The 288358-nt window shown below is 45.7% G+C and overlaps 1 protein-coding gene and 1 long non-coding RNA gene across 9 annotated transcripts; both read left to right on the forward strand.

Moving 5' to 3' along the window:
• The first annotated feature begins 7934 nt into the window (after nt 1-7934).
• On the forward strand, nt 7935-12129 carry LOC123378250. Of its 3 annotated transcripts, none has more exons than XR_006582530.1 (4): nt 7935-8028; nt 9215-9441; nt 10205-10390; nt 11916-12129. It is a non-coding gene; the product is annotated as an uncharacterized LOC123378250 (long non-coding RNA). The 3 variants fall into 3 exon arrangements; XR_006582531.1 differs by having other exon boundaries at nt 10222-10390; XR_006582529.1 differs by having other exon boundaries at nt 10242-10390.
• Nucleotides 12130-37116: 24987 nt separating this feature from the next.
• On the forward strand, nt 37117-152670 carry COL6A3 (collagen type VI alpha 3 chain). 6 transcript variants are annotated; one of them, XM_045032164.1, is made up of 46 exons: nt 37117-37392; nt 61770-61893; nt 63278-63895; nt 68283-68885; nt 74377-74979; nt 78539-79135; nt 80084-80650; nt 82410-83033; nt 84802-85401; nt 86070-86672; nt 89049-89648; nt 92606-92952; nt 93690-93768; nt 95158-95303; nt 97165-97257; nt 98215-98268; nt 99603-99674; nt 101633-101659; nt 101781-101825; nt 101921-101974; nt 102712-102774; nt 103873-103938; nt 104839-104892; nt 106628-106663; nt 109648-109710; nt 110091-110153; nt 111002-111064; nt 111779-111841; nt 112826-112876; nt 113385-113420; nt 113527-113589; nt 114295-114357; nt 116090-116122; nt 116218-116254; nt 116356-116367; nt 116564-117057; nt 117929-118028; nt 118890-119588; nt 121332-121434; nt 123837-124285; nt 127187-127450; nt 129706-129789; nt 134359-134538; nt 134657-134707; nt 150317-150487; nt 151846-152670. In XM_045032164.1, the coding sequence occupies exons 2-46, from the start codon at nt 61806-61808 to the stop codon at nt 151884-151886; spliced, it is 9822 nt and encodes a 3273-aa protein (XP_044888099.1). In that variant the 5' UTR covers nt 37117-37392; nt 61770-61805; the 3' UTR covers nt 151887-152670. The 6 variants fall into 6 exon arrangements, with proteins under 6 accessions (XP_044888099.1, XP_044888095.1, XP_044888096.1 ...); XM_045032159.1 differs by lacking the exons at nt 63278-63895; nt 68283-68885 and having other exon boundaries at nt 37123-37392; XM_045032160.1 differs by lacking the exons at nt 63278-63895; nt 68283-68885; nt 134359-134538 and having other exon boundaries at nt 37122-37392.
• The last annotated feature ends 135688 nt before the right edge of the window (nt 152671-288358 follow it).

Here is a 288358-nt window from a genome sequence, read left to right on the forward strand (position 1 = left end):
GCCTGCCCCTCTTGAACTGCACCCGAGACCTCGCTGGTTCCCCACTCCCACCACTTGCTCCTCTCGGCCTGCCTGCCGGCCGGCCAAGGGCTCCTCTCCACCCCCTGGCCCCACCCTCCTGGCCGGACCCCAGTGCACCTCTGTCTCTGGGCAGTCTCTGCTTCCCACCACCTGTGTGGCCGTACCTGTCTCCCCGGAGCTGAGCCGCTTGGGACTGATGCAGAAGCCTGGCCAGTCTCAGCCAGGCATGTGTGTGTGGGGGAACAGTGTGGGGGGCTTGGCTTGGCCCCTCCAGGCAAGTGCGTTTTGGGGGACCCCAATAATTGGCATATGCTGAAGCTAGAAGTGTCACACAGTGACATCAATACATGAAGCCACACGTGACGCAAATTAAAACTGGAGGGACAAAGTACAGATCTCTCCCCTGCCACCGGACAGTCTAGAGGGCAAGGGGGGCTGGAGTATGAGCACTCTGCGTTTAGGTTACAGTCCAACAACACACGTAAGTCCACGCTTCATTTTGGCTTCAATGGGGCGACGTGTGCTTAAAGTTCAGCATGTGCTTAAGTGCTTTGCAGGATCGGGGTCTTCTGAATTAAGCCACAAGAGATCTCCAGTGAACGAGCCTGTGAATGGGAGGTATTTTTGGGGTGATGAGGGCAGGCTAGCCAAAAGCTGGCTAGCTTTTGGCTCTGTCTCTATCGAAGCAGCAATTACTCATCAAGCAAAGGGTGGTGGTGGTGGTGGTGGTGGGGCTTTCCAGCCCTCTGGAAGCAGGACTTTCAGAGCCTATCACTTGAATGGGCGTGGGTTGGGCAAAACAAAAATCCTGGAGCTGTTTTGGGGTCACACATTGTGCTGCTCCTCTAGAAATCTGTTCCATGCAATTCTCGTGCCAGGGACTGTCAACAGGCCATTTTCCCAGCCAGAAAGTCAACCCATGGAAAAGCAGCAAACATAACTTTTAAAGATTCCTTTTTTTTTAAACACACCTTTCGGAAGGCGTTCCCATTCCCTTGGGAGCGACTGGGTGTTTGCCTTTCCCTCTCCTCGTCGCCTCGGTTGCTAAAGAAGAAAAATATAAACTGTTTGCAAAGTATGTTGGTGAAAGCCAGTTTGCGTTTGCTTTTCCCAGGGTGAAGTTTCCTTGTCTTTCTTTTTACAGTTGAGGAGATTAATTTAGTTAGATGAGCTCAGGGCAGCCCAGTGCTCCTTGAATGTGCACAAACATGTCCCTTTAAGACAAGGATGCCTTTTTAAATCTGCGTAAGGTATCCGAGGATCTGATACTGCATTGCGCATACACCAAGGCTCCTGTTGAAACCAATGTCCATTTCTGAGTGTGTGAGAAACACCAACGCAGGACCCACACCGTGCCGGAAACAGGTACAGAGGAGTAACACCATGGGAGCTGAGAGTGGGCAATAGGGCTGGATCCTCTGGTTCATTCCTCAGCACAGTTAAGAGCAGCCTTAGGGCTGCTCTAAGTTGCAGGAATGTGTAACAAGCTTCAGTGGTTACTACGCCAGCAGGGGATTGCTCGATACAGCTGTGCTCCAGCTATGTCCCCTTGCCCCGGCCGTGCCCATGCCCAGCCTCCTATGCCAGATCTGGGGAGATGATGGTGCAGAGATGGCTGTGCCCCCATTTACACTCCTCTTTTCTAAGGCGCGCCTCTACCTGGGGTCCCCCAAGGTTAGCAGAGGCTGGGACAGTAGGGGGTTCTCCAGCAGTACGGCTCCAATGGAGTGTGCGGCCAGGGAGTGGGGCCCACCTGACCTGCAGTAGGTGCGGAGGCACAGGGCCTCAGCAGAGATGGCGTTAAACTCCTGTGGATTCCCAGAGGTTGTCCAGATTTAGAGGTAGACTCTGAGCTTCATGTGCAGAGGTGTGGTGGGGCAGGCAAGTCTTTCCCTCTCAAGGCAGGAGTGTTGGTGAAGAAAGCTCATGGAATCAATAGCAGTGGGCATGGAGACCTGCACAGCACCTTTAAGCTCAGAAATGTTAGGCCAGAACCTAAACTGTCCAAGCACTGCCCCTAGATGGGGCCACGCAGCCCCTTCCCATGTCTCATCTGACAAAGCAACGGCTGGTATGTCTGATAACTGGATTAAGCACAAAAATGTTGTTCTTGGCAGTAACTCCACTGTATCTTCCTGTACTATGATGGGTAGGCTGGTGTTCAAATGCATGGCTAGAATTTTGGCTATGAATTAACATGGGATATTTAGAGGGAGCAGAGGGTGAAAATGGCCAATATCACACCCTTGGAAACAGTAACAGAGCATATTGTGAAACTACTGGTCACAACAATGACTGTGATAGCTAATGATAGGTGTCAGAAAATGGAGACTGGTAAATTTAATCAATGTACTAGGTAGATGGATGATATATGCATGGTACTTTTGTAGCTGGCATTGCAAGATGTTTACGTGCTAGATATGCTAAACAATCGCTTGGCCCTTTCTGCTTCGGCCACCATTCCAGAAGACATGCTTCCATGCTGATGATGCTCATTAAAAAAAAATGCGTTCATTAAATTTGTGACTGAACTCCTTTGGGGAGAATTGTATGTGCTCTGCTCTGTTTTACCTGCATTCTGCCATATATTTCATGTTATAGTAGTCTCGGATGATGACCCAGCACATGTTCATTTTAAGAACACTTTCACTGTAGATTTCATAAAACGCAGAGAAGGTACCAATATGAGATTTCTAACCAACCCAAGTTTTAAGAATCTGAAGTGCCTTCCCAGATCTGAGAGGGATGAGGTGTGGAGCATGCTTTCAGAAGTCTTAAAAGAACAACACTCCGAAGCAGAAATTACAGAACCTGAACCACCAAAAAAGAAAATCAACCTTCTGCTGGTGGGATCTGACTCAGATGATGAAAATGAACGTGTGTTGGTCCGCACTACTTTGGATTGTTATCGAGCAGAACCCAACATCAGCATGGATGCATGTCCTCTGGAATGGTGGTTGAAGCATGAAGGGACATATGAATCTTTAGTACATCTGGCACATAAATATCTTGCGACACCGGCTACAACAGTGCCATGCAAACACCTGTTCTCACTTTCAAGTGACATTGTAAACAAGAAGTGGACAGCATTATCTGCTGCAAAGATAAACAAACTTGTTTGTCTGAGCGATTGGCTGAATAAGAAGTAGGACTGAGTGGACTTGCAGACTCTACAATTTTACTTTGTTTTATTTTTGAATGCAGTTTTTTGTACATAATTCTACATTTGTAAGTTCAACTTTCATGATAAAGAGATTGCACTACAGTACTTGTATTAGGTAAATTGAAATATACTATTTCTTTTGTTTTTTTACAGCGCAAATACTTGTAATAAAAAATAAATATAAAATGAGCACTGTACACTTTGTATACTGTGTTGTAATTGAAATCAATATATTTGAAAATGTAGAAAACATCCACAAATATTTAAATAAATGGTGTTCTATTATTAACAGTGTGATTAATTGCGATTAATTTTTTAAATTGCTTGACAGCCCTAATTGTTAGATATACTACAGGATGGGGATGGGGCATAATACTATGCAGGGCCCAGAATCCCAGAGTTTGAGAGACATAGATGACATCTCTCCACTGGCTCCCTCTTCTCCATCACATCAAAGATAAGCTGTTTGTCGTCATTGTCAAGGCCCTTCAAAGCCTCTTCCCACCCTACCAATTATCTCTCATTTGTTATCAAGTTGTCAGCACCCTCCTCCGATCAGCCCATGTGCCGGCCTCCATCACCCACTAGTTACATTTCCAAAGAGGCCCCATTGTGCTTTTTCCCATGCTGCCCCTCACACTTGCAAGGACCTCTTCAAAGATCTGCAAACATTATCCTCCTTCAAACTCTCCTCTGTGTGATGGCTACAGAAAATGTTGTATGGGTAGGCCGCTGGTGTACGATACCACCAGCCTATTATGCTGACCAGTATCGTCTCAGTTCCCTGGTACTTGCTGATCTGTCTCCATCTGTTGTCTTTTGTCCTATACTTAGCTTGTAAGTGCTCTGAGGCGTGGGCTGTCTTTTCATTCTGTGTTTGTACAGCACCTAGCACTGTCATGTCCTGGTCCGTAGACCGGGGCTCCTAGGCGCTAGAGTAATACAAATAATACACACTAAGAGGAGGAAACACCCTCCCCCAATCTACCAGTTTAGTCTGCAACAACAAATCACCATCTTATGGTTATAGCATGGTCTCCTTACAGGGTTAAAGCTCTTTGAGTGCCTTCAAAGACATCCAGACATTAGCTTTAACCATATGCTCTGAATTCCCTTGGTTTGTAACACTCAGTTTTGAGCTAATTACCTCACGGATGTATTTTATCTAAAATTACCAATATACACACACAATCTTAAATCCGTTTTTAACAGTTTGTCACAGACAAAAAGCTCTTGAGGCTTCATAATAAGCATCAGAAATATAGGTACCACAGTCCGTTTGGTTCTATAAACTTATACTTTGAAATAGCTGTATATGCCAAGGTGTGTGTATGTGTGTGTGTGTGTGTGTGTTTATACACACACATCTATCTATCTATCAAACTGGGAATTTTGGATGCCAAATATTGAGACACCTTAAAGGGACCTGCTGTTCTGAGAGTGGGTGTTCAACTTTTTCTGAAGGTCAGGCCCCTTTAAAAGGGGTTTCAAGCTGGGCATCCAAAAATCAATAGTCATGGCTGAAGCCTTCACCATAAAGGCTAGGGGAGAATTATTCCATCTTTAGAAGCCTATGGAAATGGATTCCTCTGCTGATATAACTCCGCGTAGCTCTGCTGAAGTCCATTTGCACTACCTACAGTTTTGACTCAGTAATTTTATTAGCTGCCAGTTCCTGCTCAGCCAATTTACAACGGCAATGGTTTCCTTTCAAGGGTTCCCTTTATTCTGTATTTTTCTGGCTGCTCTTGGTAACATGTTTGAAATGCTGCTTGGTTTGTGTAGCTATCACAGCCTGGTTGTTTCGCTAGCTTGACTGTTCAGTTTTAGTTCTATGGGGTATAGTAGAGGTGCTGTCCTTGGGGACGCCAAATGGCTTGGAGACTATAAAACACCCATCGGTAGTGACCTAAACATCTCTGCATTAGGGGCGAGCCAATCATGTAGCTCACATGCCCGTGGGTTCTGGGCGTAGCACTGCAAGAAAGGAACACAGTTGTTTAGGAACTCAAAGAGCAGAATTCTCACAGGTGTAGCCCCCTTAGGTGGATTGTCAGCAGTGGGGATCGAACCCCAGGCTGTCTACATCTTCACGTGTGAGCCCCTATTGCCTGAGCATGGCCCAGGTTGTAGGCAGGCTCCTCAATGCCTCAGGCCCAGCCATCACTAGAGGGGGACAGAGCACCAGATCAAGTGGCCATGGCTTACACAGGTAGACATTTCAGAGGTGGGAAGGTTCAGATAATTAGGGTGATGGGTTGCGGAACAGTGGAGCAGAGGGTGGGAGAACAAGAACGAACGCACGCTACAAGGATTATTTTTGTAGCTGTTACTTTGTATGTTTATAGAAGAGAGAAGAGTCCAACACGTTAACCACTTGCCTACCTCCTGTACCTACTGAACTCAGGAAATGCATTTTACAGGTGACACACCGGTCCAATGTTTTAAAATATTAATGTTTGACACCTGGTTTGATAAAAACGAGTTGTCAGTTTCACTAAGTTAGCTACAACTAATCAGGAAAGAGATCTTGGAGTCACTGTGGATAGTTCTCTGAAGACATCCACGCAGTGTGCAGAGGCAGTCAAAAAAGCAAACAGGATGTTAGGAATCATTAAAAAAGGGATAGAGAATAAGATGGAGAATATCTTATTGCCCTTATATAAATCCATGGTACGCCCACATCTTGAATACTACGTACAGATGTGGTCTCCTCATCTCAAAAAAGATATACTGGCATTAGAAAAAGTTCAGAGAAGGGCAACTAAAATGATTAGGGGTTTGGAACGGGTCCCATATGAGGAGAGATTAAAGAGGCTAGGACTTTTCAGCTTGGAAAAGAGGAGACTAAGGGGGGATATGATGGAGGTATATAAAATCATGAGTGGTGTGGAGAAAGTAAATAAGGAAAAGTTATTTACTTGTTCCCATAATAAAAGAACTAGGGGACACTAAATGAAATTAATGGGCAGCAGATTTAAAACAAAAGGAAGTTCTTCTTCACGCAGCGCACAGTCAGCCTGTGGAACTCCTTGCCTGAGGAGGTTGTGAAGGCTAGGACTATAACAGGGTTTAAAAGAGAACTAGATACATTCATGGAGGTTAAGTCCATTAATGGCTATTAGCCAGGATGGGTAAGGAATGGTGTCCCTAGCCTCTGTTTGTCAGAGGGTGGAGATGGATGGCAGGAGAGAGATCACTTGATCATTACCTGTTAGGTTCACTCCCTCTGGGGCACCTGGCATTGGCCACTGTCGGTAGACAGGATACTGGGCTGGATGGACCTTTGGTCTGATCCAGTAAGGCCATTCTTATGTTCATTCAGTTTCATAGAAATCACCAGAAAGACCACATCCTGGGTGTTATAGAGAGGCTCACTTTAATAAGGGAACGCTCTTGTTACATAGAGAGATTTGATGATTATATTACTGCCTAATGTTTCTCTAAACAACCACAAAAAATAAGCTCACTGTAGTAATGATTATCCTGTGTCTGATATTTACATGGCAATGATTTGTAAGCCTCTTAAAACTTCCTAAAGAGCTAAAAAGAGCATTTAAAAATCCTCTGCCAAGTGCATCACAGCTAGCTGCCGCAGTGGGTGCTTATTTCATATAGAATATATTTCCACTGTGTTAACTTGTTACAGCTATTTTATACAGGGAGTTTTAGTGGGATGCTTGGCTAAGCTATTTGACCAGATGTTTTCTGCAGAGATTTGTATGTCTATAGAGCACAGCTAGGAGGACATTAGTGGCATGTTCCTTGAGTATATAGATCAATTGAAACATTAAGAGGACAGTCGGAGAGAACATGCTGCTGTGAGAGCAGGGTACATACTGTACTTTGAACATTATTGCACGTTCCTGCTGGCTGAAAGGAACGGATATAGCCAGTAGTTTCTCTTTTGGAACCAAGTTACTGAAGCGATGTATTGCTTTTCTGTCAGATGTCTAAACTCCTTGGATGTTATTTAACTTCCAAAAAGACCAGAAAACTGATGCTTTTGGATTGTGGGCTTCTGAACATTTTTCAGGTGAATAGTTTGCCAAAAGTGCAGTTTTGGTCAACCCGGAAGTATTTGAACATTTGACACGGGTGGCTTTGGCCGTTCACAAGAGGGCCAGAGGATGAGGAAGTGGTGATGGTGGATCTGTTGCTGCTCTCATTTGCCACCATAACTTTTAGCCCAGCTGATAGGTGAGGGCCCTAAGATGGGGGAGACCCAGGCTCAAATCCCAGCTCTGCAACAGATTTTTGATTCACCAGAAGTTCTGAAATTTTTCACGTACAGTTTGACCTGATCCAAAAACTTTGATTTTTCAGCATTGCCACCAAAATGAAAAATCAGTTATTTCCCCAACTCTAATATGAAGTGCCCTGGAGATAGAGGTGGATGGGAGATGGGGAAAGGATGGTGTTTAAGGGACACATTTGCCAGGATCTCATTACAGCAGCCTTAAATGTGCAACTCAGTCAGTTCACAATCTGACCAGAGTGAGGTTGATGAGTGCTTCTGTCACAATGTCTGAGGATGCTGTTTCTGGCTTGAGCCTTTCATGCAATATTGGAAGTAGATGGAGTTCGTGCGTACTCAGAGTGAGCGTGAAGCAGATTGCTGGAACTCTGCTAATAAAAGAGCATTTACCTTATGCCTGGACTACAAGATGTTTGGGAGGATGTTGGGTTTTGATTCTAAGAATGAAGAGATATTGTTGGGTCTTTTGACACCACTGTTCCATTGTGATGACACCATTATCCATCCGCTAAGCAATAGCAGATTTCTGGTGCCATGCTCTCTGGAGGAGGAGACATGAAGACGGGGAGTTTTGCCATTGATGCTGGTTAGGATGCTAAGTTTCTAATCGCCCCAAACTGAACACCCCTGCCCTGCTCCTTCTCCAAGGCCCCCCTCCCTCTGTTGCTTGCTCTCCCTCACCCTCACTCACTTTCACCGGGCTGGGGGCTGGGGGTGGGTGAGGACACCAGATGGGGGTGCGGGCTCTGGGGTGGGGCTGGAGACGAGGGGTTTGGGATGCAGGAGGGGGTGCGGGCTCTGGCTCGGGGTGTGGGCTCTGGGGTGGGGCTGGGGGTGAGGGGCTTGGGGTGCAGGAGAGGGCTCTGGGCTGGGGTGAGGGGTCTGCGGTGGGGCTGGGGATGAGGGGTTTGTGGTGCAGGAGGGGGCTGGGGTGTGGGCAGGGTGCAGGCTCTGGGAGGGAGTTTGGGTGTGGGAGGGGACTCCGGGCTGTGGGATGGGTTGCGGGATGGGGAAGCATCCACAGGAAGCAGTCGCCAGGTCCCTGCAGCCCCTAGGCGCATGGGTGGAGGCTCCACATGCTGCCCTCATGCCCGGAGGCGCTGCCCCCGCAGCTCCCATTGGCTGTGGTTCCCAGACAATGGGAACTACAGAGCCGGCCCATGGGGCGGGGGCAGCGTGTGGAGCCTGCCCTCCGGAAGCCACGCGGAGCTAGGGTAGGCAGGGAGCCTGCCTTAGCCCCGGGACACCACCGACCGGACTTCTAACAGCCCAGTCAGCAGTGCCAACCGGAGCTGCCAGGGTCCCTTTTCGACCGGGCGTTCCGGTCAAAAACTGGATGCCTGGCAACCCTAATGCTGGTAGGGTCAAGCTTTGGCTCTCAGTGAACGGCCTGCAGTGTTCATTTATATTGGGTTATAGCCATTTAAAGACCAGGGCCAGGTTGTGGTTGATCGCATGTGAGGGTACCATATGACAGAGCGGGCCTGCCTGCCTCCCCCGAGCAGGAACCCAGGCACTGATGGGCAGGTGAAAGCTGGACGTTCGAGGCTAGTTCCTCGGGGAGGGGAGAGGGCACCCCACCCGCACACCAGCCAGATAAGCTGGCCCAGTTCAGAAGGGAGGTCACACTTCCCTCTTTCACAGGCTAGCATGCACCCTTCCCCGAAGAGAAGAACAGCATCCGGGCAGGTGCTCCTGCACACCCCCTCCCCAGAGGTAGCATAAACTCTTTGTAGGAAGCAGAAGCAGAAGGTCCATTGCATTCATTACAGGAGCGCAGAGGAGAGGAATTCGACTAGTAGGTTAACTGGGTGACTGCAGGCCCAGCACAAGAGGTCCGGTACACAAGCAGGGAGTGGAAAGACGCAACAGCAATATTAACAAACTGGTTAACGTCAACACCTGGCAAAATCCTTGGGACCCTTTAAAGAAGAGACGGGCCTGGGCTGGGAACCCAGTTCTCCAACATGCCACTGAGCACAGCAAGGGAGGATTAGCAGTGAGTTAACTAGTATGTTTTATCAATGTGCTCGTTATGTCACGTCCTGTGGTTCCCCGATACAGCTCACACAGCCTTTGCACCCCCTCCAATAAGGGCCACTTTGCCAGTGGTGTCTTTATGGCAAAGCAGTTTGCGCCAGCAGACAAAGCCCCGTGAAGCGTCCGTCCCAGTGGCGGTGAGCGTAAGGATTCTGGCAGGGAGTCCTGGGGCAAGAAATGAGCACACCAAGCCAGGGAAGCGGACCAGGGAAAGGAAGAGCATACCAAGGCTTTCAAAGTCTCTCCTCCTCCTCCACAGATGCTGAGCAGGAGCAACATCTCCTTCTGCAGCCATGCACCTCGAGGCTGGGTCATGGCACTTATGCTGCTGCCCTGCACTGCCCCAGGAGCAGCAATAAGGAGACTGCGCCTCAGGCCGGTGCTGCACCCTGCACAGTGGTGGTGTGTGCAGTGGACGGTGCTGATTCCTCCCACTGGGCAAGGAACACACAACAGCCGGCAAAGAGGGCAAATTCTTTTACTTGTGAGAAACCATTTACTCTCCTGTACAGACCTTGCTTGCATTGCCTGGTCGGGGCTCTAGGAGTGACTTGCAGCCTAACGATCCCTGTGCCAGGGCACAGCCCGGTGTAGGGACCAAGCGGAGGTGGGTTATGGTTCATCTATCCTGGGGTAGAGGGTGCCAGTCAGCCCCCCGCACTGCTTAGGACTACCCTGCCTTGTGCCTATCTAGAAGTGACCATGTCTCTTGCTGCACCTAGCACACCCCTTGTTCCAGGGTCTCTCTGTCCACTGCAGTGCAATCTGGGCTGCTGACCAGCACCAGGTGAACCAGCCGCAGAGCGAGCCTTGGTGTTCAGCTAGAGAAGATTGAGATGAAGGCCCTTTCAGGGCATGTCTACACAGCATTTTGGAGTGCAGCTACCAGCCCTGGCCTAAGAGGAGAAGTAGGTTTGAAGCGTAATTACTAACTAAGGGGCATTTGGGGGGAGGGATAGCTCAGTGGTTTGAGCCTGCTAAACCCAGGGTTGTGAGTTCAATCCTTGAGGGGGCCACTTAGGGATCTGGGGCAAAATCAGTACTTGGTCCTGCTAGTGAAGGCAGGGGGCTGGACTCGATGACCTTTCAGGGTCCCTTCCAGTTCTATGAGATGGGTACATCTCCATATTATATTTAGAAGTTAGAGAGTTGAGTCTTCACTCTGGCCTTCTGGCGCCAGAGTCAGATGGAGAGAGGCGCGGCTCTTGTCTGGCAGGTCAAGTGTACATGTGGGTTCCTGGAAGCGTGACTGGAAAAGTCACACAGGCCAAAGGCCAGCATTACTCATGGTGGGAGAGGAGAGAAAAAGTTACTGCCACAAATCTAAGAACATCTACTCTGCGAAGCTGCTGGGGAAAGAGCTCTACCATAGGGCTGGGGAAATATCTGCAGAGCGCACAGCAAGCTGTGCCTCAGGGGAGAGGCCGGAGCTGGGGCAAGAGAGATTGTAGGTCAGGGCAGACTTCCAGCCGAGTGGCATATCCTCCATTACCTTCCTTCATTGTTAAAGCCCCTCTTGACGGCGGCAATGCTGCAGTCATGAGAGAGAATGAGGGCTAGTTGCTGCTAGGTCTAACCCTTCTTCGGGACACTATCACCACATGGCCTGGCCTTCACGAGCTGAGAGCACCAGGCCTCACGGGTGGAGCTTAGAAGTTCCAGCTCGTTTGGAGGCCTGGGAAAAGCAGTGGGGGAGCAGGAAGCACTTTCACAGCTGGTGGACACTGCTGCTGACATCACAGATTTCTCTAGATTAGCCCCTGGGCTCCGGACTCCCCCAGATGCAGTTCACAGGCTTTGCTGACACTTGCTGTTACCTACTCACTGTGCCACCAAATGACTCTCCCATCTGTTGTGCTTTCCCATGCCTCTCTTCCCCCCTCCTCGTCTCCATGCTGATGCCCTTCACATCTCTTTCCCCCCTTCCCCTGTCACTTACCTTCCCACCCCACACAAAGAGAGTTAAACAATTAATAAGCAAGCATAGCTCACACCCTGGGAATCCAGGACATAACTTTATACATTGCAGGAGCGCTGCGGCAATTCAAGCTAATCTACCACCAAGCAGCAACCCACCAACACACTTAAAAAAGCTACAACTCCTCTTCCGTCCCTTTCAATTCCCCTCCCCCAGGCCATTTTTCTGCTGGGTTCACCTCTAATGGCCGGTCTATATCAGAGGCAGCTACTTCAGCCTGTAACTTGTTTAGTTCAGTTGGTAGAAGCTCATTGTTTTAATCACTGAAGGTTCCAAATTCAAACTCTACTCACAACCCAAGCCCAGTGGTTGTTACTTCCTGATTTCACCTCAGGGTATTAACAGCTGGTATTTCCTAAGACACAGGATCTGGCACTAGAACTGTGCATGTGTCAGGAGAATACCCTGTTGTTACCATGATCTATCCAAGTTTTTTTTTTATACCCACACATTAGGGCCCTGTGCAGCTAAAGGTGTGGGAAGAGAAAGAAAGGAAGAAAGAAAATGAGTGTATTCCAGGACAAAGGAGTTAAAATTTACAGCTATTTCAATCTGCATCTGCAAAGGATTTTTTCTTGCTTCCAACTGTTAAACTTCAAGTGTAAAGTGCTGCGCTCCTGTATGGACATTTGCTTTCAATTAACGAAGCTAAATCCTGAACTGAAATAAAACGAGGTTACAGTATTTACCAGACACAACACATACAAGCTGAATGTGCTGCTAAGCTAAGGTTATCTGCCCCCTGGTGTTACCCTCTCATTTTACGTTTGAAGTCCAGTCAGAACAGACAGACTTGTTTAGAAAGCACCAATTATCTTGTTGTGTACAACGGAGGTTCTCAAACTGGGGAGCGTGCCCCCAATCTGAGGGGGCGTGAGAAGCTTTAGGGGAGGGGCGGCTGCTGGCCAGATGCCCAGCTCTGAAGGCAGCACTGCTGCCAGCAGCAGCGCAGAAGTAAGGGTGGCAATACCATACCATGCCGCCCTTACTTCTGCGCTGCTGCTGGCAGCGGCTCTGCCTGCAGAGCTGGGTGGCGGTATACATACTTGTCCGGTGAGAGCAGAGGTGGGGGACATAAATGACAACAGACACAAAGAAGGGGGGGGGGTGATCAAATAGGTTTGAGCACCACTGAATTATACAAGAATCTGTTGGTGATCTTCTGGCCTCCCACTCAACTTTACATTTCTAGGTCGCCTGCAATTGGTATGACATGGCAAATATTATGTCTAGCGGGTTGTTATAGATCTGAGTGATTTAAAGCTGGTAAAAAGATTGTCATCACATTGCTTGAGGAAAAATTGGTTTTTCATCTGTATTGAATTTTTGATGGAAAATGCACACCACTTAGTGTGTTCAGTGCACCACTTAGTTAAGGGTTAGAATGAGCCCTTGTTCAGGGCTCTGAATATGGCATGGTGCCTAGTCATGCTGTTCCAGGGAGGAACTGACTCAGAACTGCCTCCTTCTGGGGATGGGGGTGTAATTTGCTGCTCCCTTTTACAGGGTGTAGCATACTCCCCTCCCAGCTGGGAGCTGAGGGAGCACAGCCAAGCTTTGCCATGGCCTGGTCCCTCTCCATCCCCTCCTGGCTCAGGGTGGAGGACCAGCCACTCAACCCTTTCTTTCCCCTCTGGACCCAAGGTCTAGGGACCCCTAATATGGCCATCCGGGTGGTAGGAGGTTTTCTTTGCTGCATTAGAGCCATACACAATATAGCCTGAAATAACTACCGTATATACTCGTTCATACGCCAGTTTTTTTAGCAAAAAAGGGAAGCACCAGAGAAGGGGGTCGGCTTATGAATGGGTAGAGAGGGAGAGGTGGGACACAGCCCCTCCCCCCAACAGAGGGAGCAGGGAGAGGCAGCACAGCCAGCAGAGCCAGAAGGGAAAAGTCTCTCCGCTTCTGGCCACGCTGCTCTCCCCCCAGCCTCCGAAGCAGCTGCAGCTCTGGGGCTGGCAGGCTGCAGCCCTGCTGCTCGGCCCTGCTCCCCAGAGCAGGCTGTGGCCGCACGGCCTGGCCCCACCGGCCGGAGCACGCTGCGGCCGTGCCACCTGGCCCAGCCCACTGGAACATGCTGCAGCTGCGCTGCCCGATCTGGCCCGCCGGAGCACGCTGTGGTTGAACTGCCCAGCCCACTGGAACATGCTGCGGCCACACCACTCAGCCCCGCCTGCCAGAGCAGCTTCAGCCAGGCCAGAGACATCCTCCCCTGGCCCTCCCCAGATAAGGTGGGAAGGGATGGGATGGGGAGAGTGTGGGAGTCCTGGGCTAGGGGTGAGGTCATGTGGGGGGTGGTCACATGGGTTACTCCCCTGATTCCCAGCTTCTCCCCGCCAAAAAATTTCCCCACCAGTTGCTGTCCCGGCCCATCAGGGTAAGGAGCTGGCGTACCGGGACACTTTGTTTACTTAAGTTTACCTCCATGCCTGCGGACGCTCAAGGTAAACAAACCATCTCAGCCCACCAGCGGCTTATCCTGATGGCCCAGGAGCCAAAGTTTGCTGACCCCTGAATTATAGAGTCAGCTTATGAACGAGTTATAAAAATTTTCCATTTTTACTTATCAATATTGGATATAAGCTTATAAACGAACCGGCTTATGATCGAGTATATACGGTATGTTACCCTCTATTCTTACCATTGCGCTGAAGTTTTCAAAACCACCTATGTGACGTAGGAACCTAAGTTACTTTTGAAAATAGGACTTAGGCTCCTAAGTCACTTTGAACACTTCAGCCAGGAAGTATGCTTCTTCCAGTGACTGAATCCCGTGTAACTAAAGACATGTAAAGAGATCCAGGTGGGACAGGGGACATCCGAGTCTCTGCTCTGCCAGATTTGGGGCAGGTATGTGACCCTGGGTTTCCCACATCCCAGGAGAGTGCCCTCCCGACCAGGCTATATTTGGGAAACCGCAACCCCCTCCTTGCAAAAAAAATATATATATATCCAAAGGTTTTGGTTTCATCCCAGTGTGGAACAGCAATTTTTTTGAAATCTCAAATTTTCCTGGGATGGGAAAGCCATTTCCTGCCCAGCTCGAGTTCAGACTAGAAGGTGTTTCTGAACTGTTCACTTTACCTATTCTACATAGACGTTGCTTAGTTGGTTACTTGAGTCACAGGATATCGTTTCTGCTTCTTGGTTGGAAGACTGTAGCGGGGTAATAACCCCACTCCTGCCCTGAAGGGCTTAAAACAGCCCAGCGAGAGGGCTGTGGTGGGGAACCAGTAAGCCTGGGCTGACTGGCGAAGCAGCTGCAGCTGGGCCACGCCCCAATCAGGCCACAGCTGGCCCTATAAAGGGGCTGCGAGGCTGGAGCTCAGAGAGTCTCTCTCTAGATGCTGAGAGGGATGGACCTGGCTGCTGGGAGCTGAGCAGGGGACCTCAAGTGGAGCAGGGCTGAGGAAAGGCCAGAGGAGCTGGGGTGCTCCGGCGTGGAAAGCCCCCAGGCTACAGCCCTTGGTAAAGCCCAAGAAGGATACTGGGGTTGCAGAGGGGCAGCCCAAGGGTAGGCAGAGGCAGCAGGGCCAAACCCTCCTTGCCGATAATGAGTGGCAATTATACTGCAGTCTGCCCCAGTGAGCGGGGGCTAGATGGTGGCTGTCAGTAGCCAAAGACTGAGGCGAGGTGGGGATAGGGGGTTGGGGGTTCCCCAGGGAGGGGAGACCCAGCCAGACTGCGGGGTACTGCGTGGGGCGGAACCCCGAGGTAAGGGGCATCTGGGGCCGGGAGGGACACCGGGGCCAGCGGCAAGCGGGACACCAGCCTGCAGAGGGCGCTCCTGAGTGGAAAGAGCTAATTCCCTGGATGACCATCAGGAGGTGCCGCAGGGTGAGCCCCATTACAAAGACTAAAAACATTTTAAAGAGGAGAACAAATAACCAGCAATTAGTTAGCTCACTTGTCAGTGCAAGTTTTTGGATGAATACGTTTATCACGAAGAGTGAAGCCATACGATTTGCAGAATTCACCACTACATGGATTTCTACATCCCTGGTTACTATTTAGACACAGGCAATGCTATGAGAATTAATCTCTATAAACTGGGACAGCGATTAAGTGCTTTTCACAACCCACATTAAAATCACACATTTGGTTTTTTGCGCAATAGCATTTCTTTCCTCCAGATGTTTCTTCATTTCTCTCAATTAGAGAAATGCTGTTATCTTTCATAAGTCATCTGCTCTGCCATTCCGCGGACCACGTGACCTAACTGCTTAAGCTTTCGTCTTCTAGGATAAACTCTTCCACTGCTAAAGTCTCCAAGACACTTCCTGCGTCTTTACTGTGGCTTATTTCCATAGGGGGAAAAGAGTGCACAATACCGTTCAGCAATTTATATCCGAGTACGAATGGCTTTTACTGAAAATTCATCCTCTCTATGTTCTGCCTTAGGAGTGGTTACATGTACTGTACACCAGCGGGACCCTATTCCACTGGAAGAGAAAAATCACCAAAAAAGGGCACAGCCCAAGTTGTGCTTTATGGGGAGCCACAGTTCAATTCCTCAGAGCTTTGCTGCTGCCGTTCAAGTTTGTTTGGCCTAGTTTTAGCTGTTATCGGTGCTCATGTAAGAAGCAAGTTTTGGTGACGTCTCTTCAGATACAAGCAACTTGCTGCTAGGCAGCCTTTTTTTTACAACAGAAAGGGACAACTGCACAGTGTTATAACACTGGGGGGTGACGGGGCTTTCACACGCAGGATGAATGAAATGTTTGCCTGAGACTGCGTTAGTAAGGCTGGCAACTTCATTGGAGCCATGTTTTGCAGGGAACTTTGAAGCCTTTTTTCCACTGGCTTCTGCCATAAGCTGTTGGAAAGGCTGGTAAACAGTAACTGCAGCTATGTAATCCTTCCCCACCTCTTCCTCTCGGAGAACATGTCAATCTTGCATGTGTAAAGAACACCTAAAAAACCAGAGTCCCTTCATATAAAACAGTTAACAAGCTCAGGCAACCCCACATATACCACGTGGTTCAGGATACCCTAGGTGCTCACCAGGGAGGATATTCACCCATTCAAGGTTCCAGTTTCAGCAGCACAGCCCATCAAATAGTCCACAGGAGGCACAACAGCCCTCTCTCCTCTTTGTGCCAAGCCATCTGAACAGAAAAACCCAGCAATGGTTCCCAGTCCTGCAAGTAATTAATTAAAGAGATCTGCCTCGTACTGTGCTCTGGGGGCCAATAAACTTCTGCTTCTTTAAATGAAGCAGTGACAGATGGACTGAGGTCCACATTTTAAATGCCTCTCCTTCCCACTTAAAATACCTCACTCCTCATCTCCGAACGGAAGAATCTGGCACCCTTACTCCCACAGAGCACCTGATACCATGAGTCGGCCCACTACCATTACATGTGGTTGTCAGAATCTGACCCCGCTAGAGGCTGCCTGCAAACCGATTCAGCTGATCTCATTCATCACAGTGATGCATTGCTAGAGAGGTCCCAGGTCCCAAGCCATATGGAGCTTTATAGAATCGGAGTAAAGTTTTAAACCGTGCCTAAAGTCCAGACCATCAAAGGCATTTAGGCACCTAATTCCTATTGATTTCAATGGGAGTTCGGTGCCTAAATACCTTCGTGGATCTGGGCCTAAGTAACTTAGGCTTGGTCTACACTTAAAACTTATACCGGCATAGCTATGTCAGTCAGGGGTGTGAAAAAAACCACACAGCGATGTGACACAGATGTGCTGGCCGCACCCAGGGCTGCCCAGGGGGGCAAGTGGGGCAATTTGCCCCAGGCCCCACAGGGGCCCCCACAGGAATATAGTATTCTAGAGTATTGCAACATTTTTTTATGGAAGGGGCCCCCGAAATTGCTTTGCCCCAGGCCCCCACAATCCTCGGGGCAGCCCTGGCCGCACCCCCAGCATAGATCTCGCTTTGGGGACAGAAGGGTGCTTCTCTTGGCTCAGTAAATGTCGTTCAGGGAGATGGTGTTCCTAAACCGGCAGAAAAACCCCTTCTGTGGGTTTACGCTGCCTCTGCATTAGGGGTCCACGTTGGCATGGCTATGTCGGCATAGGATCTGTAGTATAGACATAACCCTAGGAACCAAAGCCCCATTTTAGAAAATTAACTTAGGTTCCTAAGTCCTATTGATTTGCAATAAAACCTAAGCTGTTACGGGTCAGATTTGTAAAGGTATTTAAGCAGCTAATTCCCACTGACATCCCCGGGGGGATAATAAAAGGGTTTTGCATTGGATCCAGTGATTGGAAAGTCCATCACTTTTTGCCTTGTAAGGACTCTTCTCTCTCTATAGTCATGTGCAACCGTAGCCAATCTCAACTGGAGTTAAGCATGCACATAAAGAAAATAGGAGAGCTTGAAATCTACCATGCAAAATTCATTGTTTGCAGTGGTTTTAGAAACAGGATTGCCCTCTTTATTATCTCTTCCTTTGAACTTTCCTTTATCATCACAGAGCAGCTTGGTCCTCTCGTGTTATCAAGTATGTCAGTGATATAAACACAGCAAAACAATATTTGGTTTCACTTCAATAATCTGACTTTCATTGCACACATAGCAATGAGCATTTTACCATCTATGCTGGTCATGAATTCCTGGCACTTCTGCTGCAAAGTTTAACCATGGGTTTAACCATCAGCTGTCAATGGGATTTTGGCTCCTAGGTGAGGCTTAGGGTTGTCAGTCATTAGTCATTGTAACGCTGAGCACAGCGATGCTTAAATATCTTTACAAATCTGGGATTTCAGTGCTTATGTCACTTTTGAAAATGTTACGCCAAGAACTAACATCCAGAAACAATTGCATCCAGAAACAATTGGGAAACCGGTGCAAAACACAGCTGTGATAATATGCTCCCATCAGACCACTTCCACTGGGGGAGTTTTGCCTAGGGGTGTCTGTCACCCCTCGGTTAACATTTTCAGCAGAAGTGCTAATGAATGCATGAAAACAATTAATTTTGCCTGGTAGATTTCAAGCTCTCTTATTTTCTCCCTGTGTATGCTTAACTGCAGTAGACCTTGTTTACATTTGCACATGAATGTGGAGAGAAAAAAGCCCTTCAAAGGCAAACAGCAATAGATTTTCCAGTCACTGGCTCCCACGGAAAACATTTCTACTAAAATTACTTAAGTTTAAATGCTGACCATGTGACAAAGTGGAATACGAAGTAACGAAGCAGGAAACAGAGATGTTGTCAGCCTGGTGACATGTATCAAGATAGGAAGATCTGAGCTGCTGCCAGGGAACAGCAGGAAAGTTCTACAGCTCCTTTTACAAAAAACTTCTGTATTGTCTCTGCTCCCCCCCGCCCCGACTCTCCAAAGGAGGAGGAGTGGAAGAGGGAAAGCTAAGGGGTGTATCTCATGCCACTGAAGCTTTTTGACTTTCCGCAGAAGGTTTTGATGGAAAATGTTCAAACAGCCCGAGCCACACAGTTCTCCCCTGGGGGAGAGAGAAGAGAAAGAAAGAGCTTCACATGACAGATGTTAGTCATGTCCTTAATGCACAAATGGAAGGTGGTCAGGTCCAGATCCATGTGGGTATTTAGGCACCTATATACCTTTGAAGATTTGGGTCACAGATACTACAGGGATGAGGGCGATATAAGAACCTGTATAGAATAGGCCTCTGAGGTAGTATCTTAGGCTTCAGAGTTTATTATTCCAGTGTTCAGTTATCATTGATTTAACCTTAAATTTTGATTACACGGAAATGTGCTTTCCATCTTCTCATCAATGAGCACTTACTGACTTTTGTCCTCAGAATTAATCTCAGTGGAAACCAATGCGGCCTCTCAGACCTCCTCACACTTTTCTCCACATTGCCACTTCAATTTACCTTATGCTTCTCAAGCTCTCTTCCCACCCCTTGAGGAAAGGTTTAATTCCCCCTCTCTCCATGAAGAATAGCTTCTTTGATAATTAACTTGTAATTAATATCGGGGTTAGCTGAGGTGATAGGTTAGGGGTCAGGCAGAAGTTGAGGTGGGCATATGTGCCGGGAGTTCCGAAATCTGCGCTAAGACAGTTGTTTATTCTGGATTGAGATACAAGACTTTTCTGTAGGAAGTCCTCCAGCTTCCTGGAGTGCAGCCATTTAACCTTCTGCAGCAAATCTGAGCCTTGTAGAAGGAAATAAACCAAACACATTAGAGGGCTCAGAGTATGTACAGGGACCATCAGGTGCATGACTGGACATGAGAAGGAATTAAACAGAAACCGAAACCAATTGGGAACACTGCATTGGGCGTGTGATATAGAGGAGAGGAAAAGTTCATTACTAACTGTGGCAATGTATTCATCGTGGACAAAGTATTAGGGCAGATTCTGGCTGAGCTCTCTTACATTCAGTGGAACTCTGCCAGTTTACACCAGTCCTCTTAGCAATCAGTCTTTATACTTGCACCAAAGAGTTACCAAAAAATCTCTAAAGTATCTCTGATATGAACGTGACAGGCAGCTGAGAAAGAGCCTAATTGATGATCCTTGGTCTTGGGGCCAAAATTAGGTCCCTAGACCACAGTACTGGTATGCAGAGAGTCTCAGGGAGTGTTTCTGACTCTTGTGTGGCAATCAGGGTTTCCAAGTGAAACTACTACAGATGTTTGGAATGATCACATTTGTTTTTCTTGAAATAAGCAAACCTGAGGTTACCCATGGACAAGATATTCCTCCCACACTCAAACCCCAGCTCCATCTTACTTATTCTTGCATACAGACTCCAGTGGTGCAAAGATCGCCGCACAGCTATTCGCAACAGCTGTTATAATAAAGCCACACACAGTCAAAGACAGCCAATGAAGAAAAATAGATTTATAGGTAGGATCTCTGTGAATGGTGAATTCTCCCAGAGCCATTCTTATTTTCTCAGTCAGATTCAAAGTAATGAAATTTTGATGAGTGGGGACATTACGAAAATGCAGATTTAGGGCCTAATCCAAAATCCATTAAAGTCAACAGAATGGCACCCATTTACTTCAATGGGCTTTGGATTAGGTTCTTTTCTTCTACATCTGTCGGGGCACATCCTCTTCTTCATCTGTCTTACACTGGTGAAGCAGCAGGGGCTATCAAAGATTATGGCACTTTCATTCTCAGCCCAGCCCCAAATAATCACAGAGAGGAGCAACCTTGGGGCTGCTCTAACCTACACCAACTGACAGTCATCCCTAAGGAAGCATTTGCTAGGTGGCGATTGTCAAAGTACATTGTGCTCTAGCTATCCCTCCCACTCTGATTCCCCCAATACACCCCCTTGCACAGAAGGCTGCAGAGAAGTGGTGTAGGAGCCAGCTATGCTAGGCCGGGACTCCTCAGTGCTAGGGGACTCCCCAGCAAGTGAGCAATGCAAAGGGACTGAAGGGCTGGTGAGAATCTGCTCACAATTTTTTCCACCAGACTGTCCATATTAAAAGACATCCTTGGCTACTTCTGGAATCTCCATACTTCAACCATACATGCGGACAGTACAAAACTGAAAATCCACTCCAGCGTGTCCCGCCCCCTGATTGCTCTGTGCCATTTGATTTAAAAAAGAACAACACAGTAAGTAAAATAATTACCCCAAATCATTTAGTTTAAAGAAATCCAGAAAATGGCAAGGCAAACATCCCAAAACTTGCCTTGAACAGGAAAGGACCCATTCTATTCACCCTCATTTGGAAGTCTTTGAAGTCAGGATGTATTATACGTTTATATAATCGTCTCAGCATTGTTCTCTTTCATAAGATGCCCTCACATTGTTTATTTACTACCACACAATAAGCAGATGTTTTCAATGAGCAGTACTGAGTGATTCATAGGGCCACTTCCTATCACCCCTCCCCCGACTGCGATTATCCCGCGGTTGCCATCTGGATTAAGGTGGTGTGAAGGGTGTCCTAGGGTTTTCCCTTGTGGGGATAGTCCAACCCAAACCAAGGGAATTACCAAAACCCAGAGTTTGTATGAGAGGGAAAGGGGAGGGCTGCCCTCTCTTGCTGTCTCTGTAGCAGGCCCTCCCATCCCTCGGGGAGGGATCTTTGGGCAGTTGTCTTAGGGAGAGATTCTGCCTTTCCCTCAGCTCTTCTCTGCTGGAGCTGCAGGGTGCAGATCAGCTCTCTTCCCTGGTCTGCCCCCCATGTGTGCTGCTCTCCTGCCTTTGGAGCATTTCCCCCAGGGGCAGCAGGGCGGGGCTGGCTGAGCCCAGAGCAGTGCCTTAACCCCTTGCTGCCCAGTGTGGGGTTTGTACACTCCATCAGAGGTATAAACAAGACAAAAATGTGGTAAAATGTGATTCCTATCCGCAGCTGGATTAAATGCTACATTAAAAGGTGCATAGCCATGAAGTGCATAGAGATCTGCCTACAAGAAACGTTGTACATGTTTGTGATCTTAAGCGGCACCGTAGATTATTATTGTAAAGTTTAGGTGGTTTTTTCTGTTATTCACACAGAGCTCGCGCTAGACCATATAGCAATGTGGCTTGGGTCCTGATCCAGAGCTCACCGGTGTCAAAGGGAGTCTGTCTATTGACTCTAATGGCTTTGACTTAGGGCCTTCAGGCATATGATCATTAGAGGCCAGGTCCAGGATTATAGCAACCCGCAGCCACTAAAGAACTTCTCCTTTAGCTCAAGTCCTAGAGGACTGGGCTTGATTGTCCCCATGTCCCTCCCCAGAGCTGAAATTTCATTCAGACTTTGAAATTCATAAACTGTCAGCCGGCTCCAAAAATAACACATTTATTTGAATTTGCCACAAAAGATTATGGCCAAAATTTACAAAAGTAGCCAGAGATTTTTGGTTACCCAATTTCAGACACCACCATGAACTACCTCGACCCCCCACAGAACAGAGGCACCCCAAGTCAGTGGCCACTTTTGAACACTTTGGCATGTACGTCTTCTTTCACAGGTATCTCCTGTGCTATGGCTTTCAGTAGGAGAAAGCATTGCATAAGTAGTGACATTCCTGACAGAGGAATGTTCTGGTTCATATTATAAACAACGTATTTACTTACAAATTAAACCACGGTCCTGTACACACATTACATTACAGGGAAACAGGATTAAAATTATTACATATTTGAGAGTAGTTTGTTCCTTGTGATTAGAGATGACGTGAAAAGAAAGTGATACAACTGGAGTCTTTTCACTTGATTTTGTTATTTGCATAAGCTCCAATGTCAGATGACTGATAAACAAATAAGGGACAGGTTTGGATTAAGCACACGATTTGCTATTGTAAACGGGCTACTCACCGCCACGGCGCCTCCTGCTGGTTTTCCCGGGGAATTGGCTCTTTTTCAGCCCAGAGCGCCCTCTGCAGGCCGGTGATCCCCCTTTTTACTATCGGCCCCGTGTCCCTCCCAGGACCCGGTGCCCCTTTTACTATAATTGGGTCTCCCCCTCCCAGGGGAACCCCCACCCTACTATCCCCACTTTGCCTCAGTAGTGGCCACTGACAGTCATGGTCTAGCCCCACACCCTGGGGCAGACTGCAGTATCAGCCCACTCATCACAGGCAATAGGGGTTTGGACCTGCTGCTTTGTCCTACCCCTGGGCTGCCCTCTGCAACCCCCAGTACCTTTGGCCCTTTGCTAGGCCGCAGCCTGGGGCTTTCCAGGCTGGAGCTTCCTAGCTCCTCAGCCTGTTCCCAGCCCTGCTTCACCCAGGTACTCTACCTCTGCTCATAAGCAGCCAGGCCCATCCCTCTCTGAAGGCAGAGAGAGACTGTCTGTGCTCTGGCTTCCCTGCCTCTTATAAGCCCCAGGGCTTCAGTTTGGGGCGTGGCCCCAGCTGCAGCCACTTCTTTAATCAGCCCAGCTTCCAGAGCCACTGCTCTCAAGCCCTGTCAGCAGGGCCGGCTCCAGAGCCCAGCGGGGCAAGCACCTGCCTGGGGCGGCCCTTTCCCGGGGGGGCGGCAGGCTGGGCTGGCGGACCTGCCGCAGTCATGCCTGCGGGAGGTCCACCGGAGCCCCGGGAGCAGCGGACCTGCCGCAGGCATGACTGCGGAGGGGACGCTCGGCCGCCGGCTCCAGTGGACCTCCCGCAGGCATGACTGCGGACGGTTCGCTGGTCCCGCGGCTCGGCTGGACCTCCCGCAGGCATGACTGCGGCAGCTCAAGCGGAGCCGCCGGACCAGCGAACCGCCGGCAGCTGCGGGAGGTCCAGCCGAGCCGCGCGACCAGCGGACCCTCCGCAGTCATGCCCGCGGGAGGTCCGCTGCTCTCGCGGCTCGGGGGCGCCTCCCGGGCATGACTGCTTGGGGCGGCCAAATTTGTAGAGCCGCCCCTGCCTGTCAGGCAGCATTTTAAGCCCCTCCGGGCAGGAGCAGGGTCCACCCTGCTACAGCTATGTATAGCATCGCTATGCCTACCATCACGTTTAGTATCAGTACAGCCTTGTTTTACACTTCCTCGTCTGAGGTTATCCCATCACTCTATTTATCTTAGGTACTAAAGCTGGTAGGGAATTTTCTGACAGAATGGTTTCCCATAAGAAAATGCCGATTCGTTGAAAGTGAAATGTTTTGTGGAAGCATGTTGATTTAGACGGATTTTCATTTTTAAAAAGTGACACCACGTGCTTCCATAATGTCTGAATTCAGCATTTTCAGAATGGACCGTTGTGATTTTTTTCATTTTGAAACGACAGTTTGTTTTGGAACGTCTTTTATTTTGTATTATAATTTTAAAAAATAAACAAACATGTAAAAATCAACTCGAAATGATATTCCCTAACCCCCACATTTTTATTTTGCAGGATATTTTGAAATTTTTGATTTCGTTCTAATTGGAAACAAAAATTCAAATTCATGGAATTTCCCATAAAATGGAAAATCTACTTCCTACACAGCATTATTGGGTACTTGGCCCCTATTAACACAGTATCTGAGCTCATCACAACTTCTAATGCATTTACCCTCACTGCACCCCTGTGAGATAGGGCAGTGTTCTTATTCCCATTATACAGATGGGGAACTGAGGCAAAACAGCTTGCCCGAGGTCATATAGCAAAGCAAGGAATTGAACACCCAACTCTCAGCTAGTGCCCTAACCCCTGGACTGTTCTTCCTCATAAAATGACTCAGCTGGACATAGGATCAGCAGTAATCTACTACTCCAATGTGCATTATGGGTAAAATCCTTGCTCCACTGAAATCAATGGGAGTTTTGCCATTAACTTAGTGGACCCAGGATTGCACCCAGGATCTTCTGATTTATCCATCAGGACCCAACCAAGATTCTTCCTTCCTTTGTGGGACCCACCCCTCAGTGCTGCTTCCACTTAACATCACATCACAGACTGAGGCTAACTGGGGATGTGAACAGGGTCAGGACAAAGGGGGGAATCATATTTGGGAGGCAGACATTATTTTGAATCACTCCCCTAGCAGCAGGTGTATTCTTTGCACCATATGATGGGAAAGGCAGAACAGAGTATGTATTCTCCTAACTTATTCACATGCAACTTTTGCTATTTTCTATCTTGTCTGCATTTCCCGCCCCCACCACATACCTCAGAATTTCCTCTGCACTGCACTACCTTTTGTTTTAAGCCCAAGTACAGTCCCAAATAGTTGGTGGAAATGTCAGTGAAGTATTTGCATGCAGTGCGACACACAAAACACAAAACTTGTAGAGAAATGGAACCAAGAGAGGCTTTAGCAAATATGTTCCAGATATTTCCTAACTGGGGGAAAATGCTTTAGAAGAAAGCTATGAAAAATCCTTTGGAACTAATGAAAAACATATCTTTCAAGCAAAATTATAATGCAGCCTGCGATTCTGGTCTAGGACGTAAATCCTTTGTGTTGGAAGTAAATAATAAAAACAGAAGAGCAATTTTCTTAAGGTGACAGGGCACAACATACACAAAATCAGATTTTTTTAGTTCAGTTCACCATACATAATCCAGGTTAGAAGTTGTTCTGTTGCTGACAGACAGAGGGACAAGATGAACAGGTCTTTTCTCTCTCTAATTTCAGTGATTTGTCACTAGCTAACCTCACTACAAACATCAATCTTGTCTTCCAGGAACTGCAAGCACTTTCTTTGGGAGGAAAGCCACAGATCCAGCAGGACGCACAACCTATGCCTTCTGGAGGAAGCGGGATACTGTTCTGAGCATGTTCAGCCCCACATACTAGGGGTGAGTTGCTTAGGCTTGTGATGGAGTGGAAGGCAGCCAGGCCTTATTAAGCAAGGTCCTCAGTGGTAGACTAAGTACTGAGTGACCCAAGCTGTAGGAGTGGTTTATGGAGCCTCCCCGTCCAGGTGATAGTTATGGAAGTGCTTTCTCTGTGTATCTGTGGAAATGGTTAGTTCCTAGGTAAGGTCTCAGTAGATGGTGCTCAAGAATCTGTAGCTTAGATCCTGGCTTTTGTAAGACCAAGACAAATTGATATCGGCACTTCACAGAGCTTCCTCTGTGCAGCTCCTTACATCAGCTCATAAAGTAGTATCGGAAATCAAAGACTTCTCACTCCTTTAGCTCTTTGGACAACATTCCAGTCTCTGTAGTGATGAGTGAGGATAACTGTGAAAACCGGAGCGTCTTCAGGGCCTCACGATCAACCTATTTACATAATTACAGACGTAGTGCACTCCTGTTATAGTGCCCCCGCAAGGGGAAAAGTTTAGGGGCCTCCCTCACCCATGGTGAAGGTGGCCTTATTGGTGGGCCTTCCCAAGGTGACGGTATCCCAAGGTGGGGCTCTCTGGAGGCATCCTACTCTCTCCATGGGTGATAGTGCCCAATGGGGAGGCTGTCTTAGGGCTTACATTACACGGCACAGCTCCATTTGAGTGGGTCACCACAGATGAAATTGAAGCTTTTCATAGAAAAGAGAATGAATGTCTGCTCTTAACAAACAATGCCATTATTTTATGGAAACTCAATTTATCATAATTAGGGAATAATAAATAACATTCATTCCTTTTGGTACAGAACCTCTGCTACACTCACACAGATGAATCCCCCCTTCCCCTACATACGCACAAGCTTCTGTGTCTACACCTGAGGGAACAATCTGGGCCTGCTGCATTTAAGTAAGCTGAAAACACCCACAAATCATCTCTTTCTAATCACACATACAAATGTCACTGCTAAATCCTAAGTACGTGGGATTTTCAAAAGGGCTCAGCACTGGCCCACCTCTGCCCCATTGGCTGTTTTTTTTAAGAGGCCCAATCCTGGAGCCCTTACTCCAGAGAAAAGAAAGTTCCCATGTGCACAGTGCCTTGAAATTGCTTTGTTGTATGCAGTGTAGTTTTAGCTGTGTTGGTACCAGCATATTAGAGAAACAAGGTGGGTAAAGCTTGTCTCTCTCACCAATATAAGTTGGTCCAGTAAAAGATATTACCTCACCCATCCTGTCGTTCAAATTTTATGGAAATTTAAGGTTCAAGATTGATGGAAAAGTATCCTCATGCTAACAGGAGCCTTAAATACAGGTTGGAGGCTTGAAAAGGGGAATGCTCCCTAACCTTCTATTTGTCCAGGCAGGAGATGACTTGATCCCCTTCTCTGAGAAGTGATTTTTCTTCTGCAAGGACAGGACCAATTGGTGCTGAGATGACTTGCCCGAAACATGGTTCATAAAGAAGTCATTGGGTTCAACTCACAAAGTTCTTTTGAGATTCCTGACATAGAAATAGCTTTTGTTTTTGCCATAGAAGAAAAAAATATATATATACAAAGTCTGAGATTCTGGTACCCTGACCGAGATCCTTTACTCCACTGCCGAAATCAGTGAGACTAGTTATGGAGTAAGGTGTTGAGTGAAGGTATCAGAATCTGGCCCAAAGCCAATAGAAAAAGGATTTCCCAGCCCTCAGGCCCAACAAGTGGTGGAAAATAGGGCTCCTTCTGGCATTAAAAATGCATTTCTTTAGGATAATACCAAAGCTGTGCTTCTCCTGCCTCCCAAGTTGAGAATTTACTACTTTATAGAAAAGAGAACATCTTCTGAGACACAGGAAGTAAAAGTTAGGAGGGAGTCTGGTAAAATTAAGTGCTAATCTTGTGTCCTGCTGTGCAATGTATAATACAAAGTGATGCAAAAATGTAGGTGACTCCAGATGAATCCCAGCAACGTTTTCCCCAATGGCTTCCAGAATGACTGGCTGCAGAATCAGTATTTGCCCCAAGCCCAGGACATCCTGGGTCTGATTGGTCCGTTTACACAGTATTCTTGTTTAGCTGCATGCTAAAGGTGATGGCATGGACTTTAGCGGAGTCAGGACTGCATCCGATCTGCTTTTCGGGTGCTTTGGCACTGATTTCAATATTGATTTTTCTTCCTATCCAGACTTTGGGCTTGACTGGGTCCTGAGCCCATCCTAAGGGGCAGCATGTAGCTTTGTTGTGCCAGGAACATTCCTGGGAAGGAATTGTGGCTCAGGAAACCACTGTTCCCTCCCGCTTTCCGCCTTGCTCCTTGTGGGACTAGCAAATTACAGCTGGTTTATACCAGCAGTAGCTGCTGCCGCGCACATGCTGGCTAGTGAGTGGCAGGTGGAACTCTGGCACTATCCGTTCCCCACCCTTCCCTACGCACCTGCTCTGAGGAAAGAATAAATACCCAGGGAGGCTAGTCTAGTGGTCAGGACACTAACTTGGGATACAGGAAACCAGGGCTCAGCTCCTGTAGCTCGGTCCATTAAGGGGGATGTTCTAAAGGCACAAATGGCACTTAGGTCAGGTGCCTAACTCCCAATGACTTTCAAGGAGAGTTAGTGCCTGTTTGCCATCTGTGGCTCCTCTCAGTCTGTGCCTCAGCTCCCACACACGGTGGCTGGCCCCTGTAAATGAAATAGGCCCCACAGCAGGACAGATGCTCCCAGTTTGGCCAGTTAAGATGGTGGGGCAGCACCTGGGAGCTATAAAGGCTCAGGAAGCGACCCCAGAAGAGGAAGTCCCCGCAGGAAGCCAGTGAGTCAGAGCAGACCGGTCTGGTTGGGAAGAGCAGAGGGCTGTGGAAGGTTCTGGAAGGAAGCAGAAGGTGTTTCCTGGGGGAAGGCTGAAGACACGGGGAGTGCCAGGAGCAGATTGATGGCTGACTTCCCCGATCTGACAGCCAGGCCGGGAGGCAGGAGGAACAGCAATAAAGGGAGCTGTCTGCCGGTTCTAAGCCAGAGCACAGGGCTGGGGTGGCCTGAAGGCAGGGGAGCAGTGGATGGGCTGACCTGCTGACATCTCCAGGGCTGGACAGCTGCACCCGAAGGAACCATCAGAGGGCCAGGGGCCTGAGGGATGCTCGCCTGGAAAGGATGCTCCCAGTAGAGAGGCTTGGGGGTTACTGCTGGGAAAAGCAGGGTTGCACTCCAGTTTGAAGACTGTCCTGGTACAAGGACAGGAGAGTCGGGGCCCGGTGAGGGGTGCCAGGGCTGCGCTGGCGAGCTGGGGCCTCGTGAGGAACGCCAGGGCTATATGTTGCATCTACTGTTTGGATTATATGTGGGGAAATCTGGACTTTCAGTGAGGGCCTCTTGTTATGATTGATGTGCAGGGAATTCTTGTAATAAACGAACCCCACAAGGGCTATATTTATACATGGGAAGATGAAGTACTTCTGGGGAGTCTGAAGAAGGGAAACTGAGGCAGGCAGGCCTGCTGTGCTGTGGGTTGCTGCAAGGGAGGACTCCAGTTGGTTCCACCCTATCTGACAGGAAAATTGGAACTTTCCTATCTGCTGGGGGAGTTGAGGATAAATACTGTATGTTAAGGAATGTGAGCTGCCTGGATACTGTTATAATAGGGGACACAGACTTACCTTAGACACATGAACCCCAGGTAACGTGCATAAGGCTATACATGGGCTAGGTATATTTAATCCTGGGGGTTGGACTAGATGACCTCTTGAGATCCATTCCATCCTGACATTTCTATGATTCTGCATAACTTGCTCCCCTGTGCAGGCATGTAGTCCAACATAATCTAGCTCTTTGCATTAGGGGGTCGTAAAATAATTCATTGGTTTTTTTTTAATTTCCCTGTGCTAGCTAGATGGGAAAGGAATCTTTGAAAAACCTAAACCTGCCTCATGGCCATTAAATCATGTCTGGCTAGTAATACTACAGAGAGGACATTTTAGTAGTGTTAGCCATTGTGCTCGGCTACCGTCAGCAGACCTTCATGGCATGTCAAGATGGTGTATTTTAATAATGATCAAAGTCCCCCCACCCCTTTCAGGTTGAAGATGGAAACAAGTCGGAGTCTCAAAAGTGCCTTGCCATTTTCTAGGCTATTGTTTATACCCCATCATCTCTAGATAAACCCCGATGACGGACTATATATATATGGCTAGGATTTGTCTTTGCTTTGAATTGACCGTTTCTATCTGGAATGTCTCTCTTTGATATTTTCCAGCTGGCAGATGGGATATTTCCTGATGCTGCTCAAAGTGCCTCTGCAGAAGGAGAGAGAATTGCTGGAGTTGGCGATTGAGGCTGTTATGAAACCACTAACAGAAATAACTGAAAACTATTCTGAATTACAAAACCCTCCAAGCACATTGCTGGATTGGCTATGACACCCTTGCCATGAAGCTTTCAACCCTGTTTTGTAAAGAAAAACCTTTAACTAGATTTTTAGCATAAATAAAGCCAATCATGTGTAAGCTTTTCATCCTTCATTACTTTACTTTAACGATCAGAGCAGTAGGTTAGATAGCTTTAATATTAAAACCATATTAAGAAAAATTGGTGTCATAAAAATACAAAATATTAAATTACCAGTCAAATATGTTTTAAATAGAACTGCTGTAGAAATATAATGCAGACCATATGAGTTTCACCACTGTCATTATTTATCTCTGAGGCTGTATCTTAGCTGGTTTCACCAGAATTCTGGGGTTTTTTAACAGGGAGCTCCTCTGATTTGCTGACAATATAGTATGTCCAGAAAAACTCAAAAGATCAGCAAGGCATAATTTTGAGTGCAATAAATCCTACAGTGTCATTGGATATTAGTGCATAATTTGTACTGACGACAATGCAAATTATATGCATATAGGAGGCTAGGACAGAGCTCAGATATATGCAATTATCACTTTTAATGATTAATTTAGATTTACTTTTATGATCAATTATTGTTTTTATTACAATAGCTCCAAAAAAAAACCCAACCCCAACTGGGAGTAGAGTCCCATTGTGGTAGCCGTTGTAGGAAAAGTAGGAAGAGAGCCCTTATCCTAAGGACCCTAAAGTCTAAATAGACAAGGGGTGGGAGAGAAAACAAACAGAGTTAGGCAACTTGCCCAAGGCCACACAGCAGGATGGTGGCAGAGCCAGAAATAGACTCCAAGGCTCTTGATTCCCTGTATAGTGCTCTGTCCAATGGAGCGTATCTAATTAGCCATTGATTATATCCTATGCCTGGGCAAATCCTGAAGTCCTTCCTTAGGTGTGGTCTATACTACAATGTTAGATTGACCCGGCCATGTCTCTCAGGGGTGTGAAAAATCCACACCCCTCTGAGCAATAAAGTGAAGTCACCGTAGTCTAAATATGAGCTAAATATGAGTCAATAGTGTGATGCTGTTGCACAAAAACCAAACCTGATTCTGGGATGCATTAACAGGTGTGTTGTGAGCAAGACACGAGAAGTCATTCTTCCGCTCTACTCTGCATTGGTTAGGCCTCAAGTGGAGTATTGTGTCCAGTTCTGGGCACCGCATTTCAAGAAAAATGTGGAGAAACTGGAGAGGGTCAAGAGCAACAAGAATGATTAAAGGTCTTGAGAACATGACCTACGAAGGAAAGCTGAAAGAATTGGGTTTGTTTAGTTTGGAAAAGAGAAGACTGAGAGGTAGTTTTCAGGTATCTAAAAGGGTTCACCTTAGCCTCTAAGGATAGAACAAGAAGCAATGGGCTTAAACTGCAGCAAGGAAGGTTTAGGTTGGACATTAGGAAAAAGTTCCTAACTGTCAGGGTGGTTAAACACTGAAATAAATTGCCAAGGAGGTTGTGGAATCTCTATCACTGGGGATATTTAAGAGCAGGTTAGATAAATGTCTATCAGGGATGGTCTAGACAGTATTTGGTCCTGCCATGAGGGCAGGGGACTGGACTCGATGACCTTTCGAAGTCCCTTCCAGTCCTAGAGTCTATGGATCTATAAGAGTCTAAGTCTAGTCCCCTGTGCAGACAGTGCTACATTGACAGTAGAATTCTTCCATCAACCTGGCTACCGGCTCTTGTGGAGACAGATTACCTGTGCCAATGGGCGAACGCCTCCCATCGGCATAGGTAGCGTTTACATGGAAGCGCTCTAGCTGCGCCCCTTTCGCATTTCAAGTAAACAAGCCCTTAGTTCTTACTCAGGCAAAACTCCCTTTGAAGTCAGTAGGAGTTCTCTGGTGACAATTGAGTCAGGACTTCAAAACGTGACGCCATTGGAACAGTGCAAGGTATCTGTCGAATAGGCAGCCATAACACCGCTGGATGGGGCAAAAGTTTGATACCAACAAATTATTCCACCATTTGCCTGTAAGCGAGTGGTGAATTTCGGCCCAGTGTCTGCTGATTGTGGGCCTAATTTCCAAAGAGTTGTTGGCAATCACGGTCTGTGGTTCACCCACAACTATAACCTATATTTCTTCTTGAGAATCTGCCATGGCCTCATTTTGGCTGTGTGTTCCCTAACTGGCTTCCTGGTAATTTCTCGACCGTCAGAAAAGCCAGCGTGCTCAAGGGCAGATTCGGACATGCCGTGGGCATGGGTGTTCAAGGTAGGGAGAGCATGCAGGGAGCCCACTTCTCTAACCCCCTTACACATCTCTTTGGTAAGAAACCAGACTCAGGATGGGAGCAAGGCAATCTGGGGTGTGTTGACCCTGAATTGAAGTTGTGGGCGTATGCAAAATACTTTGCAGCTATGTCAATTAGCTCATTAAATAGTTTGTCCCCCCTGCCCCGAAGGGAGCTGTAGAAAACTTGGCAGCGAGGGATGTGAGTGTGGCCAGTGGTAGAAGTGGGCAAGGCCAGGACTGGTTCTGTCCTTTAGCAAGGGCAGCCGTTCCCCTTCAAGCATGTCTGGCTTTTGCACTGCCTATTAAAATTGTCAAGGCTGCCCCTGCCCTAGGTGGGGTGAGGTTCTGCGAGGAGGGGATGGCTCCCTCGCTGGCAGTGCCTTCTGCTGGACACTTCAGCATCCCCGCTCCCCAACACACACAGGGGTGTCCACACACTGCCGTGGCTGGGGTAGCATGCAGGGAGACTGCTGCCACTGCTCTTCAGGCTGGCCGAGGCCTCACTCCTGTTCAGTGTGCTGCTTCCAATGTCTGTCAGTGCAGAGCCCTGGGCCAGAGGAGACACCATATCCCCGCGCTCCTCCAGCTGAACACAGTGTGATGGGAGGCCTTCCACTCACACCGTTGCCAGTCCAACCAAGGGTCCTGTGTGGGAGCCTCTGCCTCCCCCAATCTGCCCCTGCTGGGCCGTCTGTTAGGGTGGCTGTCTGCCTCCGAACCACAGGAGTCTTCTGCTGTGCCGGCAGGCACTTCTCCGCAGAATGGCAAGGCCTCGCTCCTCAGCCCATGGCGTCTCCTCTGCCCGCCTCAGAGAGCTGCGAGGAGCCAGGCCTCAGCTTCCTGCCACCCTAGCAGATGGCTTTCTGTAGGACTACACACCTGCCACTCTAACCAGGGTCCCATATGAGACGATGACAGGTATGGGCGAATACAGTCCATTCAGTTGGGTACAGAGCCCAGATCCTTCAAGAGATTTTGAAAATCCACCCCACATCCTAGAGCATTCAAGTGTCTACAACAGAGAGGTGTGACCTGTAACCAGATAGCTTCCTGTCAGCCATGTAAGAGCTTGGAGTGAATTACACTCCAGAAACGGGTGCAAAGTTCAATGCTGGTAATTTGTGTGAGGGTCTAAAATCTGATCCTTCTAGTCGCAGTGTGTCTGACCGCAGGATCTCGCTTTCCAACTAGGGGGCCAAACTCTGCTCTCATTTACAGTGGGGAATAACAGGAGTAACTCCATTGACTGCAGCTTAAGAACTTGATTTCGCTCCAGTTCAAGTAAATGAAAACACTCCCATTGGCTTGAATGGTGCAGGGTCAATCCCCAAATGGAGAAGCCTAGAGGGTCTATTCTCCTTCTGGTATGTAGAGTCAATGGGAGTTGCATAGAATGGGACTTGAGCACCAGACAGGTGCCTATCTAGCATAACATGCCTTTTGGGAGAAATGCGGAATCCCAGCTGAGCAACAATTCAGGATGGAGCCTGCCGTGAACAAATGAAAACGATAAGTTATTCTGCTCTTTAGAATCAGAGGGGGAGCCGTGTTAGTCTGGATCTGTAAAAAGCCACAAAGAGTCCTGTGGCACCTTAGAGACTAACAGAAGTACTGGAGCATGAGCTTTCATGGGTGAATACCCACTTCGTCAGCTCTTTAGAGATATGCTTATAAAGCTCTGAGGGCAGAGCTGACCTTAAATTCAGTCTAATCTGGAAAATTGAAGACTCATTTCTATCTCAAGTGAAGAGTTGTAAATTCAGTCCTTCATCAAAGCAATGGTCTATAAGGGCTTTCAGAAGGCTTATGTGCAATTATAGTGGTTGTTGAGATTTTTAATTAATACTTCTCTTATTACTATTTTTGAAGGTGTGTTTTAGCTCCCAGGGTGTTAACTTCAATGGAGCTATGCAGATTTATGCAAGCTGAGGATCTGGCCCCAAGTCCTCAAGTCTGGAGAAGAAAATCCTGTGGTTTGGAATAAATGACGGAACATTTTTGTCAATAAATTACTTGAACTCTGTACTGGTTGTGCAGATTTACTTGTCTAGGAGTCATTACTCCAGCTGCCTTATCGCAACTGATCGTATTTGTCCATATTCTGCAAAGACCCTTATTCCAGCTAGTTGTCCTGTGAGATTCTTTGGTCTCTTTAATTAGCATTCCAATTAGGCTCAGACATACAGTACCTTTGTATGTTCTGTTTTATATTAATGGTCTCAAAACGGAATTTTATGGACCCACATTGTAACCTCTCACCAGTAAAACCGATCAACAAAAACTTCAGCACAATTTCCACATAATCTATAACATCCATGCATATCCATTATTTTTTCTTCCACTTTAGAAGCAGAAGATAATGAAACGTTGACTTCCATAGTCCTTTTTATAGCAGCCTGCTTGGTAAGCTTAAATTAAGCCTCATGACACCCTTGAAGGTAAGTGGGGATGCTAAGACACAGAGAAGTGTGATTCCTGATTTGGGGGCATGCAATGCATGTGCTAAATATATGTGCCATTGCACCCCTAATTTGTGTGTGCAACTGCCACGCCTTCATGTGCAAATTTGAGTTATTGTGCATGCAAATGGCCAGTTCTAGTCATCTATACATACAGTTCCCCATTGCTAGATGTAAGTCACTCCTGCGTAGAGGACTTGCCATCTGCACGGAGGTGAGTTTCAGTCCTTATAAATACAGTTGTGATAGATACATGCATAAATTAGGCATCAGTTTGAGTGTGTATTTGAATGCAGATTTAAAAAAAAAAAGACCTGAGTGACTTGCCCAAGGTGACACAGCAAAGCCAGTGGCAGGGTTTGGAATAGACTCCCAGATCCAGGGTTCCCAAAGTGTGGGCTGTAAACTACTGGAGGTCTGTGGAGTATTTGCTGGCCACATGGTGCCGGCTCTCCTTATTTCCAGCTACCAAATTGTCTTAAAAATGCAGCTAAAAATACATTCACTGCACTCCTAATATTACTTTTCCATGGAAGTAATTACTGTGGTCAACTCAGGAATTATATGCAATCATGTATGGGAAGAGGTGGTCCAAGCAATCATGACAGCAATGGGAGGCGGCGCCAGTGATCACTAAAGGAAGGAGAAGTGATGCAGAGGCCAATATATCAAGATGTGAACCACAGTAGGAGAAGCTTGAGAATCCCTGTTCCCTGCCTCTTAGATGATACACTTTAGAATTTAGAACCGAGCCTCAGATGGTGCCAATCAACACAGCTCCAGGGGTTCAACCGAGCTACGCCGATATATACTAGCTGAGGATCTCAGCCCCTTATTTTGAGGACACTTTCCTAGATGTATCAAATTCCTGCTAAGAAATTAGTTTCCTCTGAGGTCAGGTTCTCTGGAGTTGGCGTCTGTTTTCAGTATGACACACGTAGTATGAATCTTTGTACTACATCTTTATATAAGTTCAAGGTTCAAGTTCCCTAATTTAAGGCAGTAGCCTACTTGATCGTGAACAAAGAATGCCAAGCGCTATTTTGAAAACTGATCATTACATCAGTATGAATGCTCCAGGGTGTTCCTTTATTAGAGCATTCCAGCAATTTTTTATGTGGCTGATATTTGAAATGCCAGAAAATCAAGAACAAACATAGTAAATCCCCCTGTAAAAATGCGTAAAATCCTTTGAGAAACATTTTACTGCTAAACTAGCTTGATTCCAGCCTAAATAGGGCTGAACTAAGAAAATAGAGGTAAGAATAAAGAGGTTTTCTTAGCCTAATTTCTTTTATAAAAAAATCAAAACCAAACTATTCTAATTTCAATCAATGACTCCCATCATTTAGAAGGTAGAAGGTTACATAGACCATTAAATACCTGTTTGAAGAAGTAGGTTAAATTTTCTAAACTACCTAAACAATTTAGGAGCCCATGTTCCAGTTTCAAAAGTGACTTAGGCCCCTAGGGCTAGATTTTTAAAGGTATTTAGGAACCTAACGATGCAGAGAGGTGTCGAATGGGATTTTAAAGAGGACGTTCACCTTGAAATCTCTACTGGCAAAAACTTAGGCACATTTGAAAATCCCACTAGGTGTTGTCATAGCCATCTTGGCACCAGGATATAAGCTAGACAAGGGTTGGGAGTAATATCATTTAGTGGACAAACTTCTGTGAGTGAGAGAGACAGGCTTTCAAGCTTACAAGGGCTCTTCTTCAGGGCTTGACTTTTTCACCAACAGAAATTGGTCCAATAAAAGATATTACCTTATCCACCTTGTCTCTCTAATCAAAATCCTTATCTTTTACACTGACCTTATTTTTCAGAGATTTGCAATATCACACAAAGACAACACTCACACATTGCTTGATGACAGATTAAGCAGAGGAAAAGCCCAGGAAAGTGTACAAAAAATCCCACTAATGCTGTCCTGTTGCAACGTAGAAGCACATTGGAACATGCCACACCGAGGGTTCTTTTTGCAACCTCAGTTCTGCCTCTTGCCACTGTTTCTTTAATAACAAGAGATTCGGTACGGAACGCAGGGCTTGCTCCTATTTATTGCTCAGTCTAAAACCCAGGGACGATTTTACTTGCTGGTAAAATGAAAAACCCCTTCCTCAGTCAAGGAGGGATTATTACAATAGACTGTGTGAGCCCTGTAATCCCAAGAAGCAGATTTTTATTTTTAAATGTTGGAAAAGCAGACTGCATTTCCTGTTTTCTTCTTGCAGATACCAGTGAAAAAAGAGGTCAAGTCAAACCCTGGCTAGCAGGGAAACACAGCATGAAACAGCGATCCCAGTCTCAAGAGCCTCCCCACGCACAGTGACTCAGAAAGGTGATCGGAGAGGAGACAAACTTTATTTTGAAGAGCTGTGGGACAGAGGCAACGCTGGCTCTGTGACATCACCCCCGCAGAAGGGCCAGAAGAAACAACGTAATGCAAGTCTGGTTTTCATTTACAGTTTGGGTCACTCAGTGAGGCGGCCTTGACTGTAACACTGGAGACAATCCAGTTTGGAGCTGCATCCTCCACCAAAGGCAGCTCCGTTTTCTGCTGCTCCAGCCTCACTGGAAAAACTGCAAGAGGATTTTTACCATTCACAACCCCGCGCTCACTGTGGAGAATAAACAAACTCCAGGAAGGGGAGATTGAACGCCAAGGGGAAGAGATGAATCCAATCTGCAAATAATTTGGTGTAAAAGGTCTGGGAATAAGTAATTCTTCACATTTATTTGGGGTAAGTGTTTCTTTCTCTACAGGAACTCTGATAGCCCAGAGTTTATTAATGCTCTATATATCACAGCTGTCCTGAGAGATTGTCTCCTGTGCTCTGAGTTTGCATGTGCTGACTTTGCAGATTTCAGGTGATTTTAGCCAGAGCGTTATCTCCTAGTTATGAGATCAAGGAGCTAGATTCATCCTGGGTGTAATAGTCCTGAATCCTGCAGGATAAGGTGACCAGATGTCCCAGATTTATAGGAACAATCTCGATATTTGGGGCTTTGTCTTATACAGGCGCCTATTACCCCCCACTCCCTGTCCTGATTTTTCACCCTATTGCAGGGTAACGTCCAGGCTGAATAGGGTCCCATGCCAGAACCACTCAGGACACTCTTCCTAGCTCTGCTCCCTCTTCCTGTAGCTAGACGCAGCTACCTGAGCAATCCTGGAGCTGGAAGCCAGCAGCGCAGAGAGAGCTGAGAGCAGAGCAGGAGCAATTTTAAGCCTTTTGTGGAAGGAGAGGGGAACTGAATATGGTCCAAAGCAACTAATGGCATTTTATTGACATTGCTGACCACCGAGGTCCTGGCTTTGCTGTCCTTACTGTTGTAAATGTTGCTGCAGCGCTGTCGAAGGAGCAGCACGAGAAGGGCAGTGGAAGGGGCCGGTGGCAGGTCCAGTGCCTGAGGGGGAACCTCAGGGAGGGGCTGGGACGGTGGCAGGGCCCGTGCCCGAGGGGTGGGTGGGGGCTGGGAAGGGGCGGTGGCAGGGCTGGTACCCAAGGAGGAGCCTCAGGGAGGGACCGGGGCAGGTCCAGCGTTTGAGGGGGAGCCTCGGGGAGGGGTTGGCACAGTGCCCGGCGGGGAGGAGGGGCTGGAAAGGGGTAGTGGAGCCGGCGCCCAAGGGGGAACCTCAAAAAGGGACGGTGGCAGGGCCAGCACCCCAGGGGTCCCCAGGGAAGGGTGGGGCCAAGGCCTGTGCCCGAGGGGGCCAGGGATGAACAGGGTGCCCCGGGGGGCACCAGGGAAGGGACAGCATGCTCGAGGGGGTCCCCAGAGAAGGGCAGTACCAGGGCTCATGCCTGAGGGGAGGTCCCAGGGAAGGAGAGGGTGCCTGAGGGGGGGCCCTGGGGAAGGGCGGTGGTGGGTCGGGCACCCGAGGGGGTGGCTCCGGGGAGGGACAGTGTGCCCGAGGGGGGGGGCATAGTGAAGGGCAGTGGCAGGGCTGGCACCCGAGGGGGTGGCTCCGGGGAGGGCCGGCGTCCGAGGGGGGTGGCTCCGGGGAGGGACAGTGTGCCCGAGGGGGGGTCCGTAGTGAAGGGCAGTGGCAGGGCTGGCACCCGAGGGGGGTGGCTCCGGGGAGGGACAGCGTGCCCGAGGGGGGGCCCTGGGGAAGGGCGGTAGTGGGGCTGGCGTCCGAGGGGGGTGGCTCCGGGGAGGGACAGCGTGCCCGAGGGGGGTGGCTCCGGGCAGGGCTGGCACCCGAGGGGGTGGCTCCGGGGAGGGCCGGCGTCCGAGGGGGGTGGCTCCGGGAGGGACAGCGTGCCCGAGGGGGGGCCCCGGGAAGGGCGGTGGCAGGAAGCTAGTAGGGTCTGTGCCCGAGCCTTTGGCTAGTCGAGCTCTGGGTGGAGGGGGCGGGCGGCTGTTGGTTGTGCCGTCCTGCCCGGGCTGCAAACGTCCTGGCTTGTCCTGCTCGGAATGACTGGTGCTGTTGGGGTGAGGGGGGTGGTGGGAGAGCCAGGCTGGCACTGGCTCAGCTCTGTGCGGAGAGGCGGCAGGGAGTGGGGAGAGCAGGTGGGCCAGTCCACGTCGGTCCAGCCGTTGGGCATGGCTGCAGCAGGAGTGCTTTGCCTGGGGTGTTTTATTGCAGTTACCTCTGAACCAGTCCCCACGGTGGGGCACACTGCCCAGTGGCAGGACACACCCTATGGCTGCATAGGAAACGGCCCTTTACTCCTTTCCTTCCACATGCTTTTTGGCCCCCTCCAGAATGAAAAGGAAACCAACAACTCTGAGCTCCGCTCACTGCAGAGTGGGTGCTAGGGTGGGTGCTAGGGCTCTGCCAGTCCTGCCCAGCCACAGTGTCTCCCAGATCCCCCCCCCGGCCTGGCCACTGGCCTGCCCCCACCCACCCAGTCTCTCCCAGATCCCCCCCCGCCTGGCCACTGGCCTGCCCCCACCCACCCAGTCTCTCCCAGATCCCCCCCACACCTGGCCACTGGCCTGCCCCCACCCACCCAGTCTCTCCCAGATCCCCCCCACACCTGGCCACTGGCCTGCCCCCACCCACCCAGTCTCTCCCAGATCCCCCCCCACACCTGGCCACTGGCCTGCCCCCACCCACCCAGTCTCTCCCAGATCCCCCCCTGCCTGGCCACTGGCCTGCCCCCACCCACCCAGTCTCTCCCAGATCGCCCCCCACCCCACCCCCGCCTGGCCACTGGCCTGCCCCCAACTGCCCATCCACTGTCACGCGCAGATCTGCCCACTGCCACCCACAGCCCTCACTCAGCTGCTGGACATTTCACCGCATTAGGTGACTTCTTGGAAGAGCCTCTGGGTCCCTAGTAATTTCCCGGAAGGTGGGAGGTGGCAGCTCCGTCAGTTTCCCGTGCCGTGTATTTGGTGCGGGTGGGGTGGGTGGGAGTGAGTAGTGGTGACAATGGGAAGCGGTGGCCAGTGTCAGTTTCCTTCCCTGTCCTACGGGGCAGCGGAGACGTGGGGTTTTGCGTGATCTGTCCCGGGTGCGGTGCATAGCCGGCGATTCACTCTGCAAGCTGGACCCTGGCTGCGGGCAGGGGGGCACGCAATAGCCAGGCTCCCCGGGGGCAAGGTGTGTTATGGAGACGCTAATCATCTGTTCTATCTAATTGCCCTGCTGGCTGAGTCCCCACCCTGCCACTTCTGTCCACACAGAGTTGTCTCCCCAGGGGGACTGATGCATGAGCGAGGTAGGAGGGGACCGAGTGATCCCAGCAAGGCCGATTCTGCTACTCATGTACACGCTGAGTGGCACCCTCCCCCTGCAGTGCTCCTGTGGAACCCAGGGGGGCTACACACAAAGGAGAGGTGGCACAATCTGGTCCTTTATATGCAATGCCCTGGAAGACTATGGGGGGAGAGGGAACAGCCTGGCCTTTGTGTATACAACTGCCAATGAGAGCGGCAGAGATGCCCTCCCAAGGAAACCCCAAGAATTTTATTACCGGCTGGGGCCACAGAAAATGTAGCTGGGCGTCTGCTCTTGGGGGATTTTTGCTCTGACTCAGCTCCTGCCCATTTGCTCTAGCAACACGCCCCTCCTGACTAGAGCCCTTGGTGAGAAAAATGTTCCTGGCCCCAGCTGCTTCCTGACCAGACATCTGGGCCAAGACCGCTCCTGCCCCAACTCCGGCTGGCTAAAGTCAGCTTCATTCCAGTGGGACGCTGCTGAGAGGGGAAGCTCTCTGCTTATTTGTGGCTCTTTCCCTGTGGTGGTTCATGCAGGATCTCTGGGGACTGTCGGTTTTAATCCCATCTCTTTGCCCCCCATCTGCTAGTTTAATCCCACTATTTGCTCCTGCACTGCAGCAGGCATTTCAACTAGAGCCTGTCATCAGAGCACCTCACATTTTAAAACATGTTTAGCTCAACACCATGCTTGTGATGTAGGGCCATACGGTTGTCCCCACTTTACCGGTGGGGAGCCAAGGCACACAGAGGATAAGTGACTTGCTCAAGGTCACCCAGGAAGCCAGTAGCAGAGCAGGGAATTGGACCTGGGTCTTCTGAGTCCCAGGCAAGCCCACTAACTACTTGGACCATCCCTCCTCAGCCAGCCTCCTGGCTGAATGGCACTGCCACCAGTCCCCGTGGTTGAGATAGCATCACTCCCTTTCCCACCATTTCTTCAGAATACAATGGAGATATTCACGAAGCGCCCCTTGAGGAGAACAAATGAGGGGTGACTGACAGCGGATTGCGCTGTGATGGACAACGTACATGACTCCCTACATCCATGAAGCAGAGCTGCCATCCGATCATGTTCTCCCCCGGATAAAGCCCTGTAGATCCATGGCTTTTGTGGGATGAGATTTTCAGGCTGAAAACTAGGGCTCTGATCCTGCTACCACTGATCTCAAAGACTATTCTTTCCCTGATTTCAGTATCGTCAGAATTGGTCCCTAGGCGTGGATATGTATTCCCACGTGACAGCTTAAAAACATCCTTCACTTACTTCTTACTTTGCTCTAATGATTTTGCTCTTATAATTCAGGTTTATGATCTTGAAATATGTGTGAAATACCTAAGGAGGGGAGGGAGGTATCATCAGCACCTTCGGTGGAGATATTTGCCTGAGGTTACCATTTTCCTCTTGTTTGTCAGGCTGGGATTTCATTCTATCCAGCTTCTCCTGGTCACATTCAGTATGAACTGTAAACCTGGCTTACCATTCTTCTCCCTGCCTCTCGGTTAAGTGTATTAAATGTAGTTTGTCTCTCGGTGGTCTTTTGTGCCAGTTTTCTCCTGTGAATCAGATGTCAAGCACTGGTGTTCCACACGTCCATCAGTTTTTCCACATTTTAACGATCCATGTTCTATATTAAGAAGACGAGCAGCGTGGGTGGAGGGGACCTGGTACAGTAGGTTCCAACATATAAAGAGTCATTGATTCCTGAGGGAGTTTCCTCGTTTCTTCAGCAAATACTCCCTTTCCTCTTACTAACTGCTCTGGTTCAGTCCCAGATGTCAGAAGTAGAAAATAACCAGATTTTAAGCCAACATGAGGATTTTAAAGAGAAAAATCCCTCGCAGCTCAGTATGAATTAACCACCAACCCTTGTCTCTCCTTTCCTCTCCCTTCTTTGATGTACTTGCATTTTCCCTGATGTCGGCACAAGAGGGCTGGGAAATCTGCTCCAAAGGAACCGCCTTTGCGACAGAAGGGTGTGGTATGTGGTCTTCAGTTAGGGGAGTACGAAGAGACGCTGTAGAACTAAAATGTTTGCATTGTATCGGCTCTGCTGAATGGAGAGTCTCCAAGAACTTTACTGTGGAACCTTACCCCGTGCCTCAGAGACCTGACCCAACTGCCAATGACGTCAGCAGAAAAACTCCCATTAACTCCAGCAGGGGGCAGAACAGGCACAAGGAGAATAGGCAAAGTTAAGGAATAAAATAAGCAAGTCAACACACAATGTGACATAATTGAGATGAGCCGCTTGAGCGGCTGTTCCTAGCTTGTGTGCTCATTCCGTTTTCCTCTAGGGATGCATGAAACAGCTGACGGATTGCATAATAAGGCTGGGGAAGTTTACCAAGTGGGGCTCACCGAGCGCATAGATCCAGCTACCACATTTCTCACCAGAGATCACTACTGACTTTAGTTAGTGGTTAGGTAGATCAGCAATAAATCACTCCCCTTCATATTTCCATACATCTGAAGTGGATTTGGAGGCAAAGGGCATTTTTTTTCGTTCAAACGCACATATGCAACTGCCATCAGAGCTAGCACAGGTGAGAGCTACCCAGGTACAATGTGAGAACAACATATCCCAAAACGTGTAACCCAGCCTTCAGCAAAACAGGAGCGCTAAGAAAAATTGGGTTGCAATGGAAAGGTTTTCAGACGTTCTAAATCTTTTGCTTTTTGCTTAATTCAAGTCTAACTTGCAGTCTTTGGGAGAGGACATTATCCTAATAAAATCTTCACATTTCAAGTGTCATCAGTTTTCAATATCAGTAAGCAGCTTTGCTGTTAACCACTGTTTGGGCCAGGTCTTCAGCTGATGTGAATTGGTGCAGCTCCACTGAACTCAGTGGTGTGCCATGTCAGCTGAGGATGCATAGGAACTCTCATTGCTCTACAGAAGAAGCCTGATCTGAGGCTTGTTTGGTGATGGTGTTGCTTGCCACAATATGACCAATGGGTAAGATTTTCAAAAGTGCTTAAGTGATTTAAGAATCTAAGTGCCATTTTCAAAGGCAACAAAAGCTCATGAGTCCCAGATCTTCAAAGGGGTTCAGGCTCCTAACTCCCAAGAAGTTCGGCACCTGAATACTTTTGAAGACCTGGCCCTCACAAGCCTATGTCTCACTGAAAACCAGTGGGACTTAGACATCTAAGTGTCTAAGTCATTTCTGAAAATTAGATTTAGTCTCCTAAGTCTCTTAGGAATTTTTGAAAATGTTACCCTGTACGATATGAAGAGAACAGATGAGAAAGGCACAAATTTAGAGCCTTCAGGAAGAATCTCTTATTAGCAAAGGGTTATTCTGTATCATTTGTTTCTGTTTTCAGGCATCTGGCAGCATTCAGTATAGCAAATGCCTTCACCACTTGATTTCAGGGAGTATGCTATATAACGAGAAACATCTGAGCCTCCCGCAGGTATGTCAGGCTAAAGATTCGGTTAGGGAGACTTGTAGAACAAACAGCTTTCTGCAAAATTGCTTAGACCTCCAGCTGTCAAACATTTAACATTGATTAACGTTGGGGGCCATGATTTTGACTCTGGGGTATGGTCCTCTGCAGTCTTCCAGATAACTTCAGAACTGGAATTTATTGAACAGCAGCTGTAGATGATTCAGGTCTCAGAGGACAAAGTTCCAGGAAATCAGTAACTGACTAGGAGACTTCTGAGGTAAGTATTTAGCTGGCCAATGTGGAAACGGACACTTAAAACTCATCTGACTTAAAATACAGAGTAAACAAACAATATGGCCGCTGGGGCTGTGGTTCCCTGGCTTTGTGACAGCCACTCGGCCTGGCTGAGTTCTGCATTGTAGTCAGCTCTACCAGAAACGGATCATCAGTTGTTCTGTGCTGTGTCTCAGTATTCCGAGAGCAGCAGTTGTGGGTAGTGCAAACGCAAGAGTCGCTCCCTCTGGTTTGAAATGGTCAGAAATTGAGTGAAGGCGAATTTGGTTTTTTTCGGTTCGTTAGGATCAGATTTTTAAAGGGGCAGAAGGAAGTTCTGTCTTAGTGGCCTCCCCCCATTACCAGAGTATCTGAGCACCTCACAATATTTATTGTATTGATCCTCATAACGCCACTGGGAGGCAAGGCAGTGCTACTGGTCCCATTATACAGGTGGGGCACTGAGACAAGTAGACATTTCTGAATCGTAAGGAAAGGGCCCCTGTCTGGGGATTCCATAGCAGTCTGAGAATGTGAAGCCCTGCTTTAATGGTGTGGTTAGTCTTTTCTCTCTGGACATGCTAAGAGAAAGAGGAAACAATTCTGAGACTCCAAAGGGGTTTTGTTTCTTTGCTCCCTTTCACAGTTGAGATTCCTTAGTCCCAAATTTCTTAGCAGCCAATTTTACCTCTTGAAAGAATGGGCCATATTCAGTTCCCCATACTCCCGTAAGCAGTCCCGTTGATTTAATAGGATTTCTCTTTGGTGGGGGTTGGATGGGTAAAAGGAGCTGCCAATGTGAGACCCTGACTCAGCAATGCAGTTGCATTCCTTGGTGCTGCTGCAAACCATCTGCAGAAAAAATTGGTCATGTTTAGGTGAAGTCAAATTCCACCCACGTTAGAACTGCTTTTTATGGGCCAGTGACTTTTCATTTTTCTCTGATGATGTAGAAGTGCCAGATGCCAGAAGGGCTGAGGAGCATTAACACAGAACTTGAATACATACATGACATTTAACATTGCCTTTTCAAACAACTGCATTTAGAGGAGGAGTTGGGTTCTTTAACACTGAATTTTAATCCCAGTTCAACCGCCAACTTGCTCTTTGACCGTGGGCATTTAATTATTCTGTGCCTCAATTTCCCCTGACCAGTTTACCAGTGTGGAGCTCATTGAGTTTACCTAATGCAAGGGTATTGTGAGGATTCACTAATACTTGTAAATTGCTTTGAATATGACAACTACTATACTAGCAATAAATATCGTGAGTATGAAACTCACGTTGACTTACCCCAATACTTGAGAGAACACTATACATTCTGCTGCATACGCTGAAGAAATGTTAATCAAGGACTCCAGCAGATGGCAGCAAAACAGAGATTACGAAACACGTCTCTTGGCAACTGGGAGACCGTTGTGACTCACACCAGAAAGAATCATATGAAGTTCAGCCAAAGCTGAGAGCTGAAGAGATAAGCACGGATGTCCTCACTACATTAGCCTTTTTTAGTTGGTACCCTGGGACGACTGGACAGAGATAACTCATGTATCATAAAAATATTTCTTCAGAAGTAGATCAGCAGCAGCCAGATTTACTCTCACTTTCCCGTTAGTAAGTTAGAATAGCTAAGAAGAGATGGAATCGCCTGTTTTTCTAAGACACTTAAGTCAGTTGGGCTGATTTACCCCTTTTCGTTCCTATCTGGCAAGTCTAGAAAGGGGATTTTTGTTTTGCTTGTGCTTCAGTCATGGCTTTGCCGCAAGCCTTGAGCTAGGCCCAGTGTGTAGTTGCTCTGCCCAGAGGACAGAGTCATTCTCTGGGCCCTGGTTCTCCTTCAGAGAAGAAGCAATCTATGCCAGCCTGGCCTCGCCCACTTCCTCAGGTGCCAAGGCTCAGTGTATTGGGGAGGTGGGGCCAAAGATAACCCACTCCCCATCCTTTGCTGCCCAATCCCCCTTCAGATGCATGGGAGGGGGAGCAGCAGCCCCACGGAGGCTGCTCTTATTCCACACAGCTATCCGTGAAGTGGGTACCCAATGGAGAGGAGTAAGGCCCTCCACCCATGGCTCCCCGACCCTTAATTCATTTAAAAATACAAATGCTTGAGTTATTTCTGCACACACTGAGTGGAGTTTTATTCTCAGAAAGAGAAACAGCCTCTGAGTGTAGCTCAGAAATTACTCTGCCAAGGCCTCAATTATGATCCAGGGTATGGAATGGCTTTCAGACAAGGAGACACTAGGACTGTTTAGCTCAGGGAGGAGACCATTAAGGGAGGGGTATGATAGAGGTCTGTAAAACCATTAATCGAGTGGAAAGAGTGAATAGAGGAGTGTTATTTACCCCTTTCACACCATTCAAAAACGAAGGGTCTCCCAATGAAATTAATATGCAGCAGATGTGGAAGTACTTTTGCACGCAGCGCACAATTAACCCGTGGAACTCGTTGCCATGAGAGGTTGTTATGGCCAAAAGTATAAATGGGTTCAAAAAAGAACTAGATAAGTTCATGTAGGATAGTCCATCAATGGCTATTAGCCACCATGGTCAGCCATGCAACCCCATGCTCAGGGCAACCCTAAATTTCTGACTGCCAGAAACCAGGAAGGGAAGACTTGGCAGATCACTCCAAGTTTCCTGTTCTGTGCACTCCCCTGAAGCTCTGGTCCCAGCCACTGTCAGAGACAGGAGACTGGGCTAGATGGACCATTGATCTGACCCAGTATGGCAGCTCTTACTTTCTTATATTAATTAAGTGTGAATAAAATATAGGTACAAAATGGATTGGCAAACAGACCTCTCACTGTTCTGCTCAGGGTCTGATCCTCTGGTATCTCAGTGCTACAGCTATTGCCAAATGAAATGTTTTTAAAGTCACTGAAGCGTGACTTAGAAAGTAACATTGCTACAGTATGTTACGGCAGAGATCTTCAACATCCCCCTCGGGATTTGAACACCCACTGCACATTAAACTGAACGGGAAATGAGCCCCTAAATCCCACAGGCAACTTTGAAAATCTCAGCTTCTCTCTCTCTCTCTCACATCACATGTACTTCCATCCCCTGGAAAAAGTGCAGTGGGGCGGAGGGGGAAACCTACTTGGATAGTTCATTGGTTTCTGAATGCTGCAAGAATTCCATCGTGTGATGAGCTGCTGATCAGTAGGGCCCATCGGCTTAGGCTGAAGACACATGGACCCATGGCTAAAGACTAGCCATCCCATATAGCTGCGTGCCTCCCAAAGGCCTCGGGGCTGCTTTGGACTGCCATGGGGCCCCCCCCCCACTCAAACGTGCAGGAATTTGGTCCCTCACCCCGATGGGATTGGCTGTCTGCATAGAGCAAGTTAATGCTGGTGGATTGACTTATGCTGGACTTTTCCTTGCCTCATGCACTCATTTTGGGAGGGCTGAAGGTGCTGGGTGGGTGATTCCTCCCACTCCACTCAGGCCCGATTTGGCATGGCCGGGTGCTTCTGCACCAGTCTTGCTCTGCTGTCCTTCGGTAGGGCTTTTCTCCTGGGCACATGCTGCATGGGTGTTTCAAACTCTGGTCAGCCTCTAGATCCCTCCTGCTAGCACTGGGATGACAACTGACAGACGTGCCACTCTGCCATTGTCTACCCCAGCCTGCCACCTCTGTGGGCTCCGTAACCCACAGCGGGCGTGTTTAACGCTTGCACTAAGTAGATCACCTCTATTCCCTGCTACTTATCCCTCTTTGCTTTGGGAGCACTGCATGTAGATCCATGCTCCCTGTCTCCCTCAGCAGCCACCCATGGCCTCCCAAGGCTGAACAGAGCCCAGAGGTGGCTGCACAATGAGAGAGGGAATCTAATGAGCCACCATGACTCCATGCTTTTGGGTTGGCTCCCATCTTTGCTGGCATACGTCTGTTAGTCTATAAGGTGCCACCGGACTCCTTGTTGCTTTTTACAGACCCAGACTAACACGGCCCCCCCTCTGATACTTGAGCTAAAGCGTTCAAACTGCAGCTGCGGCTCATACCCTCCGTGGACAGGGCCCAGAAAGGGACCAGTAACACACACTCACTAACGTCTTACAGACCTGAGCCCCTTCGCCCTATGGAGAACGTCCTACGGACGTGGGCCTAAATCTGCCTTCTGTCCATGAAATGAAATGTACCTCACTTGCACATTAGAGATTATCGGCACAAAAGCAATGCATGCATTTGTTTAATATAATACTCAGATACAGTCCTGGATCTCAACAGAAGATTTGTACCCCTTGATCTGTGTTCTTTTGAGGCAATGCATTACGTGGATTGCTAACTGCATACGCCTAGTGAGCACCAAAAAATGTCCTGCAAGAGAGAGGAGAGACTTCATCCCCTCATTTGTATAATTATAGCTCAGTAGATAGGTTTTGCGTTTTGCTAGCCGGGAGCTCTGAAGCAGAGTGTTCTGCCCGGGCACCTCCAGCCAGGGGCAGCTCTAGCCATTTTGTCGCCCCAAGCAGGGTGGCATGCCGCAGGGGGGGGCACTCTGCTGGTCACCGGTCCCGTGGCTTCGGTGGACCTCCCGCAGGTGTGCCTGCGGATGCTCCACCGAAGCCGTGGGACCAGCGGACCCTCCACAGGGATGCCTGCGGGAGGTCCACCGGAGCCGCCTGCCGCCCTCCCGGCGACTGGCAGAGCGCCCCCCGCGGCATGCTGCCCCAAGCACGCGCTTGGCGTGCTGGGGCCTGGAGCCGCCCCTGCCTCCAGCCCCCACCATGCCCCTGCACTGCGGGAACTAGCATAGAACTCTCTATGCATCAGCTGAGAGATCCCCAGCGGTGGGGGGAACGGTGAGCTGTGCCAAGGGGCCCTAGCACAGGTCAATACATCACCTCCGTGAGTTAAAGCTTGTGAAGTTTCCAGTCATCTCAGCCCAGGGGGCAGCAGATTGGGAACATTCTGTCATATCTCCGTTTGCTGGCTCTGAACAGCCCATTGCTACATCTCCCGTCCACAGTTGATGTTGGTGCCATTATGATTCTATTCCCTTCCCTCTGCAGCTTCAGTGCCATTTTGGGGGTCTCCTTGGCGTCCAGATTTCACAAATAAATCACTAGACAGGGCTGGCCAGTTCCCCGATGTAATTCTACCCTTCTAAAACCTACTCTGCCCTCAGTTTAATTGTGTCCGGCACTTAAATAATTAATTAAATACAACATAGAAGAGCAAATTGAATATTAAGGTCCTTTAGTTCATCTTGAGCTGCCTGATGTTCCTACATGTTCTATCGCTCGTTCCGAAAACACTGCATAGCTGGATATTTGAATTTAATGGGAATATTGAAGCCACATTGTAGTTATTCCCCTTGGACACAAACACACACACTGGAGTCATATCCACACCCCCCCTACCCCTCAAAACCAGTTGGGCCAGATGAGACATGTGCAATGAATCAGAGTGATATGAAACAGCTGGAGTAAGTTTTTCCTGCCTTTTATGTTCAGATCTGTTAGATCTCGTCATCCGCTTTGCACGTCTTTATTTTTAAAAAGACACTCTAGTGAAAAAACAAATACAGAATGATTTTAGAAAGTAAATTTTAAACATCCACTAGAAATACAAAGTTATGTACAATGTCAAACTTTACGCACACAAGGCAGAAAATAGCTGCTGAGAAAATATTTAAGGAAATCAATTTACTACGTTAGTGGTAAAAATGATTGCCTTTTGAAGGGGTTATTACTAACAGATGGATAGTATTTGATGCAATAGAGTACATATGTTGTATTAAGGGGTCAGTACATACTATATACATACACTGTAGCCAGACATGGTATTTGGAAATTTCAGTTTTATGTGACTGAACCTTTCTACACATAAGCTATTAGTGAAATTGTTCTGCAATCTTTGTATGAATTCTAATCAGCTCAAGCAAATGTCCCGCAGTTCCAAGTTTACTAAAAGCTTGTCATCCCCACAGGGATCTCAGCCCCAACTCTCTCACATTTGCAAACTGGTGGCTCAATCCCACATCAAGCTTTCACACACTGAGAAAAAAACTTTCCATGAAAATCTAAGGACATTCCCGAGGAAAAAAACTTTGTTAACATGGTAGTAAGTCTATAAATAAATATCTACCACTTTCAAACAATATTATTCGAATGCTGTCGTTGCAATATAACGAAACATTTGAAAGGAAAGATATTCAGAGGTGTGATTGCTTGAAAGTCAGGAACTTAGAAGGCTGTAATGCAAGAAGCCCATTTGCCATAATGTCTGGAAGGGCTTAATCATGAGTGGGCCTACATGACTACACAGGGCAGTAAGGGACATGCGGTATCCCTGATTTCCCTACATAGGCTACGTGCATCACAGGTTACAGCACAGTGCACAGAATAGCCACTAGGAAGTTGCTACCCTTCCTCTCCTGTGCTGCTGGGTTGGGAGTGGGCGAGAAGGGGTGGGGGGTATGTGTGGATTCTTGGTTCTCCCCTCCCCACCTTGAACGCATTGGCCTGCATAGCTGAGCTGACGTGCAAGGGGAAGTGAGCTGTGATAGGGACAAGGCTGGTGCAGCTTACTTCCCCCGTGCAGCAAGGGGGAAGCGGTTGGTCTTTGTTTGGTTCCTACCCTGCTCTTGAGGCAGTGTGGGCCCTTTCTAAGGGCAGACTGCAGGTTTCCAATACCCTTAACTCTGCTCCTTCTCTTACTGGTAGAAGGGTTTCATTTCACTCCCCCTCTTGTGCTGGGGATTTATAGAGTGCTCACGAGCATAGCTTCCTGGATGTCTGTGTGGCCCCATTAATCTTCTAAACCATCAGGCTATCCAGGTCCTCCGACTCTTGTCTCCAAGCCTTATGCCACACAGTACCCCCGACTGATCCTGTCTGCCACGCCCCCCACCTTTCCTCCTGCAAGCCTTGCTGCAAGCCTTTCCCTGGCACTTCTGAGCATGCCCGTGGGAGGGACGTATGAGGAAGGTGAAGGAAAGGATGATGTCGTTAGGGTGTGCTGATGGCAGCAAGACACGTGCATCGACAGCCTCAGCAACGTCATTTGCTGATTCCCGTGGCCTTCCTCCACCTATCCCTCCTCACCCCTCAGCTCGTGTTTATCCCTTTTCCTGCCATGGCTTGTCTAAACTTAGCCCCCCTAGCCTGCGAGCCAGGGGCCTGCAGGGCCCTGCTAACTGCAGTAAGGCTCTGCAGGGGCGCAGCAATCCACTCCTTGCGCCAGCAGCTCCAGGATCGGGGTTTTAGCTGGGAAGCTCTTTGGGGCAGGTTTTGTCGATTCAATCAGTGTACAGTGCCCAGCACAAATGGGCGCCCTGATTCCTAACTGGGGCCTTCAGGCTGTACCCTAAAAAATAATAAACTGGAGTAACACAGTGGTGAATCAGGCCCTTTGGCCTTAGCTGTAGAAATCAATAATTAAATCAGAGGACCCTAAATTAGCTTCTTAGGTTCCCCCCCAAACTAGCAGATGCTGCCTACACCAAAATGTATTTCTGTGTCTCTAAGGAGCCCAGCAGTCTCAGTAACTGAGCCGAATAACACATTGCACCAGTCAGCACTGGTCAGCCATTAAAAGTCTGGTCGGTGGCACAGTGGGGCTAAGACAGGATCCCTGCCTGCCATGGCTCCGCATGGCTCCCGGAAGCAGCAGCATGTTCCTGCTCCAGCTCCTACACATAGGGACAGCCAGGGGCTCCCCATGCTGCCCTGCCCCACGCGCCAGCTCTGCAGCTCCCATTGGCTGGGAACTGAGGCCAATGGGAGCTGCAGGGGCGGCGCCTGCGGATGGGGCAGCTCACAGAGCCGCCTGGCCATGCCTCCACGTAGGAGCCGGAGAGGGGAAATGCTGCTGCTTCTGGGAGCTGCCTCAGGTAAGCACCACCCAGGGCCTGCACCCCATAACCCCTCCCGTGCCCCAATCCCCTGCCCCAGCCTGATCCCTCTCCTGCCCTCCAAACTCCTTGTGCCAACCGGAAGCACCCTCCTGCACCCCAAACACCTCATCCGAGCCTCACCTCAGAACCCACACCCCCAGCCCAAAGCCCTCACCCCTCTCACACTCCAACCCCCCTGAGCCAGCCCGGTGAAAATGAGCGAGTGAGTGAGGGAGGGGGGATGGAGTGAGTGGGGGGGGTCTCGGAGAAGGGGTGGGAAGGGGTCAGGGCAAGGGTGTTCAGTTTTGTGAGAGAAGAAAGTTGGCAACCCTAGTTACCAGCTCTCAGCTTTTCTCCTGAAGGTTGGTGTTTTACTTAATATCCCTGCTCCTGGAGTGATGTTATTATGTGAGGCTCTCAGCTGCCATTTAAATAAGTTTCTAGCCCTCATGGTCACAGAGAAAAGCTTGAGAATGTGACCTGAATGCATCCCAAAGGTGCCAAAAGCTGAAGGCAAATAAAAAGACTAACAAATGTACTTTGTAAACTATCTGGTGATATTCAAGTCAGTCTCAGGATATTTTGGGGTCCAGCTCATGATTTTTAGATATGTGGGGCTGACAATCTGGGGTATATATAGAGAGAAGAATAATGCTTGCCTATATTGCAGGAGTGTTGCAAGGAAAATTAAGGTATTGAAAGCCCCTTGAGATCCACAGAGGAAGACCGAGTAAGAGGGAGGGTGGTCTTGTGGTTAAGTCCCTGGAGTGGGACTCTGGAGAGCTGGCTTCAATGCCTTGCTGGACCCCAGCCCTTCTGGGTGAACTAGGGCAAGTTACTTGGTTGAGATTTTCCAGGCCACCCGTAGACTTGGATGAAAATGAATGGGAATTAGGTGCTCAAATTGCTGAGGCAGCGCTGAAAATCCCACCTTTAGTTCCTTTGTGCCTCAATTCCACATCTGCATAATGGGAATAACAACATCTAGCTCTTATGTGGACCTTTTCATCAGTAGATCTCAACACACTTTGCAAAGGAGGTCAGCACTATTATCCCCATTTTAAAGATGGGGAAAGTGAGGCACAGAACTGGGACTAGAACCCAGTCTCCTGAGCTCTATTGTACAATTCTGCCTCCCATCCTGTCCCATCCCATCCCAACCTATCCCAATGGTATCGTGAGGAGAAATAAAGTAAAGACCTTGAGGCACTCAGAGACTACGGTAAATAAGGGCTGTATATGTATTAGATTGACAGACTGACACTGTATTTTCTCCCATCCGTTGTCTTGTCTGTTTGGACAGTAAACACTTTCGGACAGGGACCAGCTCTGTGTATATGAACAGTGCCTGGAATAATGGATGGTTAGGGTCTCTATGAATAATAACAGGAGGGCTTTATAAATGCAACATGACAGTGCTGCTGCTAAGTTGCAGACACCTTTACTTTGTTATTTTCACTAATGCATGGGGAGGAGAAAGTCACATTGTAGTAAAGTATCATTGATACTTAATTATTTGGTCTTTATTAACAGCACATGGCGTGTACAGGTGTTTGAGATTCTTTTAGGTCTTTTAACGCTCCACAAGATTTTTTTCTTCCTAGCCTGGGACTAGAATGTGCAACCTAAACATACTAAAAAGTGTTTCCTTCATATCAAAGGACTTCTTACAAATATATATTTTTTATGGTATGCTGTATTTCAGAACCTGTAAACAATTTAGGAAAATGACTTACAGCTGCTTAATATTAAAACAGAAAACCAAAATTGTTTGGATGGGCCCTTTCACATTAGCTGGAAAAAGATTGTCTCAGTTTGTGAATATTCTTTCCCACTTCCCTACAGACCAGTTGTAATAGACTGTGGCATGTCTGATAAGATGAAATACAGGTCTAATATAATATACCTTTCAGAAAAAATTTGCAACAGAAAAGCTTCAAAAACAGACTCCAACGAGAAAGTGCTGAATTAATTTGCAAACTAGATACCATTAACTTGGGCTTGAATAGAGACTGGGAGTGGCTGGGTAATTACACAAAGTGAATCTATTTCCTCATGTTAAGTATCTTCACACCTTTTTGTCAACTGTCTGAAATGGGCCATCCTGATTATCACTACAAAAGTTTTTTTTCTCCTGCTGATAATTGCTCATCTTAATTAATTAGCCTCTTAGAGTTGATATGGCAACTTCCGCCTTTTCATGTTCTCTGTATGTATATAGATCTTCTTACTATATGTTCTATTCCATGCATCTGATGAAGTGGGCTGTAGCCCATGAATGCTTATGCTCAAATCAATTTGTTAGTCTCTAAGGTGCCACAAGGGCTCCTGTTCTTTTTGAGAAAAATATCAATCTTCTTATCAAATGAAAGATGTTATTCACATTTGGGTGAATAAGGACAGCAAAATTCTGAAGCCACTTTTTGGCTTATGCATTTTATTTTAGATATTTGATTAATGGCAGGCCTCATTTTAATCCCAATTGATGAAACTAATGTTAATAAACAATCATAGCATGAAACATCCACTTGTCCAGTATTTCTAGAATCCCATTTTCCCACAAGGGGATTTTTCCAGTATGATTTAATAGGAGATCAGTGTTAACTGTTCTTCTCATTTATTTTTTGCAAATCTAGGTCCTACAAATACTTACGTATTTGAGTCATTTTACACAGGTGAATAAACCCATTGAATTCAATGGCTGGGACGATTCACACGTGTAAGCGTTTGCAAGGTCAGTTTGCCAGTTACTTCAGTGGGGCCAGGATTTCACCCCTTTTTGCAGTTTGGAAAGGATTATGCAGTAGGGCTTCCAAGAGAGCAATCTGTGGCAAGGTCCTACAGAGAAAGGAGGAGTCAGCTGGCTCAGTGACCAGATGTTCAAATAGATAACAGCTTTGTATGAAGCAGCACTGAGTTCTCCAATGGTTAGCATATAATTGTCACAGAATCTCCCTGCGTGAACTGCTGTCTTACAGTTGACAGACTGATTGAATGTAAAATATATCGGGCCAGATCCTTAGCTGGTGTAAATCAGTGTAGTTCCAGTAAAGCTAGTGGTGCAATATTGATTTTATACCAGCTGAGGCTCTGGGCCCAGATCTTCCAAGGTATTTAGGCACCTAACTCCCATGGGAATTCCCAAGGATTACATTACTTTGTTGAGGTCCTAGAATGATGATGGTTTATTATTTGTGTTGGCCTTGCTCCCAGAGGCCCTGGCAACATGTTGCTTTTTTAAATGTTATATCTCCCTTGTTTCCTGTTTGTAGTCATAGTTCACCAGGATTAGAAATAAAGGTCCAGGTTGCCCCTTCCATGGAGGAACATGCCAGAGAGGGCCAGAGCTGGCGGGCATAGGGTGACCAGACAGCAAGTATGAAAAATCAGGATGGGGGTAGGGTGTAATAGGAGCCTATATAAGAAAAAGACCCAAAAATCGGGACTGTCCCTATAAAATCAGCACATCTGGTCACCCTAGGCGGGCATCCCCTGGGTTTTCAGGCACTCCTCTCTCTCTAATGGGAGGAATTTGGGGGTAGACTCAGAGTGGCTGGGCACAAGGCTCCCCCACCCCATAGATCTATGGGGAAGGGCATTTCCCACATAGGCAGGTGATCAGCAGTGTGGATGGGAGCCCCTTTGCATGGCAGAGCTGGACCATCCTTCCCTCTGAAAGCAGGGCTCCATCACCTGAGCAACCCTTTGTTGGTGCTTAGAAATAGTGGGCTTGATTGGCCACTGGGTTTCTCCAGCTTCCTGCCAGTGTAAACCTACTGGAATCGCATCACCGAGGCATAAGACTGGCAGAAAGCAGTGGGGAATCAGGTCCCCAGGTAAATCAGTTATGAAAATAACCCGGCAGGGGCTGTTGGGGAACAGTGACAGAGAGGAGCCTACAGGCGTTAAAGCTGCCACTGCCGCTAACTTCTATCAGGATTTCTGGGCAGCAGAGCAGCAAACGCTACTGCAGAGAGTGGCTGGCTGCCCCCATGCTCCATCCCCTCCGGCCTCCTTCCTGCCACTTTTCAGAGGGAAGACGGCCCCTGAAACACCTCTGGAAGGGATTTCTCAAGGCTGTTAGGGAGTGGTGAGATGATAATGGCCTGGTGGGTATCCCTCCTTCCCTTCCTCCCAGCTTGGGAGAGTTTTGCCTTGCTTTGACTGGACTGGAACCTTTGCTTGTCAATTAAAAATGGTCATAATGCCCTGTGCTATGTTGGTTGCCTTTAAAAAGGCCACCCTGCCTTACATGTGGGTTGGGAAATAATTGCAATGTTTCAGCTATTGCTTTGGGCATATGTTGACTTTTTAATAGCAAGTACTTCATAGAACCATAGATTATTAGGGTTGGAAGAGACCTCAGGAGATCATCTAGTCCAACCCTCTGCTCAAAGCAGGACCAATCCCCATGGGCCCCCTGAAGGATTGAACTCACAACCCTGGATTTAGCAGGCCAATGATCAAACCACTGAGCTATCTTCCCCCCCATCATTACTTGGGATAATGATTGTTTGCTAACAAGGAAATAAAGTGCTGCCTTTGATTTTTCTTATTCAGTGGCTTTAATGCTGTGAAGCAAAGAAGTGCAGCTAGAAAGAGTGGCAGGGTAACCCAGCCATTCATATAATCCAGGAGAGTAAACACTGTGAATTCTTTCACCCGAATAGGAAGAAAAATGTGTGTCTTGTGGGCTTTCAGTAATTCCTCACAAAGCAAGTGAGCGTTTCCTATAGCTCTAGCAGTTCCTTGAAATACATAGGGCCAGATTCTCAGCTGATGCAAATCAACCGTGTTCCATGGAAGTCAATGGAGCAACACTGATTTACATCAGCTGAGGGTCTGGCTCAGCATACCCGCTCAAGTTTCAGTTGAAACCCAGTGGGACAATCATGAAAAGAGCATGTGTGAAATTGTCCCACTGTGTGCAATTAACTTCTCAGGTGCCGCTTTATTTGTGCATTTCAGATGATCGAGGGTGCCTGGATTTATTTCCAGCTGGCTTTTTGGTCAGCTGTCTGGCTTCCAAGGCTTTGTTACAAAATCTTGTTATTCTTTTCATTGATGGTCTTGGATTCCCTTGTGTCACTTAGGAGCACTGAGTTAATTGAGTTGGCAAGAACAGCAGAAAACAGTGAATGTAATTTTTTAAAGCTGACTTGGTTTAATCATTTGACTTATTTGAATCTCTTCTGGCTCATTTGATTGCCTCATGTCCTTCTGGGGGAAGAGAAATATTAAATCACTACATTTTATACTTGGATGATATTTATCAGCTACGAAGTATTACTGGGGTATACTATTTAAGATTGGAAGCAAGTCTTAAATCATAAACTCACCACCAGTATGGCAGCATATCTGCTGTCATACTAAGGCTATATTCTTCCAGCCGATTTGCCATGTGAATGTCAGATAAAAAGCTTACATAAAGTATTCTCTTGGCTACAACATATAAAGTTATTCTTGGGACACTTCCATATTCGTACTATGGGATCATCCCCACACAGGAGGGGATTCCACAGAGGGGACCGGAAACGTGCACGATTCCTGTAGTTATTCTGCAGATCAGAAGAATTAATGGGCTTGAACTTGGAATGAGGTTTCCATGCCTGCCTTTGGTGTCCCTGAAAGGGTGAAGTGAGAAGAATTGCTATCCCAGGCAGATTGTCAGTCTGGCAGTGGCTTAATAAGAGAAGAACTAGCAATAGAAAGAAATGTTGATCAATGCACGATGCTCCTGACTGGGTGGCCTCCAATGGCCAGCTGTAATCCTAACTTTTTTTTTTAAATGGGGGAACTACAGTTAACTAAGTGAAGCACAGGTAAAGAGTGGATCCTCCAAGTCCTTGACAGAGGTCTAACCATACAAACTCCTGAGCCACAGAAACTGTGGCTTAGATCCTGGCCCATGCTAAGGTCATTGAATTGCCAGAGTGGCACAAAAGGACCTTAAAACCTCCTTATACGGGGATCTGGGATTCCCCCAACCCCCATGCTTGTCATTCCCGAATATCTTTCCCCTTGAGCTGTAAAATAACCCGGCTGGGTGCGATCACAGACTTTGTCCCTGGGCAGGTTTTAGTAACAGGCAGCCACATAATGCCTAATGTCACGTCACACGTTGCATCTAGTGGGAAGGAAAACGGGGGGCCCAGGTGGAACCACCCCTTCCCCCCTTTGGGCCTACCAGACCAGCGCTGTGTATGTTAAAGAAGCACTAGGACCTCTGTGGCTTTCCCTCTGGGCTGTGGGAAGAAAGAACTTGCCAGAAGGAGCCAGCCCCTGGGGCCATAGGCGCTGAAACCATCAGGAGTAGGCAGCCGGCTTTGATATCATCAAAATGTTCGCTATGGTTTTGACTGGACATTCCCTTCCCTGTGCTGATTGGCTGCTTGCTCCAGCCCATCCTGCCCTCGCCAGGTCTCTTCCCCTCAGCCTCGTTCCACCTGCCTGCCACACTCCCCTCCGTCCTCTCCCTCGCCCTCCCTTTGCCCTTCGGCCCCGCGAAGCCGCTCCCAGCACTGCTGCGCTCTGCGGGTGAGAGCCCCGGTGCGTGCTGTATCAGCGGCCTCCTCCGGCGCCCCCTGCTGACGGTCGCGCCGCTCCCAGGGTGGGTCCGTCTCGTCTCGCAGTTCACCCTCCAGCCAGGTCACATTTTAGACACCCCCCTTCCGGGGTAACAAAAGTCCAACTAAAAGTCCCAATGGAAAGGATCCATGTACCTGCTTTGGGGCTATTCCTCCACCCGCCCTTGAGGCTCAGTCTTCAGCCCCACTCTGGGCTCAGTACTTCTTATCTTAGGCCTGGGCGCCCTGTTCTTGGGCCTGGTAGGGGAACCCCGGCCCACCCTCTGCTATGGGCTCCAGTCCAGGGACCCTGTGTTAAGCGACTCTTGCAGACATGCTGTTTATTTGGGCCACATCCTATGTCTGAGCCCTTTGTGCTGCTTCCCTCTAGCCTGTGCTTAACACAGCCTCCCCTCTGGTTCCCAGGCCTCTGGCTTCTCCCCGGGTCCTCCCAGCTCTGTCTTTTTCTCGCTCAGGACTGCCTCCGTGCCTTCCCCCCTCTCCAGGGCCCACCACAGGGAATAATTCCAGCCCTGTGGCCTTATTCACACTGTCTTCCCCAAGCCCTTTCCAGAGAGCAGTGACTGCGCACCTCCCCTCTCCTGGGTTTCTCTGTCCTGGACCACCCCTGTAGCTTTCACTTCCTCCTTTTGTGAGGAGGACCCAGCACCTCCCCAGCTGGGCCTGACAACTAGTCAAACCCGACATGCCCCCCAGGAGCAGCCAGGTGGGCTAATTGAGCTCTCCCTCCTGCTAACCCTTTGGTCACCCCATCCCACCCACCCCAAAACATGTCAAAAGAAGCTGGTGCTAACATGCTGTTGGCCTGTCATCACTCTGCGTTGGTGCTCCAGCCCTTCCCCTACCCATTGCCTGCCTTAGCTATTTAGACTGCAGGCTCTTTGGGGCAGGGATTGTTTCCTGCTCTATGATTGTACAGTACCTGGCGCAACAGGCCCTCAGCTTGGTTGGCCACTGTAATAAGTAATACATAATAACAACAAAGGCACAGCCATTTTCCTCTTGAACTTGGAAGGAAGTATCTTGGCCTGAATATGGCCAGGACATAATATAGTTTGCTTTGAGCCTTTCTGAATTTCTTTATGCTTCAGTTATGCTGAACTCTCTTTTATAATGGATGCTCCTGGACCAAATGATTATTCTTATTTCTTATTTGCGTTGCAGCCGTACTTAGAAGCCCTGATCATGGCGAGGTGCTGTACACACCCACCCAACAAAAAGGCGTCTCCTGTCCCAGCAAGCTCACAATCTTCTCTTGGTGACAGTCACATGTCACCAATCTTAGAAAAGAAAGAGTGAGAAACCACAGTGAGATGCCCCGCTGGCATTTATTGGCATAGCTCCGTTGACATCAGTGGAGCTATGCTGCTTTGCATCAGCTGAGGACCTGGCCCTTGCTGACAGGTTTTATGGAAATGTTTTCTGCTCCTGCTGGTTTCCTATGACAGACCATGCCTCTATGGGAGCCAGTAGGGTCCCTGTGTCTCTCTGTTCTTTCCTTTGCATTTAGGGCTAGATCGTGGGTTAGGCAGTACATCTGGCAGGGTTGCCAGGATGACTAAGAAACTCCTCTATGCCCCTATGTTGGCTACCCAGGCTTTGGGTCCAGGTGCACAGAAGTGAGCAGGAAGGGAGGGGTGGGGCATGGATGGAGTCATGCCAGGCTCCGCCTCCTCAGTGCACAGACCTGTACTGCTAAACCAGTGCATGGGGAAGGAGAGTAGGAATTTGTTGCTGTACGGGCCATGAGTAAGTTACTATTCCATGGAGCATGGAGGACAGAAGTGGGGGACTGTGTGTTTCCTGGAACAGAGCAGCAATGCACCCTCCCTTCCTATGGGCAGGGACCTGGTGGCAGGATCTAGCCCTTATGTAGGAAGGGGCTCTGATCATTGCTCCACCAAACTTCATCTCTGCAGCATTGTCTGTTTCCCACTATTTGTGGTGTCTTCTGCTCATATGAAAATGTTTTCCTTACCAGATTGCCATTTCCCATTTGGCAAACGCTGATTGTTTCTCTTTTGAAATTCACACACCTGGTTTTTGCCTGTCAATACCCACTTCCATCTTTTACATGAGGTATCATGCCAAAACACGTCATAATTTGTGCATCAGCAATGCTGGCAGCACACATCCAAACACTGTTTTACTTAAGTGATGCTACAAAACCCCCAGAAGTCATATAAAAGATTGGGAAATGGGACAGAACGAATGTCATTGAGAGCAGAACGTAACCTGTTATGGGACAAATCTTCTTCCCAGTTACCCCGGTGGAATCCTATTGAAGGCAGTGGGCTAAATTCAGCCCATTGAAATCAGAGGGCGTTATGTGTTCTGATGCCAGTGCCGAATTTGGTCCAACTACATTTCACTGTAACCGAGAAGAGAATTTGTCCCGGTTACGGTACCTTTTCATTCACAGATCTCTAGCAGAAGTCAGCGTGAGTTCTAAGTAAAACATTAATATCAGGAGAGGAATTGATGGTATTTACTAATGGGGGTGGGAGGGCTTGTGGCAGGTGATGACTCCCCAGCGTGGCGCCTCCTGCTGGTCGTCTCGAGAATTAGCGCTTTCCTCAACCTGGAGCGCCCTTTACAGGCTGGTGTCTCACCTGCCGCTGGCCCCGTGCCCCTCCCGGACCCTGGTGCCCTCCTATGTCAGGATTCTGCCCCCACAGTAACCCACAATCTGGGTCTCTCCGCCCAGGGGAAACCCCAATCCTCCTATCCCCACCTTGCCTCAGTGGCTACTGCCAGTCATCATCTAGCCCCCGCTCCCTGGGGCAGACTGCAGTCCGTAAACCACTCATCATCGGCAAGGGGGGTGGGACCAGCTGCCTCTGCCTATATCTGGGCTGCACCTCTGCAACCCCAGTACCCTTCCTGGCCTTTACCAAGGCCTGCAGCCTGCGGGTTTCCATCCTTGAGCTCCCCGGCTCCTCTGGCCTTTCCCCAGCCCTGCTCCACTCTAGGTACCCAGCTGAGCTCCCAAGCAGCCAGGCCCGTCTCTCTCTGAAGCTAGAGAGTGTGTCTCTTTAGCCTCTTTAGCTGTGGCCTGATTGGGGCATGGCCTGACCTGTGGCTGCTTCCCCCAATCAGCCTGGCTTTTCCCACTGCACCCCTCTCCAGGGCTGCTTTATCCCCTTCAGGCAGGAGCGGGGTGACCACCCCGCTACAAGGCTATAAAATCCTTAATCCATTGACATCAGGGGGGGAGTGGCACTGGGGAGAGCATGGGTCTGAGGCCTTACATATGCCCCTAACACTGTATCGTAAGCTCTGGTGAGCTCTGGTGTGAGAACGCAGTTTACACTGATAATCTCTCTATTCCTGTTTAGGTCACACATTTGGTGCTTTGAAAAACAAAACAAAAAATGAGGAGACATCGGCATTTGCCGCTCGCGGCAATCTTTTGCCTCATGCTTTCAGGCTGTTGCATGGTTGATGCTCAGCAACAGGAAGGTAAGGCTCAGACATCCTTAGAGGATTTGTTATTTTCCAAAGTTTGATGATGTTTCCTGTTGTGTTTGTGGACTGTTTTAAAATGTGCATGTTGAAAATATATTGTGACCTGTCAAGGTTTTTGACTGAGAGTTAGCCCGAGCATAGTAGATGCTTATCGATTCCTCACAAGTCAGTCAGCCTGAATGCCAATTCATAGACACATGCCGGAGTGGATTCCCAAGTTGTCCTAAGCATGTAAAGAGTAAATGGTGTCAGTCTGATGTTGCTTTGTGTTGCGAGTGGCGCATTTGCATCTACTGGGTTGACATCCTATGTATTGTCTATGCTTCTTGGCAAAGGTATTTTGCATCCCTTACATGACCGAAAGCATGGGAAGAAAAACGGAATGTTGCAATGAAAAGAACACCCAACTGAGTGGGCAGAAAGCTTCTTTAGTTTTCTGAAGGGATCTAATAGCATCTTTTGGAGTGTAACTAGTTTATTAGGAGTTCATGGGGAGTAGAAAACACTGGGAACTCAGTATACAGAGCCCAGTTCTGCACCTTAGTCCTTATGGACACTAGCAGGTGATCCTTGTCCAAGCAAAGGTTACAGGGTTTGGATCATAGAGCATAAATTGCCTGTAAGCGATACTCATGTATATTAACATTACTGAATACCTAAGCCTGCGTTTTGACTAGTGGAGAAGATTTCCTGGTGCTAACAATCCATGCTCCAGGAATTATTTAGTGGAACTTTGATCCTTTAATGGTTTTAGGCCTGGATCCTGCAAAGCATTGAAGCATGTGTGTGACTTTAAACTCATGTATAATCCCGCTGACCTCAATGGTCCAGATCACCAAAGGTAGTTAGGTGCCTATGGGAGTTAGGCACCTAAATACCTTGTAGGATCTGGGCCAATGAAACTAATCACATGCTTTTGCATCAGTGGACCAGGGCTTTCGCCACAACCCACAGTAAGGGGAGGGGAGGAGTCACGCCACTCCAGCGAGAGTGCATAGGGGAATTGTCCCAGCGATAAGTATAATGCCCCTGCAGTGCAGAAGGGGCATCGCCTATGGAAGAGTGCAATGCATGCTGCTTCCCATGCTAAATGTCATAATTTCTCACCCTGGTGCTCTGGGAGTGCCAGGTTTGGGATTAGTTCTTGTGCAGGTGGAAGGGAGGATGGCTTTTCGCATCTCTCCCCCTCCTGGTGTCCCTGCGCAGGGCTATTCACAGCCTAGCGTCAAATGATCCTTTTGTCTTGCACCAGGTTATACGGGGAATAAGGGGCTTCATTTGATAATGCAAAATAGGCCATGTCTGAGGAAGGGTTTGGGCAACATGGACTTATTCAACTGACCTGTAGAAAATCCTAAACCAATCTGTTTTTTTAAAGATGTCAGAATCGTTGCTGCTGCTGATATAATATTTCTAGTGGATTCCTCTTGGAGCATTGGAAAGGAACATTTCCAACTTGTTCGAGAGTTTCTGTATGATGTTGTAAAATCTTTAGCTGTGAGAGGAAATGATTTTCGTTTTGCCCTGGTCCAGTTCAGCGGAAACCCACACACAGAGTTCCAGTTAAATACGTATCACTCTAACCAAGATGTCCTGTCCCATATTTCGAACATGCCTTATCTGGGGGGAGGCAACAAGACTGGAAAAGGATTAGAATACCTAATCCAAAACCATCTCACTAAAGCTGCTGGAAGCAGAGCAAGTGATGGCGTCCCCCAGATTATTATAGTGTTAACGGACGGACGATCCCAGGATGATGTCGCTCTGCCATCATCTGTCCTTAAGTCTGCTGATGTAAACATGTTTGCAATTGGAGTGCAGGATGCAATGGAAGGGCAATTAAAGGAAGTAGTGAGTGAACCCCGAGATACGCACCTTTTCAACATAGAGAATATTACTGCTCTCCACGCCATAGTAGGAGACTTAGTGGCAAGTGTTTGCACATCCCTGACTCCAGAAATGGCTGGAGGAAAAGGAGTGATTAAAGACATCACAGGTAATGGCAAACTGCTGTGCTGAGACATTGCCGTACTGATCCTTGAGATAAGTATGGTAATTGCTGGTATTGCACTGTTTAAAGCCTTTGTAGGGGAGGACTGAGATGGACGTTCAAAGGTTTAAAAACAAAGGTTTCCCAGCCAATCGTACAGTGAAAGCCTGTCACTGTTTGCAAAATATACAGACCTCCCTGCCAGATGATTAAATCAAGCATTGTCTAGGTCTGTGAGTCAGCGACAGGAAAAAAGCATCATGCTTCCGAATGCAGGCCCTGAACCTGTGATCCAACCCCCCTGGGCACAAAGGCCAGGCTGCTTGCACGGACCTGATTGCAGGACTCATGGGCAGCCTCCTCCTACAGTCAATGCTTGGGCCAAACTCTTGCCTGCTCACAAAGTGCAGGGCTCGTCCCTAGGAAAATTTTATTCCAAATGCATGGGCTTAATAATGCAAACAACTGCAAAAATCCCTCCCGGAGGCATTTTTGTGCATTCATTAGCAGAACACAGGTTTAGGGATTTTTGTAAGAAATATTCTTACGAGACAACTTAGTAGCAGCTAAGGATCTTTACGCCTAGCCCATAATATCCACCATTTGAGGCGCACACCCTATCAGCTGCCCAGTTGGAAGATGGGAGCTGATAAGATGGGACTAGGCTGTCATTGATTCACAGTGAAATGTGAAATAAAGGCCTGCAGCAATAATGGCAGCCGTAGAAGCATTCCCCATAAGACCCTGCTCCAAAATCCATGGAAGTCAGTGGGGAGACTGTCACTGACTTCGGTGGGCCCGTGAACTAGTCCTACGTGCATAAAATATATCTAGATAATTCGGTTTGTGAAATACAATGGATCACACTTGTCTTGTCTGATTCACAGCCCATTGGAGCTGATGGGAGCCACTCCACAGACTTCAGGGGGGTTGGGATCTGAAGTTGTTTGGGGATCATTTTCTCTCCTCAAAACTTCGCTATAAGCAGACTCTCACGATAGGAAGTGAGGACCAGTTTGGCAGATGATCTTCTCCTTGCACTGCAGGGAAGACGCTGTGGGGGGTTCTATTAACCCCTGCACTTCCAGGAGGCACTAATCAGTATAAGGAGCTGCAGGAAGGCCACGTTTGCACTCTCAGAGTGACACAGCTTTAAAAACTCTGATTATTCTTCCTGCACCTCACTGGGAGCAGATGCGGCAAGAATGGCTCCTTCCTCCTGTTGGCTCCCTGCTCGGTAACAGTGGTGGTGAGACTAGGCGCCAGATAGTTTGACATCCCATGCCCACTGTAGGATAGTGGCAGCTTTTCTTCTCCTCTGCTCAGTCTGCTCAAAGAAGACGGGCAAGTTGGTAATCCCCTTTGCAGTGCTGCAGTAGGAGCATCTTGTAAAAGAAGGGAATGTCACCTGGGACCCCACTGACTTCCATGGTGCTGCCCCGGATGCAAGAGAGGGCACAACTGGGCCCAGTGAATGAGACAATTTTGCCCCTTTATGCGATTACGGAGTTGGAAAACGACTGTACGTTCCACGTAATAAAGCTGAATGATCAAACCTTTGGTTTTATTCCTGAGACTCCATCTAAACGTCCATAGCCTTTGGGTAATGTAAGACAATAGCGATATACAAGATATAACATTCATCCACTCATTTTGTCTTGTCTAATTAACCTCTCATTTCAGTCCCACCAGTTGCTATCCATCATTGCATGATACTTTGCACAAAAATGCGTGAGCACAGGCCTATTGTTTTGCTAAGCATTTGACGGGGCAAATAGACAGATCATTTGCAATCCACGGGGAAATTAAACTTTTTTCCAACAGTGACCTATGATTTCTCAGTTATAACAAGGCATTTTTTTCAATATATGAAATAACTATGATACCTGACGCTCTGATTGCACTCTATAGAGAGTTCAATATTTTTGCCACTAAGGGCCTGATCCAACTCCTATTGAAAACAATTTGCATTTTGCCATTGCCTTAATGTGTGGAGAATTGGGCCCGTATATGAAACATCTTGACAGGTAACCAGACTAATGTATTGAATTCCCTATTGGTTCATGGACATTTTTCTAGAAGAAAATATTTTTAAGCCCAAAATACACGTTTATTTCCATGAAGGAGTATTTCTAAGGTTACCTCCCTTCAAGAATAATTTTGGCGAGTGTTATTTTTCTACTAATAAAATGAAAGGTAACATTAGTACATAAACTGCATTTTGTCACTGTGTGATTTACACAACCTAGATATAAATGATAATAAAAATAATGGTGCAGCTGATGATCAATGCTGGATGATATTGTGAGCTCCCCTAGACACAGTCCAAGCGGATCATCTGTCTAACATGACTTTATGGTGCCATTCATTTAGCTGGTAATTGACTTTCATTCATTTTATCTTGTGATCCCATGTAGCCCTTTTTGTAAACTTCTCCACCTAAAAAATGCCATGGCCATTATAATACATGAAAACTAAGTGTAAGAGGAAAAGCAGACCTTGAATTTGCACTCTAGAAAACACAAACTTTGACAGCCACAGAGCTGGCTAGAGTGAATAGGAAAGTCAGCCTTGAATTTGCCCTGATGCCTACATTAAATCTTAGCTGTCTGTCTAATCTGACACTCTTTGCTTAATGGTGTAACAAGCATGCTTTCATTTGTCCTCCATCACCGGCTTGTTCCATCAGTGTGTACGTAAGTACAAGGTTTTTACAGTGATGACAAATTATCCAACATTTGCATACATTGTATTCTGGTTTCCTCCTGTACAGGAGCTACTCATACTACGATGACCAATGGACACGATGGTCAATAAATTAAATACCATTATTAAAAAGAGGGTCAGGACACATGAAATAGATATGAACAAAGCCATGTATTGTTCAAGCTATTTCCTCTGCTTTTTTTTATTGTTATGTGGGCTGAGTACACCGCAGTCTGAAATGATCAATTCAGTTAAAAGTTAAGGACTTTCATAGCTTTTGACTAAATTTCCGAGCCCTTAGTGGTTCTTAACCATAGCGAAGTTATTTAATTGGCATTGCTTATGGGGACTGCAATGGCTCATGAGATAGGTAAAGGACTAGAGCCTTTTACTGTATCACATATTTGCATCATGTGATGGTATTTCACAGAAGTGGCTCCTGGCAAAGACCAGAGGTGAAATCTTGACCCCATCCAAGTTAATGGGAGTTTTGCCATTGACTTCAGTAGAGCCAGGATTTCGCCTTAGGTGCTTTAAAGCTCAGAGTCAGAGAAGATTCTCAAAATCAACCTGTCAGTTATTTATTAATGGCTTCAGGATTGCTTAGTTGTATCGTGGAAACATCTGTGTCCACTTTGGGGTATATTCTGCCCTTGATTCATTTGTACAACTCCCATTGACATCGATGAGCACAAGGAGGGAAGAACAGACTGTTTAGGAAATTCTTAGTCTGCTTTGATGAGTCCTGCACAAAAAGAGGTCCTGCCTCCTTTTCCAATTCATAATTCGTTTGACATACATATTCACGTTAGGTGTTTGTGACCATCCAGATTATAAGTAAGGTTGGATAATTATGTCATGACTGGTTTCATCCGCCTGTTTTAACATGATTCTGCATTATTTGATTGAATATCCAGTGGTCATGCAAAAATACAAAACCAGATACCTGCATTTGTAACCAATGCAAGGTTCTGTGTTTGCACAAAACCACAAATACAAGCACATTTATTTGTGGTCTTCATCTGCGTAGTTATTATACCTGTAATGATAAACTTTTCCCACTAATATTGTGCATGGACTAGACAACTGAGACTAAAGTTCTAAAATGAAATAAACAGTCAATCGTTCAGCCTTTTTTTATTGAAAAGAACTACCGGTTCACCAGCTGTGAATATATTCTTACAGCGTAACAGTTACATTTTGTCTTGAAAAAAGTGCAATGAGATAACTTCCCCTGAATTTAACCATGATTACAAATTATGTTCACATTTTCACTGACTGTGCAAATGTGTGTTTATGTATAAATCTGTTTAGTTCTTTTGGGTCTCCTAACTTCTGTAAATATTTAGACAAGTCACTTCCACAGAAATTATCTAGATTTCACAAAATTCTGTGCTCTAGAGTTTCCCCCCTGTAAAAATATTGTCATGGTATTTAACTATAAAAATGAATTTAGATTTTTTCATAATATTATATTGTGTCATGAAACAGATATTTGGTCTGTTAACTCATATTCAATCAGAATGCAGAACTAAGAGGCAAAATTCACTGTCCTTAATAAACGTGTGTTTTGTTTTCCCATTTTCGTGTTTCTTACTGTTTTCCAAAGAAACATGTCAGAACACTGTATGACTGCATGTAATCACTTGTTTTAATGCTTTCACCTTTTGCATTTCTTTTTTTAAAGCGCAAGAATCTGCTGACCTTATTTTCCTTATTGACGGATCAAACAACATCGGAAGTGTCAATTTCCCAGCCATACGTGATTTCCTTGTAAATTTCATTGAAAGACTCTCAGTTGGAACTCAGGAGATACACATTGGGGTGGTGCAGTATAGTGACCAACCCAGAACTGAGTTCTCTTTGAACCGCTACTCCACAAAAGCTGATGTTCTGAATGCAGTGAAGGCACTTAGTTTCCTTGGTGGCGAGGAAGCTAACATTGGTGCAGCACTGGAATCTGTGGTGGAGAACCACTTCACACGGGCAGGAGGCAGCAGAATAGAGGAAGGCGTGCCTCAGGTTTTAGTGCTGATAAGTGGTGGAGAGTCTAGTGATGATATCAGAGAGGGAGTGTTAGCGGTGAAGCAAGCTAGTATATTTTCATTTAGTATTGGGGTCCTGAATGCTGACAGCGCAGAGCTTCAGCAGATTGCTACTGATGGAAGCTTCGCATTTACTGCCCTGGATATTCGTACCCTTGCTGATCTTCAGGAACTCTTACTGCCAAACATTGTTGGAGTGGCCCAAAGACTCATTTTGTTAAATGCCCCAACCTTTGTCACAGAAGGTATGTATGCATTTATAGAATGTTGTATTTCATTGAATGAATGGCCTCTTGCATGTTTAAAACACATCTCTGGTATGTTCTCTGAGAGAGAGAGGAGAAGACACCGGGCTACTTTGAGGAAACGCATTAGCCCAGCAGGCGACACGTTGACCTGATACTATCACAACAGGAGGTTTAAACAAAATAAGCAGGGTATAAAAAAAACAGATGTGAACTCCTCTGATTTGTCAGTCTCTGAAGAACGCTTGTGTCATGAAAACTTACAACGTATGTTGCTGTAAAGCTTCAATAGAAGGCTTAAGTGTGACATTTAGTCAGGGAAGTTAACAGATGTAAAATTCAGATGAGGACTCCACAGTGCTATAGACAATGATATGACTGCAGATTGGGGTTCATTATTCTTAGTCAGTAGCTAAGAAGTAACTAGTAGGGATGGCCCCAACGTGCAGCTTTCATATCCAGATCTAGATTTTGAACAAATACTATGGTGAGAGGATGTTCAGAGTCAATTTGGGTTCAGGAGGGAGCTAGTTGGATATGTTTTTCCCTCCTGAAAATGTTGATTTTTTCATCAAAAACAAAAAAAAAAGCCAAAAAATGTTTTTTTTTCTTTTCAGTAATTGAAAACTGAAATGTTTCAGCTGAGACCTGATTTTTTCCTTTCTTCTCTTTTCTTTTTTTAGTTTTTTTGGTTTTCTGACAAGAAATTGAAAATGTTCAGAGGAAGGCAGAAATGTTCAACAAACATTTCCATTTAGTCAAAAACAGTTTTCCACTGAAAAAAGTTTTGATGGAAAATGTCAACCAGCCCTACCTCATGCCCAGCCCTACTATGCCAGATTTCTACATTAAGGGCAAAATTCATCACTGGGCAAAGGGCAATTTCAAGTCCTACCAACTACTTAAGTCCTCTATTTTGAGGACTTAAGTGGCACAACTTAAGTGACACATAGATGTTGTACAGACCATCTGTACAGGAATGAGGAATAAGTTTGCATTAGAGGGTACTATTACATTGAACTATTTTTTTTTTTAAAAAGCAGCCCTCAATTATTTTTAGAGGCAATCCCTATCCTATTGACATAATTTATCCTTAAATACTGTAGCTGAGTTGGTTGGCAGCTTTACATGGAGGCAGTGAAAGCAAAACACTGAAGTGTCACTTCTCAGTTTAATGGCAATGAAGATTTCAAGTAACACACCCAATCTATTTATTACTCAGCAGCATTAACTGGGTTATTGAAACATAATTCATGAATATATCTGGTAACATGTCCTTGAAATGAAACATACCTGTGCTGGAGTTAATATGTAACACATTAATTTTATGGAACATGCAGGTAATTAGGATCCCTTGGTACTGTCATTTTATAATTGCTTTAATTAAGTTAAATTCAGTAATATATGGTTACCATAATAGACATGAAGTGCCATATTTTCAAAGGCCCCTGTGATGAGTGAATCTTCCAAAATGTTCATGCATCCATTCAGCCAAAGCTCCTCCCTGGGTACATGAAGATATCCATTTGTGCATGTCATTACCCAAGTGATATACATAAGAAACCCTTTCTGGATCCAAAGGCCAGTACGGACTATGATACATTTTGTATGGTTCACCCACTGCGTAGGCATTTGAAAACGTCATCCCAAAATGTTTCAATCAGTTACATTCTGAAATATATTATATCATTGGAGTTGTATGGGTGTAGCCAAGGGCAGAATTTGGCCCAATACCTTATCTTACTACATGGGCTCCATTTGTTCGTTGGTAAATGCATGTAATTCTCACTCATGGTAGTTGTTTAATCTAACCATCTGGCCTGGTTTCAAATTTAATTGGGGCAGTTTGTTCTTGTTTAGCTAAAAGCATCCATTCCAAAACCCACTAAAATCAAGCCCAAAGGATCCAGTTAACAGCTCATCTGTGCATGGGGGGGCAGCAGCTGGGGGCTCTGAGTTTAGAACTTTTTTCCAGTTCTTTGATATTTATATTGGAAAGTTTTTTTTTCTAAACATTCTACTCAGAGACTGCTAAGAGTGTAAATTTCAGTCCTCGCAATACCGCACGGGTTGTAGTTCATTCTGTTTCTACTTGTATATTTTCTATTTACAGCACCACTCATTAGAAGAAGTATCAGTCTGGAACATTAGACAACAACTAAGAATATGTCTGTGTCTAGAAAAATGGAGAGAGAGAGAGAAAAGGAGAGGCTGGAATTTTCAAAAGTGCCTATGGGAGTTAGGCCCTGAAATTCAATGGGAGTAGGGCACCTAATTCCCATCTGTGCCTTTGAAATTTTTCCCACAATGTACAGATTGGATATTATACAGATCAGCGCGAGCGATAAGAAATCATTCCTGCAAGGTGCTAAACACCCCTGTGAAACACCGAGGCCCAGATCTCATAGGTAGCTAGGCCCCTAACTCCCACAGCTGAGGGAGCCCTTTGGAGCCCTCAGCATTTTTCAGAGTCAGGTCCTAATGGCCTGATGCAAAGCCCATTGAACTCAGGGGGAGTGTGTCCATTGGCTTCAGGGGTCTCTGGATCAGACTTTAAGAGTCTAACCTCTCCTAAACAATCTGGAAGAAATGGTTTTGTCTTAATCTTGTCCATTGAAAGTGTCACTGTGATGAAGTGGGTTTTTAAAAAATTTTTGGGGGGTGGGTGTTTGCAGTTCCTGCATTCCTGTTTTATGAGGAAATGTAGTGTATAATTTGACCATGGCAATCACTTATTAACAAAGACTTATGCCTTATTGGTCACCTTTGTGCCTGCCAAACTCTTTGGATGAGTCACACTAACTTCTATATAAAGTTAAAAGAGGACCCAGGGCCTCCATGTTTGGATATCTAGCTGCTCACAAGCCCAGAGGGTACTGCTGGCATCTTTCTGGAGGACACAAATCAGCGCTTTAACAAGCCTTATTATTAAGCTGGCATCCTTCCTACATCCAAACCTCTGGCTTTGTGCCTGGCACCCCTCTCCGGTGGGAAACTGATGAGGAACAAAACTGACTGCTGGGGGAACAAATATTGGAAGGGTTTGGAAACTATTCAAGGTTCTGGAAAGCGGCTGAGGGTAAACCACTAATGAATGGTATGTGACTAGCTTAACTTTGGCAGCTTATGTTAGTAACATCCTTTTTAAACTGGGAAGCCTAGGCAGTTAGAACTAGATTGTGATTTAGATTATCCACCGGCATAGACAGAGTAAGAACTCCTGCATCTAAGGTGACCAGATACCAAGTGTGAAAAATCAGGACAGGGGTTGGGAGCCTAAATAAGAAAAAGCCCCAAATATTGGGACTGTCCCTATAAAATTGGGACATCTGGTCACCCTACCTGCACCCCACACGCCCAACTTTGGGTCCAGGGGCACAGGAATACACCTATTCGCCTGGTTGCTCTCATCTGGGAGTAGGTGGGCGGGTTGTGGGCAGAACCTTGGCTTTACCCTTTAATGTAGTCCAAGTCATGCAGTCCTTAGTCAAGCAAAACTCCCACTGGAGTCTTTCAAATCATAGGGCTTTTGCTTGAGAAAGGACGTAAGGCCAAACACTAGTCTTATTCACAGCCAGAATAGATGGGCAGGGACTTGCTGACGGGCTCAAGGGCTGCCATTTCCTGCCCCCACGCTAATGGCGTAGAAGAGTTGCTACTACCACCCGTGAGCTGTAGTAAAGGCTATTACTTCTGTGCTCCCACTACTCAGCAGCTTTGGACAACAAGTACAACATAGTCCGGAACCATTGGCCAAAGTTCCGGTGCAAGCTGCCACAGACAGAACTCTGGCAATCTTTGCCGTATTGTGCACATGGAGTACTGTATTGAATCCCTATAACAGCCTGCCTGCCGGAGCATTAACTCCACTGCTTTTTAGGCCTTCTGCTTCGGCACAGAGTCTGCTCACAGCAATGGCCCTGATTATGGATTTTGCCCCATAAGAGCATCAAACTCCTAAGAGTATTTTAAGGTGGCACATGGCTTTTCACCGGCCAGCCATATCACAGAGAGTATTGTAATATGGACTTTTCTTGTACCCTGCTTTCTTAGTTAGCCTAAAACATACAAAACAAGCTGGGCAAGGTTTTCAAAAGTGACTCGTGATTTTTGAATGTCTCTATTTTTGAGTGACCAACTTGAGACCCCATGATGGAGTCTGGCTTCCAGCCTTTTTTGGAAAATCCATTATAAGACATCTTAAGTTGGGCACCCGAAATTAAAGTCCTCAAAATCACTAGTCACTTTTGAATATCTTGGCCACTGTGATTTAAAAAAAAAAACTGGAAAAAATTCCTCCAGTGTTCCTGTATAAATTGCTTTTCACTGTCACCCGAAGAAGCCAAGAATTTGTAAAAAGAAGTGTCAGTTAAGGCTGAATGTGGAAATTGAAAAGTACCCTCTCCCCATCCTATAATTGTTGATTTTCTTATTATGGCTTCTAGGGTAATATTGTTGAAAGTTAAATGAAGATTGCGCAATATTCACACGCACAAATGATGCAATTAATATTTATTTATGATAGTGTCTACATATCATCATATTTTTTCATAATGCCTATTAACCATGTTAATATTTATTTATCTAGTGCCTACATTTTCTGTGTTAAATGTAATGGCGTTTTGATTCCAGTATGGCACAACCAACTTATTTTCTAATTACCAGCCCTTCAGACTCAACTGGGGATTTGAAAATCCAGTTGTGTTCTTTCAACTTCTTACATCAACATCCCTAAAAAGATTTGGCAGTTAAAATTTAGTCAAGCCAGAATAGAATCCAGCTCACTCTTCCAAAGCTGGGCTGGCTGTGTTGAGCGAAGAACAGTAATAACTTGTTTTATTAGCTAAGGAAACAGACAGGACACGAAGACACACAGGGAACAGGTATGTGGAATAAGTGGGAACTGTTCTTTACTTAATTGCATTTGTGAGCATAACCATTTTGAGACACATGGGACTAGATGATGTAAATTAGCATGCCTCCACTGAAGCTAATAGGAATACACCTAGAACTGATGTTCTAGCCTATTGAATAGGAATACACCTAGAACGGATGTTCTAGCCTATTGAATAGGAATACACCTAGAACGGATGTTCTAGCCTATTGAAGAGTATGACGATTTTTCATTTGTGTGTGTTTCTTCTGTGCTAGAATACATTTTGCAATTTTATTATGATTAGCTTTTGACATTTTTCTAACTTTTTCCCATGATTTAGAAAGAGACATTGTTATAATAAATCATATTATAGTGGAATTCCATGCAATTCCACATTAGAAAATGGGGAAATGTTCTGAAAGGAAGGACTTCAAAAGGGAAGGAAGTGAAGTTCATGACACAAAACCAAAGTACCCATAAGAGGCATGTAAAACAACTGTAACACTTAAAGCAAGCAAGAAGTCCTATAGCCCATTCAATTGTTGATGTTGCATTCATAAGCATTGTTGATTGAGCACTTCCACTGACAATATATCTGTATATTGTTAATTGCAGTTGTTGAAGTGAACAAGAAGGACATAGTCTTCCTGATAGATGGCACAACTGCATTGGGAACTGGCCAGTTTGGTGCAATCCGTGATTTCATTATCAAAATCATCCAAAGGCTGGAAATTGGACCAGACCTTATCCAAGTAGCTGTGGCACAATATGCAGATACTGTAAAACCAGAGTTCTATTTTAGTTCCAGTCAGAATAAAAAAGATGTCATCGCTACCATTAGGAGATTAAAGTCAATGGGTGGTACGACACTCAATACAGGTTCGGCATTGGACTTTGTTAGGAAAAACTTCTTCACCAGTTCTGCAGGGTACAGGAGTGATGAAGGTGTTCTGCCCATGCTGGTACTCATTACTGGTGGTAAGTCCACAGATGACGTTGCCCAACCAGCAGCAGAGATTAAAAGGAATGGAATTGTGGTTCTCACCATCGGGTCCAGAAATGCAGATCAGTCAGAACTTCAAGCAATTGCCCAGGAAGCAAACTTTGCATTCACTTCAACTGCCTTCAATACTATAGCTCTGCAAGCCATTCTCCCGGCAGTGCTGACACCTGTAAGAACACTCTCTGGAGAAGTAGTTATTCAAGAAATACCACAAGGTAACCATACACATTTATCAAAGGAGATGTAGCTAACATAGTTCTCAATTCTTATTTTATACCTAGTAGAGATGAATGAATCATCCATAATGGACATTTAGTTCAGTTAAATGTTGCCTCTTTTCCATTTGCAAAATGTTCATGAGCAGATTGTTAAATTCTTTAATGCATTTGTTACTTGAGGTTTTTCATTAATGTCTTTGTAAATTTGCCCTCCCCATATATTTGTCATAAATATTTAGAACCTAAACTTCAAAATTCATGCTATGCTGGTTAATTACATAAGTCACATGGTATTGTTTCTGATCTCTGATGAGATGATTTGTGTTACTAATCACCACAGAGCAAATTCTGAATATTACAATCAAATATGCAATTTGAAATTTGCTTTCAGTGGATATTCAATCGATTGTGCAAGCTTAAAAATTCTATTTGAAAGTAGCGTACATGTGACGATAAAGCTTGACCATTCATACGTTTACAGAAAGTGAACCTGAAAAGTTTGTGAACATTGATGACTTCTAATTCACTTTCAAATTCAAATTTGCAGAAAAAATTCTCATTATCCATCCATCTATAAAACTAACTGAGTATAAAACTAGTCTAGAATTGATTGTGTTCATTTAGGGTGTGACCGAAAGCCCATTGAAGTCAATGGTTTCTTTCCATTGACTTCTGTAGGCTTTGGATTAGACCCTTGCACGGTAACCTGAGTAATGGCATCTGAACCAGTTTCCCATGTATTTCAATAGATGATTTATGTGCTTAAAGATTTTGTACTAAGGTTCTCCTAAGGATTTTTCACCAGTAGGTGTGAGGCTGGATTCTTATAATAAAATACAGAGGGTCATGTTCTAAACTCTCATTTCAGTCCCATGTCATGAAAACATTAGACAAATAAGGCCTCCCCGTCAGTTCCCATTAAGGTCACTAGAGAGAGAGATTCCCGTTGGCTTAAGTGAAACTGGATCAGGACTGTATCACTTTCTAGTTTCTCCAAGTTACTAAAATGATAACCCAGGGTGCAGAGAAACTGTATGGTTTTAGGAATCCTTTCAAAATGCAATGACTGCTCCCTGACATTTTACAAATCAGTTTGCCTGCACTGGTCCTTAATTAAGATGAATATCACGGGAAAAGAATCTATCATTTAACAAGCTTTTTCAAAATGTGTTTCCTGCTAATACAGTGTCGCATGGCTACATGTCAACCCTGACATTTTTATTTCAAAACGCCAAGTAAAAATGTCCTTAAACTTTTTGTTCTTTAAAACTTATAAATGTAGCTTCCCTCTTTGTCTCTCTGTCTCTGTCATAAACATAGCCATAAAGAAACACTGTATGCAAGTAAATGTTCCCTTGCAACAGCCCATTACAAATATTCCTACTGAGTATGACACTCCAATAGATTATCTGAGGATATTAGTTCACATCAAGGCCTTGAATGGTGACCACAGATGAGAACAGAGAAGAGCAACTTAATCTATATGATTTGGCAGAAATCATTTCATTCCAAAGGGACCAGTTTTGCCCTTTTGATTTTTAATGCCCTCTTACTAGGGCCCTATAGAAAGAACCTGAAAGAGAAATGGATAGATCTCTCTAATGTTCAAGTTTAAAGACATCAAACATTACCCTTGACAAAAGGGCCTTCAGAATAGAGGAACGTACCTACACACATGCCTATATATGTGGAGTTGGCATCCATATGATCAATTGGAGAGGCATGCTATAAATTACATAGGCAAGTGATAAATGTGTTGCCTTCCTATGGAGTTTATCTCAGACATAGGACCATGTCTCCAGCCCATTAGTCTATCTCCCGGGGACTTCCCCTAACATTTCAAACCCCATAGCAGCTTCAAACACCAGACTTAGTGTTTTTTAATCAACCTACAAGAGAAAAGTTGACTACTGCATCCCCCTAAAAGTGGAATTTTCCCCCAAACTGACCCCAGGTAGAGGCCCAGATTTGTTCCGGAAGCAATGGCAGCTTTTCAGCACATAGGAATGTTATGATTTTAAGTCTGATGTCACAGGACCTTTAAGGACTAGAAGTGGGAATTGGAAAAGGGAGATTCTAAGGGTGAAATCCCAACCCTATGGAAGTCAATGGGAGCTTTGCCATTAACATCAATAGGGCCAGTATTTTACCCTAAGCTTCCCAGTGGGATTTAGCACTATCTTCTAATCCTATAAAGGGCTGAGATACTATTTTAAAGCTGTGACATTTTGGCCCAGATCCTGCAGTTTGCTGCACAACTCCAGAGCAAAAAGGCCCTAATGCTGATGTGGGGAGAATCCTCTAGTGGGATTGAGCTGGAGTTGTGGATCTGATGCCACCTTCCTCTGAGTTGCAGGGGAGCATGGCTGGGCCAGGTACTATGCAACATCAATACGAGGGGCCAGAATCCGGACCTAAGCAAGGAGTGCAGGATCAGGCAGTACGTCCCCAAAGAGGGAAGTTCTTGTCCATCACTGATAGCAAAATGCAAATCTGCCATTCTGCAGCTAGGGAGGGTGGAGATACACAGGCACCATACATAGTCACCCCAATCAGGGCCAGCTCCAGGCACCAGCGAACCAAACAGGTGTTTGGGGTGGCCAATGAAAAGGGGCAGCACATCCAGGTCTTCCGTGGCAATTTGGCAGCAGGTCCCTCAGTCCCTCTCGGAGGGAAGCAGCAAAAAAGCTGGAGCCGGCCCTGACCCCAATACAGCCAGGAGAAACACCTACTTAAAAACACAGCATACAGTGAACGATATTTAAGGTGGTGACTCAAAATACCATCAGAAACCAGTTACTTAAGACAGGTGCTCTTCTACTGACAGTTGTACTCCAGGGGCCATATTATGCTCTCTGATACGCCAGGGCAAACCTGGAGTAACTCTACTAGAGCCCATGGAGTTACCTCAGATTTACACTGAGAGCAGAATCAGGGTCACTATGCTCTGGGGGCAGTCGCTCGGAATGAGACATTGTCGCATAAAGATGGTCTCTGGTACTGGTTTCACTATATTTGGCCATGTTTCAGATCACAGTGTATTTTACATAATACTGAACTCATCTTTTCTATAAGGTGTTAATAGGAGGCCCAAGTTTTAATTAAATATTATCTCCCTCACACCAGTGTAATGGAGACTAACTGCAGAGAGTCAGATTCTTCTCTGGTGTACATTAGTGTTTCTCTATTGAAGTCAATGAAACCAGTTGACACCAGCGGAGGTTCTGACCCAGAGTAACTACAGAGTACGCAACCATTCTGATTGGTATTAGTGATAATATACATTTTCTATGCAGCAGACAAGGATGAGGCTCCATTTCTAAATACGAGCCATTCAATTGCAGCACAAGCGAAAAACAAAACATCCAATAACTTCATATAATGTTCTTGATGTTACTCTCTTGGATACTCTCTCTTCCCTTCGCTTTCTCTCTCCCACTCCCCTCTTCTCTCTAACAAGGTATACATGTGTGTACGGTACATACTGTATGCACACATGACAAATACTGGTATGTTTTCTATGATGTCTCACGTTATTTTCTGTGCTCCACTGCAGTTCAAAGCAAAAGGGATATCATCTTTCTTTTGGATGGATCACGCAACGTTGGAAATACCTACTTCCCATTTGTACGCGACTTTGTTGTGAGCCTAGTTAACGGCCTTGATGTTGGAAATGACAATGTACGCGTTGGCCTAGTACAGTTTAGTGACACTCCTACAACTGAATTCTTTTTAAACACATTCCCAACCAAGGCAGATATCATTACTCGCCTGAGGCAGTTGTTCCCTAGAGGGGGAACAGTGCTGAATACTGGCGTGGCACTAGACTTTGTCCTTACGAATCACTTCATTGAAACTGCTGGGAGCAGAATAGATGAACAAGTTCCACAGGTCCTGGTCCTGCTTGTAGCAGGGCAGTCTGCTGATGCATTCATACAAGCGTCCAATGCATTAGCTCGGGCTGGAGTCCTGACGTTTTGTGTTGGAGTTAGAAATGCGGATAAGGCAGAACTTGAGCAGATGGCATTTAATCCAAGAATGGTGTATTTTGTGGATGATTTCAGTTCTCTGGCAGATTTACCACAGGAGTTAATTAATCCTTTAACAACATATGTTAGTGGAGGTGTGGAAGAAGTTCCACTTGCCCCTTCAGGTAATATCTACCTTTCTTCATGTTGACTGTATTAAATTGGTCTTGTTTCTTTTGATTGTTTACTTTGAATGTTGCACAACTTCTTACTTGTTCAAGGCCCTGATCCAGCAAAGCATTAAGCCGGTGTTTAATTTTATGTGGGTAGACCCACTGACCCACTGAAGTCACCACTAACATGCTTAAAGTTCAGCATCTGCTCAAGTGCTTTGCTGAGTCAGCACTGGTCTATGTCCACCATACCAAATATCCTGCCCAATTGCCCCGTAGCCTTTGTATCCCGACCTCTTGGGATGCATTAGTGTCTACGATAGGTGTTTGTATGGACCAGCTCACATGTAGGGAGTGGTTACTGCTCCCCACAAAAAATGAAATGGAGAGATTAATATAGTGCAGAACAGCATAGATCAACCAAAGCAAAAGCAAACCCCCAACATAAAAGGCTAGAGTCAACCCTTAATTGCAACCCCACTGAAATCAATGGGCTGGTACGGGTGTAGAGGAGGACAGAATTTATTCTTGATAGTGAGCTAAAAGTTAATGAAAGTCTCTGACATTATCTCCAAAAATATTTGTGTCGGGTTTAAAGTTAACCTGATATATATAAATATTCCTCCCCCCACCCGAGTTCTTTTATTGTGGCTCTGTTCAGAAGGGGCTATTAAAAAGATTATTTAATTTGGAAATGCGAAAATTAAGAGGAATTTGACAAATAGATAACAGATGCTCCACTTTGCTTTGGAAAGTCAAAGAAATTAAAAGGTGACCAAAGTGAAATAGGTTAAGTATCCCTTTTCATTTAGTTAGATACTTTCATTTAGATACTTTAGTTAATGAAAATCACTAAATCGTTTTAAATATCAAAATCCAGCTCCTTAAAAGAAAAGTTTCCATGATGAAACATAAAAAAGTTTTAACAACTTGTTTTCTTTTTCTTTCTATTTGTTCTAGTGAGTAAGCAAGACATTTTATTCATGATTGATGGCTCATCCAACCTAGCAGGGCAGTTCCCTCTTGTCCGGGACTTTGTGCACAAAATTATTTCTCAGCTCAACGTGAAGCCAGATGCTATCCGAGTCTCTGTGGCTCAATACAGCGACAACGTCCAGGTGGAGTTCACCTTTGACGAAATCCCATCCAAGCAGGAAATACTCCAGAAAGTGAAACGAATGAAGATCAAAACTGGGAAACAACTGAATACGGGGGCTGCACTGGATTATGCAGTGAGGAATCTGTTTGTGAAGAGTGCTGGAAGCAGGATTGATGAAGGCGTTCCTCAGTTCTTGGTTCTGCTTTCTGCTGGGAGATCTACTGATAATGTGGAACAACCAGCAGAGGCCCTGAAAAGAATGGGTGTTGTAGTTTTTATTATCGCAGCCAAGAATGCCGATGTCACAGAACTAGAAAGGATAGTTTATGGTCCACAGTTCATTCTAAAAGTCGATTCCCTTCCTAGAATTGGAGACATACAACCAAAGATAGTGAACTTATTGCAAACCATAGAGATTCAACGGCCAGGTATGGAAAGCCACCATTTCTTTTGTTTTTATAACGTTGAAGCATTTATCAAATTTGTTTCAGAGGACTAAAAAAAAATGTTGCAAAATGATCATTGTAAATTAGAACTACACATGAAACAATAGATCCTGGGCCTGATCAAAAGGTCACTGAAGCTGGTGGAAAGTCTCCCACTGATTTCAGTATGTTTTGGCTCTGGCCCTATACGGCTGAGGTTTAAAATAATTATGTAGCAAGTGGTAGTCTACGCTGGTTTTCCTTCATTCAGGCTCTGATCCAGTAAAGCACTTCAGTGCATGTTTTCCTTTAGGCACAAACAGTCTCACTGAAGTAAAAAGCCTATCTTATGTTTTATGATTTGTATTATAAAGTATAATCTGCAGGTCACAACAGAGACTGCAGCCCCATTGTGCTAAGCACTGTGCAAACATAGTGTAATAGTCTCTTCTCTGAAGAGCTTACAGTATGAGTAGCTTTAAGAGCTTTGCTGGATTAGGGCTACAAGGAGCAAATTAGGGCAAGGTTGTCTCTATTTCTCTTCCAAACTGATTTTGTTCTTCTTGAAAGTGGAGTGGGGAAAGAGGACCATGGCAGAATCAACAATCCAGTGCATAAATCTATTGCTTGCCGTCCTAGGTTCATTTGTCTATCTTTCTTCCTGAATGATCAGCTTTTATTTTTTGCACTCAGATATCAACCTGTAAATTAAATGCTATTGAATCAGTTGCAATTATAACTGGAGGAAATTAAAATGGCAGAACTAGAATAAAGGATAACAAAAGGGTAACAATCAATTATCAAAATTCTAAACAGCATGGTACCATACAGACATCATCTGTGAACACATATGCCTTTTTTTTTGTGAAACATCCCTGCTTTGCCAGCAAAGACAATGGGTATTATGGGCTCCTACCAGCAGATGGAGACAGGGAAAATGCAACATACTTAACATGAAGCCTCCATAAAGGTTCTAGGCAGATGAACCTTATCCGGTCTTTGACAGGCAGTGACCGTTTACTGGTTGGCCTGAACCAGGGTTTTGAAGTTTGGTGTGAGTTTGTTTGGTAGTAGAACTGATCAATTTTTTTAGCTTTTAAAAATGTTCAACTACTTTTTTCACAAAAAACGATTGAACATTTTTCATTTTTATTTTAGTTCACTTCTTTATTTTGCTGGCTTGAGCTGGCTGAAATATTGTTACAAAAATATTTTCACCGTTGTCCAATCAGCTGTGGAATTTGTGTGTGTGTGTGTGTGTGTGTGTGTGTGCGCGTGCAACATTATTTATTTCTAGGTTAGAACACTCCCTGGGGAAGCTTTTTTTTTCTATTTCTCTCCTCCATCTTGCACCCCTCTCTAGGGCACTCTATGTGGAGTAGTCAGCTGGTGCTAATGTGTTCCACTCCCTAGAGACCCTTGATCACTTTGGGAGAAAATGCCCCCTGGTTACATACTCTATTTGTCCTCCCTTGCTGAAGGCTGATGCCTCCACTAAAGAGTATAGAGCCCCTCCCGACTAGGTAGGTATCACCCAGCACATGATGTCGCATGGTTTTTATTGGATTTCCAGCCATCTGTTCATTAGTCAAGAGCATTTGACTGCCTGGCTAAAGGTAAACTATAAAGAAACAGGATCAGCATCTGTGATACATGACCTAAGAGCCCAAGAGTTTCCTCTATCTACAAATCATTTTATACAGAGGATGTCTACTTTATGCCAAGAATCTGACTTATCTTCCCCTCCCCTCATTGTCTCCAGAAACAGCTGATGAAAGTGAGAAGAAGGATGTGGTGTTTCTGATTGATGGCTCAGATGGTGCCAGAAGTGGTTTCCCTGCACTGAGGTCCTTTGTGCAAACAGCGGTTGAGAGCCTGGATGTCAGTCCTGACAGGGTCCGTGTTGCCGTGTTGCAATACAGCAACATCGTACAACCCGAGTTCCTTCTGAACGGCTACTCTGATAAAGCAGATGTGATCAGTGCCATCCAGGGCCTGTCCAGTATGGGAGGGGCTCCTCTTAATACGGGTGCAGCCCTGGACTATGTCATAAAGAATGTGTTCACGAGTCCAACTGGCAGCAGAAAAGATGAAGGTGTCCCTCAGCTACTGATTCTGCTGACATCTGGCAAATCAAGGGATGATGTGAGAAGGCCCTCGGTGGACATGAAGGCTGGTGGCATGGTGCCATTAGGCATTGGAATTGGAAATGCCGATATCACGGAGCTGCAGACCATCTCTTACGTTCCAGACTTTGCTGTTGCCGTCCCTGACTTCAGTCAACTGGATACTCTACAGCAGGTCATCTCAGAGAAAGTCACTCGGCTCACCAGGGAAAATATTGAACAGTTAGCCCCAGTTCTCGAAATGCCATCACCAGCTCCAGGTGAGAAGGTGTTTTCTGGCTGTTGTGTCTGCAGAGCAATGTTCATTCGAGTAAGATTCAGAGACAAAAAACTGATGTTTAAATAAAATTATGGTTCTGATGCAAAGAGGGAAAGGCAAGGCATTCACAATTAAGGCTCCAAAACCAACCTCATCTGCCTGCCAATTTATCCTCTATTTGCCCACTTGTACCTGGGTTTGCAAGGATCTGTGTAATTCCTGCCAGTCATTCAAATACATCTATAGGCCTGTGGTCCACGCAGGCAGACTGCTATGTCTACACAGGTATCAGAGGGGTAGCCGTGTGAGTCTGGATCTGTAAAAAGCAACAAAGAGTCCTGTGGCACCTTAAAGACTAACAGATGTATTGGAGCATAAGCTTTCGTGGGTGAAAACCCACTTTGTCAGATGCAACTGCTGCGTCTGACAAAGTGGGTATTCACCCACGAAAGCTTATGGATATTAGGAAAAACTTTTTCACTAGTAGGGTGGTGAAGAACTGGAATGGGTTACCTAGGGAGGTAGTGGAATCTCCTTCCTTAGAGGTTTTTAAGGTCAGGCTTGACAAAGCCCTGGCTGGGATGATTTAGTTGGGTTTGGTCCTGCTTTGAGCAGGGGGTTGGACTAGATGACCTCCTGAGGTCCCTTCCAACCCTGAGATTCTATGATTCTATGACTCTTTGTTGCTTTTTATGTCTACACAGTCCACTGAAGTTAATGCAGGCTCTGGACCATAGTCTTACAATAAATAAATGGGGTGATATATTAATTAATAACTTAGTGACCAGACAATTTCTGCCCCCACTTCCCCAAAAGAAAACTAGATCATTTAGATAAGAAACTGACATTTTCATGTAAATTCAGATTGCTGTCTAGATGTTTCAGACATTTATAATTCAGGCACAGAACTTTGCTCTGACCTGAAGCCAGGTAGAAAAGCTCATCATCAGGAAGCAAACCTTCCTCTAGGAAATAACAGCAATGGGGAAAATAACTCTCAGATGGCAAGTGTAGAGCAGTCTAGTGATGCAAAAGAGATGGGGGTGTCCCTGAACTCACTTTCTCAATGTTTAGATGGTCATCTTGCAATCTGCCCTGTGTAAGGGGCAGCATGGGGCTGCGCCTCTCTGGGAAAAGACCAGAGAAGGACCTGTGACTCAGAGATAATCCTCATGTTTACTACCTCATGTGTGTGGCAAGCTAGTCTGGCCAGTGACTAGCGGGTATGTGTGGAGCCAGGGTTCCTCTGACTCCTTGCCTTCTCAGCCCCCTTCCTGGCCTTCACTCAGAGGACTCATATCAGGAGAGCAACCATTACTCCTCCCCACGTGGCCAGAGTCGCAATCTGAACAGGGGATCAAAGGGGCTTTAATGCTTCTGTTCCCTGACACAGCCAAGAGAGAGGGCTGACGGTCTCCCCTCTGTGCACTAAATGACAAATCGTGATACCGATTTTTTTAATTAGTGGCTGGATTGAAGTGAGATTGCGGGACAGGAGGTGGCCTGCAGGGTCTAGCCTCACTTGGATTCTGAATGTTGTAAATCAGAATTGTGTATGAGGCCTGCAGACTAGATTTCCACACTATTTAATCTTACATGTTGATTTCATTGGACAGCTGATTTCAGCACGGTGCTGCTTGCGGATGACCCCGAAAACGATGATGTGTAATTGCACATCTATGAGTGCCTTAAATTTTTGCCCTTTAGATCATTTACCAATGCATCTCTTGGGCATATGTGCATCATCTGAACTCTTTCTCTTTTGACAGTGAGCAGCAAGAAGGATGTTGTGTTTCTCATTGATGGCTCCCAGTTTGTTATCGCTGAGTTCAATCTTATCCGTGGTCTGATCGAACGGATAGTGAACTCCCTGGATGTGGGTTTCGATGCCACCCGGGTTGCTGTGATCCAGTTCAGTGATAAGCCCTGGACCGAGTTTCTTCTCAATGCTTACTTCAGCAAAGATGAAATGCTGAGTGCTGTCAGAAAATTAAAGCCCAAAATTGGCCAAAGGGTTAACGTAGGAGCTGCCCTGGAGTATGTATCGAAGAATGTCTTTACAAGACCTTTTGGAAGTCGCATAGAGGAAGGTGTCCCTCAGTTTTTAATACTGCTCTATTCCCGCCAGTCTGCTGATGAGATAGAGGACCCTGCCCTCCAAATCAAACTAGCTGGAGTCGCACCTCTGACTATTGCAAAGAATGTGGATCCTGAGGAGCTGACAAAGATTTCTCTCAGCCCTGAGTATATATTCTCAGTGAGAAACTTCCAGGAACTACCCAGCCTAGAGCAGAAGCTGCTGACCCCTATTAGAACGCTGACTTCAGACCAGATACAAAGGCTCCTGGGAGACATAATTGTCCCTCCAGGTAAGATTGTCTGATCACCCAGTGCCTTTGTGTTGCTGTTCATGTAGATATTGCTAAAAGTGCAAATAACTTTCCATTCTTTCCCCGCCAACAGATGATTTCTCCCTGAAAAACAAATACAGCACATTCACACTGTCAAGCGAATGGAGATTCATTAGTGATTTCATGGAGATATTGAGGGCTAAGGTTTTCTGGTCAAAAGCATTGCTTACCTTGCCTGCTGCTCTTTGAAGAGTTTTCTCGTTCAAATGAGCATAAATCTGGGGCCAAATGAAGTTAGGCACATTTAAGGAAATGAATGCATAAAAAGTAGAAATCAGAGTGCAGGAGATTAGGATTTGGGGTGAGATATACTTATGATTTTGGAGGTAAATTTAAACTGACTGGTAAAGCCCAAAAGAGGCAAAGAAAAAACACTGCCCCCCAACTCCAATTCCCATGCCTAAAGGTGGATTTTCACTTTAATAGCTAGCACATTTTAGCATTCCCCCTTAAAAACAAAGCACGTATGCTCTATTTATCAGGTGAATGGAGCTGCATCAGAGATCCCATGAGCTGGCTCATCTCTGGGAAGAGATTGCTCAGAAACCTTACAGCAAATCTCAAGCCAAGGAGGTTTTTCATGTCCGTAATTTTCCTCTCTCCTTGACGTTTTTGTTCTCCTGCAGAATTGGACGGCGATAAGAAGGACGTCATCTTCCTCATCGACAGCTCTGACAGCGTCAGGATCGAAGGTCTTGCACACATTCGGGATTTCATCATCAGAATTGTTCAGCAGCTGGATGTTGGGCCAAACAAAGTGAGGATTGGTGTGGCCCAGTTCAGCAATACCGTATTCCCGGAGTTCCTTTTAAAACAACACAAGACCAAAGATGCCGTTCTGCAAGCCATACGCCGCCTGAGGCTAAGAGGAGGGGCCCCGCTGAACGTTGGTGCCGCGCTGGACTATGTTGTGAAAAATTACTTCATTAAGTCTGCAGGGAGCAGAATAGAAGACAGGGTCCCCCAGCATTTAGTCCTCCTCCTTGGAGGGAGATCCCAGGATGATGTGACTAGACCTTCTGCTTTGATTGCATCCACTGGGGTTAAAATCCTGGGTGTAGGAGCAAGGAATGCAGACAGCACTCAGCTGCAGAGAATTACCAATGATCCTAGACTTGCATTCATAATCAGAGATTTTACAGCACTCCCAAGCATTGAAAAGAGATTCATCAAATCATTTGAAGAACCTCAAGAGCCTACACTTGCACCTCCTCCCATTCCAATTCCTGGTCAGTCTTTTATTCATGTTGGTATACACTGGGGGAACCTTCAGGATGCAGCATGGGATAAAATTCTCATAATTTGTAAAGCCGTTCAGAATTAATGTATTTTAGTCCTTATTCCTTTGCTTGCATTGGACTAAAGAATACTCGCCGAAAGGGCCTTGCAGAACTTGGAAAATGGTAGAATTTCGAACGTAAATAAGATGGAAATATGTCCCTCATAAAAATAAATAACGTATTATATAGTGTAACATTTGGGCGGGGTGGGCCTATGCTCTGAGGTGGCACTGAGCAGTCTCTCTCTTAGGGGCATGGCTGGCTGGCTCTTGCTCATATGCTCAGGGTCTAAATGATCACTGTACAGGGGTTGGGAAGGAATTTTTCCTCAGGTCAGATTGGCAGTGACCTGGGGGGGGTTCCACCTTCCTCTGCAGTGTGTGGGGTGCAGGTCACTTGCCAGGATTATCTGGGTATGTCTCACTTAATCATCTCCCTGCCATTGTGGGGGTCTTGGGCACTGGTGCCCCTCAGTCCCTCTTGTTCTCTGCCTGTGGCACATAGAGGGTACGTCTTCACTACCGGCCATATCGGCGGGTAGCAATCGATTTCTCGGGAATCAATATATCGCGTCTCATCTAGACGCGATATATCGATCCCTGAACGCGCTCCTGTCGACTCCGGAACGCCACCAACGCGAACGGCGGTAGCGGAGTCGACGGGGAGCTGCAGACGTCGATCTCACACCATGAGGACGGTAGGTAACTCAATCTAAGATACTTCGACTTCAGTTACGCTATTCACGTAGCTGAAGTTGCGTATCTTAGATCGATCCCGCCCCCCCCCCCCCCAGTGTAGACCAGCCCTTAGTCTAGTCTCCTGTGGGCTGTCGTACTTTGGTCTCATTTCGGTTGTTGAGTTTAACGTGTGGGTGCTGGGTGGTGACGTTGGCCTGTGCTATACAGGAGGTCAGACTAGATGATCTGGGGGTCCTCTCGGGCCTTAAACTCCATGACTCTATCATAAACATTATGTTTTCTGGACCCTTTCATCTGAGCAGTCACAACACTGCTTGTGTCGCTGAAGAAACATTAAGATGAGATGGAAGTGAGAGGGGAAACGTGACATTACTTCACACGGGGCCCACTCCAAAGTCCATTGAAGTCAGTGGAAAGATTTCCATAGACTTCCAAGAGCCTTCGATCAGGACTATATTTGGGAGTTCTCCTAGCCTTAAAATAGAACCGGGCATTTTGCTAAACTAATAGAGGTTTTGCACTTAGATTTGGCATTTGGGATTCTTTCCCCTGCCTTCCCCCACCCCCAATCTATCCCGTTGTCTGCACTGGCGTCACCCTGGGGTGCTTGCATGTTGTGTGTGAATCACTGTTCTTATCATTTGCTTGCTCAGCATTTTCCTCGTTTGATTTTTCACTGGCGCCCAGTAGTGAATTACACCCAATGGTACCCTAATCTGGAATCTTGATGGACAAACCTCGTAATGTTTGGTTCCAATGAGCCCATAATCTTTGGGTGTGCCTCCAAAGCTTTTAAAATACAGTCACTCCTTTTCTTCATGTAACCATCATTGTCTCTTTCAATGACCCTAACCGTGCCCTTTGTATTCTCGGCATATAATCTGTCACCCTAAATGGTTGCCTCAAGCCTAGGCATATTGATTCTCTTCTCCTTCCTGTTGCTATGGTCTCTTTTCCCCCAAGAGGTCACCTCTGGTTGATATTTTGCCAAATCCAAAATGTGGTCTCAATAGATCTTGCAGAACCTGCTTTGCTGGCTGGTTTCTTCAAATCTCACATTTCAGAGGGCTTTCCTAGTTCATTGGTGCTTTAGGACATTTTCCCCAGCACGGACTGACTGATTTTGCTAGGGATTTAGCAGGCTAGCAGCACAGAGACTTTGGACATCAGGTGCTAATATGAATCTCCAAAAAGGTGAGGTGTGAGCTGGGGTTTGTGTCAGTTTGTATAGTCCGGCCAAGATTTTAAAAAGTGACTTGTGAATTTGGGTGCTAGCATAAGAAGAGACATCTTAAAGGGGCCTGACTTTCCAAAAATGCAGCGGTCACCTGCTCCCTGAACATCAGGTTCCTTTAAGATTGGCCATCCAAAAAAGGAGTCGGCCTCTCACTTTTGAACGACTTGGCCTTCACTGACTCATTCACTCATTTTGAATCAGCCATAGCCTTACTGCTCATCTTATTTTCCAAGGCAAGATGTGTTTCTAAATGAAATGCAGAATTATTTCTTCATGCAGCACGCAGCCTTTGCCGACAATTTAAGAATGGTCTGTTTTCCTCTATTGTTTGAGATGATATTCTGGGTGCCACAAAGCATTTAATACCCACCTTCTTTTTAACTGTTTCAGATGGTAAAAAGGAAGTCGACATCGTGTTTCTGCTGGACAGCTCCATCAATTTAGGGAGAGAGAACTTCCAGCAGGTTATCCAATTTGTATATTCCATAATTGATGCTCTCTATTCAGATGACAAATCCATTAGAGTGGGATTGGCCCAGTACAACTCTGATGTGACTGATGAATTTTTTCTCAAGGACTATCCCACCAAAGACCAGATCTTACGTGCTATCAATGGAGTAACCTATAGAGGAGGCAGAGTGGCTAATACTGGAGCAGGCATCAGACATATCCAGGCAAAGCACTTTGTGAAAGAGGCTGGTAGCAGGGGGGACGACAGGGTCCCTCAAGTTGCTTTTATTGTGACAGGAGGCAAACCTATGGATGATGGACAGACAGCAGCATTGGCACTGACAAACGCAGGGGTCAAGGTGTTTGCCGTTGGTGTGAAAAACATTGACCTGGATGAAGTGAGCAAGCTGTCCAGTGATAGTGCCACTGCTTTCAGAGTGCCAGTGGCCCAGGAACTGTCGGAACTGAATGAACAAGTGTTGATTACTCTTGATGCTGTTATGGAAGAGCAGCTGTGTCCAGGAGTGAGTGAATTCAGAGGTAAGTACCACTGTCGTTAAAAATATTATTTCCATGTATAGTTCTCCTTTTGGAGCGCTTTGCTTTAAACAGACCCCCTCCAATAGCATCATTGGATTCCTGTTCCCATGCTTTTTAAGGGCTGGTCTACACTGGGGTGGGGGAGGGATCGATCTAAGATACGCAACTTCAGCTACGTGAATAGCGTAGCTGAAGTCAAAGTATCTTAGATCGAGTTACCTACCGTGCTCATGGCATGGGATCGACATCCGTGGCTCCCCCTGTCGACTCCGCTTCCGCCGTTCGCGTCGGTGGAGTTCCGGAATCGACAGGAGCGCGTTCGGGGATCGATATATCACGTCTAGATGAGACGTGATATATCGATCCCCAAGAAATCGATTGGTATCAGAGGGGTAGCCGTGTTAGTCTGGATCTGTAAAAGCAGCAAAGAATCCTGTGGCACCTTATAGACCAACAGACATTTTGCAGCATGAGCTTTCGTGGGTGAATACCCACTTCGTCGGATGCAAGACGATGAAGTGAGTATTCACACTTGCATCTGACGAAGTGGGTATTCACCCACGAAAGCTCATGCTGCAAAATGTCTGTTAGTCTATAAGGTGCCACAGGATTCTTTGCTGCTTTTAAGAAACCAATTGTTACCCGCCGATACGGCCGGTAGTGAAGACGTACCCTTACAAATTCTAGTGACTGGGTTCAACCCTAGACTGTAAACTCTTCCCTAGATGATAAGCTCTTCAGCACAAAAACCATGCCTTCCTATCCATCGGTGGGGCACCTAGAACACGTGGGGTGGTACTGCAATATATGTCAAATAACAATCCCAATAGGCATTCTAAGATGACAAACACTAGCATAGAATATCAGGGTTGGAAGGGGCCTCAGGAGCCTAGTCCAACCCCCTGCTCAAAGAAGGACCAATCCCCAGACAGATTTTTGCCCCAGAGCCCTAAGGGCCCCCCCATCAAGGATTGAGCTCACAACCCTGGATTTAGCAGGCTAATGCTCAAACCACTGAGCTGTCCCTCCCCCCAGAATTGTAGGACTGGAAGAGACCTCGAGAGGTCATCTAGTCCAGTCCCCCACACTCAGGGTTGATTGATCATGTGTTGACAATGATAGTATCGCCACCTCAGACAAAATAGTTACTAAATGATCTAATGCTGCCCTGTGGATTGAAGTGTTATCTGGTCTGATTGGCCCCTTTGTACTGACTTAATTAGTTTTCATGGTGTACTAAGTGATAAACTCAAAACTAACTGCCCAAGGTTAGCATGCATGTTATGCCAGTGAATTCAAGCTTGACAGGTGGCCTTACCATGGATTTTGCCTGTAGATCAGAACTAGGTATAACTATATATATCGGAGGATTAAGGATTGTGGGGAGAAGGGTAGTGAGATTTACCCCTTTTGTCAAGGTCTGCCCTTAACTTTCAGGGCACATTGTCGTATTATAGGATCTATTTCATTGGTCCATCCTCAGAGAGCGATGGGCTTTGTTTGGCTCTAGAAAGTACTGTACAACTACTGGGTCGTTCTGTAGATAGCCCAGGTCACATGATGCTGGCTTCTCCTCATTTCCAGCTGACTGCATGGCTGCAGATGTGCCAAGATGCACACAGAAGCATCTGGCAATAAGGAAGGCGATGCTGGTGTTTCTGCAGGGTTCTTGCATGAATGGAAAGGGGATCCAGACTGGTAGGGCTCCAGTGGATGGACTGGGCGGGGAGAAGTGAGACTGGGTGATGATCTCTCTATTAAGATGTGGTCCTCGCTGGGGAAAAGTTAGACATGCCCATGATACAGATAATAATAACATTTTGCACTCATCATTGCATCTTTCATTGAAGGATTACAAAACACTTCACGGAGATTGATTACAGCTCACAACATTCCTGAGAAGTAGATAAGCACAGATGGAGCTAACAGAATCTACCTGCCATATGATACAAAAGTGTTTGGCCACTAAACTGGGACTAGAACCCGGGTGTCCTGGTTCCTAATGCCCTGCTTACACCACTAGACTTTTTGCATCACATATTAAATTGTTGTACTAATTCTCTCCTAAAATAATGCCAGACTTGTAATTCTGTGCAAATCACGATAAAATGAAACTCCAGTTTTTGGTTGCAAATTGTAGCAAATGAAAAGAGAAAACACTTGCCCACTATTAAAGGATGGACAAGCTTTTACAGAGGCAAAAGAAGGTATTTCCCCATGCAGTCTAGGACCCATTTATTTCTTAGAGGATTCATTTCCTGTTTGTTTTTGAATAGATGAAATCAAATTCTAAACAACAGCTACTTTGAGAAAACCATAGGCCATTTCCCCAATATAACCACTTTTTATTCATTGTTATTATAATAAGTAGTAGCTAGGGATCCAAACCAGGGTCAGGGCCTCATTGTACTTGCCGTTGTCATTTGGACAACTAGTACAAAGATTGTTGCTTGCCCAGAGAGCTCACAGTGTAGGATTCAGATAAAAGTCAACAGATGAATAAGCGGTGACTCAATTTAAAAAAATAAATAAACAGAGTTCTGTACCTGCTCTGTTCTGAAGCAATCATTGTAGAATCGTAGAAGAATCATAGAAGATTAGGGTTGGGAGGGACCTCAGGATGTCATCTAGTCCAACCCCAACTAAATCATCCCAAGCCGGGCCTTAAAAACCTCTAAGGATGGAGATTCCACCACCGCCCTAGGTAACCCATTCCAGTGCTTCACCACCCTCCAGGGCCGCCCAGAGGATTCAGAGGGCCTGGGGCAAAGCAATTTCAGGGGCCCCTTGCATAAGAAGAAGTTGCAATACTATATTCTCATGGGGGCCCCTGCAGGGCCTGGGGCAAATTGCCCCACTTGCACTCCCCCGGGTGGCCCTGCCACCCTTCTAGTGAAATAACTTCCCCCCACCACTTACTCTGTGTCTGAATGAGTCTACACATTTTTCCTCCCCAGAATGCAAACTGGATGTGATACTTGGGTTTGATGTCTCGGATGTTGGACCCGGACAAAATATATTTAATGCTCAGAGATCATTGGAGTCCAAGGTAGAGATCATTCTGAACAGAATTACCCAGATGCAGAGGATCAGCTGTACTGGCAACCAGCAGCCGACTGTGCGTGTGGCAATCATGGCCCAAACACCCACCAGAACCATTGAAGCATTTGACTTTTCCGAGTACCAGCCGGAATTGTTTGAGAAGTTCCAAGAGATGAGCAACCGTGGTCCATATGTCCTGACGGCACAGACGCTGAGCTCTTACCAGAACAAATTTAGAACAGCTCCTGCCAACAACGTGAAAGTAAGTCTGGGTTCTCCTCTCAGTCGAGAGGGTTTTCGATGTGCTTTGAAACAGAAACACAATGGGCAAGATTCTCTACTGGTTTAAACAAGCACAGGTCCATAGAAGTGAACTAAGCATTGCAAGTTTACACCAGGTAGGAAACTGCCCCACTTGAAATGTTGAGAGCATGAAAGATTTCCTGACACTGAAAAGCAAAGATCCCTACATGTCTGGGTCCCCCGCCCTCCATTATTTCTTTACTTGGAATATTGCTGTATATATTTTAGTTTAATTGATGCAGGGAAATTAATAAACAAAGCAGCCTTATTAGAGATTCTTAATTGTATTGTCTTGCTGCACTTAAGTGGCTTTTTAAAATATATTGTAAGGCACAACACTGTGGAGTGTCACTCCGGCTAATGTTTGTGAATACCAGTTTGGGCCATTTACTGAGCTGTAGCTATTACTAACTGGAAAATGTACATCTGAGTAACATGATCCAGCACGTCAAGCCAAAAAAACACATATTTGAAGGGCAGGAGGAATCGGTAAGATCAGCTAGTCTCACCTCAGACGAAACGTGTGCATGAGGAAAGCATGTTATTGAAAGATCGGCTCTGAATATTATAGTGTAAATTCCATTGAAGGCAATGGAACTAAGCAAAATTGACGCTAGCTGAGAATCTAGCCAAACATTTCACTGTATGTGGCTGTGTTTCACAATTGAGGCCTGACTTGAATTTTTTCCTTCCCAGGTGGTAATTCACCTAACCGATGGCGTAGATGGTGGAATGGCTCAGCTGGAGGCTGCGTCAGCCGCGCTGCAAGGAGAAGGTATTCTATTAGAGCGCCAGGACGCTCACTTTTCATTTTGCTTCATTTTGCCCCAGGCGTCTCATAAAAGAGGTGCGCCCAGCTTTTTGATGAATGGTGAGGTCAGTATTAAGCTGAATTCCGCACACCCTTGCTGGTTTTAATCCTCTTCCCCTTTGAATAATGGTATGGAGGCGTTACACTGATGGAGACTCTGTGCATGGTATATCGCGGGCAGAGGCAAGCCCATGCGGACAGACTCAGATCTGAATCTGAACGTCTTAGAGTCTGGGGCACAGGGGTGGAGTTCAATCCAGGATCCACACAGCTCTTACTCAGCTTACATTAACTGATAGCTTGGGACCTGTGACGGCAGAGGATTCCCAGGATGCTGATCTGTTTCATCCAAAGTGATGGCAGTGCAGGATGGGAAATGGAATCCTTCTGGTACTGAGCAGGTCCAGCATTGGCAATGACAGTGCAAGCCCCACCCTGCGCTGCTGACAGGGTCTGAAAGGACCAGCTATAGGAATGAGATGGGAGTTCAGCGTCCATGCTCATTCACGGGCCGATTCTGCAAGCCCTTCATACACGGAACTCCCATAGACTGCAGGGCAAGTTCCCGAGGCAAAGGGCTGGCAGGACTGGACCCACTGCCTTTGCTCTTTCCACCTGGGATTATGCACGAGCTAGATTGTATTGTTAAGGAGCAGCCCTGCACTGCCACTGGCGACATTCTGCCTCCTAGTGCACTGTGGGCAGTACAAACTGCTACACCCCTTTAGAGACTGCAGCATACTCCCTGCACGCTCTCACAGCTGACCATGGTTCTCTCTCCTTCCTGCCCCCTTCTGGGCACAGTGCTCCTAGCGGGAGCATCTTGGAACAGCCTGGAGCACAGAAGCTGCAAGGCTGACCCAATTTTCTGCAGCCCACACAAGAGCAGAGCAATTCCTCCCTCCCTCCTTACTGCACCACCCAGTTATGGGGCCAGCAGGAATCTAGCCCCATAAGGACAATTTTGGTCATCTGGCCACCTGTCCCCACTGGGCCGAGACCAAGTAGCTTTAATTGGACAAATGACCAGCCACCAGGTGTTTCAGCCATTAAATGAAGCAAATTGTATTCAAGCTGGTGACCTAGAGGTGAAACACTGTGTGTGTAGCCCATCCACTACCTACTGGCACCTAAACATGATGACTTTCAAACCCAGAGAGAGGCAGATGGATCATTAATCCCTTCCATTATCCAGACCCCCTAAAATCATTCAAGTTAATGAACATGTGCCAATATTTTCTTTAGATTTCCAGTTAAGCAGACAGGAACAATCCATGCTTAGATTTTACAATATGCATGCTTCCAAGTGTTGCTGGCACTTTCACAGAAATGCATTCTGTTCCAATCCTTCAGGTGTAAAGGCTCTCATCTTTGTGGGGCTGGAGAGAACACCAAATTTTGAGGATGTGATGCAGTTAGAGTTTGGACGTGGGTTCACGTATAACAGGCCTCTCAGAGTAAATCTGCTGGATTTAGATTTCGAGCTGGCAGAACAACTTGTAAGTAACTTTGAGCTAACAGCTTGTATAGAGCAGAAACTTTACAAACACTCTGGCCAGATCTTTGGCTGCTGAAAATCCTCCATCCATGGAGCTCTGCTGATTTACACGAGCTGTGGATCTAGCCCTATAAGCTCATTTGTGGATTTTTGTGGCTGCTGCAGTGAATAAAATTAAATCCTGACTTTCTTGTATGGACTGGTGCTGCTCTATTGATTTCAGAGGAGCTATGTCAGTTTATACCACCCGAGGATTCAACCCTGTACTCCAGATGCGATGCCACAGAACGGGGCTATTATTTCCCTGTTCCAAGAAATTAGGCCTCTCTACATGCCATTTGCATTAGTCTTGTTGCTTTATCTCACTACAAACTTGTGGCTACCTTGCTCTCACTCTGTGTCTCCATTAAATCTCTTTAGCAGTGCTGCTTTCTAGGTTTCTTCCTCTGCGTGGATAGCTGTCTTTCAGTAATATTTCTGATAGTGCACTAGCTTGCAACTGTATTATTTTACACCCAAGTATGTAATCTCTCTAGGGCTCTTTGCAATAATTTTCTATCTTCATTGGCATTTGCAGTTGCCCCCAGTTTAGTATCTCCTGCCAGTTTTATAACCTTCCTCATCCAGATCATTAACTATAATGTTAAATAAGACCAGATTTCACACTGATCCTCGTGTTACCTCCACTGGACACTTCTCCCACAAATCACTACATAGCTGTTTAACATTACCCTTTGGCTTACCATTCGAGCTAGTTTTCAATCTACCTCTGTGCAATTCAATTTGAATGAATTTTCCTAGTACAATGCTGAGTAGAGAGAGGTGAGACCTCTGTGACAAACAAATTTACTTGCTGAATTTCGTTACTGGTTTCCTGCTAATGAACTACCCAAAACTAACGAGGAGTCCGGTGGCACCTTAAAGACTAACAGATTTATTTGGGCATAAAATTTCGTGGGTAAAAACCCCCCAGTTCTTCAGATGCATGACTCCACAAAAGCTTAGGCCCAAATAAATCTGTTAGTCTTTAAGGTGCCACCGGACTCCTCGTTTTTTTTGTAGATACAGACTAACACGGATACCTGGTACCCAAAACTAGACAACTTTTTATTAATTTGTCTGCTCTTTGTGGAAATTGTTTTGTTCAAATGACTTTCAGCCTGTGGAATGCCTGCGGGTTGCTTGCTGTGAGGATTCGTTGGAGCATTCCATGTTCATGATTTGACAGTTCAGCACTGAGATTGGTCACCTTAAATCATATGGCATTGTTTCTGGGCGAAACTGGGGCATACCAAGGCCAATGCACCACTCAACTCTCACTCAAGTCCATGCATTGGCCTTCTGCCCAGGGGTGAAATTTAGATCCTCTTTTCCCCGGTATGTGACTTAGCCTGTATGAATTACTTCCACTTTCTGCCTGAAAAGGAGTTTGCTGGGAGTCTGGCATTCACTTTCCATGAACGTGTGTGTACACACATATTTGCTTGCATGGACATTTGGGAGGAGCAAATAGAAATGGTTGCAAATATAGTGGAGGCGAAAATTCCATTTAAAAGCGTCTAAAATCCTGGGGCATATTTTTTCTCCATCTTCTCTGGCTCTGTTTCAGAGACTGTATCAAACATTTCACTAAAATCCACTAATATCTAGGTCCTTACCCTGCAATGAAACCTTGCTCAATGTGGATAGACTCCTAAACTTGTGCAGTGTTCACTGCAGGATTTGGGGGGGATAAACCTTAGCTCCTTCATCTATTAAATTACTCTTCCTGCATACCTGTCCATCACACAGCACTCAAGGATGAATGTTGCTTAGGGAGTTCATCTCCTGCATGGGTTTTTAACAGCTTTCTTTCATTATAGGACAACGTTGCGGAAAAAGCATGCTGCCAAGTACCCTGCAAGTGTTCTGGACAGCGGGGAGATAGAGGAGTGCCAGGTACCATTGGACCAAAGGTACTGTGCTGCATCTAGTTTTGTAATATCCAAGCTTAGGTTCACATTTCACAGAAATCCTCTCACAGAAATCCTCTTCAGACCTTTCCCCAATAAAGAAATATAAATGTAGCACTCACTCACTTCAGCATCCTGCATGCCTAGGTAGAAAGGTAGGAGGGATAGCTCAGTGGTTTGAGCATTAGCCTGCTAAATCCAGGGTTGAGAGCTCATTCCTTGAGGGGGCTACTTGGTGATCTGGCTCAAAATCACTACTTGTAAAGGCAGGGGGCAGGACTCAATGACCTTGCAAGGTCCCTTCCAGTTCTAGGAGATTGGTATATCCCCATATATTATTATAAGGCACAAGTTCCCACATTATTATTTTAAAAGCACTTTTTAGTTTAAATAAAAAAAGGTTCTGAGCTGCAAAATGGCACTTTTTTAGTTTTTAGATTTGCTTGTTTTAAAATTACAATTCAGGAGGAGACAATCATCTAAAGCAACACTAATGAAACTGTGGGGCTTCACGTTACATAGTAATGGGATTCATTCCGAATTTCTTCTTCATACAGTTCCATCTAGTGTCTCCAGTCAGGGTCAGAACCTGATTGTGCCGGGTCCTGTACAAACACAGCAGGAGACAGAGCCTGCCCCAGAGTGTTTTACAATCTAATTTAAAACAGGACACAACCGGTCGGTGTAGCAATCGGATGGGACGATGTCGGGAAAATGAAGAATCATAGTGATAGAAAACGTGGTTGCATAGACTAGCTAGCTGCACAGCTTGAGAGTCTGTGGAAGTCGTAATCAGATTATTTAATTTAACTAGTTTCTTTATAGGTTATACGATCCACACGTCTGCTCTGTATTAAATCCAGGGATATTTTGAACGGGGGCTTAAAGGGGGAGCATGGATTGTAGCAAGGAAACCTCAGATATTATGTGAAAAATCGACTGATATGCCTTGTGTTTTAGGGTGTTCCGGGTGAGAACGGCTACAGAGGCTATCCAGGCGACGAAGGTGGACCTGTAAGTAACTGCCTACAGCTATATTGTCTCAGAGGGGAATGAAGGGGGCACTTGGCCCTGCTCAGATTGTTTCTGGCTGTGGCGGGTGGTGGGTACTTCGTGCCCAACATCCCCTCCTGTGTACGTGGGGCAGGGAGTGGGAGGTGCCCTGCTTCCAGCCCCCCACTAGTTACTGGCCTGAAACGGTGTTAGAAGCAAGGGGGAGCTGGGGAAGGGTGTGTCTTTCAGTCTCTGGGCTACTCCGAGGGCGGAGCACACACCTCTTCGCCACCCCTTACTCAGGGCAGAGAAGCTTTGGTTACACAGAGAGCCAAACAAACAGAGCAAACACGCTGCCTGTGTGAAGATAGTGGAGTACCCCAAAGTAATGGATATGGACTAAAAGAAATGTGGAGTGATTGTGCTGCCCTTTTCAGTCCAACCTCTGGGATATCAGACAGTAACAGTGATGGTGAAGACAATGAGTCCCATGACTTTAATTTCTAATTAGCATCATTGCCTCTGAACCGATACTTCACCATGAAGTCCTCAGGGGCGGCTCTAGCAATTTTGCCTCCCCCAGCACGGCAGCACGCCGCGGGGGATGCTCTGGTGGTCGCCGGTCCCGCGGCTCCGGTGGACCTCCTGCAGGCGTGCCTGTGGAGGGTCTGCTGGTCCCGCGGCTCCGGTGGAGCATCCGCAGGCATGCCTGCGGGAGGCCACTGGAGCCGCCTACTGCCCTCCCGGTGACCAGCAGAGTGCCCCCCGTGGCATGCCGCTCCAAGCACGCGCTTGGCATGCTGGGGCCTGGAGCCGGCCCTGGAAGTCCTACATAAACTAAGAAATAAACAAACACTCCGTGATGCACAGCACCAGATGGTGAGCTGGAGACCAAATGGCTGGCTTTTCTAATCCATCCAGCAACATCATAGAGAGAAGCCAAATTCTGCTCTCAGATACTGTGTACCATGGGAGTTGTGTCTGAATAGTTAAGGGCAGGATCTCATTACTGACCCATCCAGAATGCATTTGCCTTTAGGAGAACCTCCTAGAGACAATTTAACAAGAAGATATTCTCTTTCAATTGCTTCCTAAGATGAGGGTTGGCCCCCACATGTCGTGACCAAGGTCTTTGGCAGGATGCCGTGAGGAAACTCACACTGCAGCTGCCTGCCCCTGTCAGTTACTGACCTCTGGAAAGTACTGTTAGATTTTATCATGGAAATATGCCCAGCCCTTATATGCATATTCAGTTTCTGGTACAATAAAACCACAATCCAAGCATGCAAAAACACAAAGTTAGGGTGAGTAGGGTGTATTGTAGACCGTTACTAATTGCTTCATTCCTACAATAGGGTGAACGGGGTCCCGCAGGTGTCAATGGAACTCAAGGATTCCAAGGATGTCCCGGTCAGAGAGGAATTAAGGTATGTTTTTAATGAATCTCTAGAGAATACAGCCAGATCCTAAGTGGGTGTCAATCAGTGTAGCTGCATTACAGCTTTTTCCCGCAGCTGAGGATCTTATGCAAAACTAAGAAAGGGCTATTTCCCTTAGACAGAAATATGGTGCCTTCCGCATACGTCACAGTAGCTGTAGTTCATAGCACTGTAATGTGAAGGAACAGTACCATGCAAAGCGCTTACACCCAATATCACACCGTCTGCAGACAAAATAACATTATCATTGGGAGCCTTTGCAGCTGGACCACAGGGGAGAGAGAAGAGAGGAGACCATGTGTGAATGTTGGCTCAGGGCTGGGATTGTGTGGGAGAGGGAAACTGCAATGGGGAGACAGAGAGCAAAGTGAGAAGATGACTATCGCTTTAGATGGTTGTATTAAATAATGGCTCAGAAAAGGGGACAAGGAAAAACAAGAATTTGGGGGGATATAATATAATTTTATTATAAATATTCATAGACTCTGAGGCCAGAAGGGACCATTCTGCCACATGCCAGAGAATTTCTCCCAGGGATTCCTGTGTCAAACCCATATCTTGTGGGTGAACTAGAATGTTTCTCTTAGAAAAATATCCAGGCCGGAACACCCCTTGGATATAGATTTATTGTGGCTCAGAAAAGGGATCAGGCATGAGGTCATTAGGTTGAGGAGAAGGGGATTTGTTTAAGGAGTAAACTATGTATTGAGGCCACTGGCTAAAATAGACATTACTTTGTGATGCGGCATGAGAATGGGGGAGGGGGCCCAATTTCTGAAGGCCACTGTATGGGCTAGATTGTGCCCTTGTCTTACTCAGCAAAGTCAGATAAAAGCCGCACTCCAAAGTCCCTGCTAGACTAAAACCTACCCAGATCTTGGGTCCGGTGGGGATTCCAACCCCTGTTCTCCAGATACTGCCTGTGGTGAATGAGTGTGGGGAGGGGTTGGAAAGTGGTCTCCTCTCCCCCCTTCCCCCCCACTCCTTGCTGGTCAGGGGAGCTGCTGGGTGGAAGGGAGCGCGCCGTCAAAAGCTGCCGTGAGAGAGGCTTGTAAAATCCCCTCCCAGGGCGGTTCAGCTACATCTTGCCTCTCACTTTGGGCTCAGTCTGTCCTCAGCTCTCCTCACACTTGGAAAAGTTCCTTAGAAAACAGCTGTTTGACTAAATAGGGCTGCTGGCTCCCATAGTAGATTTTTCCAAACTCTTCATGTTTATCAGCTGACTTAGCGCACAGTCCAGCTCCGGTGCTTAATTTGTAATGAAAGAGCTGCCAGGACTCAAGTAATTAGGTGCCAGGGCTCAAGAAATTTGTTTACTTTCATAACTGATGTGGCAAGCCCAGAGGTGACAGGGCTCTGAACTGACAGGCCCAGAGGTGCCCGAGGCTCTGAGCTGCCAATCCCAGAGGTGCCGGGGCTGTGAGCTGCCAGGCCCAGAGGTGCCGGGGCTCTGAACTGCCAGGCCCAGAGGTGCCGGGGCTCTGAGCTGCCAATCCCAGAGGTGCCGGGGCTGTGAGCTGACAATCCCAGAGGTGCCAGGGCTCTGAACTGACAGGCCCAGAGGTGCTGGGGCTCTGAACTGCCAGGCCCAGAGGTGCCGGGGCTGTGAGCTGCCAGGCCCAGAGGTGCCGGGGCTGTGAGCTGACAATCCCAGAGGTGCCAGGGCTCTGAACTGACAGGCCCAGAGGTGCCGAGGCTCTGAGCTGCCAAGCCCAGAGGTGCCGGGACTGTGAGCTGCCAATCCCTGGCACAAATTAAGCACTGTCCAGCTCCCACTGATGCCAGCTGAAAGGCTTTAAGGATGCAGATAACCTGGCTGCCTCCCCTTCTCACTTTGACTGGGGGAGGTTTATGACCCTGGTTTGACTGCCCCATCTCTCCCTAGCTGCAGATCTCTGTGGGAAGTCTCTAGGGGAGAGTAACTGTCTATTTTCTGTTATCTTCAGGGTTCCCGCGGATTCCCAGGAGAAAAGGTATGTGAACGTGTTACAAACATAACGACAATGACGGGCAGTGCCTGCGTGTGTGAAATATTTCCTCTCTTCACCTGTGTGTGCATTTAATCATTTGTACCATGCTTCTTTTATTCTGTAGGGCGAACTGGGAGAAATTGGCCTGGACGGCATAGATGGAGAAGACGTAAGTCATTTTAATGAGTTCTCTCTTAATGAGCTGCCGGAGTACTATTGCCCCTAAAGCAGCAGAAATTCTTCTAACGCATATGTCTTTGGCAGGGGGAGAGAGGCCTACCAGGCACGTCTGGGGAGCGAGGCAATGCCGGCAGAAGGGTATGTTTTATTCTATTCGCTGTTCCGGAACGATGACACTCAGTGACTCCAGTCCTTGGCTGGGGTGGAGGGACACACCACACAACTTGGGAGGGGATGGGTTTAAGCCACTTTTCCACTCTTCTCATCCGGGGCTGGACGTGCAACAGTCTGGTCCCGTGGTATAAAAGCAGCCTTCAGGCTGCTCTAAATTATATCAGCTCCCTGCAGTCTCAAGGGATTGTTATACCAGCTAGGGATAGCTGGGGCAGAAGGAAGCCCTGGGCACATCCCCTTTCTCCTGCCACATTTCTTATCTCAGCAAGGAGTTGGAGAGCATAGGAGCCACTATATCACCTGTACAGCAGCAGGGGAACCTCCTACACTGGGGAAATCCTCCCATGACCAGCTATAACAGCTGCAGGGCTGCTGTGTGCGTAGCTAAGGATCAAAACCAGTATGCTCCCTTTCTTATGAGTGGCTGAATACTTTTTATTCATTAAGACTTGTACCAAAGCCAATAGCAGTGGGCAAATCCAGAGCCAAAGGGACTCTCACCAGCAGTGATCAGTTTTATTCCATGAGTTAAATTCACATGGCTCAGCTTGAGCCTGCATTCCTCACTTCATCCTTACGGGAGTTTCGCCTGAGAGAGCAGAGGAGGATCACAGTTGATGTGCTGAGTAAATCTACCCCATATAGGCAGGTGTGTGAGCCCGTTCTGTGGTGTTTCTAATTTTCTGTATATCTCCTGAAAGGGCGAGAAAGGCGTTAAAGGAGCCAAAGGAATACGAGGTGACCAAGGGCTTCGAGGTGATCCGGTAACTATACTTTAGCCTTTGCAAGGATTTATACTGGCCAGGTCTCCCCTCTCTGCCCTCGGCACGGATTAGCCTACAAAGATGGTTCTTCATTCTGCTGCACCCAGAACTCCAGCTGATTGGGGACTAGATCCTTGGTGCCTTGTAGCTCCACTCGAGTCACCAGTTGAGGAGCTGGCCAGGGCTGTGTTAGGAATGTACAAAGAGGCCCTCAGTAAGGGACAGAATGGACAAGAGCTGTCTGTGCTGTTACCCCACTTCCAGAGGACAGGCACACGTTAAATTGCCGTTGCCAAATACATGTCAGTAATATGCCTGTTTCCAGATGCCTGCCAGAATGTGACCCATTGAACCTACCGAGGATGGCTGCTCAATAAGATGTGCAAGTAAACATTACAGGTTGCCTTGTAGTTAAATATGAGAAACCTTCCTGTTTTGAAACCCAAAGGTGCAGTCTAAAAATATGAGGCTGAGATGAAACAAATCAGAACAATATAAGAAGCACACACGAGCCAGTCTGTATTACATGGCTGATGAGAAGAGTCATCTAAATAGCTTCACAGGATCTAGACGTACTGTGAAGGTGGTAAAGTAGTTGCCATACGAAGGCACTATTATACTGAATCATACCTATTATCTAAGTTACCGTGTGGGCAAAGGAAAGCCCCAATGTAGTTGCTGCCTGGGCAGAATCAACATGTGGCTAGCACTTGCCTCTTGATATTGAGTTATGTTTAGGGTGACCAGACAGCAACTGTGAAAAAACGGGACAGGGGGTGGGGGTTAATAGGCGCCTATATAAGAAAAAGTCCTAAAAACCGGGACTGTCCCTTTAAAAACGGGACATCTGGTCACCCTACTTATGTTAAACTGGCCACTCATTTACTTATTGGAAACATGGTTTCGTTATATGAAATCCTTTCCCCATTCTTATTCCACTCTTACAATATGTCTCATGTCCCGAGCAACCATTGTGATCTATTTATGTTAAAAAATGAAACACGGATGTTAAAATATGATGGACTATTTTACAGCGTGTGATGTCTGCCTCAGGGCCCCACTTACACCGGGGTTTTTCATTGCTTCTGCTGCTTTCAGGGTGAGCGTGGAGCCAACAACACACAACGGGGACGCCGAGGCCCAAATGGTGAAACTGGACCAATGGTAACGTATTGAGATTTTTTTTTTAAAGTAGGTTAGAACAAATAAAGCAGGAAAATAGGACATTGCAAACAATGTTTAGATTTAGGAGAGCTGGTCAGAATTTTTCAGAGGGCATATTTTTCCACTGAAAAATGGCATTTTGTTGAAATTGAAACTTTCTGTGGGACCATGTCACTTTTAGCAAAATTTGATTTAAAACCATTTGAAATGAAGCTTTATTGGAGCAGACGGTTACAATTTCATTTTGACGCTACTCTTCACTGAGAAATGTTTTTTTTTTTCATATTATTATACATTGGAATATACCAGGGGTTCTCAAACTGCAGGTCGGGACCCCTCAGGGAGTCGCGAGCTGTCAGTCTCCACCCCAAACCCTGGTTTGTTTTCAGCATTTATAATGGTGTTAAATATATAAAAAAGTGTTTTTAATGTATAAGGGGAGGTCACACTCAGAGGCTTGGTATGTGAAAGGGGTCACCAGTACAAAAGTCTGAGAACCCCTGGAATATACCTTAATAAAAATGAATTCTAATATAATATATATTATCATTTTAAATATCAATTTTTTTTTAAAACTCCAAGATTGGAATGAAGCATTCAATTAACCTGAAATGATTTTTTTTCCAAAAATTGTGTTGAGCAAGAGATTAATTATTCTTTTTTGAAATACTGGAATTTCCTATAGAATGAGAATTCTGAGTTTTGACTGACTCTAAGGTGTATGTGAAGGGCCTGATCCAAAGCCCACTGGAGTCAATAGAAAGATTTTCCATCGACTTTGAAGGACTTTGGATCCGTCACTAATAGAGCTGGCATGAATGTTTAATTTTTGAGAGCTAAACTGTGTTCTGCTTACTAGTAAATCTCAGGATTCTCATCTCATTCTTTTATTTACCATAGGGAGAACCTGGACCAGATGGAGTGCCGGGTTCCCCTGGTGGAGTTGGAAATGACGTGAGTATCCTTAGTTATCCTGGTGTTGTAGACATCCTCTCCCTCTCAAGGAAGTATTTGGTGCTATGAAAAGGATCTTGAAGGGTCAATAAAAAAAGTAAAAGTGTAAAAAGGGTGTAAAAGTACACCCGATGGAACCTAGATGAAAAAGACATTGGTCTGTCACTTCAACCAGTGCTGCTTAATCATGACAGGCCATATTCTGCTGTCTTTTCTGTACTTAATTAATCAAAACTCCCAAACTGCCAACTCAGTGGGAATTTTGCCTAAGTAGGGACTGAGTAGAGATTTCAGGATTGAAACATAAATTTTTTAAATTTGTATAGAGGGAACTTAGACATAATATTTAAAGAGTGCAATTATTTTACAGAATTAGGCTTGTGTTTTTATTAGATATGGTCCCAATTCAAATCCACCAATCTGAACATCCCAAACTGTGGGGAAGTTGGATAATAATGTTGCAGATTAGATCTCTCTCTGCTTTTGATAGGTAAAATTTTACTTCTCTTTGCATGTTGACTATCAGAACAAAAAAAACCATTACCTAATTGTGAAACAAAGTCAACTTGACACGTGCCAGGTGTGTGTGTGTCTTGGATCTACAACATGTATGTCAGAACTTGATGGCACTGCTGAGTGGACATCGAGTGCAGAATGTGCCATACAGATCTCAAAACAGAGGCCTGCTTCTGCTCTCGGTTACCCTCTAGAGAAGATCTGGGAGGTAACACCAGTGTGAGAGCAGATTAAATTAAATCTCTCCTTAAATTCACAGCTCCATCTTGCGCCCAGCTCAGGGCTATGCCCTAATGGCATCATATACCCGAAAGAATATTGTTGCAGGGGACAGAGTGGTGTTATTAGCTCGTAGTTTGCATCAGAGCACCTGGTATATTTGACATGATTCATGTTCATAGCAGTGAATTCCTTTTTGAAACAGCCATATTGAGTCACAGAACCAGGACACTTCTCTGAACCCTCTGGGCTCCATTCTAATCTCATATATCACAATGTGCATTTGTGCGTCTCTGCAGAAAATTGCAACCTCCCTTTAGATGCTTTAGTGGAGCTTTCAAGAGGTATGGGGATGCTTATTTGTATGTTTGGGATCCAAACTGAGCCCTGAAAGTGTAACCAAGATGTACCCAGCCTCATTTGATATAGGGTCTGCTATAGCCCTCAGGCCACGTGCTATAGTGAATGTGCCTCTTCCGATTCGCAAGTGTGTATTTCATGTATTTTCTTTGCCGATATTACAGTTGGGAATATTTAGAGCCAGGTCCTCAGCTGGGGTAAACCCAGGTCACGTCTGAGGAATCTTGTTCACAGAATGAACTTGCTTCGTTCTGTGCCTTACTTCATATTCTCCTTACAACTCTAAGAGGCAACTAAAAAAATACCAAACAAACCTCAAGAGGAAAAGGCCTTGTGCTTTTCCACCCTTTTCCTAGAGTTTTAAGGTCAGACTCTGATCTCCTTGCCACTGGAGGAACTCTGGTGATGCCTGAGGTGTTTACATTGGTGTGAAAGACAGCAGAATAAGGCCCAAAAGGAAGTCGTTGCTATTTCAGCTGGCAAGCCAGAGCCCTTTGGAGACACCTTTCTCTTCTGCTCTGTTGCTTCCATGCTGCGTACATAAGCACATGGTTAAAGGAATCAGCGCAGACCACAAGCTGTGAGTATTAGATTCAGTTGCTTTGCATAACATGTTTTGTTTCAATTTATTGATTCACAGGGGAATTTTGGAAGAAGAGGGCTCCCAGGAGTCAAAGTAAGTGTCCAGTGTGTTGCGTGGTAACCATAAAACCTGGCAATGTTGCACAGGCGGACGGTTTGCATTGCAGACCGTGTAAGTGGTACAGAGTTGATGTGTTCCAGACAGAGAGTTGAAAGTGACTTGCACAGTAGTGCTGGAAGCAGATTTGGATTTTGTTTTTCTCTTCTTTTCTTCCACATCTTCTCCAAACTTACCTCCTTCCTCACATTTCTCAGCTCCTTCCCCTCCTGTGAAATTAGACTCCACCTCTGCGAAGTGCAGGCCCACTCTACTCTCTCTTTCCATCCAGGCACAACAAGTGGGAGGCCAAGGAGCAATCTCATTTTAAATAGAGCAAGAAACAAACCCCAGCGTTGACTTACCCTCCAGTCATGTGTTCTAAAAGTAAAGGAGGAGGCAGTGAGCAATTGGAGGAGACTGAAACGAGCTGAGAGAATACTTGACAAAATTTCCCAGGATTCATTGCTTGAATAGAATAACGAAATTGATTTCAGCTCCACAGTCTCACTCCTGTCTGCATTTGTTACTATTGTGAACGCATGTATTAGCCGAATGTTCATGGAAAGGGAAAATTTTAAGTGACTATTTGTGCAATTCGGATGTTGAATTTCTCAGCATGAGTATTCGTATTGGAAACTTGAGCCTCACAATTACACTCAACAAACTATAAAGCAGAAACAAGCCCACGTGACATGTGTGTCCAATCATCATTAAGTAACACAGCTCAGATTTCAATATTGACTACTGAACACTCAGAGTGGTCTTGATTCTGCAACTCTCTTCCTGGAAAGTGCTATTTTCCTGCTTCTTTGAATCCAGTCTGGCCCTTCTTAGGGTGTTTCGGTACATCTTACTTTGTTCCAAAGCATGTTGACTACTTTTAACGTAGGAAAAAATAATGTGTTGGGAATCAACAATCTAGTGGCCTGGGTTCCTGATCTCGTGTGCTTAATAAGAATGTCGTGCAGCTATTTATTTAATATGTGACCATGTGTATAACAAATTAATTTTGGCACTGTCTGGTCTGTACTGCACTGCGTTGTGTCCTCTGTCCTACAAGATGCTGAGTCCCTCCTAAGAAACTGCGAGTGCCCTCAACTTCCAGTGAAGCAATGGGAGTTCAGAGTGCTCAGGTCATTCAATGATAACCCTACAATGGAGGGAGGGATAGCTCAGTGGTTTGAGCATTGGCCTGCTAAACCCAGGGTTATAAGCTCAAGCCTTGAGGGGGCCATTTGGGGATTGGTCCTGCTTTGAGCAGGGTGTGATAGTGCTGCCTGTGGGAGACAGCTGAGGTCACTCAATCAGGGTGAACTGCAAACCAAACAGGGCAGCCAAACACTGGTGGCTATTTCAATACTTAGATTTACAAAACAGCTTCTCTAGTACCTCACTGGTCACTTAGAAGTCCAAACCACACAGTTCCCTTAAAGTACCCGGCCTCTGTCCAGACACACCTGTCAGATATGATGATGATTCCTGAAAACTTTACTTCATCATATGAAAGAAAAGGTTCTTCCAATCCCAAAGGATCAGCCACATACCCAGGTCCAATTATAACTTAGATCTTACCCAAAATACACGCTATAGCCAATTCTTATTAACTAAGCTAAAATTTATTAAAAAAGAAAAGAGAGAGAGTGTTGGTTAAAAGATCAATATACAGACAGACTTGAATTCAATTCTTGAGGTTCAGATACACAGTAGAGATGAGCTTGTAGTTGCCAAAAGTCCTTTTAGAAATAGTACATAGGTTATAGTCCAATTTCCATATTCAGGGTGGCTCCAGTCAATGACTGGGGATCTCAATCCTTATGGGTTAAGGTTTCCCCCTCTTGAAACCCAAAGCAGATCTGAGATGAAGAAGGATCGTGTCCCAGGCTTCTTATACATTTCCAGCAGCCTTTTGGCCTGAGAAAACAATAGGCTTAACTCCTTCTCCCAAATATCCTGTCAATTAGCACAGAGTAATTTATCCATTAAACAGTTCAGATACAGGTTAGCACAACCTTCAAGGAGACACATAGACAATAATACTATTTCACTCAAGTATCATCATAAATGTTAATATTCCCTTTTTGATCTTTGAATTAAAACTATAGCAATAGACAAGACTTGTTTGCTTACATCACAAGACCTGAGCAAACGTCTCCCCTTCTACCTCTAACAATGCAGACTTGCATTTCAAAGCTCTATTCATTTACATATCTTCCTAACCACTCCTCAAGGTTCGCCCATGGGTCAGGTCAGTCTATGAGTTAATTAACTCTTTCTGGCCCTGTCACCTTTCAATGAGATATTATATTATACTCATAACGTCACACAGGGGGTTGGACTAGATGATCTCCTGAGGTCCCTTCCAACCCTAATAATCTATGATAACTGGGGTGAAATCATCTGGCCTGTGTTAGACAGGAGGTCAGACCAGATGAGCGAAAGGTCCCTTCTGGCCTTAGGTCTACAAATCAATTGTACTATGCTGTGTGAATCCAGCCCTGCAGATCTCACGCCAGTGCTTTCGTTGCAAGGTTTATCTGAGTAAGGACTGCATGATCAGCCTTTGAGTTTATAAGTCAGTGTCACTAATGCTAATGGGACTTAAACACATATGAATCAGTAGGAGAAATGAACCCCTTAAGGCACATGGTTTACTGGCCTTAAAGGGTTCATTTTCATTGTGCCTGATTCTCATTTATACTAAGGCCTCTTTACATCACCAGAACAGTGTAACTAGGCCTTTGAATACACAGAGCCATTGTTCTTGCTAAAGCAGAAGGCAAGCTAGCAGGAGCGTGAAATGACTCTACGTCTGTGTTTTCCAACCGTTTCTGTACTGTGACCTCAGGTTACATGAGAAAAAACCTCATAACTCCCCTCCCATCTAGCCGTAAAGAAAGGGAGGCTAGTTGTGACTCGCTGAAAATTGTTTGCGACCCCAGCCCTGCCCTGTTCTAATCTGCATTGTGTTGTATTTTAAGGGTGCCAAAGGCGCGCCGGGTCTACCAGGAACTGTGGGAGAACAGGGTACAAGAGGGCCACAGGTTAGTAAGTTTCACAGGCCATTCCTGAACAGCCTAAATATGTTTTCCTTTGCTATGTTACTTCCTTTAACTTGCTGCTGCAATATGCTTCAGCTTAGGCTTGTTCTGTGTAAACATCTTTGAGACCTTGTCCATAACTGCTTCTGAATATTACAACATGGTGACTATGATCTGTGGTTTGCACCGTGGCTGACATGAGTCACTCATTATATTTATGGTGTGTTGGTCACATCATGAAACATTGGAACTGGTCCCACGGTTTTCAAAATTGTCTTTTAGTCTCGTAGCTTTGGTTCTTCCTCTTAGTCTCATTTTAACAATGTTATCTCAGCCCTTTAATCTTTTATATCTTATATAGTATCTATCTTTTCCATATGCAGGGTCCTCCTGGTCAGCTTGGAACTCCAGGCCTAAGAGGCGAGCAAGGCATTCCTGGCCCAAGGGTAAATATTTCTTGTTCTTCTCATTCTGGGGGACCAGAAGAAGCTTACTAATGAAGTCATTGAGAATCTTTCCATTGATTTCAGTGGGACTTTCAGTGGTTTGAGCATTGGCCTGCTAAACCTAGGGTTATGAGTTCAATCCTTGAGGGGGCCACTTAGGGATCTGGGGCAAAAATTGGTCCTGCTAGTGAAGGCAGGGGGCTGGGCTCGATTACCTTTCAAGGTCCCTTCCAGTTCTAGGAGATTGGTATATCTCCAATTATTTGTCTTTCTCCCCAGTACCACATGCCTTGCAAAAATAATTCGATTTGAAGTTCATGGTAAGGTTCCCCAAACTACTGGTTTAAACATGAACATGAATGTGAAATTCATTGGATCAAATCCTGACCAAGTTCCAATTTTTTTACAGGCAAAGTCCCTGTAAGAGGGAGCTTGGAGGGCCAGGTGGCCTAGTGGTTGGAGTGCTTGACTTCCAGCCCCCTACTTCTGTGGTCAAGGTGCCTAAGTCTTTAAGGCAGGGGGATAGAGGGAAGGAAGAAAGAGTTACTGAGGAATTAAAACGCATTTAGTCCACAGACAATGTAAATTGATATTAACAATGCCACCAATTCAATTTTTCCACTCATTTCCCATTAAAATCAATGGGAACTGGGCCTCTGAATCCCTAAGCAGCTTTGATGGATCTCAGTCTTAATAGCTAATAGGTGGTTTCCACTGTTGGGCAAAACCTTTTCATTGTTTGCTGTGGCTGATCCACACGTTATTAATAAATGAGCTATGGAGCTAGGCCCCAATATTTAATTTTATTGAAACGTTGCAAAATTTCAGCTCTTTTCTTTCTATTGTAGGGGGGTGGTGGTGCTGCCGGACCACCCGGGGATCGGGGCAGGATTGGTCCCTTAGGACAAAAGGTACGTTGAGCATCAATATTGAGTATCGATGCCTAAAATAATAATGAAAAGCTGCTGAATATGAGTTTAATCTCTTTTTTTAAACATACCGGCAATCAACATGTTCAAGCAAAATTGTGATTTATCATCTTCAAGAGTTTGCATAGAGTGGAACAAAGCAGGGTAAAGGCTAAGCCACTGGCTGCTTTACTGGAATCCTATGTCATTGCACTAGAAGGCACATTTATTAAAATAAGAACAACTTTGAGATTCATAATATTCTGGGCCAGATCCTCAGCTGGTGTAAATTGGTGTCGCTTGATTGACTTTGCTGATTTGCACCAGAAGATGATCCAATCCTTTTCTTCGTGATCTTTATCACTGTTATTCCCTCTTCACATATAGCCACCGGGCCACCAAACCTGCTGTTGTAACTTCACCGTGGAGTTGGATCAGGAAAACGTCTGGCTCGTTGTATTTTGGCTTTAATGTTGGTATGCTCACAAAAGACAAATGGTGGCACTTATTACCGCAGCTTCTGTATATTACACCATTTCTGAAATCACTGGATCAGGCAAAACGGTCAAGAGTGCTACTGCTTTAGCCACACATTTTCAGTTGTGTAAACATGGCCGTGCATTTCTGCTTGTCAGGGACCGTTACAGATGCATTTGTAGCAAAGAATCAATGCATAAGCAGAGAGATAGGGGCTTAAATGAATACTCCCTTTTTCAGGGTGAACCTGGTGATCTTGGAACAAAAGGACAAGCTGGATTTCCTGGACCTCGAGGAGAGACCGTAAGCATTGTCATGTGCCCCTCTAAAGGATGCTGGGCTAAATCCCATTCTGGTATAAATGTGCAAAATTCCATCAAAGCAGAAAATTTAGTTTAATTGTCCTGTCTATGGTCCTTGTATCTTATATGGTGACATGTAAAGAAGAAATATACATCATAGTTTTACTCTCAGGTGAGCACTTTTTTTACATTGCAATCACTCTCTGGAGGAGTCTTTATATTAGCTGAGGGGATACTATTAGGTGATTTTGTTTTTTGCCTCTTACTATCTGTTCCTTAAACCTAAAAATTCTTCACAATGAGCAAGAACAGGTGTATAGACCAGTGCAAGAAATATTATCAACGCTATGGGTAAAATTCACCCTGTTGCCCTGAAGTGGTAGCTAGGTCAACTGTAAGAGTCATCTCATAGGACCCGACACTCCTTACGCCATGTAGGATTGGGCCATAGGAGGGATGGTTGATTGTCTAAAATAAGGAGGAACAAACTCACCTGGGTTGTAGGATCAGCACTTATGTAAAGTTAAGCATATGCCTAAGTATTGGTGAGATCAGGGAAGTGGTTCTCAATCCTGTTCCCGTTGAAGGCAGTGGCAAAATTTCCATTGACTTTATGGTTCCTCTAGGAATAGAATAGCTATCCAATATACTGGTTCAGAGAGACTTCTGGTTTCTTCTGAGCAACATAATATACAAACAGGGTAAAATCCTAGTGCCACTGAAGTCAATAGCTAAATTCCCATCAACTTCAAGGGGGCCAGATTTCGCCGAGAGTGCATATACACCAAGCCTGTTTTTAATTTTATATCTTTGTTTTTACTTCTCTCTAAGTAACTAATTCTAAAAGGCCTGATTCAAAAGCCTCTTTCCATTGACTCCTATGGACTTTGGCTCTGGACTAAATGGATTTTTGTGACTCTTACATTGCACCAATAATCCTAGCACATGTGTTACATATTAATGCTTTCATCTTTGCCAATTTTAGGGAGAAGATGGGCGAGATGAAGTCGGCAGGCCAGGATCTATAGGCAAAAGAGTAAGCACAACCACGACGTGTCTAACAGTATCGCTTCAAGGACCTTAAAAAACAACCCAAACCCTGGAGGTAACAAGGACCTCCAGCCTCCAACTGGATCCACACGCATGGAGCCTGGGGGTATCTAGTTGAAGTCAGTGGGTTTGTGCATAGGAACAAGGATCTGTTCTAGTGTGTCTGATTATTGAATCACAACAAGATGCCGGCCAAAACCCTGCGCCCTCATATGTGTTGGGTGTCTTTGTGCTTGTTAGCTCCTCAGTGGAACTTGTCCTGCCAACTCATATAGCAGCATCGGCTGTCATTTCAGTCTTGTTTGATATTAACAGTCCAATAACAATCAGATTTTTAAACCAGCTGCCATTTATTCTCTCTCAATCGTACCAATGTTACGAGTCTGCAGTTTCAGTCACTTTTCCTCCACTGGTTCTTTTCCTTCGTACATTTGATTTGGACCTGTCTTCAAAAGCAAGATTAATTTTTTAAAAAAACTTTTCTGTTATTACAGGGTGAAACAGGATTCCCAGGATACCCAGGGCCAAAGGTACCACTGAGCTTATGTAACTTCCCTTCATATTCTGCGAGCGTAGCAAATTTCTGCTTTATACTGTCTGCCGCTACAACTCCTGTTTATGCTGTTTTCTAAACAGGGACCATTTGGACCTAAAGGTGGCCCTGGAGGGCCTGGCCCTAAAGGATTCAAAGGACGCAGGGTAAGTTTTACCACGACACTGTTTCTCATGCAGTTCCTTTATGCGAGAATGGAGTGAAAGCCTGCTCAGCTCCAGGGCTTTGTGAGTTCAGCGGAATGGCCATTCGGGCTATTCTGAGGGTTCTCCCGCTACCAGTGACTGGGATTGCTAGGCTGCAGCTTTGGGAGAGTGATCGGTTGGGCCAGATTTTGTTCTTCGTTACACTGGAGCACGCAGCCCTGCTCAGAGAGTCCCATTCTGCCTGGGAGGGAGGGGATTTACCTGCCACAGGTAGATTAATTCAGTCACTGGTCTGAAGAAACCGCTGCACATTGGTTCCACGGGTGAGGGAGGAGGATTCCTCTCACCGTGAGCATGTACCGAGCTTTCTGGCTGGCTACTCATGTCTGGATTTGCAGTTAGAGCACAGACATATTGCTGTGCTGTATGTAGCACTTGTAGTCAACTGGACAAAGTTATTCCTCAGGAAGCCACTTCTTTATATTAGTACCTTTATTCTGAAAAATAATCCACCATGGGAGATTACACTGGTTGTATTTCCGACACCTATTTTTTAGTGGGACTGTCCCTTACAAAGCTCCTAACTCATTAGCACCTCTGTACATAGGACTCTGTTCGCCTTGAAGAGCATTCGGGACATTCTCCTAGTCTTGTGTTCAAACATATCGAATGTGGATTGGTGATCTTTACTCTACTGTTTCCTAGGCGGGTGTAGGAGATCCTGGGCCACCAGGTCCAAGAGGAGAGATCGGATACCCAGGATCACCTGTAAGTGTTCATTGTATTTACAGCTGGTCTAGTAAACTGGCTTCACTGTCCCCAGAGAACTTGCTAATTTCCCTTTCCATTAATATGTAGCATGTTTGCCAACTGAAATAAGCTCTATTTTGCCTCCTATCATCTTACACTATGGCAAATTCATCCTCTGTTATCTTGAACAAGCTGTGTGTTTCCTTTGGGTCTAGTGAGGATAATGGGATCATAATTTCATTGTGCTCGCTTTATAAATTCCTAGCATGTTGTTATCACTGACCGATATTCATACGTGCTCCAGGTTCAGTGGGTGACGCAAGGCACTCTGAGTAGGGTAGAATCTTGCAATGGAAGTGTGCCAGTTAAGGGCCTTATCAAGAACTTTCTCTGATCTCTGGTGCTTACTAACACATACAAGAAGTATGTTGTACATAGTGGTGAAGTCTGGCCCTTTGCCCCTGCTGTAGGCTTGAGGCAAGAATTACTGGCTAAAATCATTTTGGCTTGTGTTATGCAGAAGGTGAGACTAGATGATCCTAATGGTCTCTTCTGGCCTTGAAATCTGTGAAACCTGTGGTGAAGCTAAGGTGGTAACTTCCCCAATGAAACGTGTGTCATTTGTCAGTGCACTAATTAAATGGACTCTGTGTGTGTCCATGTCTGGCCATGGCTGGGATTAGAGAGGTAGTGTGAGATGTGCCATTCTTTCTTACGCTGCATGTGGAACATTTTGCTCCAGTCATGAGACCTAAGACTGGGTCCTCCCTCTCTCCGGATCTGCAGCTAGTAGTAAAGGGCTGGCACATGCTGAGAAGTTTGTCAAGGTACATTTCTTTTACATTTGGCCTTCAGTGGTCCCACATGGGAAGTTTCCTTCCCAGCATTTGGTTAATTGGAAACCAGCCAAATACACCAGCTAAATCCATCACCCCTTAACAATATCATAAGTACTTGGGAACTTCTCCCGCAGTGCTCCTGGGGACAGATTGCCAAGCCTGCAGCTGCAGGGACCCTGGGTGGGAGGTGGAGGTTGTGTGGCTACTTGTTTTCAAAGCAGCAGGAGGTCACCCATCTGCTAAATCTGCAGGGCTTTTCGTTGAATGCCCTTTCCTTACCCAGCATGCCATTTTTATTTCTGTGCGGACTACCTGTGACTGAACGAGTCCTGTGCTACCTAGTGCAGCATGTGGAATAGCAGCTGTTCCATTGCACCACCCAGTAACGCTCACCAAAAGTGGTATGCAAGTTGCTTACTCCTGGGTATGGATGTGGAGTGGCCTACATACCCCAGCACAGGACTGGGCCCTAAGAAAACATCCTGAGTCTCAGACATAAGGTCTGTGTAGCACTTCATTCTCACATAAGCCCTGTGTGGCGCTCCGAAGGGATGGTGACCCTCTGCACAGGGGTGAATTTCACCACACGCTTACCAGTGACTGCAATGATTTTGATGAGTAATAAGAGCCCTACATGCCTGTAATACAACAGAACCTTGAGTTTAGGAGCTCCTCCATCTCCAAGTAGTTTGTAAAACAGGGACTCTATTGTATGACATTGATAAGGACAGAAAGTTGCGATCTCTTCCCAGAGATGGAAATTAAAGTATACAGATTTTTGTTCTTACTGCCACATGCTCACTGGCTGAATAACAATTTTATTATAAATTTATTATAAATTTAATAACAAATTTATTTTGGTATCACAGCCCATCACTGCGTATTGTAATGCAATCTTTTTTTTTAAACAGGGACTTAAGGGTGGAAGAGGAGAATCCAAAGATGTAAGTTGAATATTGCTTCTCTGCCTCCATCTTGTTCTGAAATATCTTTTGTTTTATGGTGTGTTTATCTCTCTCTCTTTTCCTCTTTTTTAAAGCAATGTGACCTTATCCGGAACATCAAAGATAAATGTCGTAAGTATCTCTGTGCTATCGTGTTCCTGTAGCTCACCTTGTGTGCTGATCATGCTATACAAACTGACCCAACTAAATCACTTTCTTTTAATTATTCACAGCTTGCTGTTATGGTAAGTCACTTTCAATTGTTTCATTTCTGGTAGCAACTTTTACATATGTATTTATTCAGGGCGAAAGCCTCAGGCGATACAACACCCTCCATTGACTTCAATGGTGGTAAGTTGATTTACGCCAGCTGAGGATCTGGTCCTTGCTATTTAATAATAATATCTAATATTGACTATTTTAAACCCACCTTTCCGGTAGGCCCCAAGGAATGCCCTGTGTACCCAACTGAACTGGCATTTGCTATAGATACCTCCTCAGGTGTCAATAACGACATTTTCAACCGAATGAAGCAGGCAGTGCTGAGAGTGGCTAACAATCTAACCATTGCTGAGAGCAACTGCCCCCGGGGTGCCCGGGTGGCAGTCTTGACCTACAACAGTGACGTCACCACAGAGATCCGTTTTGCTGATGCCAGGAAGAAAACCAATCTCCTGGAACAGCTTCAGAACCTCCAAATCACCCTGACGACAAAGCAGCGCAGCCTGGAAACCGCCATGTCCTTTGTAGCCAGAAACACCTTCAAGCGTGCACGCAGTGGCTTTCTGATGAGGAAGGTGGCTGTGTTCTTCAGCAATGGCCCAACAAGAGCCTCATCGCAACTTAACGACGCTGTGCTGAAGCTGTACGATGCAGGAGTTACGCCGGTGTTCCTGATTAACAAAGATGATCGAGTGCTCGTAAATGCACTGCAGGTTTGGATCCCTCATTCCTGCGCGTTCCTTTCTGCTTGATGGGCTCTATCCATCTCCCAGGGAAGGCAGTGGGCATATTTCTATTGACTTATATAGGCATTGGCTCAAGCCTTTCAAATGTCTAGTTCTGAGTAACATTGTCAGGGCAAACAACAGGCTTCACGCATATTCCAAAATTCCTTCCCAATGCAACGCATGCCGTGGAACGAGGATATTGATTCTTGGTATTCTGGTAGCTCTTAGAGGCTCTAGTCATGGAGCAGAACCCTATTGTGCTAGGCACTATTCTGACAAACACAGAACAAAAACAGTCCCTGCCTCAAAGAGCTTCCAATCTCAGTAAAATACCCACACGAGTACCTTACTCTTAAGGTACTGACGGGAATGAATGGCATTTTGTGAATGAATTGGGTGAGAGGTCTCTCACACATGGAGAATAGGAAATCTCTGTACTGTACGTTGAAATACAACTTAAAATCTGAGTCAGCTCCAAAGAATGTATTATTATTTGTTAGTATCCCAGCAGCACCCAAAAGCCCCAATCACTCTCTGTACAAATGTAGCAAGAGACAGTCCCTGCATTGAAAACCTTATAATCTAAACAGACAATACAAAGGAGGTGGGGGGAAGAATGGAAGTACCACATTATTATCCCCATTTTACTGATGGGGAACTGAGATCCGGAGAGATTAAATATTTTGTCCAAAGGTCACACAGGGCATGTATGGCAGATTAGGGAACTGAATCCAGCTCTCTAAGCCCCAAGCCAGTGCCTTAATTCAAGACTACCCTTACCCTAAGAAGTGTATATGTTTAAAATTTATTAATACTGTGTTATGAACCCTGTGCTTTTTGCTTTTGTCTAAACCAGATGAACAACAGTGCAGTGGGTCAAGCTATTATCCTTCCTACCGCTGCAGTTCCACTTAATCAAACCATTAGGAGGCTACTGGCCTGTCACATTTGTTTTGGTAAGGCCCTGGATTTCTCTTCTTTATAATCCTGTTTAGTTAGTGCCTTGTCTTACATGAGCAGCCCCATGACAGCCAATGGAAGTGCTCATGTGATGGAGGTGCAATCAGGAGTTGGCCTTTATGCAGTATGAGGTGGGATACATTTATGTTTCTATTTTTTGCTGAGTTGTTATGCTTGAGAGAGAACATTCAGCAGAAAGGTTCTGGATCACACTGCAGTTTAACATGGTGGTTCTCCAGTTATTGCATTCTGCAGATCACATCAGATGTTTATATTCCTTTCATGGGCTGTTTCTTCTCCTAGTGTCTCGATCCCCTGCTTCTTAGTGCTCAAAATACTGCATTCTCCAATTGGCTAGAAAAGGCTTGATGGACTGCACAGTGTGGAATTCATTGATTTAGTAGACATGTGTTCAAGTAACTGAAGATGCCTTGGGACAAAATCCTCTATATATCATATAGCCTACTGATTTCTCCTCAAGCCTTGGTCGTATTTCATATTATGAGGGAATTAGATTGTAATAACTATATAAAAGATATGTTCAGTAGATGAATCAATACAATTTGAGCATGTTACTGCATAGATACGTGATATAATTAAGGAAAATTGTAATTGATTCAGTTGCACCTACTGGAACGAATGCTTAATTTATGCCAACAATGTGGAAACAAGCAAAACTATTATTTGATTTGTTTTTATAGCAAAACTAGTTTACCAGGCATATGACATGCCAAAGTATTTTATCGGAGACCACATTTGTGTTATAACCTATTTTCTGATGAGATCAAACAATAACTATGTCAAGGAATGATCATCTTAAGGATGTGCATATGAAACAAGATGTATTTCTTTTCTAGATGTATGTGACCCTGATCCCATCTGTGGCTTTAGTCCTCGAAGGCCTTTCTTCAGAGACAGGAGGGCAGCCCCCACAGACGTCGACATTGACATGGCATTCCTCCTGGATAGCTCTGAGAGCACCAGTCCTTTGCAGTTCAACGAGATGAAGAAGTACATTTCCTACATAGTAAGTCAGTTGGAGATCAGCTCTAATCCAAAGGCATCACAGCACCATGCAAGAGTGGCGGTTCTCCAGCATGCTCCTTATGAATACGAAAGCAACTCAAGCTCACTGCCAGTAAAAGTAGAGCTGTCCCTCACAAATTATGGGTCCAAAGACAAGATGATGGATTTCATTCAGAACCAAATGGCCCAGTTATATGGCACTAGGGCTCTGGGAAGTGCGATTAAATACACAATGGGACATGTTTTCGAAAGTGCACCAAACCCCAGGGATCTGAAAGTCATGGTTTTGATGATGACTGGAGAAGTTAAAAAGCAAGAACTTGAGCACCTTCAAAGAGTTATCCTGGGTGCCAAATGCAAAGGGTACTTCTTCGTGGTACTTGGCATCGGCAAGAAAGTGAACGTCAAGAATATCTACAGCTTGGCTAGTGAGCCAAATGACGTGTTCTTCAAATTAGTCGAGAAGCCGTCTGAGCTGCATGAAGAGCCCTTACTGCGCTTTGCAAAATTGTTACCGTCGTTTATCAGCAGTAAGTAGAACATAGCACAGGCATGGGGAAAATGGAGAATACAAATGTTAATATTGTAGTGCAGCCTGGAGATGGGGACAGCATGAAAGTCCAGAAACTTAGCAGTTCTTGGCATGGCTTTTTTGTCTTATTTGATTTTAACTAGAGATGGGCCTACAGCCCGAACTGCAGATTTGAACACCTGAGGATGTTAGGCAAGTTTTCCTCTGGAACCAATCAGGATGTCTGGTGCCTAGATCCCTACATTAAAACTCTGGATCTAGGCAGCTCAGCCCTTTGGGGAACTTTGGCTCTGAATCTGCATTTTGCAGTTTAGAGTCAGCCCTAATTATAACATTTTTTAGCCTTTCATCTTGTAGATCCAAATTGGTTCCACAAAAAGAGAGTTCTGGGCTGGCTGCTTTCGGCAGTGCAAAATCTTTAGTCATACTAAGTCTTTGGTGGCTCAAAGAACCACAGAGATTGCAGAGATTCTCAGGGATGGGTCCAATGATGCTTTGTTTCTTGCTGTCCTGTAGCATGCTGGAAACTCACTAAGCATGATTCCCTCTTTACCCCAGCACCCCACCCTGGTGATATATGAAGAGGTCAAACAAGGAATTACCGTTCTCTGAGCTTAATGCTCAGGAGTTTAGTGATGTAAACCATCCAAGCCAAAGATTCAGATCCCAATCGTTTTCTCAGCCCTTTGTCATTCAGAGGTAGCTTACTGTGTATGGCTCCTTTAGAGGTCCCTTGAAAACCAAATCTCTGTTGCACTAGGAATGCCCGTCAGCATGTATAATGTTACTGGCCAGATCCTCAGCTGGTGCAAATGGTCAGAACTCACCATTGACTTCAACTTATGCAAGTTGAGGATCTGGCCCACTGAGAGGAGAATTGGGTGCTTTGCTGAGGTCATTAGCTCTTGTGTGTGTACGTTAACCCTCTCGGGGTTCTTCACAACCCTGCCTCTCCTACAATACACAATACTGCAGTACCAAAAGCAACCCATTGGGCTAACAAAGCCTCAGTGTTGGGATTTTCCCCTACAGACTCCACAACTACCACCACCATAATACAGTCTTGGCACCTGGGAATAAAATATACATTTAGAATGCTGTAGCTTGATTTCCCCATCATAGAATATCAGAGTTGGAAGGGACCTCAGGAGGTCATCTAGTCCAACCCCTTACTCAAAGCAGGACCCATCCCTAGACAAATGTTTGCTCCAGATCCCTAAATGGCCCCCCTCAAGGATTGAACTCACAACCCTATGTTTAGCAGGCCAATGCTCAAACCCCTGAGCTATCCCTCCCCCCAAGGAGGGCTAGAGCCTTTAAATTGTCAGAAAAATATTACATGTTCAGCTGAGCCTGTATTGAGGGAACACACAGGTTTTGTTTAAGTGCCGCAGGGTTTAGACATTCTCTGTATTCTTGTGATTTGTCCTGAAATAAATCTAAAATTTATGATCACTGTGCAGATGTTGCTGTCTTGAAATAATAAATATACCATTTTAAGCAACAGCTTAATTTTCTGTAGTGATCAAATGGAGCTAGTGCCAGAGATATTACAATATAGTTGTTAACACAACATTCCAAGCTAAAACAGGTCTGCTGTCTTTTGTGGCCAAAGTGAGATCAATGTGGGTAAATTAACATGAAATAATTGTTATGCTGAGTTGATGAATTCTTTTTTTTTTTTTGAAATATTACCATTATTAAAAAACAACATTTCACACTGAGCTGTTTCTCTCTCTAGGTGAAAACTCTTTTTACTTGTCTCCAGACATACGGAAACAATGTGATTGGTTCCAAGATGACAAGTTAGCAAAGAGCTCTTCTAAATTTGGCCAAAAACCATTGTAAGTAGTAGTTTTTCTGCAACAGATTGGGCTTTGGAAGCCAAATCTCTGAGCGACAAGCACGGTCTTCATATGCCTTGTAATATTGAATTAAACTGAATCCTAGATCTTTCCACAGGGCATCTAAATGTTCATGCAGCCTGTTGTCCTTAGTGCTGTAGCAAAGGAGCGGCACATCTATGTCTTTAGATAATTTTGATTCCTCATTTGGACCAAGATTTCCAAGTGATTGGTGGTTTTGGGTGCTCAGCTTGACCCACCCCAAAGGGACCTCATGTACAGAGAGATGTCCCAGTTTTATAGGGACAGTCCTGATTTTTGGGTCTTTTTCTTATATAGGCTCCTATTACCCTTCACCCCCATCCCGATTTTCACACTTGCTGTCTGGTCACCCTATCTCTAAAACATCAGGCCCTTCTTAGATAGCGTTTCCCAAACTTTTGAAAGCTGATCCCCTGCTTCAGGAAAATGAAACCAGTCACACTCCCGTTTGACCTGGCCATGTGTTGTTAAAAGCTGTCTCCTCTCAATTTACACATCTCCTGCTCCAGCTAGTGCTTTGCACTCCCTTAAGGGGCATGCTACACACTTTGGTTAATGCTGCTTTAGGGGGTCTCACTCAAGTCGGACACCCCAAAAGTAAGACACTCGCTATGGCTAGCGTCTTTGGAAAATCTTGGTCCTGGATTTTCGTAAGCAGATTTTTTTATGTTAAATTTACAAGTCATGTCAATGGACCCATCATCCAGGTTCTCTCTTCATCAAAATCCCAGTAATGCCAATGAAAATTCCAGGTACAGAGCAAGCAAGACTGAGCCTGTTATACCTTGCTATTCATCTGTTAATTGTGCATCTTTCTCTTACTTCACTGGCATCATTGAAATCACTGCTAAAATGATTGTGCTATTATGGGATGTCATGTATGGTAAGGGCTGTTGCCCTCTCTCATATCACAATCATGCCATGAGGCATGGTCTAGGTATACTTGGTCCTGCCTCACCATGGGAGGTGGGGATGGAGTAGATAATTGCTTGAGGTCCCGTCCAGCCCTACATTGTTATGAATCTATGTGTGGCAAGATGATTCAGCTTGTATGGTGATAGGTGATTAAGTGCCACACTGGAATATGGTACATGGGTCAATGATATGATATTCTTAACCTTTTTCCTGAGGGTATGGCTGGAGAGTCTTGCCCGCATGCTCGGGATTCAGCTGACCGCCATATTTGGGGTCGGGAAGGAATTTTCCTCCAGGGTAGATTGGCTGTGGCCCTGGAGGTTTTTCGCCTTCCTCCGAAGCATGGGGCAGGGGTCGCTTGCTAAAGGAGTGGGGGGATAGGCTTATGTGGCCTGCATCTTGTGGGAGGTCAGACTAGATGATCATATTGGTCCCTTCTGATCTTGAATTCTATGATTCTATGATTCTATGATATAAAAACCAGGACAGGTATGTTTGAAAATAAGAAAAATGAATTTCTTTTAAAAAGCTTATACTATAGCAGGGGTGGACAAACTTTTTGGCCTGAGGGCCACATCGGGGTATTGAAATTGTATGGTGGGCCATGAATGCTCACAAAATTGGGGGCAGGGGTGCAGGAGGGGATGAGGGCTCTGGCTGGGGGTGTGGGCTCTGGGGTGGGGCCAGAAATGAGAAGTTCAGGGTGTGAGAGGGGGCTCTGGGCTGGGGCACGGGAGGGTGCTGGGGATGAGGGGTTTAGGGTGCTCTGGGCTGGGACCGAGGAGTTCGCAGGGCGGGAGGGAGATCAGGGCTGCAGGCTCTGGGCGGCGCTTACCGCAAGCAGCTCCCGAAAGCACGTTCCCAACTCCAACTCCAAGGCGCGGCCAGGCGGCTCTGCGTGCTTCCTTGTCTGCAGGCACCACCCCTGCAGCTCCCATTGGCTGGAAACCATGACCAATGGGAGCTGTGGGGGCGGTGCCTGCAGACACGGCAGCATGCAGAGCCGCCTGGCCATGCCTCCATGTACTACGTAGGAGCTGGAGGGGGGGTCATGCCGGCAAACCGCCGACCCCACTCCCTGGCGAGAGCTGAGGACCAGATTAAATGGTCTGATGGGCCGTAGTTTCCCCACCCTTGTACTATAGGATACCTACAGTGCTATCTAATTAATGGCCTACTTACCAACAGAACTTGTAATGTACTGGCCATGATAGTACTTAGGCATAGCACTCAGGTGTTTGGCAGAAGTCCTCCAGCTTTTCATTTCTCTGTGGGCACAGGGAGGTCCATGGAAAGATTCCCATTGACTTAATGGACTTTTATTAGTCCTTCTACCTCCAGAATTCTAGTATAACACGAATAAAGATGTTATTGCCTGGTACAGCTACATTTCATGTTAAATAGAAAAATTTACCGAGCTGTAACAACTGGTTTTGTTTAAACAGCTATGTTGCAAACAATGTGACAACAAGTGCACCTACAACTACAACTGCAAGCACAACTACCAGTGCTCGTAAAGCTACAACTATAACTGCAAGCACAACTACCAGTGCTCGTAAAGCTACAACTACAACTGCAAACACAGCTACCAGTGCTCGTAAAGCTACAACTACAACTGCAAACACAACTACCAGTGCTCGTAAAGCTACAGCTGCAAACACAACTACCAGTGCTCGTAAAGCTACAACTACAGCTGCAGACACAACTACCAGTGCTCGTAAAGCTACAACTACAACTGCAAACACAACTACCAGTGTTCGTAAAGCTACAACTACAACTGCAAACACAACTACCAGTGCTCGTAAAGCTACAAGTACAACTGGAAGCAAAACTCCCGGTGCACGTACAACTCCAACTCCCAGTGCAAGTACAGCCGCTGCAGACAAACCAGCAGGTATGTATGGTATTCCCCAGTCTTCCCTTTTTTAGAAGATGGGCTGTGATCCAGGGTGTGAGCAATAAAATTCAGTGCTCACTTTTCAAAATACTGGGAAATAAAAAGTCATTGCTTTCGGTCTCAGAAAGGATTATATTCATTAAAAAAGTGTCTAGAGGGCAGAGATACTCTACTGGTGTGAAGTGGTAAAATGTTATTGACTTCAATGGAGCTTTGTTGATTTACACCAGCGGGAGATCTGCCCTAACTTCTGTGCCTGGAAACTCCCACAAAGATTTGGTGGGATTGCGTGGCTATGAATGAATCAGAGACTAGAGAGAATTTATACTAAATAAAATATATTTCTTCATTCAAATGCATTGTTGATTCTCGGTGGTTTTGATAGAATAAATAAAGTAAATGATCTATACAGTCCAACCCAGTACTACTGGGTCATAGGTGTAATGCCATTGGCTTGACCTTGAGGGTCTGTAATAGCATTACAGCAGGGCTGAATTTGGCCCATTGTGGTTAAGCATATAGCCACTGTATAGGATCATTTGACTTCTGAGTCAACTAAACATCACAGTCTGTGCAGACAGAAGCAATACTGGCACCATATATGGGAAAATAAAGCCTCTTACATAAGCAGTGGTAATTGAAAAGAGTTATACCATATGCTTTTGTCAAGGAATTGCACAAGTCTTTACTTTTCAGTGACACAAGTAACAAAGAACATATGGCAGATGTACACTAAATGTTTGCAGAATACACGTCTCCATGTAAATATACGGTTACACTTTCATTAGGGGACAACTTTTTCATCAGCTTGCAGAGGAGACACAGTCTCATGCTTCACTGGAGTTTTCAGCCAGTTTTCTATCATTCTATCATAGTTTTATCCAGAGCTAGGCAAACTCTTCACTGCAAATAATTTGACTCATTTAGACCTATTTTCTGTTCATAAATTACCCTTGGGTGGACATTGGGCTTCATCTGGTATAACTCAGAAGTCAATTATCAGAGGGGTAGCCGGGATAGTCTGGATCTGTAAAAGCAGCAAAGAGTCCTGTGGCACCTTATAGACTAACAGACGTATTAGAGCATGAGCTTTTGTGGGTGAATACCCACTTCGTCGGATGCATGTGTATTCACCCACGAAAGCTCATGCTCCAATACGTCTGTTAGTCAATAAGGTGCCACAGGACTCTCAGAAGTCAATGGAGCCGTGCCAGCTTATAATGTGGCCTCCTGGTGTTTGCAGATTTGTTTGCTATTTGAAAGTACTAGGAACTTCATACAAACATATTTCAGTTTGTGGGAGGATTGATCGCTTTGAAGATGTCTTTGACTAGTCACTATTCTTCTACATGGACCATGATTTGGTCACTTGTCACATTGGATAGCTGGGTGATTGAAATTTTTATAAAGAGGAGGAGGGAAAGCAGAAATGTCTCAGCGTTCACATGAACATTTCTGCCACAGACCTTCACATGATAATATTTTTGCTCAAGGTTTCCCAAAAGTCCGCTTTCCGTGAACTTTCTTATGAACAAAAAATGTTGCTGGTGCCAATGAGCGTGGAAAAGCCAATTCACATCTTTTAGTCAAAGAAACATTCAGAAACAGGTTTTTGCAGCTCCACCCAGATCTAGTATTGTTTCTAGAAAGAAAATTGTGTATGTGAATGAAAAGTGTTGAAGAAATATTATGTCATTTAGAACTGAACTGGTGATTTTGAGGAGTTGAAGTAACACATGGCACTATGTGCTTTCTTTGTTTTAAGCTTTAACCCTGGTACCTATAAGTAAGCTGGAGAAAGCAGAATAGGGTCTGGTCTATACTAGAAAATTAGATCGGCATAACTACATCCACACCCCTGAGCAGTGTAATTAAATTGACCTAAATCACCTTGTAGACAGTGGTAGGTCGATGGAAGAATTTTTCTGCTGACCGAGCTAACACCTCTCAGGGAGGTGGATCACCTAAACTAACAGGAGAACCCCTCCCATTGGCATAGGTATAGTCTACACTGGAACACTGCAGTAGCACAGCTGTGCTGCTGTAGTATTTTAAGTGTAGACTAGCCCTAGGGAAGAGCTGGGGCTGTTCTGCTGTGGTCATGGGGCAATCTTCCTCCAAGGCTGTAGCTCAGCAGCAGACCCTAAGGCGTGAAGCAGCCTTCACAGAGCTGCAGTGGTATCTGCAGCTACTGTCCTCCTGCCCCATTTCTGTTGGGATATTTTGGCCACATTATCACAGATCTACCAGCTCTGACTCTTCCCTGATTTGCACAGGCCTCTCGAACCCTACTGCAGCAGTCGAGATTAAGCCCTCTCATTGCACATCCCTTGCAATCTCCATGGGCTCCTCAAACCATGCCCTTTTTTGAGCAGTCAACCCATCGTGGTTGCACTATCCATTGGTTTTTTTCTGGTTCCACAATGGGGTGGGCAAGGATCAAGAGGTCTTTCTTAATGAACAAACATGAGATACTTGAGAAACACTGACTAAAGCAGTTTCCAAGTGTGAGTTAAAGAGCATGATTCATTTTCTATAGAACATTTTTAAAAATTCAGTTCAGAACTAGGGTACTATGCCATATATGGCATTGCAACCAAGATTTTCACAAGTGACCAGGGATTTGGGGTGTCTCATTTTTTGGGTGCCCAACTTGGCACCCCTTGAAGAGTCCTGAGTTTCAGGAAAGGCAGCACATCCACCCTCTGAAACTCACTTTTGAAAATATTGGCCGTAGTATTCTATAATCTGTTCCATACGGTGATAATTAAAGCCTTGGTTAACCTTCCCATCCTCCTCCTTAGGAACAGCTAATTGGACTAGAATCCCTTATGCACCAAACCCTCCCTGCAGCTTTTCTCTTCGAAGCCTCTGACTTTACTTTGTCTTGCACTGCAGTTAAAGTGGAGAGTGAAATCCAGATCACTGACATCACTGAGAACAGCGCTAAGCTACGCTGGGTGAACCCTGAACCCCAGACCCTTGACTTCTTTGACATCACCATCACCTCTGCCCAGGACCACTCTCTAGTCCTGAAGCTAAACTTAACCAGCACTGAACGGGTGATCGGAGGTCTTAGAAGTGGGCAGAAATACCAGGTAGCAATTACCGGGTACCACAAATCACAAGTCAAAGTAACCTACATGGGAACGTTTAGCACAAGTAAGTGTCTTTCTGGGCATGTGGGATGGAATAAACATTTTTTTCCAGGCAAGATGTTGAAATCATTAAATGGAAAAAATCACAAACAATGGAGAGTAAATTGGTGATGATTATGATGTTTCATGCCTTGATAATGCTCAGTGTGTAACCATGTGTCTTACATTCCACCTCTCAGTGCAGCAGCCTGGACTGTAATGCAGTGGCAAACAGAAATTGTGTGCAACAGCAAATACAAGTTGTCATTTCAACTCAGTTAAATTGATGAAGATTTCAATGGAATTAGACCATTCCCCAAAGAGATATTTGTTTCTTATTGTGTGTACAGCCCCTAGCACAATGGGGCCCTGATCTTTGACTCAGGCCTTCAGTATCAAAATAACTCAGCTTCCCAACTGTCTTAGTATAACATATTATATGAGTCCATTCAGAGGGGATTAAGCAGCAGGTTACTCCTCTGGAGACCCAAGTTCAAATCCACATGCAGGTAACTCATGAAAAACCACCAAACACTTTGGCGCAGTCGGCAGTGGCTATTCAGGCTAAGCCCAAGCTTTTTGCTGATCAGCACTGAGGTGCACTGGCAGAGCAGTATGGGGAAGATTGCCCTGTGCTAGCCAGCTCCATGACCGGCTCACTCTAGTGCTGGTAGAGCCTCTCTCAAGGCCCATGGGAGTCATCAGGAGGCTTTCAATTTATTTCAGTGGTTTTTGGATCACGCTTGTCGCGGTTGCTTACCTTTGCGAGCAATCAGTTCACCCAGCAGAATATTCAGAAAAGACATCAGCCCGAAGAAGAGGCATTTGCATGAACTGAATTAGAAGCTAGGATGCCTAGTAAAAGGATTCCCCCTATCGCTGCTGCCTGCATACACCCATACTTTGAAAAACAACCCTTCCCACAGAAGCACTGCTGCAGAATTTATGGAGAGGGCTGTGTCCTTCGGGCTGAGGATCGTTATTGAACCATCCTCTTGACTACTGTTATACTTTGGGCAAAACCCAGTTTGGTAGAAGCTTCCATTGCAGTGTGAATAAAGGCCTTTTCCAGCAGAGTTTGGGCTTGACAAGGTCTATGTATCCCTGATTACATTCAGCACAAATGTTATCATCAAAGCATCTATATAACTGCTACCACATCTGGGAACTGCAAATTGCATTGGGGGTAGCGGCATGCTCAGCTGTTGTATATTGGTATAGCTCCATTGGAACTGATGAGGCAGCACTGATTTACACCAACTGAGTATTTGGCCCACTGGGTGGGATCATCTCCCCTCTCAACCCAAATCCACATGTGAATCACTCTGTCCTGTGCAGAAAGAAACCTATCAGTGTTAGCTACTTTTGAGCACCATCCCCTTCCTTCCTCCCAACATTATGGAAGGGGGGTTTGGAATCTGTACTGTGGGGGGGAGGGGGGCGAGGTGGGCAGGGAGAAGGCGTATGGATGCCTAGGGCAGCGTGCCTTGTGGAGATTGCTCTGCCCTCCACTCCAAAAGTCCTGGGAGCAGTTGTATCCAGGAGAGAGTTCTTGGTAGCGCACATACACTGGGGCTGTGCTAGTATCAACTGTGTAGTGGGGGTACTAGGGACCAGAGCAGGGCCTCAGTGCAGATACCAGGGGATCCTGGAGTTTGAGAGTAGGCCCCATGCACCTTTCTAGGGGTTTCCAAACTCCCCAATAGAACAGTCAGGGGGAACCGCCATTAAAGGATTTTTATGGAGACTTCCTCCTCAGGAATCCCTGCCAGCGGGATTTTTTTCCCTGGTATGGTGTGATCTGGGCCCAACGTGATCCCTGATGAGTAAACACCGTCTTTGTTATAATACAGAATAAAGCAGCTTATCCTGTTAGCATAGTTGCTGGAGGGAGAAAAATTAATCCCAGACACAGTTACTCTGACATGAATTACTCATTGTCTCAGCTGCAGTCAATACACATTTCTAGAGTTTATGTATTTATGTAAACAAACCCAGCTCTGAACATTGCAGCATCTCTCCCTCCCCGCACTAGCACATATTATTTACCAACTCTTATTCCATTCCTTCCATAACCAATATGATCAAGGTTGTGTTCGGTTGGCAAACACAGTTCCTGATCCAGACCGTAGATTTGTAGTAGGAAAGAAATAGAAGACAGGTGGCTGGCCTGGAAAAGGTGCGAGGGGAGGTGGTGTTGGATTTCCTTTAGCTACATGTGTTGCTCTAGGATTTTTCCCCCCCTTTGGCTGATCATTCCATTTGGTTTTGCTCTTACAGAGAGTATGCCAGTGCCCAAGGCACCTGCAGTAGCGACTGCTAATCTGATGGTGAATACTGAGCCCCTGGAACGGCCAGAAATAGGTAAGTTGCCATGCATTCAGCAGTATGGGAGCAGTAGGTTCCATAATTACCTGTGTTGTGACTGTACGAGGTCCTCCGCTAGAGTCTGCTCTAGCTCCATTTAAGTCAATTGACTTTGGTGGGCCTTGATCAGATCCTAGTGTAAACTGCATGGAGATCAGTGAAGCTAAGGTGATTTCCACCAGCAGAGGGTCTGGCCCTTTATTTTTGTTATGAATGAAGTTATTTCCTCAGCCAGTTAAGGGGCAAAGAGCTGGAAAAGTTCTGTCCGTTCAGGGCCAGATTCTGCTGGCCTGCCTGACCCAGAGCAGGACCTTACTCTGCAGGAAGCCACATTGATTGCTCAGGGAGTGAGCTACGACTCCCCGGGCCTGGTCCAAAGCCCATTGAAGTCAATAGGATTCTTTCCATCAGTTTCAGGGGCCTTTGGATCAGTCCCCATATAAGTAAGCCTGGCACAATCCGGCTCTTAGGCCGATCCCAGGCATAACCCCATTAGCTGTTCTGTACTGTTCTCCTGATACCCTCCCTTCCTGACCTGAAGGTGTAAATGGTGCAAGATGCTCTATGACACACTGCACCATTGTACTGGAGTGTCAGACTGGAGAAGGAATGAACCATTAGATGCTTGGTTCACTTGGCTCCTGGGTGTAACACAGAGCTCTACCCAAGAGTCTGTGGCCTACCGGGGAGCAAAAGTGAGATTTCCCAGGGATCCTATGAAAAATGGTCATGTGACCTTTTGAGTTTGTTTAGTAAGCTTCCCTCACATTGTAAGTCCTACCACCTGCCCACCTTCCTCTTCATTTCTTCCACCATGGCATCAATGGTTTATTGTTTATTGTAATAAACCATTAATGAGCAAGTAATCAGATCCTATTCAGTGATTAACAGTGTGTTTATTATTAACATTTGTTATTAACATGTAACCATTGTAGTGATTAATACCTATAATGGCTCCTCCACTTTGTTTTAAATGACCATAAAGATATTACATTAAGGCTATCCCCCGCCCCGAAAAAAAAAAGAACGTTAAATACCTGATTGCACCTAATGTGATCACTTACACCTCAGCTAGCATTGATCTCAGCCCCCTGGCTGTAACACCTGATTCACAAACGAGGGAGTTCTGGACCCTCAACTCATGGAAAGCAGCATAGTTTCATTGCAGTCACTGGGGCGGTGCTGTTTTCCGTCGGCTGAGGACCTGGCTCCCAGTCTGAACTGTAAGCCTGAGGTTTGTAACCTTTGTCTTGTTAAGACCTTATTGCTACCTTAACACCATTGTCTTTGAAAATAGGTTCTGCGGATTTGAGTTAAAAATGCAGACCTGGAGGGTGAGATTTTCAGAGCTGACTAGGGGGGTTGGGTGCCAGATTCTTGTTAATTTCTAATGGGAATTAGGAAGTTCTTGGGCCAACCCACACAACCCCGCTGAGGTCAATGGGGTTTGCCTGGATGTACATGAGGGTGAAATATGGCCCCTGTTCTTTAAACCAGATTGAGTTTATTCAAGTGATGTTTTTTTACACACACTGAATCTTACCTCTCCCCACAGCCCCCGGGTGCTGTGAAGGACTAGGATTCCTAGGAACATCTGAAAAAATCTTTGCTAGCTTTCCTACAGTTAACACTGGCTTTGGGGAGGGACAATCTTATTATGGGTGCAGTATGTATAACTGCCATTGCGCTTAAATAGCACTGCTCAGCAGCAGCACTTTCAACTTGCTGGCTCCAGAATAGAAATATTTCATTTCTCTGTTTGGATGACATGCCATTGCTGAGATTGGCTGTAATACACTGAATGATTCCTTCAAAGTACATTCCTCTTCATTTGCTATCTTCCACCATTTCCATTGTCTGTGTGTGAACCATCTCCATTTGCTTTTCCCACCCCCTCTATGGTTCTTCACCTGGAACGACACAGCTGGCTTGGACTGCAGGGCTACTTTGAGAGCACCAGCCCTTGTCTACACCTTGTGTAACCCTTTGTTTGTCACGCCTTCCGAAACAGCAGCACAAGATGTCTGGTGCACTGTACATCTATGTGTCCATGTGTGACAGCATAGGACATACAATGTACCGCGGGAATGCTTAAGGGTTGATATACGGAACAAAACAGCATCAAAATACATAAATTATACACAATACAATAGCTAATCGGGCATGGGTGCCTATGGAATTGATACAGACTCTCAGAGGACTAGGAAATGTGTTGCTTAGAGTGTCGTGGTACCAGGGGAGCCCAGGTTTCCAGTAACTAGTGATCTGGAGGAAACATGCCGTTCGATAAAGAGTTCAGTAGTTCATAAAGTGGCATAGCTTATCTGGATTCCATCCAGGTGCTTAAGACAATAACCAGAATAGCAGACTGGAAATACTGGGTTAGGTAACCTTAACCCGCATACAAGCTTGTGTGTCAGTTATTTGGCACAGAAAAGAGGCACGTGTTCAAAGTAAGGGCCAAAATCTGTAGTCAAACTCCTATTAAAGTGAATGGGATTTTTGCCTGAGCAAGAACTGCAGGATTTAGCCCTAAACAATCAATTCCAGACTCCAAGTAAAATACTCGAATCTTCAGTTAAGTCAGACCTTATGAAATCAACGAGTTTGTAAAAAAATGTACTTTCAACCCAAAACTCATGCCAAAGCAAATAGGTTTTTGACTACACACTTCAGAGCGCAGTACTCTTCGAGCCCAAGCCTGCTCCCATTTATATCTACAGCAGACTTCCCACTGATGTAAACTGGAGCAGGACTGGACCACAGAAAGCAAACAATCCCTATCTAGAGATCTCAGAGAAAACCCAGGAGTAAAGCTGAAATTCCTAAGTGTTTCATCCATCACTTTCCCAAGAAAATCCAACCACCATTCGCTCACAGAAACACCACCCATTCGGAGCACTTGAAAATGACAGCTTACTCCTGGAACTCTCCGTTTAAGGAGACAGGATTTTAAGTTAATTTTCCCTTTGAAATTCCAGCCTACACTGTTATCTGAGGAGCTTAAGGGAATTAGTTACACTACTCTCACTGACCTTCCAGGGAAGCTGGCTTCTTTAGCCTCCTGCAACCTTCCTGACTTGGTATCTCAGTGGCTTCATAGGGTTTTAGCTTACCTGGAGTACTGAGGAATTTCTTGCTATGGCACTTGAGCCCACACTGTATTTCATGCTTTCTGCCAAGATAGAAAACCTGAGTGATCTCTAAACTGACACCACTACCACATGATTCCTGCCATGGAAAAATGTCCAACTCTGACTGACGGCCCAGTTATTCCTCAGAGTGCATGTGATGGGGGTGTATTGCCCAAGCAGAGGCGGGTGGGAAATGCCATGACTGCATACAGCATAATGCCACAGGGACTGCTGGGGGCTTCCCAAAGTGATACTTGCTAGGCCTGTTGCAAGGTGCAGGGTGTGTTTCCTGCTGCCACTGGCTGGAGGTGGTGGTGATCAGCCTTCGTCCCCATCCTGTCCCTTTGGGCTGCCCAGCATTGCCATCAGTGCTAGAAATGTCCCCCTCTTCCCAATCCCAACCCCACACACTGTCCACAGAGAGCATTAGCAGCCGCACTGTGGCTCTCTTCTGCACTGGTGCACACAGGGAAGCCTTGTGCCCTCGGACATGGGCATCTCTGAGCCAGCTCATGCCACCCTTGCCTGCAGAGGAGCAACCTTTCTCTGTGAGCGGTTCCATTAAAAAGAATAGGGCTGCTCCTGGAGTACAGAACTCCCCAGCCTACTTAAAGCGGCACAGCCTCGCCCACGACTTGCCCCTCAGTAATGGATGAGTTGACAGGGATGATGCCTGTGCTGCGTTTTTCTGCTGAGATCTGCTTGGTAGCAAACTGGAGAGGATCGTGAAATTTCACATATACGGCAAAACGACATCCCAGTCCGACGTTTCGCTCAATTCAGAGCAATCCCTGTGACCCGCCCCCCCTCCAGTATCCCTGGTTTCTGAGGGTTTTGCTTAGCGAGGGCCAGACTCTGAACCTCCGATGAGCTGTTATTTGCAAAGGTAGTTCCCATTGACCCCTCCTGTGAATAACTGCTCACCAGTGGAGTGTGGAGCTCACAGTCTGGCCTGGAGAAATCAGGTTTTGACAAATATTGGACTTAGGCCAAAAAATTGTTTTGTTTGATCATGAAACCTCGGCAAACAGTAATGTCCCTGATTTCACTTGGGCTGTGAAATGTTTTACACTGTTCTGGCACTTTCACCATGCTCTGGTCTGCCCCTGATTACTACATTGCATTGATTTGGCGCTTATGTCCTAGGCTAGGTAGAGGCACGTACAAGCACAGAACATTTCCTGCAAACCTATGCAAAAAAAAAAAAAAAGAAAATCTGAGGCGCATGCACCAGCTGCTTGGCATGTTTGATCTGATGGGGTTCTTGCAAGAGTATGTGCAGATATGACTAGAGACCTGGCACATGCAGAGGTCAGGCCAGGCCCAGTTCTACTGATAATTTTTTTAAATGCTTGATTTTTTTTGCTTTCTTTGCCTTTTCAGCTTTTAACCCTTTCAGAGTCATTTAATGTTTGCACATTTTGAAATTCAGATTTGACAGATCCTTGCTTGCTGGATTTTGACATGGGCACACAGTGCAAGGAGTATCAGGTTATGTGGTTCTTTGACTACAAAAACAAGATCTGCACCCAGATTTGGTATGGTGGGTGCGGCGGTAATGCCAATAGATTTGAGACAGAAGCTGATTGCATTAGCAGATGCTTGAAGCCATGTAAGTACCACACGGGGTTAACCATTTTTGCTCTTTTATAATATTGTCAAATAAAATTTTAGATTGGCAAGAAATTTTGGTTTAGAAACAAAACCCCAAACACTTTTTCCCCCTACAGCGGCTGAGAAAGTCTTGCAGGAACCGCCCCTTGAGAAAAGATTATTGCCAGGTAAAAGCACAAAAGCAGCAGATCCTGCATTTAATCTCACTGCTCTGGCCACTTCTGTTGCAAGCTTTGCCACTGTGGGACTACGGCAAATGTAACCAGAAAGTATGTTTTTTTCACTTGTCCACTTGACCAGCTGAGAGGATCTCATCACGTGCTTTGCATGGACACGCTTTCGGCATGCCTCGTGTTGCATCCAGCAACGCAGTGTTGACACGAGTTAATTACAAACTGTAGTTACAGCAAAACGGGGTCGTTTATTTCATGATAAGTATATAGTCACTGAATTGGAAAGGATTGCAATCACAAGGAAACTCGTGTTAGCACTGGTGTGTTGTCCCCTGGTAACTGTGTCCCTAACTAATGTCATCACTCTGTTGTACGTGTTTGCTTTTATGCAAATAGTTACTCCTGGGGGAATTCTGTGCCAAAAAAATCCAAAATTCTGCACCAAAAAAATCCAAAATTCTGTGTCAAAAATGCAAAATTCTGCATATTTTATTTGTCAAAATAATGCCATATAATCACACAAGTTTCACTTATTTTGGTAATTTATTTAAATGACCATACTGAAAAAAATTCGTGATAACTGTTCAGGATTTCCTAAACACATGAAAGTTAAGTTCCAAATACTTGGTAACCGATACTCTGCAATCCAGTTATAATCCTGGATTTTCGTTTGAGTTACGTTACTTGTATTTTTGTGTTTGGTGTTCTGTAAAGTAGAATGTCACGTTATACGGCCCAGACTTTCACACATGAAAGTTATACAGTTTTGTTAATCATTGTCCTGTATTTTTTTTAAATGGATAAGTAAAATAGACCCTGACCTGTAATCTAACCCCATTGTGCCTCTCTGGCACAGGAAAAACGGGAGAAAGCCCATAGACCTTCCTAGCTGAGGAGTCCCTTACAGTCATTTACAATAAGCCTCCTTTACACCACTCTGGCAAGGTAAAGGAGCCTTAATTGACTAAGAACGGGAACAATTCACTAACAGTGGGAACATTAGCAGCCTGCCTGCTTAGTTGTTACATGTCTGCTCTGCCTCAGGGACAGAGCCTGCTTCACAATGCCCTAGGCCTCCAAGCCCGGGATGCAGCAACGGAGAGCAAAAGAGACAGAGAGTCTCTCTCCAGGGACTCAGGCACAGTCGCCCAGCCTCCCTCCTCCCCTGCATGGTAATCTGCTCTCTCTGCTGTCGGCTCCTCCCAACAGACTTGCCCAGGCTGCCAGGGAAGGGGCCTGTGTTCCCCACAGATTTCTTGGCTCCCCCATTTTTCTGTGGGGTAGCCAAGAAATCTGCAAAAGGTTTGAATTCTGTGCCCCTCAAAGGGAGCAGAATACTCCCAGGAGTAATGTGGATCTGTACACTTTTCTTTAACTGAAATACTTAACTGAAAAATATTCCTCATTGCTTGGGTCTTGAGTCCAGATGTTCCCCTTATGTGGAAAAACCCGCAAGAAATGGGAGAGAGACCCACACTAGAAAACTGCAATGTTCTCCTTAAGGAATTTCCTTTGCTCTACTGTGGGGGGTTGCAGCTTTGTAGACTGGACAGAGGGTGTAGCCTATATTGCATGGGATCTTGAATATCAATGCACAACAGACTTCCTCCTCCATAGCGATGTCACAGGACAAAAACCTGAATAGAACAGCATCCTGCCAGCATTGATGGATCCCTGTCTCCAGCCCACTCTCTGAGAGGGGAGACAAACCCAGGAAGGAAGCTAATGCCAGGGAACCACAGCAATGTAGGGCTCAAGGGGACCTTGAGAGGTCATCTAAGCCAATTGCTAGAGGCAACATGCAATGTAGCTAATAGAGCTATCTGGGAAATGGGATTTTTCTTCAAGTGATGGTCCCTGTGTGTGAAATATACATAGGGACCGCACATCTCGAAGAACCTCCAGTTACAGATAAGTAACCGCTTCTTTCAGTAATGCAAAAATGTTGAGTTTTTGAACAAAAAATCATCCAAATCGGGATGAATTTTGTAGGGGAAAATTTCAATTCTGCAGAAACTGAATTGTCCATCAGCAAATCATTCTGCTGGAAAATTCCTGACTACCTCTAGAGACCAACTGTCATGATTTTAGTGTACGTCTCATGTTATTTGGTGCGTTCCTGAATACCGCAGCTCCTGCAATTACAAGATTTCTTGGGAATCTTGGCTTTCATATTTCCTTTTTAAAAAGAAAGTTTCTAGCTTTCATGGTGGCAGAGAAATACTTCAAAACGTGATCCAAGAGCATGCTAAAGACTCAAAACGCAAAAAGCAAATTAAAAGAATGCCCACATTTATTTAGTTAGTTTTAAATCTTACAATGTTTCAGCCAATCTCATTGGGGGTGGGGGCTGGTCATGAGTTTTGACCACTTGGGATTGGTAAAGGGGGGCTTGATTGCAGTCTGTAAGTACCCACAGGGGGAACAGAAATTTGATAATGACTCTTCAAGCTAGCAGACAAAGGTCTGATCCAAGATGCCAGGGCTGGAAGGTGGAGTTAGACAAATTCAGGCTGGAAATAAGTTTAACCGTGAGGGTCGTTAACCATTGGAACAACTAACCAAGGGCTGTGGTGGATTCTGTACCAATCACCATTTTTAAATCAAGACTGGTTGTTTTTAGGAAAGATCTACTCTAGCTGAAACAGGAATTAATTCAGGCAAGTTCTGTGGCCTGTGTTGCACAGGAGGTCAGACCTGAGGATCACAGTGGTCCCCCTTCTGGCCTTGGAATCGATGAACATGAACTCCTATGTGGATTTCCTAGTGGAAATACACCAGAGGAGCATGCCATAGAGAACTGCAGAAATGTCTAGATTGACAGTTTGTTGCGCCAAATGGATTACCGAGTCCTTTATATTAGAAATAGGTTGTGTCCTGTCACCAACTCTCTAAACTCTGGAGAGAAACAATGATCTGCGGACCATGGTTTGAGAACACCGAGCCAAAGGGAGCATATTGCTAGTGTGGAAGCGTTTTCTGGCTTCGATTCAGCTAGGCATGTCAGCACATCCTTAACTCCATTCCTGTTCAACAAAGCACTTAAACTCATTCTTAACTTTAAGTAAGTACTGAAATTCCATTGACTTAAAGTTAAGTATGTGCTTAAGGACTTTGTTGAATAGAGAGACCTTGCTGAATCAGGGCCTAAATGAATAGATTTACCATATGAGATCTATTTCTATGTTATATTGGTTTTGCATTGATTGGGTTTCTGATGTCCCTTGGTGATGTTTCTAGTGAATTTTGTTTCTTAGGCTAAAGTAATATTTCAAGTACATAAAAGGTTGTTACCAGGAGGAAGGAAAAAATTGTTCTCCTTAACTTCTGAGGATAGAACAAGAAGCAATGGGCTTAAATTTCAGCAAGGGAGGTTTAGGCTGGACATTAGGAAAAACTTCCTAACTGTCAGGGTGGTTAAGCACTGGAATAAATTGCCCAGGGAGGTTGTGGAACCTCCATCATTGGGGATTTTTAAGAGCAGGTTGGACAAACCCCTGTCAGGGATGGTCTAGATAATACTTAGTCCTGCCTTGAGTGCAGGGGACTGGACTCAATGACCTCTCAAAGTCCCTTCCAGTCCTACAATTGTATGATTCCTAAAGTTGGCATTATTACTCTGCAGACAGTCCACAGCAGCTTGACAAGAAGAGCAATGAAGAGGCCCCCTTTATGGCAGACAGACATTTATCTCCATGGTTCTCCAGGAGAATTCTTCTTTTTATTTGCAAGTTTTAGTTAGACTCTCTTCCCTCTGCAAACTTCAGCCTGAATCTTTGATTGAAAAAAGAGATGGGTCTGAGATACAAAAGTCAGCACCAGATTTCAGACACTGATATTGGGTTGAGGGTGGGGGTTGGATCAGGGATTTTGGTGCAAAGAGATGAAGAACAGCTGCAACATTGGGATATACATGAGATTCCAAACCCAGCCAAACTTTAGGATTCTTGGGATACAGAGCTCTGCTTCAGGACCATCTCCATATGTTTTAAGTACGAAAGGACTAAACAAATCTAAACAGCAGCAGTCCAAGCCTAGCATTCCAGTCATACCTTTCTGTGTGAGACGGGATCAATTAAAGCCATGACTCATGATGGCCACCTCCTCTTTTTCATTTATGGCCACAGTTTAAAGCCCATTTCAGTTAATTAGGAGGTCTGAACAAAATTCAGAACACAACACTGTGATCAGACCCAGCTTGTCTGGGTAATTTTTTGTCTACCGCAAGCTTTAGACACAAATCTTCTTCTTAGCGTATGCGCAACTTGTCTCAGGTGAAACGTGACCAGGATTCATCACCGAATTTGGTCCTCTGGTTGGATTATTAGCTTGCCTGGCCTGGACCTGGTACTGACAGGGAGTGCGACATGAATGCTGATCCGTGCCACCCCCAGACACCAGTTAGATGCACTGAAACTAGTTAGGGTCTTGGTGCCTAAACTACTAATAAGAATTCGGTCAATTGTCTGAATGATTTGCTCCTTAATAGCATGGTTTTCCCACACTTGAAATTCACACAGTGGACACACAAGAAATCAGAGTGAGTCAAAAGAAACAGAACTCCCGTTGACCACAGTGGGAGTTGAGATTACTCAGTGGCTCAGACGAGTGCTTAGCGTACTGCACAATTGAGCCCGTAGTCACCCTGGCATAAGAAAAACTCAAAGTTTAGCCAGAGAGGAAGACCCTGAAGGGAATGTGGTGCATGAGGCTGGCGAATGGAGTTTGAAAAAGGGTCAGAATAGAGCTGACGTTACAGAATACCTTTTATCCAGGAACATCAATGTACTTTACTAAGGCGAGTGGTGGCCTTATTTTAGCAAGAGAGTAAATTACTTGCCCAAGATTACATCAAGTCAGATTAAACTAAAGTCCTCTGGTTCTCAGTCCCCTGGACTAACAGATAGTTGGCACAGCCTCCCTGTAAAACAACTGCTCTCAAAATACCCACAGAAGAAATTACCTACGGTTAGGAAAATTGAGAAAGAATGCAGCATGAATGGCAAGAGCTGCTGTGAAACAGACAAAAGAAAGAAAGGCTAACGAGATCATAGGAGGCACATGGAGACTTGTGTAAATAAGAAGCTAATTAGCCACAGAAAGTAGGAAACAACAAAGGAAAAATAACCTGGAGAATGCAAAACTATCACGCAAAGGACAAAAGCTGGAACAGGGGAAAGGAAATGAATTGCGTAAGCAACATAGATGAAGCCCAAATAATGGCACAAAAACAAGATCTCCACATCCTCTGCTGAAGCACCAAGGCCTTAACTTCAGTCATATGCGTTAGTGCTTTCCTGGACAGGGAAGCTATATGAATCAAGGCCCCAAGTAAAGTAAAAGCTTTGTTATCATAGAATATCAGGGTTGGAAGGGACCTCAGGAGGTATCTAGTCCAACCCCCTGCTCAAAGCAGGACCAATTCCCAACTAAATCATTCCAGCCAGGGCTTTGTCAAGCCTGACCTTAAAAACCTCTAAGGAAGGAGATTCCACCACCTCCCTAGGTAACCCATTCCAGTGCTTCACCACCCTCCTAGTGAAAAAGTTTTTCCTAATATCCAACCTAGACCTCCCCCACTGCAACTTGAGACCATTACTCCTTGTTCTGTCATTTGCTACCACTGAGAACAGTCTAGATCCATCCTCTTTGGAACCTCCTTTCAGGTAGTTGAAAGCAGCTATCAAATTCCCCCTCAGTCTTCTCTTCTGCAGACTAAACAATCCCAGTTCCCTCAGCCTCTCCTCATAAGTCATGTGCTCCAGACCCCTCATCATTTTTGTTGCCCTCTGCTGGACTGTTTCCAATTTATCCAGCATGTTGAGGGAATTGGAGATGCTGGTAAGTAAAAGATTCCAGTCAACAAAGAGGGAAGGAGTTTGGGTATGAGAGGGGCCTCAGGACTGGGGGTTGGGACACAGCAGAGGGTGTGGGGTGCCTGATCCAGGCGCCACCCCCACAGCTCCCATTGGCCATGGGGTGGGGTAGGGGCAACGCACAGAGCTGCCTACCCACGCCTCCACCTAGGAGCAGCTGGGATGTGTTGCCACTTGCAGGGAACTGCCCGAGGTGAGCACTGCCCAGATCCAGCACCTCGCACCCAAACTCCCAGGGCCCGTGTCCTGCATCCCCTCCCGCACTCCAAACCCCTCATGTCTGTTCCTCCGCCTAGAAGCAGCAGGGACATGTCACCACTTTTTGGGGAGCCAAGTGGAGCCAGGGAGTGAGCCTGCTGGCCCCGCACCAACCAGACTATAAACTGGACGTTCTATGAAGATCAGAAATGCCAGTTTATAGAGCTTTCCGGTTGGTAAAGTGCCGGATAACACAGCTTTTCCTCTGGGCTTAACTCTTCAGTGTTCCTAAAAGTCAATGGGAGGTTGGCTCAACCTAGAATCTCTCAAGAACTGCAGGTTATAATCCATTGCCTGGAGGTGGAGCCAGGAAAATGCATGAAAGAAATTAAAAGATTTAACTAGTACTGAAAAAAGAGCAAAGGGAAGACAGGGTCAGCACCTCTGCAAATTACTGCACAATCCAGAACCTGACACATGACCAGATAATATCACTTATTAGCAACAAAAATGCTGGGTATTGTGGAAAGCTAATCAGAGAAGGAGGTTTAAAAATGCCCCTAGAGGACTATGAAAAGGACTGGACTGATAAGAAAGTATCACTTTAGAGCAGAGGTGCCATTGTGTAACAGTCAAAGTTAATGTAGCCTAATAGGGAAACTGGAGAGACACTGTTTTGCTATCTGCTATAGCCAAATCTTTGGGAATCTCATTCTGAGTCAGAATTAAAGCACAGAGTACCATAAATCATTCATGGTGCATAATTTCGCTTCTGGACTAGCTATGAGCAGGATATCCTTGCATGTATTGCTCATGAACAGATCACTGCAAATGTTCAATATTCACTCTCCAAGATATGTCAGTTACTTGTCACATGGCTCCCACTAGCCACCACTCTCCAGCCACCCAGCTGTGAAGCCAGTGCAGAAAGAAGGGTGGCAATACTGCCTCCCCCTGCCTCCCCTGCCCACAATAGCCAGATTTCACGGGGAAGACCAGATTTCATGGTCCGTGATGCATTTTTCACGGTCGTGAATTTGGTAGAGCCCTAATTACGGTAAATCATTGAAAGAAACAAACACCTAAATGGCTCCCTGAAGTCTCTGGATTAGGAGACAGTGCTATGAACATCCATTACACTTGAGCCCTGCGCAGAGACAAATTTATACCTGCAGATGCAGATATCCGCGGATAGAACTCAGTATCCGCAGAACCGCAGGGCTCTCCCGGGAACCACAGTGGCGAAAGGAGCAGAACGTGGGGCGGGCAACAGGACCACCGGCAGCTGTCCCTGGCTGCGCTCTTGTGTTCCAGCAGCACACATGCCCCCAGACAAGAGATGCAGACAGCTGCGTGGAAGGGCTGGGGGTGGTACAGCCCTGCCGGAGCACAGTTCTGCGGCCGGTACTGGTACAGCCACGCTGGAGGAGCTGCTGGCGCAGGGTGCTGGCTCCTGGGAGCGGCGGCCCCACGTTCTGCTCCTTTCACTGCTGCGGTTCCTGGAGAGCCCTGCGGTTCCATGGATACCAATTTCTGTCTGCGGGTATAAAATTGTATCCGCGCAGGGCTCCCATAAATACTAAGGGCCCAGTAGCTGCAAAGATGTACGATGAAGCATATGCAAGGAGAGCTACATCTTCCAACTTCTACATTTGCATCTGAGCCTGGGCTGAATGTAATGATTGCCCCCAAATGGCCTTTCTGAGAGAGCCACTAAAATAACATGGAATCGATGAACAATTATCAACTACCCAAGATGCAAAGATAGAGGCTAACTATGAAGACTCATACACAGTATATCCCTCCAACTGACACTGAAATGAAAACTCCCTCACTATGAAAGAAGAAACAAAGAAGCTAGTCAAACTGAGGGAAGGGATAGCTCAGTGTTTTGAGCATTGGCCTGCTAAATCCAGGGTTATGAGTTCAATTCTTGAGGGGGCCATTTAGGGAACTGGGGTGGTTTTTTTTTTTTAAACTGTCTGGGGATTGGTCCTGCTTCAAGCAGGGGGTTGGACTAGATGACCTCCTGAGGTCCCTTCCAACCCTGATATTCTATGGTCAGGAACTAATTTAACAAGCAGAGAGGATGGTTGCTTTGGATCTGGGCTTGCTAATAAGGTTCTGTAGCACATAAAGGAGATGTAAGAAGGTGAGCACAAAAATATTGCCTACATGATGCTTTCAAAAAGCAGGTAGCTCCAGAGAGTTTTAATGAAAGGCTCTAGAAGAAGAAACCTCTTCTCCGACCACTGAGGTTGTGTCTGTGTACAAAGTGCAACATCAAAAAGAACAAGTGGGCCCCATTAACAATATACAAAAGGACTCATTTCTATCGCCTGTACCCATTAAGGCTCTCATCTTTCAGGGTGATGTGTGTCCACATGGTATCTGATTCCTTTGACAATCAGGCCCTTCCTTCTTTCCAAAACTCTTAAGATTCTCCTGTATTTTTTTGGGCATGTAATAACCGCAAGCTGTTGTTATTCTACATTATCAACATACACGGTTTCATAAATCTTCAGCTACGGTACAGCAGAAACAATCCTAAAGTTGAATTTGAAATTTGATGTGTACAAAGTAAAACAGTAGTTGACTTTTACTGTGTATCAACTGATCTAGAATATCCGCTGACTCGTTGTTAGTCTTAAAAAGGAGGAGAGGGTGCAACCTAACTCTGTGCTGCAGAGAACTAACTACTTATACATACCATGGTCAGACAGCTTTGCTTACCAGCTGGATTCCATAAACGAGCACCAGAATTTGGAGCAGATTGATTTTTGTAAGTGCTGGCTTTTATATTTGACCTTGGCTGATTGGAATGCAAAAAGCAGTGAGCTAGAGTGTTGTTTTTTAAGACAACACCCTCCTCTCCCAAAGGCCTGGAAAAGCTTTTGGCTGCAGAAGTCCATCAACAAAGCTGAACTGAAAGATCTGTATTGATTGCAGACTTGTAGGGGACAATGAATAGAAATGGCAAGCACTAGAAAAGTGCTTTTAAAACTTTCTCCTATCTCAGGATTGCAGTTCCTAGTGTCAGTGGATTATACATGACAATAAACTGTTAGCCGCAGAGAACTGTTAAACAGAGCAGCCAACAAATTTCCCATGTGATTCCAGTAGGGAGGATGGACAGTTTGCAGTTGAACCGATTGACACATTGGAATTTCTTTTAGCAAAGATATACTCAGATATATGTGATCATAAAACAGAGAGACTCTTAATATAGCTTAAAGCATCACAGTGGGGACCCCCCCACACACACACACTTCAAATGAAGAGCAGATTTGATTTTATATATGCCAGATTCTGAGTCAGAAGTATAATTGCGTGAAGTACACAACTGCATACATAGGGTGTGTGTGTGTGATGACAATGTGATAAATTGCACGGGTTTGTGATAAAGATCCTTACATGTATGGCACACTTCTGACTGCATCTCCTGGCCCTTAATCCATCTCCTGGGATTTGTTCTAACATTCCAACCCCCTGAGTAGCTTCCAGGACCTACCAGTATTATTTATTTCCATCAACTTGCCATTGGAATCTTTTCTCTGGAGTTCTTAGCCAGACCTGTTTTCTAATCAGAGTTTCAGTAGCATAGTTCAAGGTCATTCCCAAAACAGAGCTTAGGGACTATTAAGTCTTGTTCTTTAGGATCTGCCTAAACTTAAGAAACGAGCTTGCAAATGTCCGTTCATTCCTCCAGTCTGCTAGGTTGGGACCCTGGCGCTGTCAAAGGCCCCCAGCCTGGAAACAGCCAAACAAACCGACCCCCCGAAAACAACAACAACAACAAAACAGGCAGGGAGGCTCTCTCGTTATTTAAAAAGAACTGGAAGAGAAACTATATTCAGCCCTAACACAGGGGTTCTCAAACTGGGGGTCGGGACCCCTCAGGGGGTCGTGAGGTTATTACATGGGGGTCGCGAGCTGTCAGCCTCCACCCCAAAACCCGCTTTGCCTCCAGCATTTATAATGGTGTTAAATATATTTAAAAGTGTTTTTAATGTATGGGGGGGGTCACAGTCAGAGGCTTGCTATGAAAGGGGTCACCAGTACAGAAGTCTGAGAAGCACTGCCCTAGCAGATTTCTCTCATGTTTAATGAAAAAAGTCCTTTATCCTCAACGTTGATGTAAAATTGCTTTATAGGAAACTGGGGTCTGATCCCACAACCATTATTCCCATGATTAGTCCTTACTTGGCCAGCTAGGCCTGTTAAGCTCAGTGGGATGTTTTGTGGGAAGGAGGATTACTCTTTGGGTCTTCTGTGCTTCGTTAACATTAACTAAAATTTGTAATCAGGGTGAGGACTGCTGAAACCATTGCAGCTGTAATGCATGTAGGCCGAGATTTCTGAAAGTGACTAGTCAGTTGAATAGCTCAAGTTTTCGATGTCCAACTTGCCACATCTTCCAAAGGGCCTGATTTTAAGGGGTCTCAAGCTGGGAGCCCCAATGCTGAGTTACCTCAAATCCCTACAAGTATTCCTGTTCTTTTTGCGGCTACAGACTAACACGGCTGCTACTCTGAAACCTCTCAAATCCCTAGTCACTTCTGAAAATCCTGTTTCTATATTGAACTGTACTTTACAGAAGCCTAGGCTGAATTTCATACTGGAAAGGAAGGCAAAGGTTTTTAAATTTTAAAAAAAATGTACTCTTGATCTGATGCAAAATCAAGCATATAAAAAGTAGTTATTTCCGCTTTCACATCCTGTGACCGTCTTGCAAAACTGAATGCAAATATTGCCAGCCCTGCAAGGCATTTATTAGCTTTAGCCTGCTTTCCCCCTTGCAGCTGTTTATGAACTACATAAACACATGATGAATTTGCTACCCATGTTCCCAAGCGATGGGGAAATATTGCAACAATTAGAACATCAGTCTTTCTCTCCGCCCCAGCTAATTGATTTTATTTTCTGGTTTTTTGTGTGCTGCGGGTGATTTTTAATCCCGTAGCAGGCTGGAAAAGGTCAGTCTGAAACAAAAGAGAACAAGCAACTGGAAGTATTGAGGAAGATGCTTGGGTCCCACTGATCTGTGCATGGCACAGGACCCCAGAGGGGTGTCAAAGACGGTTGTTTGCCAATTTTAAACGTCACCCCTTAATCTAGAGGCCAACTAGACCCACAGATTAGGGCAGCTTCAGGACTGGTCTAACTTGTGTTCCTTGGTGATGGCTTCCAAGTGGCTGCTATGCCAGACCGAGATTACCAGGGTATAGCACGCAACTCCTGCCCCCTAATTCACCTCCTTGCACCAGAGCCTGCACAATGGGAGTGCCTCGAGCCAGCTTTGTGTCCCTCTTCTTTGTAGCATAAAGAGCCTGAGCAGAGGACCAGGATCTCCCACATTGCTGACAAATAACCGGAAGAGAAACTATTCTTTAATAAATAGAAAAATAAATGACCAAGGATCAGATTTTTAAAGGTATTTAGGTGTCTAACTCTGAGTGATTTCAATGGGAGTTGTAATATAAATCCACTTATATGACGACCATTGACTCTGATACTGTAAAGTTCAGGGTCCCATAGGGGTCTGTCCCTATCGATAGAGTGTAGCTGCTACGTGACCTTACTTTTATCTGTACCTAATCAATCAGCCATTGTACTCCACGGGCTGTATTTAGATGTATTAGCCTTCGTTTTGCACTTGGATCAGTGCAGGAACTCCAGGGCCAAGTCTTCTCACTAGGTTCTGCCTGCCTCACCACTGCCATTTAAGGCCTGGATTTTGTCTTGCCTGTGGCTGATACTGAACTGCCCAGAAATAGGCAGTGCTTTTTACATGGCAGGCTATTGAAAATACATAGTGTTCTACTAAACAGATAAATGGTGTTTCTACGAAAGGCTGTGGTTTTATAATCCCGATTCCATGCCTGGGCTGTCTTGGTGGTGAATCTATCCGGCTAATATATCATTTCTTGCTAGGGTGGGGAGTGCTTCTATGCTATAACCTCAGCAGAGAGATTTGTATCTGTATACCGGGGCTGCCCAGAGGATTCAGGAGGCCTGGGGTCTTCGGCGGCGGGTCCCGGAGCGGAAGGACCCCCTGCCGCCAAATTGCCGCCGAAGACCCAGAGCGGAAGAAGCTCCGGGGGCCTGGGCCCCGCGAGAGTTTTCCGGAGCCCCCGGAGCGAGTGAAGGACCCCGCTCCAGGGGCCCTGAAAAACTTTCGTGGGGGTCCCTGTGGGGCCCAGGGCAAATTGCCCCACGTGCCCCACCCCCTCTGGGCGGCCCTGCTGTATACTGACAAAAACTGGACCTTTATACTCCAGGTAGGGCAGTGCACACTGTAGCCAGCAATGACTTTGATGCTGGTCCTAAGTATATTTTGTAGAGGACCCCAGTGAAGGATCAGGGCAGCTCATTGAGCTAAAGCTGCAAACTCTTTCTGCTTCCCTCGCCAACCCCCCTGGGGTCCCTCGGCCCTATTATACATCCCCTGCACCAGGAGGGTGTATCGAGTCCACTCTGTGACACCTGGCTCTGAGTCACTAAGGACTGTGCTGTGACTATACTGTAAATGGAAAGGCTTGCTAACATCCCATCAGGTCCCATGGAGAACCATGTGCATAAGTGATTTTTTGGTTCAGTTGCAGAACTGAAGAAAAAAAATGGTTCAGAGCAACCCAAAATAAACCTTTTTCGATTTTTTGAGTGAAACAAAAAAGTTGAAGCAAAAGTGTTTTGGGTCAATGAGCTATTTTGTTAGTTTTCAAAGGCTTGGGGGTTTTTTAACTTTTTTTTTTAATGGTGTGAAATTCCAAAATGAAAACTCAAAATGTTTTCGGGTCGGAAATGCCCAAACAAATCATTTTGACATTTCCAAATTTTTTCTTTGCTTGACCAAAACAATTTGCCACAGTCTACCCGAGCCTGCAAATTATTGTGGTCAACCCAAATCTGCTTTCTTCAGCAAAAAAAATTATCTGCACATAAAATTTTGCCCTGTGGTCATCCTGTGGAGCAGCCCTCTCATCTGGGGTAAATCATGGGGCTGATTTACATGGGTTGCCCCTATTTACACCACCTGGAGATCAGAGGATCCAACTGTGGCTTAAACTGCAAATATGCAGGGAGGGATAGCTCAGTGGTTTGAACTACTAAATCCACAGTTGTGAGTTCAGTCCTTGAGGGGGCCATTTAGGGATCGGGGCAAAAATCTGTCTGGGGATTGGTCCTGCTTTGAGCAGGGGGTTGGACTAGCTGACCTCCTGAGGTCCCTTCCAACCCTGAGATTCTGTGATTCACTAAAAAAATCCAGAGAATCTTGTTTGTGTGCAGATGGCCCATCTCTGGAAATGGCTCCATGAGGAAAAGCATCTTGAGCCTGACATACCATGTGCAGAAATTTAGGTCAGACTGGTTTCAGTGGACCGGGCTGACCCAATATCAGGCACATTCAATAACAAGTTAACTAAATATAAGTAGTTCTATTCAGCCTACACTGTCTAAGAACAATGTCCCTAAGGGCTTGGCTACACTTACAAATTTGCAGCGCTGCAGCAGGGTGTGAAAACACACCCTCTGCAGCGCTGCAAATTGCGGCGCTACAAAGCGCCAGTGTAGTCAAAGCCCCAGCGCTGGGAGCCGCGCTCCCAGCGCTGTCCGTTATTCCCCAGGGAAGTGGAGTACGGACAGCGCTGGGAGAATTTTCTCCCAGCGCTGGCGCTTTGATTACACTTAGCGCTTCAAAGCGCTGCCGCGGCAGCGCTGCCGCGGCAGCGCTTTGAAATGCAAGTGTAGCCAAAGCCTAAGTGAAAGTAGAGGGATTATGTCCCAAATTACCTCAGTTCAGATGGCGTCTATAGCATTAACAGATTTTGTACATATGAGAAGAAGATGGTATTTTAAGGCAGAAATGGGGTAACGCAGGTGGCGAGCGCCACAGACTGCTGTAAGCCCTTCTCACCGAAGGATTTCCCCTGTGTTTGCTTGGGAAAGAGAATTCAGCAGCCAGCGACAGCAAGCCGATACGGCACATGATGAGGGTTGGGAGCTGACTTCTAACCAGGAGGTGTCATCTTTAATCACAGCACCATCTGACATCGGGAAGGCTTCCGGGTAGTGAATGCATGGTGGAGTTCTGACCTTTGGCTGAGCTATGCTGGACATCAGTGAGGCAGGGGCTAGATCCCAATCTCCAACAGTTTACAAAATATGCCCCTGTTACTGTGAGAAAGAGACATAGTTTTGTGGAGCCATTTAAGGTGACGTAAATGTTTCCAGATCAGTTTCTCTATCACACATATAGATACTATAATAAAATCAGCGCCAAAAATATAGTCACTTAATTTTGAAATGTGCTATCCGTCATGTCACACCCTTGCCAAACCCAGACACAACTAATGCTAAGGAGCAACCCTTTAAATTGCCCCCCGCCCACACACACAATCACATCTGTCCACATCTAGTGGACTCATTTGCGACATTCTCGGTGAGAGCCCCCTCTGTGCAGCTGGAACAGTTTGGTGCCAGGAAAACTGGAAGAGAAAAACGTAAATGTAAACTTGTCAGTAGGAGAGAAAATACTGTCCTTTGAGAACAGACTAGAGAGGTCAGTGTGCAGAATTTGCTTACAGCTATTGGAGAGGATCCAGCTCCACGCCACCGTTGCTCTGTCCCTCATCACTAGATGTGAGTTTGTTCCCAATGTAGGACTGAGGAATGAGACTTTTTCCCTCCCACACCTGAGCAGCTCTCACTACACAGACTAGCCTACGCAGGCCTGAATTCGACCTGGCCTGGATTTTAAAAAGGACTGGAAGTGGGCTTTTCGGTCAGCATTGTTTGTAGTCAATGTCTGGCTTCCCTCTTCCCTAGGCACGTGAGAGTGGGGAGCAGACAGGGCATACAGCCGCTGGAGCTTCCAGTCCCCTCTGACACCACTGGGCCGCATACACTGACGCTAGTGCAGCCTGTTCCAATTCTACAGCCAATTCCACTGACTGGCGCAGACGGGAACACAGACATAGCCCTGCCCTCTCTCCATCCTCATTCTTGGGGATGCTTGGAAGAAGCAGGGACTATGTTCCCATCAAGATTGTGGCCAGCCCCTGAGTAGTGCAACATGGGGGAAGGGGAAGTGCTCCCACACAGGGGCTGGCCAGATCATGTGCTTCAGAGCTTCAAGCGATCACTTGCAGGGGCCAGGAAGGAATTTTGTCCTCCCTGGAAAACATTGCATAGTTGGCTAGGTAATTGTGGGTGGGTGATGGCAGTTCTGCCTTTATCTGAAGCAGCAGCTTCTACTGGCAGGACTCTAGAATGACGGACCAATAGTCTGAACTGGTCATTTGTATGTTGTAATAAGGAGATTGTCTCTCTAATCCTGCATGCCACATGTACCCAACGATCCATCTGTCTCAGTCTTCCAAGCATGCGCTTTTTGAGAGGACACATCTGACTTTGTGTCAAATGGTATCTCTGAAACCATGGAAGTGCAGGAGCCTGTCTGGAAACGTGGTGGTGGTGTTTGCATTTATCGGTTGCTAAGTCTTTCTCTTTCTCTATTTATTTGTAGTCGCAGATATCTGTAGGTTGCAGAAAGAAGCAGGAACCTGCAGGGATTTCACGCTCAAATGGTACTATGACTCAGGGACCAAGAGCTGTGCAAGATTCTGGTATGGTGGCTGCGGTGGAAATGAAAACAAATTTAACACACAGAAAGAATGTGAAAAAGTTTGCATTCCTGGTAAGTGGAGTCCCTTCTGCCATTACACATCTCCATTTGGCTACAATAGCTGGAGAGATGAAGTGGAAGTGTTGGCAGTTAATCATCACTTAAGATCATGGAGACAGCTCATCAGCTAGTGTAAATTGGTGTAACTCCATTGACCTCAATAGAGCTGTTCTGATTTACACCAGTTGTGGGTCAGGTCCATAATAGTTACGGGATCAGGAAATTTTCACTTCCGATGTGATACCAAAACACTGGCTTCTGATTACAGAATGCTCCAAAACGTGTATCACGTGGACATTCCAGAAATAGACTGTAAAGGAGCTCAGATACCAGTTCTGACAGTGACTACAATCCCTTTTCCATACAAGACTGGAGCTAAACCCCATTCAAGTCAGTGGGAGTCTTTCCATTGACTTCAGTGTGCTATGGAGTAGAGCACAGGTGCACTGAATTATCCTTCTTGAAGCCTCTCTTCCAAGAAGGGTCTTGCTCCCGCCCACTGGTTGCTGTGGGCCAAAATGTCGAGTGTACCTTAGTGGAAGGACTTGCTCCATATGGGGAAGACACTAGACCCCAGCCCATTAGCAGTCATCCCAGTTGGGGTCTTGCTGTGATCACCTGCCTTCCTATAGATTAAATTTGTGTACAAGAGATCTGTGGTCACGGGAGGACAGCAGAGAGCTGGCAGGACAAAAAGCACCCTATAGTGTGTGCTATAGCTTAGCTCTTTAATTTAGGACATGAGAGTACATAGACGTGGCGTCAGTCATACCCAGGACCTGGGGAGACAGCCATCCTTGATGTGTTCCTCACTTCCATAGCCATGGGCACATCTGTGAGGCATGGCCAGAAAGATCAGGACATCTCCCGGTTACAGTAGTCAGTCAACCCTTGTATAAACGGCCTCAGGAGAGGCCACTTGGGCGATGATCTTGAGGAACATCATATTTAGGGCTGTGTTGTGTTCCTTGCATGTGCCCCTCGTAAAGGGCAGCACATCTAGTCTCCACCCTGACCCAGGATCTGCATGTGCTTCAGGAACAATTCCTCCCAGGGTGTTGTCCCCTGCTCTGCTGGGAAATAACTCTGCAAGGTGCAGCGCACCACCCCTTGCATAACCAGGCTGCTCCACTAGCCAATGTGCTGAGGGTAGGGTCAGGGCTCCATGGATGCCTACTCACTCCCCATCCACCTGCCTCTGAGGGCAACATCTGCCCCGGCCTGCTCCTGAGCTGTTGTCGGCATAGCCTGAACACAGGCTGTAAAAAAGGGGTTTTCAGTGCCTAAATGTTGCCTTGTTTGGGGCTGTACGTGCAGGGTCTCCTGGCCACCCAATAATGTTGTTTTTTTTCTCTCCATTCAAATTTCAGCTCACATTAATCCTGGGGTTGTCACGACAATAGGAACCTAAAGACAGCAAAATATCAACACATACCTCTCAGAGAACCAGGAGTCAGCCAATGCCAACTTACCCCTTTAGAAGCTAAGGGTATAGACTACCTTGCACTGTACTATTTCATGCTTTAAATTCCAAGCAAACCTTGAAGAGAGTGTTTTGCTGCATGACCTATCAATATGGTGCTAAACTGTTTGTGGACTGAGTACTACATGTGTCCGGGTTATAGTGTATACCTTCCACATTATGTAATAGTTATCCACTGCAGATTATTTTGTTAGAACATGTCTACAAACTACCATTTCCTTCAGATTCTGGCATTATGCCTGTTTATGGCAATGTAAAGTCTAGAAAATAAGGACAAAATAATTTCACTGCAACTGTTATGTACTTGCTTGTATCATTTTCATAACTGAGCATAACTTTAGATGGAAAGCCTATGTGTAAAGGAGTCATTAATTCTGATAAACAGGCAGTTCAGTTTTTCATTCTGTTTTTACTCTTGCTGGATTCGACTTCAAACTGATTCTTTTTTACGCATTTGTGACATATGTGATCAATCAAACCAGAAAAGGGAAAAAAAAGCAAGATTTCTGAGTACAGATGCACTGCTGGGACCAACGCCTCAGTTAAAGAATTTTTAAGTCGTGGTGTAGAATGTTTTTGGCATTCCTCTAATGTTGTGTGTTGTATCTTTTTTGTTTGTTTGCAGGGCTGGGTTTTTTTTTTAATTGTGGTTTTTGTGTTTAGGAAGTCTATACAAAAGAACTTTTAAATAAAGTCTACTGGAGGTTTTGAATCTCTCGTGGTTTCGTGCCATCTTTTACAATCGTGGATGGTTTCTTAACTTCAGTTGAACTGCTCCCATGAGCAACATTAGCACATAAAGTCAGAGTCAGAGTTTGAGGCCAGAAGGAACCACCGGATTATCCAGTCTGACCTCCTGTATAGCACATGCATAGGTCTTTGCAGGATCAGAGCCTCAATCATTGACCAAAATAAAGAAACAAGGAACTTAACGTGGATTTTAGAGACCGAACAATAAAAATACTTAGCTCTTCTGTAGCAATTCTCACCCATAAACCTCAAAGCACTTGACCAAGGAAGTTGGTATCATTATCCTCATTTTATAGATGGAGAAACTGAGGCATAGCGGACAAGTAATTTGCCCAAGCTTACCTAGTAAGTCAGTGACAGCACTGGGAATAAAACCCTGCTCTGCTGAGCTGCTGTCTAATGGCATAACTATTGGACCATGCTGCCTTGTAAAAGATCATAAAATACTGATTTCTTGTGTGGTTCAGTAGCCAAGACCCTGGCTTGAGGTTTGAGGTGACACCCACTAAAGCCAGTGACTACACTCCCATTGACTTCAATGGGTGCAGGCTCACACCCTTAGGAAGCTTCCAGGGTAAAAAATATAGCTGGCCCATGCTCGCAGGCAGGCTAGGAACAGTGACCTTGATTTCAGCGAGCAGCCTCTGGGTGTGTAAATGCAACATTGCACACACCTCTGCCCTTACTTTTTATGCACTGTCACCTGCCTGTCAATGCCAGGATTGGTGCAGAGTTGCAACATCCCCTTCCCAATGGGTAACGGGAGTGTGCCTCCTGCACTATCCCTTTGGGAGTTGTCGGCTGCTCACCGCTCCAGTTCGGCCAGTTCCAGGGGATAGTGTGCAATGGGCCAGGGCTTGCCACCTTGCCTTTTTTGGTGTGATTTGCATGTCTGGGTTACTATCAGGGAGTACCCCGATGTGCCCCTCCCAGGGCAGGGACTGCTGGTGTAGCTGACAGTTATGCTAGAGTACCAGGAGGTGGGAGAAGGCTCTGGGAGCCAAAGCTGCCCTCACACAAGGCCCAGCATGCACTGCGCTCCATGTACAGAGTCAAACCAGAATCGAGGAGGCATTTTATGAAATGAGAGGAAACCTTCCAGCATGGGGATGAGTCACCTAGAGAAATTTGCCTGCCAGGCCGGATGATGCCAAAGTGAGGTGTCAGGATCTGGGTTCTTATCCGAGCTCAAACAGCAGCTGAGATCGGATTCTGGAGCAAGCGTCTGAACCAAATTGGTGGAAGTCACATTGTGTCTGGCCCCAGCACCACTAACCCTGCACTCCCTTGGTCTCCTCCTTACCCTTCCTGTCCTCAGGCTCACATGCCTTCAGCACCCTTGTTAAGCTCTCCAGGAGTGAGGGCTGGCCAACTCCCCCCATGGCTGCCAGGCTGCTGATGGCCTACAGCACCAAGAGTCATTGGGGAGTGGGTCTCTAAGGTGCCACAAGGACTCCTCGTTTTGGGGGGGCGGTGGTGTGACAGCAGCCCTACCAACACACACATAGGGCAGTGGGGAATAACACTGCTCCTCCACATTGACTTGTCAGTCCAGCAGCTGCCCCAGAACCCCCCTTTTCAGGCATTGGATCCAGGCCCCAGAAGATGGATCTGGATCCTTCTGTGTTACAGGAAGTTAGACTAGATGATCAGAATGGTCCCACCTGGCCATAAAAGAATCCATCTTGTAAGAGAATTCAGTCACAGCAACAAGGGCCATCAAGAAACAGATGGTATCTTTGGGTTTTCCTCCTTACCCAGTCTGGAAAAAGTCTGCAGAAAAGGAAGGATCTGGAGCTGGAATTTCGGCTATTTCCAGTGCTGCCCATGGCAATTATAATATTTTAGGACCTGGTGTTCCCAGATCTAGTCAAGACGATCCTAGAAAGCTACTGGCCAAGGCAACGCTTTGAAAGTGGACTGTACCACCTTTGCTTGCTTGATCAGAGAATCCCGATTTAGATCAACAGGCAGATGAGTGATGGTCACATCAGGAATTCATATTAGGCAAATTAGTATCATCATATTGAGTCATACCCAATCAAAGGGCATCCATTGCCTTTGAAAGGATCCCGAAAGCCTAACAGGTTAATCCAGGAAAAGGGATCCCACAAATCTCCATAGGATCAGAATTAACATTTGTTTCCATGGGAACAAAAGACCGAACATATTCATAGCGCTAAACAGAGTGAAAAAGTGATGCTCAGATGATGACTGGGTTACATTTGATCTACACGACTTCTTCTGATACCCCTAAGTGCCATTAACACTACATCTGTGATGGCAAAGAGCCACAGTCACCCCAGTAGCACAAAGAATGACCCGTGTGAGCTCCATGTGCCAATGAGGACTACCCAGGTGTGGTTATCTGGGGGGAGGGATAGCTCAGTGGTTTGAGCATTGGCCTGCTAAACCTAGGGTTGTGAGCTCTATCCTTGAGGGGGCCACTTAGGGATCTGGGGCAAAAATTGGTCCTGCTAATGAAGGCAGGGGGCTGGACTTGATGACCTTTCAAGGTCCCTTTCAGCTCTAGGAGATTGGTATATCTCCAATTATTCCTATCTCTAGGGCTCTGCCAGGAGTGGTCAGCTTTAAGTTCTAATGGTGAATGAAGCTGCACTTCAGGTGTGCAGTATCAGCACACTCCCAGCTCAGCTGTGCTGCTTCAGTGTCGGGTCCCTTAGCAAACTTTCCTCTGCAGGGAGCCCAGCATGCCTGCTCCAACCTGTGCAGGGAACAGAAGTGAGATCTGGCCCCAGACTCTAAATGGGAAGCTAATATTGGTCCCATTGGGTATTTTTCTGGAATGTGCAGAAGGCCAAGACTGTTGTCTCACAATAGCTTTTTAATTGCGGGCTGCAGGAAGATTTAATATCTGTTTCGGATCCAGTATATGGTTTTCGTGAGAGCTCTTGGAGAAGGGCAGCTGGATTATATTTTCCATCTGCTCCAAAATATTTTACATATTGGAAAAACCAGGTTGGAATGGCCCAGGCACATAAATACAAGCAAAAAAAAAGTCACTTCAGAGGAGGATTAACTATTGGAATGGTCAAGTGAAATCCCTGGATCTGATGGGGTTAGAGGAAAGCACTCTGCTCTTTGTCGGGCCTTTATAGGCAGAAACAACAGAGCTTGGATTCGAGTCATTGGCGTGACCCAACTTGGATTCGAGTCATTGGCGTGACTCAGTCTAATACGGACCATGTATATTAATCAGTAAACATCTTTTATGGGGGATTTTTAAAAATCGCCTTTGGGAAAGAGACTGGTCTGTAATTAACGCAGCAGTGTTACCACAGCATTGTATGGTATTATTAACGTTAGGTTAGCACCTGGAGCAGCCACCTGAAATTGGCCCCATTCTGCCAGGCATTGTACGTGAACATAGCAAGAGGCAGTCCCCGCCCTGAAGAACTTACAATGTAAACAGACAAGACAGATACAGGTTTAAAGGGGGTGTTGCTCAAGATCACACGGCAAGTCAGGTGGCAGAAGGAACAGATCCCACGTGTACCATCTCCCGGTCCATTGCCTGATGCAGGGCACCATGCTGCCTGCCTTTTGAGTGACATCAGCAAAGCAGGCAGTGGGATGAATCTGTATTCTGTACTGATGCACTAAAAGCAATCACTCCCGCTGCCCTGTCTTTCCATCCCGCCGGAGTCCTGACTCTTCCCTCCCTTGGCTCCCCCTACTGTTCCCTAGTGTTTATTGCATTTACCGGCTCCTGCTCTAATCTATTCAATTCAGACACAACAGAGAGATTGTTGTGGGGCTGGAACGCCATAGGGGGAATAACGTAATACAAAACGGTGCCGTTAACTTCTGGTCTACTAAGATAAAAGGACATAAGGCGGGGGAGGAAGGACATGCACCAAATATAAACTTGCAACAAAGAATTCAAAGTTTCAACAGATGGGAAAACAGAGCGAAAGAGCTACCAGGAATGACCTGATACACAGCAATGGTGCTCAGTAACCACCTGCTCTGAAGGGTGTTAAAATGATTCACCACATTAAGGAGGAGCTAAAGTAAAAAAAAAAAGTGTTTAAGCTGGGACTTAAAGCAAGTGACTTGGGGGCTGGGAGAGCCTTTCCAGACCCTCAGTTCATGAGTGATTCCTAAGGGTCAGCCCTACCCTCATGTCGAAAAGTGTCTTACTCCATGTCATCACTGGGAGTGCCCTGCTGCCCACCATAAGTGAGGGTATCACAATCTGATCTTACGTGTGCAGTGCATGGAAGGAACAAAGAGGAGGCAGGAAGCGTGCTCTACTGGATAAAACATTGGATTGGGATTCTGAGTGCACACTGAGCTCAGCCACCAACCTCCAATGTGACCTACTCTGGGCCTCCATTCCCCATTTGTCAAGCAGGGGCACTTCCCTACCTCTTCAGGATGCAGCAGGGATAATCCACTAGCGATTGTGAGCTGCTCAGACACTACAGTGAAGAGAGAGGTGGTAGATATGACAAGAGATGAAAGAAAAGTTAAGAGGGGATGTGTCTTGTGTATCAGCCGTGGGACTGAGTCCCAGAAGTAGAACTGGGTGAAATTTTTCTTACAAAGCCTTTCCACACCAACCAATGGAGATTGGGGGCAACCAAAACAATTCACAAATTCCACTTGATTGAGGCAAGTTGTTTTGGAAAAAAGAAGAAGTGTTTTTCAGGAATGGTGAAACCGTTTGTTTTGGCATTTCCAAAACAAAACATTTAGACTTTTTGCTTTGGAAAAACATTACATTTTGGATTTCCCCTCAATTTTATTTGAATTTTTTTTTAAAAAAAATTTTAAAAAAATCCCTCAAAATTGCAACAAAAGGTTTTGTTTTGATCAACATAAAACATTTTTTTTTGCCAATTTGGCCAATGATAGGGGCCATAGAAGTCCACACAAAGAGAGAGAGAGCTGGAATATGGCACCAAATATTTCTTGAGGCTGTCTTGAGCACGTAAAAATGATTGCCAAGACCTTAGCAAACTTGAGAGAGGATTGGCCATTTATATGCATAGCAAGAAGAGAGTTGTAATAGTTTACTCTAAAATAAATTTCTTGGGTGATAAAACTTTATATGTCAACGCTTAAGCCAACCACTAACTATTAGGAATTAGGATGAGACCTTCATGGGACAGGTTATCCAATAACTGCCTACTGCGGAGTTTCTTGCACCATTGTCAGAGACAGGATATTGGACTAGATGGACCACACGAGTGATCCAGCCGGCAATTCCTATATTCCTTTGACGCAACTTTTCCAGCATTTACATTTGCCCTCTGTGGCATCATCATTCTTTTAATCACCAGACAAAAGTGATTAATTAAACTGGGAGAATTACGTTATTTTCCATTCAAACGCTCCACGTCATGCACAGAGGACCAAGATGTTTGTCTCATCAATTTTCAGTAAATTTAGGTTTTGGCTCTGAAATCAAACATGGGCATCAGAGGGCGCAGCCTAGCTTATGTGGTCCAGGTATTGCGCCATATGCAGAAGCAGCTTTCCTTCCAACCAAATGTGTGGAGAGGTAAGTCAGTGATTTTAGGGTAGTTTAGTATCTGGTTTCCCTAGCCTGTTTGCCAGAAGCTGGGAATGAGTGACAGGGGATGGATCACTTGATGATTCCCTGTTCTGTTCATTCCCTCTGGGGCACCTGGCACTGGCCACTGTCAGAAGACAGGATACTGGGCTAGATGGACCTTTGGTCTGACCCAGTAGGTCCATTCTTATGTTCTTATGGTTTCTGGCGCAGTATGAAACATCTCACTGTGAAGACACAAAGCAACATGTTGCCTGTTTGACTGAAAGCAGAGATAAGCACCTGGCTGAATAGTGTGTGTATTGGGGTGATTTGCTATTTGAAGCAGTACAATAACAAGAAAAAAACCTAACTGAAGAAGCCCTTAGACAATGAACTGCATAAAAATAAAAGCCATGCAAGTGAAGCCAGAGGTGCTCATCTACTGTACAACAAATGCTGTTTTATTATCCATGTGTTATACGATAAAGCACCATCTCCATTTCACCCTAAAAGCGGGTTCATCTCAGTGGAGGGCAATATAATGTCTATGTAGCAAAAGGTATTCCCGTTGTGCTACACACTAGGGAAGCACATTGGAAGACAGGCCCTGCCCTGAAGAACTAGCCAAAAGTTTTCACAGGATAGGGCTTGAAACTTTTTTTTGGTAATTGTTCAAACGTCTCCTTTTGACATTTTGGGAATGAAAATTTTGCTTTTTGGGTCAAAATGAAATTTTGTTTAGTTTAACATAATTTTAGTTAAAAATGTAAAACATGATCTAATTTGAAATGAAACATTTTGAAATGATCAAAACAAAATGTTTCAATTGATCTCATAAAATTTCTTTTTGCCTTCAGATTTCTGGTTCACAAAAACTGCCAAGGTTTTGAGTTTTCCTCCAGCTTTAGGATGGGAAAATTTTTCAATATCTCAAAAATTCTTAGGATGGGGAAACCATTTCTGCCCAGCTCTCTTTACAAGCAATAAGGTGTTTTCTCTGGGTTCACAGATCTATAGAGTTAAAGGCCAGAAGGGGCTATTTTGATCAGTGAGTCTGACTGGCTGGTTGAAAAACAGGAGGAATATTTCACCAGAAAATGACTCAACATTTTTCCCAATTTTTTTCAAATTAAAAAAAATTTGAAATTTCAGAATGGTGTCAACAGTTTGGAATTTGACAAGTTGTGATGAGCCCTAATAAAAATAGAAAATTGAAAAAATATAGGACGTGCAGAGATTCCTGTACAAAGTAGAAACAGATTCCAGTGGTCAACGCTCATAAGTCTTGAAATATTTTGATGGCTTCCTTAAGGCCCCAGCTCCTGGACACAAGTGAAAGTCCTGTGAAAATGTTAGCGTTCATTAACATTGTAAGATTCTAGCACTCATGGATGCAGAGAAAAGCTTGAAAACTTATCTTGAGTGTTCTCTAAAGATTCAAAAACAAGGAGAGACATAAATACATCAAATCTCTCTTTGTTTATTTTTATTTTAAAAAGCCATGATTTTTATGCCAATCTCATGATTTTTGGTGATGATTCAGAGGCAGGCGCAAGGAATTCCCTTAAGGGGAAATTTCTTCTTTATCCCTGTCAGTGCGTGTTTGGCTTATGCCCTGAAGCATGAAGTTTTATCTCTCTTATGCATTTTTTTACCCTACCTAGTGTGGAAATTGTCCTTATCCAGATAACTAAGCCTTTAACTGAATTCTACTAAGCTTGTGAATAAGGGCGTGATTTCCAGGCGACAGTGCTTCTTAGCTTCAGGATACCAAATGACACTCATTTTCCATGTGATTCACAATCTATTCCTGCCTCTCCTCTCAGATATGCTCCATACTGCAGGTGCGTCACTTTCAATGCTAGATCCCCACCAATTCTTCCCGGACAGCTCCCCCACCCAAAGAGGGATCATCACCCAGTCCACAATAGGCTCTTTTTTTGCTCTCTGTGGTGCATGTTCAACGTGGATTTTCCTTTTCTTCACTCTCCCTTTTTACTGGGTTCCTCTGTTGATGCAGAGCTGTTCTGGCTGGGGTTCAGGCTCGGAAGCGCTGGCACGAGCCAGCGGTCTTGCACAGTAGACAGGAGGTGCCAAGCTCAGCCTGGTCTGCCTTGGAAGCCAAGCTAGTCAAACCTTTAGTTGGACTTGCCTCCTCGCACGTTTCAAGCACGTAATTATAAAAGGGGCGGGTGGGGTGGGGGAGGGGGTTGTTTTGAGGTTGTTGGGGTTTTCTTTTTTTTGTAATGCCCCCATTTGATTACGGCTCGTTAGTCTAGGTAAAAATTCTCATGTACAAAAAGGCCCCTTTCCAGTGTAAAAGGGCCTTTGTACTCCCAGAGGAGCGCTCTAGAAGTGCCTTAGTGTAAATGCAAATCGGGATCTGACTAGCGCATGCTGCCTGAACGAGCTAATCAAAGGACTCTGTTTGTAATTGGAAGCAGGGAGGTTGAACTGCTCAGTGATCTCTCTCTCTCACATAGGACTGTATTTCCTAGTGCATCTGCCTGGGGCAGAGGCGGACTCCATGGAGGATGGTTTCACCGGATTAGTTATTTGTGATCTGAGTGCACACGGGCTGGAAAGGGCCTGCCTGGGAAGTGATCAGCTATCCTCTCTTTTCACTCCCAGCACATCAGGCATCACAGCTCAGCTTTCTCGGCCCTTTTAAGGAAGCACATCATGTCACTGGAATCTGTTCAACGGCTGCATTCTGGCTTGCACACATGGAAGCGATTGTCGGTCAGCTGAGAGAGCATCCGCCAACGTGGCCGGGGACTCAGACCAAAAATAACTTGGTGCAGCTCTTCAGAGGCCTTTGCAGAAGCAGCTCGGTCCTGTCTGTCACTAGCAAGCATTTGCTTCATCGTGCAGGCAGCCAAACTGAACTCGTGGATACATTACTTATCTCCAGCCATTACATCTTCCCTCCTTGTGCTTCCCTGGTCTCCAAGCAAAGCTGTCCAGTTTCGAGCAAAGTCTTCTTACCGGGGCTCAGAGCTTGGATCATACTGTTCACTTACTACTGGGCCTGATCCACAATGCTTATTGAAGCCACCCATTTTTAACTAAACACCGCTGCAGAGATATTGGTCTTGCCTGATTCCTAGTTCCCTGATCGGCTGTGACTAGACTGGACTACAGCAAAGGAGAATCAACAGCTTCTCCCCAATGGAAAAGTTCTCTGTGTCTAACTAGTCTGTCCTCTCTGTATCAGAAATGGGAAACCTCTCAGGGATCATTCTTATATCACAGAACCATAGACTATCAGGGTTGGAAGGGACCTCAGGAGGTCATCTAGTCCAACCCCCTGCTCAAAGCAGGACCAATCCCCAACAAAATCATCCCAGCCAGGGCTTTGTCAAGCCAGGCCTTAAAAACCTCTAAGGAAGGAGATTCCACCACCTCCCTAGGGAACCCATTCCAGTGCTTCACCACCCTCCTGGTGAAAAAGTTTCTCCTAATATCCAACCTAGACCTCCCCCACTGCAACTTGAGACCATTGTCAGATTATCGAGGCAGGGAAATAGCACCTATCACTATTGCCCATTAAACACAAACAAACAAAACTACTCACGGCAAACCCAGGAGCAGAATTGTGTAAATTCTCTGTGAAGGATGGTTTTGTGGCTAGGACACTGGATTGGGCCTCAGAGGAGGTGGGTTCACTTCCTGACTCTGGTCCAGACTGGTCCAGACCCGCGGGGCCTAATTGGAATACGCGGCGGCGGGGGGTCTGCTCCGGGTTTTCTGCAGCACCGAAGGACCTCCCACTGCTGAAATGCTGCCGAAGACCCCTGGAGCGGGGCCGCTTTAGGAGCAGGCACGGGACTTTCTTTGGCACGGGGCCCGATTCCAGGGAATCGGGTGAATCAGCTTAAAGCCGGCCCTGGGTGATATCCAGTAATGTTCTATGCACAGGATCACATCTTTCATTCACAGGCAGGCAGGAGGTTTCAATGTCTTTTGTCATAACCTATAACTCTTCCAATCTCAGTGTAATCCAATGACAATACTGTATCTGAATTTTACCAGACAAAGCAATTTCTGATTCTTAAATTTGGATTGAGAAAGTCTAAAACTAACCACCAACCTTTCCAAAAATAGACAAAGCCACCGGGCCTTCTTGAAGCCAGATAAGTACAATACATATGGAGTTTCTAAGACAAACTGCTTTTCAGGTAGGATGTTCCACAGTATGGCTCAGACAGGGGGACTCTCAGAGAATTGGGTGTGTGATAGGTAGTAATGCTAGTAAAGGTTTTCAGCATCTGGAGGCTATTCATTGACATGAGTTGAATTTAGCCAGTTCTAATGGACAACTGCCGGTAATGTCCCATCACCATTACAACTAGCTCCCTTGCCGGCAGGATCAGCAGTTAGATCGAGGATTGAAAGAGCAGAGAGACTGACGAAAAAAGGTGAAGAAACAGAAAGAGTGAGTGGATGACTAGGAGAAAGGGAGGAGAAACGAATCCTGGAGATTCAGGAGGATGGACAGGTGGGAAATGTTAAACAAATTGACATGCAAGACACTTACATGGACAGATACTGGAACCTCTCTGGATCTTGCTACGTTCTTGGCAATGGTTTTTAAGTGCTCAACGCAACATCAGGAAACATGTGGTACCGTGTTCTAGCTCTCTGTTTCTATAGGCTCAAAAACATGACAAAGACAGTCCCTGCCCTGATGAACTTAACATCTAGAAGACAGACCTGGAGAAGACGTGATGCTCTGGGACACCCAGAGGCAGAAGTAACTTGTCATTGTTTTTATAATGTTAAAGTGCCATGAGGGGATCTAGAGTGTCCTTGTAGAGACAGGACCAGCATCATATAAATCCGCATCAGAAAGGTCTCATCTAAACTACCTAACCCATCCCTGAACAACCACCAAGGTCATTATTTTTTCCTCCTGCTTTCAAAGAACAGACTTGTGCCATTAATAACAGAAGGCTCATGCACCATCTGCTGTTTGCTATGTCTTTTCCTTAAGATTTACAGTATCTGATGTTCCCCACCCCCTGGAAACAAAGATAAACAAACATAACTGAGGCTATGTCTAAACTTGGATGTTTATTAGTACAACTTATGTCATTCAGTGTGCACCGCGCTATGTCAGCGGGAGAATCCACTTGTTGGAGGTGGGTTAGTTATGTCGATGGAGAGCTATCTCCTGTTGTCATGGAGCGGCTACTCGAGTGCTCTTATGGCAGCACCGCTGCATTGGTACCGCTGTGCCGCTGTACGCTCGCAAGTGTAGACATGGCCTGAGATCAAAGCCAATGCCCATCAGTATGTGGAAGCCAGTATTATGGAGCGGAGAATGTTTCCATTTAAAGAAAGCACCTTGGGGAAGTGTGATTCATAGAGAATTCCATGGACTCAGCATAATTCAGGCAGGTTCTATACATGTGTGTGTGTGTGTATTGGTTAGGGAGTAGCATAGATTCTGAGCACAGAGCAAGAGAGATCTTCTGAAATGTATTGCTAGTTATGGAGACACCTCATCAAAGACTCAGCAATTCTACTCCTGGAAAACATGACTTGACATCGTTGTTCACACAGGGTCTATTCCCTCCTTAGCTTTTTCCTTTTTATGGGCTTTTAGGGAAAGACATGTGTATGATTAAGGGACTGATTCAGCTCCCACTGAAGTCAATGGGACTTTAAGAGGAGCTGGATTGGCTCCTAAATACTTTAGTGCAGTAGAAGTACAAAGTGATTTCTGAAGGGACTGAGACATATCAACGATCAGGACCATTTCATAAAGTCTCTCCCCTCCAAGGCTCTGCTCCATTGGTGCTGGAACTAGGGGTCCTGCCTTGAAGTAGTAATAACTACCCAAATACATGGTTTCTGACTTCAGCACCCCCAGCATAAAAATTGTTCCAGCACTACTGCCCGGCTTTTCTTCCCAATAACTGATTTTTTAGTCAGAATAGTTGAAGTTCCCATACTAAATCAGAGCTCTGACTATGCTCACAATATGCATGGTATTTGCCATTTGTCCTGCCATATCTACCTTTGTAAACATCTACAGACGGAAAGTGCTGCATTAGTCCTAAGCACTATAATTATTCTAATAAAGCATTTACATAGGCTAGTGATTGGCTGGCACAGCAAACACTCTTAACTCTGGTATTAAACTTTTGTTTCATTGCATTGTGTCACTTTTATGGAGATACTCACCGTATCAGGAGTTGGGTGGGGGAGGTTCTGTGGCCTGAAATGTGGAGGAGGTCAGACTAGATGATCATGGTGGTCTCTTCTGACCTTAAAGTCTAGGAGTCTGTCAGTCTAAGCCCTTTTCTCAGCTCTCCTAGAAGTGGGCAAGAATACATCTTTTTAGTCTAAAAATTGTGGTGCTGATTCACTGGCCACTGCAGAATTTTCATGTATTTATTTATTGTTAATTTAGAACAAAATTGGTCAAACTGTTTTTGATGTACAGTTCAGTAAAAATGTACCACGCTTTCACCTCTTGAACATAATTAACCTGTGAGAGCGAAAGGTTGATACAATTCTAAAGAGGGCTATACCCATTTTAATAGACATATAAGAATAACCATTTATATCAGATTGTATAAAAATAGGTGTGTAATAAATCCTCATGCTTCATGGAATAAGCCAAACAGTAATTGGTGACTATGGGTAAATTATTCTATAGCAGACGAACATGGAGTTCCCTGTACCTTCCGCTGAAAAAAAATCTTATCATGACTGCTATCAGAGAGCATACTTGACTAGACAGGTCACTGGTATGAACAGGAATAGCAACTCCTATGTCTGTGACAGACCTGGGAATCAATTCCATAACTCTTGAGGATCAATCCCTGGCCTTAAAACACAAGACTATCTTGGGTTCAGTAGGTGATGATTTTGTTCTACAAAACCCTTATATGATGGGTCTTATCTATACAGCAATGGACTGATTCTCTCCTCATGCAGTCATGAAGGCTGAGATCAACTTGGGTACAATTACTACCTAGATTATACTGAGTGCTGGTGTTGGGTTATTTTGTTAGGAGAGCCTTGACTTTTCAGTGCCACGCTGATCTAAAAAGAGTTGGGGCCTTCGGATCGTTACAGAATAGTGCAAGGTTGATCTACTCTCTCAGGCATTTGCAGGAGGAGCTTGGTTGCATGGCCTTACTTTATTTTGGAATGGAGAGCTCACACTGGTTACTAAGTCTTGTAATTTGACAAAGCTAGTAGCATTTGTAAACTGCTCAGGCCAAGCCTTCAAGGTCATTTGAGGACAACTGAGCTAAGGATTGCTTTGTTAGAACCATTAGGGGGTTTATCGGCTCCACAAGGGATAGCTACCAGACCAGGGAGCCCTTGGCATATACCCAAGATGATGAAATGCACAAACTCCGTTGGTGAAGCTTCTGGTACTTGCAAATTCTCCAAGCCAATTAATGCTGAATGTTTTATTATTTACTATTAATATTACCGTAGCACCTGGGAGTCCCAGTCAGAGACCAGGACCCCATTGTGCTAGGCATTCTGCAAACATAGAACAAAAAGATGGTCCCTGTCCCCAAAAGCCTACGATCTAAACATCAGACATGGGACAATGCATGGCTAGACCGACAGACAGGGAGTACAAGAAAATAAGAAGACTTTATTAGTTTGCATGAAATGCTGTCATCTCCTGGATTTTTCCGCCTTGCCCTTTTCTTTTTATTTTTTCTCTATCCAAACACACACAGGTAAATGAAATGCAGTGTTGCTTGTTCAGGTCAAAATATCAAGCATTCAACAGTTAGAATATTGCAATAGTTAAGGTTGCTCCTGCCATGTCTAATTCTGCGAGGCTGTAAATAAGTAGCATTACAGAACATTTTGTACCGCTGCTTCCCTTGTAAAATGTCCTTTTTTCATTTCATTCCTCCATTATTTATGTATACCGAAACCTTTTTGGATGTGAAACGGAGCAGAGCTAACCACTGTGGTGGCAACGTTTGGAATTTACTATCTCCTGAGCATTCGCTGTCTCAGCCTTTACATTGCACTAATGCTAGAGTTTGGCCGCTAATTATATCCACCCTTGGAAACGTTTATAAGAAAATCATAGTGGCTCTGAAATATTTTATTTGCTAGTATTAAGTTTATAGCCTCTGTCAATGAAGTCAGTCTAAGCATGCAGCACTTAACTTATATATTGAATCCCCTTCGTTTTAAAAAGTACTATATACTGTTGATGAAATGTCATATACTATAGATTTTAACTAATAGATTCTTAAAGGCCAAGCTTTTAAAAAAAATGGGCGTCTAAAATCCTCAGTAATTTAGAAAATCGGGGCACTTATTTAGGTACTTAAATATGGATTTAGAAGCCTAGCTTGAGGCAGCTGGCCCTACATGGAAAGGATGGTCCTGTAGTTAGGATACTAAGCTAGAACCTAAAAGATCTGGGTTCAACTCCTTCCTCTACCACAACTTCCTGGGGGACCTTGGCCAAGTCACTGAGGCCTAGCACCACAGAGGTAATTACAGGGGCGGCTCTAGACATTTCGCTGCCCCAAGCACGGCGGCATGCCATGGGGGGCCCTCTGCCGGTCGCCGGTCCCGCGGCTCCGGTGGACCTCCCGCAGCTCCGGTGGACCTCCCGCAGGCGTGCCTGTGGAGGATCCGCTGGTCCCGCGGCTCGAAGCACGCCTGTGGGAGGTCCACCGGAGCCACGTGACCGGCAGAGCGCCCCCCGCGGCATGCCGCCCCAAGCACGTGCTTGGCATGCTGGGGCCTGGAGCCGCCCCTGGGTAATTAGGCTCCTAACTTCCCTTCAACTCAATGAAAGTTGAGAGGCTAAATATCTGTGTGGCTCTTGGCCTAGTCTGCCTGGTGCTCAGTTCCCCATCTGTTAGGGTGACCAGATAGAAAGTGTGAAAAATCAGGACAGGCTGTGTGTGTGTGTTAATAGACACCTATATAAGAAAAAGCCCCAAATATTGGGACTGTCCCTTTAAAATCGGGACATCTGGTCACCCTAACATCTGTACACATGGGATAATAGCACTTTCCTATCTCAAAGAGCTGTGGGTGGCTAAATACATTAAAAATTGTCAGGGGCTCGGATGGCCCAATAATGGGGACCATGTAAGTACCATAAGGAGATCAATCTTAACTTGGAATGATGTAATATTTGGCTCTCTTTCTCTCTCTCACATGTTTGTTGTGTTAAACATGTAATGATCTCTTTGTATTTATTTGCTTTTTTTTTTCCTTTCAGAATTGATATTCTATATCTGTATTTCACTCAGCAGGGAGGAGCACTCATGAGTTGGCTGATGTACCCGGACTTCTCTCCAAAAATGCATTTAGTCCACTGAAACTGAGTGGCTTAATTGTCAGAGCAGGATACGTAAATGAGATGCACTTGAATGGTGCCAAGTGATGAAATGTTAAGCTTTGATTTTTTAATACAGGCATTGCCAAAAAAAGATAAAAGAAGGAGGAATACAGATTATATAAAGATGCTTAGCCATCCATTCTTATTCAACGCAGTATTTAAATCTCTATCTCAGAAGTTCTCTTTGTGTGCTTTATCTTTTTCATACATATTTCTGTTTAGACTGCAAGCTCTTTGGAGCAGCAATTCTGTCTGTGATGCCTTGGAGTAATTGTCAAATAATCATTCACATAATGTTCCTTTTCCTTTAATCAGAGTACTCAGATCAATACAGTCTACTTAACAGTCTATAATGGAAAATTGAAAAGCTGAGATTTCGCTCTCCTTCTCATTAGTCCTCTCCAATTTGAGAAGAAAATGACAGAAAATAAAATGCAATTTAAATTTAAAAAATAACTCTGCAGGAAAATAACCTGTTTCCTACTGCAAGGGAATCTGGACAATGAAGGGAACTTAAGATTTGTTTGCTTTGTGGCCTGCGTGGATTCAGTATCTCTCTGTTCCATTCAATGTCACTTCTATGTTTATGTACATATATGATTTAGCCACTAGATGTCTCACTATCCACTGTGCTGCATACTGTTCCAGAGAGGGCATGCTCCTTGGAAACAAGGGAGACAAAGCTGGAACTCAAGCTGTGTGGACATCTGCTTGTTTGGGTCTGTAGCCGTTTTCTTTACCAAACACCTCCTCTTCGACAAGGACTGTGATTCCATATATCATTACATGCCTGCAGCAAAGGCACCTGCTTCATCTATGACCAAAGCCCTGCTCAAAGACCTGACATTTTGGAAGCAACCTTACCGACTAAGAAATCCCCCCAAAGCCTGAATCTGAGGCCAAAATTCTGAGAAGGGAAGTGTGAACCACTCGGGATCTAGGGTTAGAGGATTTGGGTATATTCAATGTTATATTTGAATTCTGGGGGAAATAATGGAGAGAGTAAGCTATTTGAGGTCGGGACAGTCTTTTCTATGTTTGTACGGTGCCGAGCACAATGGAGTCCGGTCCCTGGCGGGGGCTGCTAGGCACTAGCACATTCCAAATAAAAAAGCAGACAATGACTCATCACAGGCTAGGGGCAAAGTGCCGCTGAAAGCTCTATTTGTGTGTAACGGAACCAAGCAGACACGTCCCAGGTTCATTCCTACCCTGGGACGAGAGCTGAAAAGATGGGGCTCAATGTCCCCTTCTGCTGCATGGGGCGGAGGAGAACAAAGATGTGCAAATTCAAGCCCCCCGTGGCCTGTCGTGGAGAAGAAGAAAAATGGAGGCTAGCTGTCAGGGTCCTGGCTGCGGGTAGTCGAGGCCAGAAGCCACGGTCTGAACTGGTGTTGCGCCAGAGGGTCAGATTGCAGTTGCTGAGGCATGATAAGTTAAAAGCCGAGTGGATCAGTCAAGGCTCAGCTAGTGGAACAGAGGCAGGCCGGGTTATGAGGAGCTGGGCAGGGGGACCTGGAGATGGGAATGAGGCAAGGTATCAGGAACATGGCAGGGTCTGTCTGTAGCAGCAAGCTGGGGATCCACCTAGCTGCACAGGCAACCTCCATGCGTTCCCCCAGGTCTTAAATAACATGCCTGAGCCAATCAGGAAAACACAGTAGGTACCACCAATCAGGGCCTCCATGGGCAGGCATCCCGTGAAACCTGAGCCTGCAGAACTCACCGGTTGCTCTACCATGCTCCTCCCGAGCTCTTGAACAGTAGTATGACCATGGCAGCCACCCAGGAGCCAGCAGACCCATGTTCCTGACCTGCGGATCCTCACCTGCTACTTCTCTCCACCTCCTCTTGAGCTGGTATTGGCAGCAGCCTTTCCATGGCGTCTGAGTCATCTATGGAGCTGTGCTATTCCCAGATGGGGTCTCATGCCTTCTGTGATGAGTCCTGGGAGACTGCAAACTAGCAATGGTTTTGTATTTCCCCGCCTTGGTGATGAAGGGACAAGATATCCCCCCCAATGACTACCCTCCTATTTTATCGGACTCTGTCCCAAGAAAAAAGGGGCCATTGTCTCTGGGTTTCTATGTGCCTCTGAATCTGGCACGGACACAATTTTGGCAGGTCTTGGATACCCATGAGATCTCGGAATAGCCAGGCTGCTTCAGACCAAGGGTCAAATTAGTCCCGTATCCTGTCCCCAACAGCGGCCAGTACCAGTTGCTTCAGAGGAAGGTGTCAGGAACCCTGCAGTAGGCAGTTATGGGATAATCGGGGGAAAGTTTCTTCCTAACCCCCATTAGCTAGAAGCCGGATTGTGCCATAAAGCACTAGGGCCCATAGTCCTTCAAAAAGTTCTATTTTTTTTATTTAATTTTTTTAACTGGGGGTATTCTTGTCCTCCATATTAATGTCCAATCCTTTTCGGCTAAGCTCTTGGCTTCAGGGGTATCTTGTGGCAGTGAATTCCATAGGCTAATTATGCATTGTGTGTGGAAAAACCTCATTCCACATGCATCTTCTCTCACATCGATTTGGAGGGCACATATATTTATAGCAATCATTTATTATTACTACCCGAGAAGTGGTGTCCCGTGGGTTCTGTAGTTTAAATTCTACGGCAATTTTAATCCTAACGATTTTTTTTAATTTGTTCTTTCCCCACCCCCTGACCCCAACAAATCCTAAGGCAAAAAAGATTGTCAAACGGCAGAACACGACTAGCTGGAAGTGAAGTCACTCTTTAAAATTAGATGTAGTGGGGTAAACAGTCCCAGTTATTAGCTGAGTCTGTGTTCCAGATTCACAGTGATTTACAAGACAGGGAGAGTCGGTCTCTTAGCTTAAGTTAAACAATGTGGGAAGATCCAAAACAGATGTCTAACCTTTATCTCAATTTCTGCAGAGACAGAGGGAGCAGACAACGGGGGAGAAGGGCAGAGAAAGCGACAGCTAATGGAAACTAAAAGATCTTCCAAAGGCAGCTCATAAAAAATAAATATGAAAGCCATCAGCCAGGAAAGTTTGCCTTCGCTAAGGCTATATGTTTTGTTTTGACATTTGCTACTATAGCAACCACTGTAAGAAAACTGCAGGCATTTGTGATGACTTCAACGTATTGAAGTATTAAAACCGTATATTAAAGCTATATCTTGGGGAGATTTTATCCTAAGATTCACTCACAGGAAATGTTTTTGGTGGATAATTGAGCCCCTGGAAAGTGGTGATTTTGGGAAGAACAGATTGAGAAAGGTAACAAAGAGTCCCTCGGGCCAGATGCTCGACTGGTGTATCCTGGCACAGGTCCATGGAGATCAGCGGATTTACATGAGCTGAGGATTCTGTCGCCATAGATGGTAGCACAGAAGTAGTACAGAGGTACACAGGGCACAATTCATTGGAACCTGATATAGGCATTTAACACCAATGCAATCCAATTTGTCCACTTCTGTCTTCAAGTATGGCTTCCAGACTTGGACACAGTTCTCCAGCTGAAGCCTCACCAGTGCCAAATAGAGCAAAATTTAGTACAAGTGGACCCAGATGCACCGAGTTTCTAGCGGCAGCTGGGAAAGCAGGGTCTGCGTTAACTGGTAGAAATGGCTGTGGATGGGATAGGACTGGGTTCTTAGAGACTTCCTGGAACTGGATTAGATTAGGAAAGTTACAAGCATGTAACAAAAAGTGAAAGGCAGCTTTGTGCTGACACCACAGGAGAGGAGACCAAGACTAGACTAGTGAACATTCACTGTAACACTTCAGGCCAAAACAGTTCTTTGTCACCCGCTTCTTAAGTCGATAATGTTAGGGTGTTAGAAAATAAGCATCCCCAGAAAATGCAGGACTCAGGAGAGCCTGCTTTGTGAAGGAACCCTAGAATCCCACTTATTGACTGGAACCGATTGTACACACACGATTCCCATGTACAGAAACCTACTGTGCACACAATTTCTGTGTGCAAGTTCTGGCTTGAGTTATGCTGAACTCTGACACTTAAGTCCATTGAAGAAGCTGTAAGAAGGCACCAGAAGATGGAGAGTGGTGAAGAGCTACAGCACAATGAAATCCACGAGATCTGCAGGAACTCAGAATGCTCTGGACTGGCAGATCCCACCTTCGCAGCCCAACTCAGAGTTGCTGAACACCTGCAAGCGCATGAGATCTAGGACAGCTCAACATTCAGCAGTGGGGATACTCAGTATTGACAACCTCAAAAGTTATGAATAAGACCCCCAAAATCATAAGATTTTGTTTTAAATTAAATCATAGGGTGTTTTGGTTTGTCTTTTGCTTTTTTGAACTTTCTCTGCCACTCTCCATGTGTGTGTGGCAGTCAGCATGTTGCCAGTTCTCAGATGTATAGTAGATAAGACTATTTTGGCCCCACTTCAGGATCTCTCAATAAAGGAACCAACATGAGATCAGGGTCCCAATGTGCTAGGTGCTGTACGAAAAGGTCAAAATCAGAGCAAAATGTATCAATTAACTGAAAACTATTATTATTTTGTTTTGTGGGAAATTTTATTTTTTGGTTTTGTTTTCTTTCCAGAGAGGCAGTACAGCTGGGCAGGAACTGAATTTTCTATTAGATGGGACATTCCTCAAATTCAATTTTTTTTTCACACCAAAGGGAAAGAAAACAAACAAAAAAAATAAAAATTTCCTGCAAAACAAAATAAATAATAAGTTTTCAGTCAATTGATACATTTTGCTCTGATTTTGACCTTTTCCAGGTTTTAATCATTTTTAAATATAATACACAATTAATATTGTTTCAAAAACTAGTTTTGAGACAAAATTGAAACGTTCTTTCAAAAAAAATGTTGAAACGAGATGTTGGACATTATTAGAAAGCTTCATTTCAGTTTTGTCTAAACCAAACTTTTGAAATCAGCGTTTTTCTAAATGTTTGGGTTTAAACAGAATCAGTATTATTTTTCAAAAGCTGTTTTGAGATGGTCAGAAATTTTACATCTAAGGGACGTAAATCTGAAGGGTTTACAATCTGGTACAACGCCTGGTGGTGAGTTTGTGAAGTGGGAGCTGGAACTGAGGGCCACTATAATAATGTCATACAGGGGCTACCAAACATCCATTAGATAGGAACAATTTTAAATCTCTGCTGACTTGGGCAGAATTCAAACCTATGCCCTACAGGTGAAAGCTCATTAGCAACCCCCTTCATTCAGTGGTTCTAAGCACTAATATTATACCTTGCAGAATGAGGCTGCTTTCTGGAAAGATAAGATTATTGAATCAAATTCTGACCTTTTTGGAGCTCATACAGGCATAATATAACATAAAAACTGCCATGCTGTGTCAGGTCAATGGTCAATCTAGCCCACTATCCTGTCTCTGACTGTGGTCGGTGCCAGATGCTTCAGAACGAATGAACAGAATCGGGCAATTCTGAGTGATTGATGCACTGTTGTCCAGTCCCAGTTTCTGGCATTTGGAGGTTAGGGACACCCGGAGCATGGGGTTGCATCCCTGACCTTCTTGGCTAATAGCCATTGATGGACCTATCCTCCATCAACGTATCACTTTTTTGAACCCAGTTATATTTTTGGCTTTCACAACATCCCCTCTCAATAATTTCCACAGGTTGACTGTGCATTGCATGAAAAAATATTTCCTTTTGTTTGTTTTAAACATGCTACCTAATGAGTTCTTGTGTTATGTGAAGGGATAAACACCACTACCCAATTCACTTTCTCCGCACCATTCATTATTTTATAGACTTCCATCGTCTCCCCCCTTAGCTGTCTCTTCTAAACTGAACAATCCCAGCCTATTTAACCTCCCTCAGATGGAAACTCTTCCAGACCCCTACACGTTTTAGTTGCCCTGCTCTGCACCTTTTGCCATTTCTAATACATCTTTTTTGAGATGGGGCAACCAGAACTGTGCACAGTATTCACGGTCTGGGTGTACCATGGATTTATATAGCAACTTTATGATATTTTTGGTTTTATCATTGTAGTGAGGTGGCGTGGCCTCTCTCTGATGCAGAGGGGGAGGAACCACTCTCTCTGCCCAGGTGGGTGGAGTCCGGCCGGGCTCGGCCCTACCACTGGAAGTTGACAGGCAGGTCAGGAAGTACAAAAGGCGGAGCCCCGGGCTCAGTTGGGGCAGAGCCAAGTAAGGAGACAGATGTGTCCTGCTTGCTGGTGCCCACCGACCCTGCCGCTGATCTGGTGATGGGACACCCCACCACTGTTAGGGCTCTGGGCTGGAACACAGTGGAGTCAGGCGGGCCCGCGTTCCCCTACCCCTGTCACCCCACCGTAGCGCTATAGACTGCTGCCAGCGCTCCCCTGCCTAAGGGTAGAGTGATAGACTGTTTGCTTGCTCCACCCTGCCTGAGGGCTGGGGCTTAGAGGCTGTTTATTGGACGCACCTGTGAAGGGTGTTGGGACCCTAACCACTGACTTGCTGATTCCCCCTGGTACCAGGCTGTGAGCCAGTGACGTGGTGAGGTGGTGTGGCCTCCCTCCAACCCAGAGGGGGAGGCACAACCACGAGTCCACTACACGTGGTGGAGAAGATGGCTAGCGACCCTACCCCTGTGAGAAGGGGTCTTAAGTGCATTGCACTCCAACGGTTCCTGTAACAACAGTGGAGATGGCACCAAGAGCCACCGGCAACAACAGGCGGCGCAGCTTCCATAAGAGCAGACATTTTGTCCCACATTTTATTTACATGACTATGGCAAATAGCAGGACTATTATGAAATCCTTGGGGAGGGGAGGTTTGGATAAAACAGAACTGTCTTTCCTGAAACGTAAAGCAAATTTGTACCAGGAGTCTGGATGTAAAGGGATTGCAAAGAATGATTTAGCTAAATCTAAAATGGTGAACCACCGTGCTCCTCTCATCATGGAAACAATCACTACAGGAGCAGTCATTGGGGTTACTTTATTCAGGGTTACTCCCTGAATCAAGAATCTATAGACCATCCCTGACAGGTATTTAGTATAGGTTAGTATATTGATATGCATAACTACCATTTCAGCTCACAATCATATCTGTCACCCCTTGCTCAAGTGGATTTGCGGTTATTACTTCCATATTCCTTGCGGTAGCACTTAGCGGAACATTCTACCTCCTACCATTGACCAAGCTCTCCTTAGTTCCTAAAATCTACAGGTAACCATTGACCTATGCCAAGGGTTATGGCCTACTTAACCCTATTTATGCTAACATGCTTCTGCTGATGTCTTACAGGATTCTGTAGATTTCTTGCATTACAGCTGAATATAATGAAAGCAGCCGAATATAATGAAGGCAAGGCAGTGAATATAGTGAAGGCAAGCCTATGGGCTAGAGCAGGCCGGGCAGGAAATTACAAGCCTTATTAGAAACAGCCATAACATGTCCAATCAGAGGGAAGGAGATATTTTTTAAAGAGGAAGGATGATTTTTGGTTAAGGTATTTGGCTGACACTCAAGAAGTCGGCGGTCAATTCCCAACTCTGCATGGCCATGGGCAAGTCACAAGTGAAACAGGGATAATACTACTTCCATTGTTCATCTTGTCTATTCAGATATAGGGACAGTTTCTCAAGCCAGGTCTACACTACGGAGTTAGATCGACATAAAGCAGCTTTCATTGACCTAACTCTGTGAGCATCTACACTAAAATGTCACTCCAGCTGATGTACCTTGCCCTCTACACCAACTTAATAATTCCACCTCCGCGAGAGGCGTAGCAACAATGTCAGTGTAGACACTGTGTAGCTCACATCACCTGTTGCTGCCTTTCAGAAGCTGTCTCACAATGCTCCACCCTGGCAGTTAAATTGATGCAAGCGCTCCTGGTGAGGACGTGCACCGCCGACACGAGGAGTATAGTGTGGATGTGTAAAACCGATTCAAATACTGCAGTGGCTATATGTCAGTGTAACTTAGGTTGACTTAATTTTGTAGTGTAGCCTTGCCCTTAGTATGTGTAAGTAGAGCTTCTAGCACAATGGGACCCCGATCTCAGTTGGGGCCTGTCGATGTAACCATAATATAAATACCAAAAGTAGCGCTACGTTGGAAGATGTTAATGGCAGCCATCAAGTAGGTCTTTGATTTGCAGACAATTACAGATCAGGCTAAAGCTATTGGGTGTGCTAAGCACCCCTCATTCAGGCTAAATAAGAGTAATTAAATGCCCGATTATGTGTTGGTACCTGGAAACAACAGGAAGCTACTGTTCAAAGCATTAGGCCGCATGGCAAAGCTTGAGCAAAATCACGGAATTGTGGATCAGTGGGGTTTCCCTGGGCCTGGTTGCAAATGCAGGGGCTAAGGGATTGGTTGGTTGCAGCTGTGTATGAGGGAGGCAGAAAGCAGGAGAAAGCCAGCACAAAACAAGAGCAGTAGTTGTGAGTACGTGTGAGTTGTGAGTATGGGCCAGCCTGGAGAGGGAGCAGAGGTTTAGAGCCACTTAGGTAACAGGACTGGCCAGAAAGGCAGGCTTGGAAATTGTGAGCAAGGAAACTGCTGGCCTTTACTTTGTCTCTACCACGTTAAAGGAAACATGACTTTGTCTCTGTGCTTTATAGATAAACAAGGTTACACAGGACATCTCCTCAATGTATCCTCCTAATAGAAACAACCCAGCGGGCCCCAAGCATTGGCTAAACTCTTGGGCCAAAAGAGGCACCAATAATAATGAAGGGCTCTACAATATCCTTGAAATAAGAAACAAATTCCTAAAGGCCAACTACCTTAAAAACGGAGGATTACACTATATCCCCAACAGCAGTTCTGGCAACAAATCCGAGCCACTGGTTGGCTTCTGGCTGAAGAAGCCGCACTGAATAATGTAAACCCTGATGCAGCACAATCAAAGGAAACCTGTCATTTGGAGCAGTTATCACTGCTGAAGGGCTAGAGGCTAGTGTGGCTTTTTGGTTTAACAAAACGACGTGTGTTTTGAGATTTCATGATTCACTGCTGGGATTGGTTATGAGCAGATCTGGAAGGATTAGCTGATAGTTTGACATATAACAAGCAGGTGCCAAATCCAGAGCGCGTTCCCAAATTAATGACTCAGAATCCCCACAGACCTTGGATGCATGTTTGATTCCTTTATTGTCGACTCGCCCCTTATGCATTCTTTCATTCCACCCCTCTTTTTGCATTTTTCACTGAAGATGTTGAAAACGTTCAGCAGTTTGCAGTTGGTGGCACTAAATACGATCTCGGTACTAATCAAGTCTGTGGAAATTAATGTTGCTGGCTTCTCTTATCCATCTGATTTCTTAATTAAACACATTGGCGGTGACTGGTCTTTATCCTTCCAAACTCCATGCAACTGTTGCTGCTCCATGTCATTGCCTACAAGGTTGGCGCTGCGAGTCTGCTCAGTTTTGGATGTGTCTTTTTCTTAGCAAAGTTATTTGGAAAAAATACAGGCCAGATTCATCTCGGATCAAACTTGTTCCCACTGTTTTTTGGTTATTTTGCAGTGTAGACATACCCTAACTAGTTTATTCCTTTAACAACAAGTTCCACCTTCCTCTATGCGCAGTCTCAGAGCCTGGGTCTAAAGACTCAGGCTTGCAGGGCTCACACTGCAGAACTAAAAATAGCCATGTAGATGTTCTGGCTCAGGCTGGAGCGGGCTCTGAAACTCACCCTCAGACTGGGCTTCAAAGGCCAAGTTCCAGCCGGAGATGAAACATCTACATGGCGATTTTTAGTGCCAGAGCTTGAGCACCATGAACCCAAGTCTGTAGACCCAGGCTCCAAGACTCGCTGCCCTGTTTTTTGATGTGTGATGGGTTTTTTTCAGTGTAGACATACCCTTAGGCTTCTAAATCCAGATTAAGGTGGTGCTCGAAGTTTAGCACTTTTGAAAATCTGGCTACTGGTTCAGGTGCCTAAGTATGGATTTAGCAGCCTAACTTTAGGTTCGGAGCTTTGAAAACCTTGTCCCAGTTGTGTAACTAAATATCAGTTTGAATTCTCAGTTTGTTACCTGCACTTTTGTTCAAAGGCTTTAATGAGTCATTGAAGTCAGAAAAGTGATTCTGAAAATAGCACCTTGTCTCCCACTCTTATCTGCTCCTTAACCTGGTATTTCCCTTCAGTGGGGCTGCTCAGTTCACTGGAAAAACAAGTTATTTTTGTTTCTGCTCCACCAATAATAAAATTGCGAAAGACAAGCTGTATTCTATTTGGCTTTTTGCACCAACCATCCAATTGCCAGCTATGTTCCATTTCTGGACTCATTATCGTCAGTGATTATGTGAAAGGTAGAAAGAATACAGCTTGGCTGTCAGATACCCGTGCAACTTTTGCAGTGCTGATGGCTAGAGAAATGCTGTTTCAGACTTTACACTACGCTCATTTTGTATGGCAGTCACTGCTGTTGAATAAATACGGAACATCAGGATGGCTCCTTGAGAGTCACTTTTCTGACCATAACCACACTTTAAACGGCATGGGGGTTCATAATGGGAGCCCAAATGACTCATTCTGCCCTTTGGGATCATTTTTAGCCCTATCCCACGCTCACGGGATTGCAAAGACTTTAGGCATAAGCCCCCAGAGGAGAAGGATTTAGTAGCTGCAGGGCAGGGATACGAGAGCTTCCTGCCAACTATGTGAGGTTGCGGCTCTCTGGGGAATGGTGAGCGGGTGGTTAAAAGCATTGGGCTGGGACTCAGGAGATATGGTTCAGCTCTCAGATCAGCCATAGACTTTCTGTGCCTCAGTTCCCCATCTGAAAATGATGATGATGCTAATACATGCCTACCGCACAGGGCCCTGCGATATGCTCACATGCTCTGGTGATAAGGGGCCATATAATTATCTAGCTAGATTACACAACAGACTCTGTGCTGGTCCTGGACCATTTAGTGATGGATAAACACTTCACTTACACGCCACGTGTAGCCCCGATTGATGTCACTACATTACCAGGACATAGGAGCCCACAGAGCGATCATCAGATTCTTGGTCAGGGCAGATGCAAGTCACCCTATACACTGAGATCCTTATGGCCTGACTCTCTCCTGCCCTTTGTGCGCGAAGTGGGTGTCAAACGTGATCAGAGGAGGACAACCCACTTTGCACAGATACTAAAGGCTCCCCAAGGTGCACACTGTCTTATTCTGCTCTGCATATGAATAATGTTTTGTACACAGTAATACAAATAATTAATATCAACCATATTGATATTAGAGAGACAAGGTGGGTGAGGAAATCTCTCTTATTGGACCACCTTGTGTTGGTGAGAGAGACAAGCTTGTGAGTTTACACGAAGCTCAGTTTCTAACACAGAGTTCTAATATTCTGGGACTGACACGGCTACAGCCCTGCAGACAACCATACTGGTAAGCAGTAGAGACTTAGGCCTGGTTCCCCATTGCCTTATACTTTGAGTGGTCATCCACATTGGGCATTAGGAGCACACAACAATCCCAGTCTGGCCAGTGCAGTTCTTAGTACTCTGGCTTCTTTTCAGAGCAGAGTGGTGTAAGTGGCGAGAGCGTTTGAGTGGGACTCAGAAGAGCTAGGTTCTATTTCTGGCTCTGCCACTGGCCTCAGTTTCCCCATCTGTAAAAGGGAGGCGATGGTACTGCGCTCCTTTATGAAGCACTGTGAGATCTCCAGGTGAAAAGCTAGGGATTGCTTGGCACAGGTGTAAGAGATCTAAATCTGCAGGATATTTCCTAGTTACTTGCTAACTAATCCATGTTCATGCTGTTTCATCCATCAGTTACCATTTTATGCTGACATCGCATTTAAAGATTGCTCCACAGTTATATACTGACAAGCGTCTTGGTGGCCTAGGGCAATGCATCTTGCTTATGGTGCAAGAGGTGCTATATTTCAATGCTGAGGAAGCCCTTGCAGAGGACAGGTCTTTGTGTTCTGGCTTTGTACAGCACCTAGCACTATGGGGAGCTGGTCCATGACTAGGACTCCAAGGCGCTATGGAAACACTACTATTAATATGGTACCTTTGGAGCCACCTTAGTGCATCAGTCTCAATTGGAGGGTCCTGAATTCGGAGAAGGCAGTGTGAGTCTTTCATCAACTGGCTCCTTGGGGTAGCAGTAGGATTCGGGTTCAAGTCAGCCTGGAAACAAATCCCCCCACATGCCTGTCCAGTGGACATGATGTGTCTTACAGAGGCCTGTACTGGTCCTTTCTGGCCTCTGAATCTATTGACGAATGCAAAGTAAAATCATGGCCAGAAACCCCTCTCGCTTCCTTCGTCTATATTAAGCCCTGCCGATCAGAAGAGGAATCGGAAGGAAAGCTAGAGGTGACACTACGTGACACTGTTTTCTGGGCTGTCAATTAAGAATCCCGAGTGGGCCACAACCCTTGTATTTGATTGGACTGCTCTGTGATTTGAATGGGGGATAATTCTGTGCACCGTTATTAATATCAGCACCAGGGCGAACCGTCCAGTAGTCGAAAATAATTCATCGGCCCTGCAGCCCTCTTGGTCCATTTCCCCTCTCCCCCAGAGACAGCCCATTACTCCCTTGAACCCCGTTGTAAGCTGCGTTTATTACCGCCTATGAAATGAGCTCCTGGTCATGCATCGTGGATCTGATCTGGAAGATTTTATTCCTACCCCGAGTCCAGGGGCTACTGCCATCTCCTCTTACTCAGAGCACGCGTGCCTCACACAAGGGCATCCTTTTCGCTTTGGCCTGAGTAGTTATGGGAGGAGGTGGGAGCATTGGTCTGGCGAAGTGGAGCGAATTACATGCTGCCCCCTACTGGCAGCGCAGAACAGTGCGTTCCCAGGTAGGCTGAGCAGCTGCATCAGCCTGAGACACACGTTCTCCTTGTTGCCTTTCCCAAAGGGAGCGAGACTCTGCAATGCCTCCCCCGCACCCGCCCCCCAAACCCTCTACTGTCAGGTTTCAATGCCACAGTCTAGCCCCACACCAAGCAGGAGATGGGGTTAAGCACTGCCCGTGCCTATGCAAAAGGGCAAAGTAGTATCTGTTACTGGTAATGGCTGTGGGCTAAATTGTACCCTGTTGTGGAGCAGGCTTCATGAGAGGTTAGAAGGGCTCAGAGGCATTGGCCCTGCTGTCTGCCCTCATGGTGGACAAAAAGGGATGGGTGGGGCAGGGGACAACATGGCTTCCAAAGCTCCCGGAGTCAGAGGATGTGTGTGGAAATCTGGCCCCAGAGCTGCAGTTCGCGGAGCAGCTGAACTGAGAGGCAGCCCATCCACCTCCGCCAGCTGTCTGCCTTTAACGCAGCCTGGAGCACTTGGGAGCTTGCTGCTCTTGGTCCCTTTGGCAGGGGCCATGGTCTGAGCAGCTGCAAAACACACTTCCTGGTGGCCACAGCTTAAGCAAAGCTGCAAAACAAGGAATCTTGGCGAGGGCAGGGGGGCTCTTAAGGTTCACTTGAGTTACAATAGCACAGATCGCACTGTCTCTGGCCACATCGTCCCCAGGCGACTTAGTCTGCCAACTCCAAGCAAACACGATAAACCCCAACCAAATGGAAACAGGGCAGAGCTCCCAGGCCCGGCGCGTGCTCATCGTCTCCCCCCTGTCAGCCCTTCTGGGAGACAGTTGTCCAGCTTGGACTCTGAAGAGCTCTGGTGGGAGTTCAAGCAGAAACCACTGGCTGGCTCCTCCTAAGGGGACCAGTGGGGTAAGGTGCAACAGAGCCACTCATGTGTCCTGCCACAGTCCCCCTCCTCCTTCTGCACCCTACTGCCCTGCACACTATTCCATCCTGCCCCTGGCACCGGCAGTGCAGTGCAGCAGCTAGATCTTCTACCAGCAGCATTAACTCATCCTGGCCTTTGTAACAGTATTTCCCACCGGTTGCCAGGAGACCATGCCATGCAGAGCAGCCGTTTCCTCCAGCCAAGAATAAAGCCCGGGAGTTGGGAGTGCTGGGCCACCTTAAAAAAAGTGCTTGCGCAGGCAAAAGTCAGGCCATGCCGGCGTACATCCCAGATGTCTACATCTCTCTCTTTAGACAACCTCTTACTCTTGCTGGTGCGCTGCGTGCCGATGCATTCCGATGCTTGTAGGCGCCATCAGACTTCATAAAATGCTTTCGTCCAAACAGAGCTCAGAAGGGCTTTATTGCAGGACTCACTTTGTTTGGTATGTTCCCCTATTCCAGCAATAGTGATGTACGACCTTTGGGTGGAAGGCGGGAGTGCTTTTATTGCCACAAACATACTTGTCCTAAAATATCTCACGCTGAGGTGAGGACACAGATGCGACAATGCTGCTCCGTAAATCACTCTACCTAGCACTTATACAGCACGTGCAGCCAGTGGGACTCAAAACACTTTACGAAGGAGGCCATTATCATTTTCCCCATTTCACAGATGGGGAAACTGACACACAGAGAAGCAAAGTGATTTGCCCAAAGTCACCCAGCAGGCCAGTGGCAGAACCCAGGTCTCCTGAGTCCCAGCCTAGTTTTCTGTTCACTAAGTCACACTGCCTCGCATTTATTTGTACACCTCTACCCCGATATAAAGTGACCCGATATAACACGAATTCAGATATAATGCGTTAAAGTAGCGCTCCGGGGAGGTGGGGCTGCGCACTCCGGTGGATCAAAGCAAGTTCGCTATAACGCGGTTTCACCTATAATGCGGTAAGATTTTTTGGCTCCCAAGGACAGTGTTCTATTGGGTAAAGGTGTATTAAGGTAGCTGGTGGGAACGGTGAACCATGGCCACTGGGAGTTGCAGAGGCCATGCCTGCGGACGGTCAGTGTAAACAAACTGTCTCGCACCCCGCCAGCGGATTACCCTGGCGGGCTGCAGGCTGCCCACCACTGATACAGGGAATGCCCCTGCGATCCTGTAGACAGGTTTGTCATAGTATCCTCCATGTGCTACTTGGGAAGTCAGTACTGCACATAAAAGGCAAAGGCAGGAAATCTTTAGCTCCTAAGGCCCAGATCCTCGTGGTATTTAGGCACTTAACTCCCTCTGATGGGGATTAAGTATCTAAACCCCTTTGAGGCCCTAGGCTTAAATCTCTTAGTTTGAGGAAGAACCATTGAATGGAAAAGCCAGTAGCGATGCTGCTGCATGACCCTAACAGACAGGGATCTTTTTAAAATGTTCTGCACACTCTGGAGTAAGTGGCACATCAGACAGAGGAATGTGTGTTGCCAACATAATTAGATCCATGTTTCAAGGCTCAAGGCAAAACCCTTTGGCTCCATGGGCTGCAGTCACACTGTGATCAGTGAATGGGTTTTCTCACAAAATACTGACTACTGAGCTGCTCCCCTTCCTCAGTCCGAGCCAAGTACGTGTCTGGAAATTCATGAGACTGTTTGGTCCAGACACTGCACCAGCCTCAGGAAAGCTGCGTGTTCCTCAGCTGTGCCTTCGCAGTCACACCGGTTGCACAATCTGCTGAGCTGCCCTACAGAGCTGACACACTAGGGAGGGCAGAACCCAAAAAGGTTAAGAGAGTTGGCTTGGACAAAGCATTCAAAAGTTTGAAGCGTATCCAGACCGCTTTGGGCTGGAAACGAGGCTGGAAATCTTGTGACTTCAGGCTCTCTCATGAGATTCCTGCTATTTCTTAGCTGTAATGTCCTGGGAAAATCTCCAGATTCCTGTCCTGGACTTTGGCATAACCAGAAAGAGGACCACCCCAAAGAGACCAGCCTCTCTTTACAGAGAGTGGCCACTGCATGCTGGGATAGGACTCTGGGAGTTTAGTCAGGCCTGGGTGAGACAGCAGATATTATTAACTATTTATATTGTGGTAGCGCCTAGTCCTGACCCACGGTGAGGACAAACCCAGAACCAAAGGGCTCTCCCTGCCCCTATACAGTTATGCACCTCAGTACTGAGTCTCGGTGCTTTGGTTCAAAGAATTCCCAGTAACCTGAGACATGAAACAGCCCAAAACAGAATCTGTTTCTCACGGTATTTTGGCACTTCTGGTTCTGGTCTCCACTCCAGAAAGGTTATTGTATCGAGTGACCCCAGCTGAGATCAGGGGACTTGGCACTGTACAGACACAGCCTCTGCCCCAAGGAGCTTACAATCTAAATAGACAAGACAGGCAATATGTGGGAGGGACAGGAAGTTTCTGATCCCCATTTTACAGATGGGGAACTGAGACAGAGATTTAGGGCTTGTCCACATGGGGAAATTTACCAGCAGAACTGTACTGGAATAATTATAGCACTGGTATAACTCGCCGTGTGGAAATTCTTATTCTGCAGTGCCAGCATAACTGCAGCACTGGTTTTAATTATACTGGTGTAGTTCTGCCAGTAAATTTCCCCATCTAACCAAGCCCGTAGTGACTTGCTCAAGTTCCTGCAGAAAGTCTCTAATACTGCCAGATCTCCTGAGCCCCGGTCCAGTGCTCTCACCAGAAGAGTGCCCTTCCTCTGTGGGTGGCAAAGAAAACATTTCAGTCCCACTGAAACACCACTAAAGCATGTGCAAATGACACACGACAGAAGAACGAACCCCCTCAATTTTCCTGTGTTCCTCATAGGCTGTGTCTACACTTACAGTGGTGTATAGGGTACAGACACTGCACACCCAGCTACCAAATAGCAGCCTAGATGGTGAGGCACTGCTCAGGTGAGAGACCAGAACCTTATGGTATCTACCCTGCACAGCTCTCTACAAGCCCAAGCAGCACCTCACTGTCCACACTGCTATTTTTAAGAGTGCAGTGTCCTGTTGCTGAAGCCTTTCCCCTCTGCCTCCTCCACCACAGGCTTTCACTGCCACATGTAGCTATACACAGAAGTGTGGACTCAGTCTGCTTTCCTCTGCAGCATGTAGCTACAGAGGTACCCTACACACTACCACAGGTGTAGACGTGGTCACAGGGGGAAGCCAGAGAGTTTAATATGCAAATAAACTTTACAGCTGGCAGGACCAGCCTCTCATTTTTATTCTCTCTCACCTATATAGAGGGAGCCAGAGATTTTTCCTATCCCAGGGGCTTATATGGGATTTTTTCCATTACTGCCATGAAATTCTGAGGGTCTTTTTCTAAAGTCCACTTTGACAAAACTCCAGGCCAGGCTGTAATCGCTGAAGCTGTATTCCTTTTACTCCCGTTTTATGTGATAATCTCAGAGAGCAAATGACAATAATTCTTTAGGTTGAGTGGAAGTTCCTTTATTGGAGCTCTGTGTGGCTCGAAAGCTTGTCTTTCTCACCAACAGTAGTTGGTCCATAAAAGATCTCATCTCATCCACCTTGTCACTCTCAGAAGCCAATTAGTAATTTCCATTCGTTGCCTGAGTTGTTCCTGAATCAGTATGTGCTTGGAGTGTATATTTTCAGAATATTTTCACTGTCACGGACTGAAGGACTTTGACTCCTCACAATAACAATGCTTAGGCCAAATATTTCCAACGTGACGAGTTATTTTGGATGCCTCCAGTTTTTCACACCCAGCTGGAGACTCCCAACTGGGGCCTGTTTTTCTGAGGGTGGACGCTCAGTATATTCTCAAGATCAGGTCCTTTTAAGATGTCCCAAGTTGGGCACTCAATCTCTAGCCACTTTGGAAACTCTTCTCTTAGCTCATAGATCACGTTACATTTACAATGCACTAGAGCAGGAGTAACTAATTAATTCCCACAATTCCCCTGTGAGGTGGGTAACTACAGTGAAACCTATCTTAAGCCACCAGGGCCTGACAAAAATCAGGTGGTTTAGTGAAGGCTGCATTATACTGAACACGGAATACTTTCATCCCAGGGCTCATTTCCTGGCTACTCGTGGCCAAAGCGTCTTCACTGGCTGCACTGGGACTGTCCCTTGGCTAGAGGAATCCCCAGAGGGCAGAGAGCTGGCACCTCATTCCTACAGCGCCCCACTTCCATGCCATGGGTGTGGCCAGGGCCTCTCTATGCACTGCTAATGTCTAGTGCCCAAAATGCCTCCTGGAGGCTGTGGGTAGCCGGCATAATAGGAAACGGCCCTGGTTTGGGCTGGCTGCTCTATCCGTTTGGGGATACTTTGGTATGGCCTCGTACGACAGGAAGTTGTCCAACAGCAGTGGCCTCTTGCAGAGGTTACATGGAATCTCTCCATGTTTCATAGGTTAGGGAGCATACAATGGGCCAGACTCAGACCTGGTGCAAGTGAGCATGCCCGCCTACACCCGGCCTCTCATAGGCTCAGAGGGGCCCAAGGCAACAGTTTCAAAGATGGTCACTAAGCAGGGGTGCTTCAGCCTGTGGGCGCCCAATCTGAAAGGCTTTGGCGCTGTCAGACATACCGCACACCTGCAGGAGCTGGAGCTGGGCGGGCCCAGCACCTCCGGAAGTCAGTCAGTGCAAATTCCAAGGCCTCACTCTGAATTACTGTCAGACCCAGGAATAGCACCTTGGTGGTCTTGGCTCCTAGCCCCGTTCAGAGCAGTATATCACCCATCTCCAGCTAATTTAGTTCACCAAATACTGAGACCCTGCACTTCTGTAAAGGCAAGTCTGGGGAACATTCCCACACACCTCCCCAGGGTGCCTGGGATAGAGCAGACACTGCATCGCAAAGCGGGCAAAACACAACGCAGTGTAACATCTGTGACACATCCCAAGTACGGCTCTGGGGCGTGCTGTGTGAAAACAACAGCTATGCATTGTTTATCCGTGTGCTCTCTGTAATGCCTGCCAGAATTCCCAAGTGTGCGCTCTGCAGGGATTTGATCATTTCAAATTTAAAAAGGCCACAAGAATGTTTCTTATTGCTGTCCTTCTCTTCTCTTGCCTTTTGCTTAAACAGGTGCATTTTTGTGCATATCTGTTCATACAGGGTGAAATTCACTCCTGTGCATGAGCCTTCTACAGGACCTATAACATGAACATTCTGTTTAAGCTCTTTGGAGCTGAGATTAATAGAAATTCGTCAATTAAAACTAGCTGAGGATCTAATATAATAGGTTTAAACATTTGTCCCTGAAGCTCCTTCAGCCTGTTATTTCATCAGCTCTTCTAAACTCAAATGAATGGGGCCTGGTCCCTATTTGGATGGGCAGCTTCAGAGAAGACCCTGTGTTGTAGGACTTGGTAGTAATGGTGATTCAGCAGATGAAAAGTAGTAAAGGGAAGCATGCTGGTAGCGGGAATGCCTTCAGATGAGATTGAAATAGGGCTGGACAAGAGGGTCAATATGTTTCACAATTACATGCAATTTTTCATTCGTTTGAAAAGTAACTTTTTTCATTTTTCTTGGGAAATTTTCAGAACAATTATTTCAAAATTTGCTTACTTTTCGTAGGAAAATTCAATTTTCTTCTTCTTAAAGAAAAAAATCCCTGGAAAAATGAGGGTAGGGGGAAGGGAAAGGGAAGAAAAAAAGAAGGAGGAAGTGAGAGTTTCTTCCCACAATTTTGAAGTCTTTCAAAAATATGTTTAGAAATTTAGTGGAGGAAAAAATATATAACATTTTTCCACCAAAAATGTCCCTGTCATTGATACTCCGTTTTTGGATGGATTTTTTTTTAAACCAGCTTGAGATAAACATAGGGTCCTGATTTACACTCATTAAAAATCCCAGTTAAGTTTTCATGAGACCATAGATATTCTCTCTGGTGTCCTGGCCAAATCCCCATCAGCACCTATACTGTCTAAGTAAAGTCCTCCACTGCAGTTTCAGTTGGATACAATCAGTTTCTTCTCTTCCTGGCCTACTTGTTATGCAATATTTGATGAGATGTTAATCACCTGTTCTGCTCTATGCCAGAGGGGCCCAGTTCAGTGGCGGGGAAGACAGTTACTTATCTAGTTGGTAAATTGCCTTGGGATCCTTCAGCATGAAAGTCTTTGGCTGTTTCTTTATTCTACCATATATATTTTCAAACAGAAATTATACAGGAAAAGGTTCTGTTTATGTATTTGGGGATTATCATCAGAGGTAGGGCAATCAGAAAACCCCATTCTTTACAGAATTTTAGAACCATTTCAAAATGTACTTTGAATCCATCTCAAAGGGTGTTAGTGCAATCCAAAGTCTGCCATCTCTTGCATCCTGCAGGAACAACATCAAATGACACGCTGGAGGTGGTAGCAAAGATGCAAGTTGGAAACTGAAGTTAAGACACTTGGTTGCAGTTAACTCTCCCCAGCGTCAAATTGTGTGTTTCTGAGATGCACTTGACACGCGGCTTAACTGGAGACCAGGGTTTAGACACAGATTGTTCTCTGAATTAGTTGAATTGGTGCACTGGAAGGGTGTATGGGAACTGAAGACAATGGCTTTCTCTGACATTGTGTGGCATCCTAGCTCCAGGATGACAGGTGAGCTCACTGGCAGAAAAGTGCCTTTGGAAGGCCAGATTCTCAGCTGGTGCAAATTGGCATAGCTCCATTGACTTTAGACCTGCTGAAGAGCTGGTCCAGAAAGGAAGAAATAAGTTTTGTTTGTTTATTATTTGGGGGAGGGGCAGGAAGCAGAGGTGAGGATTACATATTTACTGCACAGAAGTAAACAGGAAACCGAAATACAAGAAATAGAAAGGAAATCGCACCCATGGAACTATTCCTGTGGGGTGACACTAACGGATACAGAGGGGCCAGCACAAGGCTCAACTCTTACTTAAGCCTTATTTTGAAGACTTAATTGGGACCTGAGTTGTGCGTAGACATTACATTGGCTTGGTGCACTGGGTTGAACGGCAGTACACAGAGAGAAACAAAAGTTGTAACAAAGCCCCACAACGTTTTAACAGCGATGAAAGGACAATAGAGTTCCCAGTTTCAAGACGTATCTGTCTCTCTCGCTATCTAGGGTTCATTGTTTCTCCACTGGAAGGTTGTCCTATGTATGATTTGACTGGACCTTCTTAGAAAGGAGACAGGTTCTGTGTCACTGGGGGGCAGTGTGACAGGGCCCCTTTTTGGCTACCCAGCGTTCTGCACTTGACCCATTTGGATGGTCTGCCACTCACAACATACACAGAGTCTGTTTCTTTTCCCCGGTGGATCTTTCATCTTTAGATTCCTAGCATCACAGAACAAAGTGCAGGCATGAGCCAGGTGGAGCCTTCCACAGAGCTTTCTCTACCACAGCCAGCTCACTCTGAGATCCGCCTTTCCTTCCTGTTCCTGCCAATTATATATCTTCCCTTATTGAGCTAAGGATCTCATTAGCCCAGGCATTGCCCCAACTGCCAACCATCTCCAATTACGCCTGTGATCTACAGTTACACGGGTGACCAGCTAGCACTCAGTCACACGCAGCAATGGAAAGTCTCGCAGCTATCAAAAGACAACAGAGGAAGGACTCAGTCAGTCAGTCCCTCCACTGGGAATATCACTAGCAAGGCAACGGATATAGTTCTCTGTAAGGGAAAACCCCAAATCACAGCGGGCTGTTGTTTCAAATGCCGTTGCACAGCTAGCTTATTTGTAGAAATAGTTCGTAGCTGGATCTGAATTTCCCCACTCAATCAAGGTGTTTGGATCTGAGCTTTCGGTCTGGGCCCATTTTGTTTCTCTCTCTTTTTAAGCAGACTCAGGTGGAGTCTTTTAAATTGCTCTGGCCTTGTGATTGTCTCCCGTTTCTGTTCCAGGACATTGTGCAAACTAACAAAGGTCACCTGAACACGCTGACGGGGCTCAGCCTGAGGAGAGCATAGAATCATAGAACAGCAGGGTTGGAAGGGACCTCAGGAGGTCAGCTAGTCCAACCCCCTGCTCAAAGCAGTGAGGGTCTGATTAAAAACCTGATGGAGGGAGAGCTTGGCCATTCCATTTCACTACTGCTGCAGTGGGGACCCTTGAAAAGTTCTTTCCATGTTTAGAGATATTACGAGTTCCAGGGACAGTCTGTATTACCCGGAGCCAGTCAGATCTCTAGAAGCAAAATGAACTAATGCCCTCAACTGGTGATGTAAATAGGATGAGCTCACAATACCAGAGCATGATGAGCGATAGCTGTAACTATCATATTCTCTAAGATCTAAAATCCCAGTAATATTTGTGTCACGAAAGGGACATCGGGGCATTCGATTCCCATGGATCTATGCACGTTGATGCAGGCAGGATGCAAGGTTAAACTATAGCAAGTCTAATGCTCCAGCTCCCATTGAAATCAATGGCAGTGCCCACATTGACTTCAGTGAGCGCAGGCTGTAAGTAAGAGGGTAAGGCTCATCTCAACCATTGTGTCCCCTATCTGAATATGCCAGGGTTTCTCAACAGGGGTCACTGCTTGTGTAGGGAAAGCCCCTGGCGGGCTGGGCCGGTTTGTTTACCTGCCGCATCCGCAGGTCCGGCTGATCGCGGCTCCCACTGGCCGCAGGTCGCTGCTCCGGGCCAATGGGAGCTGCTGGAAGCGGCGCAGGCCGAGGGATGTACTGGCCACCGCTTCCAGCAGCCTCCATTGGCCCGGAGCAGCGACCTGCGGACGGGGCAGGTAAACAAACTGGCCCAGCCCGCCAGGGGCTTTCCCTACACAAGTGGCAACCCCTGTTTGAGAAACCCTGGAATATGCAATATTAATGGCACTGCAAAGCAATCAGGGAATGCCCCTGTAAAGTGCTGGATGCTTCCTGTACAATACTGAGCTCCCCCAACTCCCATTGATTTTCCTAGGAGTTGGCCAAACTCAGGAGGGTCAAACCTTTCATCGCCTGCCCAGCCATAATATCCCCTTTCCATATCATTCTGAACATATCCTCGATCCAGCCCCGGGCATGAAGTCTGATTTCTCTAATAAGGAGAACTGTTAGCATTGCACAGATCTTAACTTGGTCTGTGTTGGGCGAAGAAAAAGGCTTTAGCAACAGAGGTTCACGTTCTCGTAAAAGACGGTTTACGAGGCAAAGAGTAGTTTCCCAAACGATCGGAGTGGTTTAAGCAATAACAGTTTCAGACAGTTTAAACACATTAGCTTCACAGGCCCCCATGTTGAGTCTCTTCCATCCCTTGTTTTACTTTTTCCAGAAGTGTGTGTGTGGTGCCTCCACTTCCAGAAGCATCTGGCCCTTTGCTGTACATTACTGTGACTGGCAGGGAAGAGAAGTGACACGTGTCCATTTGAAGGAAAGCGGCTTTACTTACAATCAGTTTCTTCTCTTTGCTTTGGGAGGGATAACTCAGAGATGGGCCTGAACGAAAACCCCAGAGCCCAACACCCTCCTAACCTGGGAGAAGTCTGGACCATGATCCAGTTCCGAACTTTGCAACCAGCCCCTGCCTTCACAGTGGGATGAATCAGCCCTCTCCCGCCCCCGATTTGAACACACCCAAGCTTCAGATCTGGAGCTACACTTTGCAGCTCTATGCCCAGGCCTAAGTGGAAGCAGATTACTTTACTACTTTGCTTTGGCTGCCTGTCAATCTGCTTCAGTCCCATGGGGTGCAGCTGGGGCTGAACCCCAAAGATCATTAAGAGACATTGCCCCATACTTCCCCAGAGACTAGAGACCACCCTACTTATTTCCAGAATCAAGCAATAAAATAACAGTGGAATGCTAGAGAATCTCGGATGTTTGGCCAGTTTAATAGACAAGGCAGTGACAGAGAGGAAGGCCTGAAAAACCATAGGCCTGAATGGGACTAATGCAGGGGAAACTCCATAACCGAACCCCCAGCTCCTCATGTGCTGAGCACGGTGCAGCCACTCTGCAGCCTTCACTACAGATTATTGGCTGCACTGGCAGTGACTAGGCCATGGTCTCTGGATACTGCCCATTCCTCCACACCCCAAAGCCCCAGCCCTACCATGGAGAGCTGCCAGTGAGCACAACTGCTCAGCAGTGGCCAACAAGGCCTAGGCCTAGGGCGGCAAATTTGCAGGGGCACTCATGACCCCTCCCCAACTCCGCCCCTTCCCCAAATCCCTGGCCTGCGTCCTCCCCCAGGCGTGCCGTGCTTCCCTCCTTCCACCTCCCTCCCAGGCTTGCCGTGCGAAAGTGCTGGGAGGGGGGAGGGAGAAGAGAGTAATGGCGCACTCGGAGGAGGTGGAACAAAGGTGAGCTGGGGCCGGCGGGCGCGGGGAGTGTCTCTTGCAGGGGTGGGGGAGGGAACTGCTCCCTGCCCCAGCTCACCTCCACTCCACCGCTGCCATCCCTTGAGCGCGCCACAACTCCCTTCCCCCCCGCCCCCCGGCTTACCATGGGGGAGCAGAGGTGAGCTGGCGGGAGGCGGCAATTTTTTGAGGGCCTAGGGGCACCAAATTTGTTAATCCGCCACTGCTGCTCAGCATGTCGGGGTTCAGGAGTATTCCTTTTGCAATTGCTTTGTAGCCTGCGCCCCCTGCCTCTCACACGGTGGAATTGCAGCAGTTCCATTGCCCCATGACCCTTCCATGTGTAGATGTGGGCACACACTCTCTTCTGGCTGCTCTGCAGTTGCTATAGTAAGCAAAGCTCTTTGGGATTTTACCTCCATGGTGCTGGACTTGTTTTCTCCTTTAACTGTGAAGCTTCTAACAAAATTCATAGAATCATAGAATCTCAGGGTTGGAAGGGACCTCAGGAGGTCATCTAGTCCAACCCCCAGCTCAAAGCAGGACCAAACCCAACTAAATCATCCCAGCCAGGGCTTTGTCAAGCCTGACCTTAAAAACCTCTAAGGAAGGAGATTCCACTACCTCCCTAGGTAACCCATTCCAGTGCTTCACCACCCTCCTAGTGAAAAAGTTTTTCCTAATGTCTAACCTAAACCTCCCCCTCTGCAACTTGAGACCATTACTCCTTGTTCTGTCATCTTCTACCACTGAGAACAGTCTAGATCCATCCTCTTTGGAACCCCCTTTCAGGTAGTTGAAAGCAGCTATCAAATCCCCCCTCATTCTTCTCTTCTGCAGACTAAACAATCCCAGTTCCCTCAGCCTCTCCTCATAAGTCATGTGCTCCAGCCCCCTAATCATTTTTGTTGCCCTCCGCTGGACTCTCTCCAATTTATCCACATCCTTCTTGTAGTGTGGGGCCCAAAACTGGACACAGTACTCCAAATGAGGCCTCACCAGTGCTGAGTAGAGGGGAATGATCACATCCCTCGATCTGCTGGAAATGCCCCTACTTATACAACCCAAAATGCCATTAGCCTTCTTGGCAACAAGGGCACACTGTTGACTCATATTCAGCTTTTCGTCCACCATAACCCCTAGATCCTTTTCTGCAGAACTGCTGCCCAGCCATTCGGTCCCTAGTCTGTAGCAGTGCATGGGATTCTTCCGTCCTAAGTGCAGGACTCTGCACTTGTCCTTGTTGAACCTCATCATATTTCTTTTGGCCCAATCCTCTAATTTGTCTAGGTCCCTCTGTATCCTATCCCTACCCTCCAGCGTTACAAGGTTCTCTAGCTGTTTGACCCCATATCATGAATTATTTAGTAAACGTGCGATTTGGAGGAGGCGTCTGGTTTTAAGACACGGCATTAGGTCATCTCCAAGCCTGCTAAGGCACAGTGATGATCTGTGAACATATATCCCTTTGTCATACTTGGAAAACAGTGCCTATTAAAGTTACAGTTGTCTTCTTTTAAAAGAAGGAACACACGGCTCTGCCAATGATGACAAAAATACATATTCCTCCAGGCTGGGAACTAGTCACTTCAGACATCATTCTTGTCCAAAGTATTCAGTGCGATACAATCTTCTCTAAATCAATGGTGCTTTATGATGGAGCCTAAATGCATGCAAATTATTTATGCGTCTTTTCCAAAAGCCATCTGGGGAAGTACCCTTTTGCTCTTAAATTATAGTTACAAGTAAAAGGATTGACAGGTCCTCTCAGTCTGAGCTTTTTGCAGAATGATTGGATTCTGCTTTGTGATTTCTGGAAGTAAATCCTCTTCAGACATCCATAGGGCTAGCTAACAGGACAGGAAAGATTCCCTTTGCATTGCAGGGTGGGCCCTCTCTTCTAGCGAAGCATTCCAAAGACATGCTCCAAGGAGACAGTGCTCTGTTCCAGACTGGGATTAAAAACAAAGATCGGAGTTCAACCCCAAATGAAAGGGACAGTTTAGGATTAGTTTTGATGATGCTGAAAATCTCAAGAGCTGTTCTTGTCAGATTCAGCCCAAAACACAGGACATGATCTATCAGCTGGCCTAACATATCTGGCTTTGTAAAGATAGCACAACTAATACTATGGCTTATGTCTCCCATGACCTCACAGACTGATAAAAGTTCTACAGCTGTGTCACATGTTATTAATTGCCCCACTCAGATTTCATGTCTTCCTGTCACTCTGTTTTTACCAGTGAGGTCTCCCAGACTGTGGGATAGTGTAGTGAGGCGACGTGGTCCCCAGGCGCCCCGGAAGGCGAAGAGCCCAGCCGGAGGCCGGACTGGGCGGAGCTACGGGGCCCTGGGCCCGCCCCGCCAAGGGTCAAGCCCCGACCCGGAAGGACAAAGACGGGCCCTGTGGGCTCAGTAAGGGGCCAGCCGTCGGCAAGGCCGGACGTCCCCGACTGAGCTCCCGCCGGGGAGGCCGCAGAAGGCAGTGGCCGAGCCAGCCTCCCCCGCTCCCGCTACCCGGAGGAGGACTGGCCGAGCCAGCCTCCCCCGCTCCCGCTACCCGGAGGAGGACTGGCCGAGCCAGCCTGCCCCGCTCCCGCTACCTGGAGGAGGACTGGCCGAGCCAGCCTGCCCCGCTCCCGCTACCCGGAGGAGGACTGGCCGAGCCAGCCTCCCCCGCTCCCGCTACCCGGAGGAGGACTGGTCGAGCCAGCCTCCCCCGCTCCCGCTACCCGGAGGAGGACTGGCCGAGCCAGCCTGCCCCGCTCCCGCTACCCGGAGGAGGACTGGCCGAGCCTGCCCCGCTCCCGCTACCCGGAGGAGGAGGAGTCGAGCCTGACCGTGGCCGCCGAGCCCGAGGACCCGCTGAGCCCAGCCGTGCACACGTACCCGGAGGAGCCGATGGTGGTTGACCCCCCCTGCCGAAGCCACGACGACTCAGGTACCCGAGGAGGGGGGAAGTGGAAGTAGCCCAGGGGCAGCCGACCCCAGTCTGGCTGCAATGCTGCCAGAACCGATGTCAGTGTGTTGCGGCCTGGATCCCCACTGACAGCAGCGAGTCTTTGCCGCTGCTAGGGCCCCGGGCTGGGACGCAGTGGAGAGGGAGGGCCTGCGTCCCCCCCCGCCACCCACTCCTTGGGTGACAGACTCCCCCCTCCCCTTGGCCTGAGTGGGCTTTCTAGACTTTACCAGAACTGCTGCTCAGCCCTGCCTAAGGGTCTGAGCCCTGTACCTGTGTTTGCTGCCCCGCCCTGAGCCAGGGCTTGGGCGTTGTAGATTCCCCGACTGTACTACCCGTGTGTAGTGAGGCGACCTGGTCCCCAGGCGGCCGGAGGGCGAAGAGCGACCCCTTGCCCGACAGGGGACTCTTTACAGATAGTTTCTCAGGGGAATGAAGAGGAAGCATCATCATGTGAGTAATTCAAAAACTGGACTATGCTAAGCACTGAAGACAATCCTAAAACAATCCTGCGCTGTAAGGTGGATGGAAGACATGGTCTAAAAACTCCAGCCCTAGGCCCTGATTCAACAATATACTTAAAGTGTGTGCTTAACTTTAAGCGTGTGAGTAGACCCATTGACTTCAGTGGGATTACTCACATGCTTAAAGTTAGGTGCATGCTCAAGTGTCTAAAATTGGCCATACTGGATCAGATCAATGGTTCATCTAGCACCATATTCTGTCTTCCAACAGTGGCCAGTGCTAGCAGCTTTAGAGGGAATGAACAGATCAGGGCAGTTATCAAATGATCCATCCCATCGTCCAGTCCCAGCATCTGGCAGTCAGAGATTTAGAGATACCCAAAGCATAGGGTTGCATCCCTGACCATCTTGGCTAACAGCCATTGATGGACCTATCCTCCATCAACTTATCTAGTTCTTTTTTGAACTCTGTTATAGTCGTGGCCTTCACAACATCCTCTGGCAACGAGTTCTATAGGTTGACTGTGTGGTATGTGAAGAAATACTTCCTGTTTGGTTGTTTTAAACCTGCTGCCTATTAATTTCATTGGGTGGCCCCTGAACATATCACATTATCAGTGTTTGTTCCCATAAAAAGGCAATGTAGTTTTTAGCATCATTGTGCCAAAGATATAAAATTTCTACTCAAGGGTGGGAAAGTGCTATTGCTATCAGCCCTTGTTGTCAGATACTTACAAATTTCCAAGAAAATGTCTCACGCTTTTTTTTCTCATCTCCAAAGTGGGTGAGGGAGAAAAGGAGGAGAATTTGGTCAAAATTCCATTCGGCCTGTTATTCTAGTGTGAACAATGGTGAGCTTGGGAAAGAAAAATGCTCTTGTGCTTGTGTAATCCACTGTCCAGTGTGTTATGCTTCCTGCTCTCTGTCCAAGCCACAAACAATACGAGTCTGCTACAGTCGCATACAAGAAGAGCTTGTTCTTTAGCCTATGCTGTGTAGAGAGACTCGTGCCATTAGCTGTGAAGGTCACAGGTTCATTTCCCTGTGGTGACCAAGATGGTTGTTATACACTGATAACTTAAAAGCCACGTAGCTGTAGAAGATGACACTTCTGTAGTCAGTCCTCTGGGAAGCCAGGTGCCATGGATACTGTCTGAAGAAATTCAATTCAGATAAAGAATTTTACTTTCCAGTACTTTGTTCCCCTTATCACCTTGAATGGTTCCTAGAACTGTGTTTGTTAACGACTTGTAAACAATCTGTTCCACCTTGTTTTTAGCTGTGATGCTTCTCAGTATCTTTCCCAGACAGGAAGAGCTCTGTGTGTAGCTCAAAAGCTTGTCTCTCTCACCAAGAGAAGATGGCCCAATAACAGACTGTGTCTCAACCACCTTGCCCTTCTTCCTATCACCTCATTTGTCTGTTATAAGCCACTCTGCCCCTCCTGCTGGCTTCCATGATGGTTTCTTTCTCATATCTTCTCCTTCTCCAGACCCCAGGCCATTTACTGTACTAAGGTGACCTTATGACACCAACTATTTATTTCAGCACATTGTTTATATTGGCTGGATTCAGTATTCTTCTTTTAGCCTTTCAATAGATTGCTGGCAGGTTCTCTTGAGTATTCTTTGGGGGCTGTCAACGTGTCTAGAAACAGCATTTCATTTGAATTGTACGAGTGTGAGCCAACATACATGATATCGAGTGGAATTTACCACCCGTTCCTCACAGTGACACCTTACTGTTATTCTGGCTTGCACTATACTAACCTATCATAGAGATTTGATAGGGGAAAGATCTAGTCACTCATCTGCTAGGATTGTGAAGAGCAATTACCAAAAGAGAGAGAAAATTTCTTGCCCTGCCTAATTGTACTTTTACACTGGACTTGTCAGAGTTTATGCTCTTTTCTATTTTCCCCAGTAGGATTTAACTTTCAATTTTTAAAAGATGCCCTTTCTCATCTAACCACTTCTTTTACTTTGTTATTTAGCCATGGTGGCACTTTTTGGGGGGTCTTCTTACGATATTTTTTAATGTGGGGTATACATTTAATTTGAGCATCTATAATGGTATTTTTAAAAAGTTTCCATGCAGTTTGCAGGCATTTCACATTTGTGACTATACTTTTTAATTGATATATAACTAGCTCTCATTTTTGTGTAGTTTCTCTTTCTGAAGTTAAATGTTACTATAGGTTGCTTCTTTGGTATTCTCCCACCCATAAGGAGGTTAAATTTAATTATATTATGGTTACTATTACCCAGAAGTTCAGCTATATTCATTTCTTGGACCAGTTCCTGTGCTCACTTAAGACTAAATCAAGAATTGCCTCTTCCCTTGTGGGTTCCAGGACTAGCTCCTCCAAGAAGTAGTCATTTATGGTGTCTAGAAACTTTATCTGTGCTCATCCACACCTGTTGGCTTTCCTCCAGCCCTTAGTTTAAAAACTCCTCTACAGCCCGGAGCTCTTTAAATCACCGCCGGAGCCCTGATACTGCTACCTCGGGGCTGCAGCAGCGGGGCTCCGCCGGCGATTTAAAGGGCCTGGGGCTCCCCCCGGCTGGAGCCCCGGGCTCTTTAAATTACCGCTGCAGCCCTGCCACCACTACCCTGATATAACAGTGTTTCACCTATAATGCTGTAGGGATTTTTGGCTCCCCAGGACCGCATTATATCAGGGTAGAGGTGTACCACATCTGTGGAGGAAGTCAAACTCAAACAGCTTAATGGGACTAAATCAGAGGGCCCAGATAGTCTTCATCAAGAATATGAAAGGAACCGGCACATGAAATTGCAAGCCCAAGAGCAAGGATTTTTAATGACTCTGTAAACTCTGGGATCATACCCTATGACTGGAAAATTGCTAATATAGTTCCTATTTTTAAGAAAGGGGGGGAAAGTGATCTGGGAAACTACAGGGCTGTAGTATACAAGGTCTTAGAACAAATTTTGAAAGAGAAAGTCATTGAGGACATAGAGGTTAGTGGTAATTGGGATAAAATACAATACAGGTTTTACATAAGATAGATCATGCCAGACGAACCTGATCTCTTTGAGAAGATAACTTGATTTTTTAGACAAAGGAAATGCAGAAGATCTAATCTACCTGGATGTCAGTAGGGCATGCGATACAGTTTCACATGGGAATTATTAGTTACATTGGAGAAGGTTGGGATTAATATCAGAATCAAAAGATGGATAAGGAACTGGTTAATGGCTAGACTACAACAGGTCATAGTGAATGGTAAACTGTCAGGCAGTAGGGAGGTTACTAGTGGAGCTCATCAGAGTTCCGTCTTGGGACTGATCTTATTTAACATTTTTATTTTATGACCTTGGCACAAAAAGTGGGACTGTGCTAATAAAATTTGCAGATGACCCAAAGTTGGGAGGTATTGCCAATACAGAGGAGGATCAGAATATCATACAAAAAGATCTGAATGACCTTGAAAACTGGAATAATAGCAATGGGATGAAATTTAACAGTGCAAAGTGCAAGATCATGCATTTAGGGACTAACAGCAAGAATTTTTGCTATAAACTAGGGATACATCAGTTGGAAGTAGGGTGACCAGATAGCAAGTATGAAAAATTGGGTGGGAGGTAATAGGCACCTATATAAGGCAAAGCCCCGAATGTCCCTATAAAATCAGGACATCTGGACACCCTAGTTGGAAGTGACAGAGGAGGAGAAAGATCTGGGTGTAGTAGTTGATCACAATCCTAGGATGCATCAAGCGAGGTATTTCCAGGAGAGATAAGGAGGTGTTAGTACCATTATACAAGGCACCGGTGAGACCTCATCTGGAATACTGTGTGCAGTTCTGGTCTCTCATGTTTACAAAGGATGAATTCAAACTGGAACAGGTGCAGACAAGGGCTATGAGGATGATCAGAAGAATGGAAAATCTACTTTATGAGCGGAGATTCAAAAAGCTTGGCTTGTTTAGCCTAACCAAACAAAGGCTGAGGGGAGATGTGATTGCTTTCTAGAAATACATCAGAAGGTTAAATACCAGGAAGGGAGAGGAGTTATTTAAGTTGTGTGTCAATGTGGACACAAGAACAAATGGATATAAACTGGCCATCAATAAGTTGAAGTCTGAAATAAGATGAAGGTTTTTAACCATCAGAGGAGTGAAGTTCTGGAACAGCCTTCTAAGGGGAGCAGTGGGGGCAAAAGACATATCTGGCTTTTGAGATGATAAATTTTATGGAGGGGATGATATGACAAGACTGTCTACAATGGCCTGTAGCTGATCTGTGACTGCTAGCAGCACATATCTCCAGCAGCTGGTGATGGGAAACTGACTGGGGAGGGCTCTGAGTTACGGCAGAGAATTCTTTCCCCCTTGTCTGGCTGTTGGGTCTTGCTGAAATGCTCAGGGTTCAACTGATCACCATATTTGGGATTGGAATGGAATTTTTCCCCAGCTCAGATTGGCAGAGACCCTGAGGGGTTTTCACTTTTCTCTGCAGGCTGGGGTATGGGTCACTTGCAGCTTTAAACTAGTGTAAATGATGGATTCTGTGTAATTTGAAGTCTTTAAATCATGATTTGAGGACTACAGTAACTCAGCCAAGGTTCTGGGTCTATTACAGGAGGGGGTGGATGATGTTCTGTGGCCTGCAATATGAAGAGGGTCAGAGTTGATGATCATGATTTTCCCTACTGATCTTAAACTCTATGAGTCTAACACTGAGAAAGGGAAATTTAGGCTGAACAGCAGGAACAAAAAACCAGTGAAATCTATCAGACTGTTTGTAATAGTCATTGAAATGTGTCAGGCCAACCCCTTGGACGTGTAAAACGGATCTGGAAAGTCACTAGGAAAGAGACTGCAGGGAAAAACCTGGCCTTGGCAGAGTAAAGGGCTGGTTGACCTAGTTTTTTAAAATTTTATCATTCACTTAATATTAAACATGTAAACATAATCCTCACACGGATGAACACTGGGTTCTGTGTCTCTGAAAAGCGTCCCATTTACTGCTCCACTATTCCTTTGCTTGCACGAGTTAGAGGTGTTCTCACCCTTTGAAATCAGGTCACAAGTGAAAAATACAAGCACTGCTGAAGTCTTTTCCACTTGTGTGCTGTCCCTACATGTATAAAAACAAAAAATTACACTGCTGGAACAGGGGTAACTACATTCCCCACTTTAAAATGTGCCATTATAAGATTCTGGCACCTTGTTGGGTGTCTCTGCACCTGAAAATCATCTTGTTTCCTGAAGCATCTCCATTTGTGAGGTTCTCTGTAGCCAACTGTCCTCCAACTCAAGCTGGAGGGGAAAGGGTGGTGCATTGACTCTCATTCATTGGAGATTTGAAGAACTTGAGCTACCTTGGGTACTTTATATCTTTGCTGAAGGCCAAATTCTCTGTTTGCATTAATATACACAATTCCATTGACATTCAAGATCTCCTTTCTCATAGATTCATAGGCTTTAAGGTCAGAAGGGACCATTATGATCATCTAGTCTGACCTCCTGCACAATGCAGGCCACAGAATCTCACCCACCCACTCCTGTAACAAACCCCTAACCTATGTCTAAGCTATTGAAGTCCTCAAATTGTGGTTTAAAGACTCAAGATGCAGAGAATCCTCCAGCAAGTGACCCGTGCCCCACACTGCAGAGGAAGGCGAAAAACCTCCAGGGCCTCTGTCAATCTGCCCTGGAGGAAAATTCCTTCCCGACCCCAAATATGGCGATCAGCTAAACCCTGAGCATGTGGGCAAGACTCACCAGCCAGCACCCAGGAAAGAATTCTCTGTAGTAACTCAGATCCACCCTATCTAACATCCCATCCCAGACCACTGGGCATATTTACCTGCTGATAATCAAAGATCAATTAATTGCCAAAATTAGGCTATCCCACCATACCATCCCCTCCATAAACATATCAAGCTTAGTCTTGAAGCCAGATATGTCTTTTGACCCTATTAATCCCCTTGGAAGGCTGTTCCAGAACTTCACTCTTCTGATGGTTAGAAACCTTCGTCTAATTTCAAGTCTAAACTTCCTAGTGTCCAGTTTATATCCATTTGTTCTTGTGTCCACATTGGTAATGAGCTTAAATAATTCCTCTCCCTCCCTGATATTTATCCCTTTGATATATTTATAAAGAGCAATCATATCTCCCCCTCGGCCTTCTTTTGGTTAGGCTAAACAAGCCAAGCTCTTTCAGTCTCCTTTCATAAGACAAGTATCAGAGGGGTAGCCGTGTTAGTCTGGATCTGTAAAAGCAGCAAAGAATCTCGTGGCACCTTATAGACTAACAGACGTTTTGGAGCATGAGCTTTCGTGGGTGAATACCCACTTCGTCGAAACCTCATGCTCCAAAACGTCTGTTAGTCTATAAGGTGCCACAAGACTCTTTGCTGCTTTCATAAGACAGGTTTTCCATTCCTCGAATCATCCTAGTAGCCTTTGTCTGCACCTGTTCCAGTTTGAATTCATCCTTCTTAAACATGGGAGACCAGAACTGCACACAATATTCCAGATGAGGCCTCACCAGTGCCCATGACAACATACAGAATCACCACACTTCATAGGCTGTCATGGGGAGTTGAAAGGGAAAGAAGTGCTAGAGTCTCTCAAAACCAGAGTTATTTTTTAATATTAAAATCTACATCAGGGTTTGCACCAGCCAGCCCTATTTAAGAAGCGCTTGAGAGCCTTCAACTCTTATTGAAATTGTGAGATGCTGCGCATCTTCCTAGGTGGTCAGTATATAACAGGATTGGGCCTTTTAGGAGTTTATTACCATGTCAAGGGGAAAAAAATATCAATCCACCCACACATCAGAGAAAACAACATGAAGACAATGGAGATGATAATCTTCTAAAGCAGGCAAATCCTACAGGCTCAGACTAGAATTAAGGTCATGTGAACTGGCCATAGTTTATACTGTGTCTGAGTTTAGGAGCTCATCTGGGGAAAGCCAAGGCTAAACAGGCCATGGACACTATGTCCTAAAATAACTATTTAATAATGCATGGGGTAGGTCAGTGCTTTTGTTTGTTACAGCATTTCCTGAGGGATTTGATTTGCCTTCTGCAGATAGCTATGCAACCTCCTTCTGCAATGGGAAAATACAGTTTGCTTAAAGCATTAAAGGAAAAACGCATGTGATAAACAGTACACACATCCCTCTAACCCTTAAGAGGTGCCAAAGCCGGGTTCTGAAATCCTTTCAAGTGGGGCTCAAGTTGGATTTGGTTCTCTGTCTCATTTGTCCTCTGGCTGTTGACGAGTGGGTTAGTAGCAAGATGTTTGAGTTCGCTTTCTCCATGACAGTTCCAGTGCCTTATTTGTTGCTTCCTCTTTTAAATTTCCTCCTGTTGCTAATTTATTTTTGTGCAGTGCTCAGATGTCCTGGGCTTAGAGATCTTTAAAAATAACTATTTTAAAATTTTTAGTATAAAACGTGGCCAGAAAGTTAGCTGCAGAGAGCAAATGGATCATAAATATCTTCTGACTCATTAGCCAAAGTTGATGAAATGGTCAATAATAGTCTGTCAGAACATTGTGCCTACGATGTCTTGGCTTTATAGGAAAATGAAAGGATACGCACTATGTTACAGAGAAGAAGAAAGAGCTGAGTAGCCTTCACTGATATGCAGGAGTCCCATGTTCAACTCCAGTACTCCAGTCTCTTCCCCTCTGAGTTACTGGGTCCAGGAATTCCATTAAGGCAGCAATTTTCAGGCTCAGGGAAATGGTGGATATTAGGAGAGTAGTTATGGTGTGTGTGTGTATTTGTTTTGCCATCCTGCTTCCTGAAGTCAGTGTCCAGTTCCTGTTCTGATGGTAGTTACAGGATCAGCTCTTGGGCTCACAGTGCTGTAATTCTTTAGAAAAATGTTATTGCATTCAAAATGTAATCCATTATTATTTTAATTACAGACAAAATGGCATTGGAATACCAGTTTTCTTCCCAGGGGTAACTAAGCAGCAGGTTTTGAAAACCATTTATTTAACCTCTTGGTACTTGAGGTCTCAGAATTTCCCTAGCAGCAAACATTTTTTTACTAGCATGGCCATAATTTGTGGTGTGGTCCTTGGTAGTCCATCGATCCGATGATGACAAATCTGTGCAGATCATCTATTGTTGGTCTCATGGTGTGCCCTCTGATGACTGTACAAGCCAATTCTAGAGGTACATATTTTGCTGCAGATGGTGCATGGGAAGTTCGCGGTCAGTGGATTGTGCGCTGCTGATGCTCTGTGACGTCGTTCACGTGCCTCTTGTAGACGCCGGCAGCGGTCTTCTTCGAAGGCGATGCAGGTATTTCTAACTGTTGCACGCCACTGTGTTCTGTCACTGGCGGCGTCCTCAAGGTCCCTAGGTTTGATACTGTTGTACTGCGGATTGGCTTTGATGGTGTCCTTGTAACGTTTCCGTGGACGACCTATATGCCGGATGCCCTGGGAGAGCTCACCATAGAGAAGCTGGCGGGGGATTTGGTTGGCATCCATGCGGCTGACATGACCGGTCCAACGTAGCTGTGACTTCATGATCATCATTTCGATGCTTGTCATCTGGGCTCTCTCGAGGACCTCGAGATTGGGCACTTTCTCTTGCCAGCGGATCTTCATGATGTTGCGGAGGCAGCGCATGTGGAATGCTTCGAGCTGCTTGATGTGACGCCTATATAGCGTCCATTTTTCACACCCGTACAAAAGAGATGAGAGAACAACAGCTCTGTACACAAGCAGTTTTGTTGACATCCGGATGTTGTGGTGGTTTAAAAATTTGACACGCAGACAGCCAAGTGCCTGGCTTGCTTTCAATATTCGTACGTTGATCTCATTATCCAGTGATCCATCACTAGATATGACACTACCCAGGTATTTAAAGTTCTCCACTACTTTAAGCTGAGTGCCGTTAATGGAGATACTCGGGACAGAAGCATTTGATCCAGGTACAGGTTGATGAAGAACTTCTGTCTTTCCGAGGCTGATAGTTAGTCCAAAGAGTTGCGAGGCCTCAGCAAACTTGTTGACAATGTGCTGAAGATCATTTTCAGTGTGAGCCATGGGGGCACAGTCGTCGGCAAAGAGTGCCTCAAGAAGGAGTTTCTGCACTGTGGTGTGGTACTTTAAATGCATTTAGTCTTGTCAGGTTCCATTCCAACCCAGGCTGCAGCATAACCCGAGACAGCAGAGTTCATGTGTTATGTTGCGCCAGATACAACATTGTGATTGAGGATCTAGACTATGGTTCAACACTTAAACATGCGCCTAACTTTAAGCACATGAATAGTGTAGACTTTTGACTTCAATAGCTCTACTCACATGCTTAAAAAGTTAAGCACATGCCCGAGTATCTTGTTGAACCAGGGTCTTAATTTGGCCTGTAGAACCTTTATGACTGGTTATGACAGGAGAGAAGGAAAGAACCCAGCTTGATTTTCAGATTCTCACCTGAGTTTGTGGTGAGAAAGTAGTTTTACTTGTAAATGGAGCCGTTTTGAAGTGGAGCCATGGAAAGACAAACACAGAGCTCTGATGTTGCCCTTTTAAATCACATTTCAGGGTAGAATTTCACTTTTTTTAAACCTGGCATATTCAAACACACTTGCCCCGTTAATTGAGTTCATTTTCCTGAAGTGCTTTCGTTTGGCACCACACTGAAAAAGACCTGCAGAAATGTATTTCAGTTTCATGGCTGGGTGTCACTGTGGATCTAACACAGTGCATTGGTGGTATTCATAGGTTACACACATGGCTGTTGAGTCGATTTTTTTCCCTAAAAGACATGCACTAGGAATTATTTTGGGGAAGTTCTATGGCCTGTGTTATACAGGAGGTCAGACTAAATGATCAGATGAGTCCCTTCTGGCCGTGGGATCTATGAATAGAGCTTCTGATTCGGCAAAGTTCTCGAGTTGTGCTTAAGCTCCAGTGAGGTCAACCAGAATTCCGCTGTGATTTAAGGATAAACTTAAGTATTTTGCAGAACTGGGGGAGATGCTTAAGGCTTTGCTGAATCAGTGTGACCCCCCACCAATGAATTAAAAATACTTTAAAATCTATTTAACACCATTATAAATGTTGGAGACAAAGCAGGGTTTGGGGTGGAGGCTGACAGCTCACGACCCCCCATTTAATAACCTCATGACTCCCTTAGGAGTCCCGACCCCCAGTTTGAGAACCCCTGTGTTAATCCATCCTTAGATCTAAAGAGGTAAAGAAGTGGAGGCGAGAAGAGGAAAAATATGTTTTCAAACAGGGTATCACAAACCCGCAGGCTCTCAGACATATTCTAAATAGGATTAAAAAAAAGAGAGTCTTTTTGGGATGTTTTATGTATGTGTATCACACAAACAGATATTGTGTTCTCATGGATGACTTTTTAGAAGGAAACAGCAGCTGCTAAGCTCCAGCTCCCTTCATTTTCCTGTGTATCTATTCTTTCCAGGGCTGTTGGCAGAGCAGGCAGTTTCTGAAATATGCAAAAAAGGAGGAGGGGAGAAGGGAGAACCCTCCGACAGACACAGGGAGCAAGCAAGACGCAGCAGCCTAAACATCAGCGTGACTCACCAACCTTCTATAAATGTTAACAGTAACTTTCTCCCGCTCCTGGTTTGAGACGTGCCAAGTACTCTGACAAGACTCACCGTTTCCAGGGGAGCTTTAAAAGCTCTTTGAAAAGAACAGAATGTATTCGATTGGACTTGTTTAAAAATGACACAAGCAAGTACTACTTATTTTACCCAGTAGTCATGAATTTCTGGCCCCAAACAGGCTTTCAGGCAGCCGTTTGTACAAGTGACACGCAGTCTCCTTTTACTCATCCCATATTTATATGATCTTAATCATTAACCAAACTGTTTAACCAGCTTCAGTACAATTATGAACTGAGTGTTAGGCAGTCTTACCAATGTGGCTACTACCAAGGAAACTGATAAAAACAAGACAGTAAACAATCCAACCTTCTGAGCCTTTGGTATGTGCTATTTTCCAGATATGTAGGGATCGTTAAAGGCTACTCAAGGAGTTGCTGAAAGTTATTATAACCTTTTCCTTCCCTGCTTCATTTATACAGTTTCTTATTTTAAAATGTCATAGCAAACACCTAGCATTTTATGGAACACGCAGGAAAATATTCAAACACAAAGAGTTTGAAAGAATCACCTTTCTTAGGATCAACACTTCATTCCCATTTTGGTCCCAATTCAGGATGCATAAGTCTGTCCTAAGGACTTAAGCACACGCTTAAGGTTAAGCACACACTGACGTGGGTCTCTGAATATGGATGGATGACTCCAGGAGGTCTTGGTAGGTAAAGTGGAGTGGTGGCTAAGCATACAAAGGCATGGATGTTTTCAGTCTCCGTTAATAAATGAGAAACCAAAATTACAGGCCATCTTCCCCCATTAACTCCCTTCCTGTAGCTCCGGCAGATGGAGAGCCAGTGGAGGGTCTACATTAGGGACGGGGACATGTTAGGGTAGGGGAGTGGCTAAAGCACAATGCTATTGAGGTGTAAGAGAACACAGCTAGACATAGGCCAAGATTTTCAAAGGGACCTAAAGCTGTTAGATGCTGAACTCCCATCAAATTTCAATGGGATTTGGGTGACATCCTCTTCCACCAGGTTTGAATTTGGCCTGATTGGGCTACTGCTGAACTGCTGTGCACTGTGGGCCAGACTCTGCATTGCACAACCAGGATGGTGGTGGTAAACACCAAGTGTGCACTAGTGCAAATGACTGCCCAAGGTGCAAGGCAATAGTGAATCATGCCTCTAGGGTTATATGATAGCTTCCATTAAAATCTTCACAATTGCTGACATAGTGGATGACGCAGTAAGGGTTCATTAAGGAATGGGCAAAGATTTTTAAGCCAATCACCGATTCACTCTGTTTTACATAAGTAAAAGTCCATTAATTTTAACTGAACCCCTCTGGAGTAATGCAAGAATGAATGAGGACCATTATTTTCTATTTGCTATTTAAATGTTAAAACTAACTTGTGCAAAGATTTGTAACTAAGTAGATAATCCCTTCAAAATACCATGTAGAACCATTAAATGCTCAAAGTACTTCTTGTGCATTTAGTTTGATTAAATATATAAAAAAACAATTTTTTAATTGGTTCCAGGTTTGTTTTAAACTAATCCACATAATTCTTTGCTTGCTGGTTTTTTTTTAATATCTCCTGTACTCTCTTTTATATTTGTTAAAGCCACATCAAACTTAAATTAGCAGTTGCAATCATAAATTAGTTAGATGAAAGTCTTTGTAGAATCAGGACCAGTAGGAAAAGAAGCACCTGGATTACAACATATTCAGGACTTTTTCATACAATTTTCAGGGTTTAGTTGTTTATTGAATAATACAAAAATAGTTTTTCCCTTTCTGGGTCTTTTCCAGAACACTCATTAATATACATTCATGTTCGATGGTATTATCTCATCAGAGCTGGGTGAAATTTTTCAACCAACATTTCTTCTTTGCAGCACGTGTTGGCCATTTGGCTGAATGCATGTCCTTAAGAGCTTCATTTTATAACTGTTTTCCTTTTTAGCTGAAACATTCAAGTGATTTTCAGCCAATCAAAGTTAGGTGTAAGAATCCAACTTTCCTGGCAGCAGTTTTGGGTGTGAAGCTGGCAGGTGACAGGATGGCGTTTGGTACCATTGAAAAACATTCACTGTCCCACTTCTGAATATTTCCATTGTAACCTTTACCCATAAGATCCCTTTCCCCCCCTTAATTTAACAGGAAATCTTTTCCCATGAAAATACTTGATAGCAAAAGTAACGGGATAAGTTTTATGATCAAGAATGCTGTGTTTTCACCCTAAAATAATGCTGCCCTCTGCTGACTGATAGCAGGTACATGGGTACTGTCGGTCAGCTTTCTATTTGAGCAGAAATCAGCGATGTGGTGTCAGGTGAGTGGTCCTAGTGTAACTCTTTTATGAACACTTATATACACACCAGACCTTTAGCAGAAGTAGTCACAAACTGCACTTACAGAAAACTCAGCCAAATACCAACGCATGGTTCCCTGGAAGCAGCTCAGGTCCAAGGACTGCCTGTGGATTTCATTTCCTTAGCAGTGAATGGGGCCCATAGAACATAAAGATGGAACCGATCTATGTCCCGAGCCTGCGGTGGGTATGGCTTGAGTTGAGCTGATTGCAGGACTGGGGTTCTAAATCCATTCATCTACGTATCTAAGGGATTTATACTGCAGCCCAACATCATAGGATCTGACGGCCTTCTGCGTAAAACAGAAAGAAAGAGCAAAGTCTCGAGTGGACTTCACGGAGACTCTGGAACGTCTCCCGTTGTGGGGGAGAAACTCAGGTTCGGAGTAGTGTTTGTGTTGTAGATGTTATTCATTTACTTTTTGTTGGTTTTGATCTGTTGCAGGGTAATCGTTTTTTGTGGGGGGGGGGGGTTGGCCAGTTGATATTTAGGAAGCACAAGGGCATGTCAGTGTTGTGAGGGTCATTCTTCTGGTGGAAAAGGCTGTTCCTAAAGACAGTTATCTCACTGCAAATGCGGCACTGTCCCCCCTCCAGCATGTTTCCTAACTTCACCTCCAGGCTAGCTTGCCATTTCAAGGTTTCTGTGGATGTAATGTGCTAGAATCACTAATGCAACTGGTAGATGAAGGAATGGAAAAAACAGTCTATGCTACCACTCGACTGCCCTGTTATGTGTATTGTCCACATGTATTTACCATTCCAGGAAGGAACGCGCTAAGTCCCTGGTCTAAAGCCCACTGAAGTCAGTGGGAGTCTTTGCATTGATTCCAAAGGGCTTTGGATCAGGCCCCATTACAGCATAAAAGATGCCCTCAGTCTTTCAACATAGCTGTTAATTCATTGCACTGGGTTGTGCCCCTTGCTACCAGTAAACCTGGTTTTTCCACAGCCTGGGAAGCACAGTAGGTGGTATCAGAGGTTTTGACTCACTTAATCCTTATAAACAAGTTGCTGAAACAGGTTTTTTCCCCCCTGCCTTCTGTAGCTTGTCTTGCAAATTTTCTGTATCCATCTCCAGATAAAGCTAGTTTGTTGCATGAATATGTGGTACCGGAAAGAGTCCTCAAACTGTATGGAAACTGTGGCAAAGAGGCTGTGCCAGTGTCGATAGCTGTATTTCATTACTGAAGCCTCAAATGGGTTATGGGCAGATAAACAATACACCCTGCTTTGAGATCGCTCCAGCTTCTATTAAATGTCATTGAGAGGGAACCCATAGCTAGAGTTAGGTTCCCATGGTATTGTTGTTTTCTTTTTAAATTGTGGTGAGTTCAGGCTCAAATTGAACTAAAGTGGAGTATTGATGTCCTTGGAAAATTCCCACTAATTCTATTCTTTTTATACACTAACAGTCATTCGGTGTTACTCCCTTTGCTCCAGTGACTCATGGCTTCCCCCCTGTGCCAGTATCAACACTGCCTGTGCAGAGGTGGTGCTCCTGATTTTATAAATATCTGAAAGTACATGCACGAGTCAGACATGTATGCAGTAGGAAGGAAGGGATGGGCTCGGGGAGTCCTTCATTAAATCAGGCAACTGCAGATTTTACACAATCAGAAATGTGACCCTCTCCTGGGAACTGCTAGATTCTGCACATTCACCTTTGTTAAGAGTGCCCTTGGGAAAACCTGTTCTCTGCCTGATTAGCTGGACTCCTGTGGCATAAGAAGTCCTGAGCGGTCTTCGCTGCTGTCAGAGTCTAGGTGTCCGCAGGAGAATTCTGTCACTGGCCTTGACAAACAGAATCAAGTGTTGTGTAAAACTAAAATGCCCAATCCCATAATGGGGCTTCTAGGCACTATTGCAATATAAATCATCATCATGCTGCTGTTGCCACTTGGTTAATGTAACCCACACACTTCCTGGGTGTGGTGTTCTGTCCCCTCTAATGGCACTGAGACCACTTAGAGATTAATGAGTCTGCTACTGCCTTAGCTAAGGGCCATGTGGCTTTTAGCTCATGCAGTAGAGGCTCATGTGTTTAGCTCCAGAGGTCCCAGGGTTAGTCCCGCCCACCGATGACCAGGGTCTGTCAATGTTACATGAATGAAATTAATTACAGAGAAAAAGAATAGTTCACTTGGTGCCATTAAACTGAGGAAGAGCAGAGCCCGGTCTCTGCCCAACATCCAGGGCCAGCTCTACTGTTTTCGCCGCCCCAAGCAGCGTGCCGAATTGCTGCCACGGATGACGGGGGCAGTCCGTGTGCCGTTAGGGCGGCTTGCGCATTTCTGCGACGGCAGCAATTCGGCAGCAGCTTCCGTCTTCAGCCGGAAGACAGAAGCTGCACTGCTGTGGACAGCTGAACATAGAAGCTGCCGCCGAATTGCCGCCGCCACGGAAACGCATGTGCTGCCCTAATGGCACACGGACTGCCCCCGCCATCTCCGGTGGCAATTCGGCGCGCGGCTTGGAGGCAAAAACAAACAGACTGCCACCCCTTGCAGATTGCCGCCCCAAGCACCTGCTTGGAATGCTGGTGCCTGGAGCCGGCCCTGCCAACATCCAAATGTAACTCTCCATCACATGCAGCTAAACTGGCCATCATGACAGCTGTGTAGTACGTACCACACTCTGGAAGGTCATCTCTACCGTTTGGGTGGACTCCCAGAGAGAGTGGATTGCTTTTGGTTGATTTCAATGCAATTTCAGCCTGTGCTTAGGTGCTTTCTATAAATCGATTCTTAAATGGGCTCTCCAGACAGACAGAAAAGGTATTGTCTTGCTTCCAGTATATCAAAGTACTTTCTCCAAGAGCAAAGAAGCCCATGTTCACACCTCTCCCAGTTGAAGGGAACTAATTCAGGGTTAAAGTGAAATGGCTTAGCAGTAACAAGCGCAATGGTCATTCCAGACCTCCCTTATTGATCACTGTGCAATACAACCACCAGTGTGCCCAAATAACTATCCCCTCCTTGCATTTTGGAGTAGATCCCTTGGACAAACCTTAGCTAACCCCTTCCCCCAAGCTAATTACATGCAAAAAGTTAAGCATACAAATTAAATCATAAAACCATCAGAGAATTCAAATACTACAGGTCTCATAATATGAAATCCTGCCCCTTGAAGATATGTTTGATGTGGGAAGAGTTCAGAAGCACAAACAACAGTCAGGCACCCATTATGCACCTTTGAAAATCCCAGCCTATATTTTTATTACGATGTAGATTCCTTATTGTATATTTCTGAGTATGCGAGGTGGAGGAGTTCATGTTGCCATGAGAACGCTTACATTCTCCATTTCCTGATTGTTTGTTTAAACTCGTTGTGTTCATGTAGGTTTTTTTAAAAAACATTTAGTCTGTTTCAGTGCTTTACAGCTTCAATTAATAGAAAAGAGTAATTACTGACTGGAAATGGCAGTAAGATGTCCTTGTGGGCCAAGATTTTTCAGAAGTGATCAGTGATTGTTAATGCCTACATTTCTGGATGCCTAATTGGAGATGCCCCCAAAGAATTATGATGATCAGAAAGTTCTGAGCACCTGCCCTCGAGAGTCTTTAAAGTTTTTCAAGTTGAATAATTAAAAATGAAGGCACTTAAAAGTCACTTGTCATTTTTTAAATCTTTTTCATTTAGTCTATGTTCATGCTACATGACAACTAAATGAACTTGAGAGCTAAGAGCACAAGAATATTGTCCTAGGAATAAAATTTGTCAAGTTACACAAAATAGTGACTTGATCCAAGATCAACATCTTCACTAACCTGCAAAATATTCTTTTAAACACATAGATGTAGCTGAGGAAAGACCACCACCTGCCAGTTTCAATATTATGATATCTATGTGAAACGTAACACAGTAACATTTATGAAGTTCTTCAAAATTATATTTATGTATAAGAACAGAATCCAAATGGGTAGTTCAGAAGGTCCATGTGAATCCAGATTAGCACAGCTGTTATAATCTGCTCTGGATCTGATTTTTAGGACCTGTCTATCCAACCTAACAATTTTGGATTTTAGACTACTCTTTGACACACAATCTGATATTTGTTATATGTGTACCAAGTAACGGATGACTAACTTTAGGATTTGATCCAAAGCTCGAGTAAACTCAATGGGAAGGTTCCCATTGACTTCAATTGATTTTGGATCAGGTCCTTAATAAAACACAATTGTTTCTCCTTTCTGTAGTTCCAGTTGTCGGCTCTGCTGCGATTCTAGCGGCCATGCCTTTAGTTTTCAGTTATCAGCAGGCACTGATAATAAAAAGATTGCTCTTAATACGGTTTATTTAAAAGGACACCTTTAATTTGCAGTGAGAATCGCTGGAAAATTAATGCATGAATGTCATTTCAATTATTTATTGAAGCAGTGAGATAGAACAGGTGGGGCCTGTCTAGGGTGACCAGACAGCACGTGTGAAAAATTGGGACGGGGTGAGGGGAATACGAGCCTATACAAGAAAAAGGCCCGAAAATCAGGATGTCCCTATAAAATCGGGCCACCTGGTCACCCTAGGTCTGTGTCACTTTGAACCCTGGCACTCTTAGGCCTGGTCTACACTAGGAGTTTATGTCGAATTTAGCAGCGTTAATTCGAATTAACCCTGCACCTGTCCACACAACGAAGCTATTTAGTTCGACCTAGAGGGCTCTTTAGTTCAGATTCTGTACTCCTCCCCGACGAGGGGAGTAGCGCTAAATTCGACATGGCCATGTCGAATTAGGCTAGGTGTGGATGGAATTCGACGCTAGTAGCTCCGGGAGCTATCCCACAGTGCACCACTCTGTTGACGCTCTGGACAGCAGTCTGAGCTTGGATGCTCTGACCAGCCACTCAGGAAAAGCCCCGGGGAAATTTGAAGTCCTTTTCCTGTCTGGCCAGTTTGAATCTCATTTCCTCTTTGGACATCGGGGCGAGCTCAGCAGCACCGGCAGCGATGCAGAGCTCTCCAGCAGAGAAGTCCATGCAATCTCCGAGTAGAAAGAGGGCCCCAGCATGGACTGACCGGGAAGTCTTGGATCTGATCGCTGTGTGGGGCGATGAGTCTGTGCTTTCGGAGCTGCGCTCCAAAAAACGGAATGCAAAGACATACGAGAAGGTCTCCAAAGCCATGGCAGACAAAGGATACAACCGGGATACAACGCAGTGCCGCGTGAAAATCAAGGACCTGAGACATGGCTACCAAAAAATCAAAGCGGCCAACGGACGCTCCGGAGCCCAGCCCCAGACATGCTGCTTCTACGAGGCACTGCATGCCATTCTCGGTGGGTCTGCCACCACTGCCCCACCAGTGACCGTGGACTCTGACGATGGGATAGTGTCGACGGGCAGTTCCTCAGCGATGTTCGCAGACGGGGAAGATGAGGAAGGGTTTGAGGAGGATGAGGCAGGCGACAGCGCTTACAGCACTGATTTCCCTGACAGCCAGGATCTCTTCATCACCCTCACGGAGATCCCCTACCAACCCTCCCCAGCCGTTACCCCGGACCCAGAATCAGGGGAAGGATCAGTCGGTAAGTGCTATAAACATGTAAACATTTATTATTGAAAGAACAGGAATGTTAACTATGTGAAAAGAAGGTCAATGTATATGGGGATAGAACAGAAATCCTCTTGGGAGATCTCCACGAAGCTCTCCTGGAGGTAATCGAAAAGCCTACGCATGAGGTTCCTGGGGAGAGCTGCCTTATTGGGTGCTCCATGGTAGCACACTTTTCCGCACCAGGCTGTCATCAGGTACTCTGGGAGCATTCCCTCCACGAGCATGGCAGCATGGGCACCTGGTTTGTGCTGGCTTTCACGCAGCATGCGCTCTCTATCTGCCTCAGTGACCCTCCTCAGGGTGATCTCGCTCGGCGACTCCTGCATTTAATTAGGGGAATTAGTGTAATGTTAGTATTGGGAATGCTTCACTTTTCCTTTGCATAACAATAAGCGTCGGTTTACAGCCACGTGGTGGAGGCTGCAGAGGGGCAGCATACAGGGATCTTTCCCGGGGACAGCCGCGAGGGGGTGGAACAGGGGCAGAGTTTATGCTTTCCGGATTGCCTGCAGCAGGAGGGCACTGCTATACATTAAGTTTTAAGCAGCCTAAAGTCTACGGCTTACCATGCCTGGCTGCTCCACAGATTCTGCTGTCCTGGCCCGCTTGTCTGATCCCCAGTGCAAGACCCCAGGCAATGAAAGCGAAGGCCGAAAATTCGAACTTGTCCTGAGTGCCCATGAGATAGGAGCTGTGTATGGTCTTGTTCACAGAGACAGACTAGACTGTGTTCATTGTTCGCAAAAATGTATCTTTGCAAGGAATTCACTCCCTTTTTCCCATCACACAGCTGCGACTGTCTCCTGACCTGCCCCAGCATCCCCCTCACAGAGGCTGGCAAAGGTTAGGCGGCAAAAGAAAAAGACACGGGACAAGATGTTCGCTGAACTTATGGGCTGCTCCCAAGCCGAGGCGGCCCAGCAGAGCCAGTGGAGGGAGACCCTCTCTCTGTACCAGCGCTCACACAGCAAACAGGAGGAGAGGTGGCGTGAGGAAGACAAGCAGGCGACTCAAACGCTGCTTGGACTAATGAGGGAGCAAACGGACACACTCCGGCGCCTTGTGGATGTTCTGCAGGACCGCAGGCAGGAGGACAGAGCCCCCCTGCAGTGTATCTGCAACCGCCCTCCCCCGCCACAAAGTCCCATACCCCACCTCACCCAAAATAACCAGAAGGAGGGGCGCCAGGGGCCGTGAAAACTGTCACTCCACCCCAGCAGAGTGCTCAAGTACCCAAAAGCTCCCATTCCCTAAATTCTGAGAAGTCCTTCCCCCCCGACTCACCCAAGCCCCAATCCCAGTTTCATCCCCTAACTGTTTAGTTGATTATTAAAAATACTTTGCTGTTAATTACTGTTTCCGTCATGTTTTTGTACAGAAGACTGTGTTTGAAGGTGGGGGGAAGGGGGTTGGTAATTGCATAGGACAGTCACCTTTCCCAGGGTACAAACACAGGGGCAGGATCAGCAGCAGGTCACACACACAGTGCAGTCAGTAGGTACCCTGGTTGGTATGGGAGGTGGTTTCCATGTTCTGTGTGGGTGTGGGGGTACATGACTTTGTAGCGGGGGAGGGCGGTTACAGATCTTCTGCAGCGGTCCTTGTCCTGGACCACAGAGCCACGCAGCAGGGGAATCTGTAACCATCCTCCCCTGCCGCAAGGTCACATAGCCCCCGCACACAGAGTCCCAAAAAGGAGGGATGGCAGGCTCCGTTGAAACAACCAGTCCGGCACTGCGGACCGCTCTAGGAACAGGAGCCTGTCATTCCTCGAGTTTAGAAGCGGTCTTTACATCACTACACACCCTACCCAGCACAGTCTGTGTCCCAGTTTCAACCCTTTAACGCAAAGTCATTAATAAAGAAAACGTTGTTAAGTAACAATGAAACATGGATTTTATTTTTACACGTGTGTTGGAAGGGCGGAAACGGGTTGAACGGGGTATGTAACTGCAGAGGATAGTCAACAGTAACTGGGTAAAGAAACAGGGGCAGGTTCAGCTTCTCTGTAAAGAAACTGAATAGTCACAGGTCACGCTGCTCGCTGAGGAACCTAGCTTTCAAAGCCTCCCGGATGCACAGCGCTTCCTGCTGGGCTCTTCTAATCGCACAGCTGTCTGGCTGAGCGTAATCAGCAGCCAGGCGATTTGCCTCAACCTCCCATCCTGCCATAAAGGTCTCCCCTTTGCTCTCACAGAGATTGTGGAGCACACAGCAAGCTGCAATAACAATGGGGATATTGGTTTCGCTGAGATCCGAGCGAGTCAGTAAGCTCCTCCATCTCCCCTTGAGACGTCCGAAAGCACACTCCACCACTATTCTGCACTTGCTCAGCAGGTAGTTGAAGAGTTACTTGTCACTGTCCAAGGCGCCTGTATAGGGCTTCATGAGGCAGGGCATTAGCGGGTAGGCTGGGTCCCCGAGGATCACTGTAGGCATCTGCACATCCCCAACAGTTATTTTGTGGTCCGGGAAAAAACTACCTTCCTGCAGGCATCTAAACAGACCAGAGTTCCTAAAAACACGCACGTCATGAACCTTGCCCTGCCATCTGACATTGATGTTGGTAAAACGTCCCCTATGGTCCACCAGTGCTTGCAGCACCATTGAAAGGTAGGCCTTTCGGTTAATATACTGGCTGGCCTGGTGGGCCGGTCCCAGGATAGGGAAGTGAGTTCCATCTATAGCCCCACCGCAGTTTGGGAATCCCATCACGGCGAAGCCATCTATGACGACCTGGACGTTTACCAGGGTTACTATCTTAGAGAGCAGTAGCTCAACGATTGCGTGGGCTACTTGCATCACAGCAATCCCCACGGTAGATTTACCCACGCCAAAGTGGTTTGCTACTGACCGGTAGCTGTCTGGCGTTGCAAGTTTCCAGAGGGCTATGGCCACTCGCTTCTGCACAGTCAGGGCTGCTCGCATCTGGGTGTCCTTGCGCTTCAGGGCAGGGGACAACAAGTCACACAGTTCAAGGAAAGTGCCCTTACGCATGCGAAAGTTTCGCAGCCACTGTGATTCATCCCAGACCTGCAGCACTATGCGGTCCCACCAGTCCGTGCTTGTTTCCCGGGCCCAGAATCGCCGTTCCACAGCATGAACATGACCCATTGCCACCATGATCTCCACGGCGCAGGATCCTGTGCTTTCTGAGAGGTCTGTGCCACTCTGACACTTCATGTCCTCACCGTGCTGCCGGAGCCTCCTCGCCCGATTTCTCAGCAGCTGACTGTGGAAGAGGTTAGACGATAAGGTGCGAGGAGTTGACAACGGCCATAAGTGCAGCGATGATCGCAGCGGGCTCCATGCTCGCAGTGCTGTGGCATCCGCGCTGTCACTCACCAGAAAAGTGCGCGAACTGATTGCCCACCGGTGGGAGTGACGGTTGAATGATGACAGTTACCCAAGACCACCCTCGACACATTTTTCCCCCAGCAGGCATTGGGGGCTCTACCCAGAATTCCAATGGGCAGCGGGGACTGCGGGGACTGTGGGATAGCTGCCCACAGTGCACCGCTGCCAATGTCGACGCTTGCCCCATTAGTGTGGACTCACAAAGTCGAATTAGTGTCCTTAGTGTGGATACACAAATTCGACTTTGTAAGGTCGATTCCACAAATTCGAGTTAAGTTGAATCGAACTACTCTTGTAGTGTAGACATACCCTTAGAATAGAACAAGGCACAAATCTTAAATGTTAAGTGCCTCCCAGTGGTATGAGAAATCCCACTAGAGCATTGCTTTGAGCAGGGGGTTGGACTAGATGACCTCCTGAGGTCCCTTCCAACCCTGAGATTCTATGATTGCTGAGTGCCTGGCTGCGTTTATAACACGATGCCCCTTCAAATAAAACTGAATCCTTCATAGTTAAAATACAGCTGTAAATTTAAAAAAAAAATCTTCCCCCCCACCCCGCAGAATATAATACAAATGTAAACCCCCCTAAAATGAAGAATTACGGAGTACTTACTGGAGAGTTTGCCTGAGTGAAACTATCGACGTCAGTGGCAGTCTGAGTAAGGTCTGAGTGAAAACAGCAGGCCAGAGTCTCAAGGGGATTCCCCTCTGGACTGCAGTTCATTACAATCCCTCCAAGGCAAAAGCCGTGGGCCAAAAGACCTTCACGGGGGGCAGCAGAGCTGCTTCCATGCCCATCCCCACCCCAGTAAGAGGCATTAGTGCGGGGCCTATGCTGAGGTGGGCTGGGAGGGAGAGTGGCCAGGGCCGTCCTGCCCTCTGGCTATTCTACACTGCTGTAATGGCCCATAAAAAGGTGCAAATTAAAAATGCCCTGGCATCTGCTGTGAGCCAAGCTAGTCCCTAAATAGGGGAGTACAAGCTGCTTCTCCTATGTACCTGCCCTGGCCCTAGGAATCCAGCCCTATACCCTCATGGAGAAATACCTACGCTCATGTAGAGATTTCTATTTTTGTCTAAATTATTTGGTTGGGGAGGGGGATGGAATCTCAATGACAACCCCCCAAATTTCCATGAACATTTTTGACAAAAGGGAAACGTATTTTGTTTTCCACCAGAAATGAACACATTTCCCAACCAGCTCTAGTCATTTGGCTTCAGAGTGCTGACCCAGGCCATAAGAGGAGGTCAAGGAATAATGCTGATTTTCTAGCCACCACTTTGCAGACAGGTTATGGCTGCCTCCTGCTTAGGTTCTCTGTACCACCACTTTCTCCCCAGTCCCTGCACCCCACGGCCTCTCCCCACTATGGCTCATCCACACAGCCAGGATTTGATTTTAAAGTTCTGAGACAAGAGCTAGATTCTAATCTCAGGTGTGAGAGCTCATCTCTCTAGAAACGGGGGTTCATGAGGTTCCGTAGCAAACCACCTGTCTATCTCCAAATCGTCCAATAGAAAGGACCATCAATTGCTGTGTTTGGAGGTTTTATTGATATTAAAAAGTACAGGCACACTGATAACGAGTTTCATTCATTTTAAGATCAGATGGGGAAAGTAGATCATTTCATCTGACCTCCTGCGTAACACAGGCCACAACACTTCACCCACTTACCCCTGTACTGAGCCAAATAACTTGTGTTTGATTAAAGCTGGATTCCAAAAAGCCATCCAGTTTGCAAGAGATGGAGCATCCATGCACAGGGTTGGATCCCAAAGGCTCAAGTAACAAACATGTTCTGAGTACCAGTTCACTGTTGTTTTCCCCCATTCTCTATACTCCTACACAATATGGGTCTTTCCCTGTCCTTCTGGCCAGAAAAAACTCCTGTTGGCTCCCCTGGGAGCCCTGCCTGAAGACAGAGCTCAGCATTGGACCAGGGCAATTTATTGTGTGTGTCTTGTTTGGCACAGACATGCTAGGGAATCAGGGACATGAAGAACCCCTTTATGAGTCTTTGTAGCTGCTTCCCCAGATCTTAAGTGAACATAGTGCGCCCACTGCTCTCACTCACTAAACAAGCCGGGGAATGGGGAAGACAAGGTGGAGCCTTCCAAGGCAATGAGTCAGCATGCAGGGGAATAGGGGTAAGGTGGCAGCTGTATGGACCAATACCAGATTACTACCCCCCCTAGAGCACGGAAGGAAGTGTTCTCAACCCAGATACCCTCCCTCTGAGAGATGATTCTTCCCCTGCACTGCTCTCCTGAGGAGCTAATTTGTTGGAGTGGTTTAATATATGTGACTTGGCCCCCTACAGAGAAACGAGCCCCCGCTAGTGGTGTCATCAAGTATATCAGCCAATCAGATAACTGAAAATGTTAATACCCATTTATTATGTACTTTAAATTGCTTGAAGAAATTGCTGGTTCCTTTCCCAAGCAACCAGTAAATACTTTTTGTAGCGTCCAAGGAACAAGTTTGCAAGGGAAAAGGTTTAATTCCTCAGAACTATGAAAATGAACAGGGCCTGCCAGAGAAAACAGAAGTAAAACACTGAGTGGGAGAGAGGGAAGAAATTGGATGACCTCTTGATTTACATGCTGGATGAATACAATTCCCAGCGGGTGGGTTTAATTTAAGAACTTTAACAAACAATTTGATTCACTAAAGATAAGCGTGGTGCTCGCAAGGTAATTTTCACTCTCATTTCCATAGCTTGGTTTTAACCTTGTCATTAGACTGCCACACATGTTCCAGACTCTAATGGCACAGGGTCAGTCTTTTGTGTAAGAAGAGAGGGGAAAGAAAAAAGAAAAAAAAAAGAGCGGAAAGCAACATTCATAGTCCAGACTGATCTAACCAGTCACTGGCTGGGAAGCAAACATTGATAAATGGCATCCAAACACAACCACCTCTGTTTCTTCTTCCACACGGCTCCATGTGCAGGGTCTGACTCTCCTGCCCCTACCCTGTCTGCATTAAGCACTTTAAAAAGCCATTATGCATCTAGCTGAGGTATATAAAAATGTTTCTTCATTGTTTCCCTTCCCCCTAGCATGCTGTAGTAGCTGGTGAAAATCAGGTCCTGACTACACAGCTACTCTGTTGGAAACAATAGCGATCAAATGGTTTAATCAACTCACCTCTGTTATCTCTTGCAATGAACTCATATTTGTACTATCTCAACATTTATTATCCAAGAACTGCTATTTGCCCCAAACTAAACGTTTCTTCTATTTATTGTCTATAAAAAAAAATGTGTTTGTTACATAAAATTAGTCTCAGCTGAACAGGGCAATGGCAAGGACAGTCTTTTGGGTTTGTACCATAACTGGGGCTCCTAGGAGCTACCGCAAAACAAAAGGAAATAATAAAGCCTCCAAACGTAGTTTTGAATATATCAGGTAAGGCCATTGTAAAGACCTAATTTCAGTATCAATATTAAGCATATAACATCAGCAAAAATCCCAAGGGAATAGATGGACAAGGGCAGCAATATGCAGTTAATTCGTTCCCTGTGGGTTAAAGCAGTGACTTTAGAGTTGTGTTTATTCCAGCTCTCATTTTAGGTTCGATGAATATGTCTTGCTGCAGTGGTGCCACTCAGCAAGTGAGGTAGGCCTTTACCACCCACTCAGGTGTAAAAGTACAGTCAAGTGGGCCAAAAAGGAATGTCAACAGCAACTAGCAAAAACAAACTAACAGCAAAAAAATGTAAGTACATCCAAAGCAGGAAGCCCGCCAAACAATCAGTGGGGCCACTGGAGAACTGAGATGCTAAAGGAGCATTGAAGGCACACAAGGCCATTGCAGAGAAACTAAATCAATGCTTTGCATTGGTCTTCACTGCACAGGATATGCCTAACACATTCTTTTTAGGTAACAAAACAGAGGAACCGTCTCAGAATGAGGTCAAGTATCAGAGGGGTAGCCGTGTTAGTCTGGTTCTGTAGAAGCAGCAAAGAGTCCTGTGGCACCTTATAGACTAACAGACGTTTTGCAGCATGAGCTTTCGTGGGTAAATACCCACTTCTTCAGATGCAAGACTTGCATCTGAAGAAGTGGGTATTCACCCACGAAAGCTCATGCTGCAAAACGTCTGTTAGTCTATAAGGTGCCACAGGACTCAGAATGAGGTGTCGTTAGAGAAGGCTTTGGAACAAATTGATAAATTAAACAGTACTAAATGACCAGAACCAGATGGTATTCATCCAAGCGTTCTGAAGGAACTCAAATGTGAAATTACAGAACTGAGGTAGGTAACCTATCATTTAAATCAGCCTCTGTACCAAATGACTGGAGGACAACTAATGTAACACCGATTATTAGAAAAGACTCCAGAGATGATCTCAGCAATTTCAGATCGGTAGCCTAACTTCAGTACCAGGAAAACTGGTGGAAACTATAGTAAAGAACAAAATTATGAGACACATACATGAACATGATTTGTTGGGTAAGAGTCATTTTACTTTACAAAAGCTGTCATGCCTCATTAATATATTAGAATAATTAGAGGGGGGGTCTATAAACATGTGGACAAGGGTGATCCAGTGGCTATAGAGTACTTGGACTTTTAGAAAGCCTTTGACAAGGTCTGTCATCAAAAGCTCTTAAACAAAGCAAACAATCTCGGGCTAAGAGGGAAGGTCCTCTCAGGGATCAGTAACTGGTTAAAAAATAGGGAACGGGTAGGAATAAATGGTCATTTTCACAGCAGAGAGAAGTAAATAATGGGGGTCCCCCAAGGATCTGTACTGGGACCAGTGCTGTTCAACAAATTCATAAATGATCTGGAAAAAAGGGTAAGCAATGAGATGGCAAAGTTTGCAGACAATACAAAACTACTCAAGATACGGAAGTCCAAAGTAGACTGTGAAGATGTAGAGGGATCTCACAAAACTGGGTGACTGGGCAACAAAATGGCAGATGAAATTTAAAATGTTGATAAAATTCAAAGTAATGGCCATTGGAAAAACAATCCCAACTATACATGCAAAATGATGGGCTCTACCACTGTAGATAGTTCTCTTGAAAACATCTGCTCAATGTGTAGCAGCAGTCAGAAAAGCTAACAAAAATTTAGGAACCATTAAAAACGGTAGCTAATAAGAGAAAATATCATAATGCCTCTATATAAATACGTGGTACACCCACATCTTGAATACTGCATGCAGTTCTGGTTGCCCCATGTCAAAAGAAATGTACTAGAAAAAGTACAGAGAAGGGCAACAAAAGTGATTAGGGGCAAGGAACAGCTTTCATATGAGGAGAGATTAAAAAGACTGGGACTGTTCAGTTTAGAAAAGAGATAACTAATGTGGGAGATGACAGAGATCTATAAAATCATGAATGAAGTGGAGAAAAAGTGTTATTTACCCCTTCACAACACAAGTACCGGGGGTCACCCAATGACATTAATAGGCTGCAGGTTTAAAACAAACAAAAGGAAGTGCTTCTTCACACAACGCACAATCAATCTGTGCAATTTATTGCTAGGGGATATTGTAAAGGCCAAACATATATATGGGTTCAAAAAAGAAGTAGATACATTCATGGAAGATAGTTCATCAATGGCTATTAGCCAAGGAGTCACAGACACAACCTCATGCTCTGGGTGTCCCTATACCACTGACTGCCAGAAGCTGGGATTGAATGACAGGGGGTGGATCACTCAATTACTCTGGTCTGTTCCTTCCCTTCAAAGCATCTGAGAGGGACCACTGTTGGCAGACAGGATACTGGGCTAGATGGACCATTGGTCTGACCCAGTATGGCCATTCTTAAGTAAAGTTTAATTAATGAACGTTTGTACTATGCCTTGAGATCTTTGAATGAAAAGTGCTACGTAAATCAAGTCACAAGTGCGCTTCTTCATGGGCTGGAATCCCTAGTTGTTCCTCAGCATAGAAGGAATAAAGTAGGCAACAGATCATCATATAAACTAACCAAGATCCCTCTACACCACAGTGATGGAACTTAGAAGACACGTGTTAAGCTGAACTGCTCGGTCACTGGCTTTTTGATGTATCCAATTCCCCCATCCTTCACCTGTACACGTAGTCTCTTCAGTGCAGGGACTTTTCTTTTTTTTAAACTTGCTTGTAAAGTTTTGTGAACACTATATAAATAATAAATGACTATAATATAGTCCCCTGAAAAGAGAGACTTAAATTGGAAATTAGCTTAATGGGACATCTCTCAGGGAACTGTTTTAGTCACAGTAAATGGCAACAGCTATTGCTTATGGTATTGGCATTTTGGTTACCAGGTTACAAATTAGGCCAGTGTCAACCCTTGAGTTCTGATCTTTTGTTACAGAAGTTGCTAAATAAAGATTATAAGGCAGATGGAATGCAGGAAGTTTCTATTTTATTCAGTCCTCCAATATTTTGTGTCAATAGAAATCTTCTCTTGACAGAGCTGTTCAACCAGAAGGATAACCTAGAAGTTTGTCTGCTAAGCTAAGGATTTTTGGTTTAGCTGTAGGAGCCAATATGCATTTGAACAATGCAACTTTTAAAATAAAAACAAAACCAAAAACACACTGTTAGTTATGTCCTGCCTCTGCAGAGCCGCCTAACCCCTAAGACAAGTATTTTATCCCTAGCCAAAATGGTCATTTCTCCCATCTCACTGTAAACAGGAAATTCACCATCTGCAGTTATCGTCTCCCATTATAGTTAGAAGCCACCTGCACTGTAAACTTGCACACGAAGAACGTGTCATTCTAAGCATTCACTTAGGTTGGGAGCTGGTTTACTGCGAAAGCTGCTTAAATAAACGGTTTGTGCAGTCAGCGGGGACTGTGTGGGATAGAGGAGGCTTCAGCCCATTAAAGCAGCTTTGGGGATAACAGGTGGGGCAGTGGTGCTGGAACGATTTGTGAGTGTGTGTGTGCAGGGGGTGCTGAGAGCCATTGAACCAAACTATAAACCCCATACATAATAGACCCCACTTCAAGCCAGGGGGTGCAGCAGCACCCCCAGCTCCAGCACCTATGGGGTGGGGGCAGGCCTAGCTTTATTTACAGATGTGGTGCTAGTGGGAGCACCAAACTGCACCCGTTTACATATGTACTTGAAGAACCCTTCTATTTTCACAGCCTCTCCTATTTAAGAGAAGGCACGAAAAGTGACCTTAGCCCTGACAGAAAGAAACACTCCTTAGAAAGCCTTGTTCAAGCAACTCAGCTGGCAAGAGGTACGCAGACAATACCCAGCACAGACACACAGCAGAGCTAGTATTATTTGGCTTCTTCCCTACATAGTCAGCAGCTGACCGCTGTATAGATCTATTACTCATGTCTCACTGTGCTGATATGAACAACTGCACCCCCATTTGGCTCTCAGAGCGGGCAGTCTGCAAGCAGCCCTGCAGAGAGAAATCCCTAACTGGCCCCTTTCACTTTGTTTAAGAAACAATCAATTCTGCATTTGATAGCAAAAGCAAGTGCCTCCCTTGAATACCCTACAGCCCCTCTAAGCAGTAAACCCAGCAGCCCTCACCAGAATCACAGCAAAACCACTCAAACCTGCTTCCTGCTGTATTTATATATCCCCACCTCCAGGGACCACAGCTGCCTGCTAGCAATTGACCTTTGAGACAGGATCGCCCAATCAGCCTGCCTTAGGCAGGGAGTTTCCTGGGGGGGGATGCTGACAAAGTCTAATTGCCAGCAGCTGTGGGGTCTGCAGCTGCCTGAGGGAAGATTTTAACCCCTGACTTGCCACATCCCATGCAGACTGGACAAGGGTGCTGGGATAGGGATGGAGAAAGTGTCCTAGCCTCTTTTGTAAAAACTCTGTACTTTTGGCAGCCTCTGGCCAGCAAAACAGTTGGCAGGTGCAGCATTTAGACAGAGAGACACCCCAGTCCGGAGCTCATCCTCAGCAATATAACCAGCATGCACAGCTAGCATAACAGCCGTAGCCACTATTTCACTATATGTTGGCCAGGATGAGCAGAACAAAGCGTTTATTAGCACAGGGAAATCCTCTCCCTGCTGCTAAGCGGTTAGTAGAACCAGGAGCAGATTAACCCCTCGCTGCACCCGAGGCAAACATACACTTCTGGGCCCCAAACCTTCTAATACGGCATGGCAGGGAGTGACGTTATTTCAGTTTGTGCACAAATCTGCATTGGAAAACAAAAACCAAACGAATAAAATATTGAGCAGGGGCTGTGGAGTGATATTTAAAGTGGTGGGGGGCAGAGATTTACCCCTAATAGTATGGTTAGAGGGGGGAGGGGGAGGGGGAAGGGCGAGGAAAAGAAACAGCCAGCCAAATCACAGCGCCACTTCCTCAGGTTTGGCCCAGCTCTCCCTTCATCGTGACGGAGGAGTGGCCGGGCCAAATCTGAGTGAGTGGCATTGTGATCTGGCGCCACACAGATTTGGACTGGCTGTGCCTGCAACCCTAGGCAAAACCTGCCACCCTAGGCAGCTGTCAAGTGAGCCAGAGCGCCCCCTACCTGCTTAGAAGTGGTGGCTCCAGGCCCGGATGGCCCCCACGGGGCTGCATGGCCCGTGGTTTTGAGCAATGATGTAATGCTAAATTTTATACTGCCAGAGCCATGCCCTCCCCTCCCCACACTGGTTCCCTGCCCTTTGTCTCCTCCACCTGCCCTCTCTGCTCCCCTCCCGAAACGTGCTCCTTCCCTGCCTGTGCTCCTTCCCCCACCAGCCCACTGCCCCTTCTCTCACCTCCCCCCGCCCCCCGCCCATGTTACTTGCCTCTTGCATAGGTGACCGGTGAAAATATTCTTGGGCAGGCTGTGTAAAACTGTCAGGCCCTGCTCTCCAGTGTGTTTATAGAATCATAGACTATTAGGGTTGGAAGGGACCTCAGGAGGCATCTAGTCCAACCCCCTGCTCAAAGCAGGACCAAACCCAACTAAATCATCCCAGCCAGGGCTTTGTCAAGCTGGGCCTTAAAAACCTCTAAAGATGGAGATTCTTCCACCTCCCTAGGTAACCCATTCTAGTGTTTCACCACCCTCCTAGTGAAATAGTTTTTCCTAATATCCAATCTAGACCTCCCCCACTGCAACTTGTTCTGTCATCTGCTGCCACTGAGAACAACCTAGCTTCATCCTCTTTGTAACCCCCCTTCAGGTAGTTGAAGGCTGCAATCAAATCCCCCCTCAATCTTCTCTTCTGCAGACTAAATAAGCCCAGTTCCCTCAGCCTCTCCTCATAAGTCGTGTGCCCCAGCCTCCTAATCATTTTCGTTGCCCCCACTAGACTATCTCCAATTTGTACACATCCTTTCTGTAGTGGAGGGCCATAAACTGAACGCAATACTCCAGATGTGGCCTCACCAGGGCAGAATAGAGGGGAATAATCACTTCCCTCGATCTTCTGACAATTCTCGTACTAACGCAGCCCAATATGCCCTTAGCCTTCTTGGCAACAAGGACACACTGTTGACTCATATCCAGATTCTCATCCACTGTAATCCCCAGGTCCTTTTCTGCAGAACTGCTGCTTAGCCAGTCAGTCCCCAGCCTGTAGCAGTGCATGGGATTCTTCCATCCTAAGTGAAGGACTCTGCACTTGTCTTTGTTGAACCTCATCAGATTTCTTTGGGCTCAATTCTCCAATTTGTCTAGGTCACTCTGGACCCCTATCCCTATCCTCTAGCTTATCTACCTCTCCCCTCATCTTAGTATCATCTGCAAACTTGCTGAGGGTGCAATCCATCCCATCATCCAGACCATTAATGAAGATGTTGAACAAAACCAACCCATCCCAGGACCGACCCGTGGGGCATGCTGTTTGATACTGGATGCCAATTAGACATCGAGCTGTTGATCACTAGCCGTTGAGCCTGACAATCTAGCCAGTTTTCTATCCACCTTATAGTCCATTCTTCCAATCCATACTTCTTTAACTTGCTGGCAAGAATACTGTGGGAGACCCTATCGAAAGCTTTGCTAAAGTCAAGGTATATCACGTCCACTGCTTTCACCATATCCACAGATCCAGTTATCTCATCATAGAAAGCAATCAAGTTGGTCAGGCATGACTTGCCCTTGGTGAATCCATGCTGACTGTTCCTGATCACCTTCCTCTCCTCTAAGTGCATCAGAATGGATTCCTTGAGGACCTGCTCCGTGATTTTTCCAGGGACTGAGGTGAGGCTGACCAGTTTGTAGTTCTCCAAATTCTTCTTCTTCCCTTTTTTAAAGATGGGCACTACATTTGCCTTCTTCCAATCGTCCAGGACCTCCCCCGATCAACACGAGTTTTCAAAGATAATGGCCAAGTGCTCTGCAATCACATCAGCCAATTCCCTCAGCACCCTCAGAGGCATTGCATCCGGCCCCAGGGACTTGTGCATGTCCAGCTTTTCTAAATAGTCCTTAACCTGTTCTTTCACCACTGAGGGCTACTCACTTCCTCCCCATACTGTGCTGCCCAGTGTAGCAGTCTGGGAGCTGACCTTCTCTGTGAAGAACAAGACAAAAAAAAAGCATTGAGTACTTCAGCTTTTTCCACATAATCTAGGTTGCCTCCCCCATTCAGTAAGGGTCCTACACTTTCCCTGACCTTCTTCTTGTTGCTAACATACCTCTAGAAACCCTTCTTGTTACCCTTCACATCCCTTGCTAGCTGCAACTCCAGCTGTGCTTTGGCCTTCCTGATTACACCCCGCATGCTTGAGCAATATTTTATATTCCTCTCTAGTCATCTGTCCAAGTTTCCACTTCTTGTAAGCTTCCTTTTTGTGTCTAAGCTCGCTGAAGATTTCTCTGTTAAGCCTAGCTGGTCGCCTGCCATATTTGTTATTCTTTCTGCACATTGGGATGGTTTGTTCCTGTGCCCTCAATAAGGCTTCTTTAAAATACAGCCAGCTCTCCCGGTCTTCTTTCCTCTTGATATTAGCCTCCCAGGGGATCCAGACCATCAGTTCCCTGAGGGAGTCAAAGTCTGCTTTTCTGATGTCCAGAGTCCGTATTCTGCTGCTCTCCTTTCTTCCTTTTGTCAGGATCCTGAACTCGACCATCTCATGGTCACTGCTGCCCAGGTTACCACCCACTTCTACTTCCCCTGCCAATTCTTCCCTGTTTGTGAGCAGCAGGTCAAGGGGAACATGACCCCTAACTGGTTCCTCCAGCACTTGCACCAAGAAGCTGTCCCCAGCACTCTCCAAAAACTTCCTGGATTGTTTGTGCACCGCTGTATTGCTCTCCCAGCAGATGTCAGGGGGATTGAAGTCCCCCATAAGAACCAGGGCCTGTGATCTGGAAACTTCTGTTTGTTGTCCAAAGAAAGCCTTTAAGGGGGTTTCTGTTTCTATCTTGGCCTGGTATGGAGGGCAGACCCCAGGAGTGAGGGGAGCTGGAGACTGAGACCACCCCACACTCACCCCAGTGGCGATCCTGTTTTGCATGTCTGGGCCCGGCTCCCCACTCCAGCCCATTGGCTCTTGCCACTCACAGATTTGCCAGGAGATTGCCCCAAAATGACAAGGAAGGGGTTGTGGGGGGAAGGTCCTCAGCCCCGCATAATGCTGCGAAGTGAAGATGGGATGCTGGTGAGGGTCCCTATGGGTGAGCCAGAGGGGACTGGAGCTATTGGAGAGGAGAGAGGGTGGGTTGGTGCAGCCATGAGTTGGGGGCATTTGGGCTGATCTGTAGGGCAGATGAGTTGGATGTTGGGGCAGCAGAAAAGCCCTGTGTGGGGTAAGAGGTGGTGGAGCAGCAGGGTGGGAGGGGTGAAGAGGGACACTGGGGGAGGGAAGTGGTTCGGGGATGGTGGGGATTGGGGCACGGGGCAGGTTTTAAGAGGCGGGTTTTTTGAGGAATGGTGCATGGGGAGATGGTGGGGTGTAGGGCTGAGGAGAGTGGAGGGAGTCCTGGGAGGGTTTTGGCAGAATGATGTTTCATGGAGGAGTTTATTTGGGGGGTTGTGTGACCGTGTGGATTTATTTAGGGAGATGGGGGTGGGGGGGTGGCAGGGAGGTGGGATGGTTGTAGCCACAGGAGGTTTTGTGGGGTTTGGATTTATTTGGCGGCAGGGGATGATGGTGCATTTATTTCAGGGTGTGGGAGGAAGCCGGAGGTATCCCCCATTCGGAGATGGGGTAGCAGGGGTTGGATGGTTTAAGCAGTGGCTTGGAACTGTGGGAGACTGTGGGAGGGGGTGATTGGGGGGCCTACGGCTGAGGGTTGGGGGGCAGGTGCTCGGAGAGCTGTGGGTGGGAATGGGGGCTGAGAGCATGAGGAGCTGTGTGGTGATACTAATGGTGGCTGCAGCCGACTGTGGCTGTGTCTGGTTCCCTCATCCTCATCCCTTCCCCCCGTCTCTCCTCCCTCTGTCTCACTGGCTCCCTCCACAGCCCCAGCTCCACTCAGAAGCACCAAGAGAGGGACGGGCTCGCTGCTGCCACACCAGGGATGGGGCTGGCTTGCTGGGCGCTGGCCCCACTTGGAACAGACTGCCGGCAGCACCACGTCGGGGTCCTCAGACACACCAAGCTGCCCTGGTGCCGCCAGAGGTGGGGCTTTGTCTGTCAAGCTGGGCTGTGCACACTGGTGGGCTGCAGGGGGGCACAGGTTATGGGGGAGCTGAGCCCCATCTAGCCCTGGCCACCCACCACCTACGCCGCTTGGACCCATCCTACCCACAGCATCTCCCAGGGCAATGGACTCTTTGGGGAATAACATGCACCTTGGAGGGAGCCAATGGGCAAAGGCCGGAGGAGGGGGAAATTGTGAAGCACCGGAGCATCGCTCATCGGCTCATGCGAAAATCCCCATGCCTCCACTGAACACTGACGAACACATACCGGGAACCAGTCTGGCTCCCCTGTGCATCAGTATTGTTAACACAGGTATGAGAATTCTAAGGATGGGTTTAGCACTTAGACTTTATTGAATGCTTGTGAGTTGCTGCCTGCTTTAATCTCACTCATAACCCCTGTAACCCATACTGCAAGGTAATATTTGAGTGTGTCTGGCTCAAACAAGGCAGGGTTCTGGAGTCCCAAGCTGGCAGGGAAAACAGGCTCAGAGGTAGCCTGGGCACATCAGGTGGCAGTGCCAAGGGGGTTTCTGTGATCTAACCCGTCACACTAGGAACTGGGCAATATGTCTATAACAGCAGTAAAAACTAGAGGCTATAGTAATCTCCGATTTCCAGTTCAGTGTGCAATTAATCATCCTGTTGGCCAAAAGAAGGCCCTAAGCCCATGTTGGATTTCTATGCCTGAAGCCCAGCAATGTACAGTTGTCTTTTTCCCCCCACTGAAACCTTCAATACGATGCACAATTAAATCAAGATGTAATGAAACGATGGGAACCAACAACTAGCAGGGATTCTTTATGTGCTGATCAGCAGAGCTCAAAGATAGAGAGAAACAGACACTGAGGTTGTAATATTATGTCTGTGTTATTCCAATGAGCCATGTGACCAGATAGGATTTGGATACAGAAAGAAGAAGGTATTATCCACCTAAAAAGCTGTGAAATCAATTAGAAGGATTTCCATTTTCAGAACCCTTCAATGTGCGCACAGAGGGTGACCAAGTCCCATCTACAGACTAATGGTGGGGAGAACTCAGTAAAGATTAGATTATTTATCCACAAAGAGGGGGCGATGCGGAGCTCCTCCCATTCTCCTAGAATGGAGTCTGCAGGTGTCATGGTATGACCATAGCCATGTTGCACCAGAAACATTATCACATCGTGATGCCATATAGCAATGCTGCGTCCACCGAACCTGAGTTCGCAAAAACATGCAGGCTAGAAAGTTTGGATTGGAAATGGTTGTATTACTGGGATGCCTTGACCAGCCCTGCTTAGAGACATCTCAGCTACCACATCTCAGCTACTTGTCTTCAGCGTTAGCTCAAGCTATGACTCAAGTGTTACCCTTAACTCAGCTCCCAAAAATCTCTAGTTTGAGTTTAGTGGTGCTTTAAGCTAAGATAGCTGGGCCATTGGCAGTGTGAGTTGAAGCCCAAGTGCTTCTGGCACTCCAGCTAATTAATTAATTAATTAATTAATTATTATTAATTGTATTATCATAGCACCTAGGAGACCCATGGACCAGGACCCCATTGTGCTAAGTGCTGTACAAATGCCTAAGAAAAAGACAATCCCTGCCCCCAAATAATTTATACTCTAATAATACAGGGAGGCTGCAGCAGCTCTAGTTACAACTCCCCAGTTACTAATCCAAGCACTCTGTATAGCTCCAGTGTTTTGTTACAGGGTGGTTACTTTTAGGCTAGAAAGAGTACAGCGAGGGTAGCTCCACTGGAGTAACTTGAATGTAGCTAATTGTTTCAGTGAATACAGTTTACTAAGGGGGGGAGGGGGTGGTGGAATTAGCTTTCTACTCAGATTTTGGGTTCCTTGCAAGTAAAATATTAAACCACATTATCCATACAAACATCCATTTCGTGACTGTTTACAGTTTGGCCTTAACTATAGCAGTCATACTTCTGAATCATGTTTGAATCAGTCTAATTCTGTTTAGACTGGCTACCACATAAGGTCTTTCTTTGGCTCTCAGCTAAACTTGGCAAGTCAAATTTTCAGTCTTGGGTGCAGGAGCTGATAAACTTTCTTTTCACATGTGATTTTTCTACATCTCTTATATAATGTAATTGGCAGGCAAAGCAGAAAGATGTAGTCATGGTGTACTTCCTTTCAATGAAAAGAAAACAAAGCCAGCTGATGGGAGAAATCACAGTGAGGGTGAAATGTCCCATTGGTTGAGAAGGGACTTGAGTGATGTCTGGGTTTGTGTTGGTCCCCTCAGAGAGAAAAAACTAACTTTTATTCCCAAAAGACTTGTTGTCTTAAGCTTTCAGCCCAAGGAGCAAATATTAAACACCCATAAATTAAGCAGAAGGTGACCAAAACATTGGATTTGACTTGGAAATGCAGTTCATGTAATCTACCATTTCCCACTTTGACAGCTGAGCCCGCCATCAGGAAAATGGACCAATCACATTCTCCCTGCATCCCTGCAATGTATGGTTAAAGGACCGTTCCGCTTACATGTGCTCAGCCTCCGTCTTTGCTCGAGTTTTTGTGTGGTGTTATTTGTGAATGTTTAGAGCCACAGTCCTTGCGTTCTCCCAACCAGGGTGTCCTAGTTCTCTGTAATCTCTACACTTTGTGCTACACTTTGGGAGCTGGATGGCAGGAGAGAGATCACTTGATCATTACCTGTTGGGTTCACTCCCTCTGGGGCACCTGGCATTGGCCACTGTCGGTAGACAGGATACTGGGCTAGATGGGCCTTTGGTCTGACCCGGTACGGCCATTCTTATGTTCTTATGGAAACACTACTGTAATCCCAATATTGCCAACTCCAACCATTCAAAAGTCATGCATCAAGATCAGAAAGTCATGACACTGTCTTAAACATCAAGGGGTTTTTAATAACAATCAATGCTGGGTGTTTAGTAATGGCCTTCTGGCTTTTGAGATTTTAGGGTGCACTTTTCCAGGAGGGCTAGAACTGTCCTTTTTTTTTATTACATGAAAACTAAAATTCCCATGTAATCTCAGGACTCCAGGAGCTGGGACTTTAGTGTGGTAAGAATCATTATAAAATAGCAGCACTGTAATCTGAGTGACTTCCAAGATTTTACTCTCGTTTCTCATGCAAAATCTATTGAAATAAAAAATTGTTCAGATGAGTCTTAAACTTCATGTTGTCATGTTGTCTCCTTTTTTTAAAAAGAATGCTTAAACTGACTGTACCATCTGTAGTGATTTCCTAAAGCAATTATTGTTGGTGTTCATGGAAGGTGCTAGATTGACAGCATGGGTGTAACAGAATGTACTCTTGTATTCACACCCTACATACTATTGTAATAATCTTTGTACAAATTATGCCTTTTAAGGTATCATTTGAAAACTTATAATTTGCTGATCAGTATAGTCCTGATAAAATAGATGCGGCAACATTGTGTGTGAAGTTATAAGATTCCACTGTTTGGTGTGCTTAGCACATGTTCCAAACTGAGGTTAGCAAACAGGTCTGTCCTAAACAAAGGAATGGGTGCTCTGCTTAATTAGCATTTGCTCAGTAAACAGAGTCATCAAGCAGGAAGGGAAACAAGGGAACCTCAAACAGGTGAGAAAAAGGCAGCAGGGAACATCCTTCCCCATAGACCTTTTGTCTCCAGATTCTCAGTTGGAAATGTTTTTTCAAGAGGCGGACTGAGACGATAAAAAGGAGGGACAAACATCCCAAGGCACCCCCCCCACCTCAGTCTCTCCCTGCCTATCGCAGTCATGGCACCTGAAGTGACAAAGGCAGCATCTGTTGAACTCTGGGAGAAGGGGTCTTGACCTAAGCAGTTCAGTCAGTAAGACTGCTGAAGGCATGTGATGAAAAAACTTTGCTTTGAATTTAACATAGTTTGTTAAGTTAGGCACCAGTTGTGTTTTATCTTTTTCTTGTAACCATTGCTGACCTTTATGTCTCATGAACTGCGCTCATTTAAAATCTCTCTCTTTGTAGTTAATAACTTCTTTCATTGTTTTATCTAATCCAGTTTGTTTGAATTGAAGTGCCTGGGAAACTCTATTTGGGGTGGCAAGTTGAGTGCATATTATCTCTATTAAAGCAATAATGAGCTTGCTATAAACTTGTATTGTCCAGGAGAGGGCTCGGCAGTGCAGGACAAAGAGCAGAATGTCAGAGTTACAAATACAAGAGTTACAAACTGAGCAGTCAACCACATACCTCATTTGGAACCAGAAGTAACAATCAGGAAGCAGCAGACACAGACACACACACACACACACATGCTTACACAGTACAGTACTATGTTTAATGTAAACTACTAAACAAAGGGAAAGCAGCATTTTTCTTCTGCATAGTAAATTTTCAAAGTAGTATTAAGTCGATGTTCAGTTGTAAACTTTTGAAAGAACAACTGTAATGCTTTGTTCAGAATTACAAACACTTCGGAGTTACGAACAACCTCCATTCCCGAGGTGGTCGTAACTCTGAGGTTCTACTGTAGATTTCTGGGGGGAAATCTGGGATTGGGGGTGTGTTAGGGTCACCCTTCAGTATAACTAAGGCTGATAAGAGCCAAGGGGTGGCTGGCTGGCTGCAGCACACACACAGAGCTAGCTGGGAGTGACTCGCATGCTGGAGGTTGTTTGTGAGCAGCAAAGCAGTGCAAAGGACACCCTGGGTTAGAGGGCAGGGGTGTCACAGCTGCTCATTAATCTGGATTGTACCCTCGGGATGTCACGATGGGATAAAAACATTTATTCACAGAGCAGACACAGCAAAAGTGCCAGCCTCCTTACACTGCTCCCTTCCTCCCCAAGGGCCACAATCTGGAGCTGGAAAGCCCTCTGGTAAGTGAGGAGTTCAGTCTCCATGCCACTGAATGCCTGGCCTCCTGCTGAGATCCCCAACCAGCTCTCAGTACTGATGGGAGGATTTGTGATGATAATGTTTTGCCATTTGGGGACCTCACCCCTTTGAAAGCTGTGGAAAGACTCCCTGCTGCCTGCAGTGGGTTTTGCATCAGGTCCATGCTGCAGCCACTAGCGTGCACAAATCAGGAGCACAATGTGTTCTCAGTCAGAGAACGGGCAGAGAGCATGCCAGGACAGTACATGCAGTGGCTCCAGGCTTGGGTGGGCAGAAGTTCTGGAGCGGAACACGTATGTGCCAACATTCACGCCCTCATGCTCCTGGGACTGGGCAGGGCAGGATATCATCCTTAATCACTGGCAAAGAGGTGTCGCAACTGAAACTCTTCTCCCTGTGTGTGTATATCTTGATTTCTTTTATCCCTGGACTAGCTCAGATGATCAGGGTCAGATGTAAATGAATGACTCCATTCATTATGTTTGGACCAAGTGTTTCTCTTTGTGATTCTTGGTCTTCAGATAAAAAGTAAAAGAATAAAGTTAAAACTATCAGATGTTTGCATTTATACTAACGTCTTCTAATCGGGACATGGCTGCTTCGTGTGTTTCCCTTTACTATGGCAGCTGGAGAGGAGCTTTGGAGTAAACCAGGGACAAATGGGCATTTCATCAATAACAACTGAACCCGTGCGGGGAATGAGTAACTATACTTGCCTTGACTCATTCTCTGACTCACATTAGTGCATACTTTCTCCATGCCAGCTGGGCATGGCTTTCCATGCTGCCAAAACAGAGATCAGATCCATATGGGGAAAGACATCCATGGTTTTGGAGTATCAAAGCTCTAATGTTCCCTTTCAATAACCACAAAAAAGTCTGAAGCAATGCTTGGAAAAATCCCTCTCTCGTTTGTGGGGACGGAAGGAACTGAAACTCTTTATGCAAGTCAAGAACAAGCGTGGATGGGGCATTGGCAATATACTTCCATTAGTTCCTGAGAGCAGAGGCTTTCATTCATATTCGTTTTACAAGGAGGTAGGTCCCTTCAGTCTCCAAACCAATAATTAGCATATGGTGCTGGCTTCCCTTCTACTAAGAAATTTCGGTGTATTATCTATGCTTTCATATTTTATTCATGTTATTAAGTACACAGCGCACAACTTCCACATCTGGTGTTAATCGCAATGCTGTTTGCTGACAATGCCCTATTGCATATGTATGTGAGGACCAATCTCAAAAGCTTCAGAAGTTGAGTTGAGATAAGTCTAGAGCTTTTTGATGGAATTTCTGAATGATTCAGCCTTCCAGCAAGGTCTCCACATCTCCCGGGTTTCATCTGCTCCAGAAATGCAGTGAAAACAGCATTTTCTTATGATATTTCTATTTCCCATCTAAAACTGCCCTCAAGGAAAAGTCCAGTTAAATTGAATAGGGATGAAACCAACAGGAGTCTATAAACATGTAGCAGGGTTCTGTAAAAATTACTCTAAAAACATATTGGCCCCAATTCTTGAGTCTGGCTGAGGACCACCGGGAACTTGAAGGGAAGGGGACAATAATGGCTATCGTTATGTCCCCCTAATTCTGGGGCTGGCTGGCAGGTTCATCTGGTCCCAATCAAAAGTTAGAGCAGCCTTAAGGTTTCTCTATTTTACATCCAACTTCCTGTGGCTCCAAGGGCCTGTGTTGGTAGCTGAGGATAGACAGAGCACAGCAGATCTGCAGCAATGCCTCCTTTCTCTCATCCATGCCCCTATGCCAAGGGCTGTGGGGGTATTTCTTCTGCCTATATTTGAGCTTCAGGTTCTGAGATTGACCCTTGTTCTCTGTCACAAATCTTCTTGGCTCCCATATTTCCTGTTACTCATTACAACCCTAAACATATTTCAGTCTCTTTATCTAGTCTTGTGACAATAGGGCAGGGTCACTAGAAAGAGTCCGGTTCACCGCAACAGGAAACATAGGAGGGTTCAGATCAAATGCAGGAAGAGCAAGCACAGAAATGGCAGGTGCTAGAGAAAAGCTTGCTGGGAAATGAGATTGTATGATGAAGACAAATGCCACAAGACACCCAGACTGAACACAGTATGGAGATCAAATACCCTTCGTGGGGTGATGTAGTACAGTGCACTACGTGATGGATCTGCAGAAACATGCTGGTGTAGTTGGAAGTGGGAAATGGTGCAGCCTGAATAAAATCAACAGGTTGTACTATCAGGTTCTCCCCACATGTTGGGCCTGATCCTGCTACCACTGGGCCTTGTTCTGTGATACCCGGCACCCTGTGTGGCCATTTACACTGTTGCACAGTGTGTTAAAAATGTTACCATTCCGGTGTGGTAGTTATTTTACTCCTCCTACGAACCAGTATAAAAGACCACAACGCAAGGTGCAGGGCAATGCTGAATCAAACCCATTGACTCATCAGGAACAGGATCAGTTAATTGGCTTTACAAACTAAAACAATCTCAGCTGCACCATCAATCAGCTAATGCTTAAATCCCGTGAGAAAGCAGAACACGAGATGGGCCTACCTGCGTGCAGTTTTATTTGCATGGATTTCAAGCATCACTCTGAAGTCAAGGTGAAGATGATGATGGTTCAGTACAGCCCCACAGCAAATGCACCGACCCCTCTAATGTAAACTTTGACCAGCCATGCCATTATATTGGTTGGTTGCCCGAAGAAGCACATCAGTTCATCTTGTGGTGACAGAATAAACCCAAATCAAAAAGGTGTTTTCATTTGACACAAATGGTATAAAGGGCAATTGAGGATTGGATATGGTTTCAATTAATTCTCTCGGAGTCATGCTGTGGAAAAACAACAGATGCTTGCATCATTCTTTGTTGTAAAAAAGCCACCGAGCTAGCAAAGCTCAATTTGATGGAGGGTGCAAATTCACTAGACTTTTCTGTTTCAGATGGTTCCATTTAGTCTTGATCAAAACAAAAATACTGGCTTTGTGGGGTTGGGGAAATTATTTTCAGAGATGAAATGAAATAAAGCCTGACACATAGAGGACAATAAGATATACTGGTTTCACATGGTGATTACTTAGTATGTCATTCACCTACAAAAGTTCAGGTTAAATGCAGGATCTGATTTTCAGTGAAGATGGCTCAAGTTTATACTTGGGTTGACTGGTGCACCAAGGTCCAGATTTTCAAATGATACGTGATGGTTAGATAAGGGCAACTGGGCCTTATTTTATTCAAACAGGGTTGCTCAAGCCATTAATAATATGAATTTATCCTAGATGCTATTCACATTGCGTATAGAAAACAAAGGGATGCAACTTTTAATTGTTACACATTTATGTTGGGATAACACCTAAAGGTAATATGCAGATTGTGCCCCATTGGGCCGGGCACTATGAGTGACATCTCTGCACCACATAACAGGTAAACAATCAGGCCAAGGAAGGGTGGGCAGATGGCATGACAAACATAATAGGACATGTGCAATGCTTAGCAGATTGCACTTTACAGCATGTGTTATGGAAGAGTGGGTTTTGAGGAGGAACTTGAATGAGGACAACGGGATGGCTTCATGGAGTCTGACTGGAGAAACGTGGAGAAAGTGCTTGTCACATAAGTGAAGAATTGGGCGATCAAGGTTGGCAGCATTGCTGGAATAAAGGTGGAGTCAGCTTTGTGATAGGAATTAGACAGGCTGAATATGTTGGGTGGGGCTAAACTGTGGAGGGCTTTTTGTCAGTAAGGAGAAGACATCGGAGTTGATGAAATGGCAGAGAGCCATTGTCATACGGCTACAGTAGTTGTAAGGTCACTGTGCAATCTGCATCGCAGTTTACACAATACAGATGCAAACCTTTGAGACACATGCAGATGCTATTCTCAGGACTTTAACCTCCTCAAAATGCTCAAATTAGCTGGACTCAATGATGAGTCAAATCACATCTTTCAAGTCAAAGCAAGCCAGGGCGTCGCATTATTGATAGCCAGTCACATGACAGGCATAGTGCCAACTGCAAAAAGATATCTGCCAAGAGACCAAGTGCCATAGTCACTGCTCAACAAATACCTTTTCCAGCTAAACATAGAATCATGCTGCAACCAGCCAAGGAGCACAAGAGGGACCAAAATTGTGATGACAGAAAAATGGCAGCTTAATGAGGCTCAGGTCAGTGCCAGCCCATCCAAACCCTTAGGACAGAGATTGTTTTAATATCCTGGTTAAGGATAACAAAAAATACAAAGGTCTGAAAGAGAACAAATAGCACTGGCTTGCTTCAGCCAGCTTGAAGCAGGGAGTTCCGAGTAGACAGTCAGGGACTATTTATGGCTCCCTGATGCTCTTCCTGGCCCCAGGCTCAGGTCAGAGCAGTCTGGGGGTAGCTCTAAACTCTGTCAACTGGGTGTTGTCCCCAAGGGAGTACCTGGAAGTGGGGGATTGCCAGAGTGCATTGTACTCTGGCTACATCCCCACACCAGTCCCTCTCTGTTCCCTGCCTGGAGCAGCAGAGAGGGCACAAATGGGATCGAAAATGTGACTTGTGATTTACAAGGAATAGTTCAGGGAACATTTCTCATCTCTCTAGGAATAGGCTCCCATTGTGAATTGTCTCAGTTCCTATTTTACATACATTATCCGTGTTGAAAAGAGCAGCAGCACCTCCCGCAATGAGCTCTGATGGGGTGTAGGGTGAAGATCTAAACAAGGCAGTGCTAAGAATGTACGAAATATATTTGTTAAACCTAAGGGATACCCAAAAAATGGGTATTGACTGAGTAATGGACCAGAATTGGATGACAGAGAGCAGCTGCCTTGCTATCGAGGGATACATTATCTGTAGGGTGAAGTATATGTTCTTGTCAGCTGCAGTTAAACTGAAGTGTGCACATTCCCTGGTTATTTGTCATGAGGTTTGCTGCACTGAGATACATTCCCTCCTGCAGCATTGTGAAGGATTGCTGTGCAGAAGGGCATACAGCAAAGGCTACTGTTGCCTCACTAATCTTGCCCCAGAGAATAGTGCTGTGCCAGCAACAACATATTGGGATATTTCCATTTTAGGAGAACACTGATGTGCAAGCACATCACTTTTCGGCCAACGCCCGTCCAAATGATGAGGAGGAAAATAGACAGAACAGATTGCATTGTTCTTCGTGTTACTTTCAGCAGCTCAGAACTCTACATCCGAGCGGCATCTGGTTACACAAAAAGGACAGCTTATTGGAACATTGTAAGCAGACGCAGGGCCAATCAGAGTGGGGTCCAGAAGGGCCATTTCGCCTGGGCCTCAAGCTCAAAGGAGGCCTCAGATTTAGACACTTGTACATTTTTTGGCATTTGATAAGTTTTGCAACTTGTTTTTATGTGCATCACTCTCTCAGCTTAGAGCTGCAAATTTAAGCAAATAAGAGATGTGATTTGGTAAAAGACAATTTTTTGGTTAGCTGATATAGATTTTGTCATATTAAAGAGTTAAAAATGTTCATAAATATTAATACAAATATATTGGTTCTGATGGCACAAGATTAGACCGTGTTGAACGTGTCCTCTCAGATCAGCTGATTATATAAACAAACCACTAATAGTGGCTGGTGCTGGATCAAGTGTGTGTTGAAAGTTAGAGAATTGTTACATTTTAGTGTCTTCATAGTTTTATGTCTAGTTGACTAAGGAATTATTTATGTGAGAGAATTTGGGGAAGGGGTGGAATGTGGAAGGGGCGACGGCAGAGCAGGGGCGGGGCCAGGTATGGGGGTGGGGTCTAGCGCCCACCAGGAACAGTGGAAGTCAGTGCCTATGCTGATAATCATGCTTTCCCTATTCGTCTGCTGACAAAAACTCTTCCAAAGGGTGAGACCTGCACAGGAGACTGCTTATGCTGGATTACGGAAAAACAATCTCTGTACTGTACTGTGCATCCTGCTTCATTTTAAACAAAAGTGCTGCAAATGCATCAGTTCTCTCTGATCAATCAGTGTGGAGCATCAACAGAGGTTGGAGAAAGTTGAAAGACTGAGTACCATCACATGAGAGTTCAATGTCTCACAAAGAAAACTATGTTGCATGGAAATCAGCCAGTAGGGCAGCATCATCTGAAAGGTCAGTTGAGAATTTACCTTTGACTGAACTCTCTACAGAAACTAATAACTGGAAAAAACTGCTTGAGTGCATCCTGAATGTCATCCTTTTCCTTTCTGAGCAGGGATTGGCTTTCTTTGGTTCCAGACAACGTACTGGCTATCACACAAATGGAAACTTTCTAGGCATAGTTGAACTCCTCAGCAAATATGACACTTTTCTATCAGTGCATGTTAAACATGTTCGAGAATCGCAAGAGAGTCAAAAGCGCACGCAAGTCCATTATCTCTTCACACATATACAAAATGAGTTTATTGAGCTATGTGGGTCATTCGTAGAAACAACAACTCTTGATGAGATTAGAAATGCCAAATATTTTTCAGTCATTGTTGATGTCACTCCAGATGGTTTTCACAAGGAACAGACTACTATGGTTATTCGATATGTTAAGATTGTAGGCAGCTCAACATTTTCAATTGAAGAAAGGTTTATTTTGTATGATAATTTCATGAGAAAAACTGGAAAAGAAATTGCTGCTTGAGTACTAGATCTTTAGGTCTGCATTGGTCAAGCCTATGACAATGGATCTAATATGGCTGGGAAGTACAAAGTGTGACAAAGTTCCTCCTCTACCTTGGTGGGCCCTGCGCTTATTGGCAGATTTGCTCACCTCAGTGATCTTCCCCAAAGTCTGGGTCAACTTCTCCTGTGTCTGATCAGGAGTTGGGAGGCTTGTGGGGACTCCGGGTTCCAGCCCAGGGCCCTGTGGATTGCAGCTATCTATAGTGCCTCCTGTAACAGCTGCATGACAGCTACACCTCCCTGGGCTATTTCCCCATGGCCTCCTCCAAACACCTTCTTTATCCTCACCACAGGACCTTCTTCCTGGTGTCTGATGATGTTTGTACTCCTCAGTCCTCCAGCAGCACAGCCTCTCACTCTCAGCTCCTTGTGCCTCTTGCTCCCAGCTCCTCACACGCACTTCCTCTCCTCTGGCTCCCCCCTGCCTGACTGGAGTGAGCTCCTTTTTAAACCCAGGTGCCCTGATTAGCCTGCCTTGATTGGCTGCAGGTGATCTAATCAGCCTGGCTGCCTTAATTGGTTCTAGCAGGTTCCTCATTACTCTAGTGCAGCCCCTGCTCTGGTCACTCAGGGAACAGAAAACTACTCAGCCAGTGACCAGTATATTTGCCCTCTACCAGACTCCTGTACCCCACTGGCCTGGGTCTGTCACAAAAAGTGTACAAGCAATTCTGCTTGCACATAATTCAAACTGTATTTTCTCCAGATGTGGAAACCACACACTAAACCTTGTAGGTGTTGACTGTGCTGAATCATGCGAGGAGGCAATTACTTACTTTGGAACTGTTCAGCAAATGTACAATCTCCTCAGTCGCAGTCCACACAGGTGGGACATTCTGAAGCAGTATCTTCCTGTTTCACTGCATGGGATGTCCAAAACTAGATGATCTGCATGGATTGATGGTGTTCAACCAGTTGTGCAGCGTCTGAATTCAGTGAGAAAGGGTTTAAATGAGCTTGAATCTCTCAATCTCACTGCACAGGCTTGAACTGAGCTTCAGTCTATTCAGAAGCACATGTCCAAATCTGAATGCATCCTGATGTCATCTCTGTGAATGAAGCTACTTACAATAATCCACCAAACGAATCTGGTAATTGAAGCGGGCAATGCTACACTTGATGTTGAGATGGATAACATTGAAAGTCTTATCAACGACATTCAACAGCTTTGTGAACAATGGGATGCGATCCTGACTGAGTCCAAATTAGTAGCACAGAATATTGGCATTTCATCTGAGTTCCCCACCAATCGCAACTTACCTACTGAATCCGATGCCGAGCAGCATTATAGGGTCAATGTCTTCCTTGTCATCATTGACTCTATTCAATCAGGTCTTACACACTGATTTGAGTTACTGCGACTAATTTGTACCCTTTTGGGGTTTCTTTGGCAGTTCAACAGACTGAGTAATGAAGATCTACTTTCTGCAGCTGAACAATTTCAGCAACAGTACAACAAAGAAATCTCAAAAGATCTCAGTGACGAGTTCATCTTCCTCAAACGAATATATTCCACAAACTTTAAATTGGATGGCAGCCAAAGGAGTTGCTTCAAGAAATTCTCGAACTTGGACTCTCTGGGGTGTTTCCTAGTATCACAGTTCCATTGCGTATTTGGGTCAGTTTGCCTGAATCAGTGGCTTCAGGTGAACGCACCTTCAATGTGTTGAAGCAGGTAAAGAACTCTCACTGTTCAACTATGGGACAAGAGCGTTTGAATGGGCTTAATATCAACTGTGACATTGCATGAAAGCTAGATTTCCCCCCAATAATTAGTGCATTGATTTGCACAGAAAAAGGCTAGAAAAGCATTTGTTAGGGGCCTCAAAAGCTGTAAGTGGCCCAGGCCTCTCCGGATCTCTGAGAGGGCCTGAGCAGATGTCAAATGCCTGTTAATTTGTGTTAATTATGACAAAGCTGATTAAACAGAATACACTTGAGCATTCTGTTGCACTGAAATCAATGTAAAAACCCACCTTGTAAATTAATTGTTATGATTGTTATTGTTATTATTTATATTACAGTAGTACTTAGAAGACTCAGACAAAATCAGGTCTCACTGTGTTAGGTGTCCTACACAGAAATAGTAAGAGACCGTTCTTGCTCCAAAGAATTTATGATCTGAATGTACAGCACAGGCAAAGAAAGGATTATTATCCTCATTTTGGGGGATATGAGATGGGCAGTTGAGGCGCAGAGAGATTATAGTCCAATGGGAGTCAGGTGCCTAAATCAGTTTGAGGATCTGGGCTGAAATAACCGAATGTCACACAGGAAGCCTATACAAAAGCCAGGAATTGAATCCAGTCTCCTGTTCCCAGTCCAATTACTTAATCACAAGACCATCTTCTTCATGATCCAGCCTTCTTTCCCTCAAAGATGTCAACTTTTCTATTTATGAATTTGCTGGCTTTTCATTATCTTCAATGAATTCAAATATTTCCACAAGAGAACTATGAAACAATCACCTGGATGCTGACAATTTTGTAATTGAATATAAGAATCGGTTGTGTTCCAGAATACCTAATTCAATAAACATTGATAATACGCCATTGTATTATGTCTGACTTTAATATTTTTTCCAAACTATTTTTCTTTGGTTTTTTTTTTCTGCCTTGAATCAGATTGCTGGCAACATGGGGCCAGATCCAACACCAATGAAGTCAATGGAAAGAGTCCATTGACTTCTGTGGGCTTTGGATGTGGGCCATTAGAGAACAAACTAGATAAGGGAGAAACGTATGAATACTGAAGAAGAATTTGGAATATGTTTTCTTCTAAAAATCATGTAATAGTTTCTTCTTATTTTATGCATGAGTGTTATGTTCACAGCATAAAACAGAGAAGTTCGATAAAAACATAAAATACTCTGGCTGGAAGGTTGCAACATAACACTACTTTCTTAGAATCCAGAATGATAACACTCGAGCACCCCAAAACAGAGAGTGACAAATCAGGCTGCTCTCTGTGGCAGAGAGGCACAACTCGCCCACCTTGCTCTAGGCAGACTGACTGGTGAAGATCACACACTTCCCTACAGACCCTCATAGCCTGCAAGCAGGACCAAGAAACCCCTGGGAATTTAAAGTGATCACTTATAATTTTAATACAGTTTTCAACAGACCACACCCAGTTTTTTCTTCATTTTAAGATTAAAGCAGGTCAGATGATGAGTTGTGAATAATAATCACTGCGAAGGTAACTTAACTGTTCATGAACCAACCCTGATTTCTGTCAACCTAATCTTAACTTTTCTTTCATTAGTTCGGATGAACACTTGCCAGCAGATTGGTTACTTGCTCAGTTAAACAGCAAATTGTTCGTTATTAGTTCTTTGTGGCATGATTGGTCACTTATTGTAAGTCACACAGCATTGTTTCAGCTCCCTGATTGGATAACTGAAATCTTTTGCACAGAAGATAATTAATCATGAATAATTGCAGTTGTACTCCAAAATCTGCCTGTACCCATCTGTAGTCTGTTGTCTCATACTAAGGCCTACACCTAAAATGCTACAGTGATGCAGTTGCAGCATGATAGCTGCACCACTGTAGCACTTCAGTGTAGATTCTCATTACAGTGATGGGAAGGGTTTTCCCATTTTGTACTTAATCCAAGAAGTGGTAGATAGGATGACAGACCTATCACCGTCTACACCAGAAGCTACGTCTCTTGAGGAGGTGAATTTTTTGCACCCTGGAGAGATATAGCTATTCCAATGTAAGTTTTCAGTGTAGACCAGTCCTTAGATTGTAAGTCCCCTGGGGTAAGGACCCTCTTTGTGTTCTGTGTTTGGACAGCACCTAGCACAATGGGGTCCTGGTCTATGAGTGGGGGTCCTAGGTGCTACTGAAACACAAATAATAAATAAACAACAGTAGATATACACTTTTATACCCTACTTTGAAATACATCTACACTGATACTACCATAATGATCTAGGACAGTGGTTCCCAACCTTTCAGAGCCACTGTAGCAGTTTACAAGATTAACAACTCCAATGTCTCAGCCTGTGTCAGCCACTTCCCATTCAGCTGTGTGTTCCTAGACCTGCGGCGGAGGTTGGGTTGGGATTTGGAGCCCTTCAAACACCGCTGTGAGATAGAGTGATTGAAAATGAATGAGAGGGGGCAGCATTAGTGTAGTGGGACACAGCACAGAATCTCATCCTTAACATAAGGAAGGGGAGACTAAAATACTATTTGCCTTTCACTTACAAACAGGTTTAAATAGCCAACGCCTGGATTGCACACCATGTATCGGAAACCACTCAGAGGAGTTTTAATAACTAATAAACCAGACCCAAATAGTCAATACCTCATCAGTCGCTTTCTGTCATGGTTGATTTATGCCCATAATGGTTAACATCATCTACTGTTGACCAAAAAACAGCTCTAGTGACCAGTTTCTATTCCACTTTTAAACATATCCAAATAACAGGAATATGCGTCTCCCAGCAGAGACACAGTTCAGTAGAGTTGGGGAGAACCAAGGGAGGTTTGCGGTTTTGCTGAATATCTTCAAATACTTCTGAAAAAAAGTCATGGAAAATGACTAACAGGGTGATGTGATAATCGTGGGTGAGGGCTGTAAGTAAATAGATATTTTTAGTAGAGGGAATACGAAGAACCATGGAAAAATAGCATTGTCCATTAAATGAGTCTATTCATACTCACCAAAGGGGAGAATAGACCTTCAAGGGCCTTCATTTTGCCTTCAAGTACACGTGGCTTCCACTACCGTGTCAATGGGAATCAGCCACATGATTTAGCATGACTCGTAATCTGTGAAACTTGTAACAAGCTGGGTTGCTCTAGAATTGGGCTTGTCAGCCATAAGCGGATTCATCAGGCACCTGACTAGACCTTTTACCCATACACCATGATCCATGGATCAACAGTTGCCTATATATATATAAATCTTTGCAACATCATTCATATTTTTCTTTTGCTTTTCTGGACTGGACCTTACTATATTGAAAGCCAACCACTTAAAAGCTGGGCTAGGCATTACCAGGTATCTGAAGTATCAGTAGAGTAGAATGCCATGTTTCAGTTTTTCAATGAAATATCAACATTTGCTGCAGAGAGCAGACACTGTGTGCATAAAAAAGGTAGTTGAAAACCCAGTGTGCTGTTGAAAAACAGTTTTGATGCAAAGTTTTCAACCAGCCCTACTCAGTGGCTGTAATTGCTAGTGATCAGACATTGAGACATAACAGTACATGCTTGAAGTAGGACAGACTCTTCAGTAATGTTCTGTATTCCATGTGCATGCACATCCTTTCCCCTCTCCACAAGAAAAGAGAGCATATGGAGAGAAATACTTTTAGTAGTGATAGTCTAGAGCTCTTTCTTTCATCATAACCCCTGTAAGTGAAGCAGACTGTTCAGTCTTAGGAGAATGACTCAACTGATTTGTGTCTGCAGCAGTAGTTGAAACCATATGATACCTGTCATTCATTTTTCCAGAGACCATTAAACTACCATACAAAGTTGAGTGTCTGCACAGCAGACCACAGGAAATAATAGATTGTGGTTCCCTAGTGCCTTGGGAATGTGGGCATTTTATAGCTCCTGTGAAAAAAGTCCCGCTTTCAAGAATCATTTTAGGTCTAATCAAATAAAGCACAGCATAGCCCAAGGATAACATTGTCATTTCCACTGATGCCTGGCAAATGCTCAGGGTGAATGAAGACAAAGAAAGCCAATGAGTGGCTGCCTGCATCTTCACTGGGCTAGCACCACAGGTGCCTTGAGACAGCAGCAGCACCAGCCCGGAGAAGAGCAGGGAGCACTGGTTAGGCAGAGGGGCGGGGCGTGTGGGAGGGATACTGGCAGGGGAGGATTTCAACTCCCACTACAAGGAAACTCTCAAACTCCCTCGAAAAAACATTCTTCAGGTTCATAGAATCATAGAATCATAGAATCTCAGGGTTGGAAGGGACCTCAGGAGGTCATCTAGTCCAACCCCCTGCTCAAAGCAGGACCAAACCCAACTAAATCATCCCAGCCAGGGCTTTGTCAAGCCTGACCTTAAAAACCTCTAAGGAAGGAGATTCCACTACCTCCCTAGGTAACCCATTCCAGTTCTTCACCACCCTACTAGTGAAAAAGTTTTTCCTAATATCCAACCTAAACCTCCCCCTCTGCAACTTGAGACCATTACTCCTTGTTCTGTCATGTTCTACCACTGAGAACAGTCTAGATCCATCCTCTTTGGAACCCCCTTTCAGGTAGTTGAAAGCAGCTATCAAATCCCCCCTCATTCTTCTCTTCTGCAGACTAAACAATCCCAGTTCCCTCAGCCTCTCCTCATAAGTCATGTGCTCCAGCCCCCTAATCATTTTTGTTGCCCTCCGCTGGACTCTCTCCAATTTATAGGGAGTCAAAGTCTGCTGCTGCCTTCCTCTGCTGTGGGACTCAACTCCCCACCCACCAAACACCACTGCACTGACTCACACCCCATGAGCCCGCTAAGGTCCCTTTTCTCCACCAGAGGGGCACCGATTACTTTAAAGCTGTGTGGGAAAATCCGGGAAGGCCAGCCCATCTGAGCCCCCACACCACTAGAGCACTAGAGCTGGGGCCAGCTGGGGCCAATGAGGGAGAGGGATGTGGCAAGACATGAGAAGGGTCCCTGGCTGGCTGAATAGCCCCTAGGCTCCCTGTGCTGCTCTTACTTACAATGGAGGTTGGTTTGGCCCTCAGCCAGGCCCAGCACTGGGAGAGGCATAAACGGCGGCTTAGCATCACTCCTAGCAGTGCTGAGAATAACCACCGTGCATCTGAGGACTTGCCTCTGGTCTTTATCCTGGATCTCCAGCAGAGTTAAGAGCAGGCCACGAACATCCGCATGATCCCAACACTCAGTGCTACTGTCACAGGGAAGGGGGCCACTGGAGAGAAGGGGGAAATGGATGGTGTATATCCATCTCTATCACACCATATACATTTATATGTTTCACACACATGAGCCAGCCCAGGTTTTGGAAGATGTTCTTTTATCCCTGCTATATACATACCACAGGCTGCCCTCTCTTCAAAATTAAAAAATATGGGTTTAAATTACATGGGGAAATGGCTCACAGACCGCAACTTGCTTTGCAAATGCTGCCCAAAATATTTTGCAAGGCTCATAAAAATTCAGACTCCATGAGGTCGTCCCAACACCCACGCCTACTGATGAGATGCTTCAATTAGCCACCAGGCTTGGAAATGAAGCCAGATCTGAAAGCTTTAGTTTTGTTAAGGAAACGCTATTAAAATTCTCCCTTCTCTGACTCAGTGAAATCTTGCTGAAGGCACCAAAACCTATAACAAAGCTGGTTCTGCCTTCGAAATGATTATTTCTAGACTTTGGGAAATAGAGGTGCTGTAACTCTGGAGCAGCCAGTATAAGAGAGCAACAGGTGTGTATTATATCTGTATATATGTAAATAATCAATAGACAAGGTGCATGTACATGGCACTCAAAAATATGTAAGATAGTCCTTGGGTTTTGTAGGACCAATAATACTCCTGGCTGCACACTGCAAATGGCTTCCTCGGTGCCTCTACATCAGCTCTAACAACTGGCACAATAGACCCAGATTTCCAGTTGCTGTCACAGCTCTCAAACCCTGGACGGTGACCCGGCTGCTAAACACAAGGCTAAGAATAGTAAAGCCCCGTGTGTAAAATACATTGTCCACAAGGGACAGATTCACAGCAAGGAGATGACATGGCTTAAGTGAGAAGCCCAGTCACACGACTCTGCCAGATAAAAAGTTATGAGGAATAAGTATCCTATCAGGCATCCAATCCTGTGCATCCCAAGGATATTTCCAGTCATAGGAGGAGGTGGGGTGTGCCTCCTTCGTGAAGGTGGAAAATATGCTGAAAGTGTTGGATCTTGTGCAAAAGAACAAGTTAAGTCATATATTCTCCTATTCTCCCCACGAAAAAAATCAAGTCCGTTTTAAAAATAGAGGTTTCTCCCTAACAGTGACCATAGTCAGCTATAACCCACTGTAATCTAAAACAAAATAATCACCATCATATACTCACCAGCCCCCATGCCTCAGGTACCTACATTTAGATAGTCACGGTGTTCACCGGTAAAAGTCTCTTTTCTTTCTATCACTGTGCATCTATAAAGCAGAAGTGATTTATCATGAACCTGGATCATGCTGTTTATAGCAATATAGAGGGAAAATCCTGAACTGTTTCAGTGCTCTGCAAAGAGTAAATTGCAATCTTGATTAGAGTGAACCTCTGTGTGTATTAAAATTATTCTCTTTTAAACTGGTATGGACAGACGTTTCAATTGTTGTCCCGAATCTCAGCTTGCATTTTAAAAAAATGTGGCATGAGAGTAATCAACGCAGAGACACCTACCTGAGTTTTCTCAGAGCCTGAAATCTTAGGTCTGAGATGTGAATTGCTTCTTCGTCCCAATGGGTGCTAATTCAGATGCCAATCATATCATCAGTGGCAACATGGTCAACTATTTCACAGCTTATCAAAGCAGGGCTGAAAGGAGAAAAAGCATCACATTATGAAGTACGTGGGGGGAGGGGACTAAGTGAAGGGGGATCATGGTGGATGTACATATTGAGGTGTAAGCCTGTTAACAACACATTGCCGAGTTGCAGAGGGCATAACTGTTTTCATTTTCCTGAAGGGGGCTCAGATTTCAAAGCTTGGGGAGCACTGATGTATGCATTCTTTTATACTAATTAACAAATGAGAGGGGGAAAGAAATACTTCTCCTAGGATGTATCAACAAGGACCCTGGGCTTTTTCTCCTTTATCTGTCACAGTGAACAGGGATCTTGCATTATGATCAGATGGATTCATCCTACACAATCAATTGCAGCATCACTGAACAATAGTGATCTTTGTCCTCTCGCTCTTTCTCTCTCTCTCTCTCTGTGTATATACACACACACACATAAAGGGCTGGTTTACACTACAAATGCTTAGCTATGTTGGCAAAGCCCCCTAGTGCAGATGCAGCCTATGCAGACATAGTTTGCTGCCATAGTTCAATCACCTCCCTGAATGACATTAGCTATGCTGACAAAAGGGCTCTTTTGCCAGTATAACTATGTCTACACTAGGACTTTTGCCAGCATAGCTATGTCAGTTGGGGGTGTGTGATTTTTTTCACACTCCTAGCTGACATAGCTACACTGGTAAAACTTTGTTGTGTTGACCAGGCCTAAAAGAACATTAGGGTTGAAATGTAATTCACTCAGACATTACGAAATGCCAGGACTGAGGTTGCCTGTGCAACCTTAATCCAGCCGCCTTGCATTATCATAGTCGTTAATGACATGATCCCATAGTACTTTATCACAGGACCGCTCCCTCATTCAGTGAACAAGATGAATGATGCTCATCATTAACGCTTATGGACGGATGCCAATTTACACTAGCTGAAGATCTGGCCCTCAATATTTATTCTGTACTACTCTTCCTTTTTTCAGAAGATAACAGGTGCTCAGCAACGTCTGCATTACCTTTTGGTTTTCATTCAAGAAAGATCATTGCTACTTTTCCCATTCTTAGAAACGAAAAAGTAAATCAAAGACCACATAAGAGGCATTAAAGTTACAGAGTGTCTGATCACTACCCAAAGACAAGTGGCACATGTAACATAATTTCAATTTTTTAAAAATTACGTGAAAACAATCTTTGAGAAAAGTGAAATGATGTCAACTTTACTTTGTTCCAATGTTGCAAGAGCTGCTAGTTAAAGACCCAGTCTCAAGATTCCATAAAAAACTGCTGTACTCAACAGTTATTTCATGATTATGTAGTAGCACCTACATCTCAACTGAGATTGAAGCCCCGTTTTTCCAGGCTTTGTACACACACAGCATACACACAGACAAATTAGATAAAAATTTAAATACTCGTGCTGGAAGGTAACATGACTGTATTTTTTAGAATTCAGAACAATTACACATAAGAACTGAAAAACTCAGAGAGAGAGAAAACAGGCTGCTCCCAATGGCAGCAATGCACAACATACCTCACTTTGCTTTAAGATGGCTTTTTCCATAACTCATTCTGCTCATATGCTTTCCTACTGAGCCCCGTAGCTTGCAAACATAACCAGGAATGCCACCCCTGCACACACACACTCAGGCTGCATCTACACTGCACACCTATTGTGACAGCAGGTGGGGTATGTGTAGCTACATGCTGCAGTGAAAAGCTGGTTGCATCCACACTGAGGTGGGTAGCAACATGTGTCAGTGAAAGGCTCTGGCAGGGAGGAGGCAGCGGGGAAAGGCTCTGTGGTGGGGAGCTGCTGGAGCCTTTCCCCACCACCACACTTTTCCTGAGGCGAAGAAAGGCTCCAGTGGCAAGGAGGCAGCAGGACACTATACCGCTAAAACAGAATCCACACCTGATGCTTGGTTTTGTGGTGTTACACTGGACCCTGCTGCCTCGGCCTGGCATCCAGTGAAGCACTGACCATCTGTTTCTAGTTCTCAGAGCTCACGCCCTCTTGCCTTATGCCACATTTCAGTTGCATCTGATAACAAAATGAAGGACTCAGGAAATGGAGCACTTCTGCAGTGCAATTCAGCTCTTATTGGTAATCGAGCTGGTCGGTCTTGTGGTTGGAAAGATTGCACACACCTGGCTGGTTCACCAAGGCTGTTCTTCTACCTTTCATTGATGAGGAGGATGATGACCATTTCACGTAGCTGAAGTTGCGTAACTTAGATCAAATTCTTCCCCCCTCAGTGTAGACCAGGGCTAAGGGTCTACACAGCCAAAATAAATAAATAAAACCACCCCTGCAGCAGCAAGTCTCAGAGTCTAGGTCAACCCACGGAGGCTCATGGGGCTCGCACGATGAGGCTAAAAATAGCAGTGTAAACATTCCCTCTCGGGCTGGAGCCTGGGCTCTGACAGCCAGTGAGTGGGGTGTGTCTCAGAGCCCAAACTCCAGCCCAAGTGGCAATGTCAACACTGCTATTTTGCCCCCTTGGCGTGAGCCTGAGTCAGTTGACCTGGGATCTGCAACTCGCTGCTGCGTGATATTTTATGGTGTGTAACTGTATCCTCAGACTGATGTGCTGAGCGCCAAATTCATCTCTGGTGTAAATCCACAGATTCTCCGGAAGACAATTCAGAACACACGTCAGACATCTGGGCCCTGGGTGAAAATGCAGAATTCCAACGGAATCAATGGAGTCACCCAGATGAGGAAGTAGCCCATGATGGATCTGGAAGAAGGTGTAATTTGTGTTGGTTTAGATTCTCTTAGATTCATTTTGCATCACCCCTGAATTTGTCCTGGAGTGTGCAGTTGAGAGTTTACACTGCTACATTCTTCCCTGACACTGTCCAATTAATTAATGTGAAAGAATATAAACTTTTCTGAGTCCAGTTGACATTATTAATGAAAATGACCCTGCCACTTACACATTACAAACATTGCTCTGAATGTAAACAGGAAGGGACAATGAACATTTTAATAAACTTGTTTATTTCTTCAGATGGGAAGGACTCCAAAAACTGACCACTCAATGAATCCTAGCACATCAGTGGAGCCTAGAGACCTATCTCACAGAGCAGGAAGGGACCCCAAAGGGTCATGGAGTCCAGTGCCCTGCCTTCACTAGCAGGACCAAGTACTGATTTTTCCCCAGATCCCTAAGTACCCCCCTCAAGGATTAAACTCACAACCCTGGGTTTAGCAGGCCATGTGCAAACCACTGAGTTAGCCCTCCTTCCCTCCCTAACTCTCTGGCAGTCGATAGCCCCAAATTATCTTTTCAGCTCAGGAATTGGTCCATGAAAGCTAAGAAATTAAAGCTACCATTTTACAAAGAGTATTTGGAAATTAAGTATCCAGCCGGAGATGTTAGGAGTAACAAGAAGGGTTTCTTCAGGTATGTTAGCAACAAGAAGAAAGTCAAGGAAAGTGTGGGTCCCTTGCTGAATGAGGGAGGGAACCTAGTGACAGAGGATGTGGAGACAGCTAGTGTACTCAATACTTTTTTTGCCTCTGTTTTCACAGACAAGGTCAGCTCCCAGACAGCTGCACTCTGCAGCACGGTATGGGGAGGAGGTGATCAGCTCTCTGTGGAGAAAGTAGTAGTTCGGGGCTATTTAGGAAAGCTGGACGAGCACAAGTCCATGGGGCCGGATGCGCTGCATTCGAGGGTGCTAAAGGAGTTGGCCGATGAGATTGCAGAGCCATTGGCCATTATCTTTGAAAACTCATGGCGATCGGGGAGGTCCCGGATGACTGGAAAAAAGCTAATGTAGTGCCCATCTTTAAAAAAGGGAAGAAGGAAGATCCAGGGAACTACAGGCCAGTCAGTCTCACCTCAGTCCCTGGAAAAATCATGGAACAGGTCCTCAAGGAATCAATTCTGAACCACTTAAAGGAGGGGAAAGTGATCAGGAACAGTCAGCATGGATTCACCAAGGGCAAGTCATGCCTGACTAACCTACTTGCCTTCTATGATGAGATAACTGGCTCTGTGGATGAGGGGAAAGCAGTGGATGTGCTATTTCTGGACTTTAGCAAAGCTTTTGATACAGTCTCCCACAGTATTCTTGCCAGCAAGTTAAAGAAGTATGGGCTGGATGAATGGACGGTAAGGTGGATAGAAAACTGGCTAGATGGTCGGGATCAACGGGTAGTGATCAATGGTTCCATGTCTAGTTGGCAGCCGGTATCAAGTGGAGTGCCCCAAGGGTCGGTGCTGGGGCCGGTTTTGTTCAATATCTTCATTAACGATCTGGAGGATGGTGTGGACTGCACCCTTAGCAAGTTTGCAGATGACACTAAACTGGGAGGAGTGGTTGATATGCTGGAGGATAGGGATAGGATACAGAGGGACTTAGACAAATTAGAGGATTGGGCCAAAAGAAATATGATGAGGTTCAACAAGGACAAGTGCAGAGTCCTGCACTTAGGACGGAAGAATCCCATGCACTGCTACAGACTAGGGACCAAATGGCTGGGCAGCAGTTCTGCAGAAAAGGATCTAGGGGTTACGGTGGATGAAAAGCTGAATATGAGTCAACAGTGTGCCCTTGTTGCCAAGAAGGCTAATGGCATTTTGGGTTGTATAAGTAGGGGCATTTCCAGCAGATTGAGGGATGTGATCATTCCCCTCTATTCAGCACTGGTGAGGCCTCATTTGGAGTACTGTGTCCAGTTTTGGGCCCCACACTACAAGAAGGATGTGGATAAATTGGAGAGAGTCCAGTGGAGGGCAACAAAAATGATTAGGGGGCTGGAGCACATGACTTATGAGGAGAGGCTGAGGGAACTAAGATTGTTTAGCCTGCAGAAGAGAAGAATGAGGGGGTATTTGATAGCTGCTTTCAACTACCTGAAAGGGGGTTCCAAAGAGGATGGATCTAGACTGTTCTCAGTGGTAGAAGATGACAGAACAAGGAGTAATGGTCTCAAGTTGCAGAGGGGGGAGGTTTAGTTGGACATTAGGAAAAACTTTTTCACTAGTAGGGTGGTGAAGAACTGGAATGGGTTACCTAGGGAGGTGGTGGAATCTCCTTCCTTAGAGGTTTTTAAGGTCAGGCTTGACAAAGCCCTGGCTGGGATGATTTAGTTGGGTTTGGTCCTGCTTTGAGCAGGGGGTTGGACTAGATGACCTCCTGAGGTCCCTTCCAACCCTGAGATTCTATGATTCTATCTCCCCTTGTCTTTCACTAGGAGATGTTCACTTTAAGTCCCACTGAAAATCTTATACCTCTTGGTCTCATGGCCCTCATGAGTTTCATTCAGAGGAACCTACTTCTTTGGGTTCTGTCTTGGTTATTATATTGAATCTATTTTTTTTAAATCAACAAATATTAAATTGGAACACTGCCCCTTTAAAAAAGAAGCTCTCTCTTAGAAAGCTCACAGAGTGCTGAGGGTGCACCTAAAAGAAGGTAGAGGAGCCTGAACATTTGGTGGGATGAGACTTGAAAGCGACAAAAAGAACCATTACAATTGTATCCTTTAATGCCAGCTCCCTTTACCCTAAACTAGCTGTTTATATGAAGCCTGGTTTGTTGTAAGCCTGGAGACTTGGTGTATTTTTAATCTCAGAAACAAAATTAAAGGTGAAACTGCTCCTAATTTATTTATTTTTTAACTTTCCCTGTATTTCACATCCCAGGACAAACCCCACGATGCCACAATGCACAAACTGTTAGCTTTACATCCCCACAGTTTCCTGTGCTTCCAGTGGATGGTAATCTGGAATTTATACTGGGAAAGTCTGGGCGAGATTTCCTGAAATGGAGGAACAGAAGTCTGAGAGACTCTTAACAGATTTTATATTTGTATTAAGTCCTATCACCAAACAGCATATTCAAGGCTGGCCTCCATCACCATGTGTAACTGCCTTCTAAAGCAATAGCAGTTCAGTGCACCCATTGATAGCACACACATTATAATCTCCTCTAGTCTAATCTTCATATGTTAGGGTTGGGCAGCATTTGCAATTTGTATTAGGAGTCAAATTGTCACAGGCATGAATCCATTGCCATGGATTTCTACTTGGACATACCGCACATATTGAGACTCCTCTCCCTGCTTTGTAATCAGATTGTACAGTCCTCTAGATTTAATCTAGTTTCATCATGACATTAACAATTGCTGGCAGTGAAACTTAGGACATCCTTTGCATGTCCTGGAAAAGATGGTGTCCATATGATGCAAAGATGCTCCTATCTGCTTGAGTTAGATCATTAAAGTACAAACATATGATTAGGCGTTTTATTCCTCTCATGTTGGCTTTCAAATTTGGAATGATTCTGTCAGGCAGATGATTCCCGTGCAAAGCCAAATTGACTACTTATTCACCACTGCTATTCAGAGTGTCCATGGATTGTAAGACTCCTGGGATCAGATGAAGACATTAAATAGAACAGTTTGTGCAAGAAAAAAATTGATTATTCTCCTCTGCTCTTTTATTTGAGGATATTGCGAATCTCAAGAGAAGGAGTCATTGGTGAAGCAGTGTAGTTTTTAAACCAAATTGATTGAGATGACATCTCCTTTCAGTTGCATAACCAAGATTTTGGATTTGGAGAACATATCAAAGGAAACAGAAAGTACAGATGCGTAATTTGGAATTCCATCGTCAAGCTGCTATTGAAAGGAAAGATGGTCTTGTGGTGAGGGCGTGGAACTGGGATTCCTGAGATCTGAGTTAAGTCTTGGCTCTTCCATAGACTCCAGGTGTGATCCTCAGCAAATCTTTTAATCTCTGCATGCCTAAATTCCCCAGCTGTAAAACGAGGATGATGATAATTCTTCCTTTATCTGTTTTATCTACTTAAACTAAACAATCTGGGAGAGAGACTGTCTCTTGCTCTGTGTATGTCTAAATGATAAGGTCACACAAAACATTTTACCATGCAGAACTGAAATGTTTGGACATTTATCAAGACAAAATGGGAACGCTGAAACCATTCTTTTTGGAGTTCGCCCTTTGAAAATTTCATGAAAATTGACATGTTCCCATGTACTGTTTTGATTTCGATGGGACTGCATTTTCTCATGGAAAACTGTTCCATTGAAAAAATTGTAAACAACTCTAAGCAATTTTAATATATACTGTATATACATATTGTCTCTCCTATTGTTTCTGTTACTATTGTTTATGGGCATTCTGTATTTTGCTCTTACGTGACACTCTGCAGTGTGGTTTATTTTATCAGGGGGGATAGCTCAGTGGTTTGAGCATTGGCCTCCTAAACCCAGAGTGATGAGTTCCATCCTTAAGGGGGCCATTTACAGATTTGGGGATTGGTCCTGCTTTGAGCAGGGGGTTGGACTAGATGATCTCCTGAGGTCCCTTCCAACCCTGATATTCTATGATCTTAACATATATGTATAAATGACATTACAGTCCTCTCTCCTTCTTATAGAAATAAAGAACTGGACCAGATCCTCAGCTGCTGTAAATTAGTGCAGTACCAATTCAATCAATCCATATTCTTTAGGCCTGGAGATAGATTGGAAATTCTTAGTTTTCTAAGGAACTTTGGATGATTGAAAGAAATAGGATTTATTTTGTCTTAAACTCATTCACCTTGTGCATGCTAATAAAGTACCACTTGCCTTGTGTACACTAGAGTTTTAAAACACGTTAGCTAGATACCCCTTCTAAAAGAACCCACATTTTATATTAGGCAAGCAGAACCCTTAGAACGTGTGCAGAGTAGGATAAATTGTGTATTTCTAAAATATGTTAGCTAGTACGGTTTAGCTAGCATGTTTTAAACTCTAGTATTAACAGCGGAAGTTGTATTTTAACATGTGTTATTTACTGTTCCCTCCTAGGGTTGCCTTGACCAGCTAACACATTAAAATACAACGTACCCTCTCTACACTAGGGTTTTTAAAAGCAACATATAATAGGTTTTAGCCTAGTCTAGACTAGTCCTGAAATGCGCTGGATCAGTCCATAACTTCATCATGTTCTCATGCTCCCATCTGCACGGCAGGAGTTCGATCTAAAGGTTAAAGCAAGAACCAAGAGATTATGAGACCCAGCTTTATTACAATGACTGGCTCTGTGCCCTTAACCAAGTAGTTCGTTCCCTCTGCATTTGACATACCTCACCATGGCAGAGTAAATGGCTTTGAGATCTTCAGATGGAAGTTGCTATTGAAATGCAAGGTACTATTATTATTATTAAATTACAGTATGCATTTCCAGAGGTAATGCAGGGGAAGGGCACTCTAGACCAGAATGAAAGGTGGCTCCACTCTACAGGCTGATATGGGTTATTTATTTTCCATAAAAAGCATTATTTGTTGATACTGACTCAGTGTTCGGCTCTTCACAGGCACATGGAATATATCAGTAGATACATAGACTCCTTCAACACAATTTATGTGTTCTTTGGCCCTTTTTCAAGCAGTCTGTACTCTTTCTCTGCCCTGGAATTAATTTCACAGATGGCCACAAACTATGAAACCCCTGATCCAAATCTAGATTGAGATCCAAGATCACAGTTTGACTCTATCTTAATTATGGGCTGGAGCCAAACTTCAGGAAAGCTTGGATTGGGATTTCAAGCCCACCACAGTCAGGTTCCACCCATTTTAGAGATATCATATGGAGCTGGATCTTGAATTCACTTATACCACTTCTACACCAGTGTAACTTCACCGAGTTCAATAGCTATGGTGCTAAAAAGCTAAGGGCAAAATTCTACTGTTGCACCTACAGTACAGATAATGATAGCATGACAGGAGGAAAGATGGTCTTGTGATTGTGTCACTAGATTGGGACTTGGGAGAACTAGGTCTCATTCCCAGCTTTGCCACAGACTTCCTGCGTGAGCTTAGAAAAGCCATTTAATCTTTCTATCCTCAACTGATGTAAATTGTCATGGCTTTGCAGCGACCTCAGGTGGCCTTAGGGACCCCTGGACTGAGGACTTCAATGGAAGTTGAATTAATTAACCCTTGGAACAAAAACAATCAAGGGAAGTGGTGGATTCTCCATCACTGATGTCTTCAAATCAAGACTGGATGCCTTTCCAAAAGATACTTGACACCAATAACTTGTGTTTGGCTAAAATGTATCAGAGGGGTAGCCGTGTCAGTCTGGATCTTTAAAAGCAGCAAAGAATCCTGCGGCACCTTATAGACTAACAGACATTTTGCAGCATGAGCTTTCGTGGGTGAATACCCACTTCGTCGGATGCAAGTAGTGGAAATTTCCAGGGGCAGGTATATATAAGCAAGCAAGAAGCAAGCTAGAGATAACGAGGTTAGGTCAATCAGGGAGGATGAGGCCCTGTTCTAGCAGTTGAGGTGTGAAAACCAAGGGAGGAAAAACTGGTTCTGAATGGCTTGCCAACTACAGAACCAGTTTCTCCTCCCTTGGTTTTCACACCTCAACTGCTAGAACAGGGCCTCATCCTCCCTGATTGAACTAACCTCGTTATCTCTAGCTTGCTTCTTGCTTGCATATATATACCTGCCCCTGGAAATTTCCACTACATGCATCGGACGAAGTGGGTATTCACCCACGAAAGCTCATGCTGCAAAACGTCTGTTAGTCTATAAGGTGCCACAGGATTCTTTGCTGCTTTTACAAGTTATTGGGCTCACTAGAGGGGTAACTGGGTGAAATTTACAGTCTATGATACATACTAGGTCAGATTACATCACCTAATAGTCTTTTTTAGCCTTTAATGCTACAAGTTCTGCAGAACTGCTGGCTAAGCAGCAGTTCTGCAGAAAAGGACCTTGGGATTCCAGTGGACAAGAAGCTGGATATGAGTCAGCAGTGTGCCCTCATTGCCAAGAAGGCCAATGGTATATTGGGCTGCATTAGTAGGAGTATTGACAGTAGATTGAGGGAAGTGATTATTCCCCCCTTTTCGGCTCTGGTGAGGCCACACCTGGAGTATTGCGTCCAGTTTTGGTCTGGCCACTACAGAAAGGGTGTGGACAAATTGGAGAGAATCCAGTGGAGGGCAACGAAAATGATCAGGGGGCTGGGGCACATGACTTATGAGAAGAGGCTGAGGGAACTGGGGTTATTTAGTCTGCAGAAGAGAAGAGTGAGGGGGGATTTGATAGCAGCCTTCAACTACCTGAAGGGGGTTCCAAAGAAGATGGAGCTCGGCTGTTCTCAGTGGTGGTAGATGACAGAACAAGGAGCAATGGTCTCAAGTTGCAGTGGGGGAGGTCTAGGTTGGATATTAGGAAACACTATTTCACTAGGAGGGTGGTGAAGCACTGGAATGGGTTACCTAGGGAGGTGGTGGAATCTTCATCCTTAGAGGTTTTTAAGGCCTGTCTTGACAAAGCCCTGGCTGGGATGATTTATTTGGTGTTGGTCCTGCTTTGAGCAGGGGGTTGGACTAGATGACCTTCTGAGGTCTCTTCCAATCCTAATCTTCTATGATTCTATGAAATCTATGAATTCACACCAGCTAAGGATTTTTCCCTTCAGATCCCCTTTTGGGGATAACAGTCCTTTCCTTTTCTCCTGTCCTCTATCTTGTCTATTTAGATTGCAAACCGTTTGGGGCAGGGACCGTCTCTTACTATGTGTTTGTACAGTGCCTAGCAAAAGGGGGTGTTGAGTTTGGCTGGGCCTCTAGTTGCTACTGTGTGGCAAATAAATAATAAAAACAGTTTGCATTTTGATCACTGTGCTAAACTCCCACTGATGCCAATGGGAGTTCTTGGAAACAGAATAGCCATGAGACGTCTGTACTGTGGGAAGAAAGCAGAATCTTGCCGTAAATGCATAACTCATTATCAATCACCAGTTCCTTGCTGTCACATAATTTAATTTAGAATATGTCAGAATGAGTGAAGAGTAGATGATATTATATATATTTTAAAGGTACAAAATGGACCTAAGTACAAAAGCCTCTTGGGGCATGGACAATATTTGAAAATGACATACAACTGTAACAAGGAAAGTCAAACCAAAAAGACCTATGCCCTGTTAAACTAAATGCAAACCTCCCACTCCATCCCACGTCAAGCAAAATGCCTGAGCAACGAGACAGGCCTTATACCTTACCCTAATGGTTAGTCTAAGGACAGTTAAACTCTGTCAAACCAGGGAGGAAAGCAAGTTCCAGAACTGAAGGGCATCCCGCAAGAACTTCCTGGCTCCAGCCAAAAAGACATTGTAATCTAGAGACTTCACACAGGTCTGCCATCTGCTGTCAACAAAGAATGTAGGCCATACTTACAGGATGGGTGACTCTATCTTGGGAGCAGTGACTGTGAAAAAAGATGGGGGGGGCAGTCAGCTGAACATGGGCTCCCAGTGTTACATTGGATGTGATCCTGGGATGCATAAACAGGGGAAGCTTGAGTAGAAGGAAGGTTATTACACTTCTGTCTTCGGTACTCGGGTGACTGCTGCTAGAGTACTGTGTTCAGTTCTGGTGTCCACGGTTCAGGAAGGATGTTGATAAACTGCAGAAGAGCCACAAGAATGATTCAAGGATTGGAAAACCTGCCCTATCATGATAGGCTCAAGGAGTTCAGTCTAGGTAGTTGAACACAGAGAAGGTTAGGGGGTGACTTGACATATATATACACATACACACACACCCATATGGAGAACAAATATTTCATAACAAGCTCTTCAATCTAGCAGACAAAGGTATAACAATATCCAGTGGCTAGACATTGAAGATAGATAAAGTCGGTCTAGAAATAAGGTGTGCATTTTTTAAACAGTGAAGGTAATTAACAACCGGAACAACTTACCAAGGTTGGTGGTGGATTCTTCATCAATGTCAATTTTAAAATCACTATCGGATGTTTTTCTAAAAGATCTACTCTAGTTTAAACAGGAATTATTTTGGGGAAGGTCGACAGCTTGTGTTATACGGGCATTAAGGCTGGATGATCACAGTGGTTCTTTCAGGTCTTAGACTCTTTGAATCTATGAGCTGTGTACAGAAGCAGCTAACAGGAGAGTTTTGAAGAGAGTTTACAGAGGGCGTGTGAGAGGCTTTCCTTCCAGGTTCAGCACTACATGTGATATCAAGATGGCTAACTATGGAACAATGGTGGTGAACTATAATGGATGCGCCATGTTCTCTTTCCTGCCTGGAGCCAGAAGGGATTTCCTGTGCATGAAGTGCAAGTTGGTGGCTGTGCTGGAGGAAAAGAATCTTGGATTGGAGGGGCAAGTGCTGAAGAAGAAGAATGACCAAGCAATCCTCCCGGAGATCCTTCCTGTCCCACGAGACAAGGAGGACAGAATATTCTAGAAGTGAACCACTGGCTAGGTAAGGGCTAGTCTACACTTACCTGCCGGGTCAACGCGGTGAGTTCGACTTCTCGGAGTTCGAACTATCGCGTCTAATCTGGATGCGATAGTTCGAACTCCGGAAGCGCCACGGTCAACACCGGTACTCCACCACTGCAAACGGTGGTGGCGGAGTCGACCTTGGAGCCACGGACTTCGATTCCGCGGCGTCTGGACGGGTGAGTAGTTCGAACTAGGGTACTTCGAATTCAGCTACGCTATTCACGTAGCTGAATTTGCGTACCCTAGTTCGACCCCGCTTCTTAGTGTGGACCAGCCCTAAGTGGTGCAAGGTTTTGGTTCTGTAGAACATTGTCCCACCTTCTATGGGGAGAGGGGGATGAAGAGTTTGGATGGCCTCCATCTCAGTAGAAGGGGAAACAACCTCTTCAGGGACAGGCTAGAAGAGTCAGGAGGGTGTTGAACTAATAGCAAAAGGGGAGGCGTTGAGGGCTGGCAGTACTGCCTAGTGGTGAGTGTCCAGGGCCGTTCTGCCTAATGGCTACAGATCACAGCAGTGTTGCCCAACAATGAGAGTCAAGGGCTGCTCTGCCTAGTGGCTATGGTCCCAAGGAGGGGTGGGTAGGGGAACCCAGTCCCCTGCTATTCCACTAGGTTCTGACCCAGGGTCCTGCAAAGCAGTAGACCATACACATGAACTAAAGTCTGGTACCCTTATCCCCACTTCTTGGGTCACTTCCTACCCCTGTTCCCTGTACCTCCATCGGTGTCATGGTTCTGTCTTGGGATCCCTCCTGGCTTCTTCCCCTGCTCATCTGCAAAGCCCCTTCACTCTTGCCTCCCACGGTCGATGGGCTTCCAGCAGCTTGGCATCCCGGCAGCTTCTCAGCAGGAGGCTGCTGCATCCAACTGCTCTCCTCCTCGGTCAGCCCAGACTGAGCTGAGCTGCTCCCTTTTGAATGCTCCTGTCACTGGGAGCCTGAGCAGCAGAGGCAAAGGTGTGTGGCTTCCTGAGTCCAGAGCAGCTCCTTAACCCTTGCCTCACCAGTGCAGGATTAATACACCCTGTCAAAGGAGGGTAAAAAGATATGAACACTCTGCACAGAAGTGAGATGCTGAGAACAAAATTATTCAAGGAACCAAAGGACGCAAAGAGAAGAAATTCTTGAATTGCCTGTACACCATTGCTAGGAGCCTGGGTAACAAACAAGTGGAATGGGAAGTGTTCATGAATAGAATCATACAAATGTACAGCTCGAAGGGACCTCAAGAAGTCAAGTCCAACCCCCTGTGCTTTGGCAAGACCAAATAAACCTACACCATCCCTGACAGGTATTTGTCCAACAATGATGGGGATTCCAGAACCTCCTTTGGAAGCCTATTCCAGAGCTTAACAATCCTTATGGACAGAAAGTTTTTCCTAATATCTAACCTAAATCTTCCATCCTGCATATTAAGCTCATTACTTCTTGTCCCACCTTCAGTGGACATGGAGAACAATTGATCCTTGTCAGGTTTTTTAAACCTTTTTATCACTTTTGTTGTTCTCCTCTGGACTTTTTCCGCTTTGTCCATCTTTCTGAACAATGGTGCCCAGAATTGGACACAGTAGTCTAGCTGAGGCTCATCAGTTCCAAGCAGACTGGGACAATTACCTCCTGTGTCTTACATACAGCACTCCTGTTAATACACCAGAACGATATTAGCCTTTTTCACAGCTGCATCACATTGTTGACTCATATTCAAATTTGTGATCCACTATAACCCCCAGATCCTTTTTCTAGCCAGTTTTTTCCCATTTTGTAGTTGTGCATTTGATTTTCTCCCCCTAAGTGTATACTTTGCACTTGTCTTTATTTAATATCCATCTGCTTGTTTTCAGACCAATTCTCCAATTTCTCAAGGTCATTTTGAATGCTAACTCTGTCTTCTAGAGAGCTAGCAACCCCTTCCAATTTGTTATCTGCAAATTTTATAAGCATACTCTTTCCTCCATTATCCAAGTCATTAATGAAAATATTGACTAGTGCCAGACCCAGAACAGGCTGTTTGGGGAGGAATCGTAGATAGTTCTCTGAAGATGTCCACGCAGTGTGCAGAGGCGGTCAAAAAAGCAAACAGGATGTTAGGAATCATTAAAAAGGGGATAGAGAATAAGACTGAGAATATATTATTGCCCTTATATAAATCCATGGTACGCCCACATCTCGAATACTGTGTACAGATGTGGTCTCCTCACCTCAAAAAAGATATTCTAGCACTAGAAAAGGTTCAGAAAAGGGCAACTAAAATGATTAGGGGTTTAGAGAGGGTCCCATACGAGGAAAGATTAAAGAGGCTAGGACTCTTCAGCTTGGAAAAGAGGAGCCTAAGGGGGGATATGATAGAGGTATATAAAATCATGAGTGATGTTGAGAAAGTGGATAAGGAAAAGTTATTTACTTATTCCCTTAATACAAGAACTAGGGGTCACCAAATGAAATTAATAGGCAGCAGGTTTAAAACAAATAAAAGGAAGTTCTTCTTCACGCAGTGCACAGTCAACTTGTAGAACTCCTTACCTGAGCAGGTTGTGAAGGCTAGGATTATAACAATGTTTAAAAGGGAACTGGATAAATTCATGGTGGCTAAGTCCATAAATGGCTATTAGCCAGGATGGGTAAGAATGGTGTCCCTAGCCTCTGTTCGTCAGAGGATGGAGATGGATGGCAGGAGAGAGATCACTTGATCATTGCCTGTTAGGTTCACTCCCTCTGGGGCACCTGGCGTTGGCCACTGTCGGTAGACAGATACTGGGCTAGATGGACCTTTGTTCTGACCCGGTACGGCCATTCTTATGTTCTTATGTACCTGGCCCTCCATACGGTTTTGGAACCCCGATGTGGCCCTCAGGCCAAAACATTTGCCCACCCCTGCTCTAGGTGCTACTATAATACAAAGAATAAACAACAACAACTGAAAAACCCATGAGACGACGGCATCCTAGAAGAAAAGAGGCTTGGAATATCAAGGGATAATAAAATGGTGTACTGGAATAATTCTGTGCTCAGTACTTCACCCATTGGCTACTGAAGGGGCAGTACCATGGTCTCAGGGCCCAGGCCAACCTGCCTTGAAGTTGGTGAGATTCATTCACTGGGTCAGGCTCGCAGTGAGCAAATGAGCCCGGATACAAACACCACTGCAGTTCGTGGAAAACTTCCCCTCAACTTCAGTGGGCTTGTGATCAGGCTCAGGGGCCGCACCCCAAAATACATTTCTGTAGCGTTTGAAAGTTTTTCAGTGGGGCTGAGGTGTAAGACAACACTCCTGTAAGCTGCACCGTGCTTCCCCGGCCTCTGGTTGCAGGCATCGGCGTTCCAATGAAGCAGTTGGGAGTGAACAGAGCCTGCTGCATGAACAAAGAGGTAATGGAGAGGTTATCTTGTTTTTCCCTTTGTCATGCAAATTCAGATTATGTCTCCAAATGTTCAGCAGCTCATAACATCTGTGCAGCTTCCTAATGAGAAACCTCTGGAAGCCACTTAGCTGTAAAGTTTATTAAAATATTGCACCCTCTTCTGCATATTTTTTTGGTTCAGCCTCTACACACTAAAGCTCCTGCGCTGCAGAAATAGTCTGTTTCTTGGCAAGTGCAAATAATTAGTGACTTCAGAGCCAAGGGAGCTGACAGGCCAGATGTTCTTGCCCTGCTTATAAAAAGCAGCTAAATCTTATGCCCAGTTCCATTAGCAAGAGCCCCAGAGGTCCAGAGGGACCCAGCTGCAGAGTGAACATGCAGCACATGGCTTCGCTTTGGTTATAGGCTGCAGCGTGACATTAAGGAATCTCTCTCACAGCATCCAGCTGTCTCACGTTAGCTGGGAAAGATCCCTGTTTCCCTGTCATGTGACACCATCATTTTGCTTCACAGCAAGGCTGTCACCGGGTTTAAGAGTGCAGACAGAGGCTGCTGCATGGAATGGCTCACTGCGTCGCACTCTGCACTGGTGGTATGCACAATCAGTGCTTAAAATGTGTGTGTGTGGGGGGAGTAGTGGGGCACAGAGCTGCAAGCGATCGTAGACCCGGCAAATAAAGATAGAAATACAAATCGAGCCGGGCTCTTGACCAGCGCACGTTAAGCACTGCCTTACCAAAGCGGCTGCTCCCAGATGATGATGGACAGCACTTTTTTTTCAGACTACTTGAAGCCTTTCAAGCACAATGATTTGAACGTCAAGCTGCACTATCGTCCCACTTCAGCACAGCGCTTAAGCATGTGCTTTACTTTAATCAGTTGACTTGGATAGGACTTGAGCCCTTGCTTAAAATGTTACTTTTCCTTACAGGCTTTGCTGAATTAGAACCTATATCATTATTAATAGTAGTAATATTACAGCAGCAGCTGCTGGAGGCCACAACCAAGGCCAGGTTCCCATTGTGCTAGGGGCTGCATATACACATAGTAAGAGATGTTAACTCTTTGGGGTAGGGATTATCTAAACAGATAACACAAGCAAAGGAAGTATTAGCTCCATTTCACAGTGGGGAATGGAGACACAGAGAGATTAAATGACTTGCCCAACGACACACAGCAAATCCATGGCAGAACAGTGGCTGGATAATGATACCAACAGCACTGGGGGATGGGTTTCCCTCCTGGATAAGGGTGGGATCATTGAGACAACTTAGGATGGAAGTTTGCAAGGTATCGTAACAGGGTGCTTGGAGGGCCAGGCAGCCTAATGGTTGGCACACCTGACTTCCGGCCCCTTGTTTCCCTGGTCAAGGTGCCTCAGCCTTTCAGGCAGTGGGGTAGGGGGACCCGGGCCTTCCCACTCTACCAGATCCCTGCTCAGGGCTCTGTGTGAGTCAACCCCTGAACAGAGGCCACGCCAAGCAGGGAGCCTAAATCCACTGCCCTGGGTTACTTCCTACCAACATCCCTTCAGTTTGGCTTGCGGCCCCCATATCCAATTTGCTGGGGTGGCTTGATTCATGGACCTCTGGCAGCAATCCCAGGCTCCTTTGGGCGGGGCAGCCACAAGCTTGGTGAAGTCAACCCCCACCCACACACACACCCTCCCAGTGTCTCTGGACTACGGTCACCCAGTTACCTCAGATGCCAGAGGCTTCGAGGTCTCCTCCACGGTCTCCCTTGGCTGGGAGACAGAACGTGCTCCCCGGTGGCTGCCCTGGCTGGCAAGCTAACAATCCTAGTGGTAACTAGCTCCTGCCTCTTAGCCTGGTGCAGTTCAGGGCTGACTGGCAATCTCCTTTTCTACCCCCTCCAGGCCAGCCATTGGCTACACATACAATGGGGCAGGGCTCACTAGGACCAAAGGCTTTGCTTAACCCCTGCTGTGAGGCAGTTTCTCCTCTTCATCACAGGTACATAGACTTATTTTAAAAGACCAGGCATGTTCTGTTAACCTAGTATAGCTGCCCAACGTGTTTTCAAAGAGGATTGATTTCATGTATAACCACACTGACAGCTTTCCCTCGCACTGTATTGGCTGAGTTGACCTCCATTTCCATGGAACTGGGAACAGAAAGGAGCCAGAGACTGGAAGTTAGACACCTGACTTGTCAATTCCAGCTGGGGCCTCTCAGTTCAGACCTAAAAGCAACAGCTTTCAAAATAGCTAAAAACTTTAGAAACCATCAGACTCTGATGCTTAAAAGTCTGTAATAACTGAGTTTGCGGGGGTGGAAAGAGAGAGATTTTTTAAATATTAAAAACACTTGGAATGAAAAAGAATATGCTTCTAAAATATCAACCAGCTATTTGATTTTACAGGTCCAAACATTCCCAGTGGGTCTCCTCTTGCAGGGCCAAAACATTCCAACCAGGATATGTAAAATTAGGCTCCTAGATCTATGTATAGGCATTAACTTTTCAGAGCTAATGAGCACCCACTAGATCCACTGGAATCCACCTTTGACTTTTAATAAGGTGCCTAACTATGGAGTTCTGTGTCTGGTTTTTTAGGGACTGATCCAAAGCCCAGTGAAGTTAATGGGAGTCTTTCCATTGCTTTCAATGGGCTGTGGATCGGGCTTTTTTGTATTGCCCACGCTGTAGGGCAGGGGGTGTATTTTTGTGTACTGTACCGTGCTGAGCATCAACAAACAATGTGCTGAACAAGTAATACACCAGCAGCAACACATCCAAATGTTTTTATAAAAGCAAAATGCTTCAGCTAATTCAGTGGCATTGCACCTGCTATATCAGCTACATACATTTCTCAAAACGCCAAAAGTGTGTGGTTATCGTATACTATTCTGGGAACCAAGCGACCGAGACCTATTCTGGTCTCAGTTCTTCCACTGAACGGCTCTTTCACCTTGAGAAAGCCACTTTACCTCTATTTCCCCATCGCTGGGACCCTCCCAAATTCATGGCCATGAAAAATGCATCACGGACCATGAAATCTGGTCTCCCCCCAGCAGGAGCGGCACCAGAGTTTCTGGTGCCCTAGGCAGAATTTGGGGGGCGGCATTTTGTGCGCTCCCCACGGGGTGTGCGGGAGCTTCCGGTTCCACTCCCATCGCGCCGCCGAAGAAGGACGCTCCGCCGAAATGCCGCAGGCGACAGCGGCAGTCATTGAGCTGCTCAATTGCCTGACGCTGTTTTCCGTGGCACGTCGGCAGAAGGTCCTTCTTCGGCAGCGCAACGGGAGCGGAACTGGAAGTTCCCGTGCGCCCCATGGGGAGCGCACAAAATGCCACCCCCCGAATCCTGGTGCCGGCCCTGCCCCCCAGGAAATCTGGTCTTTTGTGTGTTTTTACCCTGTACTATATAGAGTTCATAGGGGAGATCAGTGTTTCTCAGATTGGTGGTCCTGACCCAAAAGGGAGGTTGCAAGGTTATTTCAGGGGGGTCACGGTACTGCCACCCTTACTTCTGCGCTGCCTTCAGAGCTGGGTGGCCAGAGAGCGGTGGCTGCTGGCCAGGAGCCCAGCTCTGCAGGCAGCGCCCCACCAGCAGCAGCACAGAAGGAAGGGTGGCAATTCCGTACCATGCCAGCCTTACTTCTGCACTGCTGCCTTCAGAGCTGGGTGGCCGGAGAGTGGCGGCTGCTGACTGAGAGCCCAGCTCTGCAGGCAGCAGCACAGAAGGAAGGGGGGCAATACCATACCATGCCATCCTTACTTCTGCGCTGCTGCCTTCAGAGCTGGGTGGCCGGAGAGTGGCGGCTGCTGACTGAGAGCCCAGCTCTGCAGGCAGCAGCACAGAAGTAAGGGTGGCAATACCATACCATGCCAGCCTTACTTCTGCGCTGCTGCTGGCGGTGGCTCTGCCTTCAGAGCTGGGCTCCCGGCCAGCAGCCGCCGCTCTCCAGCTGCCCAGCTCTGAAGGCAGCACTGCTGCCAGCAGCAGCGCAGAAGTAAGGGTAGCAGCACCGCAACCCTCCCCCACAATAACCCTGTGACCCCCCCCAACTACTTTTTGGGTCAGGACCCCTACAATTACAACACCGTGACATTTCAGATTTAAATAGCTGAAATCACAACATTGATGAGTTTTTAAATCCTATGACCGTGAAATTGATCAAAATGGACTGAATTTGGTAGGGCCCTACCCATTGCCTATCTAGACTGTTAGCCCTTTGGAGAAGGGGACTGGCTCTAATTACATATTTGAACAGTCCCTGGCACAATAGGCCACTGATCTTGGTCGGGACTCTGGGTGCTATCATAATAACATTAAGAAACCAGCCTTGAAATAATGAATTATAAAATAGACCCAACTGCTGTATTAAAAATATCTGGTTTCCATTATACATTATATTAGTGCCTATTATTGTGGTTATATTGTTAGGATTCTTTTAAAAACTTCACAGGTCCTTGTTATAGGTTGTTTTTATTTCTGATTTTTATAATTTAAGATCATTTTATATGTAATAAATCATCCCCACTTTTTCTGACAGCTGCAATCATTGGAAAGTACACACAGTCCCAGGTCAAATATGAACAACAGTTGCATGATTCCAAAACCTGCATTCCATGATTCAAGGCCTGATCCAAAGTCTGTTGGACTCAATGGGAACCTTTCCATTGACTTAAATGGCTTTTAGATCAGGCCTTGTGTTAGCGAGTTGCATGCTCCAGGACTCCATGCCCACTGTCTGCAATGCAATACTGCTGTATTTTGAGCAGCAGCATTCACGCAAGTTGAACAGCGTAGGCACAAAATTAAAATACGAGACCAGAACAGTTTGGTTGGTACAGCCAAAGAAGAGGAGACCTGTTTAGAGGGACTGTGAAAAATGGATAGAAAGTAGAGGAGGAAGAAAGAAACAGGACGATGGATCTAATAGCAGGGTCTGCCACGCAGAGGAGGCTTATACCCTGATCATGGGAAGGCCAGATGTGGATTAAAGGAAAGAATAAGAAGTCAGTAAAGGGAGTAAGGCTGGCCTAGTTCTTAAGGAGCTTGGTGGGTCACTAGTGGAGCTGGGTTCAATTCCTTGCTCTGACAAATGTGACTTCTCCACCTTTTCCCCAGCTGTACAGCAGGATATTAATATCTCCTTCACCACTCTGGTCTATCTAGATTGTAAACTCCTGGGGGAAGAATAGGATGAAACATGGATTTTGCTGAATTGTGGCCATAATCTCCCAGATTGATCGGCTCTGATCCTAGCCTCAGCTCTGTTGGCACCCAGTGGATTTGACCCCAGGGGGATCCTGGTTCTGCTTATGTTCTTTAAAAGCAATTTATTACAGATACTCTTCAGCTCATTAATCTGAGTACCAGAGATGCAGTGAAGGAGCTGAGGCTTTGATGCTATTTCAGGCCACTCTCCAAAAGAATCAGTTCTTGTTTCCTCGAGAGCAGATGCTATTTCATCTCCAGTCAAGCGACATGCTGGTGAAGTGAAGCAAAGCTTAGGGTAACAAGCTTCGGTTATAACACTGCAAGTCAAGGAGCAACACTCTACCGCTTCTGATCATTCACCCTGTATTCCTCTGCCACCTGTATCCCTCTCCACCAAAGCCTGCAACAAACATATCCCCCATGTCAGTTCAGTACTGGTCGTCTTTAGCAATCACACTTATGCATGGCACTGGCTCTCAACCTTTCCAGACTACTGTATCCTGTGCAGGAGTCTGAGTTGTCTTGTGTACCTGCAAAAAGTTTCACGTCACTTAAAAACAACTTGCTTACAAAATCAGACATAAAAATACAGGAGTGTCACAGCACACTAGGACTGAAAAATTGCTGACTTTCTCATTTTTAACCATATAATTATAAAATCAACCAATTGGAATATAAATATTGTGCTTACATTCCAGTGTATAGTTAGAAGGGTGGGCAAACTTTTTGGCCTGAGGACCGCATAGGGTTTCGTAAATTGTATGGAGGACCGGGTAGGGGAGGGGGTCGTGGCACAGCCCCCACCTCCTATATGCTCCCCCAGGACTCCTGCCCCCCGACCGCCCCCCAGGTGCCACATCCACACACAGTCCCCTGACTGCCCCCTGCCGCCATCCAACCCCTCCTCTCATTCCTGATGGCCCCCCCAAGACCCCTGCCCCATCCGCACACCCACTCCCTGTCCCCGACTGCCCCTGCACCCCTGCTGCCCCATCCAACCCCTCCTCTCCTTCCTGATTGGCCCCCTGGGATCAGGCCCCATCCAACCCCCCCTACTCCCTGTCCCCTGACTGCCCCCTGCCGCCCCATCCAACCCCTCCTCTCATTCCTGATGGCCCCCCCAAGACCCCTGCCCCATCCGCACACCCCCACTCCCTGTCCCCGACTGCCCCTGCACCCCTGCTGCCCCATCCAACCCCTCCTCTCCTTCCTGATTGGCCCCCTGGGATCCCGGCCCCATCCAACCGCCCCTTCTCCCTGTCCCCTGACTGCCCCCTGCTGCCCCATCCAACCCCCCTCCTTCCTGACTGCCCCCCAGGACCCCTGTACGCCTGATAGAGAACCACTGAGGTAGTGCTGCGACCCTTAGAAAATCTATTACTAGTCACATTCACAGGTTCACCTCCTGGGCAGTGTAATCAGACATTAGCCACCCCGCAGGGCTTTCTTGCCTATTAAAAGGCATGAAAGGGGACGAGGGATCCAAAAATCCTTGAGCCCTTGGGATCCACATCATTTTCTGGAGGTGGGGCTCTTGGCAGAGCAGAACTGATAGGGCAGGGTCACCATTTCTTGTGGGCAGACTGGGACCTACAGCAAGAACAGAGCCCTGTCCCATTGATATTGCCCTGTGCCGGGGGGGGGGCACTAGTGCCTCCCCTCCCCATGACCACGTGGCCCTACCACAGAGGGGAGCCAGCCAGAGGCTCCAGTTGAGGGGAGCAACTGCAGAAGCAGCCACGGCTGGGCCCATCAGACATTCAGAGACCTTCCTACCATTTTGACTGGCCTGTCTCTGCCCTGCGTTGATTGGCTGCTTGCTCCAGCCCTCCGGCTCTCTCACTGTCTCTTCCCCTCAGCTTCTCTCCACACCTGCCCTGCTGGCCTCTTGTCCCAGCACATCCCCCTCACTCCCTTCCCTCCATGCCCCCTCTCACTTCCCTTTTCTTCCCATTCAGCTGATCTCCTGTTAACTACCCCGCCCAAAATACCCATGAGGCTAACAGGCCACTTGCTGCCCCCACTGCTTGCATGTTAGGCCCCTGCCCGCCACCCTGGGTCGGTCGGCTCTATTGACTCAGTCAGCTGTTTGGGGCAGGGGCGGTGTGCACTTCTGCGGCGGGGCATCCACAACAGCGCCCCATTGTGGGTTGATCCCTAAGCACGACGGTAATAAACATGGTTAATAACAAGACACGTCCGCCAGCAGCGCCATTCACCGAGCGTCTCGCCACGAAGGCCTGCCTGTGGCCCCGCCGCCCTCCCAAGCCGACACTGAGCAGGCGCAATTGCTCCTCAGACCGGCAATAGCTTGATGATGTCCATCGCCTCCTAACTTGTGCTGCGGCAGGAAGGAAACATACTGGATAGAGCAACTCTTCTCTAACTCCTCCCCAACCTCCTCCCCACAGCCGCAGCCTGCGGCCGCATAGCACAGAGCTCACATGTAGCAGCCACCGAGGTAGCTGAGCAGAGCGTACGTGCCTGTTGGGGGGAAAGGGGGTTGTTCTGTAGCCATCTTTCCCACCCCAAGTCCCATCTGTCTGCATTGGCTCCCCTCCACACTACACAGCAGAAGGACACATATAGCTTTGACACATACACTGGACATCTTTATCTCAGCAGAGCAAACCAAGCCTGGTGCCATTATTACTCAGCACCTCTGTGCAGCAAGCAAATCCCACTGTTGATTTGTCTTGTGAAAGTGGCCTTTGTTAGATTAGTTTTCGCCTTGTTCTCCTACTTTTCATCGTCCTCTCCACTTTCCAGCATTAAAAATCCCACAGCTCATTTCAACAGTGACCTAAAAAGAGAGGGAAATACATTCATTTTGGTGTGATCGCTGCCTGGTTTTCTTACCCCTCTCCCACGCCAAATGTCAAATCTTTAAGAGCAGATTTTTTCCCTTGTCCCCCCCCCCCCCCCGCCCGCCCGCCACCTTTTCAGCCGTGGTTGCACTCAGCCCACAAGAAATGCTCCGTTGCTTATCCTATGTGCACTATGCCGTCCAGGTTCACTGGCTGTAATTCCAATGCTGAGCAATGCCAAAAATTGCATCTGGGCTGCTGATAGGCATTTGGTTCCCATCAGGCTTCCAAGGCAGATCCCCAAAGAGTTCTCTTCTGTGATTCACGGTTTGAAAACCGACGCCAACAGCAAACACTAAAGGCAGACAGGAAATCAAATGCAATTGCTATAAAAAGATCTCCCCTAAGACAAGCTGGGATGAGTAGCAGAGGAGGCCTTTTCCAAGATTCTATTGTGGAAAAAAGAAATCTTGGATTCTAACTTATGCTGCCTTTCATCTCCCTCCCTAGGATTCAGTATTAGAACCTCCTCGGATCTTTTTAAGAGAGCAAGATCAATGAATCTTGACGGTGCATTACCTGCTTCACTTGCTTCATGTTTCCAGCAGACACCATGGCAATCTTGAGGCTTCACCTCAGGAAAGCCAGCTTTCTAGCGTAGCGCCTTTCTAGGTGCCGTGGCTTTTCTGGCCATTGTAAACACGGCCCTTACAGTGCAATAAAAACAGATGATTTTTCATTTTAAGAACAGTTTCTTTGAGAAGGGTAAAGACGCTTTTATTCATGGGCAATAAGTAGCCCTTTAAAAAACATTGAGTGAGCAGAGTCAATTTTCATGCCCTAAATAGGATCTATCAGAACTTCTTATAAATAGGTCTTATCGTCCCGCCTTCAGTGATTTTGCCATAAGAAGTACTAAAAAATTAAACATTTAGGGCTGGAATCTCTGGTCTGCCTAAGCCACTTTATGCCAGCAAAGTGGCTGGACTTCGGCTGTCTATTGCCAGTGAAGAATTCCCCCTGCAGAGGACAATTTCCTGCTAGTGTAAATCCAGCTCCCACACCAGTTACCCTGACCCAGATCATAGGGATTGTGGTGAGGAAAGGATGGAGCATTCTTGGGGAGGCAATGGGAGGGACCAAACTTTACATCTTAGGGGTGTAAATTAGAGCAACCACTAAGCTGCTGTAACTACTACCAGGGCTGGGTGGTGCAAGGTCAGTGCTCCTCCACACTGTGCCAAGTGGAGCTCAGATGCATCAGATAATTAAGCCCTTAATATTAACAATAGGGTTAACATAATAAAATATGAATATGTGTGTGTATAGATAGATAGATAGACAGACAGACAGACAGACAGGGCCGCCCAGAGGATTCAGGGGGCTGGGGCAAAACAATTTCAGGGGCCCCTTCCATAAAAAAAAGTTGCAATACTCTAGAATACTATATTCTCGTGGGGGCCCCTGTGGGGCCCGGGGCAAATTGCCCTACTTGCTCCCCCCCGGGTAGATAGATAGATAAATAGATAGATTAGATGCATGCTACACATGGGCCTATGGAGACATAACCATGGCTTATACACAAACAAGGAAGTAGAATAGGCAGAAAGGCTCCATGGTAAGAGTCTTGACTTCAGTGGGGTTACTCACACAATTCACTTTAAACGCCTTGCAGTTTTGAATCCATTCTAAGGAAGGAAAAAGGGGAAAACCGGTTAAAACTGACCATTGCCTGGACAAGGAAGAGGACTCTGTGTGCACGTGTGGACGGATGAAAGACCACCGGGCCCACACAGCTGCGCAGATGTGTACGAGCATCAAAACAGATGGGGAAACATAATATGCTTTTATTGCCTTCAAATCAAGTCCACAGTTCAGCAAACTATCCCCATGCAGCAAAAGACTTAAACACACACTTAAACTTCATTGACTTGCATGGAACCTAAGCGCAGGCTGAAGTGCTTTGCTGAATCAAAGGCAACCTGTTTTTATTAACTGAGAAATGAAGACACATTATTTTGTTACATGGGAGGCAGCAGTTTAGTACCTGAGAGTCCCAGCTGTCAGGCTGCATGTGTCCCTAACTGGGCGGGGCCCAGCAGTTTTTAATGAGGGTTCTGCCTTCTTTCTAGATCTGGTCAGATAGCAACAAAACACGGATTGAGAGCTAAAAGCTACACCGAGGGGATCTTTGGCTGCTCTTTGGGAAGTACATCATCATGGTCAAATCCCCTTGGGGCAAATGCCACTCCCCACTGGTATCAGACTCCTTTCCAGGAGGACTTTAGGACATACAGAGGGAAATACTGTCAGATCCATTTGTGGTAGAAAGTATCATTTGCAAACAGTGGGCCAAATTCAGGTGAGACGTAGCTCAGCTGAAGCCAATGGAGCCCTCATCAGGGCTGAGTTGGTCCCAGCAACTTTTAAGGCTGCCCGTGCAATGCCCATAAACCGATCTGGGAGGTTTGGATTAAAATCCGGGTGCTGCCCCCGACTGGACTTGGAGGCCACAAAACCATTTCCAGTTGGCGCTGCTTCTAAGAGCTGTAGGATTTCAGTGCTTTCCTCTGCTAGGCCCCGGGAGAGGTCTCTGCTAAATTTATTGTGGACGGAGACTCCTTGCGTTAACTTGGCCACGAAACGCAGCTCTAGTCCTTCAGACATGCATTTCGGGTCAGACTCCCGGCATAGGGAGGTCTGGTCCTTCGTCATGAGCGGGGGAATCACTCCTCTCGGCTGGGTTCACAAGTTCAGAGCAGGCACTGTTACAGTTATAAAGCAAAACATACGTGTTATCTTATAGCCTGGGATACAGACTTTACAAGTGAGTGTGACAGACCCAGGCCAGTGGGGTACAGGAGTCTGGTAGAGGGCAAATATACTGGTCACTGGCTGAGTAGTTTTCTGTTCCCTGAGTGACCAGAGCAGGGGCTGCACTAGAGTAATCAGGAACCTGCTAGAACCAATTAAGACAGACAGGCTGATTAGATCCCCTGCAGCCAATCAAGGCAGGCTAATCAGGGCACCTGGGTTTAAAAAGGAGCTCACTTCAGTTTGTGGTGGGCGTGTGAGGAGCTGGGAGTAAGAAGCTGAGAGCGAGCTGCTGGAGGACTGAGGAGTACAAGTGTTAGACACCAGGAGGAAGGTCCTGTGGTGAGGATAAAGAAGGTGTTTGGAGGAGGCCATGGGGAAGTAGCCCAGGGAGGTGTAGCTGTCACGCAGCTGTTCCAGGAGGCACTATAGACAGCTGCAATCCACAGGGCCCTGGGCTGGAACCCGGAGTAGAGGGCGGGCCCGGGTTCCCCCCAAACCTCCCAACTCCTGATCAGACACAGGAGGAGTTGACCCAGACTGTGGATTCCACCAGAGGGGAAGATCACTGAGGTGAGCAAATCTGCCAATAAGCGCAGGACCCACCAAGGTAGAGGAGGGACTTTGTCACATGAGATTAATGTATACAACAACTTACAAGCATTTTATAGAATCTAAACACTACATACATTCTTACAGGTCTAACCCCTCCCTATCTTGAACAATACAGGGGAGCTGGTCTCCAGCTATGAATTTGTCAGTGCTCAGCTGATGCCTACAGCCTTGGCAAGAGCTGGCACCTGGTCTAGCAGCATCACACCATGCAGCTGGTTCTGGGGGATTCAGAACCCGCATCTAGTCTTTAGTTGGCCTAAGTTTCAGGCATATGGTCTTGGGAAGCATCCCAAGTTATTTTCTGTCTTGTGGCAATGAGCTCATCTCTTGGCTCATTTCCCCATCACTTCTCTGAGGAGCATAGCTGAGGTCACCATTTTTGTAACAACATGAAGTGAAACGGGTGCAAGAAATCAAAACACTCAAAGTGGAAAGACATTTGTGAGCTGCTTGTACACCACAAGCAACATACATCTCCTCAGAGGCCAACGGCAAAGGCAGGAAACCTTGAGTGAGTATTTATACTTGGAATGCTGATGGCTACTAATTAGCACCTTCGTTGACTGGTAGTTCTGGCAAGTCGGGCCCAGAAATGAATGAGAACGGAGACTATTTCAGGGCCAGATCCTCTGTTGGTGAAAATCACTAACGCTCCACTGACTTCAAGGCTGCTATATTAATTTACATCAGCTGAGGATCTGGTTCTAAACCACTGTGTTGAAGCCACAACTTTTAACACATGCAAAGAAAGTGGGTTTGGGCCAATTATACCTTCCCATTTGTTTGCAACAAAAGCGTCCCAATAAAATGAACTTGCCTAACCTCTAGTTTGAGTAATACTCTTTCTGCATGTTGCCATTTGCATTCCTCTTTCCTCTACTGTAAGCCATTAGTACCGTAAGAAAGAGTGTGAGATAAATGTTGTATCTATCACATTCTTTTTTTATTGCATCATGCCTCACGAAGTTCACTCCCAGAGCTGTCCCCCCTGGACATACTGGGCCAAGTATGGGCAGCACAGCTGTTTCCCTGCTAGCTGGACAAACTGGAGTGTGTTTGAGTCACATGACTCAGAGCCTAATTGAACCCTGGTGTCATCAGCCCGGAAGCCTGCACTCCTCCAGTCTGATCAGTAGTGTCTCTTAACTCTCGCAGGCTGAGTCAGATGAGTGCAACCCTTCTGCCACGTATGGTCAGCAGCAAAAAGGGCTGGGTTCAGTTGTATAGGGTTTCCTTCTGAAAACTTAAATAACATTGGATTAAGGCCCACCCAGAAACCTGGGAAACGATATCTACTCCCCTGGGGGCCCTTGATGAGCAATACCTCCTCACTCACAAGCACTGTTGTCCAGGGTTTTAAAACAAGCTGGAATGGGGGGCCACCACAGAATAAACATGGGAAAGCCAGCGATTAATAAACCAAAAAGATCTGTTAGGTAAGACTGCTCCCCTCCCCCCAAGGATGTCTTAACAATACTCCCAACCTCAGTCTTCCTCCGGCTGCTGCATTCTATCACTGCTCCCCTCCGCAGCTCCTCCCTCAGTGTGCCTTCCTGGATTGATGGCATCCAAGCATTCTGATAGATTAGTCTCCTGAACCAAAGGGCAGAGATAAACCCCCTGTTCCCACAGCATTTTTTTACAAGTGCAATTAAAAGTGATGTCAAAAACGGTTTTGACGGAAAATTGGGCTTTCAACTAAATTACAATGTTGAAGGACAGTGTCTGGGAAAAATGTTGACTTTTTCATTGGAAAACTGAAAACTCATAAATTTTTGGCCAAATAACAATAACTTTTCCATTTTGGGGTACTCATAAGAACATAGGAATGGCCATACTGGGTCAGACCAATGGTCCCTCTAGCCCAGTATCCTGTCTCTGACAGTGGCCAATGCCAGATGTTTCAGAGGCAATGAACAGAACAGGGTAATTTCGAGTGATCCATCCCCTGTCATCTAGTCCAAAGTTCTCATAGTTGGAGGTTTAGGGGCACTCAGAGAATGGGGTTGCCTCCCTGACCATCTTGGCTAATAGCCATTGTTGGACCTATCCTCCATCAACTTATCTAATTCTTTTATGAACCCAGTTATGCTTTTGGCCGTCACAACATTCCATGGCAAAAAGTGCCACAGGTTGAATGTGCATTGTGTGAAGAAGTACTTCCTAATGTTTGTTTTAAACCTGCTGCCTATGAATTTCATCGGGTGACCTCTAGTTCTTTTGTTATGTAAAGGGGTAAATAAAACTTCCCTATTCACTTTCTTCATACCATTCATGATTTTATAGACCTCTATCATATCCCTCTTAGTAGTATCTTTCTAATCTGAATAGTCCCAGCCTTTTTAATCTCTCCCTGTATGGAAGCCGTTCCATACTCCTAATCATTTTTCTTGTCCTCTGCACCTTTTCCAATTCTAATGTATCATTTTTGAGATGAGGTGACCAGAACTCCACATAATATACAGGGTGTGGGGTACCATGGATTTAAATAGTGACATTCAAATATTTTTTGTTTTATTATCTATCCCTTTCTTAATGGTTCCTAACATTCTGGTCACTTTTTGACTGCCGCTTCACATTGAGCTGGTGTTTTCAGAGAACTACCCAAAGTGACTCCAAGATAGCTTTCTCGAGTAGTAACAGCTAATTTAGACTCCATCATTTTGTATGGATAGTTGGGATTATGTTTTCCAGTGTGCAGTACTTTGCACTTATCAACACTGAATTTCATCTCACATTTTGTTGCCTGCTCACCCAGTTTTGTGAGACCCCCTTTGTAAATCTTCATAGTCAGCTTTGGACCTTACTATCTTGAGTAATTTTGTATCATCTGCAAATTTTGCCACTTCACTGTTCACCCCTTTGTTTACGAATCATTTATGAATATGTTGATCTGCATAGGTACCAGTACAGATCCTTGGGGACCTCTCTCTATTATGAAAACAATGACCTCTATTGCCGCTCTCTGTTATGAAAACTGACAATTTAGTCCTACCCTTTTAATCAGTTACTGATCCATGTTAGTGATCCATACTTATCCCATGACTGATTAGTTTAAGAGCCTTTGAGAGGGACCTTGTCAAAGGCTTTCTGAAAATCCAAGTATACAATATTCACTGGAGTCCCTTCTTCACATGCCTATCGATGAGGCATGATTTCTCTTTACAAAAGCCATGTTGACTCGTTGCCAGCATATTGTGTTTATGTATATGTCTGATAATTCTGTTCTTCACTATAGTTTCAACCAATTTGCTGGCACTGAAGTTAGGCTTACTGGCCTGTAATTCCCAGGATCAGCTCTGGAATGTGTTTTTTAAAAATCGGCATTACATTAGCTACCCTCCAGTCATCTGGTACAAAGGTTGATTTAAGTGATAGGTTGCATACCACAGCTAGAAGTTCTGCAATTTCACATTTGAGTTCCTTCACAACTCTTGGGTGAATCCCATCTGGTCCTGGTGACTTATTGCTGTTTAATGTATCAATTTGTTCCAAAACCTCCTCTATTGACATCTCTATCTGGGAGAATTCTGTGCGAAACGCAGCCCATTTTCTGGCCAGCTCTAGTGATTAACTAACTAAATGTCACATATGCCATGTCAAAGCACCCCATTCTTCGGGTAGTTTCTGAGGGAGCATCTTCAAAAGATTTTGAGGCAGTTGGAAGGACAAATGCCACTGAAAGTGAAACTTGGCCTCTCAACTGCCTAAGGTGCATTGGAAAATCTGATTTCTTTGATTCTCATAGTTTGTAAAACATGTAAGCAGGCCTGGACCCTCCCCCCCGCATCTCCTCATTCTTCTGATTTGAAGATTTTGATGTGCAAATCTTTTATTTTAGTTATCCCGAGGCCATCAGTGCCCAAATAACCTCTGAGTAACAGTGATGTGATTTTCAGCGAGGTTAAAAATAATTCTAGCCTATACAGCACAAAAACATCACAGGGTCAGTTTTCAGTCTTGTTATTGGAGATAAATCAAAGTGAAGGGACAGGGTAAGGTTCAGTTCTACATCCCAGAGTTAAGGAAATGTCTAAGTCAAAAAATAGAACTCACCGGTGCTGGGACTTCAAAGAGGCCAAAGAGAGAACTTGGGCTCCCATTGTCAGGAATCAGGGCCTGCAGCAGAGCCGTTTTGGATGGCAACCTAACAAGTGCAGCTGGCCTGTTTGGCTACCTCGCCTGATTCATTGGAAGAGCCAGTAGACCGACTCTTAAGCCCAGCAGCAGCAGCTCAGTTACTGCTCAAAGCATTCTCTCACAGCTGTGACTGCTCCTGCTTGTTCCCAGGTTTGCTTCAGCCCTGCTCCTGCCTCCGTCCCTGCCTTGCCTCACTCCAGCTCTGACCCTCATCTCCGATTCCTGATTTCTGACTCCTACTCCAACTCTGGCTCCTGGCCTTTTAACCTTGGGCTCCGGTTCCTGGCTACCAACTCCTGCTCCAGCCACTAGGAATGACAGCCCATGTCCCAGTCTCTGACCCCCTTGACGCTCTGTAGTCGAGTTCATTGTGAGTGAAATTTTGCTGAGCAGTAATCTTTTGAAAATGAAGGGTACAGATATTTTGGCAATATTAAGTGCAAAATGTGCGTAAAAGATATCACGAATAAAACTGTCCAATAAGGGACTCAACAATGAGGAAATAACCTACGAAGTGTGTGCCAGAAAGGAGGAAATGGATAAGGGTTACAGTGCTACACAGGAAGGGAAACAAAGGGTAGAATTATCCTAAGACATCATGCAGAAGTAGGACCATCTGTGGGCTGGACACAGGCTGTCAGAGACCTAGAAGAGAGGTCTCCCGCAGTTGTTGGTAACTATGTTAAATCAATATATCCAGTGCTGGACCCAAGAGAACCCCTCTCACTAAACATATGATCAGAGTTAAAATTTGTATCTGTTATTGGTTATCAGTTGGTTATTGATTACCAACAAATTACCATCAATTATTAATTCTCAGTAATGGAAAACTTTCTCTACTAACATGATTTTAAGTTATGAGTTGGTCCTGGGACATGGGGTGTTCATTTCAGTAGGAGCAGGAGCAGGCAGGGAGCCCTGATTCAGCAAGGTGCTTCACCACATGCCTAACCTGAAGTTCCACTGACTTCAACAGGACTATGGTAGCTATGTGCTCAAGTGCCTTGCTGAATCAGGATCTTATAAGCAGATGTCCTTATGGTAGGAATCTTTACCAGGCACCAGCCAAAGAGCAGCCTCCCTGCACACTGCCCAGGCAAAGAATGTCTCCCCAATGCCTTCACATCATCTTTTTATCTTTTAGCTTTTATTGTCCTACCCATAATCTTGGCAAGGCCACCTGAGAGTCTAACACTAGGGTCACTAAGACATCATGAATGTTTGTTTATTCCTCTCTGGCTCAAAGTACCCTCCTATTTTTCAGTTCACTTTTATTGCTTGAATTCCATTGCTTTCGAAATTCCATGGACGACGTTTCTTGGCGCTTCCTTGCAATGGTAGCCACAGAAATGCCATGGGCTGCTCCAGAAGTTGCTGGCTTGGGATGGTAAGTAGGGACTAACTAACATGGATTAGTCGCTGCTTAGAGGGAATGTGATTATCCGGAGTGTAATTTGGTGAGGCAGCTCTGATTAATAACACCCCTACTCGCGGGAAGTGTGGGGAGCCCTGAAATCTTTAAGGACCATAAACTAATTTGGCCTTTTTAACCAATGAATATCTAACTAGCCACAAGGCAGGAACACATGTATTCTCTAGTGCTACCTACTGTACTCGCACTCCATCAAATGGCCTCGGTGTAACATCTTAACCAAAAGCCAATGCCTGTCGCAGCACAGTATCCCTAGGCCACACGTTTGGTTCAGTAGAGGCTGAAAAGGAAGAGTGCAGCCTGTGGGATCATGAAGATGAACTCCTGCAGCATTCTGGGTGTCTCTGGAAGGTCTCCCATTCAAGTGCTGCGTAGGCGTAGACTACGAAACACAATACGATCAGAGCTGAAAGGGTACAGTTGCTACATACCAGCTGACTTGTCTGGTCACCATGTGATCTCCAAGACATGACATAAATGTAAAGACGCACAAGTAGAGAGGCCGGAGGGTGCAGGAAGAGAGAGGACTTTGAGAATAAAAATTAATTAGAAGCCAAAGAAAAAACCTCAGAGTAAATGACACATGTACAAGTGTCAGTGTAACTTTAAGAAGCTAATGTGGGGTAAGCAGCAAAAGGAGACAAAACCTGAGAAATCACAACCCCAAAACAAGAGATTCATCGGAAAGAATGAAACTCATAAACAAACTCTTTTTTTACACAGCACTGCTGCAATTTTCCATTTCTCCCTCTTCGCTCTCAGACCATCATCAACAAACAGTTCCCTAGTACTAGGCAGGAAGGATGGGCTCATGGTTAAGGCTTCTGAGTGGGACTCCAAACATCTGGATTGCATTCTTGGCCCTGTCCCAGCCTTCCCAGCAGTCATTGAGGTTCCAATTTTGCAAGCTGCTCTATGCAGGTCTGAGCAAAGCCGTTTACAGGATCGGGGCCTGAATCTCTTTGTACCCTAGTTCCTCACAGTAACGAGGAGGAGGAGGATACCACTCTACCTCACAGGGGTGCTGCGAGGACACACTGTTTAATATTTGTGGGGGGCTCAGATATTCTGATGATGGGTGCTGTTGGCCTGATCCAGCACCCATTAACTCAATGTAAGTCTTTCCATTGACTGCAGTGGGCAAGGGATCAGACAGCATTGAGATACTAGCTCATTAATAGGAGTGGAAGAGCTAGGCACAGTTTGGTGTCCCAGAAATGAGTACTTCAAATGATGTGGCTCTTTAACCTTCTAGACAAGTTTAAACCTTGTTTAGCCTGGAAGCGATCCTTCTGGCTGTGAGGAGGTATTTGATCTTTGGCACCATTTTGAAAATTTGGTCAGTTGACATAATTCTGAGCTGCTAGGGAAGGTCACAGTAACACCATAGCCAAACTACGTTACGTAGGGATGAATAATATGTTCAAATCATAATTCCAATCCCACAGTTTCCACATGGAAAATGGCTTATCTGACAAAACAGACTTCCCCCCCAAAACAAGTCTATTTTCACTGAAAGTATTCTGGTTCTTCTCAAAAAACCCATAAACAGCAACAAATGGTTGCACAATTTTTTAAAAATCCATTTTTAAATGAAAAAAAAATAGGTTTTGGCTACTGAAAAAGTGTGAAGAATTTTCTACCAAAATGAAAAAAAAACTGCGCTCACTGAAATCATTTGGGGGAAGGTGGGAGAATTACTTCCTGACCAGCTCTTATTGCAATAAGCAACCCTGTCCCCTCATGTATATGCATTATAGTACAGTCTTTAATTACATGGTCATTTCCTATTATGCCTACACCTCCTTCATTCAGGGCTCGAGTCTTCCACCTTTACTCCCATGGAGAGGACCTCACTACAGGAGTAATCCTGTTAATGGACTACTCATAGAGTGAAGTTCTCCTCAGCATGAGTAAGGGTGGCAGAATCAGACACTGGGTGTACAGCTAGGATAGCACGCAGTCAATGAGTGGATACGGCTGAGTACTGAGGATCCCTCCTCAATGTGGGTCATATTCTGTTTGAAGTTACCAAAGCGTAAATCCAGAATCAATCTACTTTGGATTTACACTTGAGTAAAACTCAGCAACACTTAGGGAACACCTGAGAATGCAGGCAGGATAGTTGAGTTGAAAAAATTGTAAATACTAAGGCCTGGTCTACACTAGAAAATGAGGCTGGTTTAACTACGTCGGTCAGGGCGGTGAAAAACCCACCCCGAGAGGTGTAGTTAAGCTGATGTAAGTTCCCGTGTAGTTGGCGCTAGGAAGAAGAATTTTTCCATCAACCTAGCTACCTCGGGGAGGTGGATTACCTCTGCCGATGAAAGAATCTCTCACTTTGGCGTAGGCAGTGTCTACACGGAAGTGCTACAGCCGCGCAGCTGTGCTGCGGTAGCTTTAAGTGTAGACTTGCCCTAAGTAAAAGATCTGAGTGTCAGGTTTCCTCAACCTTCCACTTTCCTTTCCCATCACAAGAATTGTGCACAGTCACATTCCTTAATACTAGGCTGGGTAACAAGTGCTGAGCTGTGAAATTAAAGGAGTCGTCTTTGTGTAGCACTTGGGAGCTGACGCTGGCCTCTGCTATGCACCAAGGCTACACATGCGTACATGTATCCTGCTCACACATCAATCAGACAGACAGTGGAGCGAGGTCGAACTGGGCACACGACATTGTCCCGGGGGTAATTTTAAAGGAAAAAGAAACAAAGCAAACCCAGAAGCAAAGCAAAGAAATGTTAACCATTTATAAAAACAACAAGAACTACTAATCATAAGCATTAACATCAATTATTTCAAGAGGCCAGTTAGAACAGGCACACAAGCGTTTGCCCCAGGAAAATCTCTAAATGGGTTTGGGACAGATTTAGATTGGAAGCTATAAAGTGCAACCACCCTGATCATCTTACATTCGTCTTATTTCCCTCTTAACAGTGTAACAGTATTGCTCCTTTTGCTTAACTAACAGACCTTTTGCCTGAAGACCTCCAGTTTTGATACCATCTCTAACTTCCTTTTATCTGCATGTATGTCTCCTGTGTACTTCAAAAAGCAGGGACCTCTGTAGGTGCAGGTGTGCATATAAAGTCAACGTAAGATCCTTCAGGTAAGCAAGCAAAGTGGCAAATCATTCTTAAACAAGCAATTTGCTACTCACAAGCCTGTGTGTATCTAGCTATATGGTAAAGTTTTCAAGCCTGCACAACTAAAGCCATGTTTAGGCACCTAAATAAATGGCCTGATTTTCAGAGATGTTGAGCACCATTAGATTCTGGTCATTCTCATGGGAACTCCTGGATGTTCACCATCTCTGATAATCAGGCCTTTTATTCAGGTGCCTAACTCTGGATTTAGGTGCCTTATCTTAGGCATTCAACTTAGGAAATGTTGGCCATTTCTAATACATACAGGCCCCTCCCCATTTAAAAAATGTTCCTCTAGTGAACACAGTGCTCATAAAAAGCCTGATTGGCAGCCCAGCACTCACTCACTCATGTGTGAGCACAGCAGCAGCAGGAGAGGAAGAGCTGGCCTGCTCCCAGCTCCCAGTTGCAGACTCCCACTCCAGCCTTGGTTCCCCCACCCCCATTCCCAGAAACACATGCCGTATAAAAACCCAAGCCTTCGCACCCCACCGCTGCTTCCTAGACGACTGGTGCGCCTTTGCATCAGTTTCCACCATGACCAAAGCACTTAGCAATGATGTCAGCAGTTGCAGACGCTGCAGCATCCCCTGCTGCACAATCAGATAAGCTCAATCAGGAGAGTGGTGGGAGAAGCCAGCCCAGAGCCTTCAAAGCCTTGTCTATTGTAGCTCTTTCAACATGTGCTGAGGAAGGAGCATGGGTTGCCTCCACACTGCACTGTGTTAGAACCATGCTTCCGTTGCACTCTGCCCGTCGCTGCCCATCTTTCCTTGTCAAACTCTGCTCTGCCCCTGTTCCCTCTGCTCTGCCCATGCTCCACCCATCTGTCAGCTTCACCATCATCACCTCTTCCATGCAGCCCCTTGGAAACAGCACAGTTTCCCTTCAGAGCATCCACTTCCACTGTGTGAATCAGTGACTTGTTCATAATTTCCTTAAGGCCTGTCCTGGGACTGTGAGCAGAAACCATTCCTCCTCGAGTGTGCGGCAAGTGTCTAGCACAGAGTGGGGGCTACTGTAGTGATAAATGACTAATTACACTCTGACTCAGGTTAGCGGGGCTGTAGCGCTGCTTGGTGACAAACACAGTGGAAGTGTGTACATGAATGGTTTCGCTGTAGCGCTCATGCAGAGAGGGCATGAGAGAACACAGCAGTGGGCTTGTTCCTCTGATTATGGATCTCTGGAAAAACACCAGTGGAGACCTGTGTTCTAGTCCCATCTCTGCCACTGTCCTGCTGTGTGACCTTGGCCAAGGCACTTAGCCTTTCTCTGCCTCTGTTTCCCAGCCCTTTGTGAGTCTTATCTAGTTGGACTGCAAGCTCTTTGGGGCAAGTTCTTACTAGGTGGGCTCTTGCTGTCTGTTGAAGCCTCTAGGAGCTACCATTACACAAACAAAAACAAACTATTTCTACGGTGCCCATCACCATGGTGTCTGAGGTGCCATGTATAAGATTACATGCAATGGAGGAATTTTCTAAGTGGCTCTCTGTAACAATAAAGACAAACATCCAGCTTCCCAGTTGCATGTGTCTAGTCATCTCCCCCGCATCTGCCGGCCGAGACCCAGGGTGCTGATTCACATTTTCCACAGCTCTTTGTGAACTGGGGGGAGGGGGAAATCAGTCACTAATCCCCCATCAACTCCCACTCCACAGCTCTTCTCCAGGCCTGCTGCTAATTAGAACAGATTTCACATCAGAGTTCCCTCCATGTGCAGAACCACGCCTGCTTGAGTTGACATATGAGATGTTACGAAAGCTCTAAATCCCAAAGAACCACTAAGCCACAAGATGCTGATTGTGTCTTCATTTCCTTTGGAGGAACTGCATGGTACTTCAGTTCCCAAGGATTTTTTTTAAGTTCTTTTTTGTTTTGTTTGCAGGCCTTTCATTAATAATCCCCATAATAACAGGTTTTATTTATTGTTTGCAAATGTTTCCTTTCACTGTGTCATTTCACTGTGGTGGGGTGGCCAAGTATTCTTGCAGCGTGTGTCTGCTGCTTGAAACAGACGTAATTAAAACAAGCCTCGTGGTTGAGGTTCTCCCATTTAGTTCAGGATACAAGACGGACTGTTAGACCATATTTTTGAAGCGACAGTGCCCCATTAGCGCAGTCCCACATCAATACAGCTTGATCTGCTGCAGTAAATCACAAAAACATTAAGGTAAAATTACTCACTGTAGGCCCTGCTCTGAAGCTCTTACTCACATTGGAATGTATTTATTTTAGTTCCACTGGTGCCGATAGGATGACTCGTGTGCGTAACTGCTCATGTACAGAGTTTGCACTCCAACCCGAAGTCCTTTCTATTAATAATTCAGCTTTTATGTTCCTACCCACTCTTCCATCCAAGGATCTTAAAGCACTTTATAAGCATTCACTAATGCTGTGAAATAGTATTCATTTCATGCATGGGTAAACCACAGCACGGAGAGGTTAAAGGAGCTGAGCTCCACTGACTGCAACGAGAGTTGTGGGTAGCCAGTGTCTCTAGAAATCAGACCCTACGTCGCTTGCCTAGTATCACTCTGTCGACAGAAGGGAACCCAAGATTGTGCCCGATGCCCACTCTTCCCGCTGTACCACTAGATAACTCTCCCTCACCCCGCAAACTCACTACCTAGATGCCAAGTGCCAAAGCCCAGGCAAGTCCTTTGCGTGTTAGTGGGTTTGGTTGTGAGCTGCGTGGAACCCCCGCAGAGTAGGTTAAGAATAATGGGAGTCTAGAAATCTCAGGACTCTGGGAAATTTCACCTCAGCAATAGCCCAGGGATTCTGTTCTCATGTTTGGTTGCCAGTGGGACTTGAGAAGGAAACCATTGTGACCCTAGAATCATCTATTCAGGAAACAGCCAAATAGAAAACTTTTAACATGAGTTTTCTCTTCCCCAGTGATTTGCAAGGAGACTGGATGACTAGTTTCTCCATACCAGTCACATGGGCTGGGCTAGGAAGCCATATTTACACTGGCACCTTTAACACTGACATACATATCTATATTTTACTGGCTGCCAAAGAAAGTCACTGGAGCAGCCTTAATACAGAACAAGAGTGACATCTAGTGAACTCTGGAGGACATGCCAGGGGACTATTCTCCGAGGCTACCCCTCTGCGTGTTTCTGCCATGCTAGGTACCATTAAACCAATGCACATCCAGTTTGAACTGGAATTTGTGGAACAGTTGTAAACAATCATACGAGATTTAGAGGCTGATACCCAGTCCTTTCGCCCGTCCCCCGGCCGAG

Source organism: Mauremys mutica, chromosome 10, assembly GCF_020497125.1.
Source record: "Mauremys mutica isolate MM-2020 ecotype Southern chromosome 10, ASM2049712v1, whole genome shotgun sequence".
Classification (NCBI taxonomy): Eukaryota; Metazoa; Chordata; order Testudines; family Geoemydidae; genus Mauremys; species Mauremys mutica.

Bases quoted from the DNA above. Each gene is read 5' to 3' on its own strand.
- COL6A3 (XM_045032164.1), top strand. From the start codon at position 61,806: ATGAGGAGACATCGGCATTTGCCGCTCGCGGCAATCTTTTGCCTCATG. The intron at 93,769-95,157 runs GTATTCTATTAG...CCAATCCTTCAG, and splicing joins AGCCGCGCTGCAAGGAGAAG to GTGTAAAGGCTCTCATCTTT. The intron at 101,826-101,920 runs GTAAGTCATTTT...TGTCTTTGGCAG, and splicing joins ACGGCATAGATGGAGAAGAC to GGGGAGAGAGGCCTACCAGG.